The sequence below is a fragment of the Anastrepha obliqua genome, chromosome 1 (genome assembly GCF_027943255.1).
Source record: "Anastrepha obliqua isolate idAnaObli1 chromosome 1, idAnaObli1_1.0, whole genome shotgun sequence".
NCBI lineage: Eukaryota > Metazoa > Arthropoda > Insecta > Diptera > Tephritidae > Anastrepha > Anastrepha obliqua.
Window position 1 is genome coordinate 25,271,345 of NC_072892.1, and position 252,447 is coordinate 25,523,791.

Here is a 252,447-nt window from a genome sequence, read left to right on the forward strand (position 1 = left end):
AAATATTGATCAACATTTACCGTAATCACGCCCCATCAAACACAACTTGAAAAGAGTGGTTTCGACGCTTCCAAGGTGACAATTTCGACGTGAGCGATAGAAATCGCGAAGCGCCGCCGAAAAAATTCGAAGATACTCAACTACACCAATTATGTCGAACCCTTGATGGTATGTCTAAAGAGTTGATTGTTGGCAGCTCAACCAGCGGTAAACGTTTGCACGCGATGGGAATGGTCCAGAAAGTAGGTAACTGGTGGCAGGTGCCACATCAATTGAAGTTGAGGGATATCGAGAGACGCCCGGTGACGTGTAAGATGCTTCTTGAACGGCGGAAAAGATTTCCTGCATCACATCGTCACTGGGGATGAAAAATGAATTCATTATGATAACCGTAAGCGTCGAAAAAGTTAGAGTCTGCTAGGTGAACCAGGTCCATCGACAGCGAAAAAAAATATTCATACTTCAAAACCTATGTTGTGCATCTGGTGTGATGAGAAGTATGTCATCTATTATGAACTCCTTAAATCATCTGACACCATCATTGGCGATCGTTAGCGACTCCAGATAATGCGTTTGAATCGAGCTCTCAAAAGAAAAGCGTTGCTAAATCGGTCCAGAGTGTCCTTAGAGTGACCGAATTGGAAAATTTTGCCCCACACGCCGCATTCGCCAGACATTGTACCTTCGGATTACCATCTGTTCCGATCAATGCAGTCAGCCCTTATTGGAGAGCGGCTCACTTCTTACAAGAGCATCGCAAACTGACTCAATGAATAGATCAAGTCGAAAGAACTCGAATTTTGCGTCAGAGGAATCCATATGCTGCCTGAAAGATAGAGTAAAGTTGTAGCTTCCAATGGCACATACTTCATGTATTATTTAATTGTTTAAATACTTCGTAACTTGGCTAAGAAAGGACGGAAACTTATTCCCATTCCCAATATTTTATTCATAAAAAAGTTATTCAAAACGAAATTAGATGCTTTTAGTAAGTTGTCAGGGTGGAAAACTGGCCACATCTTTTCTCATACGAAATTCGGATTGGGTATAAAATTTTTATGGAACAATATTCGTTATTCAAAAATCCGCTTGATAAAATTCTTTATTACAAAATTCTCGGAATTTAGGTTATTTAGAATTTCTTTGGCATTTCCCCAGCATTTCTACCCAAAAGATTATTGTAATGCAGAATTTAAGACCGCCCGATAAAATGCCCCCGAAAATCAGGCACAGTTAAGTTAAAGGAAAGTAACAAACAGTATTTCGGTTTATGGTAGATGGTGGATGATACTCGACCGATTAGACCAAGCTCAACCCTAAGTGAAGAGAATATTGCGGCTGTAAATGAGAGTTTTGCCGAAGCCCCGAAGAATCGATTCGGTGCCGATCTCAATAACTTGGCCTATCTTATGGAACTACTTGGACGATTTGAAATCGTATAAAATACAGCTAGCCCAAGATTTCAAGCCGGCCGATTTGCCAAAACGTCATCATTTCAGTTGTTGGGCTCTTAAAAAAACTCGCCGACGATCCGCATTTTGTGACCCGAATTTTATTTAGCGAAGCAAAATCGCCATATTCGGACTGAAGAGAAACCCGAAGCCATTCGAGACCTTTAGACTTTTATTTTTGGGGTGTGTAAAGTCTAATTGATTTGCAGATAAGCCAACTTCGATTGAGGCATTAGAAGCCAGTATTACTAAAGTTATTCACGAGATACCACCGACCGAAGTCCTCCAGCGAGTGATTCAGAATTGGAGTTTACGGATGGCCAAATTACGGCGTAGTTGGGGCCAACATTTGGAAGGGATTATCTTTAAAAAATAAATGTCTTGACTGGTTCTACGCAAAAATTATAAAGATTGCAAAGCAGAGCAAAGGCCACGCAACTTAAACTGGCTGCACACTGGGGAACTTCTTCTTCTTGATTGGCGCGATAACCGCTTACGCGATTTTGGGCAAGTTTAATGAACCGCACCAGCTGTTTTTTTCTCGTACTTACCGGCGCCAGTTCGAAACACCAAATGAAGGCAAGCTCTTCCCCACCTGATCTTTCCAACGCAGAGGAGACCTTACTCATCCTCTTCTACCACCAGCTGTTACCGCATCGAATACTTTCAGAGCTGGACCGTTTGTATCCATTCAGACGACATGACCCAACCAACGGAGCCGCTGGATCTTTATTCGCTGAACTATGTTCATATCGTCGTAAAGCTCATACAGCTCATTCCATCGTCTACGATACTCGCCGTCCCCAAAGTTCAAAGGTTCAAAAATATTTTTTCTTTCAAACACTCCAAGTGGCGCCTCATCGGATATGGTCAACGTCCAAACTTCTGCGTCCATACCTTAGGAGGGGCACCGAGAAACTACGCCAATCAAATCCCTTACCTAAATTAGCTGAAATGCGTGGTGGCTCAATAGCGTCCTGGTTTGACTAGAAAGAAATGTTGTGAATTATGTTTAAGGGTGAAAAAGTTGATCCGTTAAACGGCTAAGCGGCAAAGTGAATGAAGCGTTTACTGTTCGTCAATAAAAATGGTGAACGGCCTTAACGTTTGCAGTGGCCACAAACGGTAGGCTTAGTTTATCTTAGGTAGGCCGGCTTCCGCGACTATTGGGTGTAGCCTAAAGAAAGCTTTAAGTTTTTTATAAAGAATTTTTACTATAAATTTATTTAGCATATCCGTGTAATGAAGTATTGTAAAAAAGAGTACACAGCTGCCATCCACAGCCGGCTCACAAGAAACCAACACCCTCCGGTGTGGGTTACTGCTACTAATCTTCCCTTTTCGACAACTCCTCAACCAATTTTGCACTCTGTGTCTTGATCTGTTTGCGATTTGGCACATTGCGTAAAGGTTTCGATTCCTGCAAGAGATCCTCTTCGTCATCGTCTTGCTCCGGCTCGTTGCTATCACTGGTATCTTCCATTTCCATGCTTTCGAGGAATATGTTCTGATAGTTATTGAGATATTGCTCCATTGTGGTAGGTGATACCTCTTCCTTGTAGGCGCGCATTAGCTTGTAGACCTTACGTATCACCGTATGCAAAATTACTTCGACTAAAGGGCGATCGAGAGGAAAATAAAGATCGGTTATTGATTTAGAGGTTTGTAAAATATTTCAATCGACATACTATTCTCCTCGTAACCCTCCGGCGCACATGCGCGCATTGTGAGCATGTCAAATTTCAATAATGGCAAACGTAAATACGAATTTGGATATTTCACGCGCGTCATCTTATCGGGACGGTCGACATGGCGAAGAATCTCGTTCAAGTTCCACAAGGACATGCTACAAAGTGACGGATTAGAAACAAAATTGTGTAATTTTATATAAAGTTACGATTTTCAATAGAAAATCGTTAAATTTGAAAAACATTTAAATGCTTCTTATTCTGAACACTGGGATGTATTTAGGTACGTAGGGTTCAGTGTTTGACATGTTTCTTACACTTTTTTCTTCGTCGGGACAGTCTAGCAAGTACAGCACTTAGACACAATTAAGTCCATTATACTGCACTCGGGTTCCCTTTTAATTTTCTTTAAACCTACTCGACCTCCGAAGAAATCTGAGTAGATCTTGTGGTGTCAAGGAGCCGAGGTGGTCGCTTCTTGACATATCAGTGCCAAAGACCTCAAGTCTGATTCGAGCGAAGGCTGTGCAGACGCACAGTCCGCCGTCTCATCTTCCTCTCCACATGCTGGGCAGAGTGCACTGTCTAAGATGCACATAGAACGTGACCCGTCATCAGCCCATCCAGTCGCCTGCAGTCCCGCCTGCTTAGTAACAAGAGGAACTGCGACAGTCGGTCGGACATGACAGGTAACATCAATTTTGTCCATATGCAGTCCCTCTTTACCTGCCAATCTCACTTATGGGTTGTAGTAACCCGTTTGCTAACCGTGGCTTTGATGGCTGTCAGAACGGGCTCCAGGCTAAGGAAGTTGGCCTCAGAGCCTATTCTGTCTAAAGAGTCAGAGATCTCGTTACTCACGATACCCACGTGTACCTGGACCCATGTTAGCATCAGGCTATTATGGCTACCGACATAGTTCAGCCTGGATTTACAGGACGCGACTACCCTTGAAGTGGTTGGGGGGGTTGTGTAAGGCCATAAGCGCAACTTGGCTGTCGCTGCAGACACATATAGATCTGCCTCTCCATTTGTTTTCCACAACAAAGTTCACTGCTTCTTGAACAGCATACACCTCCGCTTGAAACACAGATTTATGAGACAGCAACCTCTATTAACCCCAGATGACAACAGCAGATCTTTCTCTGGGGGCCCATTTACTTGTTGGCCTGGCCAATTTATTCGTTATTTTCCGGTGGATCCGATGGCTGAAAGAGGGAGTGCAAAAACTGTTTTTGGGCAAAGGAAAATCTAGTTAAAGCTCACTCTGACTCACTCTGCTCAAATTCTTATCTCACTCTCATCTAACAACCAGAGTTAAACAAGTCCGAGACTGCACTAATTTTGAAGTATATTATATATTATATTTAGTAAAGAAGGTTGACAAGTGGCAAATGCCTGGAGCTCCTGCTTTCAACTATTACGCAAACTAATGTAAAACTTTGCCCTACTCAATGCCTTGAATATTTTCCATGTGATATTCTCAAGAAAACTTTCTCTAAACTAAATCTTTTTTCCAAATTTTACAAAACCCTGGATATTGCCAGAGAAGATACACAGGGCCCTCATGTGCATTAAAATAATGAAATCAAATAATATTCAAAACTATCGATAGTTTATCAGTTGTGACCACTATGAATAGCTTCAGGGCTCTACATGTGCCAACATTTTTTCAGGTGTACAGGCGGTGTTTCTCTCTTTGGAGGTGATTATAACTAGTTGCATTATGTCTCTGGTTGTACAGGGTGGACCATATAGCATTTGCTTTTTGAACCACCTATTTTTTTGAGAATGGTAACACAAATGACATGTTAAAAGTGTTCATAATTTACTTAAAGGTTTGACATTTACGAAATGGGACGCTATATGGTGCAAGAACTGAAGCCTAATGACCATCCAATGCCATTTCGGTTCGCTCAATGGGCAGAAAATCGTTTGCCCGAAGATGAGCATTTTTACCGAAAAATCATCTTTTCTGATGAAGCTCATTTTCACATCGGTGGCTACGTCAATAAGCAAAATTGTCGGATTTGGGGCTCAGAAAATCCACACGTTACTGTAGAGAAGCAAATGCATCCACAACGAGTCACTGTTTGGTGCGGTTTTTGGTCTGGCGGCATCATCGGGCCATTTTTTTTCGAAAATTAGCGAAGAGCCGCGGTTATAGTAAATGGCGAGCGTTACCGTGACATGCTCAACGAGTTGTTTCCAAAAATTGAAGAGGATGACATGGAGGACATTTGGTTTCAACAGGACGGTGCAACTTGTCACACTGCCAAAGTTACACTCGAACTTTTGGCTACCGTTTTTGAAAACCGAATAATCAGCCGAAATTCCGATATCCATTGGCCGCCTCGGAGCTGTGTTTTAAGCCCGTTGGACTATTTTTTGTGGGGAGCCGTTAAGGACAAATGCTATGCGAACCATCCAGAGACGATTGATGCTTTAAAACACGAAATCGAAGTTGCCATTCATGAAATTGGAGCCCAAACAATCGAAAATGCGCTTAAAAATTGGGTGGATCGAATGGCCAGTCGTGGCAGTCATTTGAACGATGTTATTTTTCATTCACAAATGACAATGTTTAATCTTCAAAATAAAAAAAAAAGTTTGAAAAAATATTGATTAGTTTTTTTTTAAAGCCGATTCAAAAAGTAAATTTTACATGGCCTGCCCTATAGATCTAGCAGAAAAAAGCTTCTGAGAAAAAGGTGCAATTTGTGTGATGGGTCTAACACTGGTTCTTCCTATACTTCGGTATTGCTGCCTCTCTTTACCAATCAAATAGCATGCGTTGAGAAATACGTGAGCAAGGTTCCCCTTGTCCTTAGTATGTGAAATTTGAGCACCATTGTAATTCTAGTTTTACTTCGGACTTGTCGTGGGATGCCGGTTAAAAAGATTTAGTGTTCCTTTTAACGTTATTTTTATGCAAATTTCAATTAAGAGTTTATATGAGTGGAAAGAAGAGCCCAAAATTATTACTAAGCCTATACAGCAGCAGTTTTTGCAACCGGTGGATTCCCAACCGCTATATCATTTGATGGAGTCACTGAGTCTACGCCCAGCGAAAGGGACCTCTTCTCGCTATTCTAGAAGCAGGCCGTTGACAGATGAACTAATACGGATACCTGCAAAATAACTAAACATACGTGGTCCAATTTCAACAAATTTCAGAACTAGCGAGTTGTTCAGAATGACATGAGCAGGCATATTCAGCCGGCCACTGGCCTTTGGGAGAGCATGCCACGAAGATCAGGTGGTCATACAGCGATAGATGTAGAAGCTGCAATCAAGAATAATCTAAGTAAACAGTCTTTCACTATCTTTGTGAGTGCCCAAGACAGTGTGCTCTACGATATAGAATGCGGGGGGAATCCTCGATGGTGTTAACTTTAAAATTGCAGACAAGAAAATACTATAGGCGACATAGGCAGACTTATAGTCAAATCAAGATGGTTCGACTAATAAAGGCAGTGGTTCCACAAGTAGTGTATCGAAATGGCATCTTTTGTACTAATTGGGTCTGGGCTGTGTCACTCAGACAACATCTCCCCCACCACCACCAAACCCAGCGATACGCTACAATATAAATTTAAGAAAAGCATAGAAGGCAACCGTCCGAAAAACTTTCTCCACCGTCTTTCTTTCCAAGCTTTCCGTCATCCATATAAACGGTAGTTTATCTATTGCAACCTGGCAGTGCTCTTGCGAGTACTTAGTTATATTATATGAAGAAAGGTTTGTGGCATGAAGCAATGAGCAGTCTGAGCTGCTATGAACCAACATAAATCGAAACTAAAGGCGCTCGCCTCATTTGACATTGTGTTTTTTGAGTGTTTCTTTAAAAGCGTGTAAAACGAAAACGCAAAAAGATTTTGTTTTGGTTTTCGGTATTTTATTTTTTGATCTATTGTTAAAAAATAAAAATTTGTTTTTGGCCATACGAAGTTCGTTCAAGCAGTTGTCTGCCTTCAAAAAAATGGTCTTCACATGGACAATGGACACATGGAACCGGCTAAATGTTCTACTGAACCGATTTTGATGAAATAAAATTTAAATCACGTAGAATTGATGTCTTTTCATATGAACTACGTTCATTCGGAAACAAATTTTAGTATTTTTTTCGGGCCTTGAAAGTTAAAAAAGGGTAAAAAAACGGGGTTTCATCTTTGAACGTCCGCCATTTAGTCAAATTTTCTTTTTCTTTTTAAGGTCGTACTTCCGTACTTCACACGATAACGACATTTATATTGAACAGAAGCTTTTTGTCTTTTTGATTTCGGACACCAGTGAGTCCCAGAATCACCAGCGGCATAACTTTTTTTGGAAGACTTTTTTTTGAAGGCTGACAACTTTTTGAACGAACCTCGTATGGAAAAAAAATGTTTTTTCTTTGTTTTTTGACAAAGGAATAAAAAATAAAATATGTAAAACAAAAATAAAAAATCTTTTTTCGTTTCTGTTTTACACGCTTTTAAAGAAACACTTAAAAAACACCATTTCAAATGAGACGAGGACCTAAAGTGTTTATGTAGCCATGGAACTCACTTAACCGCATCACCAACGAGATCTACGTAAGGCAAGCTAACGAGGTCACTAAAACCTTTGGTCTACAATAGAAATATTTTTTCTGGTAGCACATACCGCAGCATTACGTAGGCATCAGCGCGATTCTTGAGATAGGCAATTATTTTCTCCTCCTCTTTGTCCTGTTCGTTAATGGCTTCCTTTAGTTCGGCTATACGCTCCAGGCGCCTAAATTATTTTTCATTTGTTATAGTTGTATATGTAAATTTGTATCAACAATTAGGAAGCTCACGCTATTTCCTGCTCCGACAAGTTATTCACCAATATTCCCGCCAACACGTCAGCACGCCTCATTTTTACAAACATCATGTAATGAATGTACATATTCCTCTCGATCATTTTCTTCAGCTTGAAATTGTTTTCCACTTGAGTTTTTATTCTGTTGAAGAAAACAAATTATTTTTGAAAATTGAAAAGTGATAAAAAAGTGTTGCATAGACATGGTCGTGAATGAATTTGAAAATTTGTGGGCCTTACGGACTAAAATAGGAAAATTGTTAGGAATATTCAGACCAATTGGACCAATAACTAGATTGTTTTACAATAATACGACTGTTATTTGGACCCGGACAGCTATTTCCCGATCCGCTCCGAAAACGTCTTTCTAAAGGGTGATCGGATTGGGGGACTTTTTCCAGTAGGGTTTTATTGACGATTGATCACGCGTGACTACTGTCAAACTAAATACCTAATTTTTTCAGTTTTCACTGGCATTTCATGGTGAAAAGACTTACGCCCCAACAACATTTACAAATCGTACAATTGTGTTACGAAAATCGACGCTCTGTGGGCTGAAGAGCAAACCTAAGCCATTGAAGAGCAACCATTACATCCATAGAAAACAACCGTTTGGTGCGGCCTATGGGCTAGAGAAAACATCGGCCCATATTGCTTCAAAGACGAGGCTGACGCCAATGGAACAGTGAATGGCGAACGCTATCGCGCCATGATAAATGAATTTTATTTTTGATGCCGGAAATTGAAGCCCGTGATCTCCACAGCAGGTGGTTCGCACAAGATGGCGCTACTTGCCATACAGCTCGTGAAACAATGGATTTACTGCGTCGTCGTGTCGGTGACCAATTTATCTCTCGTCTCGGACCAAGATCGCATGATCTCACACCTTGGGACTTTTATTGATGGGGGCGTGGGGGTATGCAAATTCTAAATGATTTGTGGATAAACCAGCTTCGATTGAGGCATTGAAACCCAACATTACTAAAGTTATTCACGAGATACCGGCCGAAGTCCTCCAGCGAGTCTTTAAAAATTGGTGTTTCCGGATGGTCGAAGTACGGCGCAGTTGCGGTCAATATTTTTAAGGGGTTATCTTTGAAAAGTAAATGTCATGAAAGCTTCTACACAAAAATAATAAAGATTGTAAAATCAGTTTGAATTTTCTTTGCTTTATTTCAATTTAAAATCCGATACCTCTAAATTGATCACTCTTTGTATCGACTTTGGAGCGATTGGAAAGTGACGGCTATTTTCGGCTGAGGCATGCTGTGGACTCGCCAGTTGCCTAACAAGCTAACCTGCCATACTTGGAACTCGGAAAATCAATGTGTAGCCGTGCTAAATATACGGAACAATGCGACCTCGGTAGGCCAGCGTAAGTGTACTAGCCTGCCATTCCAGAGATTGTGGGTGCGCGCCCCACGTAAAGCACGGTCCACGCACTTTTCCAAATTTTCCTACTTTTCCTTATCTCAAAAAATATTCCACCCCAGCAACATTTCCAACTCACCCCCCAGACACAAAAGGAAATAACCCAACCAATATCAATTCCGCCGGAGGTCAGCCCTTTACACTGTGGCTGCAAAAATGCATAATGCACCAGCGGCGCCAGCAACAGAAAGCGGGCAGTAGCACTAAACAATGCAGAATAACTCAACTGTAGCGAAGTCCTCAACCATCTGAGCGGTCCGTCTGACAGACATCAAACAGAGATGGCGCTGAAGTCACCGGAAGGCTCTGTTTCTAAGCAGCGACAAATGGGCAGCCCCACCAGAGAATATTAATGCTGGAAAAAATGTTATTTAACATTTGCGCCTTCCCATTTCATTAACATTCTGTGGCCCCATTAGGACTGTTAGCGGCAGGCTAACCACCTACCTTGAAAATAATATACCTGTTTAATGTAACCAACACAAGGCAAGTCTTTTCGAGGCCCCATGCTCCCGAGCAGAGTGAACAAGGATAAAAAAGGCCCGCAATCATTTTTGCTGTTATTTCTTTAGTTCCATAATTTTACTAACCTTGGATAGATCTCTTTGGCTTGCGAGCAGAGCGTTGCGAATTTCACTCGTTTTATTGCAGCCTCAATCACTTGCAACTCCTTTTTAAGAACGATCATGCTCGTCGTTTCACGCACATAACGTTTAGACTTGGATATGGGATCTGGAGGTTTTGACGAAAGTTTCGGTGCACTTACTTTCGCATCTCTCCGGTATTGAGACATCGTTTGTAATTTTGCTTGCATATTTTTGCGCGACTTATCCTCCATTTGCTAAAGTAAAACGAATCGAGTGCAAGAGATATGAAAAGGAAAAGGAAGGAATCGTTTTAGTACCGATAACGGAACCTGAATATTCAAAATAGCTTTGACCTTAATTTGCAACCCTTTACAATTTTTTTATTATTATCTGCTACACATTTGCATATTTGTTCAGGGAAGGGAAGCAGGTTTTATGCTTGAATTAATTTTAAAATAAAATCGGGATTTACAACATATTTTTTGGCTCTATAATTGGAGTCAAAAAGATGCCTCTGACAAATTGAAAAATCGACATGCATTCATACGAGTATATCGCATAGTTAATTCTTTCATATGCGCCATTAGAAACAACCAAAGTTTTGATAATCTTTCGAGAACTCTAAAAGTTGGCTTTTACCATTGACGAAGCTCATGCCTTTGCGTCACACCATAGGGCGACAACTCAAACAAATTATAGTTAGTTATTTCCTTACGTCTAGAGAATACTTTACTACTTTCTCGCTATTTGGTTGAAAATATTTACTTTGTCTTCGTGCCTAGAGAAAGATTGCCGGGGGAGTTTTCTGCAAAGAGCTCGCCATCAGACTCAAGTTCAGTTTACCGGACCACTGCAGTGTGTGCAAGTGGCGGCAATTAAAGAAGCAGCTCCTCACTTGTGTAATAACTATCACGGAGGTTAATATTTACACCGACAGCCAAGCAGCAATCAGAGTCCCGGGCTCGATCATGGTACTCTCGAAACTGGTTAGGGAATGCTTGACTTGACTTTCGATTGCATCCGAACTCTTCGACATAAGGCTCACCTGGGTACCTGGTCATCGCGACATTACAGGAAACTGCGATGCAGATGAGCTGGCTAGACAGGTGCGATGGGTGCCTTTTATATGTCGGGATTAGAGAACAAAAACAAATTTTAATCATCGAAAATCACTTTATTGTTTTTCAAAATATTCTCCATGAAGATCTATACACTTTTGCATGCGTTTGAACCAATTGTCGAAGCACTTTTGCCACTCTGAATGAGGTACCTCCAAAACATGCATTCTGAATGCCGCAACCGCTTCTTCAGGTGTCGAAAAACGTTGACCTCTCAGTTTGTTTTCTACGTACGGGAATAAAAAGAAGTCATTCGGTGCCAAGTCAGGACTATACGGCGGATGACCCATTAATTCGATGTTTTGGGTGCTCAAAGATGCAGTTGTTTGAGCCGATGTGTGAGAGCTCGCATTGTCCTGGTGAAGAGTGATCCGTCTTTGGCGATTGGTTTTCCTAATTTCTTGGAAGACAATTGGCAAACAAATGGTTGTGTACCACTCAAACTTTACTGTTCTGCGTTGTTCTAGTGGTACGGTTGCGACATGTCCAGTTTTTCCGAAAAACAGGCGACCATTTGCTTGGAAGTGCTTCGTGCGCGAACAACTTTTGTTGGATTTGGCTCATCTTGAAACACCCATGCAGTCGACTGCTGCTTCTCTTTCGGGCTCATACGCGTAAATCCATGATTCATCACCTGTCACGATGTCATAGACGTGTTTCGAAGCCCCGCGATCGTATTTTTTGAGCATTTCCTTCGACCAATCGACACGAGCCTTTTTTTGAGCGATTGACAAATTGTGTGGGATCCAACGCGAACAAATTTTTTTGACAGTCAAATGTTTATGCAATATTGAATGTATGCTGGTCCCACTAATGCCTAAGATTGTCTCAATCTCACGATAGGTCACATGACGATCTTGCAATATCAGTTCGCGCACAGCATCAACGGTTTTCGGACAACAACTGATTTTGGACGACCTTCACGAAATTCGTCTTGGAGTGAACTACGACCACGATTGAATTTAGCATACCATCGATAAACACTGGTCCTTGATGGAGCTTCATCGCCAAAAAATGATTTAAGTTCATCCATGCAATGTTGCTGAGTTAATCCACGTCGAAAGTTGTAAAAAATAAACGCACGCAAATGTTCACGATTTAATTCCATTTCTGGACCGAGATGAATCTTTTAAGTTACTGTAAACAACACAAATAGCGCTGGTATTTCAAAACGTTCTGAGTACGTAAAAGCCAAAAAATGTCAAACTTTGCGATACAGCTGTCAGTTGCCAGATTGCAACACCAGGGTTGCCAAATCCCGACACATAAAAGGCACCCCTCGTACCTGTGAGGTAGTTACCCCGCGAAACGAAAGAGTTCAGATCCCCGGTGACTACCTTGTGGTCTGCTCGTGGAGAGGTGGGCTTCGCGTCAACTCAGCGAACGCTGGACAAGTACACGAAACAAGTACACAAACTTGTTAGGTCGCGAAATCTTTCTGGCCACGAGGGATCTCCTCAAATGTCGTTGGTTTCCTTACAGGACATTGGCCTCGAGGTATGGATGCTGTGAGACTCGGAAGTACTTGATATTGTTTCACAAATGGAGCATCAACGTCCTCCTAATTTTACGTCGCCTCCAAACAGCAGATTGATTTTTATGAGGAGTTTTTAAAGGCAGAAACATAAAACAATTAGAAAAAATCTTTTCTACAATTTGGTGTTTCATGCCTACAGTGGATTTCGAGTTCAGACACACAACTCCACGCTTCTACTGACTGTTGGATGTGTTTTCACGCTATTTGAACTACCACAATACTACGCATAGATTCCTTTTAAAAATAATATCTATTTTATCCCTTCCACTCACGATATTACGCCACGAAACTTACGTTGCGCACGATCTTAATGAGCCCCATAGACAGTAGCATTTAAATATTCCTCTTGGTACGACTCTTGTTCGAGACGAGGGAACGAAGAGTGAATAAGCAGAAGAGTGCCTGCAAAAAGATGGGCTCGGATTGAAGTGAAAATTAGAGTGAGATTTACGCTGTACATTGCGGTTGCGCTCTTTAGGAAATTAACAATGAGATTTATGATATTCGTATTCTGTGCGCTAGCCCAATAATTGCACTCACCCTATACTCTTCACTGAGTTCCTTGAATTTAGAAATAGCCGGTATCCCTAAATACAGGATATGCTTAATAAAGTTCGACTGATCTTCAATGTCTTGACTCAGCGAGAGCAAGATGGGTTCATAAAATATGCCATCGTGACGCAGCACCTGAATCATTTTCCTATAGGTACCATTTATGGTTTTTATCGCCTTCAACCGTACATTGGAGTTTTCGATTTTCTTGCGAAAAACGCGTGATTTCAGCTCCTCCTCCAACACAAATTCATTCTCGTACTTGATGCGATTCTGTAAAACGGCGCGCTCAAGCTGAAAGAGAGACGGATATGAGTGATAAAGAATGTGAGGTTAAGCAAAGTACATGCGAGATAAGATATAAATAATAAAAGATAAAACAAGCCATAGGAACTAAGAGCTTAGAGATAAAAGAAAGGATATAGCGATTTGAAAGAAGAAAGGAGATATGGTATGGGGATATCAAATGCGATATATGGAACATGGGGTAAAATATGGGATTTTTGGTAATAATATAGATTACAGATGATAAATAAATAATAGATAAACGATAATAGATACTAAATAATATTGGGTTGGGAAATAAGTTCATTGCATTTTTTATTTTATTTTATTTTACAACGATTTGTTTGTTGTTTGGCAAAGAGTAAGTATTCATTCGATAGACCTCTTTCTGCTCTACAAAACTATGTTGATTGTATTTTTGAGTTATTTAATTTTTTATAAGTTCTGGGGTTCTAAACCTGGAATACCCAGTAGGCAAAAATCAACATTTTCCACACCTGCTCTTCTTTGCTTTCATCGAAGTCAAAAAGCTGCGGAAGCAGCCCAGGACATTTGGAACGTGTATGGGGAAGGTGTCACAAGCGAGTCTACAGCATGGAAATGGTTAGAAAAGTTCAAAGGAGGTGACTTTGACGTCGGTAATACGTCCCGCAGCGGAAGGCTTTCTGAATTCGATGAAGAACGTTCCAAATCACTTTTGAAAGAGAACGGTCGCCAAACCAATCGTGAATTGGCGGAAAAAATGAACTGCGATCATAAAACGATTCTCAATCACCTTCATTTAATGGGACTTACCGAAAAATTGGGAGCCTGAGTTTCTCACGAGCTCAACGACAAAAACAAAGAAAGTCGCCTTCAAATTGCTTCTCAGCATCTCGCCCGCCATCGAGCAACAGGGCTTTTTGTACCGAATCGTTACGGGAGATGAGAAATGGTGCCTATACATCAATATGAAGCACAGAAAGGAGTGAGTGGCTCCAGAAGAAACGCCAAAGCCGCGAGTCAAGCCGGCTCTTAATCCAAAGAAGATTATGATATATGTTTGGTGGGACTGGGAGGGCATGGCGCACTGGAAAATGCTCGAAGAAAATGCCACGGTCAACAAGGAGCTCTACATTGCCCAGCTACACCGCGTCAATGAGACTAATCTACTGAAATTATCTGATCGACATGGCCAAACCATACCCCTTAACGACAACGCCACGTCCCATGTTGCACAAGTCATCAAAGCCGTACTCTAAGAGCTCGAATGGAAGGTCCTTCAGCATCCGCCGTATTCTCTGGGCCTTGCACAGACCGATTACTATCTTTTCCGCTCTGTGTCAAACCATATGCAGGACGTTACATTTTATAACAAAGAGGTCCTTAAAAACTGGCTCAACAACTACTTTGACACCAGACCAGGCGATTTTTGGCGGAACGGCATCAGCAAATTGGTTTAGAGGTGGGAAGAGGTTGTATTCGTAAACAGCAACGGCGAATATATGATTGATCAACTTATTGATATAATTATATTAGGTGCGCAACTAAGTTCCCGATGTTCCCGTTGTCATAAACTAAGCTTAGACATATGGTAAACAAACTGCTTCGACACATTAGTGATTTTGTTTTGGTATCATATACTTTTGGTTTTGTGAAAATGTCTGATTTTGGGCCGAATAATCGTCATTTGCGGGAAGTGTTGATTTTCCTCTTCCATTCGAAAAAAACACCGCCTAAAACGCATCGAGAGCTACAAAAAGTTTATGGAGATGCTGCTTTAAGCGAAACAATGTGGCGAGATTGATTCGTCGCTTCAAAGACGGTGATTTTAATGTTGGCGACCATTCGCGTGAAGGAAGGCCAAAAACCTTCGAAGACGGTGAATTCGGGGCATTGCTCAATGAGGATCCGGGTCAAATGCAAGAAGAGTTTTAGGAGTTACCCGCCAATCCATTTCCAAGCGATTGCTTGCTTTGGGAATGATTTAGAAACAGGGGACTTGGGTTCCTTATGAGTTAAATGATGTTAAAAAGATCTTGAACGTCGATTTCTCGCCTGTGAACAACTGCTCCAGTGGCAAAAAAGGAAGGGTTTTCTTCATCGCATCGTGACGGGTGATGAAAAATGGATTCATTACAGCAATCCTAAGAAAATAAAGTCATGGGGACTACCGGGTCATGCTTCTACGTCGTCGCCTTGGCAAAATATTCACGCTGCGAAGGTTATGCTATGTATTTGGTGGGACCAAGTTGGTGTTATTTATTACTGTTAAAGCCAAGCGAAACCATTACTGGAGATACCGAAGGGATGTATCGACTTCAATTGATGCGATTGAGCCGAGAAGCGACGGCATGAATACCATACGCGGAGAGGCATGAAAAACTGATGACAACGCTCGGCCTTACGTTGCCAAACCCGTTAAAACCTACCTGGAAACACTGAAATGGGAAATCCTCCGCTCCCCACCCGCCATATTCTCCAGATATTGCGCCGTCCGATTACCACCTGTTTCGAACGATGGCACATGGTCTAGCTGACCAGCAGTTCCGTTCATATGAAAACATCAAAAAATGGCTTGATCAGTGGATAGCCTTAAAAGATGAACAGTTTTACCGCGGCGGTATACGAGATCTACCAGAAAGTTAGGAAAAAGTAGTAGCCATTGATGAGCAATACTTTCAATGATTCACTTGTAACCATTTTTTCAGAATAAAGTTGTATTTTCATCAAAACAACAGCGCGAACTTAGTTGCGCACCTAATAATTTTTTGTTTAAATAAAAGTCTTGGATAAAAACGCTACGAACTTATTCCCCAACCCAATAGAAAATAGGTATTTAGATTTTCGATTATTGAATGAAGGTTACAGGCATGGCGAAATCATGCATTAATCATGCATTAGAATAATCGCGAATATCTTTATTTGCTCCGTGCAACTTGTTACAATGGTCTCCCACTGCCGAACTTACCAATTTCTCCTTGTAGACATTCTTTAACTGGTCCAAGCGCGATTTCAAACGATCTCGCTCCTTGCGCATCACAAACGTACGCTGATTGATATTGTCCACGACCAACTCAACAGGCATTTTCTGATACAAACGCTGCATATCTTTGTGATTGATTAGGAAATTTCTGATTTTCTTTGTGTTATCGGCATAAAGCACATTGGAGAGTTTCGTGCGACCATCGCGGCATTGGCGTTTCAAGTTGCGATTCTCGCGTATGTAGCGCTTGTGGTTAGCAGCTGCCTCGAGTTTTTGGAAGACCAATCGTTTAGCTGCGAGCAGAAAAATAGAAATGTTAACAAAAATTTGCATACTCGTTCGCCCTTTCTCTCGAGTGGGCAGCTTACATAGTAGATCCGCCATTCCCTTGAATTGTTCTGTTAGAGACATTGGTGTCCAGTGATCATCGATGACCATGTGGTGGCGTACGAATGATACCCCAAAGAAGCCGTGTGTGCGTACAGCTCGCGGATGTACCGGTTTCGGCGCCATAATAAGGCTTGCCGGCTGACGAGTTTTCATCTTTTCTTTCGAGCCGAATTTATGTAATTTAGTCATTTTGTTTGGGAAATTTCGCTTTACTATGAAATTCTATGTATTATTCCTTCACAAATTTTTGTCCCGTTATTAATATATTTTTCGCTTAAAAATTCACGAGCTCGAAATTATGTGTATAAAAAAATTTCGTTGCTTGACAATTCGTCAAACTCTTAAGATTGTTTTGAAATTTTCATAGATTATTAAAAACAACAGAAATATTTTTAATCGAAAATTGTAGCTTGAGTAAAAAATGTCATCCGTTCGATAAGTAAAATACAAAAAATAACGTAAGAATTATTATAATTCTGAATATAAAATAGCGATTTTTTTTTATTAGGTTGAGGAATAAGTTCGTAGCGTTTTTACCGAAGATTTTTATTTCAACTAAACAATTATTATATCAATAAGTTAATCAATTATCGCCGTTGCTGTTTACAACCGCTTCCCAACTCTCGACCAATTTGTAGTTGCCGTTCTGCCAAAAATCGACTGGTCTGTTGTCAAAGAAGTTGTTCAGCCAGTTTTTTAGAACCTCTTTGTTATCGAAGGTAACGCCTTTCATATGGTTTGACAGGGAGTGGAAAAGATGAAGAATACGGAGTATACGGCGGATGCTGAAGGACCTCCATTCGAGCTCTTGGAGGGCAACATGGAGCCTGGCGTTGTCGTGAAGGAGTATAGTTTGGCCATGTCGATCAGGTCATTTCTGTCGAATAGCCTCAATAAAAAAATTTTTTTTTAATAATTATAATGTTTTATTGCTCCTACTTGACTTTAGTCTAAACAACCGAGAACTTTCCAATCGGCTATCGCAAAAGACATTATAACCAAACTAAAATTCTTCGCTTGTACAGGGTGGCTGATGAATTTTGCTACATTAAGAAACTCAAATAACTTTTTTTTTAGTGTATGGAATTCATTTATTTTTTTTTCAAGTTGAACGTCATTAAATTTTATTAAATGTAGCTTAACTAGTTTTAAAAATAATTGAATTTAAATGCCCCCCATGCTCGTTGACACAAGTGCGGCATCTTAGTAAAAAGTTGTTCATTGCTGCTTTGAGAGTTGCGACAGGAATAGCCGCAATTGTTGCCCGAATGGATTGTTTTAGTTCATCCAAATTTGTTGGCTTTGTTTTATAAACTTCTTGTTTACATAAACCCCACAAGAAAAAGTCAGGTGCAGTAAGGTCAGGCGACCTGGGGGGCCAACGAAATTCGGAGTTTCTTGAAATCAGTTTATTGGGAAATTTTCGTCGCAACTCTGCCATAACAGTCTGGGCTATGTGAGACGTTGCCCCATCTTGTTGAAACCACACAGAGTTGAAAGGAATTCTCTTTCGGCGTAGTTCTGGATAGAAAAATTCTTTCAGCATTTTCAAATAACGGTCTCCAGTAACCGTAACGGTGTGACCATTTTCTTCAAAAAAATAAGGTCCGACAATACAGCGTGAGGAAACCGCACACCACACTGTCACGCGAAGAGGATGCAATTCCGTCTCGTGGAGTATCTGTGGGTTGTGCTCAGCAAAATTATTCACCAATCTCATTATGGTCCATCTGCTCGGGGGATCGCCGCCAAACATCCGCCTGTACTCTCTCTGTACCAAAACTACGGACTCCAGTGCGTGATAGCGGCGGACTATCCCAATTCTTGTTTGCGTATCCCAGTTATCCATTTTAATAAATTTTAAAGATCAATCTGCAAACTAAAACAAAAATGGAACAGATAACTTAAAAAGAAAAAAAGTTATTCAATTTTTTTTTGGTAGCGGCTTTCATCAGCCACCCTGTACAAAACATCTTTTTCATAACAAATCAATTTGCCTGTTTGCTGGAATATGCGTCAGGGCGCACGAGGCGTTTGACGCACAGCGGTAGAACGCATTCTGGCTCAAAGCACATTCTGGTGCCGCCTGAAAAACTCTCTTAAAACCAAACAAAAAACTCTCTTTAACCATTTTAGAAAAACCCAGATTTCCACAGTACTGAGATCTTCCAATTCGTTAAAAAATTGTCCACCTAAAACGGTAAATCTACGACTGGATAAAGCAGTACAATGGCACAGAAGATACGCGATCGTCTCTTTCTCCTCCTCATCTACAGAACTTCTGCAATATTCATCCGTTTGCATGCCCATCCTCTGGGCGTGCCTGCCTATTAGACTGTGTGCCCCGTTACAACGGAAATCAGTGTGCCAAACCTTAAGAGTCGGCCACAATGGTCGGACGCTTCTGCAGATTATTTCATTACGCCATCTTTCATTTGTTACTATTACAATTTCCTCAAAGATAAGTAGCTAACATACCTGTAAGGGTATGCCCGCCACGTCATTGTCTGTGACCTCATTAGTGAGCTTGGCAACAAGTTTCGCTAGTTCATCGGCTCTGCAGTTTCTCTCAATGTCACAATAGCCAGGAAGCCAGGTTAGCTTTAGGTGAAATAACTCAGGCAACTCGTTAAGAGATATGCGTCATTTCATGGCACCCTTGGAGGTTGTCAACTGCTTTGTGAGGGATTTTATCGCCGAAATTTTTTTCAGCGAAAATGTAGATATCATCTCCAAGTATCGCATCACACTGCACCAGTGTCACGACTTTTATTATTACCATCAGTACAGCCTGAAAAACACTACAGTAATCAGGAAGCCAAAAAGTAAAGGAGATCCCAGATGTTCCAAATATACACCTTCATCCACCCTGTGCTCGAGCTTTGAGCCATCTGTGTATACTTTAACGGATTCTTCCTGTCTTACATCGTCTCGTCACAACTCTTCCCTTGAGAGTAAGAAGCTCGTGAACATTGTAATGGTTGTTGCTGTAATTGTAGGCGGCAATGCATAGTCCATCAGTATGGGAAGCTCCGAAATATCAGCTAGGAGTTCACAGTGGCGTTAGTCCGTGGGTGATCACTTTCTTAAGGTGTTGAACCATATTGCCACACTGCGAGCGATATACTCATGTGTCACCTGCAGTTCTACCGGGAGGAGGCAGTTGGTGTGGTTCACGTTGACCGATTATGAGAAAAGCTGCGAGTTTTTGAACCTCGTCAACTCTTTTAATGTTCACACCCTTTTAAAGGGCATTCCCTCATATTACAATACCATAGTAGAGAATTGGTCGAACTACTGCGGTGTAGAACCAATGTATCATTCTGGGTTTCAACCTCCATTTTCCCCCATTTAGCCTTCCGCAGAGGTACAATGCCGTCATAGCTTTGCGTACTCTATCTGCGACTGTGAGCCCCCATTTTATCTTTCTATCCAATACAAAGCCTAGATATTTAGTCATTTCTGTTACTCTAAGAGGTTTCCTCGCTAAGCATACCAGGTTAAGAGCAGGTGCTTTATGTCTCCCGCTAAACATTATCAGACCCGTTTTTTTCCGCATTTACTTCTAGCCTTCGACTTTTACATCAAAGTGGTAATCTGTTGAGAGATCTGCGTTGAAGAACACACATTGTTGGAAAATGTTTACCCGAGATTGCTACTGCAATATCAACGGCGTATACGTAAAATTATCTTACCTCTCATGTTTTCAAGTTCCCGAAGCAGATTATCGACGGTCAGGTTCCACAGAAGTGGAGGGATTACCCCGCTCTCGGGTGCACGACTGAACGGAAATTTTTTAATGGATGTTTCGCCCAAATCTGCGTTTATAGTCCGCCCGATTAGTATTCGTTCTATGAACATTACAAGCGCACCATTTCCGTTAGCGATTTAATAATTCCTTCCGAATATATGTTATTGAGGGCACACTCAATGTCTTTCTGTCACTATTTCTTATAGTGAGTTGATTTTTCAATTGCATCGAGTAGCGAGTGACAAGCAAAACAAGCATCGCTAAAATTTCTCGATATACTCAAACTCACGTTCGAAACTTTTTGTGTGATGAGCATAGAATAGGTGTGCGTATACACGTTGCTCATACGCCCCGGCTGTTCGAAAATGTGCGAACAAACTCAAGAGCCTTAATTCAAATCACAATGGAGCAAAATAAAGGCATTTAGTAGCATGTAAAGGAAAAAAAGTATAATTTAATTGTGACTCGCCGCTTGTTTTCAGCAATTTTTTCTAAAATTTTTTCTTTTCTTTCTCTTCTTTCTCTAGATATAAGGATGTTCTTATTTTTTCGATTTTCTTAATTATGGTAGTAGCCCGATGTGACGGGTTCAAAAAATCGGGAGAAAAACATCTTAAAAAGACATATACCATAAAAATTTCAGACAGAAATTTTACTTATTTTTAAAGTTATAACTAAAATGAGAGAGCGCGCCGTACTGTGTATGAAAGCGTGTGACACGCCAGCAGCAGCTGCTGTGAAACTTCAAACGCTTTTTTCTCAAAACCATGTTTTCGAAATTTCGGGGAATCACTGACTCAAAACTATTTAACCGATTTGGCTAAAAATTTAACCCGTTATTCAAGACACACATATATAGATTCCGTATCTTTGAAACATTTAATTTCTTAATAATAAACTATTTAATTTAAACAATTTATGAAGAAAAAAAATTAGATTTTGAGAACTTTTTTCACAAGCCCGCCATTTTGTTTTTTTATTTTTATAACTATTTTAGGTTCGGGACCTAAAATAAAGTCTACAGAATAAAATTCTCTTTGAATTTTTTATTTCAGATGACTTTGGAAGGCTGTGTGTTTCCCCGAACCAACTCATCGCTTTTTTAAGGACTCCACTTTGACGTCAAAAATTTTAAACAAATTAATATAAAATTAACTTTAAAAAAAATTTTTTATATACTTCAAAACAGCAATAAAAATATGTAAAAACTTTAAAACGATCGCATTTTATTTTCTTTTTAAAAAAGATTCATGAAAAAACGTCGAAATTTCGGTCGTTACACCGGACTACTACCTTATGTTTTGAGCCGACGATGTAATGAAATTTATATTTCAGGCTGATATTATCACTTGCGAAGCGAACAAATGTAGCGAAGCGACCGGTTTGGCGAACACACCTAAAATTTGCATTGCCGCCGGGCTTATGTCGTTGCTTTTTACAAAAAAAAAAAATAAATTATTGAATTTCAATTAGAACTTTGTCAACTCACAGTTTCGCTTATTTTAAAGGAGAGACTACCCATTTTGGAAAGCGAAATTTGTAGTGCTTAACAAGAGAAATGACCGAAGAAGAGAACCAGCAAGCAAAGAGCAAATATTAAGCCTCTAATATTAATCCATGATATTAATATTTTTTATATATTGGGTATGGAAATAAGTTTCCGTCCTTTCTTAGCCAAAATTACGAATTATTTAAACAATTAAATAATACCTGATATTATGTGAAGTGTGTGCCATTGGAAGCTACAACTTTACTCTATCTTTCAGACAGCATACCGATTCCTCTGACGAAAAATTCGAGTTCTTTTGACTGGATCCACTCATTGAGCCAGTTTGCGATGCTCTCGTAAGAAGTGAACCGCTCTCCAATAAGGGCTGACTGCATTGACCGGAACAGATGGTAATCCGACGGTGCAATGTCTGGGTAATACGGCGAGTGGGGCAAGATTTCCCAATTCAGTCACTCTAAATACACTCTGGACCGATTTAGCAACGTGTAGCCTGGCGTTGTCATGCAGGCAAATCAGTTTGTCACGTCTACTGACCCATTCCGGCCGCTTTTGCTTGAGAGCTCGATTCAAACGCATCAGCTGGAGTCGGCAACGATCGCCAGTGATGGTTTCAGATGGTCTAAGGAGTTCATAATAGATGACACCCTTATGATCACACCAGATGCACAACATAACCTTTGACGCATGAATATTTTTTTTCGCTGCCGATGGGCATGGTTCACCTAGCTGGCTCCAACATTTTCGACACTTAGGGTTGCCATATTAGATCCATTTCTTATCGCCAGTGACGATGTGATGCAGGAAACCTTTTCTGCCGTTCAAGAAGCATCTCACACGTCACCAGACGTCTCTCGATATCCCTCAACCTCAATTGATGTGGCACCTGTTACCAGTTACCTACTTTCTGGACCATTCCCATCGCGTGCAAACGTTCGCCGACGGTTGATCTGTCAACATCCAACTCTTTGGACATATCATCAAGGGTTCGACATGCGTCTTCATCCAAATAATAGTTGTAGTTGAGTATCTTCGAATTTCTTCGGCGCCGCTTCGCGAACTCTATCACTCACGTCGAAATTACCATCTTGGAAGCGTCGAAACCACTCTTTTCAAGTTGTATTTGATGAGGCGTGATTACGGTAAATATTGATCAATATACGACACGTTTCAGCTACACTTTTCTTTAAAAGGTAATGATGAAGTATTACTTCCCGGAAATGCTTTTTTTCAGGATGAACGTAGACATTTTTGACGTCAGATCAAAAAGGACCTTTACGCTTCAATGCTGGATCTAAGACTTCGGACTACACCTCTCTGGCCGTAATCAACCAAGATGGAGCCGCAATATCACAATGGCTTCTTTATCCAATGTATACAATATTCACTGCTGAAGCCTTGGCAATCGAACTAGCCGTTGAGTGCAAAGAAAAACAAAGGGAAATATATGATTTGTTCTGATAGCAAATCATGCATCACAGCAATCAAATCATCGTCTAATTTGAACAAAATTATTTCATCGATTAGAAATTCACTTGTTGCAACACCAAACAAAATCAAACTAATGTGGATACCCGGTCATGCTGGAATATCAGGAAATGAAGCAGCTGATACGGCTGCTAAAAATGTCAACAAATCTCCTACACTTATGCTTAAAGTTATAAGTAAAACGGACCTGTTTAACGCCATAAAAAAAGAAAGACGTAATGTCGATTTAGCAGACTGGACAACGCAAGGACATCACTATTACAGACTAAATCCAAAGAGACTAACGCCATCCTATCCGATGAGTCTGACCCCTAATTTTTTGAAGCCGTATACTCGTCTAAGACTGGGTCACACAATTTTTACCCACTCACACCTTCTAACCAGGAAAAGTCAGTCCTGCTGCCCTTTGTGCGGCGGTCCAAACACAGTGGAGCACTTGATTAACCAATGTCCAGTAACGAAGGAGTACGAAACCGCTCACAACATTAACCTAAGTAGAGCATTATCTACACCTAGCTATGACAATATCGTGACAATATACAATTTCTTAAGGAACCAGGATCTTAAATTTAATTTAGCGCAGATTAAAGTATTATTTTATTTTATTCTTCTATAACAATAACCGCTTAGTTTTAATCAGTATAATTTTTTACATTTCACTTCATCCCACTGAATTTACGGGATTTAAATAAATTAACAATTTTTCTATTAAAAAGACAACTGAAAGCCTCGTAGCTAGTGTCGCTTTTCTTAATTTATACTGTAATTTATTATTGTATAATTTGTTATAAATAAAAAAATAATGAAGCATGATTTCCCGCAAATGTTTTTTTTTTCGGGACGAACGTAGACATTTTTAACATCAGATAAAACAGGATCTTTACGCTTCAAACGAATGTCAACTACTGTGATCGAGACCTCACATAAACACCATCAAATCACCAGTATATTACTAGAGCGAACACAAAAATAGTATCAGCAGCAAAACCTCTTTTACGAGGGCGGAAACTTATTTCCAATACCCAATACATAAGATTAAAATTTACTTCCTCCTTTCCAATGTGAACAGAATAAGCGGTAGCCAAATTTTTACGGTAATGGCGAAGCGAATTTAGTTTTTTCGCCAATGGCAATACAGAAAATTCATTTCCGGCACTCGTTCGCCATTTGTGGCGAATTCGCTGGAGATTCGCATCTCACAATTCAAGACTGCTAAATTCGCCTAAATTTTCATTCACTTTGCAAGTGAGAATACCAACCTTACTCTCCCAAGTTGTTGTGAGAAGAGTTAATAAATTACATATTTATAATCGATAGTGCCCAACAGCTTCTGTTGGTTTTCATCTTACTCCATATTGCGAGTTATCTTATGTCAAAGAATTAATTCCGCCTGAACTTCCTCAAAATCCGCTTCTAAGTAATCACTATAAAAAACTTGAAAATTTTTTTTGCAATTTATTTTTTCATTATCGTCAAGACTCGACGTGTTATAGCGAAAAAGTTTTTGAAAGAACTTAATGTTTTAAGGGATCAGAGATAGTCAAAATTTTCAACAAATTGCATTTGTTTCACATTTTCTTAAAGTATAATATCTTAAAAATATTGCGTGAAAATGTGAAGTGAATCCGACAAATACTTTTTGAATTATTCAACAATTAACAAAGGGCGTTCGGCGCTCCGGAGCTCTATATCAAAATTTTAAATGCGTTTTTCTCAAAACTATGTTTTTTGTACTGGTGATCACTGTAATTTAAAAACCGCTTGGTAGACTTCAATAAAATTTACACTGCTTTTGAAAAACATAAAAATCTCGTGCCTGATCGATAGATTTTTTCTGTCAAAAATTTTGACTTTTTTTTAACAATTAATTGTCGGTTTTTTCTCGAAAATCTGAAAAATATTTCCTGAGGTCGCCATATTGTTAATTTTGAAAAAAAAAGCTTCGATCAGGCACAAGATTATCTATTAATAAAACTAATTTCTCTTGTCCGATTGGTTTTAGATGAATCTCCAAGGATTTGTGATGATCACCGCAAGGGACTACTGGAGAAACGGGTTCCACACAAACAGCGATAACTTTTACAATTATTATTATTTCTTTTTTTTTAATTTTGATAAAGTTAAGTCGAAACATGATGTTTGCTATGTTTTTATTTTTGTAAAATATAGCAATTGACTAGCAAAAGAAAAATTATTGGAAATCATCATTTTTTTGGACCTCTGACTACCCCCTAGTAAGCCTGGCTTTTTTAAATATTTTCAACTGGCTTCCTAGCCTTATTGTATAGTTTTTAAGTTCAACCTCGGCACTTCTTTGAACCGAAAGCATGACAAAGTGCTTACGCATCGTTATCGTTGATTTAAGAGCAGGTGTTTTATGTCTCTTGCTTAACAGTATCATGTCCGTTTTTTTCCGCATTTATGTACTTCTAACCCTCGACCATTACACCGAAGTGTTACGTCTTTTTTTTCGGGATGACTCTCGTGAAGAGAAAACTCTCAAGAGTACTGCTATACCGGAATAGCAGTATGCACGACTTGTAGCATCACAGCTACCCCTACATACTAAACACCTCTCCACTATCACCACTCTCCCCGCGGAACTGTCCAAAAAGGAATTAACTCACGGAACTGGTTAGCTCATAGGCTGCTAGTTATTTCGACTACGAACCTCCGCGCGTCTTAGATCGATATGGATATATCTTGCATGCGCGCAGATTCGCTTCCAGTTATCACCCGATTTTAGCATAAAATCTTTAATGTTTTCTCCATTTAATGTATCACAGATTTCGGGAGCAAAACGTGGGCATTGGAACAAGACGTGATCAGCGTCTTCTTCCCTCTCCGTGCAGGTTGGGCAGTTTGGGGAGCTGTCATGGCCGAATCTATGAAGGTATTTTCGAAAAACTCCGTGCCCTGAAAGAAATTGGGTTAGGTGGAGGTTTATTTCCCCATGGTTCCTTTCCAACCACGTCGTACGGAAGGGTGTTAGTCCATACGTCCATCTACCTTTCGGTGATCTGTTCCACCGGTCTTGCCAGTAGGCGATCGAATGACGCCTTTCTTCTTCTGGAATAGTTTTACGACTTGCGCTACCATCGTGTTCAGATAGTCTTATATACACACTCTGCATTTCTTTCGTCAATATGTCCACGGCGATTAGTCGTGCTATAACGAAGGAAGCATCGTCCGAAATTGTACGGTAGCCGCAGATAGTCCGCAAAACGCTTTGCCGATAAACGGCTGTCAGTTTTTTTTTTTTTTTTGTGAAGCTATTTAAGTTCAGTGCGTCAGCCCAGATCGATGCGGCATATAAAATAAACGAGCTGACTACCCTGTTATATAGTATTCTATTGCTGTGGTAGGGTCCGCCACTGTTTGGCGTTATTCGCGACAGACAGGACTGCATACTCGATGTCTTCTTCACGGCGTATTTCAGGTGCGTTTTGAAGTGTAAGCGACTGTCAAGCATCACTCCTAGGTATTTAGTAGCGGGTTTTGAACTAATAATTACACTCCCAACATTTACATTTATAGTTTATATTATTTTTCTGCTACTTATTAGGATTACATCGGTCTTATGCTCAGCTAATTCCAACTTCATAGACTTTGGCCAAGCCTTGATTCTGCTCACTGATTCGCTGGCGAACCTCTAAATTTCATGGATATGTTTTGCTACCATTACCACCGCCATGTCATCCGCGAATTCTATGACTTTAATCCTAGGGGGCATATCCAGTCTTAGAACCCCGTCATACATTAGGTTCCACAACAGTGGGTCGAGAACTGATCCTTGAGGACCCCTGCTGATACGATATACTCCTCAACGCCTTTGTCACTTCTAAACCTCAGTTTACGGTCCCTGAAATAGCTCTCAATTATTTTGATTATATAACAAGGCAACCCTATTTTTGCGAGGGTTTCCAGTATACGCTGCCAGCTAGCTGTCTTAAAAGCATTTCTAACGTCCAGAGTTACCACAGTGAAAGTGTTAGTCTGTTGAGAGATCTTTGTTGAAGAACACTCAATGTTGGCAGATGTTCACCCGAGATTGCTATTACAAACAGGTATTGAAAAAATCAAGTAACACAACGCATCCATTTAATAATTCTTTATTTTTATTATCATCATCGTCATCATTATAATCATAAGCTAGGTATGATTCGTTATTATTATCATTTAACTTACACAAAACAGTTCATTTTATCGGTATTGGTATTTTATAATAATATTCCTTATTCTTCTGCACACTTTCTGCCATTTTCTTCTATTTAATTTTAGCGTTTTTTTCAGCTGTATTTACAAACAAATTTTGTAGTTTTAGGCAGATAAAGACGTAAGCAGATACCTATGGGTACATAATATTTAACATAATTGTATATGTGTGTGTATATATCATCGAACATTATATGTAAACTATAAATAATAATATTTTATATGTATGGGATTATGAGTTGGGCGTTTTGTGTGGTGTAAATAGTAGAAAATAATTTAATTTAAACAGATACAAAATTATTTGATTACAAATACAAGTTTTTAAAAACGACTTTTCGAGTCAACCAAACTGAATTTTGAAAAGTTAAAAAAAAAATTAAAAAAAAAATATCTTTTTGTTGAAACTATATAAAAAGGAACACACAGAAAAGCTGGATAAAAATAAATAACAAAGATTTTATAAATAAAAAAAGGGATCGCGAAAAGCCTTAAACGCCTGTGAAAGCCAAAATTGTATGAAAAAAAATTTGGAAAACATAAATTTGAAAAATATGAAAATATAAAAATATAAAAATTGAAAAATAAAAATATAAAAATAATAATTTTATAATTCGCAAAGATGTAAATTATAGTGAAATTATACGGAAAATAAGACCAAATAAATTCGCAAAACGAGAAATTCCACATCAGTAACAAATAGCAATAAAAAATGTAGGAAAAACATACTGCCAGCGTTAAAATCAAATATAAACCAGATATTGATACGTTTTGACTATTTATTTATTTATTTTGTAATTTTATTTACTTGTAGGTAGGTAGGTAAGATGACAAGAGTAGCTCAGGTACACTTCAAGTAGCACTTACGTGCCGTTTTAATACCATAATGTGGACCACTGCCTGGGAAAAGATTTAGGGAAGAGAAAAATCCGTCTGCAGCCATCCAGTGCTGTTGATGTAGTGGAGGAGATAAAGGGGTCTAGGCTGGAGAATTGCTTCCAACCATTCCTAAAGGGCATACTAAGGAATCTCAAGCGCCTAGCCGCCAGAGCCGGACATTTGCAGAGAAAGTGCTCAACAGTCTCTTTCTCTGCAGTATCCCCACAGCTTCTGCAATAGGGGTTGTACGGAACTCCAAGCTTCTCCGCTTCAGTACCGATCACCCAGTGACCAGTGAACACCGCGATGAGTTTGGAAATTGAATGGCGGAGGATTCCCATCGCCTTAAGCGTTCTATTTCTATCGTATTGAGGCCATAGTGTTTTCGAAATAGCACACGATGAGTCAGACCTCCATCTGTTTGGCGCTTTCTTTAGAAAGAAATTGTGTAGTTTCCCTTTAACAACGGACAAAGGGACACCGATGTCCGAGACGGGGACAGCTGTAACCGGTTCTGCCGACCCCATCCTGGCAAACTCATCGGCAATTTCATTTCCCTCTATATTCCTGTGCCCAGGAACCCAGATGAGGGAAATGTTTCCTGCACGTACGAGACGTTTGAGTTCCTCCTTACCGGAGTTCACCAGAAGGGAGCTGCAATACGGCGACGACCGGGCCTTGATCGCAGCTTGACTATCGGAAAAAATATTAATGTTTTCCTCCCAACAGCGATCCCGAAGACCTCTGCTTGAAAAACACTGCTTGTTTCCGGCAGTTTAAAGGAGACCGAAATGCTGGCTGATTTAGAGTAAGCCCCCGCTCCCACTCCAGACTCCATTTTGGATCCGTCAGTGAAAACAGAGGTATCTATATCCGTACCGACTCTCCCTTCTTTCTAATCTTGCCTGCTCGCAAAGATACTTTACTTTTTTTTATAAAAATACAGTTCATACCATACACAACTACTACGATATGAAGCAAAGTTTCGGCCATTGTATAAAATTTGTAAAATTTCGTCAAGATTTCATCAAAATGTCAAACTCAGAATTTTTAGAAAAATTTCCGGTATGCAGTTTTATAGATCATTAAATTTGGGTATATTAAAGTGCAAGTCTCAAGTGGTTCAAAAATCGCGTTGATTTTTGAAATTTTTTTCTGCTGATGGTGTTGAGTGTTTGTTTCCATACAGTCACCGTAAAAAAATTCTCAAAATTAAGTGTGATTTTTAATCTACTTGGTACTTGCACTTTATGATACCAAAATTCAATGATCTACAAAACTGCATACCGGAAATTTTTCTTAAAATTCTAAGTAAAAATTTTAAAATTTTAATGAAATTTTCCCGAATTTTTACAAATTTTACACAAAGTTGGAAACTTTGCTTCATATGGTAGTTGTTGCAGTATGAACTGCATTTTTATAAAAAAATATTTGAAATTGAAAAAGAAGTATGTAAATAATCAAAACTTATCAATATGTGGTGTACACTTTATTTTGACACAGACTGCACGTTTTTTTTCAATATTTTTTATAAAAAAAAGAATTAAAAATTTCGAAAATATTTAAAACGTTATCGTTTCAGACACAATGGTGAAAAATAAATACATATTAATTTTTAAATTTGGAATGCTTAATATTATATTTTGAGAACATAAAGTAATACCTACAAATACATACACATTTATGGACTTTTGACAAAACAGCTTAAGTCAACATAGCACTTTCTACCTGTGAAGCACTACTTTTTTGAATTCTAATGCAATATTTAAATTACTATATTACTGAACATTCACGTGTGGAGAAGCTTAAAGTCCAACTCAATAAAAATGTAATAAAATCTAATTTTTTTTAACTGCTGACGCCAAATAAGTTAGTTCTCCATAATCGAGATATTTATATTATTTTACAGCGGAGAAGTCACATTTAAAAAATATAAATTTTTACTACATTAAAAAATAAAAAATTTTTTTTATAAGTAGTTTGGTTTGCCAAAGCGCGCGCAAAAAAAAAACATGTATAAAAACCATTAAAAAACAAAGCATTTTCATACTTGCGATATTGGCACAATTTTAAAAAACATTCATACGTGCAATGTCACATTAGCATCAAAAAGCGTCAAATTGTGACTGTAATAAAATTTTGTATGCGAACTTTTGTAAAACAGTGTTCGCGAAATATATTGGAAAACTGATTTGTGCAAATAACGGAACCAAAAAAAATGCAATTTAACCTTCTCTCGCACAAAACACTAAACTGCTGCGAATTAACGAGTCCAAAACTTATTTTCTGAGCCGCATTTGCGAAAATGGTTAATGCTTAGGTGCCGGATGAAATGATCTGAAAGCAGCTGAAGGTTGCTTGTGCAGCAAACTCAATTAGTTTTTTGGACTTTTTTCTCGTAAGAACTAATATTGAATTATCAAAATGTAAACTCTGAATGTCATGAAAAAGCGTCTCATAAAAAACCAAGTGGTCTTTGGAGGCGGCATAAGACTGTAGGCCCCTCCATTTCTAATACAGCTTTGGGCTACGCACCAAAAATTGGAGGAGAACTCAACCAAGCACTCATGGAGGGGTGTACTTTTTTAGCTTCAATATGTAGAAGAAAAGAGTTAAGAGAATCACTTGAAAGTCCGTGAAAAGTCAGAGAGATAGCACTACTAGCGCATATCGAGGTTATGTTTAGTTAATAGCTTCTCTTGGAAAAACACACAACAAGTTTCACACAGATCAGTATATTTCTTTGTATTTGGCATTCGTTTGTTTGAATCGAGAAAGTCGAGTGATTTTCAAAAAGGTGCTCTCCCATCACTGGGACGCACCAGCTCACGCCTCAGCAGTTGTGGTCACAAAATTGAATTAGGAAAGGGAACTAAGGTTCCAACTCACTTCACATCCCCTCCCTTTTCTCCAGACTCCCCTCCCCTTGAATCCCTCGTGCTACTATTTGTTCTCTAATTGGAAGAATTGGCTGGCTGGAAGAAGATTTTATTTCAAACGAAGAGAAATGAGTGGCTATTTTTCAGACTGGCACAAATCCTATTATTCGGAAGGGATCAACAAACTAGAACAGCGTTGAACGAAGTGTATAAGCCTAAAAGGAGACTATGTCGACAAACAAAAAAGATTTACCCAAAAAAATTTAATTTTTGGACGAACTTTTCAAACGACTCTCATGTAGGAATTAAAATTATTAAGGGGCTTTTTTTAAATCAGAAAAAATTACCGATTGCCTCGAGAACTTTTCTTGTACTTCAATGACATCTGACTCTCTTGGGTGCTACCAACGCCAAACAGGTAAAATAATTATCATTGAAAATGAATACTTTGACGCATAATCGTGCATTAGAGGGTTAAACACAATTGCAGTTTACAATATCAGACATGAACTACTGTAGATATTAATTGGCGCACATTTTATTTGTATTTCAAATGCCTTGGTGGCAGACATAGAAGGTCCGATCCGTAATGAATTGAAGTGAACATAACTTAGGATATCAACCCACTCACCTAACATCCCTCACCCTTTGGTCCCAACTTGTCGAAACAGCATATTTGCTAGGCCTACCGTGAGATGAAACAAACGATGACGATCGGTGACTACAGGGGGTTAATGAACTGCTACAACAACAACAACAAAGGTTTATTTTAAAATGCACACAACATGTAGCATTTTTTTCGATCAATACTTTAGAAATCGTTCATGAGATCAACCACCACTTTCCTCTCTCATACTTGAATTACATGCGATTTTCTAAAATTTGGGAAGAGTTACCGACAAATATTATAAATGTGATGGGTTGAAGAGGCTTGCCTGGTGCTATTAGCAGAACCCAATTTTTTTTCAACAGAGCTGGGAGTCAATATTTATATAACTTTATACAGCATTGGTCAAAAGTATTAGACCTCCCACCTAAATACAAGTAAAATACCCAAAACTTATATGCGAGTCTCTCAAAGTTCGTAAAAAACCTCTTCTGCGCTGTCGAAAAAAATTGGAAAATCCGTTAGTGCTCGAACAGCTAGAAGAAGGCTTCTGGAAGCGGGTTTAAAAGGATGCAAAAAGCCCGTAAGTAGTCATGGCTTTCAGAAAAACATCGGAAAAAGCGCTTAGAATGAGCTCTCCGATATCAACATGTTACGGAGGAAGATTAGTCGAATGTTCTATGGTCTGATGAATCGCACTTTGAGGGAGACTTAGTTTGCATCATATTAAAATATCAACAACCGGAGCTTCTTGTAGTGGTCCAATTTCGAGGTAAGAACACAAATCTTATAAAACGATTTTTTTTCCTTTCCTACAGGTATTTTTTTCATGAGACGATGGGCCGAAGAACACCATTCAGATTGCGTGGTATCCACTGTTAAGCCTGGGGAGCTAGCATTATAATCTGGTGCTGTATGGCTGCGGATGGTGTCGGTGAAATGTTCATTTGCGACGGTCGCATGAGCAGTAAAAAGTGAAATAAATGTATAAGAAACCTTCGTTAACACGTATTTTCGGCGCCACTAATTCAGATAGATTTCAATTCCCACAAGACAATGTTGCTCGCCACAAATCAGCGACTACGTTGCGTGGGTTTAAAGGCAATAACTTTATTTTATTAGATTGGCCAGCGCAGTTTTCAGATCTTAACCCCAAAGAGAACATGTGGGCTATTTTAAAATGTAAGATAAGGGAACACGGCACGACATCGTAAACAGCGCTGAAAAATGCCTTAATTCATGAGTGTAGCGCCATAAGAACAGCCGAACGTGCAAAGCTTGTCCACCGCATACCCCAGAAGATTGCTGCTGTTATAAAAGCAAAGGCTGAACCTACCAAATAATTTTTAATTATTTATTTACATTCGACAAAAATATCGGGAATTATTCATTTTTTTTGCTGGAATGTTGTTACAACAGTCCTCTACAGTGTCGCAGAGTTTGAGCGTGATCTGTCAATTAGCTTGTTTTTGGCGTCTAATTATATCAGTCAACCGCAGGTGTGCTCTGCGATTTTCACTAGGGATAAAAATATCGAACAAAGAATTTGTCTTAAATTTTTTGTTTTGAACTGGACTTCGTGTGCCGAATCATTGAAGATGTTGCAGAAAACCTATGGCGAATGTGCTTTATCGAAACCACGGGTCTACGAGTGGTATAAAGCTTTTGCAGAGGGCGGAGAAGTCGTGGAAGATTTGCCCCGATCTGGTCGCCCGTCAACGTTTTCAACGAATGAAAACGTGGACAAAGTCACGGAAATAGTGCTGGAAAATCATCATTTCAGTTTGAGGGAGGTAGCTCGTGACCTTAGCGTGTCTCACGAATCAATTCGCAACATTTTACACCATCAATTAAGCATGAGACGCCAAGACGCGTGGCTGCTCGACTTGTTCCAAGAGAGTTGAATTTCTTTCAAAAAGTTCATCGGAAGAAGGTGGCTGAAAACATGCTTGAGCAAGTGAATGCGGACCCAACGTTTATCCAGCGCATCATAACAGGTGATGAGGCGTGGGTATATGAGTTTGACATGCAAACCAGTCAGCAGGCGGCTGAATGGCGTTATCCACATGGGCCGATACACAAAACACCACATCAAAGTCAGTCAAAAGTGAAAGTCAAGCTACTCGTTTTCTTTGATTATCATGGTGTTGTACACTGGGAATTCGTTCCAAATGGTTCTACGGTAAATAAAGAATATTATTTGGAAGTTATGCGACGTTTGAGAGAGAATGTGCGTAGGAAGCAGCTCAATTTGTGGGTATAAAACTCATGGATCTTGCGCCATGATAGCGCACCGTCTCACAAGGTTCATATTGTGAACACTTTTTGACGCTATGCCACCGTATTTCCCGGATTTAGCTCCCTGTGACTTTTTCCTTTTCTCAAAACTTAAATTGCCACTTTGCGGACTCCGCTTTGAGTCGATAGAGGCCATTAAGGAGAATTCGCTAAAGGAGCTGAAGAAGATCTCTTCCAACGCGTGGAAGAAGATCTCTCCAAGGTGCTCTGATGACTGGCCTAATCGTTGGCATATGTGTATTGCTGCGAATGGAGCCTCTTTTGAAGGCGACAAAATAAATTTTGATGATTAAAGAATTATTTTGCGTTTTATTGAACAATTCTCGGTACTTTTTTGACAGAATGTATGATTTATAATTATTTTTTATCACTAATTTCTTTTACTTGTACTGATTCATTAATAAAAGTTCATTACTTCACTTTTAAACTGAAAAAAAAATCAGTAATTAATGGGCTGCCTAATACTTTTGGCCAAGACTGTGTACATAAATTGAACCAAGTAAGCACACAGAATAATTTTGATACTCTACTCCACTATCCGTATCAAATAATGTTGCCTCAATCTATCGCTGAGTAACGATTTATGCAAAGTAAGCCCAGCAAACTCACATTTACAAAAGTAGAATTGATGAATACTTCAAAAAAATTGTCAAAAGTTGTCATTTTCATAATACAAAAAAAATAAAATGTTAAAATATTAAAAAATATGTATATAAAAAAAAAATTTTTTTAAATATTAAAAAAAAAATTAAAAAACAAAAATTCAAAAAAAAAATATTAAAAAAAAAATATATACATATATATAAAAAAATAAAAGAAATCGTACCACAAATTGCAACAAAGTACGCCAGGAATTCAGTTTCAGAGCATTTACAATTATAATTGGCATTCATTTTTTTTCTTAGTATTAGAGTGCACATACAAGTATCCTTAAATGTTTACATATGTATTTACGCGTATGTGCATAAGAAAGCGATTGTATTAGCATTATTGTTTTTTCCATGATTTCGTCATTTGTGATACCACTCCTCCATCCTAAGTAAAGAAAGGAAAATGACAGCTTATTGTGGGTTTTGGATATAGGTAAGCATGCACACATACATACATACATATATTATTCACGCTGCATTTTACTAGGCATACGTCTTTGATTTATTGACATTTTTTAACGTGTACGACAATTCGAAAAACGGAGTAACAAAGTTTTTTCAACCAAATTTTTTCAACAATTTTTAAGGATGAGTAGAAAAGTATTTTACAAAAATGGTACAGATACCAAGAGAGAGAAAAAAAACGAATGTAATGAGTCTGCAGATCAGATTTTACCTATCGAGCACTGAATTTCGGAATTTTAATGCAATATTTTATTTAAAAAAATACTTCAAACTTTACTTTGTTATGCTGACCGACGTGTCGTAGTCCCTTACCGCAGCCCCTAACGAGCACAAAACTGAGCAAAAATCATCCCGTAGAGAACAACTGCGATCTTTTAGTTACATATTTACCCAATACATCGGTTTGTGTGTGTATGTGTTTGGTTGTATCTACACAATGTTGCCATTGATACTTTTGCTTACACACTTTTTCACACATCAGCGTTATCGGTTACAATTTTTCATTGTTTAATAAACCAAAGCCAAAAATCAACACATGCAAATAGTTCATTTATCTATAATTAACATTATTCAACAGTGTTTTTAAGTTATTTTAATAAAAATTATAATTTTTCTAAGTTTATTTTGTGAATGATTTCGAAATGTACTGCTTGGCAACACTGTGTGGTGAGAGAGCAATCAGCTGACAGGGTTCCACGGGAATTTTCAAAACTCCTGCAATCAAATCTACGATACTACGATACGCAAGGAAGTAATTTTTCATTTACATGGGGTTCTCATTAGTTTGATCGTAACAGCTAACAGGGGACTGCGCTTACGTCGGTGACTGTTTCCAGTATTAACTATTCTGAACTCAACTTAAGAACTGTTTATAGAATTCTTTCATTCTAGACATTGTCCGTCGCTAATTATGAGACGTCTTCTTGGCAAGAAAAAAGATTTTTTTTTGTTTTGAGGTACTTCATGAATTGAGCGAATTTTCAATTTGAATGGAAGGTTGGCCAGCCAAAGCTTTCTGGACGTGCCGAAACAACCTGTAATAAAGAAGCAGAACCTTCCATTTGCGTGCTTTCAAATATTAGTTTGGGGAAAAGAAATACATTATTTTCTCGGTGTATTTTCTAATGGACTCGCATAAATCATGGATTTCTTTTTCATATAGGTAAAGTAGAACCGATTGTCGGGGCAACGACTGTCGGGGGAAAAACTGACTGTTCACCCTGAATCACTAACTCACTGCTTTAAAGAGTGTGGCTTGCATCTCTCAATATTTTTCGCTGAATACTGAGATTCCGTTTGCTTCTCTCACTTTTCCCCTCTATTGAAATAATCGCACATATCAACGAATACATTTTAATCTGGAAATTCAACTGAATTGATAAAAAACTTAAAGGTTCTTTGCTCAATTTTCTTGTTTACATTGAACCAGCTGCTGTGGAAATATCAAAATTTTACATTTCAGTTTGGGAGCACTTTTTTCGAGTTCACATGAAACCCACGATTACAATTTTTTCATATTCGTAGTAGACATTCGTATTCCGAAGGTTTTTCTGCGAAGGATTCTATGATCGTGCTGAATATCTTACTTTATTAAGCTGTACATTTCATATGTGAAAATTCATTCCTATGTTGGAAGAGCGAAAAAAAGCCAAGTAAGGGTTTTTCAATAAGGGCGAGTAGATGTTGAAATGGAATAAAATGGCGTTTGCTGTGTGGCACGTAGCGCCGTCCTGCTGGAACCACATGTCGTCTGGGTCCATATGGTTCAATATGGGACATAAGAAATTGGAAGGGCCACCACGTCTACCGAAAAATGGGCGCAATGCGCGCAACGTTTGCGTTCATGAACACTCATTTTGATAATAAAGTGTTATCATTTGAACGTGCTGTTCAATCGTGTAACTTGCCATGGTGATTTGGCATAAACAACTGAATAATAAACAAAAGATTTGACAGATGTCACCAAAACAAAATGGCTGCCACAGGGTGGCAAAATTGACCCGCGCCAATTGAAAACCCCTTTATATATAAAAAAAATACACCACATTTTTCATATTATCCTTGCAATGGTGGAAATGATGGCAAAATACTTCACCACTGTTGATCTGCTGATGGTCTGTAGACACTTGTAAGTTTATAATGTATGTATGTATGTATGTATGTATGTATGTATCTATGCATATAAAATTATGTACTTCATTTGCTCTTACAAACGCAAACTTTTTGCTCGCTTAACCCTTTGGGTGCATTTGGACAAATTCGCACATCCAACGTTCTGATACGTCATTGAAATGGAGGCAATATTTGACTTGCTCATTCTTGTTTATTTGCGAGTAATTTGAATCAATTGCAACAAAACAAATAATTTCAGTATTGTGTTGAACCTTATTTGGAATACACAGCGCCATAATGGCAGAAATAGAGGGTACATTTTACCAAAATGATAGCGACGAAAAAAAACGCTCTATCAATCACGCATCTCCCCAGTTTTACTGTATGACGCTAAGTCCTGGACATTCACGAACAGCGATGGGAGCTTCCGCCGAAAAATTCTTCGCAAAACCTAGGGTTCAATTACCGAATAAGATGGAATCCCAAGCTGTACGAACTGTACGCGACATCGACGTAGTGAAGCGCATTAAAACTCAGCAGCTGTCACGTTGAGCGAACGAACAACCTTCTAGCAAAAGAAGTGCTCTTTTCGAAATGTTCGCAAAAAAGTTCGTCCTCTTTTACGTTGTGAAGACCAATTCGACGAGGACCTGACCGCCCTTGATTGTTGTTGATGTAGCAGTATACTTAACCCTGTCAGTGTAGTGTAAGTCACCGGTCGTCTTCTACTCGCTCATCTAACGGTAGCACCAGGAAACTGCCCTGAGTATTTCTAACTGGCGTCAAGGCACGCAATATAGAGGCAATTGACGCAACATTTTGGTAGCGACCAGAACCGACGACATCGATTGCATATAGCTGCCAGCAAAGTAAGTAAGTAAGATAGCGACAGTCTCGAAGAATGTAGTGATTTTGATCGATGTGTTGAAGAACTTTTTGGTATGTAAATGTTTAATATTTTTGAAAAATATCACACGCTACAAAATTATTAATAATTTGCCTTTTGTTATAAATTGAATTTTTTGTTTTTGTTTTGTTTTGTTTTTGGGAATATGAATTGCCTAATGTGACCTAAACATAATCTAGGAGCGCAGGGGTATCATGAATAAAAATAAATAAATTCTGGCATAAAACACCCCTCTGTTAACCCTTTTCATCATTCAACGAAATAATCCGCGCGCTACCAAAGGTCTCGCTTACCACCAGGAACGAAATAATCCGCGAGCCAAAGCTCTCTTTTATCACCAGGAACGAAATAATCCGGAATAAATAATTTTGTTTTGTTACAAGTTTGAGGTCTCTATCTGGTATCGCTAGGGACCAAAAAGTCTATGCGTGGCTTGTTGCCAACCAGGCTAACCTAACCTTGAGGAAAATAAATAATTTTGGTTGCCCTGTAACATTATTTTCTATTAGAACAAACAGTAAAAGTCTTGCCGACGCAAGGTATTTTGAGTACGTCGCGCTTTCGAGCGGTGTTGCAAAAGGGTTAATTGCCCACAAAATGAAATGCGCTCCAAAACGCAAAATTTCCTTCAAATAAATGTGTACCCAAAGGGTTAAGCATAGAAATTACTTTTGAGCGCAGTAAAAAATATCTATCGTCTCTTTCCCATAATTTGCTATTTCTCTAAATAATGCAGTGTAGCACAAATATAAAGTATGGCTGTCTGTATCTAAAATGCAGTGACAATTTTTCTTTTGCACTCAAAAGCTTGAACAAACACTTTCGTGTACGCTTGTAAGCGTATTAGCTTTCGCCTTGCAACAGTAATAAGTATTTCTATGCTCCTTAGCTTCAATTTCAACGGCAACGTCAACTTTCCCTGCCTCTTCTGCTCGCTCTTTGTCTTGCGTTTCGCTTTATAAATATATATATATGTACATACATATATATTTTCACATACATATATTTATATATTAAATATAATCTGCATATTTTCAACATTTTCATATAATTATTTGCTTTGTTTTGTGGTTTTCATCTGTTTTTTATATATTTTTTCTGCTGTTTTTTTACATAATTTTTTTGCTTTTTGCTTTTTATATAATTTTGCATATCAACTGTTTTACAAACATATATATGACGCGAACATTTGCTTACATTACACACACTACCACGAATCGGTTGTCTAGCATTTCTCAGCTTCTTTTTTAATTTTCATAATTTTTCTTTCTACATTCCATGCTATTTTTTTACTCGTATATTTTTCTGTTGGCCTTACTTTATTATTTTTCATGTTCATGCCTGTTTTGTGTACCACTTACATCACTAATATATAGAATTTTCTGCATTATTCATGTACATGCACGTGTGTGTGCATATGTGTCTGTTTTATTTATATAATATCTCTTTTATTTATAATAATAGTAAGTATGTGGCGTGTAATTTATATGTTTTTGTTTTTTTCTGTAATTCCTTCATTTTTGCTATTTTTTTATTCATTTCAAAAATCGTTTTTTGTGATCGGTAATGGTATTTGCAGTTATACAATACAATACAATAATTATAATTATAAGAAATAGTACAATACAATAATCATTTTTATATAATTTACTCTCTTGGTTTATTTTCTAACTTCAACGCGTCTTCATTGCATTTATTTTCTTTTCTTTTACTTTTGCATTTTTTCTTGATTTTTTTTATGCATATAATATATATAATGTAATATAATCATAATATTATTTTAATTGTATTTAATTAATTTATTTATAATTTGAAACTGATTTTTATAATTCTTGAATTTTTTTTAAATTCTCATTCACAACTTGCACTACACGCTTAGCGTACGCGTCCGCGCCCCCACAAAGGAAAACAGCGGCAAATCTGACACATCCACCCCCTATCAACCCCGCCCAATCAGCCAAACATTTTGCTGTTTTTTCTCCTCTTCATTTTTTTGTTTTTGTATTTCCCCCCATCGTCCAACTAGTTGATTGGTTATGCTGTTATGCTGTAGTTTGATGACGTTTTACTCCGCTACAGCAGCAGTGGCGCTTTACTGCTGCTTATTGGGTTGGGTTATTATGATAATATTGTTGTTATTGTTGTAGTTGTTGCTCATGGCTGCTAACCACGCCAGCCATCTTATAACACACCGAATGGATCGAGTGGCGCCGCCTTATTGCCACCGTTGGGCTGTTGCTGGAGTGATTGCGGTTGCATTGTTATCGCACTACTGTGAAGCGCTTGCGGCGCCGCTGCCATCATTGGCGCCATCGTCGGTTGCACGCCAGTCAAAGGGGCTTGACCCATCATAGGTTGTCCCATCACCGGCATTCCCTGCTACAAGTACAGAGTTGAAGACGTGTCATGAGTATGTCAAAATCGAAATGGTTGGTTCATCCATTCGAACAATTGCCGATTTTTGTGTAGTTGTGTGTCGTTAGCGGCCGGCAAGTTTCCACATTTCCAATGCCAACGAATAGCAGACGAGTAAATAAAGTTGATCGTTGACATAAACAATGAGGGTAGTACGACAACAACATCCATATATGTGCGGAAATATTTAAGTACCATTGAAATTCGACGAAAGCATTGCGAAGATTAAATCATATGAAAGATCAATCAGATCAACGGTAAGTATATCAAAATGAATTCGCCGATATTGACAGCAATCGTCACCAGCAATCGTCATAATTTGGTAGTTTCAAGATATCCAATTGTACCGAAATCGTGATATGAAGTGTTGAAAAACGAGTTGATTTTGGAAGTGCGCAAAAGCCGTACAGCCCACAGCAAAGCCGAGCATCAGCACAGATCATTGGAGATTTTTGTTAATCACCCAAAAATATTCAAGTTGAAACGTTGAAGCCCAGCAACGAGGTGGAGTAAATAAAAAATATAGAAAAATGATTTATTAGTAAAATTTTAAAATTTATATGTTAATCAATTATGAAACATTTTCGCTAAAAGGAAAATCGAAAGGAACACATGCATTTAAAGAAGAGAATTCCGTTTCGTTTTCGCGCACAGAAAAAGGGCAACACTGTCAGAGCTACGTTCAAGTAATTGGGCATCAAATAGAGCAAGAAAATCGAAAGAATTTAACGAAAATCGAGAATATTTAAAAGAAAGTAAAAGTGAGGTTAGGGCAACAAAAATGAAATGGTGTAAATAAGCGCGTTGAGAAGAAATGAGAGAGGACACAAAACAGAAAGAAAGAGGTGAGGGTTGTCGACTAACTAAATGAAATATCAAATTCGAGAATATTTATGTAAATGAAAAATGCTGTCGCAACTGCATCTATACTAAATAATTTAATATTTGGGTGATTACAAGGGAGTTAGTAGTAGTAGCAGTAGTAGTAGTAGTAGTATCAATAGTTTGTACGCAACTAATTTTCGCTAATCGAAATTAAATGCAATAAAAACAATGCTTAAAGAAAATTAATGAAAATAAGAAAGTAGCAAAAGAGCAAATTAAAAACAAAGGATTTTTAATTTGACTAAATGCGAGCATGAAAAAATTAACATAAATTTAAAAGTTAATTAATTTAATAATTTAAATGAAAATAGGTAAGTAAAAAAATACGGAAATAACTTTACACAAATTCCACTTTGGGAGAGTCAAAGACTTGATAGATTTATATACAAAAAAAGAAAGGGGACTAGTGGGCATAATTTTAGATACTGAAAAAAATTTAAGAACTTATTCGAAATCTCCCCACTGGGTGATCGGTACTCATGCGGAGAAGCTTGGAATTTCGTTCAAACCCTATTGCAGAAGCTGTGGGGACACTGCAGAGCAAGAGACTGTTGAGCACTTTCTCTGCAAATGTACGGCTCTGGCGACTGGGCGCTTGAGATTCCTTAACGTGCCCTTTGGGGATGATTGAAATAAATTCTCCCGCCTAGATCCCTTTTCTCTCCTCCACTACATCAACAGCACTGGCTGTAGGTGATTTCTCTTCCCTAAACTTTTTCGCAGGTAGTGGCCCACATTATGGTATCAAAACGGCACGTAACTGCTACTTGCAGTGTACCTGGGGTACTCTTGCCATCTTACCTACCCACTTACTTATTCGAAATCTCTAATAGGACTTTCCAGTACCAGCATTTAGGACCAGTTTTTACCAGTCAAACTAAGTTTAACAATCAAGATCAATATATATTTATTCTTGAACAGGTGGAAAATAGGTCTATGCACATGGATAAGGATACTAACAGGTTACCACTTGAAAGCTGGCATACCTACTGGATGCTACTGGGCACAAGATGAAAACCAGTTTCTCACCTAATGGGACTTGAAGCCCGCATTATTAAATCTAAAAGGTAGCATAAATCCCTAAGATAATATACATAAGTCGTTATGAGGGCTCTCTTACACAGTTATCTACATATAAGTTCTTTCCCTTGAGATTTAAAATAAGGCTGAGCTTTTACTTTAATATTGGCAAAACTCCTTTTATACTCAGAATAAATGCGGACCCTAAAATGTCTATGCTTCGTTATTATATTTTTAAGCCTTAAGTTGATAGCACAAATTCAGTTTTGTAGAAATGATACAGTTTGAAAAAAAAATGTTTAATTGTAGGCTAAAGGAGTGTAGTTTTTCAAAGAAGTAGTAAATTGCTACAAAAGAGTCCCTAATTGTTTCAAAAAAGTAATAACTTGTTCCTAAAAGTAGTAAATTGTCTCAAAAAATAAAAGATTTATTTCAGAAAACTAGGGATTTGTTTCAAAAAGTAGTAATTTTTTTCAAAAAAGTAGTCAGTTGTTTCAAATAAAGTAGCAATTTAAAAAAAAAGTAGTAAATTGTTTCAAAAAAGTATTAAATTTTTTCCCAAAAAATAATAAATTTCAAAAAAGCACTAAATTTTTCGAAAAAGTAATCAATTAAAAAGAAGAAGTAGTAAATTGTTTCAAAAAGTAGTAAATTGCTTCAAAAAAGTCCCAAATTGTTTAACAAAAGTAATAAGTTGTTTCTAAAAGTAGTAAATTGTTTAAAAAAATTATAATTTATTTCAAAAAAGTAGTCATTTGTTTCAAAAAGTAGTAATTTTTTTCAAAAAAAGGAGTCAGTTGTTTCAAATAAAGTAGGAAGTTTAAAAAAAGGAACTGAATTGTTTCAAAAAAGTATTAAATTTGTTCCCAAAAAATAGTACATTTAAAAAAAGCAGTACATTTTTTCCAAAAAGTAATAAATTTAAGAAAAGAAGTAGTTAATTGATTCAACAAATTTAAAAAGTAGTAAATTTAAAAATAGTAAATAAAAATAGTAGTAAATTGAAACAATAGTATATTAAAAAGTTCTAAATTAAAAAAAATAATAAATTTAAAAAACAGTAATACAGTCCAATCGTGATAGTCCGACACATACGGGACCGACTCGTTGTCGGATTATCAAATATTCCGGACTACCGAAGGTTCCATTTAATCAATGTTATATATTGTAGCTCGCCCGACTCCGTAGATCTCACTTAGGTAAAGAGGTGTTTCACCACGCTCGTATCGCTGAATTATGTCCCATTTATCATTCAGCGTAAGTGTTGTATATTTACGTTTGTTTGACGTCGATGCCATCACTAAGTAAAACCAGATCAGAAAATAACGACACGAAAAAACAGAAAAAAATCACATCAACACTGTCAGAAATCGCGAGAGAACTGGCGTCGTTCAAATTTAATGACAAATACGTTGTGACCGGGAAACAAAACACAATCCCCCTCTGATGCTCTGCTACGACTGATCAAAATAAAATAATGCCAATTGCATCCATAGATGTTATGAGGTTGTCGGATTACCGAACGTGTCGGATTAAGAAATGTCGGACTATCACGATTGTACTGTATATTAGAAAAGTAGTAAATGAAAAAAAGTTGTAAATTAACAGTTGTAACAATTCCAAATTTAAAAAAGTAGTAAATTTAAAATAAAGGAGTAAATTAGAAAAAAATAGTAAACTAAAGAAAAAGCAATAAGTTTAAAAAAAAGTAGTAAATTTACAAAAGTTATAAATTAAAAAAAATAAAAATATTAAAAAAGTATTAAATTAAAAAAAAATAGTAAATTTAAAAAAGCACTAAATTTAAAAAAATAGTAAATTTAGAAAAATAATAAATTTAAAAAAATAGTAAATTTAAAAACATACTAAATTAAAAAAATAGTAAATTTAAAAAAGTACTAATTTTAAAAAACTAGTAAATTTTAAAAACAGTAGTAAATCAAAAACAGTTTTAAATGAAAAGAAATAGTAAATTTAAGATTAAAAAAAGTAGTAAATTTAAAAACAAAATAGTAAATTTAAAACAAAAGTAGTAAATTTAAAAACCAAATAGTAAATTTAAAAAAGCACTAAATTAAAAAAAAATACAATAGTAAATTAAAAAAAAATAGTAAATTTAAAAAAATAGTAAATTTAAAAACATACTAAATTAAAAAAAATAGTAAATTTAAAAAAGTACTAATTTTAAAAAACTATTGTAGTAAATTTTAAAAACAGTAGTAAATCAAAAACAGTTTTAAATGAAAAGAAATAGTAAATTTAAGATTAAAAAAGTAGTAAATTTAAAAACAAAATAGTAAATTTAAAACAAAAGTAGTAAATTTAAAAACCAAATAGTAAATTTAAAAAACAGTAGTAAATTAGAAACAAAGTAGTAATCGAAAAAAAACGTTGTAACAGTTCCAAATTTAAAGAAATAGTAAATTTAAAATAAAGGAGTAAATTAGAAAAAATAGAAATGAAAGAAAAAGTAGTAAGTTTTAAAAAAGTAGTAAATTTGAAAAAGTATTAAATAAAAAAAAATTGTAAATTTAAAAAAGTATTAAATTAAAAGAAATAGTAAATTTAAAAAAGTACTAAATTTAAAAAACAGTAGTAAATTAAAAACAGTTTTAAATTAAAAGACATAGTAAATTTAAAGTTAGAAAATAGTAAATTTAAAAAAGTAGTAAATTTAAAATAGTAGTAAATTTAAAAAGGTAGTAAATTTAAAAACAAAATAGTAAATTTAAAACAAAAGTAGTAAATTGCTTAAAAACGTAGTAAAATGTTTCAAAAACGTTTTACGAAAACCTACGATTTATCGAAAATCCCATAATAGTAAGCGGTAACACATTCTCCTTTCATAACTGGCTTCAGAAGAGTGGAAGAGGAAGAGGCAGAAGCCTTACTCAGGTTAACAAAACTAATGGTTCAGAAATGAGGTTATAAACTATTATATATTCGATTATAAGTGTACAACAAAAGGAAAGGTTTTTTTTTTGTTTTTTGTTCAAAACTCATGAAGTTTGTTAGGGTCATGAAAATATACAGAGATGCATAGCAGCGGTTAGGGTTAGGTGGGAAAACATGCTTTCAAAATGAGTATGAGCCAACATTAGGGTCAAACAACCTGACTATCAACAAAACTATTAGTTATTTACGCATAAATAAGTAGCCAGCGCATAGGAGGTTAAATCAATCCGATATAAGGGGTAAGGTAAACTAAGCAAAATAACGCAAATGGGTAAGAAAACCAACAAAATAAACAAATAAGTTGTGAAAAATAAAAAATAAATCAAAATTAAAAATAAAAATATAAAATTAATCGAAATAATTGAAAAATAAAAAACATAAGAGACAGCTTACCTGCATATAATTTGGTATAACAGGATAACTAGCGTGTATATACGGATGGTTTTGGATTGTGATTGGCGCAGGACTTACTGTCATGCCATGTGCCTAAGATAACACAGTAGTAGTAGTAGTAGTAGTGGTGGTAGTGGTGGTGGTTGTGGTAGTAGTAGTAGTAGTAGTGGTGGTACGAATAAACAAGGCAGTACATACACACACACAGAGATTCATTCGTTTCGAGAATTCGTGAAAATCGCACGAGAATCAAAAATCGGCAATGAATGGTAAATGGAATTTGTTTGATTTTAATTTATTTATTTAATTCAGTTAATTTTCATTTATTAATTAGCAGTGAATGTAGTGAGCAGAGCAAAATTAAGGGCGTATAATAAAAGGTAATGTTCATTGTTTGTATTTGATTTTTTTTTGTTTTGTTTTTTTTGTAATTCCGAATCGGTATTTTAGAAATAACAGGGGTACATTAAATTGATTGTTGTGAATTTCGTATTATTTGTTATTGCATGTACATATGTATGTATGTATGTTTTTTGTCGTGATATAGAGTTGCACGACAACGTGAATATATTCGTGTGTATGTAGTTAAACGAATGAACGCATCGAATGAGTGAACAAATAGAATATATATGTAAAGAAAAGATAAAAAAGAGAAAAAATAATAAATTAATAATAATTAAAATTAGAAAATAGCTTAAATTAAAAACAAAAGACAATCGTAACAAAATTGTAAATCTTCAAAAGTTGTAAATAAGTAAGAGAAGAGCAGTAAGAAGCAGCGCAGAGTTTAAAAAGCAATTAGCGAAAATTTGTTCCTTCAGATAATTTGGGTTTGTGTCCTTGGTTGTGGTTTTACACTGTAAACGGATGATGGTGTATGAATTTTCGTATTTTTGTATGTATAGTTGTGAGTGACGTGGTCATGATCGCGGTGCGAGGTACGATTTGAAGTATCAGAGAAAAGTAGTGCAATTATTGTGCTTTAGCTTACTGCACTTGATTACGTGTACAAAATAAGTCCAAAACGCCTTTTCTTTCGTAAAAGAGTAGCAATGGGGAAATTACAAAAAAAAAATTTTAAAATTTTCACACAAAAACTTTAGTATGGCAGCATGTAGTGAATTACAACACAAAAAACAAAAAACATATTAATAAAAAAAATTAAATCTTAGCATCCGTTGACCGCCATAGCTGAGTACGCCTGCGCTTGGCATATTATGCAAAAAATTTTCGAATTCAACTTTTCGAGCGCATAAAACATCAAAAATAATATAAGCAATTGGCCATGCTTAACTTGCCACTACAATTACAACAATCTTTTCGAAATTTTTTTCTATCTCTTTACGAGGGTCCCTATTAAGGGGACGCGGTGGTCTAGAAATTTCAAAAAATCGATTTTTTGTTTTTTCAATATTTCGGAAGTATAGGCTTTTAAGAATATACTGCCAAATTTTCATGCGGAAATTCCCTATATTATAGTTCTACAGCCCATTAGTTAGGTAGAGAGTGGTCTGCGCGCTCCTGTATCTCAAACTTTAAAGTCATTTATCTTGAAACGACTTTTTTCGGCACGGCAGGGATGAAAACAAAAAAACTATTCAAACAAATCACTTGAAATTTGGTTGTTCACAACATGTATCGCTATCGTCGGAACTAGAATCATAATTTTATTTAAATAATTTCCCATTTTTTTAAACTAAAAAAACTACTGAAAAAACCCCGATTTTACGAACTTTTTTTTCAAAAGTGCGCCATTTTGTAAATTTTTCATTTTTTCGATTTATTCTAGTTCCGACCATAACTGCACTCTTTCTGATTAAGAATCTTCTTGAATTTTGTGTTTCAGATGAGTAGAAGTCTTGAAATCATCTACGACGTCCGGGTTCGATTTTTCGAGAGGGTCATCTTCAGCGGCATTTTTATAATAATAAATATTATTTCAAAAGTAAAAAAAAAATTTTTTGTAATTCTCAATAAACGTACTAATATGCCTGAAAAGTTGAAACATCGTTTTTTAAATTTTTAATGGGGAAAAAAAAAAAGTCGTGAAAATAGGTGAAATTTTCGTGCTCTAGACCACCGGGTACTCTTAAGTGCGCTTAATAGTGAGAAGCCTTGAAATCCAACGGGGGAATCTCTCTTGCCAACAAGTGCTACTTTGGACTAACTGGGCAATTGAAGCTCTCAATATCCGATGAGGAGTCCCCTGGAGTGTTTGGGAGAAACATTCTGCGGGAGATTTTTGGACCTTTGCACGTTGACGAGGGCGAGTATCGTAGGCGATAAAACAATGAGCAGTATGAGCTTTACGACGACATAGACATAGTGCAACGACTTCGTTAGCTGGGTCATGTCGTCCAAATGGATACAAACGCTCCTCTGCATTATGGGAAGCACATAAATTGCATTAGCATATAGTCATCAATCCTAATCTCTGATAATTTTAGAGATTTTATAGGACTTCCTTATTTAACTTCCGCTGACCTGCAAGACATGAAACGTAAAAATATGGCGATGTATGGCAAATTATGCAAACAAAAGCCTCAACGTATGCCAGTATAGCCTATCGAAAACTACTTCAACTTAAGTGCAAACTCATTGACCGCTATGACCTGGCTGACACTTATATCCCTACAACCATCAGTATCAATCAAGCACGAAGAGACAGAGTATCTAAACCTACTGGCATACCACGAGGAAAGTGACAAAGAAAATGTCTGACAGACGCGTTCTTCTCCTCATTCTTGCAGCTTCTGCAATAGTTGAAATACGGTACATTCAATCTTTCAGCATGTCGACCTAGGAGACAGTGGCCTGTGATCAAAGCAACTAACTAACATGGAGACGTTTTTCCTTGACCGATTACGTAGCGCCTTTGAGCGCCTAACGTCCCATTTTAGCTAAATCATTTTTGTAGCGACATGTAGACCCATGTAGAACCCATCTCATGTTGGCTGAAGTACAAAATGCTGCTTTTAATACGAAGTTCAGGTAGGTTGAGAGAGGTAAACCTACAATCTCCATATAAAGAGGGAGGCGAGCTAATTTATCTGCCTTACAATTCCCTTGAACCATACCAAGAGATTTAATCGCCGTTTGGCTATCAGAATAAATATAGATTTCCTAAAGTTAATCACATTTTAGCCTAACCAGGCAGCTGTCTCATGTATGGCTAGAATTTCAGCCTGAAATACGCTACACTGCTAAGGAAGACGAGCCGCTATTGTTGATGATATGCAAACACAGTTTTTTGGCTTACCAACTGATTTTGGATAACTAAGCTTTATCTTCTATATTAGCGGAACGACATGAATTTAAGGGTACTGTCTAGTTTAGCACTTTCAAAAAATCAATTTTTTTTTACATTTTTCGAAAGTATATGTATGTATATTAGAAATATTGTGTTTAAATTTCAGAGAGTTCGGAGCAGTGTAAATATATTTTGTATTTGAGTCGAGGTAAGATTTTTTTCCAATTTTATATTAAAAAAAACTTTAAACGCGTTTTTCTCAAAACAACGTTGTACCAAGGAGTTTATAAAAACCGTTAGACCGATTCTTTTGAAATTTAAACCACATAATCTACACATACTAAACGAGGTAGTCCATCTATAAAATATAAAAATTTTGCATTGTTACTAATTGTTTATTTAAAAAAACAGCGAAAAAAAGTGCATTTTTTCAATTTTTTTCCGCCATTTTGATATTTTTCGAAAAATATTGATTTTTATAGGTGGATTACCTAGTATTTGTTATACCGAATCTAACCCATTTTAATTTTTTTGTTTCAAACTAGCCGTTCCCGAGATCTGCTTGGTACCGTTTTGCACTTCGATTTTAAGGCGTTTACGCGCGGCCACCATTTTGTACATTAATACATAAAATGAATAAAAAAAATTTTTTTACACAATTTATGACTTTATTTATTATATCGAACAATATCTATATCTGTATCTTTCATTACATACTCAAAAATAATTCCCAAAAATAGCTTTTTTTTTTAGCGCATGATCTGGACGGTCCCCTTAAATCAACAGAATTTCAAAACATGTTGGAAAATGTTTTATGCTCTCACAACAAAAACAACAAAAAGTAGAACTAAGTTTATCAATGCAATGGAACCTTAACTTTATAATTCACATCGGACATAAACAAAGTCGTCGCACGAAAACACTCGAAAGTTAATTTCTTCACGCTCAAATGACAATATTTTCTGAATTAGTATCAAAAGTGACGAACTTTGCATTAGAAATGTCCGCTAGCCTCCAATAGCGCTTAGACTTGTTTGGACTTACGATGTAAATAGTCACCCTCGTACCACAATAAAATGTAGATACAGTTTAGTTGGGCTAATTGCGATTTTCTCTTTATTTAAAGGATTTTTTTCTGAAATTCAGCGATTTACGAGGGGTCCAACAAAAGTTCGGTAAGTCGATGCATTTTTTTTTCTTTGGAAAATTTTAAAATGCCTTTAGCTTTTTAGAGTCTTACGCTGTTTCATTTAAATATTTAGAAAAAAAGGGTTAAAATGGAATCGAGAAAACGTAAAATAATGGATGCAATGTCAGTGGAAATTCCGCCAGCGACGCAGCAAGAAATTCGTTACTGAATATTTTGCGGTTTCGACGTCAACTTAAGCCTTTGGAAATTTTCAATGAGTTCCAAAATGCATGTAAAAAGGGCACTCTATTCATTAAGACTATTTGTAAGATTCCAGACTGGACCTTTTTCTGTGGAGGATGAGCCTCGAGAAGAACGGCCAAAATCGTCGACCGACGAGATAAATGTGGCCCTGATCAAGTGAAAAATTGACAGAGAGCCACGCATGACATAAACACTTTCGCAGTATCACGAATACTGCATAATAATTTGCAATACACAAAGAAATCTGCTTGATGGGTTCCACGAGTGGGTTTTGAATGAGCGTCAAAAAAAAGCACGAGTAAATTTCGCGCAATATTTTTTAAGAAAAATCGAAAACGGAGAGTCTAGCAACTTTAATGTGATCGTAACAGGTAACGAAACTTGGTTTTTTTAGGTATACCCGGAAACCAAACAGCAGTCCATGATATGGAACCCGAAAGGAGCAAATCCACTTGTGAAAGTCAGGCAGCAAAAGTCAAGAACAAAAGTGATGATCTCGGCTTACTTCACCAAAGCAAAACTTGTAGTTGCTATACCTTTAGATTCTTCTCAGACAGACAGTAACTGTCAAATGGTATACTGAAAATTGCTTACCAAATGAGTTAAAAAAATTACTTGAGAATAGGAAAAACGAGGAATTGCGTCGCTACTTCTTTCCGTTAATGCGCCAGCAACCACTGCTGAAAGGACAAGTAACTTCTTTGCGCTTTCTGGCATTGAAGAAATTCGTACATCGCCATATTCTGCGGATCTTGCCAGGTGTTATTTCTGTTTATTTCCAATTTTTTTTTTTGTCATTATAAAGGAGAAATCTTAGGTAGCTATGAAGCGATAATAAATGCGGTTAATGCTGAACTTAAGTAGCTGCACAAACCCGATTTTGAGCACTGTTTTCAACAGTGGATTTACAGCTTCAAAAAATTTACTGAAATTAATGGTGGTTATGTGGAGAAGACGATGAAGATTAAACATAAAAAGTAATAAAATAAGTAAAAAACAAAAACCGTATCCTTTTTTGCCTATACAATTTAGCGAACTTTTGTTAGTCCCCTCGTATCTATCTCTACTTTAAATCTACCGAGGGATTGTAGTACTCATTAGATTAGACTATCAATAAAGGTTATGGCTACTATGAATTGCCTAATAATTAATTGCAACTCTTTTGAAACCCAAAACTATCTGTCAGCAAAAACTAATACGAAATTTAGGTTGCCTTACGAATTTCGCCTTGATTTTAAGATAAACTATTTAGTAAAGTTTTTGGCTACATGTAAGTAGTGTATTTTTGAATACAAAATAAAAAAGTATGAACTAAGAAATATTTAAATGAAAATGACTGAAAATGCACTATGCGATTTACGACATTTAAGTGAAATTATCGAAAATACTTATAAATTAATTTGAACTATTCAAAACAAATTTTCTGTAGAACAGCGAAAAAAGGAGAGAAAAAAGTATTCGAAAAATGGAAAAGTAGTCTAGTTTAGAAAAAAAAAGGTGTTGAACAATAAGTAGGAGTACTGGAAAAATATGCGAAAATATAAGCAAATAGATTGTGTGAATAAAAAGTAAATTAAAAAAAGTTTTTTTTCTTAATTTTGGTTGTTCTTATACATTTCGTATATATGTATAAGTATATATTGCTGAAGTTTATATGTTGTTTGGCATTACAACAAATATTTAGTTTGGCACAATTTTGTTCGTTTTTGAAACTTGTCGTTTTTTTGTAGTATACTTTTTGGAGTTTTTTATTGACAAATATTTGCTTTTGGATTGGTAGGTATATTTATAAGTAGTTTGGTAAATACATAATATACAAATTGGTATCGTATGTATATTTGTAGTACGAATTGTACAAATAGTAGTAGGAGTAGTAGTAGTAGTAGTAGTAGTAGTGGTTGTAGTAGTAGAGTAGTAGTAGTACTGTTTTATCTGAGCTAAACGTGAAATAAAAGATTTTTTTTTTGCTTTTTAGTACTGTAGTAGAAGCGATTGAGACTCACCATTGGACGATAGCCAGCACCAGTTGTAGCCGCCATTGGTTGAGGTGTCCAATTAGCACCGGGTTTCGCTGTATTTTTCGGCGAGTTCCATTGCACGGGTCTATACGGTAGTAAGTAAATATGGTATATGGCATTTTGATATTATGAATTAAATTGTGTTGGTCGTGTAGTGGTGTTTGTTTCAGTTGATGTGTGTGTGTGTATGAGTGTAAACTACAAATGCGCCTGTTTTTTTTTTGTTCTTTTAATTTTTATAAATTTGTTGCTGCTTCTGAAAATGCCAGAAATTCCCAAGTTTTGACATGTGCAATATCTCAAAAAAGTAGCGAGCGTTGGTTGATGAAACACCAAATATTTATTATTCAGGCAAATTTATTGCACCGCCTTCAAAGTACAGAATGCCTCATAATTCTTTTCACAATTTAATATTGTACAGTGTCATTATTTTCTTAGTGGTGTCGATAGTCCGGGAGCCAGGGGTCGATTTTGGACTACGTTTTTATACCGTTAAATTCTTGACTATACTTGTGATTTAGCTTTCATGAATAACGAAAGTGAACGTCAGCTGGCGCACCGCGGTGGGTGTGATTGTGGGAGGGTACGAAACGTGTCGAAAAAAAATTTCTACCAACTCATTTTATACCGGCTGAAATTTTGTTCATGTATTGTTGACATTTAGTAGAATAAAAAAAAAGTCAGCTGCGCCGTAGAAGGGGGAAAATACGTCAATGATACATTCTTGCTTCGGCTGAAGGTCTTCCCACCGCTATAAACGCAGCTGACCATCATTATTATATTTTCATGTGTCCAAAATTATGTAAAAAAATTTCAATCGGCATAAGTAGTTTTACTTTTTAGTTTATTTTACAAGTTCGCCTGTTCAGCTGACGTGTTTTGCCCCCTTTACCCCGCAGCTGACTATTTTTTTTTTTATTCTACTAAATGTCAACAATACAGACAAAATTTCAGCCGGTATAAAATGAGTTGTTCAAAATTTTTTTTCGACACGTTTCGCAGCATCCCACGCACGTACCCACCGCTAATGGACCAGGTGACGGTTGGTTTCGTAATCCATTGGATGGCAGACTGCCTTCAGTATTAAAATCAGTCGGCATGAAATGATGAGCTCAAAATGAACCCTGGCTCCCGGACTATAATTGAATTCCTTTTTTATAGCAAAACACTTTGCGCACGCCTCCTCCAAACATAAATAGTAGGGCGGGTCGATTTAAAAATCGCTCATTGCTCTGCGAAAATCTTATTCTAAGGATCAAAATTAGAAACTTTGCCGAAGGAACCATACCTCTAAAACGAATTCTGATGTCCCCCAATTTGAGTCGAACCAAAAATCCCACTTTGACCCATTTAGAGTGCTCCAATCGAGTCAAATGTATGACCGACCCCCACTAACTTTGGACGGCCGATCCACCCATGTCAGTGGCACACCCCCTGGAACTCCCCTGGGGGGTTCCCCATACAATCATTTCAAAATATCACCAATTTTGGCCTTTACATGAGAAAAGAAACTAAAAAGTTCGACCCAAATTGGGGGACATCAGAATTCGTTTTAGAGGTATGGTTCCTTCGGCAAAGTTTCTTATTTTGATCCCTAGAATATGATTTTCACAGAGCAATGGGCGATTTTTTTGCCTCCCCACAAATCGACCCGGCCTAATAAATAGTTATCTGAATATGCGCAATACGCAAAAACAACAACGCAAACCAAAATTCGTCATATTTTGCATTGCATCAAAATTGTTTTCACAACTCGAAGAAACGTAAACAAAGACCGGAAACTTAACGGTATACCTTTTTTTTTTCATATATATTTTTGGTGCTGCTGAACCGAACTGAGTTGATAGGCCAGGTAGTTAGAAATGATTCTACTCTTGATTACATCGCATCAATAAAAAATCCTCCTATTTGCGGTGTGCGTCTTGATGTTGTTTCACAAATGGACGGACCGACAGTTTCAAGCTGACCCCGAGCAGCAGATATTTTTATGAGGAGCTTTTCCATGGCAGAAATACACTCGGAGGTTTACCATTGACTGCCGAGGGGCGAGCGCTATTAGAAAATATTTTTTGTGTTTCATGCACGGAAATTCGAACCCACGCCCTTCCGAATGTTAGTCACGCACAAACCCATTTGGCTACGGTGGCCTTAGTCTTGCCATAAATTCTGTGACAAATTTTACAATGCATACGGCGAGAACAAATTCGCAGAAAAAAGTTCAGTTATTTATGTTTTTTTTTAGTATGCATTGCCTACTCATAAATTATACTCAGTTTCGTGGCAAATTTCGCTTGTTAACAATGGAAAATCGCATTGCAGTGATTGCATTACCTGAGTGTGGTAAAAATGCAAGTACGTTTTACGAATTGCTTTAAAAACTTAATATTTCGAGAATGTTTGTTTACCACACAATCAATCGTTTTTCCCAAGCGTCTGAAGTGACAGACAGAAAAAGAAGCGGTCGTCCTCGCGTGGTTCGAACCAGTGCAGCCATAAGAGCTGCTCGAGAAAGAATCCACAGAAATCTCCTTAGAAAGCAGAAAATCATGCCCTAGGAAATGAATGTATCGACCAGATCCATATCAAGACTAGTTAGAGATGATCTCCACATGCAAGCCTTCCGCCGCCCAACTGGTCATCTTTTGACAACGCGGTTGAAGAAAAGTTGAATCGATAGATGTAAGCAGCTTCGTCGGTGGCATGCGGTCAAAGGCCATGAAAATATTATTTTCACAGTTGAGAAAATCTCCACTGTTGAAGAAGTTTTTAATAAGCAAAACGACTAAATCTATGATAAAACATCTCAATGCGCAAAAAATGTTATCCCAAGGGTTCAGCGTGGCCAGCATTCAGCCTGCGTAATGGATTGCTGGGGAGTGTCTTGTAAAGGCGTAACATCTCTTCATTTCTGCAAAAAAGGGGTTAAGACCGAGGTAAAAGTGTACCAGGAGGATATCTTAGAAGACGTGGCGAAGCAGTTGAGCAGTCCTTTCTTCAATGGAGAGCATTGTATCTTCCAGCAAGATTCCGTTCCAGCCCATAGAGCAAAAAATACTCAGCAGTGGGTAAACAACAATATTCCTGGGTTCATAGCCGCAGAAGATTGGCTTTCTGGAAGTCCAGATCTGAATCCATTGGAGTTGGATACGGCTGTGAGGAATGCTAGATTCCTTTAATTGATATGAAAAGTAGTTCTAACAGGTATACTCGGAATCATAATCGGTCAATAGAAAGGGCTTATAATGGGAACAATCCCGGCCCGTTCCGCTACCTGGGTTATTTCACCATGCAAAAAAAGCAATGGTTCAAATAGGCAACATATCAAAACCAGTTGATTTTTGTCGGGTCTCCTAGTCTTTCTAAGCTATTTATCAGTAATTAATTCGCATAGAGCTTCTTTTTTTGATAAATGAAAGATTTAGATTATAGGTTATCTAGTATCAGTCTGCAGTTACCGCAGTCTGCGTCAGAAGAAAAGAACCGGTTTTTCGTCCTGCTTTTTGCTTCATAAAAACTCAGGTTAGTGTCGTTCCAATCTTTCCCGTAAACGCAACCAAACAAAAATCGGTGAGAAGTACGAGAGGCGTTTCAAAGCGGTATTTTATTGCACGCATTCGAAAGAGCCGAAATTATCTTACGCCGCGGCTGCAAGAGTAATTAAAAGATCAAAAAAGTTTGTTGTGATGTGGAATCATCGGTATAAGGTGTACAAAAATGTTGATGACTTTTCCGAGAGCGGCTTGAAGCGATTGATGACAAAAAAGCAGGATAAAGTGATCGTCCAACTTTCTAAACGGGACCCTTCTTTGTGACTACGCCAATCACGATCAGTTATTGCTAAAAAGGGAATAGATAGCATACCCTATCGTCCCACACCATCAAAACCACTGCTCTCAGAAAAACACATTGAGAAACAGCAAAACAAGAAAATGGTGTCACTGTATTGGACTGGCCTTCCCAGTCCCCAGACGTAGTTTTGTACATACTTTCATGTAAAAAAAAATTTCAATATATATCTTTTATACTTCATGAATAATCGCGGTTCCCTTTTTTTGACACAGACTGTAATTTGCGAGACATCATTTGCCGATTTTAACTTTGCTTAGAAAATTCAGAGCGTGCTGATCTCATCTCTTGAACTAAATCTTTATAGTTTCAGAATATCGAAAATGTGTTGCAGCAGCGAAAACTTAAAATCTAATACAGTGCCGAGAAAAATTTATAAACTGCTGCTACAAAGAAGAGAAGCAGCATAAAGTAGTTTTGATTCTAAATTCACAAGTAGCGCAGCATTTTTCCTAGGAGTAGATTACCCTACAGGCATATTAGAACTTAGCAAGCAGTATGTAAGGTAACATTTGCTGCAATGCTCCCACGTAACGGGAGACATTTAGTTTCATCACATAATGCAACGGGAATTGTCTCCCAACTGCATTCTATAAAGCACCCATGGGAAGTCAAGACCAAAGCCGATCTCAGACAACAGGTTGTAAACAGGTTATGCAGGAACTGCGCTACTGCCGGCGAACGAAGATGGCAAGCAAGCAAGTCTCGAATGTAAGAAGAAGCTTAATTCTGTCGCAAGACAAAACAGGCTTCTACTTATATGGGTTCCAGGACACTCCGGTGTTCAAGGAAACAAAATCGCCGTTGAATTGGCCAACCGTGGATCAGCGGTTCCCCCACAGGGCCAGAGCCAATAATCGGAATCAGCAAGAATCATGAATTGGATCAGCGATTATGTATGCAATCTACATAAAGAGCGATGGTCCGGTCTAGAACGCTGCAGAACTGAAAAGTGTTTTGTGACAAGTCCAAACAGAAAACTTTATCTAAAACTTGGAAGGAAAGACGTTCGTCTAATGGTCGGTATTATTACACGACACAACCCATGCGGTCAGCATATGACCATCATTGGAATCATTGAGGCCCGATGTGCCTGGCTTGCTTGGAGGAGGCGGATAGCACTGAGCACTCTGTGAGTGTGCTGCCTTTGCTAGAGCACGGCTAAGAGTTTTGGGTTCCGATGTCATGAGAATGAGTAATATTCGTTCTCTAAAACTGGAGGATATTTACAGATTTGTCAAAGAATCTGAAAAATTCGCACAGGACTAACAACCTCTGTCACTGTCATTCTTTCCTATTACTTTCTCTTTTCTCCTTCCCTCCTTGACTATCCACCCCCTTTCCAGAGTTTTAAATACAATGGGCCTTTTAGCCTGAGTGTTTTAGGAGCCACCAAATCTCTTGGTGTTCCTTGGCTCGACCTTTTCAAATTTCAATTTCAAGCAAGCAACGGTCACAGCGATAGGGACGGGTTGCTGGAAATTAGGTTTAAGACCAAAATTGGAAATAAAGCTTAAGAATGGATACTTAAAAACTTGTGTTTTCTTTTGGGCGGCTAGCCTATTTATTTATTTCTTTTAAGTGTAGAGGATCGGAAGTCCTTAACTTGCATATCATTTAAAACATTTGCAGATTAAAACACTTTGTATTTTTATATTCATACAATACAATAAGTTTAGGCAAGGCGCATTCATTAAAGGTGCTGTCACTAGACCAACAACAATGTTCTGTACGTTTGATTGTCAAAGCAAAGTATTGGGAAGCTAGAAAATAAATAATGAATTCGCCTTGTTTCATTCTGAGCTGACAGCCTCATGGGCACGGCGAAAGAAAAGAAACAAATCAGCTGATCTACCAACACCAACTTTAATAGATTCGCCTTGAGTTTTGGGCATTTCTGACATTTTCAAATTCAATAGGTTTTCGAAAATCATATAAATATATGATTTTTTTTTTTACTTTTGACTTTTGGATTTGCTTTACACTGATTTGTGCTACTACATTTTGATGTGAATCGGTTCATGTTCTGTTAAAATTTAAACGTTTTGCTGTTTATTTGTACGTCAACTTTAGGTTTTGAAAAATTTTTGTTTCAGTCTCTTAGTTACATTCACTAATTATTTGTTTATGATTTTTGTTAATTTTTTTTTTCGTTTTTTACTACTCACTTTGCACTGCTCGATTTATTTATATTCAGATTATCTACAAGTGACATAAGTGAGCTATCCAAATCGCCGGTGAGTATTTTGCCAGTACTAGCAGGTTGTGTTTGCTGTTGTTGTTGGAGTTGTTGTTGCTGCTGTTGGTTGAGTAATTGCTGTTGCTGACTGCCGGCCAGACCCAGAGCACCTGCAGTGACAATATTCGTTTGATTGGCTGCGGCTGGATGTGTGGATGTGATGCCTGGCTTGAGGACATCACCCAGAGCATCAAAGCCTTTTATTTTCAAATTTGCGATTGCGATTTGCGATTTGGTTATATTTTTTGTTAATTACAAATTTGATTTTATATAAGAAGTTGGTTGATTAGTCAGTGGTGTACGTTTTAGAGGACAAAAGTGCAAAATTCACCAGATTCCATTTGATGATTTTTTATTTGTAGTAATTTATTTATTATAATTTTTTTTTATTTTTTGTTGTTGCATGAGAACGTTTACAATGAGGGAACCCAGAATATGTGTATGTGTGTTTTTAAGAACCATAGTTTTTATATGTAATGAACCCCGAACACAGAAAATGGGTTTTTCAGATGATGTTTGTAGACATTTTTTTTTTTTTATTTTTTACATAAAAAAGCAATATTTTGTAAAGTTAGTTGGGTTTTTGTGCACCACACCACACCAAAATGTTTAATTAATTTTTATTGATTTTTTTACAATGTTTGCACGATTTTTTATTCGATATTTTGCAGCATGAAGAACACACGAGGTTGCCAGTTTTGAATGTGTTTACCAATGTTTCATTGTTGTTGTAATTAAATAATTTTTTTTTTTGGAAATATTTTAGTATGTGCCACCATTTTTCCATTTTTATTTTATATATTTTTTTTTTATTTTTATTTTTTTTGCCGTAATTATGATACAAAATATGTTTTGTGAATTTACATAAAAAAGATAAACACAAAAAAGAGAAAGAGAAAAAATACATTTACAAAATAAATAATTATGACGATTTTTGTGTTAAATATACATACTATGTATACATATATATTTTTAAAAATTTTGACTTTTTTTCATTTGGTGAGAGAGAAGTACAAGAAGACGAGGTGAGCGATAATTACAGAGAAAATAAAAAACAAAACATTTGTACAAATCAAATGAAACAAAAAATGTAAAAAAAATATGTTAAATTCATTGGATTATTTATACATGTGCATACATATGTGTGTATGTAAGTTGTTTGTGGAGCGGAGTATGGTGTGCAGGACAAAGACATACATAGCTATGTATATATAAGTAAAATATTATTGTAGCTCGCCGTGTAAACGGTATTGTGCATGTGTGTGTGTGTGTCTCGTGTATTATGAAATGATAGTTTGCGATTTTTGCTGAGAGTTGTAGTTACTGAGCGAGAGTTTTTAGTTACTAAAAATGAGACCAAACATGCAAAATTTCACACACAAGATATTGTACAAACATACATACATAAACAAAGAACTCCACAAGCAGTTAAACTTATTTTATAGATAGTATATGCACTTATATCCTTGAACCAGAAAAGCTTTGAAGCTCTTAGAATAATTTAATTTACAAAAAATTTACCAATTAATATGCGCCCGAGTTAAGTTTTAGAATAATTTTTGAAGTAATAACAAGGTGGATGTATGTGGACAAGGTGGCGCAAAATTAATCACCCTATCGGAAGATTCACAGCGTTTGCAAATGGCGTCGTGTGTCATTCATATTTGACACCTGCAAACTAGACAGCTGCCGTTACAAACTGACAATCAACGGAGTGCGTAGAGGTCAAAATAAAGATTTCCAACACTCAAACCCTAATTTTTTTTTGTAGTTAGTAAAATGGTTTATCTAAAAACAAAATTGGATGATAATTTTGCGCCACTTTGTACGAACATAACATAAAATAATACCTTTTTTTTCAATAAATATATTAAAATATATTAAATTATAATACATGTAATAATAAACAAACGTAATAATAGTATAAAAATAAATAATAATAAGATAATAATAAAAGTTATCAACTATTTTTTTAAATTAAATGGCATAAAAAACATAAGAAATATTGAACTAAAAAAGCAAGACCAAAAATAAAATGAATCTTTTCCAGGCAAACTAAGGATGTGAAATGGAAATACATATACCGAACTCATAAACTAAGAGTAAGTGAAAATCGTTCAGTCATATTTTTTAAATTTTTTTTTTTTGCATGTCCCGATTTACACATTGTGACACCTGGAAGGGACAACACTGACGATGCTTCATTCCTCGTCTTACGGGCAAAATTGGTTTATTTTCTTAATTTTTTCTTTTTTCCTTTTTTTCTTTCCTTTTCTTTTTTTCTTACTTTTCTTTTTTCCTTTTTTGTCATTTATTTTCCTTTTTTTCTTTTTATTCTTTTTTTTCTTTTTCTCCTTTTTGTCTTTTTTCCTTTTTTCCTTTTTTCCTTTTTTCCTTTTTACTTCTTTAAGCTTGACAATACACAAAGTGTGTTTCCAATACAGTAAACAAAAAGCCCTCCCTCTCCATCCGTCCTTCTCCCGCGAACAAAATGTTTCCCTTCCAAATGTTTCGCTGTGTAAGTCGGAACTATAGTGTGCATCCTAAACATCAAAGTCCAAGCTTTAAACATAGTACTAAATTCGCGTTTCACATGGCTGTCAAAATCTATACAAATTGCATTGCCGTGAAATTTTGTATGTGCTTATCTCACGATAAATTAGTTCTCAGTTCACTCCGAGAAAACACCGCGCAACGTGCTAGCAACATGATGCCAGCAACATTTTTACACACCTATTTAAAATGCACATGCCAATTGAGCGAAAACTTCCTTTGCAAGTAAAGAGCCTGAGTTCGAATACTCTAAAGATATGGCACTTTTAAGCGAAACGTACTCGCAACGAGTGCAATTAATCTTCTCTATTTTTTTTGTGTGTCAATATTAATGTGTATTAATTTCTTTAAAAACACTTTTCTTACCAAAATTTGACAATTACACGATACACTGGCGATACTCATAAATTTGACGTTTCTTCTGATTTGACAAAAATGTTGCTAGCAACATTTCACGGCAAGCCTAATGCATGTTGCTAGCGCAATTTCACGAAAAATCACTGACTGATCACATGATTGTTAAACAATAGTAACCATTGCTGATACTTTACTAATTTAAATGTAGATAAATTTTAAAATATATTATATAATATTGTATGTTTTTAGATATAAACTTAATTCAAGTAAATGCGGATTTAAATAAGCCAACGATTGTTGAATTTAACACAAAAAAGTAGTATTAAAAATAAATCTTACAACTATGACACGTTCACACTGGCACACGCCGACAAATTCAATATTTTGAAAAGTACATTTTCTAAAGCCAAATTAAACATAAAAAACTAACAAAAGTAAGAAACCAAAGCAGCTACCTCGCAATTAAATACATAAACTGAAAAAAAGGACGAAAGCAAATGTACGATACTAAACACAACAATAAGCCAATCAGTAAGAACTTTAGAAAAAACAACAAGAAGAAAAACCAATGCCTGCATCTGACCACTTCACATTGGTTTCTGATGCCGTATCAGTAGATCTGCGGCTGCAGGGCTGTGTGTCGCTGGCTTTCTGGCTTGTGTGATTTTGCATTGACATTGATTGACAAGCGAACAAACGGAAAATTGACACGCCGAGAGAGTACACAATGAAAAACACGTGTATGCGTACTCGTAAAAAGCAACAAAGCACGGCAAGGAAGCAGGTGGATTTACGAAAAGCATTGCAATGAGCTGACGTGGAGGGGAATAGTGTAGTTAAATGAAGCAGAGCGACGGCGGCGTGTTTGCGTGTATGGGTGTGCATGTATCAGACAGTGGAATATTACATACAAACAGTAAGAGGTAACATTTGCAAGAATGAGAACAACAATAACAACTAGGAGAAAAATTAACGAGTGAGTGAACGGCAGAATCTTTTCACTGCAATGCTTTGGCTTTATGGTATATTACTTCTATTGTTGTTATTGTTGTTGGTATTAAAAAGTCTTTAAGTGACAATTTGGTGTAACAATGTACTGCAATGCAAGGTAATCTCGGAAAGCGAGCACAGAAAGCGTAAACTGTATTAAAAACGACGCGCACACACACATATATGTACATACATACATACGTACAAACTATACAAATACGAATAAATATTTATGAAGAAGGTAAGCAAACAAGTGTGAACATGGAAGGAAAAGACACTGCAACGGGTCACAATTGCTCTCTTATTTAATTGAATGTTCATTTCACATGTACATATGTATGTATGTACGGGCATTAAGTATACATGTACAATAGACATTTCTCTTCACCTGGAGGGAATTGTTGTGGCGCCGGCGCCACCGCGGCTGTTGTATTCATAAAGAACTGTTGCGAGGCTGGCGCTCCCTGGGGCATATAAGCGGTATCGCCGAGAGCTGATGTGGTGGAGAATGCCGACTGTTGTTGAAGTTGCGATTGTTGGGATGCGCCAAATAACGGCGCATCCATGGTGTCGAAGAACGGATTTGGTAAGGCTGCGGCGGCGGCGGCGGATGAGGCTGCAGCAATGGATAAAGAAGGCACCAACAAGATTTCCAGCAGTTTTTTTTTGCATTTATTTTATTAATTTTTATTATTTTGATGCGAGTTGCGTGATTGGTTTTAGAAATTTTTGGGCAGTATAGGCGTTTCAACACAATTTTGTTCGCGTACATTATTTTTTTTTACATAAAAAAAAAACGTAAAATAGAATTACTGAAGTACTTAAATAAGGAAAATGTAAATAAATATTTAATGCAATGTTACTTATGTAAACTAGTATTGGATTTTGCTGACCACAAGCCACAATTTTTGGTAGTCAAATTAACGCAGCCATTATTTCGATGTATATTTTATTTCGAACTTCTACTAAAACAAATTGTTTATGACTGCCAATGTGTTTTTTTAACGCCTTTAATTGCCTAGTTTAGTGTAGCACAGACAGCGCAAATTAAACCAACCCAAACTAAGCTAACCACTCTTAACCGAACCTAAACTAAGGCAAGATAGTCGTATCAATGAGTAATAAGAGAAATTTAAAAAGAATAGAACGTGTCTCTTTCCCCGTTTCGGATCGGCCTGAGTAATATTAAGGGGAAAAGAAATACGTTATTTTATCGGAGGAGGTCAACAAAGAGAAATTCGGTAATTTTACAGTTTTTCTTTGATAAAGGCGAAAAGGCAAGCCAGTGACAGGCCGATGAAATTGTGAATGGTGTTTATGGTGCCAATACTGTGACAGCTAATTACTAATTAATTCGTCAGGCATTTTTGATGTTAAAGAAAATGTCGATAATATCAAAAACGTCGATAAAATCAGAGAAATAATCGAAGTTGGCCGAAACATCGCCCAGGCGCTAGAGATCGACCATACGAGTAAAACAGTTGTATACCATTTGCGGAAAAATTTTAAGCAGCCTGATATTTAAAGTCGTCAACTTGTCAGACAATTCCTGTAGAAAAATGCCTTTATTAAGCTTGTTAAGTGCATGAAATCGCTGATCTTTGCATATACGAGGTGTGTTCAAAAAGTATCGCGAATTTTGTGTTTTTTTTAAAAATATTTATTTATGCATTAATCTATTTTGTCCCTTTCAAAGTAGTCCCCCTGGCAGATCTGGGGAATACAGTGGCTGTGGCTGTGGCATCATTAATGTGTTGTTTTTGGCCACAAGCAACGATGTGTGAGCAGGGGCGTTATCGTGATGCAAGAGCCAATTTTTGCTCTTCCACAAATCCGAGCGTTTCTGGCGGATTGCTTCGCGCAAATTGCGCATAACTTGCAGGTAATATTTCTTATTGACCGTTTTACCCTGTGGCAAGAACTCATGATGCACAACGCCCCTGCAATCACTGTAATCGAAGAAAACGGTAAGCAAAACTTTTACATTCGGCCGAACTTGGCGCGCTTTTTTCGGTCTTGGTTCGTGCGGCAGCTTCCATTGAGATGATTGAGCTTTGGTTTCCACGTCATAACCATAAACGCACGATTCGTCACCAGTTATGACCTTCTGAAGCCAATATGGGACGTCGCAGAGTCCAACATCTTATTAGCAATGTTCATGCGATGCTGCTTTTGGTTGAAATTGAGGAGTTTTGGTACGAATTTTGCGGCGACCCGTCTCATGCCCAAATCATTGAAAAAAATCGAATGGCACGAGCCAATCGATATGTCTAAGTCCTCAGCAACTTTTCTAACAGCGATTCGACGATTGGCCAATACATTTCTTTCACTTAATCAATTTGTTCGTCTGTTGTGGAAGTGCTCGGGCGTCCGCCACGCTTTTCGTCGTTCACATCTTCTCAGCCTTCTGAGAACATTTTGTAGCACCGATAAACGTTGCTTTGGTCCAAAGTAGCTTCTCCGTATGACATAGTCAGCATTCCAACATTCGGAATGCATCCGCGCTCTTAATTTCGTTTTTCACACAAAATTTGATACAGGTTCTTTGATCCATCTTTTTGAATAGGTAAAAATCTAAGAAACACGTGCAAGCAAGGCAGCTGTCAACAATTAACTGAACCTTCAAAATGGCCGAACTGGTCGGCATGAGTGAGAGACATGAGTACCAAAATATCGCCACAAAAAAATCGAAATTCGAATATACGTAACCTGCGAAAATTCAAAATTCGCGATACTTTTTGAACACACCTCGTACATACCAACTTCGTATAACGCTTACAGGCTGTATTTCCAGTGACGTTTCATCAACACACCATACGATGGTAGGAATAAGGAGTTTTATTCATTATTTGCTATTGAAACTCAAAAATAACTAAAATTAATTAAAAAGTGTATAAAACCATAACCTGCAAATTTTGCGGATTTCGATATCCATTAGCAGTGTTTGATAGTTGAAATGGCGCTCGGAATTAGAGATTAATTAATGCAAATAATAAATATAAAACTGTGATTTTTTAGCTATTATCTTCTTAAACAGTTGGTTTAAACAGCTGACGCTCATTTCGTGTTTTTTTCACTGTCAAACATCTTCATGAATCGTCTTACAAACGAACAACGCTTGCAAATCAATGAATTTTATTATAAAAATGCGTGTTCTGTTAAGAAAGTTTAAAGTCGAAAAATTGTGTTCAGCGACGAAGCTAATTTTTGGATCAATGGGTACGTAAATAAGCAGAATTGTCGATTTTGGAGTGAAGATCAGCCAGAAGAATTGCAAGAGCTACCAATGTATCCAGAAAAGGTCATAGTTTGGTACGGTTTATGGGCTGGGGGTATCATTGGACCGTACTTCTTCAAAGATGCTGCGAATCGTAACGTAACTGTGAATGGTGAGCGCTACCGTGAAATGATATCCAACTTTTGTTTGCCCAAAATGCAAGAGCTTGACTTGCATGACATGTGGTTTCAACTAGACGGTGCCACATGCCACACAGCACGCGTAACAATGGACTTGTTGAGAGGCGAGTTCGGTGAACATTTTATTTCACGTTCGGGACCTGTCAATTGGCCACCCAGATCGTACGATCGTACATTTTTTGTGGGTCTATGTTAAAGCTCATGTCTATTCAGACAAGCCTGCTTTAATTAACGCATTGGAATACAACATTAAAGCGTTTATATGTGAGATACCGGCCGAAACATTGGAAAGAGTATGCCAAAATTGGACTAAGCGGATAGACCATTTGAAGCGCAGTCGCGGTCAACATTTGCATGAAATAATCTTCAAACATTAAATTATATAGACTGTACTATCGATTTCAATAAAAATTTCATGCATTTTTCTGAATTTTACGTGTTTTTTTGAAAAGCTTTCCTATAGCTCTTAAAAAATCACCCTTTACATACATACACAAACATTTGACTACCAATTTGTTGGATGGCTCGTAGACCTAATTTTTTTTCTTAACTTTGGCCTTTTTCCTACACAAACACGCCTCTAAAGCATACATTCCAAAAAAGTATAAAAATGCAAAAAAAAAATTACGTCAATACGGTTTTATATTAAATATACAATAGAAATATACGCCTATAAATATATGTATGTTTGTGGAACTAGACTAAGCGCAATGGAAAATCGCTAATAAAAGAATTATTGAACCTTTTTCTAAGCCACTAACCGCTGATGGGTTTAATTGTAATTAAAAAAAAAATGATTTTATGCTATAGAAATTCGAATATTCGAAATAGCTAAAATAAATTGATGAAACTTAAAAGCATGTAAATATATAAAAACAATCTTAAGCGCTGAATTCCAGTTCGCCACAGTAACTTAACACCAAAAAGTTGGCAAGTGCTAAATACTTATAAATATGTATGAGTAATTGCAGTTGTTAATAAGTAAAATACACCATCGACATTCAATAACTTCAAACATAGAAAAATTAGTTTGAAAAACACTGAAATATCTACACCAATCGTTAATAGAGATAGCCCTTTTTTCAAATATTTTGTTAAACATATAAAAAAATTAAAATTAATTACACAATTTGTATTTACAAAATTAGATTTGGGAGAACAGTTTTAACAGTAACCATTTAATTTGTTAAATAAATAATTAGTAGTTCGAAAACAATAAATAGGAGGTTTGGAGAAAGCGTTTTCGGATGGGGTAGGAGCATTTAAAATCGATCACAGGAATTTGGGGTACTAAAGGATGGGGGTTTGTTTTCGCTTAGCGCGCACAGAGTAGTCGCACACGCGCAAAATTGCATTGGCTCTTTAGAAAGTAAACAAATTTCACTTACCGGTTGGTTCAGTATTACCAAAAACGGACGAGAAATTGCTGTCCGAGACGAAAGCATTTGCAGCCGCTGAAGGCGCTGCAGCACCATTAAAACCTGGATGTGACGAGGAGATGTGCAAATTAGTATCTTACAACAATTAAAATATCCAAAGAAAAATAAACAATTCATAACTACGCAAGTGCAGCGGGTACGAGAGAGAATAATCGTCAAAATATTACATAAGACACAATACTAAGTAGGTACTAAAAATAAATACAGAAAATAAACAAAAATCAAATCAAACACATTCTACCATTATTATGCATCCAAATATTATTGGCATTTTGTGCACCACCTGTTGCCGCTGCTGCGCCGCCACCAGCGCCCACGCCGCCTACGGGCGCATCGAACATATCAGCAAATGGATTGCCCAATTGTAGTAAGTCATCGGATGCTTTGGTGGTGGTGCCGCCTGCAGCACCACCACTTGCGGTGGCAGCAGCCGTACCGGCAGCCGTTGCCGGAGCTGCACCAAACAGATCGACTATCGGTGCACCAGCGCCACTGGCTGGCGGTGACGATAAGAATGGATTTGTTAATGCAGCACCAGCACCAGCGCCACCACCGCCTGCAGTGGGTGAAGAGACCTTCGATTGCTGTAAACGTGAAGAAGTGAAGAAGAGATTACGTAGTCTTTTTTGTTGTAGTTGTTATCAATTAAATAGTCATCAGCATCAATATTAGATTACTTACTTTGTACTGATTCATAGCCGCCTCCTCTTCGGCCAATACCTGCGCCTTCAATTGCTCATCGATGCCATTGGTTGTGTCGAATTTGCTGGATGCGGCAGCTGTGCCGAATGATGAGCTGGTGGAAGATAAGGCAGTGACAGCGGATTTTACATTCTTTTGATTGCTATAAATGTGCTCAAACCAAGGTGGTGGTGTAGAATAGAATTAATTTTTTTGTTTTGTTTTTTGTTTGATTATTTGTTTGTTTTTTGATACGACGTGCCAACAAATTCGATGCACTCGTCATAGGAAGTCAATAAAATTGCATCGACCAACAACGTGTAGCCAACGAAATAAATAGATTTTTGGTTTTTATGAAACAAGCAAATAAATGGCAACCAAATTATTGTATACAACAACAGCAACGCCAATGGCAATAATGACGACAACGACGGCGATGACGACGAAGAAGCAATTAAAACATATGAAATTAAATAAGAAAGATAAACAAACACATAAAATTGCAAATAAAATACAAAAACTAAATTAACTAATAAACAATAAATAAATAAACAAATACAAAAAGTTTGTAAACTAAACTACAGTTAACTACTACAGGGCAAGTATTCATTCACGCAAATTTATACCACAAAATTACAAATAAGAGAATTTTAAAATTATCTTAAACGCTTTTAGACACAAGAAAAGCGTTCCCAAAAATACGAGGATGGGCTATTTAATAGCCTAACTGAAACCACTACATATGAAAGAAGTGCGCACGCGCCAAGCGCTAGTGCCTCGCTAAGTTATTTCTGCAAACAAATCAGTTAGCCATGGCCCTCGTTGGCATTATACAAGGTGAAGTCCAGAATAAACAAGACTGAGCTAAAATAAAGGGTGGTTAAATTTTAAGGGCCGATGTTGAATGTGAACCACACCTAAACGTCAACGACACCGTTGAACTTCTTTCTTTGGGGTTATTTGAAAGAAAAGGTGTACGTCAATAAGCCAGCAACAATTCAAGAGCTAAAGGATGAGATAATTCGGCACATTAACGGCATAGAATCTCAATTATGCCTCAGCGTCATCGAAAATTTTGACCATCGGATGGAGGTGTGCCGCCGAGGCCGCGGCGGCCATTTGGCCGATATTTTGTTCCATACGTAATTGAACCATACCAATATTATCATAATAAAGAGAAGTTACAATAATTTCCTACAAAAATTGTATTTTATTCAAAATCTACACCGGCCCTTGAAACTTAACCACCCTTTAGATAAGGAACTATTTGCATTTGGTGGTCTTTGGAGGTGTGCCGCCGAGACCGCGGCGACCATTTGGCCGATATTTTGTTCCATACGTAATTGAGCCATACCAATATTATCATAATAAAGAGAAGTTACAATAATTTCCTACAAAAATTGTATTTTATTCAAAATCTACACCGGCCCTTGAAACTTAACCACCCTTTAGATAAGGAACTATTTGCATTTGGTGGTCTTTGGAGGTGTGCCGCCGAGACCGCGGCGGCCATTTGGCCGATATTTTGTTCCATACGTAATTGAGTCATACCAATATTATCATAATAAAGAGAAGTTACAATAATTTCCTATAAAAAATGTATTTTATTCAAAATCTACACCGGCCCTTGAAACTTAACCACCCTTTAGATAAGGAACTATTTGCATTTGGTGGTCTTTGGAGGTGTGCCGATATTTTGTTCCATACGTAATTGAGCCATACCAATATTATCATAATAAAGAGAAGTTACAATAATTTCCTATAAAAATTGTATTTTATTCAAAATCAACACCGGCCCTTGAAACTTAATCACCCTTTAGAAACGACCGGAGCTTTGTTTTGATAACTTCGAGTTTATTTATTCAAAATAGTTCCCTCCGGCCTCGATACACTGTTTTGCGCGATCTAAAAGCTTTCTGAAAGAGTATTTCAGGTCATTGACCGGAATGTCCTTCAGGATGACAGTACAAGCCTTTTGGATGGCCTCTGCGGACGCAAAACGTTTTCCTTTCATGGCCAAATGCAATTTTCCGAATAGACAAAAGTCACAGGGAGCCATATCAGGCGTATACGGTGAGTGATTGATGGTTAAAATGCGATTTCTAGTAAAAAAATCAGTCATAAGAGTGGATCGATGAGATGGTGCATTATCATGCAATAAGTGCCAGCTTCCTCCCTCGCGGTATTCAGGGCGAATTCGACGAATGCGATGCAACAAACGCTTCAAAACGCCAAGATAGAAATTTGCATTGACGGTTTGACCCATTGGCACGAACTCCTTGTGGACAATTCCCTTGGAATCGTAAAAATAAATGAGCATCGACTTGATTTTTGACTTCTCCAAACTTGGTTTTTTCGGTGGTGGCTGGACTAGAGCCTACAATTCGGCACTTCGACGCTTAGTTTCAGGTTTATGTTGGAAACACTACGTTTCATCACCAGTTACAATGGTGTAAGGTGTTTGCCGTTTTTCCTCGCCTCTTTAATGAGGTCTTTCGAATATTGAATTCTGAGTAATTTTTGGTCCTCAGTTAACTTGTGTGGAATGAAACGTGCACAGACCTTTCGTAAGCCCAAATGATCAGTTAAAATGCCATAAATCGATTTTTTGCAGATATTCAACTCCGATTCCATGAATTTTAAGGATGATTTCAGTTCATTTTGGATAAATTGACGAATACTTTCGATGGAGTTTTCGGTGATTACTGATTTTGTTCATTGTCATTTATGTCCTCACAACCACCTCTGAAACGTGTAAACCACTCACGAACTCTGGCTCGAGATAGACAATCATCGCCATCAACTTTTAAACTTTTTAAAAACAAAATTTGATATTAGCTCTTTGTTCCGATGTCACAAACATACTCACACTTTATATGCAATAACTTCGCTTCCACTGAACCGATTGTCACCAAACTTTCACTGGAAGTCAGCTATGGATGTAACTTCCAACGCACTAACTCATTAAAAAGATGGCGCCATCAAAAACGTTTTTATGACGCCAGTTTTTGGACTTCACCTTGTATATAATTGTATTTTTTCCTGTTTCGCCCGAAAAAAATTTAACTGTAAAAATACGAAGATTATCTTTTATATATTGCGCCTTTGCGACACTACGTCTGATGAGCTGTAATTTTTTAGCATAAACTTACATTTTTCTGTTTGTTATTTTTTGAGTGAGTTGAAAACTTCATCTCGCCCAAAAGATGGAATTAACTCGTGAGCCTTTTCGTGCGATTTATTACGCTTTTCGACGTGAATTGTCGAGAAAAGAGTGCATTGTTCAACTTACTACGACTTTTGGCTTTGGAGCACCACACTTGGCTACTGTGAAACGTGGCCGTCGAGCCTTGCAGGATGAATTTCATGAAGGCCGTTCAAAAACGATTGTTGGGCCAGAATGGTCAATGCCCAATGTTATGCTTTACCGCCAGATCATCATGTGGCATATCGCGAGATAGCAGCATCCTTGGGCAATAGTTTGACCAGCGTACATTCAATATTGCACGAAGATTTGGTCGTCAAGAAGATTTTTGTCTCGTTGGACACTGCATAATTTAATGATAAATAAAAGAGTCGTATCGGTTGGTGTAAAGAAGTGAGACCCCAATGCACCTTCTCCTTGGATGTTGAGCTGTAGCGCAGAGAAGGTTGAGACATCTAGCCCAACTGCAACCAGAAGAAAGGCACATACGCTCAATCGAACCCAGCTCTATCATGAGTTTAATAAAGGGCCGGGTCTGGTTGAGATACTGTAATGAGTGGAGGACACAAAAGACCATGAATTCAAAGTGCAAACTTCGTAGAAAATCGAATCTAATCAAAAGAAGTATTGGGGACATCCAGTCCCGGTGATTCAAAGCCCATCTATTAAATCCCAACAGGTGACGAATCTTGGATCTAAGCAAGGGAACAATACCGCACTCGACAGTTTGGGTGTTCCAAGACGAGCTTAATCAAACAAAAGGTGTTCGCAGAAGCACTTTAAGGCAAATGGTCGTCTGTTTTGGAAGTTTTCTGTAAATCTAGTCATGCCGCAACTGTGCCATTAGAGAAGCTTAAAATAGTCCATTCTGAGTAGTATGGAACCATTTGTTTGCGGAGAATTAAGGAAAACCAATCGCCTAAGACAAATCATTCTTCACCAAAAACAATGCGAACTCTCACGTATCGGCTCACACAAGAGTTTTTGAACACTCAAAAGAGAGAAATAATATGTTGTCCACCTTAGAGCCATGATTTGGCATCTAATGAGGTCTTTTTGATCCCGAACATCAAAAATAAAATGCGAGATCAATATTTTTCAATGCCTTAAAGGCCCTTAAACAGCTCGTTTTGAAGCTATCCACTTCTGAGTGGCGAAAGTGCTTTGATAATTGGTTCAAGCGAAAGGAGAAATGCATTGACTTCCAAGGAGCATATTTTGAAAAACAATAAAATCATTTTCATTATTACTTCACAGTGTTTGCATTATTCGGCGCAAAATATAAAAGCCAACCCTCGTATAGCACACAAATTGTAGTGAAATTTTACATGAAACTTGGATAAACTGCTACTAAAATTTATAATTCATTGGAAGAAGTGTATGGCAAATGAGAAGTCGGCTCTCACAAGCGCTTGTAAGATATAAGCGGAGAGGAAGTTGAAGATGACTCGCCCTCTCACTTCAACCAGCGATGGAAATACCAAATATTTTGTTATCTGTTTTGAGCTATGCACATCTCTTAGTCAATTTTACCATCTTCACGCTCTTGTTGAACTCCGCGATGTTTGAAATGAATTTCTCGTTGATTTGATTTTAAAAACTAGGAAGCAAGAGCAAAACAAGACGGTAAGAAAACTAGTTCTACAAATTTTTTAACAACTCAAACCAACAACTGTTGCAAAAAGTGCTTACATGACACCAATTCTAGTATTACAATGTTTTTTTGAAAGCTCTAAACTCTATTATTGGATTTTTTTGGAAAACTTTTAACTGTATTACAACAATTTTTTTTTTTTTTTGTTTTTGTGAAAAACTTTTAACGGTATTATTAATTTTTTTTTTGTGTTTTTTTTTTTTAAAAAAGTTGAAAATTTATTATTAAATTTTTTTTTTTTTTGAAACCTTTAAAATTTATTTTTAGATTTTTTTTTGTTTTGAGCACTTTTAACTTTATTATAACAAATTTCCACAATAATTACACACGCCCATATACTTCAAGGCATTCCACCCAATCTATGCCCGTTTTGCAACTCCACCCTGAGTATAAATCAAATTCTGTCTTCACTACTTTCGCAACATTGACCCTCTTGAAATATTAAAATATCCAACCGAAGACAACATATCTATATTATATAACTATCTCAAAGATACTGATCTCCTTCGTCGGATTTAATCGAGCCATAATCAACCTGCCAGCCGAAAGCCTCCGATGCTAGCGCTGAACTACTTTTAGTTTGTATAATAATTTTATTGTTATGTAAACCTTTATAAAATAAAATAAAATAAAAAAAATAAATTTCATTTTTTTTTTTGTTTTTGTGAAAAACTTTTAACTGTATTATAACATTATTTTTTTGTTTTTTTTTTTTAAGTTAAAAATTTATTATTAGGTTTTTTTTTTTTTTGAAACTTTAAAAATTTATATTAGATTTTTTTTTTTAACTTTAAACTCTATACTACAACAAATTTGTTTTTTTTGTTTTGGTGAAAAACTTTAAACTGTACCTATTATTACATTTTTTTTTTTGAAAACTTTAAAATTTATTATTCGATTTTTTTTGTTTAACTTATAACTTTGTTATAACAAATTTAATTTGTTTTTTGTATTTGTGAAAAACTTTAAAATCTATTCTTAAATTTTTTTTTTTTTTATTTTTTTTTTTTTGTTTTTGAAAAGCTGAAAGTTTATTATTAGATTCTTTTTTTTTTGAAAACATTTAAATTTATTATTAGATTTTTTTTTTACACTTTTAACTTTATTATAACAAATTTCATTTTCTTTTTGTTTTTGTGAAAAACTCTATTCTTAAATTTTTTAATTTTTGAAAAGTTGAAAATTTATTATTAGATTTTTTTTTTTTTGAAAACTTTAAAATTTTTTATTAGATTTTGTTTTTTCTCTTTGAAAACTTTTAACTGTATTATAACAAAATTGATTTTTTTTGTTTTGAAAAACTTTAAACTCCATAAGTGCAATTGTTTGATTTAGAAGTCTTTAATAATAGATCACATTTATTAATTGTTTTTTTTTATTTTTGTTTTTGAAAAACTACTCCTTTGTTTTAAGTTGTTTGTGGATAAACTTTCAACCAGAACATTTATTTTTATTTCTTTTTTTTTATTTAAATTATTAAATTTTTTGTTTTGGAAAACATCTAAGAGCCGTTTTCTCGTCTTAGCAATAGAGTCACTTTCTAAGCGAGGCGATTCATTTTACTAAATTTCCCCTCAATTTTGTTTCTCAACAATTCGAAGGCAAAAATTTGTAAATTGCGAAACTACGACAGCACGCGAGTCGTTTATTTGAAAGTTCCAATTGAACTGAATCAGTTTGAACATAGCTACAAAATTTTTAAGAGAATATCATTTGAATTTTAAATATATCGGCCCGATAATTTAATATGCGCTTGAGGTAAGGGAAATGGGTTTAACGCCACCATAAAGTAGGTGGCAAAGTTGGAGGTTAGTTGAGAAAGCAGCCCGAAGAAACTGAAAATTTTATGGCAATTAAAAGTCTACTTTAAGCACAAAAATACCAAGGCAACAAACTAAAACTACACAACCAATCAGGCGTAACGTAAATTTGTGTGTGTCAAAAATTATTAAACTACGAAAAAATTAACACAAAATAATTTTCGCTGGCATGGACTTTATGGTCCTAGATTTTTAAAACTCTTTCAAATTACATACATAGATAATTGAAAAAAATTTAACAGCAAAACAAAAAAAACATTATCTCATTTAATGCGCTGTAAGAAAAATGTTGTCAAGGCATATACCGGGTGTTTTTTAGAGGTGGGGAGTATTTATTTTTTTGTAATAAAACGAAAAAAAAAAAAACAAATTGCAAATTTCAATTCGCAACTTCCTATTAAATCTGGTCTTCGACGACCTGTTTTTTACAAAATGGCGTAAAATTAATCATCCAATATTGTGTTTAAATAACATTTTTACTAAATAAAAAAAAAAAATCAAGTAATGGAAATCTTTATTTGGGCCGTTAGCGTTCTATTTCTCGTCTGTTTGTATACTTCAACTGTCTAATTCGTAAAGTCAACGCCATTTGCAAAATTATAAATCTTACGATAGGGTGATTAATTTTGCGCCACCTTATATTGTACAATTGTACATACATAACTAAGTCTCTTTATCTTTTTGCAATATTCACCATATTTTTCTTGCCAACCTCATAAATCAAAGTTCCGAACTTGTACGAAATACACAAGATTAGGTTGACCTGGTTGGCTGAAAGTCATCACATCATCCTATTGGTCCTTAGTGGTACCAGATGGAGGTTGCCCTTACGTTTCCTTACGTTTTCTGCGTGTTTTGCGAAGCGCTGAATCTTGCAAAATCTGCAGCTAGCATTGTTTGCAATTCACATCTTGCGTGTGCCGCTAACAAATTGTGGCCCTACCTACGATAGTTCATACCCACGATAAGCAAACATTTGATAAATTTCAAGAAATTGTCATCAACATTTTCCACTTTCTAATTAGAATCTTTAGAAAAATTCTGGGTATGCATTTTATAGACGATTTAATTTTATTATAAGGAAGTGTAAATTTGAATTCACTCAAAAATCGCGTAATTTTTTCTTCAATTTTTTTGTCATGCCATGTTGACCATTTTCTTAGTTTTCAATAACACAAATTCGCCCGCAATTGCAAATAAGAATAGAAAAAATTATTCCCTAACACTTTTCCAAAGCCCTTAAACTCCTATTACGAGAGTTGTATGCAGCTTCAAGTAATCAAATAATCTTGCGAAATCCAAAAAATAGTTGTTACAAATTTCAAAATGAAAAAATACCTTGCCGTTTGAGTTGGTGTATTAGCAGCAGAAACCTTTCGTCCCTCCAAAGTAGCTAAATGTTGTTCCAAGGCATCCAACAGAGAGCTCGGAGCCTTTGTCAAATCGGGAATATCACCTTTGTCAATGCCAACATTCTGTAAGAAGGTAAACCAATAAACAAGTAAGCAACATTTCATTTTTGTTTTTGGTTTGTTGTGTTTTTCATTTTCACTCACCTCAGCGACTTTCAAAAATTCACCAACGCGATCCATGCGCACCAAAAACTTTTTGTACAAATCCAAAGCATCGCGTGCGTGTTTCTTATTCATATCGAAATATTTCTCGAGCAAATTAATAATGCCATCATTATAGCACGCAAACAACCGTATCAGATCGCGGAAGAGCAGCATGAAACTCATGTTGATGACACCTGTTGTCGTCGTGTTTGTGAAAAGTGAATGATTGGAACGAATGTGAGCAGCACCATTGATGGTGGAAAAATGCGCGATTGAAAGGGAAAATAAGAAGTGGTAAATAAATTCATGGCACAAATTGGCAAAAAACAAACCATTAGATAAGTCATTGGACTGGCAATCGAATTCCAGTAGGCCATCCAACTGTCCTTGCAGTACAGGTAATGTCTTTAGCAGCTTGTCGGCATTCATGGTGCGTAGAGAGCCTTCCTCCTTGCTGTGGTATAAAAAAAAACAGAAAATATAGAAAAATGTATTAATTGAATAACGTACACATTTTTTCATTACAAAAACCCCGAAGCACAAATTTCCTTCGTGAATACCCTCACTGCTGTTTCATGTTGCATGACTAAGCAATCTGCGCAATTAAGCAAGACAGCTACAGTGGTGGAGAAAATAATGTAAACATAATAAAAAAATTAAGCAGCCATAGATAATTTTTTTTCGTAGGAAACGAAGCGCTACTCCACAAGTGTGCACAAGTAATACAAGTGTTCGGAGGTTGCCAAGTCGTTGAATAAGTCGCATGGGATAGTGCTTCCGAGTAGTGATTGCCTAGACCATTTACTTGATATGCTTTGCTCGGTGGGATGTGGGGAAAATCACTTTGTGTTGCTCCATTTGATATTCTGTGCCCTTATGGAGTAAGCGCAATAAAACATAAAAACTTAATTGTTGCCCCATTTTTACTCGAATATACTTTTAGACACCTTCCTTAATGCTGGTATGCAGCTTTCAAGAACTTCGCAGACGTTCAAAAATGGCAGAGATTTTTTTTTTTTTCTTTTTTTAATATTCTTAAAACATCGGCAGCCCCCGTCGCGATATTTGCGGCTAAACGACCAGTTGCCTGGCGGCCATGGGCTGCAAATCTTATGTGGCTCCAGTCTATTCGAGTCGAGAAGCTAAGCGCCGGAATGTTTGGCCAGTTGGCACGACACGAATCGGAAATCGATGTCGATATTCACGCTGCGCCAAGCCAACATCATGGACCGATTGTTGGTAAAAAAATCGACACAATTATCCTGAACGTTAAATTCAACCAACAACAATGTGCCGACCAACTATATATATATAATTGGCGCGTACACCCTCTTTGGGTGTTTGGCCGAGCTCCTCCTCCTATTTGTTATTTGTGGTGTGCGTCTTGATGTTGTTCCACCGATGGAGGGACCTACAGTTTTAAGCCGACTCCGAACGGGAGATATTTTTATGAGGAGCCTTTTCATGGCAGAAATACACTCGGAGGTTTGCCATTGCCTGCCGAGGGGCGACCGTTATTAGAAAAATGTTTTTCTTAATTTTGGTGTTTCACCGAGATTCGAACTGACGTTCTCTCTGTGAATTGCGAATGGTAGTCACGCACCAACCCATTCGGCTACGGCGGCTCGCCGACCAACTGGCTTCGACTATTATTGATGAACCATATCTTGAACTTCGATGTTTCAGAGAATTCGTTCCTACAATAATCGGTTCTACGTTACCGGAACGACTCGAATTTAAGTATATCCGGCCAAGGACTGTCACTCCATAGATGTGAGGGATGTACATGATGCTCAACAACAACAACCATGTTTCATCAGCTTTCCGAATTGGGCACCTTTTTTAAAACCTTCGGTTAGACACCCGGGTCTGGCCTTTTTTCGTCCTGATCGACGATCTTTTTTAAAAAGTTATATCCATAAATAAATAGAAAATTAGATTTTAGGAAGTTACCTGGAAACTCAAGACGTTAGCTATAATATAAATATATTAAATTCACGTTCAAAGTCGAAAAAGTCTGGCAAGACCCGGGCGCCTAACGGAGTGTTAATTGTGGTCGAACTTCGCTACAGGACGAATGTCGGAAAGTTGCTGCTGACAGAATATGAGCTGAAATAGTCAAGATTATGAGATTGAAGCCAGCTTAGGCATTAGTTCGCAAATGAACCCTAAACAAAATCACACAATCGCCTGTATGGATATTTCAAAATGAGCCAAATTCATCAAAAATATTTCGCGAGCGATGCACTTCGCGGCAAATGGACGCCTGTCCCTTCAGAATAATTGGACCTGTCGCCATCATGGCATTGGAGCGACGTAAAAACCACGGCAGTCGATTCTACATTACCCATATTTATATCCGATTTTATCGTCCCATATTCATATCCGACCAAGCACCGTAACTTTAGCAACACTCTACAAAACTTGATGGAAAATGGAAAATATTGTATGCTATTGTAACCACCAGCACAGTAGAACGTTCAATTATAAATAGTGCGCCAACATTTCTTCGAAAAACAAACATCGTAAAAGACCAACTCATATCCACCACGACAATGTAAGCTCTCATACATCGGCTCATGCGCCGTACAGTACTGCTATGGCAGCCAATATCTTCGTATTACCGCAGAACAAAATAAAAGTCGGGGAAGAAGAATGCTAGAATAAGAGATTTCGCCTTCCAAATGCGCTGTGACGTCCGGCTCCGAGAACATACAAACAAAAGGAAGAGGAATTACTTGTTTGTCAAGAGAAGGAGCCGGCGAAAGCAATAGAAATACAAGAAATTATACACACTTTCTTGCCACGGCATCGTCCGCATAAAAACGCAGGAAAACTGCTTTTGGATGTATTTTTGTAAGTCGTGCTCTCACAATTTAACACACGGCACTTCGTTTCCATTATTTTGTTTAGTTGAAATGTCAAAAATCGCAATATTACCAAGCCATTCACTGAATTTTCAAACACACATGTAATTTCTCCTGCTTTTGTTTGTTTGTTTTGTATTACTAAGGTGCCTGACGCCACACTTGTCAAAATCGCGCAAAATTTTTGGGAAGACGTCACCTTTTGTATTTAATTCGCCTTGGTCGAGGCCAACCTTTTAAGTGCCTGACGAAGCGTTTGATGCGTTCAAATATTTTCGAATCATGCTTCAATCGAAGTGGAAGAATGAGTACTTCAAAAAATGGCTTAAATGCATGTAAGGTGTATTGATTTTCATACCCCACATTTTGAAAAACAATAAAGCCGTTTTGAATTATGAATGGTACATGCATTTATTTTTACTTTTTAGCCCAAAACTTGAATAACCATCCTTGTTATGAATTTGAAAATGCGTTAATGAATTAAATATTTGCTACCGATTGCGGTATAAAATTTTCAAAATAAACCGTACCCGTCGCTTGTTTCTATTATTTCTGCCACCACTGTACGTATATGCATGTGTGCATGCAATACTTCATACATTCATTGATAATTCATATCGGACTTACCCGCGTTTTACTTTGCAAAAATCAAAAGCCATTGCACGATATGAGAGCGACTTTTCATTCAAGTATTTGGCGTAGCGTCGTATGAACGGCGACATATCGTAGCCTGTGGGGAGGGCGGAGCAAAGAGAATAAACACTTAATTATTAAGTGAATGTGAGATAATTACATTATTACTGAAATAATTACTGGATTAAAAACTAGCATACGGAAGTGGAAATGTCATAGAATTTCTACTTGAAAATCGATTTTCTGTGTTAAGTGAAGTTTATTATTTTATTGAAATAAATAAAAATGTACAAATATCATATAATAATAATGTATCTACTCATTTAGGTTAAATACAATATAAAATTAATAATACCATAAAATTATTAATAGCACTAATAATAATATAAAAAGGTAAAGTACTGTTAGAGCCTACGGGAGAGTTTGTTGGTATGCCTTTAAATTTCATTTACTAAACTGATTTGTAAGGGAAAATTTATGATGTTATATAAAAGTATATAGTGGAGTGCCCAGGGGTTTTGACCTCGGATCTCGTAGGGACTGAATGAATTGCCATGTAACCAACAGGATTTTCTTTTGTATGCTCTAAATTGTAACTTCTACCAATATTATATTGTGCAATTAATTTTTTCATTGTTTAAACAAAAAAATATGAAAAATTAATATATTGGAGCATAATATTGATTTGGAAAAATTTTTTTTTTAGTTTTACGTTAAATTTTACTTAAATAGATAAAGACAAACATCTTCCCAACGTTCCATTTTATTTTACGGGTCGAAGAGACCTTGAGCAGGTAGTCAAACTTGAAGAGGGGAACGGCAGCTGCGGCGTACTATGAATTTGTTCTGGCTAAATCAGTTATAAGTGACACGTGTTGAGCGAATGTTGTGAATACGTAATAGTGAAAATTTTGGGATTTTATTTAAAACAATTCCTACTTATGAAAAGAAATGTAAATCTATTGCACATGCAATAATATCAGCAGTACGACCGTGATCATTTTTATCACCTCTTCATATTACTTTGGCTGTGATGTTCCATAGAAAATTCGGCTCCAAAAAATTTAGTAACTTTTGCAAATTCACCAGTAATAAAGCCTGAAACTTTCGTCCAATTTGTACAATACATGATAATGCAGATTTCAATATTAACACTATCGACGGTAAAGGAACGTTTCATTATATGGGAAGTATTGAAATAGTAACTCCAAGTGATGGTATACAACCTCGACAACGTATCAAACGTTTAAAGACTCTCCCTCCTGAATCTGAATTTGTCAAAAAAGGTCATATACCTCTTCAAACATATCCAGCGTCTGCAGGTACAGGTTTTGAAAATATTATAATCAAATTATCAGACGTTGAACCGATCATCAAGAAATTTACTGGAAATGGGCAATTGAATAATCTTTGATGAAAATATGCCGTTAAAAATCGCTCAAGATAAATTTCTAACGAATAAAAAAAATAAATCTCGCCTAATCGAAATGTTAAGAATAAAATTAGCTGATAACAATATTTTTACATGCCAAGCGGAAAGCGATGCAGATAAATTAATTGTTGATACAGCAATTAGTTTAGAATCTCAAAATATTGTTGTAATTTCTGAAGACATTGACGTCTTGGTTGTGTTAACGGCATTGGCGCCTACTGATCGTGAAATATATTTTTTAAAACTATCCCGAGGCAAAGTTAACCAACAAATATTTTCATCGAAAAGTTTAGAAAAATCTCTACCAGCATGTAAAGAACATGTTCTATTTTTACATGCTTTCACGGGCTGTGATACTACTTCTGCCTTTTACAACAAAGGAAAAATTAAGTTTATCAAAAATTTTGAGAAGCGGAATGATCTACATGACTCAGCAGCAGTATTTAAAAATGTACATGAAGATGCAAATAATATATAATATTTCAAGCTGGTATTACATGTATTTTGGGACTGTATGGTGCTTCGGCAAAAATGACAGATTTGAATACATTTAGGTTCAATTCCTTCATCAAAGCAACTGGCAAAGACACAAGTGTTCTTTTATCTTCGTTACCTCCCACGTCTGAGCATTTGAACACTTAAAACGGGTTTACCTACAAAGCCAGATGTGGTTAGGGAATGATTTAAACATCGAAAATTGGGGATGGAACTATTCCAATAATACCTATCATCCAATATTTACGAATCAATTACCTGCTCCGGAAAATTTAATATTAAAAATGTTATTTTGCAATTGCAAAAAAGGATGTGGAGCTGCATGCGGATGCCGAAAAAGTGGATTATACTGCAGTGTAGCATGCCTACAGTGCAACGACGACAGCTGTCTAAAAGTAGCGCCTATGATTAACATCAGTGAAATTGAAGATGATATTTGAAAAAATGTAAATTTTTCAATAGACAAATTTTTTTGTTAATTCATTTTTTTCTTTTAAATAGTCATAATTTTTTTTGTTTTTAATAATTAATTCGATTTTACTTTTATGCTATAATAACAGAAAACAATTTTTTATTTTTTTTTTTTGTATGCTAATTATTTAAATAAACGAATAGTTTACATAATATTTTTTTTTAACATTTAATTATCCATAATCTATTTATTTTTTCATTTGCTTCCACTTCTGTTACAAAACAATAAATTCTACAACGTTATTTGCATTATAGCACATAAGTTATTGCAATCATAAATTTTTGCTATTTAAAAATCAAATGCACAACTTTTAAATAGGTAGAGATTATTATTTATGTTATTCACAACACATTTTCGCAAAGATAATTTAATTTCATCTAGTCCCTAAGACATCCTAGGTTTTAACGTTTTTAACGCTCCAGACACTCCACTAATATATAAAAACACAATCTGTGCAATTTGACCGACTAAAAGACTTTATTATTTTATTTTAATTGTACAGTGACAGCGGACACCTAAGGGGCTGAAAAAAGTGTCCGCTTATGAGAGGCGTACGCTTATGAGAAAAGTGTAAAAAACAGTTAATAATATGTTATTGGAGGGTTCAAGTGGTATAGCAGGGTTTTCCGCTCAAAAGAAACAAATTTAAAAAAAATTCTTAAAGATTTGTCGTATGAACTGAAAAAATTGTCCGCTTATGGAAGGCGTACGCTTAAGAGAGATGACCGTTAGGAGAGAGTACACTGTACATACTTACAAAAAGAAATAAAATGCTGAGCTATCATTTTTTTACAACTAATTGAAAAATCTCAATCGGCATAAAAAAGTCAGTAGAGAAGCCAAAAAGTGGGCGTAGTCAAAAGAAAGGTATGCGAAATTATTTATATATGAAAATGTTTTTATTTTTTGATATATTCACCTCTTATAAAGGGTGATTTTTTAGCTATTACACAGGCCGACAAAATTTAACCAACATTCAGACCCAGAAACCAGACTATATATTTCCGAAGGTTTATGATGCGCTGAATCCAAATCTGGCCCCCATGTTTGCCCATATTTGAGGTTATGTAGCCTTGCAGATGTTTTCTTGCACCAAAATTAAAGGATGGCATCTTTAAATACAATCCTTCTTTTTTCAAATGGCGTTTTGTTTGCCCAAATATCATTTTTTTTCCCAGAGATATCGCATTTTGAAATTTTCATGTTTTTTTTGTATTTTTTGCACTTTTAGGTTAGGATATCTCGAAAACCAGAGCTGATAGAGCAATTCTGAGGCCAGATTTGGATTCAGCGCATCATAAACCTTCGGAAATATATAGTCTGGTTTCTGGGTCTGAATGTTGGTTAAATTTTGTCGGCCTAGTTCCATTAAACACGAAAGATACGATTATCGTAAAAACTCAAACTAATAAATTAATTTTAGTTATCAATCCGAATTTTGCATGGACAGAGAAGCAGATATTAGTTTAAATTATTTCGGATACTTTTCCTTGTAGACTAGTGTTATCTTTTCAAACAGTTGGTTTAAACAGCAGACGCACGTTTCGTGTTTTGTTTCACTGTCACCCATCTTCAGTTTGGTCTATAATTCAACCATGAATCGTCTTATAAACGAACAACGCTTGCAAATCAATGAATTTTATTATAAAAATGCGTGTTCTGTTAAGAAAGTTTAAAGTCGAAAAATTGTGTTCAGCGACGAAGCTAATTTTTGGATCAATGGGTACGTAATAAAGTGGTGCACAAATGACTTGTTTATTACAAAGAAACAAGTCACACATTGCATGTGACACTGTTTGTGATGACAAAAAGCAATGTAGGCACACAACTTGAACAGCAACGAAGAAAAACTGTCTTCAACAAGCAATACTACTTCGGCTCTATCGACAGTGCACGAATTGCACGACGCTGCTTATATGCTTGCATGGCAATGGTAGAAAAACATTCTCATACAAGCCTTGCCGAAAGACATCAAGTACAATGTGTGAATTGGTGTCATATGTATGTATGTACGTAGTGTGTATTAGCACCCCTTCGAGATGTATGAAAATTGCAAACATACACATTTCTTCGCTCCCCGCGCACTTTTGCGTATTAAGGGGAGAATATTAATAAATAACGGTAAACTTTCGATGAATAATTTTTAAAGCTATTGAAGTTATGAAATAAGACAGCTTTTAGTAAATTTAAAAGCCAATAAAGTGCGCAGAAGAATATTTGCAGGCAAAGTGTAAGTTATATTAAAATATTAATCAGAATTTAATTTTTATTCTACAAAACCATCATACCAAACATTAACTGCCTATTTGATTTTAAAATATCAGGAATTCATGTAAGTAAATAATCCACATTTGACACAATTCACTTGTTTGAATTGAATTGTTTTTCATTGCCTTTCAGTGTCATTGCTTTTCTTGCTATCTTGCCGAATATGTGTGTTGTGACAATGCTGAGAGAGAAACAAGTCATACAAAAGCATGATTTGGTTTTCTCTCTAGCTGCTATTGCCTGTTACTGTTAGTTGAGAACAAAACACTGCATTGTTGTGTGAATTTAGCAAATGACTTGAAAGCACATATATGTCGACTTGTGCACCACTTTAGTACGTAAATAAGCAGAATTGTCGATTTTGGTGTGAAGATCACCCAGAAGAATTGCATGCATACCAATGTATCCAGAAAAGGTCACAGTTTGGTGCGGTTTATGGGCTGGGGGTATCATTGGACCGTACTTCTTCAAAGATACTGCGAATCGTAACGTAACTGTGAATGGTGAGCGCTACCGTGAAATGATATCCAACTTTTGTTTGCCCAAAATGCAATAGCTTGACTTGCATGACAAGTGGTTTCAGCAAAACGGTGCCACATGCCACACAGCACGCGTGAACATTTTATTTCACGTTCGGGAACTGTCAATTGGCCACCCAGATCGTGCGACATAACGCCTTTAAATTATTGGTTGTGGGGCTATGTTAAAGCTCACGTCTATTCAGACAAGCCTGCTTCAATTAACGCATTGGAATACAACATTAAAGCGTTTATATGTGAGATACCGGCCGAAACATTGGAAAGAGTATGCCAAAATTGGACTAAGCGGATGGACCATTTGAAGCGCAGTCGCGGTCAACATTTGCATGAAATAATCTTCAAACATTAAATTATATGGACTGTACTATCGATTTCAATAAAAATTTCATGCATTTTTCTGAATTTTACGTGTTTTTTTGAAAAACTTTCCTATAGCTCTTAAAAAATCATCCTTTATACATGTATAATTGGCGCGTACACCTTCTTTGGGTGTTTGGCCAAGCTCCTCCTCCGATTTGTGGTGTGCGTCTTAATGTTGTTCCAAGCCGACTCCGAACGGCAGATATTTTTTATGAGGAGGTTTTTCATGGCAAAAATACACTCGGAGGTTTGCCATTGCCTGCCGAGGGGGGACCGCTATTAGAAGAAACTTTTTCTTAATTTTGGTGTTTCACCGAGATTCCATCCTACATTCTCTCTCAATTCCGAATGGTACTCACGCGCCAACCCATTCGGCTACGGCGGCCTCCTTTTAGTCTAATATAATTCTCGGAGCATTCATAAAGTTTACCTATACCATAAAAAAAACACAAAAAAATGTTCTAGCTCTTCAAAATAGACGCAAATAATACACTCCACTTAATTTTTTTTCCTCGCACCTCTTTATTTAATTTTGGAAATAAATAGAAATCTGAAGGATTTGGAAATAAATAGTAATGTCGACTATAGCGAAAATGTTTAAGATTCTCCTGTAATATTGTAATAATAAAGGGTGTTTTTTTTAGAGGTTAGGTTTTCAAGTTGGCACTACTTTTTTCGTAGATGGTCTTTTTGACAGCTGTCACTTTATTTATGCTCAGTTTGGTTTGCCATTTCATAATAAATAGACTTACACCTGAACAACGTTTGCAAATGTGCAAATTTATTACGAAAATAATGGTTCGGTTCGCGCGACGCATCGCAAGAAAATTTTGTTCAGCGATGAAGCTCACTTTTGGTTGAATGGGTATGTCAATAAGCAAAATTGTCGCATTTGAAGTGAACATAATCCACAAGCCATTGCTGAGACGCCGTTACGTCCTCAAAAAGTCACTGTTTGGTGTGCTCTATGGGCAGAGGGAATCATTGGTCCATATTTCTTTAAACATGAAGCCGGCCATAATGTTACAGTCAATGGAGAGCGCTATAGAGCCATGATTAATGACTTTTTCGTGCCTGAATTGGACGATGTTGATGTGGACGACCTTTGGTTCCAACAAGACGGCGCTACATGCCATACAGCCAACGCAACAATCGATTTATTGAAGGAAACTTTTGGTGAGCGCATTATCTCGCGCCGTGGACCTGTGGCGTGGCCTCCAAGATCGTGCGATATAACACCGCTGGACTATTTCTTGTGGGGCTATGTAAAGTCGCTTGTCTACGCAGATAAGCCCGAGACGATTGACGTCTTGGAAGAGAATATTCGGCGCGTTATTGCTGACATACGGCCCCAATTGCTGCAAAAAGTGGTCGAAAATTGGGCTTCTCGGCTGGAATTTATTCGAGCCAGCCGCGGCGGCCACTTGCCCGAAATCATTTTTAAAACATAATGGCAAACCCTTATCTTTATAATAAAGCTAAATTCTTGGCCATAACATTAAAATATATACGTTTTATTTCATCTTGAAAACCTAACCTCTAAAAAAACACCCTTTATTTACACCTTCCTTCTAATCTCAGCCAATGAGATGCCTGCTTAATCCTAAAAATCCATCATCACTTCAGTTGATTGTGGCATATTACTACCTAAACCCAGGTTCGTAGTTATTAACCCGAGTCCACCTCGAGCACATTTTCCTCTTATTCTTTTCTTAACGTCATCCTTTTTTCTTTCTAAAAGTGTAGCGTGACATTCTCCCTTAATACTAGCATGTTTTCTGAATACTAGACCAATACGAATCAGAAAAAATATTAGAGTATGCCCACCCGATTATGACTCCATGAACTTTTTCACCGGTAATGCACATTTCATGTCCCACTCCATACACTCTTGTATCCATTTAAGTACACAATCATGAGCCCAAGTTTCAAAGATTCAAAAACTCACCGGCGCCCTAGATGCGCTATTGCGTCGGTAGTGGTGTGGTGGTGCGATGGTGTTTATCACCAGTCTTGCATTGTCTTAGACATACATAGATGGTCTTGGATGATGCTCCAAATGATCGTATCAAACTTAAACCATTTTTGCGGTTTATTTCCTTTTCAAACGTGCATCGTCTAGAATAAGTTTTTAGACTTTTTCAACAATGTCTGAGGACGTTACTTCAATCGATCGACGTAGGCCTAATCCTCTTCAATTCACTATCTTCGATGTTGCTTAAATAGAATAGGCTGTTTATGATCATAATTTTTCTTGATCAAGAGTCTCCGAAAACTAACAGTATCTCTCCCATAATGACCTCTGGTGCGTTTTCTTTCCTAGGACCTAAGTAAGGAACTTAATCAAGACACGAAACTCAATTTTCTACCCAATTGACTTGCTGATCCGGCAATGTCTCAATTGTTAATGAGCGGATGTGATTCTTCTTCTCCTCGATTGGCGCGATAACCGCTGAAGCGATTTTGGCCGAGTTTAACAAAGCGCCGAGTTTTCCCAATTTAGATTTCATTTTGCATAGCCACATTAGTTTTGCGGAGATACCAAATTCAAACGTCGCGGCATATAGGAAACTCCTTTTCGTGCTGTCGAATGCAGTTTTAAAATCGACCCTTCTATTTGTCGTATGTGTCGATTCTCCTTTCATGGATATTTTCTAAGACTTGAATATTGCGAATATCTATCGATGTAATTGAAACCTTGTTTATAAAATTATCCCCATTGAGACGCTAGATAGTGCTTCTGTTCCTTTTTTTGTCGGGACAACTAGCAAGTACGGCACTTAGGCACAATTAAGTCCATTGCACTGCACTCGGATTCCCTTTTAATTTTCTTTAAATCTACTCGACCTCCGAAGAAATCTGAGTAGATCTTGTGGTGCCAAGGAGCCAAGGTGGTCGCTACTTAACACATCAGTGCCAAAGAACTCAAGCCTGATTCAGGCGAAGGCGGGGAAGACGCACAGGAAATGGTCCGCCGTCTCATCCTTCTCCTCACCAGCTGGACAGAGTACACTGTCTGAGATGTCTACAGAAAGTGGCACGTCATCAGTCTAATCAGCTGTCTACAGCTGTCCCTTCTGCTATATGACAGGAGTATTTGGGACAGCCGGTCGGACATGACAGATAACATCAGTTGAGTCCATATGCAGCCTCTCTCAGCCTGCCAAGGGAGTGGCAGAACGGGCTACGAGCCAAAGAAGTTGGCCTCAGAGCCCATCTTAGCTAAGGAATCAGTGGTCTCGTTACTCACGATACCCACGTGTCGCGGGACCCATGTTAGCATCAGGCTATTATGTCTACCGATATAGTTCAGACTGGATTTACAGAACTCGACTACCCCTGATGTGGTTGGGGAGCTGTCTAAGGCCATGAGCGCAGCTTGGCAGTCGCTGCAGAACATATAGATCTGCCTCTTCATCTGTTTTCCGCATCAAAGTTCCTCACTTCTTAAAAAGCATACGAGGGGTGCCTTTTATATGTCGGGATTAGAGAACAAAAACAAATTTTAATAAACGAAAATCACATTATTGTTTTTCAAAATATTCTCCATGAAGATCGATACACTTTTGCATGCGTTTGAACCAATTGTCGAAGCACTTTTGCCACTCTGAATGAGGTACCTCCAAAACATGCATTCTGAATGCCGCAACCGCTTCTTCAGGTGTCGAAAAACGTTGACCTCTCAGTTTGTTTTTTACGTACGGGAATAAAAAGAAGTTATTCGGTGCCAAGTCAGGACTATACTGCGGATTACCCATTAATTCGATGTTTTGGGTGCTCAAAAATGCAGTTGTTTGAACCGATGTGTGAGAGCTCGCATTGTCCTGGTGAAGAGTGATCCGTCTTTGGCGATTGGTTTTCCTAATTTCTTGGAAGACAACTGGCAAACAAATGGTTGTGTACCACTCAGAATATACTGTTCTGCGTTGTTCTAGTGGTACGGTTGCGACATGTCCAGTTTTTCCGAAAAAACAGGCGACCATTTGCTTGGAAGTGCTTCATGCGTTAACACTTTTGTTGGATTTGGCTCATCTTGAAACACCCATACAGTCGACTGCTGTTTACTTTCGGGCTCATACGCGTAAATCCATGATTCATCACCTGTCACTATGTCATAGACGTGTTTCGAAGCCCCGCGATCGTATTTTTTGAGCATTTCCTTCGGCCAATCGACACGAGCCTCTTTTTGAGCGATTGACAAATTGTCTGGGATCTAACGCGAACAAATTTTTTGACAGTCAAATGTTTATGCAATATTGAATGTATGCTGGTCCCCCTAATGCCTAAGATTGTCTCAATCTCACGATAGGTCACATGACGATCTTGCAATATCAGTTCGCGCACAGCATCAATGGTTTTCGGAACAACAACTGATTTTGGACGACCTTCACGAAATTCATCTTGGAGTGAACTACGACCACGATTGAATTCACCATACCATCGATAAACACTGGTCCTTGATGGAGCTTCATCGCCAAAAAATGAATTAAGCTCATCCATGCAACGTTGCTGAGTTAATCCACGTCGAAAGTTGTAAAAATTAATCGCACGAAAATGTTCACGATTTAATTCCATTTTTGGACCGAGATGAATCTTTTAAGTTACTGAAAACAACACAAATAATGCTGGTATTTCAAAACGTTCTGAGTACGTAAAAGCCAAAAAATGTCAAACTTTGCGATACAGCTGTCAGTTGCCAAATTGCAACACCAGGGTTGCCAAATCCCGACATATACAAGGCACTCCTCGTACACCTCCGCTTGAAACACAGATGCATGCATTCCAAGAGCAAAGTACAGTTTTGTCCCGCTGGATTCTACGTAGGCCCCAGAGACGGGGCGCTGCAGAATCATATTAAGAATTTCATAATATTATTTACGAATTTAACGCGCTAATAATCTATTGTTTAATAGGCCGTGAAACAAGGAAGATCATTCTGTTGAAATCAAAGTTTTTTACGTTTTATGCCTCATAAAACTGGTATAACTCACTATTTTCTATGCTCCCAATTCTATTCTATTTTTTGATATACATATGGCAAGTTTCATTAAGCCGCGTTTATTCATCGATTTTTTCGCTTCAACTTTGCAAATTCTCTTTTGGTGTGCCCGTCGTGTTCATACACCTTGCAATTGTTAGTGTTTGGTCTACAGTCAATAACAGCACAGAGAAGAACGAGTACGCCAAGGGTGTTGACGGAGTACGAGCATCACAAGTGACGAGTTCAAACAACAAATGTTTCCCTGTATGACCGCGGATCTGCTAATACTTAATACTCTTCTCCAGTGCTGTCAGCATATGTTAAAGTACTCGTTTAGCAGTAGCTTCAACACTTCGCTACGCACTAACGCTTTGCGAATGAAGGGCGATTCGTCAATTTAGACATAAAGCGACTAGTTTTATAAAGATTTCGTTCTATATATACTCATAAAAATACCAATAGTTAGCATATAAGTAAATTCTTACTCTACAATACAATTTTTTGCAATAGGAAAACAGAAAAAATTAAATAAAAATAGAAATAAAAATAAAAATAATAGCTAAATACTTATATTTTATATTAAGAAATCAATATAATATAATATTTTAAAGCGGCACTACACTAAATTTATTAGTAGATTTCAAATGTAGAAATTTGAGGCATTTTGTGATAATTTTTAGAGAAATTTTTTTAGTAATGATGCGAAATGAAAACCGGCTTTTTTATTTACAACGCAACTAATTTTAGTTTTATTTTCAATAGAATGCGAATAATTACTCTTATCGTCTCGTGATAGTGCTCGCAATTCAGCTATCTGCATACTTTTTTTAATAATTGGCGTGTAGAGATTAAAATATTCAAAGCTCGACAGCGGCGCTTGAGGACTGCTAAATAAAAGTTCTTACATTTGATAGAAATAAAAATCTAGTTATCATTAGACCAGATGGGCGCAAAATACATTAACTCCCAGTTCTCAGGATGGGTTTTATTAAGCGGGCGAAACAATTTCTGAAACGATAAATTCGAAATCATTTTCGTTCGATATCAACACGTGGCAGCACCGCAGAGAATAATAGAGAATCTGTTTTGTCGTAAACAAACTGCTGTCACATCGCCAGCTACGTCGGCAAAACAGCTGATTCCTTCAAAATCGCTAATAGCCGGTCAACGGTCTGTTGTTGGCCATACCTTCGGAATTCTTTTCACCATGGATGTTGCAGACTTAACCCAAGCCTTAGCCCAAACATCTCAAAATAGGTCTACACAACGCGGTAAACATGCAGAGACATGCTCCAATGTTTCTTCCGCCCCAAGAGAGTTGCAATTCCGATAGATTATGTGATAAAGCCCCAGTCTGGCTGCATGGCCAGTGTCCTATGAGAAGAGCGTAATTGTAGGAATATATTATTTCTGTTCATTGTAATGCCTATCGAAGATCGGTTGGCGCAGCAGGAAGGTCGTAGCCTGCACGATTGCATATCCTTTCATCTACGATTAGCCAAGTTTAGCCAGCCTTAAATGAACCGAATTTAGTTTAGGAGCATAAAGAGGTGCCATCACAACTCGCTATATTAAAACTCTGGCAAGGAAAAAATGTGAAGCTATAAAACAACTGTTTTGTGTTGGCAAACAACACAGATGGCGTTGTCGTGGCTATTAATGGAAATCGGTGCACGAACTATATTTTTCGACGATATAAGCATAAGAGGCAGTCCTTTCTAGAATATACCCGTAGAAGGAAAATAAAGGCATCCTTTATTTCGAGCTGCCCTTTTTCTACTATATTTAAAGGGAGAGAAAGTTGGGTTAGGTTAGGTTGAAGCGGTCGTCCTGTGGGACACACTCAGGCTCATGGCCCATTGTGATGCCACGTGGGGAGCTGGTCGCTATCTCTCCTAAAATCAGTGTGTGCTTTCTAAAAATTTTAGAATATCTCTGATTACTGCAGATCTGAGATCTGCCAACTCATAAAAAAATTGTTTACCCATAATAGTAAACATGCGTCTGGATAGAGCAGGACAGTGGCACAGTAAGTGCGAGATTGTCTCTTCCTCGTCCTAATGCAGGCAACTTCTACAGAAGTCATGTGTTTGCACACCCATCCTTTGGGCGTGTCTACCTATTAGGCAGTTCCCCGTTATGACTGAGATCAGTGTGCTAAGACTGTGGTTTGGGCTTAGTAGAGATTCTGTGTGTTTATCATTTAGAGTCCACGACCCCAGTTGACGGGCGATTTTGCAGGTGGCTTCATTACGCCATCTTTGGTTTGCTTTCCTTACAATTTCTTCAAGGATGAGTAGCTGTTTTTTTTTTGTCGGGACAACTAGCAAGTGCAGCACTCAGACATTAATTGATTCCATTGTACTACACTTGGATTACCTTTTAATTTTCTTTAAATCTACCCGATCTCCGAAGAAATCTGAGTAGATCTTGTGGTGCCAAGAAGCCAAAATGGTCGCTTCTTAACACATCAGTGCCAAAGACCTCAAACCTGATTCGAGCGAAGGCGGAGCAGACACACAGGAAGTGGTTCGCCGTCTCATCCGCCTCTTCACAAGCTGGGCAGAGTACACTGTCTGAGATGCCCAACCTTTCCATGTGCTTTGCCTACAGAACGTGGCCCGTCATCAGTCCAACCAGCCGTCTGCACTCCCCTCTGCTTAATGACAGAAGGGTTTGCGACAGTCGATCGGACATGACAGGTAACATCAGTTTTGTCCATCTGCAGCCTCTCTCAGCCTGCCAAGCTCGCTTGTGGGTGGTAGTTATCCATTTGCTAACCGTGGCCGTGATGGCCGCAGAAGGGAGTGGCAAAACGGGCTCTGGGCCAAAGAAGTTGGCCTCAGAGCCCATATTAGCTAAGGAGTCAGAGGTCTCGTTACCCGCGATACCAACGTGTCGCGGGACCCATGTTAGCATCAGGCTATTATGTCTGCCGACATAGTTCAGCCTGGATTTACAGGATTCGACTACCCTTAAAGTGGTTGGGGGTTGTCTAAGGCCATAAGCGCAGCTTGGCTGTCGCTGCAGACACATATAGATCTGCCTCTCCATCGTTTTTCCACAACAAAGTTCATCGCTTCTTGAACTGCATGAGTAGCTTACATGTTTGTAAGGCTATCCCAAATGTCTATGTACTCATCGGTCAATTTGGTGCCGATTCTCGCTAGTTCATCGGTTCTACAGTTACCCTCAATGTCGCGATGGCCAGGAACCCATGTTACCTTTAGGTGAAATGACTCACTCATCTCGTTGAGAGATGTGCGGCATTTCATGGCTACCTTGGATATTATCAACTGTTTTGTAAGGGATTTTATCGCCGCTTGGCTATCAGTGAAAATGTAGATATCATTTCCGGATATCGCATCACACTGTATAAGTGTCGCGGCTTTCATTATTGCCATCAGTTCAGCCTGAAAGACACTACAGTAGTCGGGGAGCGGAAAACCGAAAGAGATCTCCAGATGTTCGAAGTATACACCTCGACCCACACTGCCCTCGAGCTTTGAGAGGGAGAGGGAGAGAAAGTTAAGTGACAGCGAATTCCATAAGAGCACTACCGAGAAGTTAAGAGAAAATGAGAGTGCGCTGGGCACTCAACTCTAAATTAAAGTAAGTTAAGGAAAATTGCTCGTATTTACAAGAAAGAACTTAGATTAGTGTAAAAATCAAGCTTCAAAATATACTACGTATCTGAAAAAATATTTACAGAGATTAAAGCGAAAAACCAAAAATTAATTTCTTTATCTACGAATATTACCAAGCAACTCTACCAATTATGAACAATTAGAGATATTAAAAGCTAATTATAAACAGCGATGTACTCACCCATTCTGCCACCCGGTGCCGATAAGCCATCTTAACAAATTAACATTAAATTATTTTTATTTATTTTACAACAACAAAGAACCAATTGTGCATGTGTGAAAAACGTTTTTTATTTGCGTTATTTGCGACATTTGCGGAATTTTGTTAATTTTTTTGTTTTTTTGATATTAAATACAATTTTTCATGAAACATAGTAGCCGGCATTTGAAAAGTTAGCATATTTTCAGTTATTCAGTATTTAGTTGTGGAAAGTACCAATTTTGTTATTAATTATGTTGGAGAAAAAGAGAGATGAAGAGAAGAGAGAAGAAAAGAGTACAGGTTACTATTTTTTTTATGCTGATTTGTGTTGATTTGTTATTAGTTTCATGTTTAGTGTTAATAAATAATTTTATTTTCAATTCAACAATGATAAGTATAAGTAATTATGAAATTAATATGCATGTGTGTGTGCGTGTGTGTATTTTTAGTTGAACATTAGCAAGTGAGCACAAACAGAAAAGTCTCGCAAACCAAATGCAGATTTTAATAAATTTTTTATTGACGTAAAATAAATTCTTGTTTTGATATTTTTATAAAAAAAAAATGTTCATATATGTACAGCTGTGAACATGGAAATTGCAGTACTCTTAAAATTATTTTTTTATTTATTTATTTAATTTTTCCCCTACAAATCATACAAATCAAAATTTCAATTCACAATATCTACGAAGGGTTAAGGGATTTCAGACGTTCAGAGTTTCTTTGAATAAATCTGGCAATTACATAAATGACGGTGATTTATTGGCGTCGTTCGTTTTAAGTGTATCATAGAAATAACGATGCCTTCAGTTTGTTGAGGTTATAAAATAAATTCTAATAAAATTTTGCACAGATTTAGACAAAAGTACGTTTTTTATTTATATACACATTAGGCCGGGTCGATTTGTGGGGAGGCAAAAAAATCGCTCATTGCTCTGTGAAAATCATATTCTACGGATCAAAATAAAAAACTTTGCCGAAGGAACCATACCTCTAAAACGAATTCTGATGTCCCCCAATTTGGGTCAAACTTTTTAGTTTCTTTTCTCATGTAAAGGCCAAAAATGGTGATATTTTGAAATGTTTGTATGGGGAACCCCCCAGGGGAGTTCCAGGGGGTGTGCCACTGACATGGGTGGATCGGCCGTCCAAAGTTAGTGGGGGTCTGTCATACATTTGGACTCGATTGGAGCACTCTAAATGGGTCAAAGTGGGATTTTTGGTTCGACCCAAATTGGGGGGCATCAGAATTCGTTGTAGAGGTATGGTTCCTTCGGCAAAGTTTCTTATTTTGATCCCTAGAATACGATTTTCACAGAGCAATGAGCGATTTTTAAATCGACCCGCCCTAATATAATATACATATATATATATATTTTTTTTTTCAATTTTGGGGAGTATCATGCATATATTTCTAATGCCTTGACTACAGTGGGAGCTGGTGTTATTTACCACAAAATATAAAACTCCACACTTTAGGCTTCCCAAATTAAACAACCAAGTTCTTCCGCTTTCATCAGAGGTTAGCTATACTTGACTCTAAACTCCATTGGAAGCCACACAGTGAAAATCGGGTAAAGGTCAGTCGAGTTTTCTACTCCTGCAAATCTATGTTTGGCAGAAAATGGGGGTTCAAGCCACAGGTCGTGCTTTGGATGTACAACGTAGTGGTTCTTTTTAACATAGGGTTGCCTGGTTTGGCGAGAAGCTCTTCAGAAGGACTATAATATCTCTAAACTGGGGAGGGTGCAAAAGGACCGCTTGTATTGGCATCAAAGTAGTAAGTAGAACTTGCCCCAATGCTAACCTGAATGTCGTTTTGCATCGTTACTTCCCATCGACTTTTAAGTTATTTCCAGCACTACTCAAAGTGCAATCAGGTTAAAGAAGGTTGGCCTCTGAAGACAATATCTTAAGGGACGTGGTAGCATTTTTGTGCAGTTAATACCGCATACCGAACTTCGGACAGATCCGCAAACTGGAGTTTGAGGCCAGGGCAATCTTTGCAAGTGGGCAGGATTGGAACGAGGGGAAAATCTGCATCGAAGCTGGCACCTCTGTCTTCACTGACTGCTTCAAGATCGAATCGAGAGTCGGGCAGGGGTTTTCTCTAAATCAACCAATTTATCTATTCCTTGAAAATTACCGAATACTGCTAGTGTTTTTCAGCGAGAAGTCTTTGCGATCCCGCAGGCGTGCAAAATGCTTAGGGAACGTGGGAGCGAGGGAGATATTAACATTTTTTCCGATAATCGAGCCGCGATCATGTCGCTATGGTGCAGATTCAAACTGGTGAACTCCTGTAAGAAAGAGACCATATCTCTTGGGTGTGCACGTAGCATTTCTCTAATCTGGGTTCCAGAACATAGCAAAATAGACCGAAATGAAATTGAAATCATGAGCTTGCCAGGAAGAAGTCTGTGTCCCTTGTCCCTTGACTGTTGTTAAAGGGCAATTGCACAATTTATTGCTCAGAAAAGTGCAGAAAAGATGAAGCTCCATTTCTTCATGTGCTATTTTGAAAACGCTGTGGCCCCAGTGCAACAGACGGAGAACTCAGAAAGTCCTGGAGACTCTACGCTATTCAATTTCCAAACTCGTAGCTGTGTTCACCAGTCAATGGACGATCGGCGGAAAAGCTAGGTTGGAGAAATTTCAGAGAAGGAGTCTGTTGAGCACTTTCTCTGTAATGGTCCGGGTTTGACAGCTAGACAATTAAGGGAGGAGCCTGGTTTATGAGGTCTAAAAATTGCATCTCTTTGCGATTTTGTTTTTTAAGGAAAAAATTAATTTAGCACTGCAAAGTTTTTTCTATCTTTTAATGAACATTTAAAAAGTATAAAAAATTTTTGTACTGGTTAAAATAAGTTGAAAAAAATGTTTAACATAGAAATTAGTAGAGGGCTGCAACGCTGGGGTTTCCAACTGGCGTACAAGATACAGATCGTAATTATAATCTAAAGCAAAAAATTGAAATGGATTTCTAATTATCATGATTTTTTATTCTAGATGAACTAAGAAAACTGAGAGAAATTCCAAAATTTCAACTTTTTGGAGGTTTTAAAGAAAAAAAATGCCTTTCTATAAAAACAAAATTCACTTCAACTTGGTATAAAAATCTTGAAAATTTTTTTTTATCTATTTTGTTAGTTCAAATATAAGAGAATTCAATACTGAAGGGAACAAGCTATGATTCATTTCAAAAGGTTCATTAGTTTTTTTTCATGTACGCCAATTCAAAGAAATCATAAAAATGAAAAGTCGAAAAAAGAAGATAAAGTTTGTACTATAGCTGTCCGGTCACAGCGTAACTACCTAACGCTCGCCTACCTTTGGCTTTGTATCTACGAAAATATTGAGGATTAGGCTCTGTAACTTTGTGCGAATATTCTGAAATATATTACATAATATTAGGAATCGCTTAAAACGAAAAAAAAAATTGATTTTTTTGACCTTATAAACCAGGCTCCCCCCTTAAGATCAAATAGTGCTCCTTTCTTACCCAGGCTGGGACAATGCGCCAACCTAAATCTTATTAATTTTTTCCATTACATCAACAGCTCTGACTGGCTGAAGATATCTATCTGTTAGTAGTCTCATATTGGTATCAAAACGGCGCTTTATTGTTACTTGGGGAGTGCCAGAATAGTGGGTCGAGCACTACAGAACAACGAAAACAGATTCTGAAAATTACAGGTGGAAGATCTTACACAGCAATACAAAATATTCTTTCAAATCAAATTTGTGGCAAGCCCGGAAAAAAGAGGAGGAAAACGGAAAACTTTCCTGCAAGATGAGCGCAGAATTGTAAGGTGCTCCAAAGAGAATCCCATGAAGTATGACAAATTAAAAAAGAGATGAACTTAAATGTTTCTGACATGACTGTACATAGAAGACTATGGAAGCTGGATTAAAGAAAAGAGCCAATCCGGACAGAGCCATGCACCCGCATATGTAGGTGTTCAACTGTCCTTCCTCTCCTACATGCTGACAGTCTCTGCAATCCCACTGGCATGCCTTCCTATAAGACAGTTTTTAAGTCTTTTCTATTAAATTTAAGTAGAATATTAGTGCGACCCATTCTGGCCATCAGGCGTGGCTTACTTATGCCATAAGGATGTAACTGGCTCCAGCGATTGTTGGCAATACTTAAAGTGTATCTATTTAATTGCAGCTTATATGGTTGTTGCCAAGGGCATAGGCATATCAACTTTGTCTTCGAGTAACAGTAGTGCCCAGTCTAACTAACTCATTCACCTTACAGCTACCCTCAATGTTACTGTGGCTCGGCACCCAGAGCTGACCCAGATCGGAATATATATAGATATTTCTGTTTGTGCTGTCTGAGTTTAGAACCGTCAGTATACTTATATATACTCTATTTTCATAAAATACTAAACCGTTTTCCCACTTCTCTCTAGACGGAAATTTGATCGTATGAGGCCTGTCAATCTTAGGGCCGCTTTAGCGGTTGATTGTTTACAAAACAAGTCAATCGGCAATAAATGCAACATTATCGCTGATGTTGGCGTTGTTCTCAGAACCCCGCTAATGCAACGACTAGCTGATTTTTGAATCCTGTCTAGCTGCTTGATCGAAGTTTTCTGCTCAAGAGTTGATCACCAGACCAGAACTCCGCAGGTCGTCATTAATCTTACAATAGCTGTCTAAAGCCAGTGCACTATCTGGGGGTATAAGCCGACCGTTCTTTTGCAGGAGTAGAGCGCTGTTGCAGCCAGGTAAAGCCCTATCCTAAACGACCAGCTTCTAAGAAAGTTTCTTATCTAGGATTAAATTGAGGTATCTAGCACTATCACCGACTGACAGAACCGTACCGTTCAATGTTGGAGGTCGGAAGGTAGGAATTTTACAGTTTCTTGCGAGCAAGAAACCACAAGACCAAGTATATAGAACTTTTAGAATACCTCGTATTAGACTTCAAAGAGTATCTGGAAACTTCCCTCTTAATAATATAGCAACATCGTGGGGCACAGCTTCAATCCTCCTCTTCTCTAGATCTAACAACAACTCGTTCATCATCATATTCCGCCATAAAGGGGAAAGCACACCACCTTGAGGAGTACCTCCAGACAGCCGGATGGTACTTAAACGATAGTAATAAGTATCGCTATGCTATGAGGAAAATGGGAACTGTTTTCCAAACAGAAGTTTTTGCCATCCTGAAAGTAGCCGAATGGATAATCGAGAGGAGATGGAGCGGGAAACAGATTGGAGTTTTCAGTGACAGTCAGGCTGCATTGAAGGCCCTGGAGAACGCGAAGCAAACCTCAAAGATTGTTCAAGAAGCTGAATTCTGTAGCAAGACAAAACAGGCTTGTACTCATATGGGTTCCAGGACACTCCGGTGTTCAAGGAAACGAAATTGCCGATGAATTGACCAACCGTGGATCAGCGATTTCCCCACAAGGGCCAGTGCCAATAATCGGAATCAGTTCCGCAGGAATCAAGAAGTGGATCACCGTATGTATGCAGTCTACATAAAGAGCGACGGTCCGGTCTAGAACGCTGCAGAACTGCAAAGTGTTTTGTGAAAAGTCCGAACAGAAAACTGTCAAACTTTTTACTAAAACTTGGAATTAAAGACGTTCGGTTGATGGTCGGTATTATTACAGGACACAACTCATACGGTCAGCATGAGACCCCATTGGAATCATTGAGGACCCGATTTGCCTGCCTTGCTTGGAGGAGGCGGATAGCACTGAGCACTTTCTCTGTGAGTGTCCTACGTTTGCTAGAGCACGGCTACGAGTTTTGGGTTCCGATGTCGTGAGAATGAGTAATATTCATCTCTAGGGAGGATATTTACAGATTTGCCAAAGAATGTGGCAAATTCTCACAGGACTAACTATCTCTATCTCTGTCTCTATTCTTTCCTATCTCTTTCTCTGATACTTTTCTCCCTCCCTCCTTTACTATCTACCCTCTTTCCAGAGTTTTAAATATAATGGGATTTTTAGCCTGAGTGTTTTAGGAGCCACCAAATCTCCTGGTGCTCCTTGGCTCGACCTTTTCAAATTTCAATTTCACCTCCAGAGACTAATCTACGCATCGTCGAGGTTCAGTTATAGATGTATTCAGTTAAAGAATAGAATAAAATTACAAAATAATAATGAAAACTAATATTCTAATATTCTAATATTTTTTGGCACTGCTATTTTCGTGTTCGCAACTGTATGCATGAAAAATGTGTTAATATTGTTGAATATTTTCCGATTACGATTATGATTTCTATTTGATATGGTAAGTGTGCACACTAATTATTTTTATGCATGTATGTGTGTATTTGTGCAATTATGAATATGAAATAATTAATTAATTCTACTTTAATGTATTTATGTGCAAGTGTGTGGGAAAATGCCAACTAAAAGTGTGAATATGAAAGGAATCGTATGAATATTTGAAACAAAGCGAATCAACGAATATAATTTGCATATATGTATGTGTGAATTTATGTATATATGTATGTATGTATGCATAGGCGATTCTTTCCTTTGCATTTACAATATTTTTTTTCGTTTTTTTTTTTAATCAATAAGGTTAGTGTAATAATTGTCTGCTCGTGTGCGTGAGCAATTGCAAAAATTGTTTATTTTTCATTCAAAATGCTTCTTTTCTTGTTTGTTTTTGTTTATAAATTTGTTTACCTTGTACGCCGCCTTTGTCCAGAAAATTGCTGAGATTAAATGTTGAATTACTGGATGCTAAATACTGCATGAATCGCTGTGGAAGAGAGGGGAGAATTTTAGAAAATTTATGAGAATTGCAAAATGTGTAACATTGAAAAATGCTTAAGGGGGTCTTCTACCGTCACGGTTTGAAAAAATCGATTTTTTTTTTTTTAGATTTTTTAAAAGCTACTAATGTTAAGAGTATGCTATAAAGAGGGTTTTATGAAAAACATATTCCTTCATGAGCATTTCGGGGAGAATACATGCATGCGCGTGGCATTTTCGAGCGTTTCTTTATCTTTAAACGCCTTTTCCCGAAAGTTGACTTTTTTCAACTTTTTGGTCACACATCTACTATAAATATTTGTCGAATTCATTCCATCTTTTTTCCAGTTATTCAGTGAACATCTCGCTATGTTTTCCCAGACCACTTTTTTCAATTTTTGATTAGTTTAATTTTGCGGGCCTCTAAAGTGTAAAAAAAAGAGGAAATTTTCAAACTTTTTTTTTAAAATCACGCATTTTTTACAAATTTCAAAATATTTAAAATCGCCACTGGGAAAACATAGCCAACGCTACACTTTATGATAAAAAAAAAATTTTTTTTGATTTCAGATAAGTAAAATGGTCGATCGCGTGCCACAAAGTCGCCTAGGACATTTTTACAAGGGCAACCTCGAGGACGGTTCAAGGACACAGGGCCAAAGAATTCGATTTGAAAAATATATTTTTAAATAGTGCAAACTTGTGCAAATTAAATAAAAAAAATCTGATTTCATTATCTCAAGTGGTTGCTTTGTAATTAATTCCCAAAAATAGGCCCGAGATTAAGGCGCGACGGTAGAAGACCTTTTAAAATATTTCAAAAATATTCTACGAAAACTCGACATGAAACAAAACATGAGACTCATATTAAGAATAACAGAGAAGTTACTTTATCCGATAATCTTTTCCCACTATTGTAGGACGAGGGACACTAAAGATCTTTTACGTCGAAGCGTAGGCCATTGGGCACACTACAGATACTAAATTATTATTATTCTAAGACGAGAACCTGTGATTTGATGGTTAAGTCAAGATCAGAGTTCTATCGAATTCAGCGATGCGCTCCGATTGCTGATCATTAAGAACGCTTGCAAGAAGTGGATTCTGTCGAAGAGCTTTGTATGAACTAATGTTCGGTTCTTTTGATATTCGTCCCTGATAGCTGATGGTCAGATAGAATCTGAAGCAGAGAGGAATTCAAACAGAATCGACAAATATCAAAAGTAGTTCGGCTATTGGCTCCATGTTGGTTGGTTGGTTGAAGTGATGATTCACTAAGAATCCATTTAGTGCTTCCGCAACATCCTCGCTAACCACGAGGACGCTACGATTATTTCTTCACGACTATATCCAGTCTGTGCGATTGAGAAATCTTATACAGTTGCTTACGTCTATGTCGGCCAACTCTTCGAGGTTTTCTAAAAGCGGTTTGCTAAGGGTTAATATCCTCGCCTTCTGTATGCCAGGGCATTCACAGAGGAGGTGGAAGATAGTTTCGTTTTTCTCCGGTTGATTACAACTATGGCAGTTCTGCGAGACGCTACGATATTTTTTAATTGCATACCTTAAAATTAACTTATTACAGGGTGACAAAAAATAACTGTATATAAACTTCTCTGTACAATTAGATGAATGTAAATTTTTTTTATCGAATACTCGTATTTTGTGATTGTTGTGTGTGTTCTGAAGTACAAACAAAAAAAAAGTATTCGTTTCTGTTCCAGCTCTTTTTAAATACTTTGTGTAACGATGTCAAGTAGTCGCTCAGCTGTTATAGCCCTGCATCAGCTAGGAGCACGCAACTGCGAGATAGCACGGAAGCTTCGAATTGCACGTTCATTGATTTCTCGTGCAATCAAACGATTTAAGGAGCTTGGTAATTAAGGTGACCGTCCTAGAAGAGGAAGACAACGAACTGTTAACACTTCCAACAACCAAAAAATCATCAAAAAAAGAGTTGAACGGAATTCTATGGTCTCGATGAGGAAAATTGCTCGTGAGACAGGCATCAATCGTGAATCAGTTCGCCTTATGGCAAAAAAGAACTTGGACTTAAGCCTTATAAACTAAAAAAATGCCAGCTGCTCACGGATGAAAAGAAGAAAGCAAGACGCGAAAGATGTCGCTCGCTCCAACGTCGGGTCGCAGGTACGAGCTGGAAAAAATCGTCTTTACGGATGAGAAGCTGCTTCTCCGTTGAACAATCTCACAATCATCAAAACGTCAGAAATTGGTCTACAGAAGCCCCTGGACCTTCGTCCATTGTTGAACATCGTCAAAATCCGCGATCTGTCATGGTATGGGGTGGAATTTGCGCTAGTGGCAAGACTCCTCTGATTTACATAGACCAAGGAGTCAAAATCAATAAAGAAGTTTACCTGGTCCCAGCAGCACTTTGGTGACGATGAGTGGACGTTTCAATAGTACTCGGCACCAGCCCACAAAGCAAAAACAACCCAAGAATGGCTTTGCCAATTTCCCCTCTTACATTACTTCCCAAGAATGGCCAAGAATGGCGCTAGATTACAGCGTATGGTCGATTTTGGTAGCAAGGGCCTGTGCAAAACGCCACAAAACTTTGGAGTCGCTGAAGCAAGCGTTGCGTCGAAAGTGGGATCGCATAACGGTAGACGAACTACGGCCCATAGCCCAACATTTTTTGAAACGTTTGAACTTGTGTATTCGTGCTAAAGGTGGCCACTTCGAAACTATCTGAATATAATGTTACTCAAACATTGTCTATTAAAATTTCGCAATTTGTTTTGAGCTACTATCAATGATAAATTTTCTTCATTAAAAAATGTTTAATACACTTATTTCTTGTCACCCTGTATTAGAAATGATTTTGCTAATGCCAAGCGGTACGCATTTACTCTTCAATTTGAGATGTCATTTAAAAAATTCTGCTGACTAGAAGATACTCGTCAAGTCCTGCATTCTACTTTTATGAACGGGCAAAACCCTTTCCAAATCCAAATCCAATGATTTTTAGCAAAAGCCCAAATCAACAGTTAAGATATGATGCGGCATAATCCACCAATTTAGATATTTGATTGTGCTCCGATTACAACGCTAATTTCCTCACATTTGTTCCCGCCCCACAGTTAAGTTTATACAATGCATCAAGTGAGGTTTCACAATGGTATTAAAATGGCGCGTGGGGAGTGCCAGAGTGGTATTTCAACCATTTCACCTACATTCCTATGCATCTAAGGATGATGAGCAACAAAAGGAAAGTCACACTATACGACGTCCCACAATAAAGAGACTGACGTTGCTGTAGAAAAAGTAAACATACGACAAACGACAGCGAGATCCAGCTGTTTAGTGTGAAGCAGTATCTTTCGAATGCAGTACCTCTCGCTTTTGTAAACAAGTCGGTACTGCCACAGTCTTAGTTCGCATACGAGTTATTTTTTTTTTTCACCAAAAACGCCTAAGTACCGCAATACAGCAGGATCAATCGCTCGCCGAATCAATCCGCATTATCTGTCAAGAGATTTATGGCCGAAGAAAACATCACAGGGTTACATCATCTGTCCTGAGTATTGCGGAGCCTTGCGTATTGCGCCTTCTATCTGCCTTCTAGGGTAAAATCCGCATTAAAAATATGAAGATTTGACCCCGTTGAAGCTGTGGAAGAGAAAGCAGCAAACGACATGAAGAAGCTGACAGAAGAAGACTTGCTGCACTCTTTCGAACAAAAGAAATATTCGCATAGAATATTGCAGGGATAAAGGAAGGTTCCATACTACAGGTGATAAGAAGGAAATATGTCTGAAATCTAAATTGATTGACGACGAATTGCAGAAACACGCGATCACTTTGGCTTCTTTGATTAAGCTCAACTTAATTTTATACCTTCATTTTCCCACTTAATCGCTAATCTGCAGAAGTGGTAGCTAAATAAGCTTGCAAAGGAATAAAATCAACAGGGTGACAACTCTTTATCCAACAGACCGGCAAATGTTCTTCATAACAGTCCTTTAGGCTGCCAAAGAAATCTCATTTTACAATAAGTTCGGGAGAGATTTCGCGCATACATCCTTTGTTAAATGTTTAGCCCAGTTTCTTCTTCAATTTATGTTGGTCTTCTTAAGTATAGCATTCAAGGTGACGGATGTACCCTTTTTGCTGCCTCCAAACAGCTAATTGTTTTTATAAGAAGCCCTTTTCATGGGAGCCATGCACCTGTGGCTTACCACTCCATTCACTGCCGAGAAGTGGCTGCTATTTGAAAGAAAAATACTCCTAATACTCATGCTCAGCGGCCTCGGTGGTCTAGCGTAAGTGCACTAGCCTGCCATCTAAGAGGTTGCGGGTTCGAATCACACGTAAAGCACGGTCCTAGCACTTTTCCAAATTTACCTACTTTCCCTGTTTCTAAAAAAATCTCACTCCTCTACCTCAAAAACGTATCCATTCCATCCTTACTCCCGGACAATAGTCAGCGCATTATTTGCATTGTGGCTGCTAAAACAAGCAAAAACAAAGAAAAACACTCAGTTACACATTGCATCAGTGGCGCCAGCAAAAGGAAGCGGGCAATTGCGGTAATAGCGCAGGCACACCAAATTTAGCGATGTCCTCAATTATCTGCGCGATCCTTCTGGCAGAAAAATGTGAAACACAGATGGCGCTTTAAGCAGCAATAAAGCGTTGTATCAAATTAATGGTAATATAGCACAAATTTGCTCAGTTGTCACTACAGAAATCCCTTCCCTTATCCCTTCCGTTATACACGCAATAATCCTAGAATTAGAAAAAGGTATGGCTAACTCCTACCTCTAATTTTAATAATCACTACCTGCCAAAATTTCATCAATCCCAAAACCACTCAGCTAAACACCAAAAAATTCTTAATTGAAAAACCGCAAAAGTAGAGATATTTTCCCCCAAACAATTCTAAGTGCCAGATTAGATTGTGTTTACTCCCAGCGCTTGTGTGATTATTCAAAACCGCAAAGTATTCACACGCAGAATGAAAACAAAGAGCAGCAAGCCAGAAGTATGAACACAACCGTTAAAAGATGTGACAACAATGACGGATGAGTAAGCACTTTCGTTCGCTTATTTATTGCATTTCAAGGCAAAGCGAAAGTGCTCTGATAGATGTAACGGTGAAATATGCAGAGCAGCTGAAAATTTCCCCACCGCCCAATGCGAGGGAGTATACTTCTCTCAATAAAAAAACAACTCACAAAAGAGGACCAAACAAGTCTCTCAATCTTAGGAGCTTAATGCTTAATTAATTGCGGTACTTGAAACCGAAAAACAGTCACACAAACATTCAGAAACAAGCTACATACATATGTACTTATGTAGCATATGCCTCAAAGAACGGAAAGACGAAAATTGCGTACGCATGTGGCTGAAACAGAATGCCATTTTCACTGCGTATCCTTGATTGGAGAGCGAAGGGCAACAGAGCTGCAAACAAATGGCCTTGCGGCTTTTTATTAGGTTGTGCTGGCACGCTCCTCCATAGGGAAAAACAGGGCGAACGATGCGATCGGGTTGACTAAAGCAATTTGACGCGAGCAAATGTCAGGCAACTGAGGCAATAAGGAATGTAAAAAACAAAATACTTTCAGGGAATAAGTAATAAAGGGTTTTTCAATAAGGGCGGGTAGATGTTGAAATGGAATAAAATGGCGTTTGCTTTGTGGCACGTAGCGCTGTCCTGCTGAAACCACATGTCGTCTAGGTCCATATGGTTCAATATGGGCCATAAGAAATTGGAAGGGCAACCACGTCTACCGAAAAATGGGCACAATGCGCGCAACGTTTGCGTTAATGAACGCTTATTTTGATAATACAGTTTTATCATTTGAACGTGCTCTTCAATCGTGTAACTTGCCATGATGATTTGGCATAAACAACTAAATAATAAACAAAAGATTTGACAGATGTCACCAAAACAAAATGGCTGCCACAGGGCGCCAAAATCGACCCGCGCCAATTAAAAAACCCTTTAGTAAGTGAGCACGAAACTGAGTTGATGACTATAACATAAGAATATATTGAACCTTAGTGCGCACTCTGTACCAATTTGTGATGTGCATCCGGATTTGTTCAAAGTTGCATACCGACATTGAGAGAAGCTATTTCATGGTAAAAGTGCTCTCAAAGGCAAACGCTACCATTGTTTTTTTGTATTTCTTTCCTGGCTAGGTGGAACCGAGTCTAAGGCCTTTTAGCCAACAAGCAATATGCCACGCGCAACGAAAGCTGAGCCACGGCAACCGCCATATGTAACATAAATATGTATGTAGTTATGCATTGTTAAGTACATACATATGTGTGTGCATATGTGCATGTGAATAGGCAAATAAATTGCTAGGCAACAGCCAGTGAACCAGAAGAGAGTCATCAATCTTCTGCTGTTAACAAAACGCGTATGAAACGTGAACGACTATTCGTGAGAGAACTGCCAGTGACAAACTCATATACGAAGACGAAAGACCAAACACCAAAGAGAGGAGAGACCAAAGTAACCTTGCCTTGCAAGGCAATATTCTAATTTAAATTCCATTTAAATGTAAGCACGAAGAAAATATGGGACCTAAATATATTATTAAATAAATAAAAATAAAGAGGCTGAGAAACTTTTGAGCAAAGCATTTAAGAGCTTTATGGACAAAATTTCGAGAGAATTTTCCTTGTGGAGAGTTGGGTGTAGATTGTGGAGTAAAGTGGTTAGTTATTATGAGGTGGGTGGTAGCTTTTTGCTTTTTAGTGCTAGACTGAAGCTCCAATTGGGCTGCTGAAAGCAGTTAATGTGCCGTTAAAACTAGTTGTGATAAACCAGATTACCATTGCCATATGGCGGTCCGTAATGTGAAGTACAAGGCGGAGCTCAGAGATTGGTGCACATGATCTAATTAGAAGTTACATCATATTATTAGTAAGGCATATCTCACAATGTATAATCAGTTATCGGGTGTTTTTTATCTGCATGTCAATAACTATGGTTTGACAGCTAAGAACGGCAAACTGTGTTGACATTTTTGTTCAGTAAGGTTTGGCAGAACATTATAATCCTTTAACGCAAAACGACGCTGTCAAATTGTGAAACGCTTTCAATTGAAATAATAAAAATATGTCCCCGAAGCATTGAAGAAGATGCCGAAATGTTGATTCGTCGTCATTTTCAATTTGTTGGCCTTTGTTCTTTGACTACGTGAAAAATTTTACGTGAGGATCTTGTCTTACTGCCTATAAAATACAGCTCGTGCAAGAATTGAAGCCAAATGACCTTCTTTTGCGTCGCATTTTTCCTTATTGGGCTCATTCAGATTTATTGGAAAAAGTAGTCAAAAATTGGACTGATCGAATGGCGCGGCGGTATTGATATTGTCGGCTTGAACAGGATAATCCAGTTTGGAGAAGGAAGCAGAAAAAGTGGGTAAAACAAAGACTCCTCGCGTCTTTGATGTGGTGAACCGCGAATTTGATGTGGTGAAAGACTTAGTTTATCGAGGTACCAGTGTTAACAGCCAAACGATGTCAGCCCAGAGATTAAACGAAGTATAACTCCTGCCAACAGGCGTTACTTTGGGCTCAGTAGGCAATTGAAAAGTAGAGCTCTCTCAGAAAAAACGAAAATATCATTGTACTAAAAAAGCCTAATTATCCCCGTCTTTGTATATGGCTGAGAAGCTTGAACGACAACTGATAAGAAAGAGCACTGGCAGCGTTTCGCCCAAAAATCTTTGGTCCTCTTCGCGTAGGCGAGAATGAGTTCCGTATCCGATGGAACAGAGAGCTGTACAAGCTGTACAGAGATGTGGACATAGTTAAGCGTATTAAAATACAGCGACTGCGCTGTCCTGGCCATGTTTCGAGGATGAACAAAGGTGCTCCAGCACTGTTGTCCTTCGAGAGGGAACGAAGAAAAAGAGGAAGACCAATCTGCGTTTGGGAGATCAAGTGAGGCATAACCTGGCAGCTCCAACTGGCGCCAGCAAGCAGCGAACCGATGTTTTAGATTGGGCCAAAACCGACATACGGTTGTAGTGCCATCTAAGTAAGTAAGTAAGTATTGATTGCCATCTGTTCTCCTGGGAAAAGAATGAGCCCATCTTAAAGAACGACTTGTGAAACTGGATCAATTCAAATCCATTGTTAGTCAAATACTTTCTGAGGAGCAAATTAAAAAAAAAATATGTCTTGACATAGATCTGTTTTGTGGGAAACTTCTAATTTTCAGTTATAGGTTGTCAAAGCCTTGGTGAGACGTACCGAAAGTTGCAGAAGCGGTTAAAATACAACAATTAAGTTGGAAGTACGTTGTATTTTATTTCTCTATGGTTTTGTTATCTCAATTCCCTGTCAAACTACGGGCTTTTGGATTTAGGATATTCATCTTTCTAAAACCTGAAAACAATCATAGCAAATTTGGGAAACATTACTACATTGAGTCCAATTCGAGAATGATATTTAAGTTCGCGTTGAGAACTAACTTTTTTTCACTGGATAAACGTAATTATTGTCAGCCAAACAATTGTCCTTTATATTGAGGATTTGTTGAGTTGGAACCCTAGGAATTGATGTTGTTGGTACAGATTGAATGTTGGTGATCTGATAAGTTGGTACTCTCGTCAGCTAGTTGTCAACTTAACCTTTAATTGTACTCAAACATACTCGTAAATGTTTATTGGAATGTAATAAAATATAGCAAATAACCTAAAATGAAACCACAAAAATAGAATAATACAGACGTCAATAGAAACGCCCAGTATTTTCACATATGAAGCGCCTGTTTCTATACCAATTCCATGCCATCAATAATATACAATTACGCGCACAATGCCATGAGCTATGAGCACAAATAAAACAATCAAGCGGCGAAATGACAGCGATTGTCGATTGAGGGTTGTAAGCAATAAATAAAATAAATAAGTTTTTGATATACATAAATATATTTGCATACGTACATATGTAGATATATTTACTTATATGTACAGTTACGGGCATAGAAATTAAAAAGGGGTGGTGAGTTTGCATGGTGAAAAAAATTCAGAGGTGTGCACAACATCAGGCCGTTAACCGGCTCTCAGAGATTTTGAAGGAAGGAGTTGATTGGTCGACTTAACACGACAGCGGTTCGTTTACGAAAAAACTAAGATTGTGTTGGTGATATACGAAAAAATCAAGACAGTCTCCGCTCATGTTACCGCGTCGTCTATTATCCTGGTATCCAGGTATAAAAGTTAGAATCAGTCAACAATATTGGTATAAAAGCATGCATTATTCGTATAATTATGAAAGGACAAGGTGTGCGGAGTTTAGTTCGACAGAGAATCGCTGTTTGGAACAAATGACTTCAAAAATAGTTTCAAAACCGCCAAAGGCATTAGGAGAGAGTTCATAAAAACGGCAATACCGACATTTTTCATGCAAAAAGTTTTTCGACGTCTTCAAGATATTTTTTAACCACTCAGCATCTTATCATATCTCCACCGCTGGCAACGAAAATGTACCAAAATAGCCACCATACAGAGAAATTTAATTTAATTGAATTTGTTTTTGCTTCCGAGATTTTGTTGTATATAACCGGGGAACGTCATAGCGACGAATGTGGGCTGTGGTAGAGTCTGAATGATCGAATTGTTAGAAAGCAGATCCTAATAGATCGAACACTGAACGCCATGAAGTATCGACGGGTGCTTGAGGAAAGTTTTACCCCATGGCTAGAAGAGTACTATAAATAGCCGACTGACCTTATCTTTCTAAACAATTCTTCACCCTATTATCTTGCCAAAATGGTATGTAGCAGTGAATATACTGAATATCTTGATCAAAAAGTTCCCGGAATGTATTCAAAAAATTCAAAAAACAAGAAGTACTCCCCAGCCGGGGCAATTCACCAGCCAGCGTTTTATCCAGCCCGCGAAACATTCCTTGAACTCTGTTTTTGAAATAGCCATCAGAGCCGCCTTGGATTTTTCCAGTACTTGCTTTCGGCTGTTAAAACGCGGCGCGTTTCCCGTAATGGTTTTTTGACTCGATCAAAGAGAAAAAGCCGCAGGGAGCCCTATCAGCTGAATTAGATGGCTGTCGGATGGTATTCGTATCGTTCTTGGTCAAAAATTCACGAATAATGTGCTATAGGCACTGTGCGACGGTGCGTTATCCACGAGTTGTTTTCCGACAAATTCTTTCCTTTTTTGACGAATTGTTTCACGTAAACGACGCATAACGTCCAAATAATAAATAGGCCTTATTAACTGTCTAACATTCTGACAAAAAATCGTGGTGTACAATACCGTTGTAGTCCATAGAAACCATGAGCATCGCTTTCTTTTTTGACTGAAAACATGTTGTTTTTTGTACTTGGCTCATTCGGAGCTCTTCACTCACTCGCCTGATGTCTGGATTGCATGTCGTACACATAAATCCACGTCGCATGTCCAGGAATAACGCTTTTGATAAATGTTGGGTTGGAATCAGCCTTTGGAATCATGGCGATATCAGCGCGGTCCCTTTTTTGTATGTAATTCAGTTGCTTTGGGATCAACTTTGCAGCAACACGGGGCAAGCCCGAATCATTAACTACGATGTCCTGAATGGATCCATAAGCTATGTTCAAGTCCTCTGCCAATTCTCTGATGGTTAATTTGCGGTTTTTGAGCAACTTTCTTTCATTTTATTGCTGATTTTAACAGTTTTCTTCATTCTGGATGGACTCACGATCTCTTCTGGAGCGTCCATGCCACTCGTGAACGTCCGCTTTGTTTAAAGTATCATTACCGAAACAGTTTCCCAATATTTCTAAGGTTTTCGCATCATTGAATCCATTTTTAAGGCAACATTTAATATGAAGGCACCAAAAAAAAAACGCCAAAAAAATTGGGACAAAAAAACGCCCCAAACAGTAGGCACCAAGAAAATATAACGCCAAAAAATAGGCACCAAAAATATATTTCCTACAAGTTTGCACCAACAAACAAGCGCCAAATAGTAGGCAGTGTTATTTCTCACTAGAAATTAGCAACCACAAGGAAAAACTCAGGAAAAATAGCCTAAAGTGTATCTAAGATATATATAAGGTATAGGCTCTCTCTCTCCTTTTCCTCTACGTTATATCTTTTTTCTCTCTCTCGGAACGAAAATGCCCAAAACGTTGTATGGCCTTGAAATTTTACTCTCCATTCTCGCTCGTCCATCGACGCCTAAGAAGTTTCACTTCAAAAACAGAACTCAAATTAGTTGAATTAGAGTATCACCTGAGAGTTGTTCCTGGACCTTTTTCATCGAGATGATATTTCTTTTTCTATTAAAAAATTATTTCTCTGAAATATTTTTCTCCACAGTCAACTCTGTGGTAACAGCACCCACCCTAACCACATAAAGAACGACCAGCGTAAAAATGAAGATAACAACGAGGAGGCCGAAGACTTTTTAATATTTCAATAACTCGTTCGAAAAGACTTCAAAATATTTAACTATATATACATAAATATTTATTACACAATATCTCTTCCAAGAAGCTATTCAGCGATAAAAGGATACAAAATTACGCAGATTGAATTGGAAAAATGAGCGTAACTTTGCTTTGACGTAAATGCAGACGAGATGCGTGATTAAGAAAAGAGTGTCAAAATGGCCGGGTAAGTTAATCTAACCGAGGAAGATAAAAAAAAATTAAAAGGAGAAAAAGTTATTTGCAAAAAAAAAACTCTAGAATATCTTCAACTTAACAGCTCATTCTGTCAATTTCTGTATAAACATAAAAGTAAAAAAGATTTTTGGTGTCCGGATTTTTATTTACGCAACTGTGGAAATAATTGAAAATTTTAGCAAAACACGGTATATGCTATTTCGATACTCACCTCATTGCCATATGCCATCAAGTGATGAGTGGTTATCAGCGCTTTATAGACCACCACCCAATTGGTATTCTGTGAGCGTTCGATAAGTAAATTGGCCAAATGTGGTATGGAGACATTCGGTTCGTTTGTGCAGTGTACTAAATCTGCAAGGCAATAAAGAATAAAATGGAAGCAAAAAATTAATAAATATTTTTAAATGTCATGAGCTAAAAGTTGTGTACTAGAAATAATTTTATAGCAATTCGACAAAGAATTTATAACAGAATGGCTAATGATACCCAGCGAGCGTTTTGGCGCTTATCCCTTAAGTAAATCATTTAAAGTATATTATTAAAAATTATTTTTTTTTCTTGGTTTGCGGATAAAAACACATTTTGAGTAAATATATAGAATTGTACGTAGGTACATTTAAAACATAAGAATTTTATTTCTTAAAATTGAAATCATAAAGCGGCCACTGTGTAATGCTTTACTGCCAGTTTATCAACACGAATTTGATAAAAGTGCAAAAGTGTTTTTCAACAGCTTCCTTTCACTCAATTCATTTATTATTATTTTTTAACCATTTTGTGTTTGTTTTATTTTAAATGCTTATCAATTTCTTTGTGCTTGCGGGCGCTTATGTGAATATGCATTTAATTTATTTGTAGTTCCCAGCTTAATATGGCAAGTCAGTAAACCTTAAATAAATATCAAAAAGTTAAATTTCTTGTACTTGAGCAGAATATTTAAGTGCAACTAATAAAAACGTCCTAAGGCGCTAAGGAAGCACAACAGCTTTGACTTACGCTCTGAAAATGCATATTCAAAACGTATATAAAACGTGTCCACTAGAATACGCCTCCCAGTGTTTCGTTAGTAAAAAAAATATTTTCAAAATAATAATTAAAAGAAAAAACAAGCAACCAAAAAGAAAACAAGCAGCTACATATTATACAAATTGATAATACTCGCCTACATTTGTATGCTTAAGCAGCGTACACATTTGCTGCATATGCACATATATTTTTATGTACATATTAATATGGATATGTATTTACATATATGCATTCCTATCCAGTAGGAAACTAAGTAGCTTAAACTAGCTTGTTCAAACAGGAGTATAAATCTTTTGGTTGCGTCTGTCTAAGATTTTACAGTGTCGCCTTCGCATATTTTTTTTAATTTTTTGAAGTTTTTTAAATAACTCGTTTCCACTAGTTACTTGTGAACCTTTTCGCAACTAGTTATAACTGAATCAGTTCGCAACTAGTTAATTTTACCCTAGTGTATAACTAGTTACTTTGAGACTAGTTGTTACTCTGGCTGACTCCCTAGGTTGATAAATCGTGCCTCACTATTTTCACTCTCACGATTTGTTTCATATTTTATAATAGTTAGATATACGGTTCATATCAACTAAATACTTATACATACATGAGCACGTATTCACGTAGCGAGAGTGAGGTATTCAAAGATAATGTGTTCCAGCAATTCATTTCCCATCTCACAAAATGGCAGAAACTTATTTCTTATATTATTTATGAAAGACCCAGTTTACTGCGGCGGAAGCAGAGTCAACAGTGTCTAACGGATAGAATAATAAATTTTTTCGTCTGTTTATATTCTATAAATTCTATATAGTACACTTAAACGTTTTTTTTACATATCTCGTTGTTCTTGTAATAGCAGTTCATCAAACCCTGTCAGTACGATGTAGTCACAATCGTCTTCGTCTATCTCAGCTAACAGTAGGCCCAGGAAACATGCTGTTTCAACGGGCTAGGCCCACAATGTACAGAATGCAGAGGTGTATGTTAGCCGACTCTCAGCGACTTTGCAGCAGTCAACTGATTGACTGACGTCACCTGGGTCATAGCAGCGGCTTGTTTACGAAACAACTAAGATTGTGCTGGTGATATACAAAAAAAAAATAAATGCAGCCACTGCTTATGTTATTCACTTCGTTGCCGACTGAGTAGGCGAGTGTGTGAATGAGTGTGAAATAAGCGGGCAGAAATCTGCTGCCGAGTTCGCGGTGACGTGGCAGCCGAAGTTTCTTTCACAATTTTGCTTCGGATGCTCAAGCTTGATAATCTATCATCTTCCGGTTGGGTCCAAAGGGAGAGAAATGTTAGGTGCGTGAGTTTAAGGTGGCATATGAATAGGTGGTTAGTATCGTGTGGGGCGCCTTTAGATGCGGGACATATATTGATGAGTGTGTCAGGGTCGATTATGGATAGGTAGGAATTCAACCTGCTACAATATCCAGAAAGTAATTGTGTCAAAGGAGCGATGACGGCATTCAAATGCCGGGAGTTTACGAAGATGGTAAGAGACTTCCGATGAATGTCGTTAAGTGTTTGTCAGTGAACTGTCTGATCCAGTAGCTGTAACTGTATTCAATCCTAGATCTCGTCAGTATAGTCGAAGAGATGTATCCTAGCTCGACTGGTAGGTGGCTCGTCGGGAGATGCCTTGCTGTCCGGCATTATGTAAGATTAGCATCGCAAAAACAAATTTCTATACATAAGTATTTTCTCGAAAAACTGTGGAAAAGCCCCAATACACCAACACCAATTTGATTCATTCCTCTAACAGATCTCACATATGAATGTTTTATACATAAAGAGTTTTGCCTCTACGTTCAATTAGTTAGAAAAAATATCTAACAGAAAATCGCTTCCTAAATTTGTTTCGTTCCTGTACTATTTCTGTTCCTACAGGGTATGTGCCTGTGATATAAATAAATGCATTAATATTGAAACTCCCTGCTCCGTTGCCAACATGAAATCTACGCTGCGCTGATTCCTCTTTTAAGGGGCGTTGCTCATTAGCATAATGACGCCAATGTTTGCAGATGTTTTATTTTTAAGTCAACCGACTGTCACAAATCGATTTAAGTAGCTGCACATATTTTAATTAATTAAAATACATGTATGTATGTATATATCACTGTTATCATACCCTTGGACAATCAGTGCATTCGGGGCTGGGATGACGAGTGAGCAAATGCAGTTTCAATATATAAACCTTACAGGATTTATTCAAGGAATAAAGAAAATTATGTATGCATCGATTGGAAGTCACAAAAACAGTCGCATTATAACTGCAGAGGACAAAGTGAGCACTACAGTTGCCTTTTTAGCTTGTGAATTGCTAATTAATGAAAACTTTCCAGAATAAAAAGCTACTAGCGGCTTGCCTGAGTTCTTCTTATATCGTTATTGTTTTACTTGTTTTCCACGAGAAAAACAATTAATGCACAACTTATCATTGAACGAATTCTCCATTACGAGCTCCTATCTGGCCATCGCCATCTTTCTGGCAGCATTTGAAGACAGAGACATCTTCAAAAGGATGTAAGTGCTGCATTTCCGCAGAAGCGGTATTTAAAATAGGAAATTTCGAAGAAATATAGAGCATTCCTCTAAACGAACTGTACACGGCGATTGACTCGAGCATGATCGCAGAAACCAATAAAAATGTTCCTGACTACTAACTGCAGGGTCTCCAAAGCACCCTGGCCAAAACTGAATCTTAAAGGGACAAAATGTCTGTCTGGATTCAAAAGATCAACCACCAGCGTGCTCACAGGTGTTGTAACGGGCCAATGCACTATTGGCACCGTAGAATGGGTGTACCTCACAGAGCCTTCGACAGGAGTTGTAGAGATGAAGAAGAAATTGAGTCGGTAAAACAACTCTTCTGTGAATGCCCTGCGCTTCAAGGAAGCCATGCCAAATATCTTGGCGATTATTTCTTTGAAGACCTGGGAAAGGTGCAAAATGTCTCACTGGAGGGACTAATTAGCGTCTTAAAAAAACCTAAGTGCCGCAAGCAACTTAGTCAGGGGATGGAAATAAAATGCAGGTATCGCAAGCTTGGCCACAAACCTTGTTGATGTTGTTATAGCAGTAACTGTGCTTTATCAGTGTAGTGTGCTCATCTAACTGTAGGCCTAGGAAACTTACTGTTTCGACAGGTTGGGTCCAGAGGGAGAGGGGTGTTAGATGAGTGGGTTTGATGGGGCATGTGAAAAGGTGGTTAGTGTCGTGCGGGGTGACTTCACATGTCGGACATATGTTTGGTATGTCGGGGTCAATTCTCGATAAGTAGGAGTTCAACCTGCTACACTATCCAGAACGTAATTAAGCCAAGGTTATGCGGGACTCTCGGGGAAGTTGGAGCTCTTCGTCTAAACTAGCCCTGTCTAGTGTACCGTACCCCAAAACTTGTTGATCACTCCCTGCGGGTGTGAAGGTCTAAGCATGTCTTAAGATGAAGACACCTGTTGCACTGATCACATGCACCGTGGCGCCGTTTTTGACAAGCGCTGCTCCAGTGACGATAGACAAGGGGTGAGGCTCATCGCACTAAACAGGACTGAGACGGCAGCCTTTGGTTGCATTCTCGTTCCCCATTGCGTGGTAACCTTCTTCAAACTCAAATTTTTGGTTAGGCTACTTAATAGACTGCTTCTATGAATACGCTTTGCTACTTAGCCCGCCGTTGAGCAGCCGGGTCTGGCCAGACTTTTTCGACTTTGGACGTGAATTTAACACATTTCTATTATAGCTAACGACTTGAGCTTCTAAGTAGCTTCCTAAAATTTAATTTTCTAACGATTTGTGGATAAAATCTTTGAAACAGGATTCTCGAACAGGACGAAAAATGGCCAGACCCGAGTGTCCAACCGAAGGTTTTAAAAAAGGTGTCCAACGAAAGGTTAAATTGTTTTTATTTTAATTTTGATACACACTGCAAGAGCTGAGGAAAGATTTATTATAAAGCATATGCGCCTAAAACTTCTTTAGAATAATATGGCGCTTACGACCGCTAGAGATTTACATGTGTATGTATTGGGTTGGCAACTAAGTAATTGCGGATTTTAGAAAATCAAAGATAATTTTTTCATGGAACTTAATAACTTTATTCTGTAATGTATTGCCCATTTAGATCAATGACCTTTTGCCATCTTTCAGGCAGCATCATAAACCCACGTTCATAAAACTTTTGGATTTTATTAGCAAAAAACTGAATCAGGTACAATTTGACATCATCATCATTATTGAAATTTTTACCATTCAAGGCGTTTTGTAAAGATCGAAACAAAAAGTAATCAGATGGTGCAAGGTCAGGACTATATGGTGGATGTGGCAAAACATCCCAACCAAGCTCCAATAATTTTTGCCGCGTGGCCAAAGATGTGTGTGGCCAATACTTTTTCGATTTGTCAGTTCGGGCCGCTTTTCTTAAACTGCATTGTTTAATTTCGTTAGTTGTTCAATGTAGACATCAGAATTGATCGTTCGGCTGGGTGGTAAGAGTTCAAACTAGACAATTCCTTTGTAATCTCACCAAACTAATTACAAAACCTTCTTTTGATGAATATTGGCTTTTGATGTTGTTTGAGTGGTTCACCTGGCCTGCTTCATGATCTTTTCCGCTTGATATTGTTCTAAACAGCCCATTTTTCATCGCCAGTTATCAGTCGTTTTAAAAATGTATCATTTTCGTTATGTTTCTTTAGCAAACCGCAGCTGTTAATGCGTTTCGTTAAATGCGTTTCTTTCAGTTCGTGAGGAACCCATGTATCGAGTTTTTGAACATAGCCAAGTTGTGTTAAGTGATTTTCAATGCATGAAACTACTCTGCAATCTCACGTGTTGTACTGTGACGATCCGAATCGATTATTGCTTTGATTAGGGCGTCATCAACTTCAACTGAACGACCAGAGCGTTTTTTCATCTTTGAGTGAAAAATCACCAGAACGAATTTTGGCAAACCAATTTTGACGCTGCCGTTCCTTTAAGGCTTCGTCAACATAAACAGCACTTAACTTTTTATGAGCTTGCGATGCTGTTTTCCCTTTGCGGAAATAAAAAAACCAATATGACGAAAATGTTCCTTTTGATTTTTCATTTTTTAACGAACGCCAAACGAAAACTACGCAACCGATCAAAAAACTTTTTTTTACTGATTGACAGCTGAATGGCCAACTATTAAATAACAAAATGTGTTTTGGATTTGTACTACGTCTGCAAACCTACAAACTCAACTTAAGCCATCTATGAGTGAAATCCGCAATTACTTAGCTGCCAACCCAATATATTCTTATAATTTTATTAAGAACGTGCAATGCCATTCGAAAAATTGGGTTTCTGTAAGTTTTGATGCAATATTTCAGTTGAGACCGAAACCAGAACTTTCAGACCAACCGCCGTTGCTCGACGTACAAATGACGTCTGCGACTATGGGGTTCAAGAATTTCATTGGTTCAAAATTGCATAGCTATAACACAAGTCTTACAAACGTATAGATACCCTACAAGACAGCTGACTATCATATAACCGCTCATATTATCATCATCACTATTCTCATCCAACTACACATTTTTGTTCTAGCCATGGGAAAGTTCTGATAGTTTCCCCTTGTCGGTGTGATATTCTGTCTCTCTTTTATCAATAGCAATTTCTTATAACTGAAAAATATATCTACTATGCTCCAAACTACTCATTTTCGTCATCAAAAAGTAATCAGCACAAACTCCTCAATAACTCCTCAATAAAAAGTAATCAAGCTGAGGAGTTTCGTTAAATTGTTTTATTTAGAAATTATAAAATTTATATTTTTCATTGAGATTCGAACTCACGTACTTTCAATATTTTTTTGTTCACATTAAAAAACTTGTACACACCAATTCGGTGTTTCATCCACTGAGATTCGAACTCTCAAATTTTCAAGTCTTAGCCAAGCATCTACTCGTTCGGCTATAACAACTATACAACAAACGCAGCTAAATTTCACACTAGAACTTTTTTCAGAGCACTACATTATTTCGTTAAAATTAATCAACACTGATGACAAAAGCTCCTAATTTTCGTCAAAAAGTAATCAGACTGAGGAGTTTAGTTAAAATGTTTTATTTAGAAATTATAAAGTTTATATTTTTGTGTTTTCATTGAGATTCGAACTCACGAATTTTCAATATTTTTTTGTTTTCATAAAAAAAAAATTTTCACACCTTGTAAATGTGTTGGAATTTTTGTCAAAAGTGCTCAGCACTGTCTTGTAGGGTAAGTATATATGTATATATGTATGTATGTATGTATGTATGTATGTATGTATGTATGTATGTATGAATGGATACTAAAAAATCAACATTCAGCACGAACAGGTGGCAGTAAAACATCCAATTAAATATTAATGAAGTTGAGAAACCATACTTTGGGGTTATAAACAGTTGTGTAGTCGTCCGAACTACATGCAGAGAATCATATATACATACGTGTGTATATATGCGCGAATATATGAATGTATGGATGCTCGAAACCACTACAAACGGAGGTGGCAAAGAACCAAAAAAAGACAACTACAGCCAGTGGCAAGTAGCAACAGAAGCATACATATGAAGGTATTTTTGCTTAGAAATATACGGAAATCATAGAAATCGACAAAAATCGCAACGTTTGTAAAATCAATATGAGCAAAACAACAGCAACAACAAGCATGGAGTAGTGCAAACAGCAACGTACCTAAAGCGGAAAAAATCAATGATAAGAAAAATCGCACATAATATATTTTGTGCCAAACGACGCCAGAGCGACTAAGCCACCATACTTTACACCCGCGCCACCACCCCAATACCATTCCAACATTCCACCGAGCTACAAACTATTGACAATCTCTGCTGGGCGACAGCAAACGTGCAAACAATAGAATACAGCATTGTAATGCTTGCAAGTCTAAATGTCACAAAAAAGGACTCCACCCCTTACTCACAAAGCTGCACACTCGTACACGCATATGTATTTTGCGTGTGGAAGGTGGAAATGGGAATCAAATTTTTTGTTTGAGCGTGCACGACAACTGGCGCTCGAAATGTAAAAATGCGAGTGATGACTGTCATAAAGCATTTCACGTTCGATCGTGAATAGTAAAGTGAAGTGAAATGCAAATTTCAGCAAACATGAAAACCATTGATAAATACAACGGCCAAGCAAAACTCGATGTAAAAGGAAATTGGAAAAAGTTGAGTGAAAAATAAATACGTATGCAGCAAACCGTTTTTATGGTAATAGCTTGAATTGGCGAAAAAGAAGAAGAAGCAGAGGGGCAGGAGAGTAAAGCAGAGGGCAGGTTGAGGCATTGACGAAGCAAATCAAATATTATTAAGAGAATCTGCATAAATTTAGCAGGCAGTGACACCAACCACAAACAACTATACACAAAACGTGCGCTAACCTCTAAGGTGTCACGACACAAAAATTTTCAAATCTGAGGAGAAGCAGAAGTAGACAACTGTTTACGCAAATACAGATACGATGCAATATTTCTATGAGAGCTTCATTCATTCTAGTTTTGGGTCTTAGCTAATATCGTAGATTTCTTTGTCATGAACATGCGATCGCCAGTGTGTAAAGTTCAGATATGTGGACTGGTGCGGCAGTTTTCTATTATTTTCATAAGCAAAATGATTCAGATCAATGATTCCTCAAGCAAAGCCAAGCTTTTTCTCACTTGAACTTCTTTAAGCAGAAAATGCGGTTACCACCTGCCAAGAAAGCGCCAGGAATTAGGCGATAAAATCCAAGATATTTACTTTACACCCGTTGTTGTTATTGTAGCCACACGAACATTCCCCATGAATGTATGAGAAATGCTGCTGGAGGGGCAGTCCTTAGCCGGAAATAAATCCCAGTCGCAGCGCAGAACCGACTGTTTTGGGAATAGTTGTTGCTGTTGTAGCAGCATAAACATTGCCCATGCATGTACGGGGAAAGCTGCTAGACTGACAGTCCTTGACCGGATATAACGTAGGACCTACTGTCGTGGGAACGGAGCAATTTGGTATATACGTATGTATGTATGTGGCTATATCTATCACGATTCCCTTATGCTGTTACGTACAATATTTATGCGAACAAAAGTACAACACCCTTGGCCGCAAGTCCGCGTGTATACAAATTTTGAGTTGTGTCACTTAAAAACATAATAATAACTTCAACGAATATAAGCGTCATATGCCGATTGCTTCACGATATGGACAACATTTTTGTACAAAACATACATCAGCAACAACAACAAACAATAATAATAACTACCACACAAAACAATCAAAAGTTCAATGGCAGTCAATGCCACAAAGCCAAGCAAAGTGTTGAGTGCCGAGAATAGCTTCAATTATGCGCATAGTTCCTAGAAAGTTTTACTGCCTTATGAAAAGAAGAAAATGTGGAAAAATTGTTTTTATGCAGATAATGCAAATAGCGAATTGATGTCATAAAAATGTAATGCATTTGTAGAAATGAAGTAATACGAATATGCAAATATAAATTTATTGCTTATGCACAGAGGAATTCTATGATGGGCAAAGAGAACAGGATGATTACACTCTAGGAAAAAGGCTTGCAAATCAAGAGTTGGAGTTATTTTGTTTTTTAATTTCTTTTTTTTTTAGTATAGTGAAGTAATCTAGTAAGACTCGCCACGTTTTCCCATTCACAGGAATACCAAAAGTCTATAGAATATTTGGTTACTTGACTGTCGTCAGATTGAAAGTTTCGCAAAATCATTCAAATTTTTAGGAAATCACTTTTTCGCGTACCTGAGACCTTAGGTATAATATCATTCTAATGGTTTTGGAAAAGTGTTTTTCAAGACACTTCAATAGGCTTTGTAGCATTCTACAGGGTGGGCCATATAGCGTTTGCTTTTTGAACCACCTATTTTTTTGAGATTGGTAACACAAATGACATGTCAAATGTGTTCATAATTTACTTAAAGGTTTGACATTTACGAAATGGGACGCTATACGCTTGAACAAAATTGGGAAATATTGAAAACCTATTTCCAAAGTGGTGAGTCTTCTTCTTCTTTTCTGATTTTCACATCGGTGGCTACGTCAATAAGCAAAATTGTCAGATTTGGGGCTCAGAAAATCCACACGTTACTGTAGAGAAGCAAATGCATCCACAACAAGTCACTGTTTGGTGCGGTTTTTGGTCTGGCGGCATCATCGGAAATGAGCGAGGAGCGGTTACAGTAAATGGCGAGCGTTACCGTGACATGCTCAACGAGTTGTTTTCGAAAATTGAGGAGGATGACATGGACGACATTTGGTTTCAACAGGACGGTGCATCTTGTCACACTGCCACAGTCGAACTTTTGGCTACCGTTTTTGAAAACCGAATAATCAGCCGAAATTCCGATATCAATTGGCCGCCTCGGAGCCGTGATTTAAGCTCGTTGGACTATTTTTTGTGGGGAGCCGTTAAGGACAAATGCTATGCGAACCATCCAGAGACGATTGATGCTTTAAAACACGAAATCGAAGTTGCCATTCATGAAATTGGAGCCCAAACAATCGAAAATGTGCTTAAAAATTGGGTTGATCGAATGGCCTACTGTAAAGCCAGTCGTGGCAGTCATTTGAACGATATTATTTTTCATTCATAAATGACAATTTTCAATCTTCAAAATAAAAAAAAAAGTTTGAAAAAATATTGATTAGTTTTTTTTGTAGCCGATTCAAAAAGCAAATTTTACATGGTCTACCCTGTAATAGTTTTTAGTTTGGGCAAAATTAAATCCATTATTTTTGCATAGACATTTTGCGCAAATGGTTTAAAACTGATTTATTGATCTTTAGCTCCTTGGTGATGCTTCGACTACTAAGATGCCAGTTAACTTCGATTATTTCTTTGATTTTATCTACATTATCGACATTTTCTGCAGCATCAAAAACGCCTGAACAGAATCAGTGAAATTAAAATTACTGTTTTTGTTGTTGTTGTAGCAGCATAAACATTCCCCAGACATTGACGAGGAATGCTGCTGGAGCGACAGTCCTTCGCCGGATATAAATCCGGGTCGTTGCGGTAACGTAGAACCGATTTTCATGGGAACGAAAAATTTCTCTTAATGAGCTGTTACAGTATCGGCACCATAAATATCATAAACACCACTCACCAATTCAGCGGCCTTGCACTGGCTTGCATTTTCGCCCTTATCAAAGAAAAACTGTAAAATTTACCGAGTTGTTTCTTTGTTGGCTTCCATTTTTAACATCCTGTAACTCACAATTGAATGGAACCAACAAAAAACAGCAAATAAATTTTTTTAGTGTGAAATGTCACCCTGACAACGAGCGTAAGCTTTAAATCGTTCGATCGACACTTTACGAGATATCGATCACTACAGTCATCTACCGAGAAAATAATGGATTTCTTTTTCCCGAAACTAATATTTATTAAATTTAAGAATCAATACATTGTTATATAGGGTTTTCCAATAACAAGTGATCTGGACAACGTTTATTTTGAACAAGACGGCGCTACGTGCCACACAAGCAACGAAACCATTGATCTTTTACGGGAAAAGTTTCCGGACCGCCTTATCTCTCGAAGAGGTGATCACAATTTGCCACCGAGATCTTGTGATTTAACACCTTGGTACTTTTTTCTTTGGGGCCACGTAAAAGAGAATGTCTACGCCAACAGCCCAGGGTCGATTCAAGACCTCAAAGATGGAATTCGTGAGGCTATCGAGGCCACACCGCAGCTACTTCGTAATTCGGTTATGGAAAATTTCATGAAAAGGATAATTGTCCTGTAAGCGTGGTCGTGGTGGTTAATTGCCTGATGTTATTTGCCACGGCATACCTTCCTCTTTATAATGAAATCAACATCCGATCATTTATATTAAAAAATAGCATTTTCCTTTAAATATCAAAATAACACCTCTTTTTGGAAAACCCTTTACGAGTAGTGGCCACAAAAAAAGATATGTTCCAATTGAATAATCCTTAAGCTGTAAGACAAGTAGTCAATTAAACCGTCAGAAAACATAAAAATACTCGTAAAAGTTACAACCCAGCACACAAATTAAATTTACAAGCGATGTCCCTGCAACCCCAAATAACACCCAGCCAAGGAAAAGACAAAAAAGTAAAACCAAAAGCAACAGCGGCGCCAAACAATAAAATAAATAAAATCTGCATCCCCAGGGAGAAAGATCAACTGGTGTGAATGAAAGTAAGTTCAACACGGAAATACATACATACGTACATAAATTTTTGGAATATTGTAATGGAGTGCACTCTCGGTATGAATGAAAACAAGTTAGTGTGAACATATTGCGACCGTTTGGGGAATTTAGGGAGCCGGTATAGAGAACGGATTGAATACTGATGGCGCTTGTAATGCACTAAAAGTGACAGCCTCACTAAAGACTTAAAGAAGTAAGAAATGAATGAATGATACAGTTGAATTGCACCAGGGCAACAAGAGGAGGACGATTAATAAAGTAAAGTTATGCGTGAAACTTTTGAAATAAGGAGCACTCTAGTGAGTATCTGTATTAAGCGAACGAACCCTCTTATTGCCAAGATTGTAACCAGTTTCAAAGGGAAAGTTTCACTAAATAAAATTGGCTACGCGTTCCCACGACGATCGGTTTTACGTTACCGGAACGACCCAGATTTACATACATATATCCGCCAAGGACTGTCACTCCAGCAGTATTTCTCGTACATGTATGAGGAATGTTTATGCTGCTACAACAACAACAGCTACGCATCTCTCTGGTCCCAAATAATAACCATCTAAGTTGACTTATCAAATACAGGGGTGGGGTTCAGCGCACTAGACATGACTAGATTACTGGGGCGGCAACCCTTGATCGAGAAAAATCCGAGTCATTACGGTACGTAGAACCAGCTGCAGTGAGAATGAGTCATTTCGCTACGTACAACCGGCAAAAGTTTACACACAGCCATTAACAACATTCACCGGGAGTCTCTTATCATCTGCCGAAACCACCACCCATCGCAGATGAAGATCTTCAGCCGCCTTGTGAGACCCGCGTAACTTTGGCTCAATTTCGTTCTGGACATTATAGCAGGTTAAACTTTGACCTATTCAGAATCGACCTCGACATACTCATCAATATATGTCCGGCATCCGAAGATGCCCCACACGATGCTAACCACCTATTCACATGCCCTCTTAAACCAACTCACCTCACATTTATTAGAGGTTCGCAAGTGCGCGTTAAAAATGTTTTCTTTAAAATTATAGAAACTACTTTTAAGCAGTTCTACACAGAGAGTCAACTTGTAGAGTACCAATTTTCAGAAAACATCTCCAAGCTAAATTTTAATTTGTTTATAATACCGTTAAGTCATTTTTGCAAAATTTCTTTGCCATTCTGATGTGGTAACACTTAACGGTTTTTACGCGTAGTGAGTGAGTCTGTAAGTGCTGCTACTGATAAGAAGCACCTGGGCACGTGCGTCACGTTTTCGGCAAAGTTAGTAAACCTGGAGCACTAAAATTTGCATAAATGGCGGCAAGATCTAAATTAGCAATTTCGCAATAGGCAACAAACTCAAAACTCGCTTGACATCCACTTAATTTCGTTTCCTTCTGTTTAGACTAAACATAGTTTAAGTTTGAAACATTAGGATTGACAACTCCTATTCTTTCTTCCGTTGTTGTTTTCGCAAAATCAAATGGTATCATCAATAAAAAGTTAACCTCAAATTTTGCAAGTGCTGATAAAACTATATTTTTGCCGGTAAGTTCGTGAAAAAATGTGTACTTTATTGCACACTTCAAACCACTAATTTCATACCACACTGATTACTTCAAAGATAAATTAATTTTTCAGGGTATTTTTCACAAAAATATTTGAATTTCTGGACTTGAGGCTGTAAAAACAGTAATAAAAACACAGTAACAGGGATGAGACATTCGAGAGGATTTTGTTAGGTACTTATGAGTTTATGTCCATATACATATGTATATCTTTGAAGGAAAGGGAGCACGTGGCGCGATATTTCTCTATGACCCCAGCATGTAAGTAAGCCTCAGAATCGAGACCAAACTCAAAAACCGAGAAAAAAAAATTCACAATTCGAAGAAGATCATAGCTCTGTTCGATTACTGTGGTGGTACGACGAATTCGTAGAGGCAAATCGTACTAATATAGCTTCGACTAACTTTTTCCCCTTGCCGAAGCTACAATTACCATACCAAGAAAGGTGATTTGATACGTTCGAGTACATAAAAAATATTTTGCTGAAGGAGCCGATAGCGAGAACTCAATCAGCCTACAACAAAAGCTATGAAGGATGTGCATCCCTTTGGAAGTAGTGAGGTCAGTTTAAAATAATTTAATATAAATGAAAACAAAATCAAATCCCTCCTCCACAAAGGGGGTTTCTGGATATGCCACTGGATGTTCTTACATGTACGTATAAGTATGTATATATATACGCATATTCGAGGTTAGCCGACACTCTTCTTCGTAAATAATGAGCAACGAACAATGAAAAGCGAGCTTGCGCACTTGTGCTTTTTGTTTATATGAATGTATGTATGTGTGTATGTGAGTAAGTATTATGAGTAAACTATTGTACACCCCCAAGCGCCAACCGTCGCCAACGACAACAACGAAAACCGCAATAAAAGCACCACTAACAACACCTAATTCAATCTCTAATGCAATCGCTTATTGTGACGTAATGCCTAACTGGAACAGCAACAACAAGTGCATTAAGTTATAAGTGTGCGAAATTTCAGCTCTAATTCCAGTACATAACAACAAACATATGTACAAAGTCCATTGCGAAGAAATGTTGGAGCGCTCACAAAAATATACAGAGGAATTGAAAACATAGTTATTGAGGTGATGGTGAGAAATAGAGAGCATGAGAGTGTAAGTTTTATACCTGAGAAAAAAACAGAAAAGAACAGCGAAAGGTTACGAAATTTTTTTGCTATTGGTGTTGTTGTGTAAAGGCACGATTTTTCCATGCTTATTTACCTTACTTTATTTCTTATTTAATTTCACTTAATTTTGTTTTATTATACTTTTTTATTATCCTATTCTTTATTATACTAGTTTTTTATTATATTATTTTTTTTTATTATACTATTTTTTTATTATATTATTTTTTTATTATACTATTTTTTTATTACATTAATAGGTGCGCAACTAAGTTCCCGCTGTTTGTCAATAGATGCAGCCAGCAGTGTGTGCTAGTCGATTCTAACATAACCTAAACGACAAAAACCAAGCTTAAACATATAGTAAACAAACTGCTCGACACATTAGTGATTTTGTTTTGGTATCATATACTTTTGGTTTTGTGAAAATGTCTCATTTTGTGCCGACTAATCGTCATTTGCGGGAAGTGTTGATTTTGCTCTTTCATTTGAAAAAAACGCCGGCTAAAGCTCATCGAGAGCTACAAAAAGTGGAGATGCTGCTTTAAGTGAAACAACGTGCCGAGATTGGTTCCGTCGCATCAAAGACGGTGATTTTAATGTTGACGGCTGTGCGCGTGAAGGAAGGCCAAAAACCTTCGAAGACGCTAAATTGTAGGCATTGGCCAATGAGAATCCGTGTCAAACGCAAGAAGAGCTTGCTTCAGTATTAGGAGTTACCCGCCAATCCATTTCCAAGTCATTGCATGCTTTGGGAAAGATTCAGAAACAGGGGACTTGGGTTCCTTATGAGTTTAAACCAAGGGATGTTGAACCTCGTTTTCTCGCCTGTGAACAACTGCTCCAGCGGCAAAAAAGGAAGGGTTTTCTTCATCGCATCGTGACGGGTGATGAAAAATGGATTCATTACCACAATCCAAAGAAAAGAAAGTCATCGGGACTGCCCGGTCATGCTTCTACGTCGTCGCTTCGGCCGAATATTCACGCTGCGAAGGTTATGCTATGTACTTGGCGAGGCCAAGTTGGTGTTATTTATTATGAACTGTTAAAACCAAGCGAAACCATGACTGAGGATCGGTATCGACTTCAGTTGATGCGATTGAGCCGAGAAGCGGCCGCAATACGCGGAGAGGCATGAAAAAGTGATTTCACAGCATGACAACGCTCGGCCTCACGTTGGCAAACCCGTTCTAACCTACCTGAAAACACTGAAATGGAAAATCCTCCGCTCCCCACCCGCCATATTCTCCAGATATTGCGCCGTCTGTTTATCACCTGTTCCGATCGATGTCACATGGTCTAGCAGACCAGCAGTTCCATTCATATGAAAACATCAAAAAATGGCTTGATCAGTGGATAGCCTTAAAAGATGAACAGTTTTACCACGGCGGTATACGAGATCTACCAGAAAGTTAGGAAAATGTAGTAGCCATTGATGGGCAATACTTTCAATGATTCACTTGTAACCATTTTTTCAGAATAAAGTTGTATTTATAAGTAAACTATGTATAAAAACTTGTATAAAAAACGAGAACTTAGTTGCGCACCTAATCATCATCTTTTGGCTCTACAGCTCTTTGTGAGCTTTGGCCTGCTGCACGTTGGACCTGCATACGTCTCGAACGCTTGCGACTTTTTTCCAATGCGTTATCCTAAGTTTCTTGATGTCGTCCTCTAGCTCGTCGTTCCATCTTATCCGCCACTCGCCGTGCGGAGCTAATATTTTTTTATTTTCCTATTTTTTTATTGTAGTCAGGTTCAAATTAGAGTGAACACCGCATATTGATAAAGTTTGACTATTTATTTATTTATTTTGTAATTTCAATTATTTTCTGGTTCATATACAAAAAAGCTCATACTACAACAACAATCATATAAAGTAAAGTTTCGAAATTTGTATAAAATTTGTAAAAATTCACCAAATGTTCATCAAAATTGCAAACTTTATTAACTCATCTTTTAAAAAAAATTTCGGGTATGCAGTTTTATAGACCTTTATAGAATTCTTGTATAATAAAGTGCAAGTTTCAAGTAGATCAAAAATCACACTGAAAACACCCATACACTTAAAAAAAACAAAACATAAAAAATCGCACACTTAAACATTTAAAAAAAGTGGGCGTACGCAAAGAAACATTTTTTTAATAATCTTTAAAATCAAACATATCTAAAACGGTTAAATTTTGAAATCATTAAATTGACCTGAAATTACCTAAATAATAATAGCCTTAAGTATCTGGAACGTCTTTCCCGGTAATCCTGTAGGACATACGACATATTTATGGGTATCAATTGAAAGCAGAATGTTAAGAGATTTCAAGAGAATTCAAACAACGATTGTTAAGAAAAACTAAAACTTTGAGATCCTTTAATAAGATCCTGGCGTGATGGCGAAAAACTAAAAACACAGGGTTATGTGTGTGAAAGTTAAAATTTATCGCACTGTTATAATTTTTTTCTGTTTTAATTTCATTTTACTATATATTAAGGTGAAGCCTCATGTAGAAGGTTGGTTGGTTGTCGAAGATCGAAAATCGAATGTCAATTTGGTATTATGAGCGGTGCAACGCTGTCGAAATTTTCGTTGTATACCGAATTTAGAGTCGAATGCAATTTTGCTTTCGATTGTGTAGCGTATTGTGGGAAAACTTGTTAAAATGTAAGTTGATTGCGATTATTTATTGTTTTATAGTAACCAAATAATAAATATATACTAATTTTTATAATTTTATGCAGGTCGAAAGTCGTGAGTACCAAACAGCAATTAGAAAGGCTAGTTGCATTAATGGAAGAGAATCCACAATTCGCAAAAGGAACTTGCACTAAAGTTCAAGCAGCAAAAAAATGGAAGGAATTTACAACGGAGCTGAATTGCTTGAGACCACCAGTTAGAACGGCAGCAAAATGGATTAAGGTTAATAATGGTTATTTTTTTTGTGATGTTTATAGAAATACATTTTTATTTTCCCTCGGCAGGTATGGGCTGAAATACGTAGAGGAACTGAAATACATATTTTTTTCGAATGACGAATAATTGAATAAAGAAAATTTAAAACAAAAACAAAACAGAAACAGTGGCGTAAAGGTCTCTATTTAATACTTTTTAGATTTTTCTATAATATTCTAAGAATTTCATTTCTTATGTTTTCTGCTTCTCCGTTATTTGACTCCACTTAAATATCTTCAGCATCATCGTTGGGGGTCTCTTTAAAATATTTGGAATGGATTTGGCTCGGGTGCACTGCTGCAACTGGTTTTCTGTACTGGACAGTAAACGCCTCTTTAGATAATCTAAAGTTCTTTAAAAATCTGTAAGGAAATTCTGTAATATTAAGTACGCCAACACATTTTGAAAATTCTAAACTTACTCAGTGGAAGCCATTTCTAGGGGGTTGGATGCGCCCCTAACTGTTAAACTTTAAACTCAATTATTTCGAAACGACTTTTTTAAAAACTGCTCGTGTTGTAACTCAAAAAGTTATCGACCGATTAGTTTGAAGTTTGGTGAGACCTTTCTGTACATTACTATCGAAAGGATAAATCTAAAATTTCAGATATTTCGCGTTGATAAATTTCTTTTTGGGGGTTAAAAATGTCAATAAAATAGCCCTAAGTTCTGATTTTTTTTCTAAGGCTTATTTTATAATTAATTTTATACTTGTTTTTTAATTTTATAGGTTCATCCTTTCCGTTAATATGTTATCAGAAAAAAACCAATTTCATTTTTTGTTTCAGATCGATAGATAAAGAGTAATAAATAGAGCAGTTTGGGAGCTCGCGCCGTAGGCAGCCGACAAGAAAATATCCTGAGCCGCCATTTTGGAAAAAAAAATTAAAAAAAAATTTTTTTTGTTCTCCCGAAAGGTCAAATAAAGTTGTGTTAAAGCTTCAAAATAATATAATTATTTTATCACCTTTAAAAATATGTTTAAAAAATGACCGATTTTGAGGCTTCTACATGAGGCTCCCCCCTTAATTTACTGAGCATCAAAGTGAAGAAAATTTACATTAAATTACATAACATTGCAATATATTTTAGTGCATTATAAATTACGAGATTGCATTAAATTAGTTCATACTTCATTTAATTAAATTTTTTGTTTTATATTATCATATTTTAATTCATTATTTTTTATTTATTATTTTAATTTATTTTATTTTATTTAGTTTGATTTAATTTCATCTGATTTCATTTCATTTCATTTTCTTTATTTTATTTATTCTTTTAATTACAGTAGAAGCCCGATAAGTGCAATACCGATAACTGCAATTTCGCGGAAAGTACAATTCGATTTTGAGTCCATAGAAAACTCGAAAAGAGCAATAAAAAATTGCAATTTTCGGGCGCAAAAGAATTATTGTTCGAAGAAATTTTTTACTTAATACGGCAATGTATTTGCGTTCATCACGCGCGAAGACACAGCTTTATAGCTATGCACAGTTATGGTTCTCGGAATTATTGCGACCAAAAACACTGTTCTCACGCTTTGTGATTTTTGATTTTTACAAATAACTGTAAAATTGTAGCGCTGATATCATAAATTATGGCATCGAATCGTTTGTGACATTCAACACACGTTAGTTTCAAGCTGGTTCTTGAGAGTAAAACAATCGTTCGGAGTTTGAATCATTTTTTTTTTGCTTTCATCAAATAAAATCATGGGAAAAGTGAAAAAGAATCTACATTTTCTTACATTGAAAGAAAGAGATGAGATTCTCCAAAAAATTGAAAAAGGCGTTAAACAACGAGATCTTGCATTCGAATACAAAGTTGATTGCGCAACGATTTGCCGAATAAAAAAACAATCCCGTTCATTAAAAGAAAATGCATACAATTCATTTTCACTTGGAAATAAACGGAAAACTTTGCGGTTTGGCAATCATCCAGAGCTCGAGAAGCGTTTGCACCAGTTTTTCATGAATCAGCGGCGACGAAATGCTCCTGTTTCTAGCTTGATATTGAAAAGCAAAGCATTAAAAATATTTGATGAAATAAAAAAGGATGGAGAACAATTCAATGCAAGTGATGGATGGTTTTCGCGATTCAAGAAACGCTTCGGACTTCGCTATTTGACTGTGACTGGTGAATCATTATCTTGGGATCCAGAAGCCATTGAGCCATTTAAGGAAAAATTGACGGCGAAAATCGCTGAAAAAGGATATGTAACATCACAAATATATAATGCTGATGAAACGGGGCTCTTTTGGAAACTTTTGCCAAATAAAACCTACGTTTCGAAAAATGAAAAGAGTGCTCAGGCAACAAAGTTTCAAAAGATCGAATCAGTGTTCTTTTGTGTGCAAATGGTGATGGCAGCCACAAAATAAAACCATTAACGATCGGCAAATCTATGAATCCGCGTTGTTTTAAAAATTTTCGTCTACCGGTGAATTATGCTAGCAATAACACTGCTTGGATGATGCGGGATATTTTCAAAAAGTGGTTCTTTGATAATTTTGTCGAAGAAGTGAAAAAATTCGCCAAAGAAAATGATGTTCCACCCAAAGCATTACTCTTGCTGGATCAAGCCCCATCTCATCCGCCCGAAGAAGAATTAGTTTGTGGTGAGATCGAAGTGATGTATTTTCCGGCCAATTGCAATTGCGATTTTACAGCCAATGGATCAAGGTGTTATTAACTTGACAAAAATTCAATACAAAACATTGCTAATGGAAACCATAATTAGTGAAAAAGATTCTTTATTACATGAACTATTGAAGAAAATTGATTTGAAAACCGCTGTGATCATGTTGAGCCAAGCATGGGGGAAATCGCTCCCTGAAACGATCGCTAAATGCTAGAAAAGCGTATTGGGTACAAGCCCAACAGTTGACGCGATTCATATGTCCTTCCGCATTGATCTCTTTGTATTAATTTCAATAAATATGTGTTCATTTTTCCTGAATATCGACCTTTTGAGCTCATTAATTGCATTGAATAGAGTTCAAATATTTTTCCCTAGGTATTCCTCGATCCACAGGAGAAATTCGCAAAAGTGCAATTTTTCGCTAAGTGCAATCATTGCTGAAATTTCCCAATTGTACTTATCGGGCTTCTACTGTATTTTAATTTAATTTTATTATACTATATTTTATTCTTATTATTTTATTTTACTTTCCTCTTTTACTTTTTTACATCTCTCGTGTTTCGGTTCAATGCATTTCTTATTTTTTGTTTCTATTTTGTAGTCCGTTATCAATTCCACTTCGTTTAATCTTTTAAATGTTGTTTTCGTACGTAATAATTCTCTCCTCTTATTACATAGTAAAAGTAGTAAAAGCGCAACATGCACTAGCAAAAATAGTCATAACAATCACAGCAACTGTCACATTTGCAGCAGCAAAGGCAAAACCAGAAAAAAAAAATTAAATAAAAGCACAATTGACAAAGTGTATCGCAGGCAACTGTAATTTCTAACTTGTGCAGTTGCAATGTAAAGGAACAACAAAACCATCCACATTAACAACAACAGCAACAGTAGCAATACATACATAAAGTGATTTGAAAAGTGAAAATTTGTACATACGTACATATGTACGTAAGACAACAACACAATGCACCCAAGTGGCCTTTTTACACTATTTCTCCTCCATTATTTCTTGTTTTACGAGTTCACTGTTATTGTTTTTTATTAGGCACGACTACGCATACGCTTGAAAGTGCGACAAATAACTGTAAACACCCATTAGGAAATTAAATTGAAATGGCTTTATTCCAATTTAAAGCGGAAAAGTAATTTTGTATGCTTAGTTATTGTTAAAAATAAAGCAAGTCCCTGACATTGAACTATAAACATTAACTTGAGCTTAATGAAGTACGGCATTATTTTCAATTTTAGTACAAAACTCGTTGACATAACTGTGACTTTTTTGAGGGCTTTTATACATTTATACATACATATGTTTGAATATACATACATATGTATGGAGTTACCGAGATTAGTATATGTATGTATGTATGTACATCCCTTGGGATTTTAATAAATTCAATTGAAAGCCACCTTCTTTGTACGTGATATTTTCGATATTTATGTATATACTGTTACAACAACTCCTAGTGGATATTCGGGACAATACATTAAGGGGAAATGGACCATACGAATTTAGTGAATGTTTGACGTATTGTTTATGTGAGTTAAATGTGATCGTGCAGAAATAAGTGCACGTACTTTTTCCAAGCCAACTTCTGCCTATCCGTTTCAAAAAATCACTCAGAGCAGCAAATTCAATTATAGGCACTCAATAAATAAATAAATAGAACGCACTCGTGCATGCAACCGTAACCAGTTTTTGGTTGACAAAATGTAATAAAAAGAGAACGCGGCTCATCCGCGACATCACAGCAACACTGCTGTAGCAGCATTCATGTTGCTTGCTGACAGCTGGCAACAACACTTGTGCATACAAACACAAGAAAATACAAAGTAAAACAGCCGTAGCAACAGCAAAAAAAAAAACACTGTTAAATGTGAATGAATCATGCTGACAAAAATTCCGAGGCGTATTATCAGACCTAAAACAAAATAGAAAATATGCATACAAAGCGAGTAGGTAAGAGCATAAAAAGTCAAGAAACACTCATTACATACATACATACATACAGTTAACGAGTTGAGCAACAGCAGCATGTGACTGTGTTTGCGTAGCCAGCATTTACATGTGGATATGAATTTTTATTCAGCTTTGTATGTTGATATATAACTACGTACACACATACATATAAACGTTTAGTATGTATATACATACAAGTGGGTATCCAATGCATATAAAGTAGTAAATTTTTAAGCATGTACTTACAATCCAAATGTTTCTTCTTGGGCCCGATGCACTCCTCTGTGGTGGCCTTGCACACCGACTTAGCCAGGCCTTGACCGGCCAAGCTATGCCGCGCCGCCAATAGCCGATCGTTGATGGTCTGCCCAGCCATAGTCATGATGCTGCCGGTTTTTAATTTGCTGTGCGCTTTGGTGGTGCTGTCTTAGCCGAAGTTGGGGAACTGAAATTGGAGTTTGCGTCTTTGAGGTTGGAGCTGTAAAACGTTCTCGTATTGGTGCTCACTGATCGATAGCTATTATTACAGTATGTCTAAAATTCCGTTTTCTCAATAGCAGTTCTCTCCCTTTTCTTCAATTTGCCTTTTGGTTTACTTTTATGCTATTCTGGTGAAGATGGGAAGTGAATTTAATTAAATGTGGTTTGATTTATTTTGCGATTGACTTGATTGACTGATTGAGTAAATGTTTGTTGGCAATTATTGTTGTTATTCGTGGGGTTATTTCGTATTGAGATCACACAACCCGTATTTTGATTTAAATTTTTTAGTTAAATAACTATACTGAGCAGAGTGAAAAGTGATATTCTTAGCGAAATTTTGTGGTTTTTATGTTGCTTATTTTTAGCTTATTCATAAATTTATAATTTTTTTTAATGTTGAAGGCTTTTCAGATTTAGAAATTTATAACGAGACAAAAAAACATGCACCCACTGTAATAGAGCAGATTAACTTTTCCTTAACCTCTTTTCCTTTTTCCAACTGCCTGAGAAAATATATGTAAATGTGTCAGTATCAAAACTACGGCAAGGTCAGAGCAAAATTCCGTTATTTTATTGTACTATTTTTTACGGTGGTAAACAAAGCCAGGTGATCTTAATTTGCATGACCTTAATTAATTTCGTGTCACTTCTCTCCAATTTAACCTTAAATACAAATTTCAAAGGGCACTTCAACTAAACATTACATAGATGCACCTTTGTACACTTGTGTTCATAATGATAGCACTGCCAGCTGCGGAACGCGCTAACGTAATACTCTGCTCAAACCTTAAAAGAAATTTCCTTTCAAATTTTGTTTTTGGCTTAAGGTAACGATATAGTAAATGAGTGCGAATTTGAATTCGGTTTTGACTTATTCATATTAAAGCAGTGCTGCCATTGATTAACCAGCGAGCGGAAATATTTGTGCACAAAAACTATTTATATCTTAAAGCATATGGTTTTTGGTAAATTAACGGTTCTCGAGTGATTGAAATGAGCCTTGATCGAAAAATTGCGGAAGGAAAACAAAACCTGCTATGAAACACAAAAAATAATTGGCTGTTCAGCGAAAATGTTGTCTAAGACTTTAAAATGCAAGAATCGCTCTGAAACTCGGCGTCCAAAAGGATTTTCAAAATAGTTCATTTAGTGATACGACAGCCGATATTAGTGCTCAGTAGATTTCGGAAAATATAAAACTTAACGTGAGCGTAGTAACAGTGCGCGTAAATCTGAAAGCCCACAATACATGAAAGGAACCACAAGAATAGGCTATCGAAATGGTAAAATATTTTATGGATGGTCGACAGTAAAGGAGTCTTTTTGAGCTCGAAAATTCAGCGTCAGAAGAAAATGCCGCAAAATGCTTGTAATCTACTAAATACAACATCAAGACCGTTAAGCATGGAAGGCCTAAAATAATGATACAGGGCCAATATATGAAAGGTAATCAAATTAAAGGTACTTTTTCCAATAGTGTTGTTTTGACAGCTCACGCGTTACTACTGTCAAACTAAAAACACAACTTTTTGCAGTATTCATTGACAAAGCCTTACGCCTCAAAAACGTTTGCATATCGTACAACTGTATTACGAATATCGACGATCTGTCAAAAGCGTTCATCGCGCGCTCAGGCCAACTTATGGTGTTCAGTGATGAGGCCCATTTTTGGCTTAATGGCTACGTTAATAAGCAAATTTGCCGTATTTGTGCTGAAGAGCAGCCCGAAGCCATTCGAGAACAGGCATTACATCCATTGAAAATAACAAAGAACCGTTGGGTGCGGGCTATGGGCTGGAGGAAACATTGGCCCATATTTTTTCAAAGATGAGGCTCCAATGTAACAGTGAATTGGCGCGAATGTAACAGTGAATTGCGAACACTATTGCGCCATGATAAACGACTTATTAATGCCGGAAATTGAGTCCGTGATCTCCACAACATTTGGTGCCAACAAGACGGCGCTACTTGCCATATAGCCCGTGTAACAATGGACTTACTGCGTCGGTGTTTCGGTGAGCAATTTATCTCTCGTGGGGGGCAAGTGGATTGGCCACCAAAATGGTGTTGGACTTTTATTTGTGGAGACATGTAAAGTCTAAATGCTTTGCGGATAAGCCAGCTTCGATTAAGGTATTGAAAGCCAATATTACTAAAAGGATTCAAAATTGGTGTTAACGGATGGCCTAATTACGGCGCAGGTATTATTTTTAAAAATAAATGTCATGAATGGTTCTACACAAAAATAATAATATTGCCCAATCAATTTGAATTTTCGTTGTTTTATTTCAATTTAAAATCCAATACCTCTAAATTGATCAGCCTTCAGAAATTATCAGTAAAAGTCGTTTGAAATCATAGAAGACGTTATCCTGCCATATGCAGAAGGGGAAATGTTGCTGAAATGGGTCTTCCAACAGTATAACGACGCAAAACATACGAAAGATGCAAGTATTTTAGTGAACTCGATGCAGTGTGTATGTGCCACAGCCATTCGGAATAAGCTCTATATGACCAAAATGCTTTACCTTTGTTTTTTGAGTTCATGTTGAATTTCACATCATTTTCGGTTTGACTATTAGTTTTGTGAACCTGAATTTTCTTCGTTTTATTGGAAGAAGTTGCAAAGAAAAATAAAACTGCATTCATCAAGCAATTAAAAAGTGATGACCTTTTCAAATGTAATTCGTGTCTCCTACTTTAGCTGTCGCTTACTATTAATATGAACACAACTGTATATCGGCCCGAGCATTTAAACAAGCAGCATGAAAAGGCGGCGTCTACTGTAGCCGAATGCGTTGGTGCGTGACTACCATTCGAGAGCACGTAGGTGCGAATCTCCGTGCATGAAACAGCTCCTCTTAAAAAACAATTTGCTGTTCGGAGTGGGCTTAAAACAGTAGGCGCCTGCATTTGTGGGAAAACATCAAGACACGCGCCACAAATGGGAGGAGGAGCTCGGCCAAACACCCACCAGCAGTGGTGTACCCGCCAATTATTTATTTTATTTTAATGTGTTGAGAAAACTACGCTAGATCTGAATTTAGCAAGAATAGTTTTACAAATTAAATAACATTAACAACGTTCTACTTTTTTTTGTAATATAGGACTTTATAGAAAAAACTAATATTCGAATTAATTATGGTATACAAATTCATTAAAAAAAGGAGACCTTAGGGGAGTATACCGAAACGAATGATGTAGATTGAATGGTACATATGCGCAAACATATATACATACATACATACATATATACATGAGTATAAATACACAGTGTCGGTCAACCTAAAAGCACGTAATCCACTTTATATGAATTTAGTTGGATAAAAGTTGCAAAGATTTTCTAAATAATTTTTCAGCTACTCTTAGTGTGAAAAATATCCAATTCACTTAATCGTACTAAATGTCTATGTATTCCATGGAGCTCATACTTTAATTGTGTCCTACACTGTACGTATACATAAGCACACATACATGTAGGCACATATTTTATTATTTAGAGTTCATGCATACATACATACATATGATATGTACACAAGTGTGTATTTTATTATTTACAGTAATTTCAAAGTCAAAGGTATACATTTTTGCCAGAAAGCACAGTTATGTGTAAAAGTTATCTTTAAACTCATTGAGTTGATTTTTTGGTATCAAAAATTCTAACTAACCACCCTAGAAAGTAGAATGTAACCCGATTCAGGCTACTATTTCTGCCTTAAAGCAATCAGGCTATTCAGAATAACTTTTTTATTTTTTTAGGCGGTATTTATATTAATATTATTGTTTATTTGTTTTATGTTAGTTTCATAATTTTTTAATTTTTAAATATTTTATAAAACACTCTTTTATAATTTCCTTTTGTGCGCCGTTTTTTTATACATTTTTATACAATTTATAATTATTGCGAAAGGTAGTTGAGAGAAGTTATCACTTATTGCACACCTTTTTTCATTCTACCATCTCTACACTTTTTTATTTTTGCCGTTTTTTTTTCTTTCTTCGTGTTTTATTTTTTATGTAGGTAGTATTTTTCAATGCACTGTGAGTTTTAGAATTTATCACATCACTCATAAATTTTAATTTTTAATCTTTTTAGCTTTTTTTTTAATTCGATAATAAGCAATAGTTAATTTTCGCGCATTTCGGTTCTGGTGCATAATATTTTGAAGGCAGCGAGTGACGTATGAGAGGGGCGTTTGTACTTGTGCATGAAGAGCTGTTGGTGTTTTGTTTTCATTGTTTTTGTGTTTGGTGGAAAATGTGTCAATAAAAAGGGGCGTTTGTGAGCCGGTTCTGGCACACATCACATTTCCACACACACGTATGCATATAATTGCTTCTATTTTGAAGCTAATGAAACAGATCTTCTTCGAGAAACAAAGTCTACCACAGCTCAAGTTCTATCCGTATGCAGCAGTAAGTTCAACTCCTATGAAGCTCAGTCTCTCTCCAGCAAGCGGAAACTCTACCACACAACACCTCAAATCTCTTCACAGACCCTTGACAAAAGTTTAAGGCAATTCTTGGACTTGGCATTAGAATAAACGATTAGCCTGGGCGATCGGTCCTACACCGCTCAGTGTATAACAACAACACTTGGTCAGTGCTGGAGAATATTCAACCAGCTTCACTAAATATTCTTTGTTAGTTGATATTCAAGTTTATCATACTTTTGGGCGCTACTTTTTTTTTAATAAACTTAATGTCTTAGTTGAATTCTTATATTCCCCAAGGCCAATTGCTTTGCGTTAATTTTTTGTAGCATTCGCAGATTAACCACGTTCAGGCAAGTATTCTGAAGTATAAAAATGGAATGGAAAAGTCTAAAAATTTAAACAGACGTGCACTAAAACCAAACTGAAAAGGTAAAAATATTGAAAACGACGACCACATTGTACTATTTACCACGTATTTGCTTAGCTGACTTCTTCTTTGAAGAGTAAGAGAAAATAGAAGATATTATATTCTTTGCTATTGTAGATAAAAAAGGTTTGTACATTCATGTATATGATACATACATATGGTACACACACATACCAACATATGAATGTTGTATACAATTTGTAAAATGCTATCGAACGGAACGCTCATACCGATAATTAAATAAAATACAGATTTCGAAAAAGTTTTCCTATGATTTGAGAAAATACCTTATATGCTTAAATCTTTCGACAAACGTATAACAATTAAGCTTTATGAGAAGATGCGAAAAATCAGCTACAAGTTCCAAGCCCAATAAGTTGCTATTTTTTCTAACACGTTAATAAATGTACATACATATATGGCTCAAAACATCAAAGTATTTTTAAACTGAAGAATTAAATACAGAAAATTTAGGTGACTAGTATGGAGTTAATTTTTACATTAATTAAAGAATTTCATTTTTTTTTTCTATTTTTAATTAAAGCATATTAAATTATTCAGTTCCAAATTTACAGCTGTAATAAGAACGCGGCACATTTACGTGACCTCTTTAAATGTTCAACTATGCAGAACGGCCAAAATTGAAATTAAAAAGCATTTAAAATTACCAGGAAATTAACTCGTAATCTTTACTAACAACATTTGAAATCTATGCCAACCCACTATGAAATCGATTTATGTTAACAGCTACTCGACGCCTGCCTGACTGACGCCCGAACCAAAGGCGGCCAACACCACCACTACTTGGTCTAAGCGGCAGTCAACGAGCATAAGGATAGTATGAATTGTATATTATCCTTGAAAAGAACGAAAACGGCAAAATGTTGCTTTTGCTCGAAATTCGCATAACCAAACCACATATTTAGCAGCAGATGCGTAGCTACGATATTACAACCGCCCCAAAAGCTACAAGCGTTCGAGTAGGTTCTTCCCTCTAGCAATTGTTCAAGTAAACTCCCCCACAACACCCCCTTTTTGTTGGAAAACACTTTCACAGTGACAATACTACACGGCGCGTGAGTAACTGGCGCAGTTCAAAGCGCTGCGTTGACGTTGCTGAAAGCGTCGATGCTGACGTTGATAGTGGCAGTGGCGCCACAAAAATCAATGCCTGCCAGCTGCACCTGTGCTGAGTTCACAAGAGCCAAGAGATGGCATGGAATACAGTATATTTGGAGTGTATTTTTTTTTTTTTTTTTTTTTTTTTTGCTTAAGCTCCAAGTCCAGCCAAATGTCCACTACAATCGAATTTGCCAACGAGACAAAATACCAATTATCGAGTTCAATGTGGTTGAGCATAATAACCGACATAGTTGTTGAAGTATTTCCAGTCTCTATTTGACTACAATGTTTGAATAGTTACAGCCACGTACTAAACGCACTTGCCTCATCGTCCATCTTCATACGACACCAGCTAGCTTCGGACAGACAAAAACTTTAGTGCCACCAAAGCAAACCGAAATTAATCTTATTCTTAAATTTGTATTTGCACATAAATTTTCTTGTCACAAAATTCTTTTTAATGCTTTTTTTCAAAGACGTTTCTACATTCTTTCTTTACTGCTTGTTAATCCACTTTTGCACTCACTTTTTATCTTTACCAACCAACTGGTTTCGGCTTTTGCACAGCGGCACAATTGGTTTTTTCTTTTCGCCAAAAAGCTCTTCACACAAAATTCACGTAATTTTTTCGTTTAGAATTACTTGTTTGCCTGCAAAAGCAATTGCAATCAAAATTTATTCTTCAGAATTCTTCTGCATGCGATACAATTTTCCTCTTTCGATTTTCCCAATTTGTGTTTCGCCTTCTCTCCGCACTTTTCTTTTGGCGTGTATGCTGTGTATGTGTGATTCGTGTCAATCGTTTGGGAGAAAAAAACTTTCTGGCCGTCGATTTTGGTGCCTCTGCTTTGGCCGCTGCTGCCACTTCTAATTGGATTTCTGTTTTGCACGACATTTGCGCTAGACGGTACTGCCACATGATATTTCTGGCTTTTTAGAGGTGCCGGATCAGTGCGTTTTACTAAAAGAGCAATTGTGTTCATAAGCAACAAACATTCCATTTCTTTACTTCATTTAAGTAACTACACCGCAACTTCAAATTTTAAGTTATACAAATAATACAATCAAGGAGTTGGCCACATAAATAAGAATGTTTGATTATTCCTTTTATATTTTTTGTCACATTTGTAAGCATTTTTTAAAATAAAGTTATGTTAAATTAATTTTCTAACCGTTGAAGTAAAAACTACCCAGTATAGAATTTATAAAAACCACAGATGAAATTTGAAAGTTCCCTCTATGCTTATTAGAAGCATGCTTACATTGAGAAACTGAATTGAAGTTAAAGAATTATCAAAAGCAAAACACAATTTTCGAATTTTAAACTTCAATAATCCCCAAAAACATGTCAACATCAAATCATGACGCTGTTGTTGTTGTAGCAGTTTTTACTAAGGTATTGAAAATTATTTACTTTTATTAACAATGATACATATATTTTTTTTACTTGACATCTTTGTTTTATTTCGCCGAAGAAATTGGAAATATTTCAAGCCACGGAAAAGTGTTTCTATGCCGGCGCGACCGAACCGACCATGATCAACATTTTCGACTATTGGCCTATTTATTTAATAGTTTTGTTTTATGCACTACGTGAAATAAATCTAACTGCACCTGTTCCGTCGAGAATAGTTTTGCACCCTATTATTTCCGACTAGGTAGCCTTAGGTCACATTAAGAAATATTGCAGGGTATATCTTCCATAAGCTACACTTTCAGACTTCCCACATAAAGAAGAAAGATATATGTGAGGACGAGGAATTTTGATAAGTAAATCGCCCCACCTAAGGTAGTTTATCAAAACTCACTACAGCAATGAAGAGGGTATTCCACAAATAACAACTACAAACAATAAATAACTAGTTTTAATTGATTTGAAGAACACTGAAATACAAGTTTTATTAGTTCAATCATACAAAATATTTTAAATGATTTGTTAATTAGAACTGAATAAATGCCTTGTATGCATGACACTTTTCACAGGGACTGCACTCACTTGCTTTTTAAACGTTAGGAGATATTACACTGTTTGAATAAATTATAGATCGCTAAATTTCATACACCGAACAGGTTCTATTAATTTCAATTTAATTGTTAAATTTTCCTTCGCTTTGTTGAGTTATAAGTTGAAGATCCGCTAGCAGAGAATTGTAATGTCTTGCATGTCATCAAGGGGTACAGAATACAGAAATTGGCACCTTCCGAAAACCGCTACTTCATTATTGATGTTCTGGAAAATTTGTAATTTAAAAATTTTAAATCTTAAAAGCACAAGTAATTTCTCTTACTGTTTTTGCATATTGACGACACGACGAGTTAGAAAGGCACATCCTGTATTATATCATTCTTCATGCTAGCTCTGTAAATAGCTCTTAACATAGCTATAACAAAACTTTACAAATATATATACCTTTTGTTAATGCCTGCCACTAAAATTTCAATCAAAATTCGGCACCGTAGTAACCCTGTCAAGCAGCTGTTTACCTGTTCGAAACGATAAGAATTACTCCGAAGATGATCTGTCAAAATGAGTGCACGAATTCGTCGGGCGATTTGTGAAAAAGTAAGTAAATTAAACTTAAATTATTTTGTTTTACTGAAAGTGACATCACAATTTAATGCATACAATTTCTTAATAATTACTCTGCCTTGCAGATTTCACAGGCGACACAATTGAGTCACAATTTCTACCATGAGTTGGAGGTGCCTATAAAACGGCAAACAAACTCAGCACTTCCGATACTACACTGGACACCCTTCCCAGACAATGTCGCCAAAGAGCTGCTTCAACTAATACCACGCCTAGAATTCGATAAATCTATTATCGAAAAAGTGAAACTGCTGCCAGCCACTGGTAGAATTCCCGCACGTCTAGAATTTCAATTGCAAACACAATCGTTTGCAGAGTCACTGTTACAGCAGAATGCCGACCTGGCGCCACAACTGGATGCGCATATGGTATTCGATTTTAGTTCACCCAACATCGCCAAGCCGTTTCATGTCGGCCATCTGCGTTCCACTATCATTGGCAATACACTTGCTAATTTGCACCAGCATTTAGGTTATCGTGTAACCCGTATAAACTATCTTGGTGATTGGGGTACGCAATTTGGCATGTTGCATGTGGGTGTTCAAATGCTTGGCATCACCGATGAACAGATGCGTGCCAAGCCCATTGAAACTCTCTACAGAGCTTATGTCGCTGCCAACACAGCTGCGAAAACGGATGCCAGTGTTGTTGAAAAGGCGCGGGAGTGCTTTACACAGCTCGAGGCAGGCACTGATGCCGAGATGGCGCGACAATGGCAACATTATCGTAATTACACCGTGGCCGAGTTGGAGCAGGTATATGCGCGATTAGGGGTGTGCTACGACCAATACGATTGGGAATCCCAGTACTCACAACGGCAAATCGGCGATGTGCTGGATAATTTGCAGCAACGTGGGCTTTTACTAGACGAAAGTGATGGACGCAAGGTGGTAAATGTGGACGGGAGACGTGTGCCGGTTGTGAAAAGTGATGGCTCAAGTTTGTATTTGACGCGTGATATTGCAGCTGTGTTGGATCGCTTTAGGCGGTATAACTTCGAGCGCATGTACTATGTAGTGGAAAATGGTCAGGCAGATCATTTTAATGCGCTCTTTAAGACGACAGCAGCGCTGACAGCGGATATACCATTGGAGCGGATGGTACATGTTAAATTCGGGCGCATACATGGCATGAGTACGCGTAGCGGTAAAGTAGTTTTCTTGCGCGATGTACTCGACGAGGCGCGGAATGTAATGCTGGAAAAGCAGCTGAGCACTACAAGTAAGTTGGTAAAATATTCAATTCATGATGTAAGTCAGTTGTTTTTACCATTAACTAAAATCCACTTTACTTGCGTCTATTGGCAGCCACTAAAGTCGAACTATCAAGCACATCCAATGATTACAAAACCGTTGCCGATGTCTTGGGTGTATCAGCGGTTATTATAAATGATCTGAAGCAACGTCGCCAACGTGACTATGACTTCGATTGGCAGAAGGCGCTGCAAGTGAATGGTGACACAGGTATCAAACTGCAGTACACACACTGCCGCCTGCACAGTTTGCTAACAAATATGGTGCACATTGATGTTAGTAACAGTAAAGTGGACGTAGCGCAGTTGGCAGAATCGGAAGCGCAAGATTTACTTCATGAAATAGCACGCTTCGAGCAGATGGTGTGGCTATCCAAGCAGCAACTAGAGGCGTGTGTCTTGGTGAATCACCTATTCGCATTATGGTAAGAAATTTAGGCTAAGTTTGAAGAAAATATGGATTTTACAACCATTAATTCATTTCAGCAACTCTACCAGTCGCGCTCTGAAATGTTTGAATGTTAAGAATGAAGCGTGCCTCGCCAGACAACAAAATCGCTTGCTCCTTTTCACTGCCGCCAAGAGAAATTTAAACACAGGCATGCGTATACTCGGCCTACGACCGCTGGACCAAATGTAGTCGATTACTACTAAGTTGTAAAACTATAATTTATTTTTTGCTCGTATCTATGTAAATATATATTTCCGTGTTTGCGCTACAAAATTTGTACAACAAAAGTGACTGGCAAATACAAACTCGATTTAGAATAACAATACGAATAACATTAGATTTTATGCTTATAAAGTTGTTGTTTTTTTTAATACAGAAAATTGAAAAACTTTAACGCTTCTTCCATGTGTACTTGCGACGTGCACCTTCTTGTCCAAACTTCTTGCGTTCGCGACGACGATAGTCACGTTGCAGCAGACCGGCTGTACGTTTTAATGCAAGAAAAAAAAAAAGAAAATGTAAATTAGTATAAGTCTAGAAAATACTGGAATAAATTATTTGTATATACCTAAGCGCATCGATTCGATCATTTCCTGATCAACGAAACTACGCAAACTCATCGCTATACCCCAGCGAATGGCGCCTGCTTGTCCAGATGAACCACCGCCCTCCACGTTAGCCTCGATATCGACTTTGCCCAGCATTTCGGTGAAAATGAGGGGGAATAACACCTAAAAAAAGAGATAAATGGACTCAGTTGAATGCGTAGTTGATATTAAAACGAAAGCAAATTAAAAAAAATAAGTAATAAGTTTAAATCCAAAAAGAAAATCGAAATAATTAAAAAAAAAAATTTAATATTTTTAAGTCTATTTTTATTTTTATGTCCAAAAAAAATTTATATTTTTAAGTTTTTTTTATTTTTATGCCCGGGTTCGAAATCCGCTACGGACATGAAAACACCAAATGATGGAGAATGTTTTTTTCTAATGGCGGTCGCCCCGCGGCAGACAATGGTAAACTACCGGGTAAATTTCGGCCATAAAAAAGTTTCTCATAAAAAACCATCTTTACTTTTTAAACAAAGTGTGACTCAGTCGATGCTAAGAAGCAGGTCACTGCCTTTTTGTTGTTGTAGTAACATAAACAAAATTCAATCTATTTTTAGGGACTGCAGCTGAAGTGACATTCCCTGGTCGGAAAGCCGAATACAAACAAAATAGTAATGAACTTTCTCTTCCCTCTCAATAATCTTATAGTATTAGCAGTAGGCATCTGCTAAGAACTGACGATGGCCTAAATGGCACTCACCGAGGGTCCCTCAACACCATCCTGGTGTCTGGCCTCCGATAAGGACATTCATGGGGCGAAAGTCTGTGAAAGTATAGAAAATCGACGAATTTTGTTGGTTGCTGAACATCGCAAGAGCCCCATAGGCGACCTCTCGCAGTAACCCAGCGTCAGCTGGCAGAGGGTTATATAATATTATGATAGTAGTGAGAGAGTATAAGCGCATTTCTATTGGTTTAGTGTTCAGACGATATCAGAAGACACCCCATGTGTGTCCTGAGCACGTTGCTGTATGGCCTTCATATACTGCACTCTAATAGTACCCAGCAACCCGATTTGTGTCGTAAAGTTTAAAACAGGTCGGCCAATTTTATTTTTTTTATATATTTTTTTCCAAGTTTCAGTGTCTTCGACTCTGAATGTTCACGGCCAGCAATTTTAGAACTTTGTTGAGTTTGTATAAGTATATTTTAATTACGACAGCTGTTATATGCGATGAGAGGAAGAGAAAATTAACGGGAATAACCATAAAACGTTCATGTTATTTACAGTCAATATTGGTGTGGCATTGTCTTTCTGCTTAGCTGCCGGGCTTTTTTGTAACTCACATGTAAACATCTTTGCTCTCACTTCAGCAACACTCTTATTAATGCAACAACAGTGGATATCAGGCGGCTACGCAATTAGCATTTCCCCAGTTAGCGTTAGCATTTTCCCCAATTAGCCTTAAATCGTTACTGTTTGCAACCTCTTTTTCTCGCGTTATTATCTTTCTCTTTTCTACAACTTATCTCAACGGTCTTTTACAACATTAGTGTGTTCTCCATATCCTTAGCCTAACTTAATTAAAAATCAAAGAAAGTAGTGGAACTTGTGCTTGTTTAGGTTTTCAATCAAATAATTTCTCCAGCGCTCATCTGTAGGCTGAACTTTACGAAGTTATCGGCATAGCTCGATTAGATACGAAGTGGCCTCCTTTGCGTTGGGGGAGCATATGGGGTGAAAGTAAGCTTTCTAGGTATTAGGAATGGCTTGTGTTAGCACGAGAAAAAAAAAGCAATGACAAGGTTATGGTGCCTATTGAGAAGCAGGAGAAATTAATGCATATGTTGGATATTGAAAGCAACCAGACATAATCTGAATAAAAAAGTAAAAAAAAAATCAATTTACTGAAACGCAATTTTAAGATGCATAAAATGCATTCATTCATTAACTCACTTCTCTATTTTTACATAATCAAATAGCAAAGGAAATTTTTTTATGAATATAAAGTAGATTTAATTTTTCGCACAATTCAAAACCACAATAAATTGCAAACCTAAGTAAAGTGTTTGTAACAACAATTAAACAACAATAGAAATTGAAAAAATTTACCTGTACAACTGCTTCAATTGTTATTGCAAATTAAATGTGGGAGAGTAATGAAAAAAGTGAATTGATGCAATCAAAAAAAAAAAAAACAAAAAAAAAAACAGAAAAGTAAACACAAAAGTAAAAAAGGTAAAATCAAAACAAAAAACAAAAAATCACGAGAACTACTGAGCATTTGTAAAATTCGTCTAGTCTAGTATATTTTGGAACAAAAGAAGCCAGCCACATAATTACAACGGCAGTACTAAAAATTCCAAAGCGCCACAAATAGCAACACTAGATTACATATGTACGTATAAACATGCACATATACATATATACACTTGTACAGATATGTATTTATAGCAAATATAGACAGCCAGTCAAGTGTTGCAAATAACCTACAAATCATCCACACGTTGACGCTCCACACCAACAACAACAATGCTTCGCTGTATATTTTTGGTTGACATTGAACAATAGCTTAGTCGAAATTCGAGAGAGCATTTCGACTTGAACAGCATTAATAGTAGTTGAATCCCGAAAACAATCGAAATTTCAATTTCATGGCAATGTGAAAATTGGAAGAAGCTGCACTTCAATGCGATTTCCTGTGTAAATATTTACATGAGGACATACATAAAAGTATGCACTGGCTGGATTTAGAAACTCAATGAGGGGAGGGGGCCTGGACTAAGAAAAATATTACTAATATAATTATTAAATATCCTCAAAACCAATTGAAGGTTTTGTGTCATGTTCGAAAAAAAAAATGTCTGCGATTATAAAAACCAGAAACAAAAAATATAAAGGGTACGCCCAGATGGCAGTAGTGAATAATTCCTAGATAAAAATAAAAAATATAATAATTGGCACGGAGGGACCAATTTGTGATTTTTTGGTGGAAATAATCGTCCGAATGAGTGGAGAGTTGGTGAAAGAATTCCAAGATCAAAAATTGGACATTCAGTTGAGAATATTGCTGCTTTAGCGCAAAGTGTTGCTGAACAACGTTCAACATCGACCGCTTGACGTTCTTAACAATTAGGCATTCATGAATCGACTATTTGGCGCATTTTACCTGTAGACGCGTTCTGGGTGGACATTTAAATGATGTAATTTTCACATATATAGGGTTTTCCAATAACAGGTAACATTTGTTATCTATCGCTATCGAGAGATGATTAACGATTTTTTATGGCCGGACTTGGATGGCATTGATCTGGACAACGTTTATTTTCAACAACACGGCGCTACGTGCCACACAAGCAACGAAACCATTGATCTTTTAGGAGAAACGTTTCCGGACCGTGTAATCTCTCAAAGAGGTGATCACAATTGGCCACCAAGATCTTTTGATTTAACACCTTGTGACTTTTTTCTTTGGGGCCACGTGACAGAGAAGGTCTACGCGAACAGCCCAGGGTCGATTCAAGATCTCAAAGATGGAATTCGTGAGGCTATCGAGGACACGGCAGCCACTTTGCAATTCGGTTATGGAAAATTTCATGAAAAAAATATTGTTCTGTAAGCGTGGTCGTGGTGGTCATTTGCCTGATGTTATTTTCCACTATTAACGGCATACCTTCTTCTTTATAAAGAAATAAACATCATTTATATTAAAAAATAGCATTTTTCTTTGAATATCAAAATAACAACTCTTATAAGATAACCCTATAGTTGTATTTTGAACAAAAAATGAAAAAATCTAAATTTTTACATTTTTTATTTTAAAACAACAGGCGCGTCTTTTGAAAGACCCTTTACATGTGTATATAGTAGTCTTGTATCATATCCATGAACTTTATATCTTGAGAACTCCCTTTTCAACCAACTTCTAAGTTTACAGCTCCCTCATTTGCACATTCGGTTCTACGCTAACGGAATGACCCGGATGTATGTCCGGCCAAGGGCTGTCACTCCAGCAGTATTCCCCGTATATGTATGGGAAATTTTTATGATGCTAAAACAACAACAACAACACAGCTGCCTGTATCATGCCTGTCAACATACTTTTGTTCTCTCAAAAACTTGGTAAACTGTCCGGCCGACATATTTAACGGTTAGTTTATGGACCTTTTGAAATTTGTAGCCGGTTTCCAAGAGAGAGTTAAATTACACTAGTTTACACCAAAAATGGTCCTCGACCAAAAGGCGTTTGGTTTCAGCGACCTCAAATTAGTTTAAAAAACGCCTTTTGGTCGAGGACCATTTTTGAAAGTGAAAAATTGTAAACTAGTGTTATTTAACTCGTTGCAAAAGAAGGGCTAGTGTTGTTTACCAAAATTATCAGCTCTGAAAGCAGTCAAACAAAAAAAATGAACTTTTACGCCCTTGCCATTGCTTCCGGAACTAGCAAATCTATGTCGATTCGGCAGTTGCGGAAACGAAAAAAGTTAAAGTGCACTTTAAAGTAAGGTATAGTTTATCGGCTAGTAAAGCTTACTCTATTGGACGAAAAAACTGTATTATTAGGTTATAATAGCGACGAGCGACTCAATACTCAAGTAGCAGGGAAGTACTTCGAAAGAGTGTATTAAAACCAACCGTCACAGGTGATAAAAGATGAGTTGACTGCAGAGGATATGGTCGGGAAGATTGTGTAGAGATTCGTATTCAAATGCTACCAGTATTCGCATTCTCATTAAAGCATTAAAGTTTAGCTGCCAATTGAAATGCTTAAAATTTCCTTAATTTTTTACTTATTCCATAGGCTTTGCGGTGCTTTGGCCGCAAAGTCTCCCCAAAAGGTCCGTCAGTGCATGTGAGAAAGTATACATATATATGTATGTATGTACATATTTGTACTTTAATGCCTTTAGATGAGAATTTGAATAAACAGTTAAAAAAAGATATATACAATTTAGAGGAAATAAATGTACTCCCATTCTATGTTTACATGTACAAGCCTGTAGTACATTGTTAAATGCCAGTGTTTGTCAGCAATTATCTTCGTATTTAATGGAAAGTGTTTGCATTGAATTGACAGCCGACAATTAAATGTTGCTCATACGTACCGTGGAGCTGATGCACACGAAGTAATGAAGCGGTTATTTAGTAATGCACTCACCGTGAAATGAATGTACAAATAAAATGTAAAAAATCTGCTAGTCTTATGTAAACTAGCATCGGCGTGCACATTTCCACTTTTTTATTCCCCTTGATGCGAACAGCCAAGCTGGACTTAGTTTATAATTATTGGTAAGTTTATTCTTGGAATTTACCAGAATGATACCAGAGCATAACATACAATGTCGTGCACACATACACATATATGTAGTGAGTGCTTGCTCAGCCAGCAGAGCACAAGCAGCTCAGCAGTTGTCAGACAACATTCTTAACATTCTCTTAACAGCGCACTGAAGACTTACTTAATCAATTGTCAATTTTAGCTTTCAGCATCGTAATAAAATATTAGATAACTGCTTGCATAGCAGGGGGCGGGACGCAGGTATTCAGTTAGTTAGAGTTTCTTATGTTGCGTTCATGTGCGGAATATGCAAATGAGCAAACTGGTAATTCTGACTTACTGAGAAACAGCACAGCTTTTGTCGTTATTCTTGATCGCTTCACACACTAAAGGAAGAGAAGTTTCAAGGAAATATTCTTACGCATTATTATTAGCTGCATTCGTTAGGTACTGAGTGATAAAACAAATTACATGTAGATGTAAAGCAATAACATAAGCAGGTATACGGGGAATGTTGCTGAAGTGACAGTCCTTGGCCGAATATAAATGCGGGTCGATTCTGTAACATAGACCCGACTGTCGTGGAAACCAGGTAATATACTCCAGTTGAGTGAAGTATAGTAAAGTAAAATTGTATTTTTATCAAAATTCCATACGAAACTCCGATTTTGTGGCAAGAAATGGTAGGAACTTTCGTTCTTTCTACTCATCACAATAATTCATCCAAACTCAGTTCCTTCAGTAAACCTAGAATGGAGCTGGGTTGGACTGAACCTTTTCTTCAGGTCGAGATCTCTACTCCTTCTTATCGTTATGACATCGCATTCGAGAAGCATCCTGGAATAGTACCCGGCTATAGCTCGCAGAAGCGGCAGGAGTGGTTAGACCATATGCCGACCTGCGCAGAAGGCCTCGCAATTAGCATTCACCAGTAAGAATGCTTGTAAGCAATATGAGTTTATATTCAGGAAGGTTTACGCGTTTTTAAAACATCGTAAGATTATCTGTTTAATATTATACTAATAAGCACTTTGCTCGGCATAGCCCCACAATTACGTCTCAGCTCACGCCTTGCAGACTTAGCCCTTCGCTCCAAGCTCCTCCTCCCATGGCAAGAAAGGGCTTGAATTCTATAAATTTCGAAGCGATAGCCTCTCTGGCTCGTTTCCAGGTATGTTTCTATGCCCCGGCAGCCATATGAGTCGAATGTGATTGCCAATCTTGTAGATGGTAGGTTAGTCTCTCTACGCATTCAAGCCCTTGAGTGCAGCCTGTTTGTGACTCGGGATAGCAATTCGCTTATTGCGAATATCTCTGTCTAACTTGATTTCTAAACATAGACACATGGCATACACTTCTACTCGTTCCATATATTTTTCACAAAAGCGGAGAGTTTTAAATACCTGGTACACCCAGCAGCGCTGCATACCCCCTAATCGATGTGAATGATAGACTACAAAGTGCTAATAGAAGTTATTTTGCTCACCTGAAACTTCTCAAAAATAAATTACTATCGAGGTCGTGTAAACTACAAATCTACAAGACGAGGCGAAACATGGGTACTGACTTCTAACATAAAGGACTACCTTTTCCCCTCTGAGCATAAATCCTAAGAAAGATGTTTGGACCAGTAAGGAAAGCTGATGGATTTTACAGCATCAGATACAATAATGAGATCGCACAGCTGATATCAAGTCAAAACATTCTGCGTGTCGCTAAAGCTCAGCGACTGATGACACCTACTCAGGATGGATGACAACAGAATTATGAAAAACACCTTCAACATGGAAAGCCGACAAGAAGATGGGCAGACGATGTTGATGCAGATGTATGCCTTATAAATGCTAGGAGAAACCACGCAATGAACTGAGCCGTATGAAGCGCGATTGTGAAGGAAGCACTGGCTCACCCCGAGCTTTATTTGCTATGATGTTGATGATGATGATCTCATGCCTTCGAGTGTTTTAGAGCCATCTGTGTACCACTACAGAGTACACTCTTGGATGTCAGCTCGACCCCCATCTTTATCGTAACTGCCGGACAGGTGCGCATCGCTCGCGCATGCTAAGCGCTTAAAAACTTGGTCAGGGATGCAGCTTAGCTATTTAGTGCTTAATAAAAGAAAACAACTATTGAAACGTTTTGTCAAAATTCCTTGGATTACAATACGCATGTATAGATAACCCTAGAAAAATGGACCTCAGATAAACGAAATGCAATGCAAATAGTTGGGAAGTGTGGATATACGAGGCGGAGCTTTAACAGGGCATTGGAAGAAGTAGAAAGTAACAGAACCGACTACCCATATGCTCCATAAATATTCTGCGCTATGCAGAAGCAGGTATGTGTGGTCGCCCTTTATAAGTAAGTACCTGACCTACGGGCATCGATTTAAAATGTATAATGCAATTCTTAAAGGACACTTATGACTTATACTTTGGCATCATAATGAACCTTTATTTTTGGCCTAAGAGTGCGGTGCAGCAACAGCCAAACCAAGGTACACATCTACCCGTAAGGTTGGGAGGGGCGGACTGGCCCAACTGGAGTGGTTTCTGAAAATAAACAAAAAAGTGGGAAGATGATGTCATTTGAACAGTAGCTAACGTAGAGCCTATTGGTCAAACCGCCTCCCGACGATTCACTTAACGGTAGAACCGAGAGGGGATCTGTACTTAAGGCAGTAGGAGGTGTAGTTCGGGTTAAAGTCCCACACTGACGGAGTAAGGCTTTCGATGCTTTCTGTTAAAAAAACAACAACAAAAATGTACCTGTGAGGTGCAACACGATTTAATTAACTACTAATCAATAGATTTTTTTTTGGCTTAATTATCTTAATCAACAAGCGTGAAAATACTCCATACCTGCGAACGTGCTAAGCAGTCATTGATCTATAGATTGCATTACGAATATGTACCAGTAATAAAAAAATAAATAAATAAAAAACAAAAAAATAAATAAAAAACAAAAAAATATATAAAACAAAAATAAAGAAATAAAAAAAATAAATTCAAAAACACAAATTACAAAAAAGTTAATTAAAAAAACACAAAATACAAAAAACACTGAAATACAGCGCATATTTGGCTGTAAAATTTTTGTCAAAGTGGCTGACCACTCAAATTTGGTTAAAAACGCATAAGTGACAAAAAGCAGTCAACAAACTACATATACAAACTCCTATATACATACATATGTATAATAGCCAAACCTTATAAAGATAATTAATCAATGACAAGAAGCTAGAAAAAGAAAAAAGTAAAGAGTTTGCAAAAAAATTCGAGAGGAATAGCAAAAATCTGTATAGTAACTGAAACATAAATTTCGCCTGCCTGGGTCATAAATTGAATAAATTGTAGCTGGTTGAATGTTGGACTTTGGACTTCCAGATGCTGCCAATACTGTTGAGAAACTCAATGATTATGTTGTGCAGCCGCAAAGTGTTTGGTAGCTAATCAGAGAGCTATAAAAGTGAATACTCCCCTGCTGTAAAGCTGTAACTCCTACATTCACACATACAAATTGTATGGAGATAAAGAAATATGTAAATACGTATAAACATTAAAAAGAGATGAGCAAGGTAAAAATTTCAGAGCTCCATGGCTTATCGCTTTCTACAAGTAATGTTGTTGTATGTTACAAACGTCATAGGTAACCAACCAAGTCGTATGCAGAAACTGGATTTATAAATTCATGCGCTTCAATAGTCAATAAATAAAGTCATAAAAATGTTTGTGGCCACCGTAAGACATAAACAAAAACTATAGCTATTTTTGCGGAAATACGAGGGAGGCAATTTATATTTTGCGATCGAACCATCTATGACAGTTTTGTGTCCAAAAGAGGTTAGAAAATTTTTACAAACAAAGTTTATGTTGGAGCAAATGCTTAAAAGGTGAACTTAGATGAGTTCATGTGAACAGAGTTTATTCATGTAGCGCTTTTTGAACTCAATTTAAGTTATGCCCAAGAAAACAAACTATGTGACATATCACGCTGAAATTTGCCACGTAAGCTTATAACAGTCCTACCAAAAAACAAAAAAATTATTTTTGCCATATGTCATCCGCGGACCGTTTTATTGATACCGTCTCGTTCATATTTGAGCAGAAGATATATAATTGGCGCATACACCCTTTTTGGGTATTTGGCCGAGCTCCTCCTCCTATTTGTGGTGTGCGTCTTGATGTTTCAAGCCGACTCCGAACGGCAAATATTTTTTATGAGGAGCTTTTCCATGGCAGAAATACACTCGGAGGTTAGTCATTACCTGCCGAGGGGCGACCGCTATTAGAAAAAACTTTTTTTCATTTTGGTGTTTCACCGAGATTCCTACCTACATTCTCTCTGAATTCCGAACGATAGTCACGCACCAACCCATTCGGCTAGGGCGCCCCCTACAATTTATTCATTGTGATGCTCTCTATTGTTGGAGGACAATGGGGTAAGAGCCTGTTTTGAGTCACAAACTATCGATATCGATAACTATGGTTTGAGAATGGCAAACTGTAATGCCATTTTTGTTCAGTAAAGTTTAGCAAGTCATCATAAACCGTTTAACACCAGAAAAACGCTTCCAAATTGTGGAAATTTACTTAAAAATAAACAAATAAATTTGTTCGCGATTTTCTCTCGAGGAAATGAAATAAGGACCTTTCGAAACGAAGAAGGAGCTGCTGTTATGGTGAATGGCGAACGCTATCAAGCCATGCTGATTGAATTTTTTGTTTCTAAAAAATAATCAGCATCAGCTAAACATCGATGACATCGATGGTCCCAAAAAGACGGCGCAACATGCCAAATAGCGCGCTTAACAACCGATTAATTGCAATATTTAAGCCCTCAGTGACGCCATACGGCCAGATTTATTGGAAAAAGTAGTCAAAAATTATACTAATAGAATGGACCATATAACTCGTAGGTGCAGGGGACATGTGCCGCATATCACATCCAAAAAATAAATGAACCGAAATTATCTATCAACAATATTCCTGTTTTGTATTATCATTTCAAGTTCTCAAGCTCTTAAAAAACTACTCAATACTACAGGGTGAACGATGTGAAGTGTTACCAACTTCACACTGCTTGTATCTGTGAAACAGCCTATGACATCAACGTCAAAATTGTTGTAATGACAGTTCAATATATTGCTTATAAGTCATCAAAAGCATTTGCGTCTCAGTTTTGTTTAATTTTTTTTTTCTGTGACGGAATTCAAACGTAATAGTGTGATTGCGTTATATTTGGCTGGAAAACCACAACCAGCCATTATTCGTGAGCTCAGTCACCTCAAAGTGAATAAAATGTTTGTGTATCCTACTATAAAACGCTACAATGATACTGGTAGCATTGAAAAACGCTATGGAGGTGGACCCAAAAAAAAACCGCAACAACGCCAGAAATGGTTCGGAAAGTGAAGGCTCGACTTGAATGAAATCCACGTCGAAGTGGAAGAAAAATGGCCAACGAACTGAAAATATCGCAAGACAGCATTCGACGCATATTGAAAAATGAGCTCAAGGTTAAGGCTTACAAGTTCCAAAAAGCACACGATCTTTTACCCCAGCCAAAAAAAAGTTCGGTGCGAAAGAGCAAAGGAGTTGTTGCGCTTGCAAGAACGTGGTGAATTTCTCAACATTGTGGTTTCTGATGAAAAAAATTTTCCAATTGAGTAGTTCATAAACACTCAAAACGATCGTGTTTACTTGACCGAACGCTCATACGAGAATTTGAGCCTACGTATGGCCACGCGTAGCAATTTCCCATCGTAAGTAATAGTTTGGGCCGCAGTGACCGCTGATGGATGCTCTCCAATCGTTTTTATCGAGCCTGGTGTCGAAGTGAATGCGACTTATTATCGGGAAAATGTTTTAGAAGCTGCTTTAGAGCCGTGGACACGCAAACATTTTGGTCGTAGACCATGGAGGTCCGAACAGGACTCGGCACCGTCTCATAAAGCTCGTGTGAACCAAGAATGGTTAAAAAATCATGTTCCACACTTCATTTCGTCCACACAGTGGCTTTCGAATTCGTCAGACGCAAATCCGATGGACTATTCCATCTGGTCCATTTTGGAGAGCAAGGTGAGGACTAAAAAATGTGCTAGTATGGATGCGCTGAAAAAAACGATTACTCGTATACGAGAATGGGCCAAAATACCTCAAGATCACATTCGAGCAGCATACAAGTCATTTTTTGAGCGTTTGAAGGCTATAGTCAAGGCAAAAGGTGGTCATCATCATTTTTGAACAATTTTGTCTTTGAAATCTATAAAAACTAATTTCTCACAAAAAAGTTATGGTGTTTTGAATAGGTAACACTTCATATCGTTCACCCTGTATGAAAATGAAGTATGTATTTCATAATCCGGTCGAAAATTGTAGACGTGTGTACTAGGTTCAGGAATAAGTAACAATCTCGCATCACTTTAACAAGTCGGAACAATTACTTAGTTTGTAAAATTAAATTTTTGGTAAATTAAATACTCGGGCTGGCTCTGTAATTCACTTCCTAATGCATTTCAAAGCAGTTGCCAGAAAATGTCAATGAAATTCACTCGGAAGTGAATTCATAACCTACCCAACAGTTTAAACAGGGGTAAACGATTGATTCTCCCCATTTTCCGTAACTGTCGTGCGCGTTGTAAAAGTAAATTTTTTTGTTTTATCAGGGGTAAGCGTAAAGATTTGCCGAAGCTCCGAATAATACATGGTATAGTTTAGTAAAAGATCGGCTGCGAGTAAATGAATGTTTTTAAGTGCTACCACCAACTGCACGACATCGCATGAGTATTGGTTTCTAAAGAATAAAGCGCACACATTTGAGATGGTACTAGAGATAAAAACGATAGCGATGGCGGCGGCGTTGCCCGTTATAAGTCAACGCTGACACATTCAACAAGATAAAGAATAAATGCTTTATATTATATTATACATACTTAAGTACATATGTATGTATATATGTGTGTGCGAATGAGTACACACATCTACTACTAGTAAATGGCAACTAGTGTGGCGTTGAGTGGGTGGCTGTACGCGCTGGTGTTTGTAGTTAGTTAGTTAGCTAAGAAAGATACACGAGCTGATCGACGACGAGGATCATCACCTTTTTGATTGTAGACTTGCGGATAAACGCCTCAAAACGTTAGGTCACTATCTGAAGTGACAAGTCGTGGCGTGTACAACAAACGAGAACGATTACCAGAAATTAAAGGGAGCGAAATCCTTTGAATGTCAGCAAAGGAAAGGATAATGGTGCGCGTGCGAATTGTTCGCTTAATGTCCTGATCAGTGATCGTATGGACAATAAAGTGCATACTACCATCGAGTAAAAAAAAACTTTACGATTGTAAAAAAAAATGCTTGATAATTCGTCGCAAATGAACGCAGTCGCTTCACAACAATGCGTAATTTTGTATTACAACGTCAAAGTGATTTATAAATTATCTGTAATCTGTAAACGTCAGCAAATTACATGCAACACAACTGTGAAAATTGTTTACAAATTATGTGAGCGATTACGTGCTGAGACGAACAAATATTTGTAAATTATCTTTTTCTTGTTTTGTTTAGAATAAATATGCTCGTATGTTATAATTAAAAAAAACTTGTTTAAGTTGGAAACTTAATTAAGTTAAAAAAAAAACTAAATAAAATAAAATAAAATAAAACAAAATAAATTACAATAACATGAACAGATATTAAATAAAATAAAACGAAAAAAGGTTAAAAAATGAAGGAAAAATCTTAACATGAAAAAATAAAATAAAATAATATTAAAAAAAAATTTAAATAAAATAAAACGAAATATGGTTAAAAAATAAAGAAAAAATATTAATATGAAAAAATTAAATAAAATAATATTAAAAATAAAATAAAATACAACAAAAAACATATGAAAAGAAATTAAATAAAAAAAAATGGAATAAGGTTAAAAAAAAAAGAAAAAATATTACATAATATGAAAACAATAAAATAAATTAATTAATTAACATATGGACAGATTAAATAAAATGAAATGAAATAATAAAAATTAAAAAAAAAAAAAACAAAAAAAATTAATATAAAAAAAATAAAACAAAAAAATATTTAAAAAAATTTAAATTTTTTTAATATTAAGAAAGAATAAAATAAAATCAAATAAATAAATATTAAAAAAGCAATAAGATAGAACAAACTAAATTAAAAGAAAAAATAAAATACAATAATTTAAAAATTGTTCTAGAAAAAAATATGAACAGAAATTAAACAAAATAAAATGAAATAAGGTTAAAAAATAAAGAAAAAAATATTAAAATGAAAAAATAAAAATTTAATAAAATTAAATAAGCGTGCAATTATAAATTATAAGCTAAGTTCAAAAGCTCATTAGTTTCTGATAAAAAAACTTATTGTACGAGGGCTGCTTTTTATATTTCTGGCCCAACAGTGGAAAAATGAATATTGATGGTTAAAAAAGGCTTTACGGGTTTGTCCAGTCACGTTTCCAGGACATTTTTTAAATTGTGTGCGATACAACACGCACACACCTTTTTCCCACAAGGTGATCGTGCAAAATCTCATTAATGCTTGTCATACTAATGCCCAAGGATACCTCGACCTTACAGTAGGTGACATGACGATCTTGATCAATCATTTCGTGCACAACATCGATAGTTTCTGGCACACCAACTGATTTCGGACGATTTTCACGGAGTTTGTTGGTCAGCGAACAGAAACCACGGGCAAATTCATTGTACCAGTTTTTTATGGTGGTAAGGGATGATGCTTGCTTACCACATAATAAGTTTAGTTCATCGATGAATTTTTGTCGTATTAATCCAAAATTATGAAAAATAATTGCGCGAAAATATTCACAATTTCATGGAGTTAACCATTTTTTCATTTTTTGCTTTTCTTTTTGTGCCGAGATTAATTTTTCAAGTCACTGTAAGCCACACTAATAAAGCTCACACATCAAAGCGTCGTCCAGAAAATACTAGAAGTACCCAAAGCCAAAAATATAAATAGCAACCCTTGTAAAGGAAATAAAATAATATAAAATAGGAATAAATAAAATAATAAACTGAAAGAAAAATTAAATTAAATAATAAAATAAAATAAAACTCAAATAACTTAAATTAAATAAAGTAAAAAAAATTAAAAAACAAACAAATAAAAATACATCAAAATAAAATAAAACAATTCATTTAATTTGAAAGCTCTGGCTGCTACGGCTTTCAGTTTCCGATAATAAAATCAAATTTATTAAATTCTGATAATAAAATAAATCAGAAAATATAGATAGAAATAAATTGAAATAAATAAAATAAAATGAAGTAAAATAAACTAAACAAAACTTAAAAAAACCAATAAAATAAAAAAAAATTAAATAAAGTATATTAGAAGTCTATGAAATGTAATATTTATTATTTATGAAATTATAAAAGCTCCTCATAAAAACCATTTGCCGTTTGGAGTCGGCTTAAAACTGTAAAAACATCAAGACGCGCGCCACAAAAACGAGGAGGAGCTCAGCCAAACACCTAACAGAAGTGTACGCGCCAATTTTTTTTTTTTTAGAAAGCGAAATACTTACTCGAAAGGTGAAGGGCAATAAAAGTTAAAAAATAAAATCGTACGATCCTCAAAACGAAAGAGCGCGACATCCAAAACTCGTATCATGTCTGTGAAAATAGTAAATACACAATAACTCAAACATAAAAAAAATACCACCACAAATTCCACAACAACTTAACGAATAAAAAAATGCTCACAGCTAAGAATGAGGAAAAAAATGTATTTCGATAAAATTCCCCTTCAGTAAATTTGACTTTTTGTGTATCTATTAGCTGTGGTAGTAAGCAAAAAATTAGGAAAAAAGTAGAAAGCTGAAATCATTAATAATATTTTTAATGAGAACACAAAAAAATGTTAATGGCTCTTCTAGTTTATTTTTTTTAGAAGTTCCATACATTTTAAAGGAGTTCTTTAGAATTATAGAACTATTTTAATAAAACACAAAAAATTGGGGAAATATTTTGACTTCACTATCTTGCAGTTTTTTGTTATGTGGTTTTTACTGAATACCAATAAATATTCCACTACTTTGTTCAGCATAACCAAGACTGGTAGTCGCTTAAAAATCATCAATCGTAGCTGGGTTATTGGCATAGACTAGTAAATTGGCATACATATAGCGGATAATGGAAATTTCTTCAGGTGATTCACCACAAAAAGTTGGTCTCGAGTTAAATTAGCCAGTAAAAATGATATGCAATGATTACTCGCCCAAACTATCAATTATGCATCGTATACGATTTCATCTTCCTCAGCACATAGTCACCTTAGATATGTCGAGGCAGAAGACTGAAACAGGATGATGGATAAGAGGAAACGCAAGTTCTAAGTATTCGGAAAGCCACTTAGAAACTTGTATTTTCTTAATGATCCATAAAAATACGCCAATATAAAATATCACAGATTTGAGTTACCTAACAATATGTTGGAGATCTCATAAGACCTTGTTGTGACGACGATTAAACTGGCTCTATGTCAGGATCCGTAGTCAAAGTGAAAGGTAGTGGGGCAAGGATTCACCATTCTATTGAAGTTTATGCCGTGATTAGTTGTAGCTAGGTTGAGCTTAATTCCACAGGTAGTAGGTATCTATCATCATTGAAGAGGTAGGGTCACAGACAAATAATGGGATTATGGACAGACTTGTTTCATAGTACAAATAACTGAAACTCCATTTGTCCTATCAGCTTTCAGAATCAAGAGACGTCGAAATACTTTTCGTGCGTCATCTGCTCTGCCTTTGCTAGAATACCTAAAGTATAGAGCTTTTGAAAAAATCTTGCTGAGATACCCGATAAGCTGTGCATACATCTTTAACAGAACGACGACTGAATATAAAAACTGATCCTATCACAGAGATCGAGACTGTGGTACACTTTGCCGATAGAATTGGCACACAGAATGGCTGGCGTCGTCTCCAAGCACTGATAGAAATTGAAATACATCTCGATCATAGTCACGTTTTTCAAGCCGAGATCTATGCAGCTGATATGGAACCAAGGCTAGTGAGTATGACGTGATAGATTTCTCTTCTTCGTTATAGGAATTTAGATTGCGATAAAGGTCCTTTGGTTCAAAGAATTAGCCGAAAGTGCTTTCAAATGTACCAAAGAGCTACACCTAAAGATTGCCGTAGAAGCAGTTGAGTTGAGGAAAATGCAGAATTCATTCAGCAATTCCTGTGCCAAGATTGTCTTTTAGATCTTTGTGAAAAAATTTCTTTGAAGACTTTCGGAAAGAGAATCTATATTTTCTATTCATCACAATGGATATCCGTGGTTGTCGAGTAAATTCTTAGACAACAGTTCGTCTAGCCTATTTAAAAAGAGGCATATAAAGGGTGATCCATTTAGAGGTATCGAATTTTAAATTGAAATACGAAAAAACAAAAAATCAAACTGATTGGGCAATGACATTTATTTTTTAAAGATAATCCCTTTCAAATGTTGAGTAAATTACTGCGCCGTAATTCGGCCATCCGTTAGCAGCAATTTTGAATGACTCGCTGGAGGACTTCAATCGGTACCTCGTGAATAACTTTAGTAGTGTTGGCTTGCAATGCCTCAACCGAAGCTGGTATGTCCACAAAGAATTTGTGGAGATAACGGGCTTTAACTTACAGCATTTAAAAGTCATTTACCATGGCGCGATAGCGTTCGCCATTCACTGTTACATTGGCGCCAGCCTCGTCTTTGAAGAAATATGGGCCGATGATTCCTCCAGCCCATAGGCCGCACCAAACGGTAGTTTTCAAACGATGTAATGGTTGTTCTTTCAGGGTGCTTTTTAGCCCAAATACGGCAATTTTGCTTATTGAAGCCAAAAATGGGCCTCATTACTGAACACCATTAGTTGGCCTGAGCGCGCGATGAACACTTTTCACAGAACGTCGATTTTCGTAATAAAATTGTACAATTTGTAGGCGTAAGTCGTTTCACGATGAAAAGTCAATGAATGCTGAAGAAATTATGTATTTGGTTTGATAAAAGTCATTCGTGATCTGTCAGAAAAGTCCTCTTGGAAGAAGTACCTCCAATCTGATCACCCTTTATTAGAAGACAGGAAAATGAGAACCATAAAATACAACGCACAGTATCTATTCCGAGTGTTGTTTCCTGTCGAGTGATTCCGATTAAAAATATATTTTTGTTGCTTTACAGTAGTAGGGGGAAATGCGTGAAAGATGAGAAATGTCACTCACTATTAAATCTGTTGTTGTTGTTGTAGCAGCATAAACATTCCCCATACATGCACGGGGAATGTTGCTGGGGTGACAGTCCTTGGCAGGATATAAGTCCGGGTCGTCCCCGTAACGTAGAACCGACTGTCTGGGAACGCTATTCAATCTGTTCAATCCGTTTGCCTAAATTCTGCTCATTGAAGGTCTAAATAGTTCAGACTTAAATCAACCAGAAAAAATGCATACATTTTTGGCACTGCAATTGCATTTTAGTCCCAGTCGCATGCTCTATTAATCGACATTATTCGATTGTTGCCATCTAACGGCAAATAGGTTTGTCATTGAATTGGTTCATAGACCACAAGTTGCACCGCCAGCAAAACAAATAACAATACACGAATGAATGCATGCAGTTTAAATAAATGCAACATTTTGACCCATTTGAAAAGAGCTACGCGAAGGCAAATAAATATACAATTGGGTGAGATTTTAACCTAATAAACCTATTCTAGAATCACAATACAATACAAAGATAGTTCTCGACAACTACAATCAAGTCGGCAGAAGAGCAATGAGTTGGAATTACATGCAATTGCATTATCCTTTAATTTGGCGCGAGTGGTTGATGTGTGTTGAAGTGTGAAAAATTTTAGTTACGAGGCTATGGAAGTATAATAGGGTGCAATTGAGTCCGATTGAGGTGCGTTGCGGGCCATGGAGGATTGAAGGAAAAGCAGACAGTCGTAAAAAAAAACAAATCTTATGGATAAAACTAGCTGAGGGTACATACATACACACATATATAAATAAGTATGATTATTCACAATAGACCCGATGATATGTTTATAGTTGGCTCTACTCTTCCAAACCCATGCGCCTAATGACTCAGGTTCAAGGGCGGCGGCATCAGCAGCAAATTGCGGAAGTAAGAAAGAAAGGCTGGGGAGCACAAATTGATAAAATAAGTCAATGGATAAACGCATATTAAAGAAGTTGCCAGAACAGCACGGAGCGATCATAGTTTCCGATGTATGTAGAGCTTAAACTAACTAAACTTGGCGGCAAATAACAAATGCGACTATAAAAATATCAACGTATTTAAGTAGAGACGCGCCGAAAGGCAAGAAGCCACACATTGTGTATGTAGATGTATGTGCATATGTGTGCGTGCGTGTATCAAAAAGGCTACAATTGATTTAAATTATAATTGAATAGGAGCAATAAGTGGCCGTAACAACAACTACAAAAGAAAATAACAATAGCTAAGGTGCATACAACAACAAAATGGCAAACTGACGCAAATGGATAAACAAGCAGGAAAGAGCAAAATAAAAACGTAAACGCTTTGTCGGCGCAAAGTAGCTGCATAAAATGTATTTGAAGATATTCAGATGGGTAGCCACATTCTTCCGAAGCAATGAAGGGTGTAAAGTTCAAAAATGGGCTGAATGTCAAAGTCAGGGCAACTACGAGTAGTGTGCAATAAATTCTCGTTATAGGGAGGTGGGTAATTTAATAAATGCAATAAATTTACTTGAAATACAAAATTTCATATAATTACGGTCATTCTTTTTCTGCTTCTTGAATGGCTTATGCGATTTTGGCGGAGTATAACAAAGCGCGCCAGCCGTTTCTTTCTCTTCCAGCTGGTACCGCAACGAATGCTTTCGGAGCCCGAGATTTGCATCCATTCGGACGACATAACCTAAGCTAACAAAGTTGCTGGATCTTTATTCGCTGCACAATGTCTATGTCGCCGTAAAGCTCATAAAGCGAATTGACTCAACGCCTACTTCACTCGCCTCAACGGAATTAGGGTCACCAGTTATGTAGTGATTCTCGGTGAAGAAAGATTGTAATGACTGATGCGAAAATTTGTGGCTTTGAAGCCCAAATTTAATTCTCTGGTGATTACATTTTGCTGCCAAATTTGAAAAAAAAAACTTCCTGGAAAAATTCTTCTAACAATGAAGAACTCAAGGTTGCAATAAATGCACACATTTCGTACGAGGATACATATTTTTTAGAGAGCATTCAAAACCTAATTTTCAGATCTAACAAATATATTGAGGTTATGGAGGATTATATTGGAAAACAAAAATATTGTAAAAGGTTTTCAAATAACAGGTGATATTTAAAAATATAAAAGGCTATCGAGAGATGATTAACGATTTTTTATGGCCGGAATTGGATGGTATTGATCTGGACAATGTTTATTTTCAACAAGACGGCGCTACGAGTCACACAAGCAATGAAATCATTGATCTTTTACGAGAAAAGTTTCCGGACCGTGTTATCTCTCGAAGAGGTGATCACAATTGGCCACTGAGATCTTGTGATTTAACACTTGCGACTTTTTTCTTTCGAGCCACGTGATGGAGAAGGTCTACGCCAACAGCCCAGGGTCGATTCGAGACCTCAAAGATGGAATTCGTGAGGCTATCGAGGACATAGGGCAACCAATTGGCAGTTCGGTTATGGAAAATCTCATGAAAATGATATCGTCCTGCAAGCGTGGTCGTCGTGGTCATTTGCCAGATGTTATTTGCCACGGCATACCTTCCTCTTTATAATGATCATTTATATTAGAAAATAGCATTTTTCTTTGAATATCAAAATAACACTTCTTATTGGAAAACCCTTTATATGCAATTTAATACGAATTGTTTCTCATACTGATGCCGAGAATACATTGAACGCCCCTCGTATGTATACCTAAAAGTCAAACAGCGATTTCAGAGAAGCAACAAATTATGTGTCATGCCTCTTATACTGTTAGTTTGTGCATAAGTGGAAAATGCCGACACTTCCGGCGCCAACGAAATTCTAAGATCAACAACTGCAAAAGCGTCGAGGAGGAGTGAGAGACAGAGAGAGAGAGAGAGAAAGCGAGCGATATATATAATTAGTTCACACGCTTCGTTAAACCAAGCCTTGCGTACTTAAATGTCGATCACTAGAAATAATTAATAGTTAAAAGCATTTGCTGAAAAAAGCCGCCATATACGCGTACCGATCGCTACAAATACTTTGCCACTGGCTGCCGCCATTCATGCGTTCGAGGAGTGATCATGCTGCAGAAACGGATACTAAAGGCAATATTTTTCGGGCTATATATTTAGTTTTTTTCTTTGTTTTAATGTTTTATTTATTTTTTTTAGTTGATGAAAAGAGTTGAATAAAACCCAGCTACTGCTAATAAATGAAAATGCATTCAGAAATGGTGATGTCTGCTAATATTTCTGAGGAAGAGCAGATAAAAATAACGGTGACTTAAGTAGCTAGGCACTGTTCTGCTACACGCGGCGATACTCACACCATTTCGCATACGGTCAGCAGAGTTGCATTTGCAGCTGCGCTTACTTACAGTTTGCATTTAAGCGCCTGCTATAATTTGCAGAATTTACATTGCTGTTGGAAGGAAAAAATAACAAAAAACAAATACTCAGTTTAAATGAAATGTAAGACGAAAAACTGATTTAGATGAAGATTGATGTGACAATTGTGTTTGTGCGCGAACTGACACGAGAAAGATCACGACCATTGATGAAGTGGCATGGTTGACGACGCTTTCGTGCACTTTTAACAAATTTATTTATTACGAGTATGAACTCGGATCTGCCAGAAGTTTGCCGTGATTTAATTTAGTTAAAATATACAGAAGATTTTGCGCCAAATAAAAACATTTCACTCGAGCTTCGGTTGTTCGCTGAGCTCCACACACACACATACTTATATCGTATGCTTATATGTGTATGCACACACTCTCACGGCTTTTGTTGCCGAAAGGCATAGACACATACGTACGTCTACTGTAAATAAATAAATAATGAAGCATCTAGTATATAAAATAATAACGGTTCTGACTACTATTTGATCATAAAGCCACTCATTTGTTGCCGAACTACGCTTTTGCTGACACTGAAGTGATCGTTTTACTGAATTTAGAGAGGAATTGTTATTTGGGAAATTGTGATACATTTTGAAACAATGAATGAAAATTGTGGGGAAAAGTTTTGTATTACACATAGTATATTAATATAATGCGAATTGATCATGTTTGAAGCCGGTGATTGTTGGTGTACAGGCGTGTCCATGTACGGATGTACACATGGTAGAAAAAGTCTGCGTTCACCCACTGTTATAAAGTATTAAAATAATTTAACGTGTTTATCTTAAAACTCTCAGTTATTTCTTTTCACTTAGAAAATTATTCGTAGAAGGTATGAACAAAATTTTTTGGAGTTTAAGCTGCGTCGTGTTCAGATAACGGGACTGTAGTACAGTTTCTTAAATAGGCTGAGCAGAAAAAGTGTGCGTTCATTTCGAATAGTGACGATTATTTGCATGGCAATTACGTTAAATTTAATTTTAAATCATTCATGTAGTTGACGCGGTTAAGAACAAATCTAAAGAGGGAAAAATTGATATTAGAAATACATTTTTTGTTACTATGGACCAAAGGCGAAAAGAAATAGATACTGGTGAAAGGAAAATCATTGTAAGTTTGTGGCAAAATAGTAAGAGCTATCGGGAAATCGCGAAAATTTTTGGGAGACAATACTTCTCGGTCCAAAGAGTAATAAACAACTTCAAGCAAACGAATTGTTTGGAGTCTAAGCCTCGTTCTGGGTGTCCAAAAAAACTGACGGAAAGAGAAGAACGCAACATAACTATTCTTGTGAAGTCTAATCCACGACTAACAGCAAGCCAAATTTCAAAAGACATAGAAGTAAAATACCAAAAGAAAGTACATCCAGATACAGTAAGAAAAATTCTAAAAAGAATCGGATTTCACGACAGAGTGGCCCGAAAAAAACCCTTCATATCGCGAGTAAATCGACTTAAGCAGATGGCTTTCGCCAAGGAATACGTAAACAAGCCACCTGAGTTTTGGAATAGTGTGATTTTTTCAGATGAGAGCAAGTTTTGCATTTTCGGGATAAAAGGTCGTAAAATTATTTGGAGGAAAAACGGAATGGCACTTGGAAAGCAAAATCTGGTACCTACGGTAAAGCATGGGGGAGGAAGTGCCATGATATGGGGGTGTATGGCTAGTTCGGGCGTTGGAAATATACAGTTTATTGAGTCGATAATAAACAGACATGATTATCTCGATATTTTAAAAACGAATTTGAGAGAAAGTGCAATCAAACTGGGACTCGGTGAAAGATTTGTTTTCCAACAGGACAACGACCCGAAACACAAGATTGTTAGGTTGTGGTTGTTGTATAATGTTCCAAAACAACTTCGCACACCCCCACAATCACCTGACCTTAACCCCATTGAGCACTTATGGGACGTTCTAGAAAAAAAAATACGAGAGCGTACAATAACTAGCAAGAAAATGCTTTAGAACGCGCTTAAAGAGGAATGGGAAGTCATAAGTCCAGAAATAACAGCCAAACTAGTTGGATCAATGAAAAGACGCCTTCTAGAAGTCATAAAAAGGCGTGGATATCCAACTAGCTATTAATTTTAAAACATTTCTATGATCTTAAGCCTTTTATTTTATTATTATTGAAGTGAACGCAAACTTTTTCCGTTTAGTTTGAATGGCCGTTTTAATTTTATGTGATCTCATTTTAAATTTGATTTTGTTATTGGTAGCGAAATATGTGTGATAGTTACGTTTAAGTGAGCTAAATAAAACTCATTAAAAAAAATTTCTGAAATATTTATTGTTTTGAACTTTTTCTAATGCAAAGAATATTTGCATAGGTGAACGCAGACTTTTTCTACTATGTGTATGTATGTAGCAGCAGATAAGTTTCAAACAATTTACCTATACACATTTTACTATGCAACAGTTTTAATGCATTAAAAGTAAAGCAATTTTTTTTAATATGAGTCAAGTTTTCCCAGGTGGGCCACCAAAAGTTTACTTTTAGATTTTTTTGCTGATTTTAATGGCTAACCAGGGCGTGCAATATTGACACGAAAGCATTTGCGCTAATTTAAATTTTTCGCCGAGTTATTTGTAAACCAAGTGTTATGCAGACTTTTATACTTTTTGCAATATTTCATGCGAACCTTACGATTCTTTCATATTAATTCGAAAACATAGTAAGCAATAAAATGAAGTAATTAGTTTTTAAAAAGTGGCGAGACATTTTTATAAAAAAACTAGCTGTACCCGGCGCGCATTGCTACGCCAACAACTAAAATAAATTTAAGAAAAATAACTTTAAAGAAAAATCAGTACACAAATATTCAATTCATTCTAAACAATTTTATTGATTTGGTTTATCTCGAAAAAATTGTGACATTACAAAGTTCAGTAATTAGCATATTCTACAAACCTTCTCCGTGGAAAAATACATATATATACCAACTTTTATAATAATCGGTCCAGTAGTTTTTGAGTTCATCGATGAAATACAGACAAACATTCATTTTTATATATAAGAAGAAGATTGTTTAAAAAAAATTGAATTCTTTGCTAACTTTTCATGTACTATACTTAAAAAAAAAAACTTAAAAATTGTATTTTCACAGAAATAAATTACTGTACGTTTGAACGACAAAAAAGTTCACACATGGGCTGAAAAGTCTCGGGCCCAACAAAGAAAACACGGTTTTTTGTTCAAAATTAGTTGTTTTCTATCAAGAACAACGCAATCACTTCAGCGCCGCTCTAACATTTCAACACCACTTTTGTAGAGCGATTTATCTTTTGCCCAAAATAGGCCTCAGTTTCAGCGATAACCTCTTCATTCGAGCGAAATCTCTTACCGGCGAGCATTTTTTAGGTCTGCCACAACAGCCAGTAGTCGTTGGGAGCCAAATCTGGCAAATACGGTCGATGTGGGAGCAATTTGAAGTTCAATTCATGTGGTTTTGCCATTGTTTTAAATGACTGGTGACACGGTGCGTTGCCTTGATGAAACAAAATTTTTTTCTTTGAGACATGCGGACGTTACACTTTGCAATTTCGACCCTTAAACGCTCCAATAACACTATATAATATTCACTGTTAATGGTATATCCCTCCTCAAGATAATCATTACACTACGCACATTCCAAAATACTGAAGGCGTAACCTTTCCAGCCGATGGTTGTGCTTTCGGGTGCTTTGGACGAAGTTCACCAGTTGCTGTCCACTCAGATGACGATCGTTTTGATTACGGAGTTAAGTGATGGATCCATATTTCATCCATTGTCACAGATCGATGCAAAAATTCCGGTTTATTACGTTTAAACATGGCCAAACGCTGTTCAGAATCATCAACGCGTTCTTATTTTTGGTCAACAGTGAGCAAACGCGGCACCCCCTTTGAACAGAACATTCGCGTAGCCAAATGCTCATGCAATATAAAGCTAAGATGTTCTTTTAATATCCTTACGATGACAGCTAACTCACACAATCTCACTTTTCGATCATTCAAAACACTTTTGTGGATTTTTGAAGTGAAACTTTTTAGGCGTCGATGGACGAGCGAGAATGGAGAGTAAAATTTCAAGGCCATGCAACGTTTTGGGCATTTTCGTTCCGCGAGAGAGAAAAAAGATATAACGTAGAAGAAAAGGGAAGAGAGAGCTATACCTTATATATATCTTAGATACACTTTGGGCTATTTTTCTAGTGAGAAATAACACTGGCTTTTTTTTGGCGCTTGTTTGTTGGGGCAAACTTGTAGAAAATATATTTTTAGTACCTACTTTTTGGCGTTATATTTCCTTGGTGCCTAAAGTTTGGTTTGGTCCTAATTTTTTTGGCGTTTTTTTTTGGTGCCCACTTTTTAGCGCTTTTTTCCCGTTTCTTGGCTAGTGCTTGTGCATACTATAAAGTGCTATCCATTCCGGCGTCGGATTTATTGGTATTGCCTCGCGGTAATTTGTGCCGTTGCTGCGGTCCTGGAATCGCTGCGTTTGTGCGGGTGATAAACGCTCGGAGTAGTGCGCGTTGTTGCCACGGTTTGTGTCCGGCGTTTACATACACGGGTCGACCCTTCTCCGTTTTTTTTTAATTTTGCCTATTTGTATTCTCTGTAAATGTTGTGAATCTATTTAGATATATATTCTTTCTCTCTCTCTCTCTCATTCTCTCTCGGGTATCTCTCTCTCTCATTCTCTCTCGGGTCTCTCCCTCTTTCTTTCTGCCTAGAAAGTTTTACTTCTGTTATGTGCGCTACGCTACAGGCACTTTTTTTATGTTTTCTGGCGTTACAGCCTCATTTCGACGTCGACTGTGTGGTGCATCATCGGTGTCTCTACGACCACAACCTCTCTCTTTGTTGTTTCTGATGGGGTGGAGTCCCCATAACACTTTTCAAGCCATTGCTTCACTTGAACGGTTTTTTTTTTCACTAAGAAGCAATGTAAAATTAAAGCACGAAATTTGTTTTTGATCCATTGTTTCGAAAATAACAAAAGTAGCGTCACTCTTAACACAATGCCTCACGAACTAATGAATAGAATATCATGAAATTTTGACAGCTGTTTTCTTAAGGTTATGACAAATTAAAATGCAATAAAACTGGTGCCATCTATGTGCTAGGCCCGGGACTTTTCAGCCCGTGTATCAAATAAGTAAATAATATAATAAGTAACCTATAAACTTGTGTTACATAGTCGCCTAATGCCACAGGCAGTGACTTCATTGAATAGACCTCATTTAGCTTAGAGTAAAAATTCGGTGTGTGAAATTTTGTTAAAGATGAAAACATAAACATATCAAAAATTTACGTAAACGCAGAAGAAAAGAGATTGAAGAAAATTGCATGGCATATGGTAGGTGTGCATCTTAAGTAGAAGTGAAGATCTTTATGATCAAACAACACGCGTTATGGCTGGTTCCACCAACTTATCAACTTAAAATATAACTAATTTTATATATTTTAACAACTTAAGAGCGTGGCAAGCGTTGAATATAAGGCCGTTCTTAGGGCAGCTGTATTTAAAGGAAAGGGAACTGGGCTAAATGTGTGGCATTTCTCTCTGCCGCTTATTTCAGTTAAAATAGCCGCATTTTAAATTTATTTGTGAAATTATGGTCAAATTTGCTGTTTTATTTTTATGATTTAAAAATAATTGCATTAAACCAAAAACAGCGAATCCAAACAAAGCACTTGCCAAACAGATAATTTTAATAATTTGATTGATTAGCATGTCGTGATGGATGCTTTTGAAAAAGAAATAAAAAATCAATAAATAAATAACAATGACGACAGCTCAAATGTGCGCAATGTGTCAATATATTTGTATTTGCAAATTACGCTCCGTTGCACAGCATTGTTCAATATAACCTCAATAAAGGTAAACACGAATTCTCACTCATTTTACTGGCGTGTAGTAGAATACCATGGAAATTGGCTATGAATGACATGAGAATGGAATAATTCAATGGCTATTTTCTGAGAATATTTATAATAAACCAACCATCAACCAACTGATTGGACCTATATGCCACGATGCCTGAAAACTAATACGGCTATGCAAAATGACGCTGCTCCATACCAGCAGCGCCGTCAGAATCGGGAAGATCCTCTCCCTGCCGTTTGATGCCAAACAAGGTTTCAGACAGGGTGACTCTCTGTCGTGTGACTTCTTTAACCAGATGCAGGAATAGACCGCGCGAGCCGCAGAATTTAATCGCTCAAGCACAATTTTTTATAAGAGCGTACAATTGTTGTCTTAACAACCGCGCTGTTAGTTCTACCTTTTTCAAACTGAATAAAAAGGCAAAGCGAATGAGTCTGGTGGTGAACGAGGGCAAAACGAGGTACCTCTTGTCATCAAACAAACCCTCGCGGCACCCACGTCACTGTTGACAGTTATGATTTCGAGGTTGTAAAAAACTTCGTTGATTTAGGGACCAACATTAACACCGATAACAATGTTAGCTTTAAAATCCAAGAGAGATTCTCCCTCTTGCCAACAAGTGCTACTTTGGACTAAATAAGCAATTGAGTAGTAAAGTCCTCTCTCGACGAACAAAACAAACACTCTACAAGACTCTCATCATGCCCGTTCTAACGTATGGCGCAGAAGCGTGCACGCTGACAATATCCGATGAGGTGTCCCTTAAAGTACTTAAGAGAGAGATTCTGCGAAAGATTTTTGGACCTTTGCACGTTGGTTACGGCGAGTATCGTAGGCAATAGAACATTGAGCTGTTTGAGCTGTTTGAGCTGTACGGCGACATAGACATTGTGCAGCGAATAAAGATCCAGCAACTTCGTTGGCTGGGTCATGTCGTCCGAATGGATACAAACGGCTCTGAAAGTATTCGATGCGGTACCAACTTGTAGTAGCAGAGGAAGTAGAAGACCTCCTCTGCGTTGGAAATATGAGGTGGAGAAGGACCTGGTTTCAACTGGCGCCTGTTAGTACGAGAAAGAAACGGCTGGTGCGCTTTGCTAAACGCGGCCAGAATCGCGTAAGCGGTTATCGCGCCAGTCAAGAAGAGAAGAAGATAGTGTACTCGTATTGCATAATGTTGAAAATACGTACATGTCACGAGCATGTCTTCTGTCACAGAAAAATGAAATATAGGAACAGCTCAGGCATGCGACATTTTTCAAGAGTGTTTGAAGTGAATGATACTTTCTTGCAACCAAATATTTTTTTTATATAATATGTATTTTCGTGCCTCGATGTACTTCACACATTTACAAACCATAGTAGTTACTTTATTAGATAAATCCGACAGGCTTAATGAAGCAGCTCGGTATAAGTAAATATCTATGTGTATAAAGGGTGCCCCAATAAGTATGCGCTATTCGAGTGATAAAACGTTGTCAAGGAAAAGGACTGCGTGACAGCTAACCGTTCAGAGTTCTTATGAATGGAAGTAAATTTGAAAATGCGGCTGGTCAGAAGTAGCGATTAAGGTGCATTAGAATTGCATTTACAATAATAAGATATTTGACAAGATGATAAACTACAAAAGCTAAGCTTTTCTACGCAAATGAGACCTTCCTCTTCAAAAGCCATCACCAGCAAGTACCGTATTGAATATTTTCTAGATTGATTTAAATTGCTTTAATGACCTCCTAATATTTACCACTTTTGGTAGTCTCAAAGCCAGTTTGTCAATCAAAAAATTAATTAAATTATTGGTATATTTATTTGTTGTTGTATTATTGACCACAATTAGTGTTTATTTTCAGAAGTTAATTGCTGTGTCTGACCGATTGAGTTGATAGTTTGCATCAATTCGTACGATAAGACCTAGCCAGTGGAACCCCTGGATCTTCATTTCAATTTCTGACTAAGTCGTTTCTAGGCGGAATAAATTTCCATTCTAGTAATCAGAAATGTCCGACTAGCTCATATGATTAGCGACATTGAAGATTTCTTTCAAAGCATTTTGAGATCTAAGCTGTATGCCAATAAGCTCGAAACTACTCACGACTTCAATGAGAAAACTAAGTACTCCAGAAAGTGCTAATTGCCAGCAAAGCACTGGAGGTATTTTATTTATTTATTAAGCCAATGAATAAAAATTCATTTTGATAGGCTAAGTAGAGATATTTTAAGTGTAATATGCAAATAAACTATTTATAATAAATACTCAAAGAAACAAAAACAAAGAATTTAGTAGGCGATGGAACATGAAAAATCTATCTCAATAAATTTAGAGATTTTATTAAACTTAATTAGGGCTCTAGTAACAGTAGCATTTCGAGCATAAAGAGATTTTGAGAGACCAGCATAGAAAAACTCTGAACTATGAAGAGTTCTGGCCGGAATATTAAAAAAAAATTCTCTCATCAAGAAGCACGGGACAGTCAACAGCAAATCGAAATGACAGACAAAGATAAGATTATTATCCTCTTCTGCAATGATTTTAAGCTGATCACTAAGAACCGCGTTTCATAAGTAGAGATAAAATACGACAAGCGTAAATTACACAACGCGAAATGTTAGAATATTTCCCGGATTTCGTTCAATTCTATTATAGCAGCATTGATATTCTATTCCACGCATAATCCTACATATACAGTAAACTTGTATTTCAATATAAAAGTTATAAATTTTTAATGCAAGTCTCTACATACTTTCTACCGAAACTACTTCTTAAATGAATTTTGTGACATCCTTTACCAAGTATTTATTGTAGATTGGCTCATAATTTTTACTAAACTTACAAACACATTTGTGAGCCCACACCACCAGCCACCACAACACTGATTTAAGTTGGTTGACGGATGCGCAAATATGCTGAGCAAATATGCGATGCCAATGCGGTTGAGATAAATTAAAGACGCATTAATGCTACGCCACAGTTGGCCAAAACACATGCACGCTTACGTATGAACTTAACGACATATCTACTCGTATGTACATATGTACATACAAACAACAACTATAGAAACATACGAATATGTAGATATGTACGCAGATATGAATAATGAAGATTACGAGCACATCAATTGAGACACCAGACAGGTAATAAAACGGGAGGCATATCGTTGATTTTTGCTAAAATAACACAGGTACTCAAGTACAGTAGAGTATGGATAAAGGCAACAGCAGTCTGATGTTTTAATGACGTAGAGATACGGCAATTGAGGTGTAACGCGATTTTCTGCGAATTCGAAAGAAGTTTACATTTCGTCTATTTTCCACATATGCAACCATTACTTGCTAGTTCGGAAAAGGTTCTAAATTCGAAGAGCGATATCTAGTACGCGAAAAGACGGACATAGCGTAAGGAATTTTATTACAAGGAAAAATTGACTATATTTTGCGCAAGCATTTTCCAAGTAACTGGTCCTTTAGCTACTGCAAAGCAAAACCGTGGTATTTTACATTTATGCATAAATGTTTAATCCATAGACGTGAGCGAAAAAATACGCAAAATATATGTATTACCATACGAGGGACCGACCTTCGGTACTTCTAGTTTTGTCAGGCGCTATCTGACATTTCCATTGGAAAGTTTGACAAATTTCACCATAAACGCACTCTAACGTTTTAATGTTTGAACCATATTAATGTTTTTTACAGTGGCTTTAAAAATGCAATTCAGAAACAAAATAGATTTAAGCCGTGAATATTTCGTGCGATTATTTTTCACAATTTTCGATGTGAGTTACCAAGTCAAGAATGCATCGATGAACTAAAATCATTATAAGACGAGGAAGCACTAATCTTTAGCACCATAAGAAACTGGTACAAAGAATTTTCTCGTGTTCGCTGTTTGCTCACCGACGCATTCCGTGAAGGTCGTTGAAAATCAGTTGTCCCAGAAAATGTCGATAAATTGTCGATAAACGAAATAATTGAGGAAGATTGTCATGTCACATAGCGTCAGATCGAGAGATCGAGGCAACCTTGGGTATTAGTATGACGAGCATCAATAAGTTTTTCCATGATCATAAAAAAGGTGTGCTCGCATTGGATACCACACAATTTAAATAACGAACTGCAAACGCAACTGTGCGAAGTTCTTCAAATTGGTTCAAACAAATGCAAAAGTGTATTGATCAACATGGAATGAATATTTTGAAAAAGAATTAATTTCAAAATTTCGAACTTTTTACTCAAAATTTGTAATTTTTTTTTTTGCTGGTGTAATTTTTTTAACTCCAGTGTAACAAAGGGCAAGTTTTATATATATATTTCATATTTTTCTATGGTTCCTAGGTGGAGCATTCAAGTTTTAAGAATTGAATTCTCGTGGATTTTTAATATTTGTTTTTTTTCTGATGCTTTTGGGCATATTCCTTCATATAACGCTTGAGCTCTTGAAGGGAAAAAAATGCAAAGAGCGTAGAGAGTAAAAACATTATTAAACACCAACAGAAATTTCCAGCAATTTAAGACTTGTACTTTGTTTACAAAAAAAAAAAATAATAATTGAAGCGTACACTGCTGTTGTGTTTGGCCGAGCTCCTCCTCCTACTTGTTCCACAAATGGAGGGATTTACAGTTTTAAGCCGACTCCGAACGACAAATGGTTTTTATGAGAAGCTTTTCTTGACAGAAATACACTCGGATGTTTGCCACTGCCTGAGGAGTGGCGACCGCTATTAGCAAAAGCCTTTTCTGCTATTCGATCTGCATGCACGGATATTCGAACTTACGCACTCCCGAATCGTAATCACACACCAACTCATTCAGCTGAGGACTTCGCCGAATTTGTTGTACTCAAAATGAAGTAGCTATAAAATTACATGAGACATTCTTTTTAGTAAAAATTAAAAATTCTGATGACAATTTTATGAATTTTTTTGAAATTTAAACACGATTTGAAACTTCAGTGCAATTTAATATACTAAAAACGACATTTTCATACAAAATTAATGAAAAAAATTTAGCTTGAAAAACATTGTGAATATGTAAAAAAATCACTTTTTTAACTGACTGTATTAAATTGGCATCTGTGGCGGCGGTTCAAATGGAGCTGCTTAAGTTTTGCGCAATACTTTATATTAGTTTGGGGAAAAATAAATCCATTAATTTTGTGGAAAATTTTTGTGCAAATGGTTGAAAACTATTTTATGGTCTATTTTTAGCTTCTGGACGAAGCTACGACTACTAACATACCGGTCAACTTTGATTATTACTGTGACTTTATCGACATGATTGACATTTTCTTTAACATCAAAAATTTCAATTTAACATTTATTAAAAGAGACAATATCACAACACTGACAACTGTCAAAACAAAGGAAACTCAAGCTGGAACGACCCTGTATAAACGCCGCTCCTCACATTTGTTATTGGTTTGTTGATCAACACAAAAATGTTTAGATGTGGGATGAGCAAGAGTTGGAATTTCAGCGATGCTGTCGCTAATGTTGTTTTTGCATCCGACTTCTGATAAAAAGTGACGTAACTTTTTTTATAACTCCAGCTACTGTTAACTGATAAGCAAAATAGGTTTTAATATATATTTTTAATGAGTATAAATTCAACACACAATGCTGGCTTATTCAGTTTATAGCTGAAGGTTCTTACTTATACAAGTTTGCAGTACTTTCGTAGTTAGCCAGACGAATTTCTAGTAAGAATAGAGCAGTGCTCTAGAAGTGCACTCAACTTAATCGAATTTAGTAGGAAATGAATAACCAAACAACGCGACGCCATATAAATTACAAGAAATAATAAACTGATTATTACGTGGCGGAAAAAATATACAAAAGGGTTACCACTCCCAAGCTATTGCTGCAATTTCATTTTGTAGACGCATTTGAAGTATGTGAAACAAATACACATACAGGAAATTGATTCGCTGATCGGTGCAAACATCTGTTTTCAAGTCATCGTAAGCATACGAGTACATCTGTATATATGTAACGTGAGCACAGCTGATGTTTGTTTATAGGCTTACTTGTTTGGCTTATGTGAAGACGTCAACAAATCGCAGTCCAGCTCAGTGCAATAAAAACATTCGAAATTCTTAGAAATATGAGTTAGTGAATATGAGTGAAAATGCAAAACGATTGCTCGCCGCATATCGAACCAAATGCGTTAGCGCTCCATTCTACGATTAAAGTCGTTCACAAAGGTTTTGATCTATATAAATATCAGAAATGAATTTGATTTTTGTAAGATGAAAGTTATATTTATTTATGCTTGAGCGCAAATGCAAAAGTATGGACCAGTGCCCTCGCGTTGCACTCCACTGGGCGTATGAGCAACTTTTTGTTAGCGTAAGGCGTTTTCACAGCAAATTTGAAAATAAACATGAGTTAGGTAAACAAATTAGTTTGAATTCGTTGCGAGTGTGTTTTTGGATGGCTGAAACAAAAAAAATTAGAAAACGTTTTCTTTAAATAGTAGTTGCTGAGTGCATTGCTGCCACAGCCGGCATACATTTTTAAGGCCCTACATTTGTAGTGCAATATCAAATTAATTTGAGCGAAAGTAGTTATTTACATAATGTTTTACACTCTGCGACAACCTCCAAAAACGTCGGGTAAGCGCCGATCACTAACAAAAAAATATTAAGGGGGGACCCTCATTTAGACGGTCGAAAAATGCATCATTTTTGGGAATTTTTTTCTCAGGTAAAATAACTTCAAACGTTTTGTAATTCATAAAGTACTTTAATAAATGTCTTGACTGTCTACAAAAATTTTCGGAGAAGAAAAAAACATTTTAAGTATGGAAATATACACCTCGTCCATTGCACCTCATTCTATCTGTGTACATTCTAGCGCTCTGAATTTTTTTCTGAAATAAAAAAACCAAATTTTTTTTAAAACTTTAGGATAATACCTTCGATGTGACATTTTGATTTAAAAAAAAAATGTCGAAATTGATATTTTTTACCCAGTTTTATGTTAAAAGTGATTTTTCATGCATAAAAATTGACTTTAAAATTACAAAAAAATATGAAAATCTTTTTTTTTAAAAAAACACTTAATGTCACATTGAAAACAATTTAATTATCTTTAAAATGAGCTATTGTAAAGCCTGATTGGTTCAATACAGCGTTCTCAATTGTGTACACAAAATCGAAAAATGATGTTTCGAGAAAAACGCGTTTAAAGTTTTGGATACAGGCGATCAGGCCACCCGTCGCGTCCTGTTAAAAATTTTGTCACTCCTTCAAAAATACAGATATCGACTTGAAATTTTGAAAGTATATTCTTAAATAGTTGTAGAATAGATTAAAATTATTTCCAAAAAATCGATTTTTTTGACCCGATAAATGAGGGTCCCCCCTTAATATACGAGGCGTGTTTTTAAAGTAAGTACCGCTTTATTCACTTGAAAGGTCATACTTTACTCTACTTTTCTACATAATTCCCCTTACTATTGAGGCTTTTATCGTATCTTGGGACCAGCTTTTGTATGCCATCGTCAAAGAAGATTGCCGCCTGATTAGACAACCACTGCTTCACAGTCATTTTCACTTTGTCTTCATAGGAATGATTTCCATTGATTGCTGCTTCGATTTCGGTGTAACGTAGGCTACACATGTTTTATCGCCTGTGACAATATGGCTTAAAAAATCATCCCCCTACTTACTGTATCATTTGAGTAAACTAAATGCACTTCCCAATAATTTGGTTTTGGGCTTATCAGTCAACATTTTTGGCACCCAGCGTGAACACAATTTCGAATAATTTAAACGTTCGAACACAATTTCGTAAAGAACACTTCTTCAGACAGCAGGAAACTTTTCAGCTAAGGACGAAATCGTGAATCGTCTGTTCTCTTTCACTTTACAGCCCACTTTTTGAATCAGTTCATCGGTAATGACTGAAGGTCTTCAGAAGTCAAATTTTATTATCGGTCAGTCCGTAAGTTCGGGCGTTTTTTAAAGGTGGTTTTAAAATCAATAAAAAAGATGTTTAAAGTATTTATTATTCAATAATATACTTTCCTTCATTATTTACAATGTCTTACCAACATTTAGGCAAATTTTTAATTCCCTGCTCAAAAAATTGTTTGTCCTTGGAGCCAAAATACGTTTCGATATCCCTTTTTATAGCTTCTTTTGAGGAGCAGTTCTTGTTACTCATATGGGATTGAAGTCCACGGAAAAGGTGATAATCACAAGGTGCAATATCCGGAGAGTATGGTGGATGCGGCATTAGCTCGCATCCGAGCTCGTTCAACTTGCCTAATGTTTGCCTTGCGGTATGAGGTCTTGCATTGTCGTGTGTTTATGTGTGTGTCGTGTTTGTTATGTGCTTTATTCAGGTTTCTATAGCTGATGGGAATAATACTCAGCAGTTATCGTCTGGTTTGGTTCCAGAAGTTCATAATAAACAATACCGGTCATATCCCACCAAATAGACAGGGGAAGGCCATCTCTAGGGGTCGGTTCTGGTGTTTCATCTTTATCTAACCATTGGCGTTTGCGAACAGGATTATTGTAAAGGACCCATTTTCATCACCAGTAACGATACGGTTCAAAAAACTTTCATTTTCAAGCCGTTGCAGCAGCTGAGAACACACATTCACTCTCTGCTGAAGGTTGGCGACGGAAAGTCTATGCGGAACCCATTTTCCCAGCTGTGAAACCTTTCCCCAACTGAACCAGGTGCCTGTGAACTGTTCCATGCGATGAATTTAACCTCTGAGCTATCATATCGACTGTCAAATTTGGCTCAGCTTCCACAAGTTCGAGCAAGGCGTCGGAGTTAAAGACTTGAGAACGACCAGCGCGAGGGGCATCCTCCACGTCTCAGTTACCATTTCGAAATTTTGAAAACCACTTTTGCGCAGTTCTTACACTCACGGTATCTCTCTCTCCGTGAACAGTGTTTATTTCTGCAGCAACAGTTGTTGCATTTTTACCACTTTTATAAAAAAAATACAAAATATGCCTCTTATACGCGTTCGAAGATTCCATTTTATTTTTTAACAACACGTGCTTCTATCCGCGATTAAAATCACTTGTTGAATGCACAATATATCAAAGAAAATATAAATAGTGAATAGTAAAAGTGAAATTACGGGTAAAATACGCATGAACTTATGGACTGAGCTGATAGTTTGGGGAAAAAGAAAACCATACTTTTTGCGTAATATTTGCGCAAATGGTTTAAAACTATTTTATGGTCGATCTTTAGCTCCTGTGCGATGCTACGACTAGTAACTGAAATTCGATTATTTCTGTGATTTTATCTACATTTCCTTTAACATCAAAAATGCCCGAACGGAATCGAGGAAACCAAAATTGTACGTAATTAGCTGTTGCAGTATCGGCACCATAAACACCACTCACAATTTCAGCGGCCTTGCGTTTTCTCCTTGATCAAAGAAAAAATGTAAAATTTACCGAATTTTCTCTTTTTTGACTTCTATTGTTAACACCCTGTCACTCAAAACTGAATGGGACAAACCAAAAACAGCAAAATAATTGTTTTTTAGTGCGAAATGTCACCTTGACAACGAGAAAAAACTTTCAGCTGTTTGATCGATACTTCACGAGACATCGATCACTACAGCCATCTTCTATCGAGAAAATAATGGATTTCTTTTTCCCCAAACTACATATATGTACTTGTATAAGGCAGGCCTGATCGATCTTGAAATATAAAAAGCACCCCTAATATTGATATTGACTCAAAAGTAAAATGGAAAATTTGCCACACGTTAATCGGCAAACTTAATAAGCAGTAATTGCCAAAAGCCAGTGCATATTCCAAACACTGAGCTGTTATAAAAAAATATAATAATAATAATTGTGCAAAAAATAGTATAAAAATCGCTAACCAATATATCTCAATTTATATGGCGTCAAGAACAAAACAATACCATTAATAAAACATTTGTTGAACAAACAAGTGAAATAAACACACAAAAAAAAACAGAACTGAATGAGTTTCCGAGAAACAGAAACGAAACAGGGCAAAAAGCATAAAGAAGATTTACAAAATTAACAGCTTTTCGTGAATTATTAAACAACAAATAGCCATTGAAAAAAGCAAAAAGCAAAAACAAAACAAAGATGGAGAATCTCGGTTACAAGGAAGGCACTGCAAAGCCGCGACGCATGGCACGCTCCATTAGCGTGGTGACAAAGAGTGAGCTGGAACAACCATTGACGGGTAACAATGCGAGGTAAGTGTGTATAGAGAACGGAAGAGAAGACATAAATAATGTGTATTTTGAGTTTATGGAAACTTATTAAACTATTTTATATGCATGTATGTGTGTATGTATATATGTGTAAGCACAAACACCTGTAGACTTTTTTACCGTTTTTACACCAACATTTTAGCATTAAATTACGCGTTAAAGAACATTTTCATAGTTTTTGACTGCAGAATCGAGCATACAGTATGCAGCCAACATATTGGGATAACTTAAAAATTCGTTCAGTAAACATTTTTTTGTTAAATGCTTACATTTATAGGTAATGAATAATTTAATCACCCTGCAATAAATAGGTGACCCTAAACTTTGTACTGCTGGCTGCTCTGTATATTGACAAATAAATTTCATAAGGGCATTGAAAGTACCAGCAAAATAATATTTTTTTTGTTTTGTTTTACTTGTTAATTTAGCCAACTCATGCAATAAATAAAAAAATGTGATAAAAAATATTTATTAGGAAAAGTTAATTGTGCGTTTGCTTACACAAAAATTCACGCTAATGCTTTCAGCCAGAAACAAAACAAAACAAAAACACTCTACGTCGCTAAAAAGCCCGCCGGCGAAATTACAAATCAGCGTCAAACAACAGCTCTTCGCTCACCCACCACTCCGCCAAGCCGGTAGTTGCGGTGGTTGGCAGTCGCTGTGATAAAGCCAGCGTTTTAAATTAAACGTCATCATCACCTGTAGCCAGCGTCAAGTGCCAAGCCATTCTTCCGCAGACTCCGCACTACACGAAACAAGCCCAACTAGTAGACATGCCGATCAACCACTCGACAACCGGCCCTCTTGGCCGCTTGCTCACCTGCGCCAACTAGTCAACCATACAATCGCACCGTGGACAGGTCCAATACTCGTGCCCGCTACGTACATATAATAACATCGATGTGGCGCCGCTCGTTTTCAGTTTATTTCCACAATCTGGACTTAGTAGCAGCAGCAGCAACAGTCAGTTAGTCGGTGAGCGAGTGGCGTTGGAGCCGGTAGCGCGCATTACTTCAATACAGTAAAATGCAAAAATAAATCTATTAACAGCAACCACAGAAGAAATTAATAGAAAACACAAGCACACGAAATATTTGCATGCGTATAATCACGGAAAAGCGTTTAGTTCGAACTATTTTCGTCGTCAAAATTGTTCTATCCGTAGCGAAACGAAACAAAGCGAGTTGTGCAGCTTCGCGTAAATTCCACGCTTTAACACAAACGTTCGGCAAGTCGCGTTCGCCGGTTTGCGAGCACGCGCCTGGAAGGAAGTGTGCGCGTTACAGCGACCCACACTCATACACCCTTACAGGACCCAGGCTTACTAATACTCGTACATTATATGCTATTCGTGTATTTTCATCGATGTAAAGTCTTTGGCGTGGAAAAATTTATGTTGAGTTGAAATGCGATTTGAAAATTTACACACAAGCTGGCGGCATGCGTGGATCTGGCTACGTAAAGTGTAGAGTTTTCTTCAAAATCTTATTTTTCTTTTTATTTGCTCATTCCATGCCAATTCTTTTGTAGTTGCTACTAAACTCAGATTAAGCAAAAGCTTCAATTCAATTAGTGTTTAGTTGATGGGCTAATAAAAAAAGTACTTCTCGCTATTTCGCCGCTAATAAATCAAAATTGTGCAAATTTCAAGGCTTTGAATTTACTTGGCTTTGCTTTAAGCAGAAAGCAGCAGTGACAAAGTGGCATAGAAATATCAAAGTAGAAAACGAGAAATGGACAAAAAAAGTGATTAATCAACATGAACGCTTTGGAAATTTGTCTGCTTTATGTTTTTTCAGCTTTAGTGTTGTGGTGTTGGAGGTTGAGTTTATACTAAATATCTATATGTGTGTGTGTAAAATTAATAGAATCTACTTTTAGAGCAAATTAATTAAATGATAACAGAAATATAACAAAAAATAAAGTTTAGTTGAAACAAAATTCAGAAAAAACAATTATTGAAAATAAATTATGTAGCGCAAAATTCTGTTTATGAGCAAAAATATTTGTTTATGACTTGCGCTCTTCAATTAACAGAAACAAAAGAAAGTGTGGGCAAAAAAGAACACTTGGAATGTGTCGCAACTAATTGAATTAGTCTGGATCTGTCATGTATACAAATGTATTCTTAAAAATATTAAAAATAACTCATTAATAAACGTTACAAAAAATTACGCGTTTGAGTGCGCTGCTCAAGTTTTTTACTGACGGAAATTCCTATTAAAATAATTTATGAAGCGGCAAAATTATTTAGTATAGCATTTTACTGGCAAAACACACGCATTAGTGGAGCAATAAGCGCATTTTTGAGATGACAAGAAGGAAAAAACAAACAGCTGCTAACTAGGCAGACATTTTGTTCCGTTTGTTTTTCCCCCTTTTTTTTGTGTGAATATGAGTGTTTTAAAGCGCTGAACATCGTTTAACCAAAGAAATAATAAAAATGGAAGCATGAAAAACGATCCTGATATTCCATCTTGTCATACCCACTTAAAAAAAAATCTCGAAAGGCGCATTCATTAACCCTTTTGCATCATTCGACGGCATAATCCGCGAACAAAAGCTCTTTCTTATCACCAGGAACGGAACAATCCGCAATGAATTATATTTTTTGTTTAAGTTTGAGGAAAATAAATAATTTTGGTATTCCTGTAACATTCTTTTTCATTACAACTAACAGTAAAATACTTGCCGACGCAAGCTATTATGGACGCAAAGGATTTTGAGTACATCGCGCATTTCGAACGGTGATGCAAAAAGGTTGAATGTGGTGGCGGTACTAGACCAACAACAACGTTTTGTACATTACAAATTGCACGAGAAGAAAGAAGAAGAAAAGGACGAACTATGTTGCACAGCCGACATGAAGTTGAGGTTAGAAGCATACGACGATGGTGCAAATGGAATGGCTTTTGGTCATTTCATTTTATGCTGACATCGGGATGTAACCGGCGAAAGAAAAAAAATCAGCAGATAATAAAATCGCCTTCGTTGGCCAACATCAGTTTTTCAATTGAAAAGAAAAAATCAAGAGCTGATTCTTTTCTCAACAACGATTTTTGTAACCAAACGAAATCAGTTTATAAAAGCAATTTATTTTGCATGGATTCTTTTCAAATCAGTAGTTTTGCTTGTTCTTCCTACAAGTAAACTTTTACGGGCAATATTTTGTAATTGTTTAATTGAGTAATGTTTCCCAAATTTTCTTTGAGCTTTTTCAGGTTTTAGAAAGCTGAATAAATCAAATCCAAAAGCTCGTAGTTTGGCAAACAATTATGAAAACCAAAACCATATAGAAATGGAATACAACTTAACTTAGTGATTTCAACTTAATTGGTGGATTTTAAAAATTTCTGCAACTTTCGGTACGTTTCACAAATGTTTTAATTTAGGCATAGGTAGGTAGTGATGGTTGCCCAGAGAGTGGGCCCACTTGGACGAAGAAGTTTGGTTCATCTTTTGTGATACCATTGCAAGAGGGGAAAAAGAGGTGAAGGAAACAAGAGGACGAAAGGGAAAGGGATGGGGAACGTTGAGTGTTTGTGGACTACGAACGGTGACTAGTCTGCGGTTGTCTTAACCTCTCTATGATGCTGATGAAGTTCATCAGATTTTTGTTTGCAATACCTGTTATATCAGCAGGCGCAGAAAAGAAGCAAGAACCAATATGCTTGAATGTTAGTCCCGAGAGAGCTGAGCAGCTGAGGAGCAGGTGCTGAGATGATTCCACCTTATCCTCCATACAGCTGATGCAAAAAGGACTCGAAGTAATTCCGAGTCTCACGGCATGTATACCCCGCGGACAGTGCCCCATGAAGATGCCCACGAAATTTGAGAGATGAGATTTTGTCATCCTCAATTTAGGCATATTCCGTTGAAAAAATATTAAGGCATGACGTTAAAAATCTTGTTTCTATACCGTTTTGTACTTCTTTGTTTATAAAAAAATAAAAATAAAATAATCATTTGACCATATTTCTTTAATGACCTCATGGATTCGTCCTAATGGGCAGACTCGTATATGAAATTAATCAGTGAACAAGGCGTAGGATTTACTATTTGTGAAACTAAAAATACATTTTGTCAAAAAAGTGCTGGAAACTTTGAAAAGTACCGTTTAAAAGCATTTGGTAGAGTAAATTCGTTGAAAGAGACCAGATTTGTGGGCTCATGGACTCCCTCAAGGCTATCATTGTGAACAAATCCAGGTCAGAAAAATTCAAAAAAATTATCGAAACAACCACAGCTAATCACCTGGTATAGATTCACCCGACTTTTTTCACTTTATAAAACTCAAATCGTCACTACGAAGCATCTGCTTCCAGTCGATAGAAAAAATAAAAAAGAATTCGCGGCAAGAATTGAAGTCGATTCCGGAAAATGTGGAATGAATAATAAATATTTTGTGTTTTATTCACCAATTCCCAATACTTCGTTGACAAAGTGTAAATTAATGCAACAACACATTTAATAAGATTTTAAAAAGTTATTTGAAACATCAAGTGAAAAGTGAAAGTTTAAAAAGTTTTAACACTTCTCTCCTAAGAAAATAGTGAAAATAGAGATATTTAAATTGATGTCAAATATTTTGTTATCAAAAAAAGTTTCTTGTAGTACGTATATTTCGAAAATATTATCTGCAAATTTCAAGTCAATCGAATGAATGGTTCTTGAGATATCCGACAATTAATGGGAAGCTCGTCCGAGAGTCTAAAATAAAAACTTTATATGCGTTTTTCTTAAACCTCTGTTCTCGAAATTCAAGGATCAGTCGATGAATTTGAATAAAATTTATAAAAATTGAAAGCATAAAAAACTTGTAATTTGTTTTTGTTGCAAACTTAGATTTTTTTCAAACTGTAAAATATGAATGTTTCCTGCAAAATTCGAGTGTAAGCATTTAGAAATCGCTACCTTTTCCCTTTGCAAACAAACTTCAAAAATAAAGGGTTTTCCAATAAGAGGTGTTATTTTGATAAAAAATCAATGGTTTCGTTGCGTGTGTGGCACGTAGCGCCGTCTTGTTGAAAATAAATGTTGTCCAGATCAATACCATCCAATTCCGGCCATTGCTATCATCGTTAATCATCTCTCGATAGCGCACTCCATTCACCGTAACTGTTGCTCCCGCTTCATTTTCGAAAAAGTAAGGTCCAATGTCTCCGCCGGACTATAAACCGCACCAAACAGTCACACGTTGAGGATAGAGAGGCTTTTCAACAATAACTGTTGGATTTTCTGAGCCCCATATCCGACAATTTTGCTTGTTGACGAAGCCACCGAGGTGGAAATAGGCCTCATCACTCAAGATGATTTTTCGATGGAATTCCGGATCATTTTCATGCATTTCAACGACCCAATCAGCAAAGACACGACGTTGTTGATGATTAGCCGGCTTCAGTTATTGTGTTAACTGGACTTTATAAGCCTTAAGACCCAAATCTTTATGCAAAATACAGTGTAATGACGTTTATGGAATGCCTAATTCCAGAGAACGACGAGGAATGGACAAACCTGGGTGTTCTGCAACACTTTCAGCTACAACAGCAATATTTTCGGCTGTTCTTGAGCGACGTGCACGGGTTTTATTCTTCCCATCACTAACTTCTCCCAACAGCTCGAATTTTTCACCAATTTCTGTATTGCGGTCCGACAAGGTGCTTCACGATGACCCAAAAATGTTCGAGTTTTACGAACCGTCTCTGCCAAATTTTCACCATTTTTATAGTGAATTTTAATAATTTCAATGTGTTGTTTAAGCGTGTATCGTTCCATTTTTATTAATGGCGTAGTTTCTACTTGTCAAATATCAAAAAATGACAGCTATTCAAAATAGCACCTGTTATTGGAAAACCCTTTATTTATTTATTTTTTTTTGTTTTTTGAAAATCCGAGACTTGATTTTAATAGCTTTATAAAATAAATGAAACTATTATGGCAAAGAAATAATCAAAAATACTAAATAAAAACAATTTTTTTTTTTTCATAACCTGGTCACTGAAGGTCTGCTGCAAGATTCGCAATGTTTCTGCAGCAGAAATTAAATATAAAAAAAAAACATTAAAGCGTATTTATAATAGATGTGTACTATTTTATAAAATATTTGCACAGCTCACATTTTTATGTAGACACAAAGATCACTAAAATTTTTTAATCCTTTGAATACTGAAAATCTCTCTACAATATCTAAAAAATCCCGAAAAAGCATAAAGCATTAACCGAAGCGTACAAGTGCCAAGTGGTACTTTTGAAAGTTTGAGTAGCAATAAACAATCAGCTGTTATAAAATGCCACTTGTCAGGCTAAAGCAGGCGGCATGAAAAAAGGCATTCATAATTAAAAGTTTTTGCCAAACAAACCAACCAGTTCACTGTGAATACAGCCAATCATTTAGTTTTCGCGGCAATGGAAATGGAACTTGAAACAATTAATTTTTGTTTTTTTGCAAATTTAGTACAAGGTTACTACCACCATATTTATTGCTTTATTCAATGTTGCCTCATCTGCCACATTTTTGTTTTAGAGCATAAAATATCTTTTAGGCCGAAGTGTCGGCCATTTGGCACACTACTGTTACAAAATTATCATTATCTGCCACATTTGCAACCATTTGAATATTTTCATGTATTTGTTTCATAACACTTTTGCACTCTTTTTATGTTTTTACTTTTCAAATGCTTAACCATATGCCTGTTTTACCTCCCCATAATTTTCTTATATTTTTCAATTATTATGTTTTTTTGCTACCCCCACAGATTCAAATCGATACCACCAAATTTAATGGTACGATGGCGCAACAATAATGCGGACGCCATGATTGAGGCACAATATCCGACACCCGGTGAATTCGAGTACATGGAATGTGGACCCTCGCCGCCCGCTGAAAGTGCACCCAGCATGTATGATAGCTTCGAGGAGCCCACAAGCGAGCTGAGTGTACAAATATGCAACGACACCTTACGCATCAGTCTGATCGATCAAATGAAGAGCGCCGCCGGACGTGTGCGTTTTCTAGAGGATATCGAACAAGGCAATGTGATTGCGGATAATATGAAAACACATTTCGAATCAGCATCGAAAATCGAAAAGAATCTCAGTTACTTGTGGGCGGCATTCTTAAAACGTTGGGACTTATTACAAAGTTTTCTAGATATTGGCGCCGAATTGAATTTCTGTGATCAGAATGGCATTTCAGCGTTACATTTGGGCGCCTTTAGCGGTTGCCTATCGACGTTGAGCTTTCTAGTCGGTAAGTGTATGAATGTGAACTTGCAACCGAAATGCTATACGCCATTGCACTGTGCGGCATTTGGCAATTCGGCCGAAGCGGCCAAATTTCTAATCAACAATAACGCACTCATTACAATCGACACCACCAAACCCAACTGCGAGGAGAGTCTACTGCACTGTGCAGTGCGTGCAAATGCGCTCGAGTGCGTGCAGCTATTCATAGTTGAAGGTGCAGATGTGAATTCGCTAAAACCAAATGGCACCAATGCAATACACCTTGCCGCAGATCTGGGTAATGCGCAGTGCTTGGAAGCACTGCTGAACGCGCCTGGCGCCGATCCGAATGTGCGCATTTGCATACGGGAGAAGGAATCGACAGCGTTGCATTTGGCCGCGGATGAAGGCAATGTGGAGTGCGTCGATTTGCTGCTGGCAAAGGGTGCCGACGCGAAACTGAAGAATCATCGTGGCTTTACAGCTTTGCATTTGGCGGCGCGCACCTCCAGTTTAGAATGTGTGGAGTCGCTGCTGCGCAACGGCAATGCTGATCCGAATGCCGAAGACTTTGATCATCGCACGCCATTGCATGCGGCGATCGGCAAGTCAGAAAATGCTTTTGACATACTCGAGACGCTGATACAGTGGGGCGCCAATGTCAATCATAAGGACATTTACGGCTTCACAGCACTGCATTTGGCCGCGCTTGACGGTTTGGCGCAATGCGTCGAAATGCTGATCTTTCACGGCGCAGATGTGACTACGAAATCGAAAAAGGGCACTTCAGCATTGAATGTGATCACGCGTAAGACACCCGCTTCAGTAGCGATGATTAGGCAAAAACTGGATGCCGCCATCACATTACATCACTCACAGGACGCGGTCAATCGTGAGGTGGAATTGGAATTGGACTTTCGTCAACTGCTGCAACACTGTCATCCACGTGAGATTAGCTATCTGAATACATTCGTGGACGAAGGACAAAAAGAAATACTCGAGCATCCATTGTGCTCTTCCTTTCTCTACATCAAGTGGGGCAAGATACGCAAATACTATATAGGACGCCTTATTTTCTGTTTCACCTTCGTGCTCTTTCTCACACTCTACGTACTGACGGCACTCGCGCACAACTGCTACAACGGCAGCAAGGACGACAATACGACCATACAGGCGCAGGAGCTGTGCCAAAAGCAATCCATACTCGGCGACATGCTACGCAATAATCCATTCGTAATGGAGATGCAGTGGTGGGTGTTGGTCGCCATTACAATCGTCGAGATATTTCGCAAGCTCTATGGCATTACCGGCTATTCAACATTCAAGCATTATGTGACGCAGGTGGAAAACATTATGGAGTGGTTCGTGATCACGAGTGTCTTTATAATCTCCTACATATACACGAAACAGACATACACTTTTCAAAATCACATAGGCGCATTTGCGGTGCTGCTGGGTTGGACAAATTTGATGTTGATGATCGGCCAGTTGCCAGTCTTCGATGTCTATGTGGCAATGTATACACGTGTGCAAGGTGAATTCGCGAAACTTTTCATGGCCTACTCGTGCATGTTGATCGGTTTCACCATCAGCTTTTGTGTGATCTTTCCCTCATCTTCGTCTTTCGCAAATCCCTTCATGGGTTTCATCACTGTGCTGGTAATGATGATCGGCGAGCAAGATCTTTCGCTACTAATCAACGATCCAGACGGCAAAGATCCACCCTTCTTGTTGGAGGTGAGCGCGCAAATCACTTTTGTGCTTTTTCTGCTCTTCGTCACCATCATACTGATGAACCTGCTAGTCGGTATTGCCGTACACGACATACAGGGCTTGAAGAAGACTGCAGGGCTATCGAAATTGGTGCGTCAAACCAAACTCATATCTTATATAGAGTCGGCGCTCTTTAACGGTTATCTACCACCTTGGCTACGTAATCTCTTACACTACACGGCACTAGTCTCGCCACAAGCCTATCGAGTTGTATTGTGTGTAAAACCACTAAATCCCAGCGAGAAACGTTTACCACGCGAGATACTCATGAAGGCCTACGAAGTTGGAAAAATGCGTAAACATTTTGGTCATACCATATCGGCAAAGGGCACTGCAGCTACCTATTTGCAATACAAAAACAAATACAATGACAATCAGACGCAAAGCTATGCGACAGACGATTTGGAAACAGCACATTTTAATACGCTAACGTCAAAGATCGACGACAATGCGGAGCGCATTGAGTTCCTCACGCAGGAAATTCAAGAGCTGAAGCAGGTGTTGATTACACAACAGCAGCAGGCGAGCAAAGTGATCGATAAGCTATTGATAGTGATTTCAAATCAACAAAAGAATAATTTAAGAAAATGAGTAACGATGGAAAAACTGTCATAACACAAACAAAAATAAAACAAAATATGGAGTATTATTTAGATGAATATTGTATATGTATGTAAAAGTATGCTAGTGTTAGGTGAGATGTTGTGGGCTTTAAAAAAGGATCAGTATACTATAAATAGCAAATAATCGCCTTATTTTAAGCAAAAATTCGAAAATTTTAAAAAGGAAGGTTTGGGGAGAAACTCGTATTGAATTTATTTCGCTTTTAAAGTTAAGTTAGTTCACTGTTGCATACAAAGTGAGCCGCAAAATTGGTAGTACATATAGTAAATATTATTTATATATAAAATTTATGAGACAAATATATTTTATTTTGATTTATTTATTTTCTTACAAAATTTTTGTACAGCTTCAATACAACAATGCCTCTTAAGAAATTTACCTTCTATTACTGATGAAATTGTATTCTCACTAAAAACATATACCAATTCAGTATTTAATGAAAAGTGGTAAAAAAAATTCTAAACTACGATCTAAACGGCAAAGTTCTCTAGTGGATTCAAAGCTTGAATTATTTGATGTCAAGTGAAAATTGTCTTTAGCTTAACTATTTTCCTTATATATATATAAATTTAAAAATAAATTAAAATCTTATTAAAAATACATTAAAAGCTGATTATCCCTTTTATAAGCTCGCAATTTTCTTTTTTCTTTTCCAAGTCCATTTTTAATATTAAATATAAGGTTGTCAAAAAAGTCTTGCGGTATATTTATTGAATTTTCAATTGTTCATAAAATTGGTTATAATAATGCGATTTAAGTCAAATATGCGCCGTTTTGTTCGATGACGAGTTCCCAACGAGATGCCAACTTCATAATGCCCCTCTTATAGAAGCTCGCTTCCCTATTGTCAAAATACTCGGAGAGCCAATTTTCACAGGACTCTCTTGTGGACAACGTCCGACTACCAAGCTCGTTCGCCATGAACAGAAATAGGTGGTAATCACTTGGTGCGAGATCCGGACTATACGGTGGATGCAAAAGAACCTCCCATCCGAGCTCCCGGAGCTTCTGGCGCGTCACCAAAGATGTGTGTGGCCTGGCGTTGTCCTGATGGAAGACAATTCGGCCTCTGTTGATCAAAGATGGCCTCTTCTGCATGAGTGCTGCATTCAAGCGGTCCAGTTGTTGGCAGTACAGGTCCGAATTGAGCGTTTGGCCATAGGGGAGCAGCTCATAGTGGATGATTCCCTGCCAATCCCACCAAACACACAGAAGAACCTTCCTGGCCGTCAATCCAGGTTTGGCCACCGTCTGGGCAGCTTCACCGCTTTTCGACCACGACCGTCTGCGCTTCACGTTGTCGTAAGTGACCCACTTTCCATCGCCAGTCGCCATCCGCTTCAAAAACGGGTCGATTTTGTTGCGATTCAGAAGCGATTCGCATGCATCCATACGGGCAAAAATGTTTTTTTGCGTCAAGTCGTGTGGTACCCATACATCGAGCTTCTTTTTGAATCCAAGCTTTTTCAAATGGTTTATAACGGTTTGATGACTCATGCCCAGCTCTTGGCCGATCCTACGGCTGCTACTATGCCGGTCTCTTTCGATCAATTCAGCGATTTTATCGCAATTTTCGACGACAGGCCTTCCGGACCGTGGCGCATCTTCGATCACCTCTGCACCAGAACGAAAACGTTGAAACCATCGTTGTGCGGTGGAAATGGAAACTGTATCGAGTCCATAAACTGCACAAATTTTATTGGCAGCATGAGATGCATTTTTGCCTTTATCGTAGTAGTACTGTAAAATATGCCGTATTTTCTCTTTATTTTGCTCCATGTTTGCGACGCTATAACTCACGAACGACTAAAAGCAAACAACAATTAATCAAACACGTGTTAGCACGTGAAAAGAGCTTTCCAAAAAGCTCTAGCGTGAACCGATGCGACGAATACAACTAGAACTACGCGCTTGCAAAGACAAGCTTGCGGAAATGCCGCAAGACTTTTTTGACAACCTTATATGTGATGGCGACATGAAGTCTATGACAAAGTTTAAAATTCGAAATAAACTAAGAGTTAGAGGTCAATTTTGTATTATAATTTGGTAATTTAAATCATTTTTTTTTATTGAAAAAAATATTCTAAAATTGCCAAACTGAAAAATCTCGAAAAACTAATAAATAAAAATCATGTTTTGGTTTTGAGCGTGTTTTACTAAACTTCATAAAATTCACTGTTGCAGGATTTTCGTTGAACAATTTTTTGAATTTCCTTTTATTTTTTTTTTTAATTTCGATTTTAATTTTTTAGCTTTGATTTAAATTTAATTTAATTTTTATTTAATAGTTTTTATTACTAAAATTAAAATTAATCGCTGGGATGCACCCAAAAGTCAAATATGAGTTAAAAAATGATAAGAAATGAAATAAAATAATGAGTTAAAAATGAAAGAAAGAAAGCAAAAGAAATAGTAGGTCAAACTACAACTATTTTCTGGCAAGCTTAAAAACAAAAAGTTAACCAAAAAATTTTTTTAACCGAAATTTTCTGGATTTGTATTTGAATAAAAGGCTGATACATCAAACGGGGTTTCCAAAAGTTTTTAGGGAGTATTTTAAGCTAAAACAACAACAACAGTTGAAATTCAGAATTTTCAGGAGGCAGATTTCACATTCTCATTTCACATTACATAATTCTAATACCTTGAAAAAAATTTAGCTTAATTTCAGTTTAAGTGTAATTTGAAATCACCTGGCTATATGAAATACTGTTGAAAATATGCAAACTTTAATGTTAGTAGTTTTTAGTTAAACAAAAATACGTATTAAAATTAGTTAAAAATTTTATTGTGATTTTAAAATAATATTGAAAAACTATATTTATGCCAAAAACCTACGAAATTATTATTAAAAAAACTCGTTTCTAAAAGTCTTTTCTACTTTGCAAATTGCAACACCTTGTTTTTTGTTTTTTTAATTTTTTGTTATGAAATGCAGTTAACTAAGGGGAAGGAGCGCAACAAAGTTCACTGTAAGAAACTTACACAAGGAATCTTCTTTACATAGCAATACAGCCAACAGCTCTGGTAGTCATGACAAAAATCAGTTGCCTATGTTAACTCTTTTGCGATCTATGTTATATACCTCTGCAACTTAACAGAGCTCACAACTTTAGTTAAGCTCTCGGTGGAAGTAGTAGCAGTTAAGTTTTTGCAAAATTTTATTTTGAAGCTGATTTTAAGAGAGAACTTTACCTAACTTTTTATTTTATAACATTAAAATTTTAGATGCATTTAGCTAACAAAAAACACTCAACCATTTCAGTTTCAAATAATGAGTACGACACGAATTTTAAACTGCATAATATGTATTAAAACCAGACAGTAGGTATGAATAATTCGGTTTAAAAACATACGACTATTAATAAAATATATAATAATTTAATATAAAAGTATATACATTTAAACATATAGAATATTTTATACAAAAGTGAAATCAAGACAGATAAGACAAAGTAGTACGAAGTCCCAACAAAACTATTGAAACCAATTAAGTGGTGATATATCATATTTGTATTAAATATTTTGCCTTTAGCATTTTTTTCTATATTTTAATTTTTAATTTCAATATTTAAATTTAGTAGAATACCTAAACGTATTAAGAGTCCAGTAGTATTTAGATTAATTTAAAGAACCGCAACTCCCATCACATCAAAGAAAATGGAATTATGTACATATATGCAAATCTGTTTAGCCGAACAACCAACACCACGAAGCGGAATGCGAAAAACAACAAAGCTGAGCGCAGATGCTGCTGATATGGTGAATGAACGAGACGAGTATATTTTAATTTAGGCAAATTAGATTGAGTAAACCCGTAAAATCACTTTTATTTAGTTGGTAAGGACTGTAGCGATTTTCGTTACGCATTTCCGCAAAATAATTAACATGCGCAAAAATTTTGCTTTATTCATATCTAAGTGATTTGATCTAATAAAATTGTATCAACTCGCAGATAATTATATGTTAATTAGTTGTTTAAAAAAATCAAACAAAAAGCTGACAGCGACCCATAAATAGTAATTAATTTAAATATTTGAATTGCTAGCTCTGAAAAACAATAAATATTTTTATTTTTTCACTAGTTTCTCTCTTTAACCAAATATTGAATTACTATGGCGGTCGGCAAGGAAGGATAGGCAACAGAAGAAGAATAAAACGTGTATTAGCCAAAATCGAACATATCAGAACTGTGTACGTGCATATTTTCACAAAATGTGTTTGCAATATGGATTGCTATATTATTCGTATAAGTATATTTGTCAATAAAAATGAAATAGTTAACTAGTAGAATTGCAATTGCCAATAATAAACTGAAAATTTTAATATAGACGCATGCATACATAATTATATTATTTGTATATTTAGGTATTCTTAATAAAGTTTATATACAAATTTTATTGGTTGCAAAATTTGTTTACTTTAACAACGCAGGTAAGTGATAAAATTTTTAAAAGGGCAACTAACAAAGAGCAGTAGCAGTACCATAAAAAAGTAAAACTAATAAATATAATATACCGATTTTTTCGGTTGATGTCTAAAGGCAACTTCCAATAGCGGTTTCCACGGAAGTTACCGAAAAGACCCGAATTTATAATCGGCCACATACCGTCACTCCAAAAGCATTGCCTGCCCGTAATTGCATGTTGTTGTAACAGTTAACTAAGCCCTGCCAGTGCGGTGCAGTTACTGTTCGTCATAGTCTAACTCATCTAACGATAAGCTCAGAAAATGTGCTGTTTCGACAGGTTGGGTCCAGAGGGAGAGGGGTGTTAGGAGAGTGGGTTTAAGAGGGCATGTGAATAGGCGGTCAGTATGTCGGGGTCGATTCAGGATAAGTGCCCATTTAACTTTCCATAATATCCATACCGTAATTGTGCCATAGTTACGCGGGTCTCAAAAGGCAGCTGAAGCTTTTCGTCTGCAATGGATGGTGGTTGGACTCCGATAACGCCATTCGGGGGACGGGAGTTTAGGAAGGTGGTAAGAGTCTCCCGATGAATATTACTTAATTTCTATCTATATACTGTCCGGTTCAGTAGTTACAGTTGTGTTTCGTTCTGGGACTCGTCGGTTTAGTCGAAGACTCCTGACTCTCCTAGGAGATGGCTCAGACTTTAGCAAATGTCTGCAGGGTTTATTCCTACGGTAGCGGAAATTGTTTGCATTTTACGATGCTCCTTGACTGGAAGCATGAAAGCCTAGTTGTGAAGCTGTTGTTCCGCGTAATTGCATGGGGATGCAACAACAACAACAACTTCAAAAATGGTACGAAATAGTGTTTCAGTCAATGAAAAACTCTATGCTACAAAGCAAATTTGTTTGGGATTTTTGCAAAATTCTAAAACAACTTCTAAATCTGATCTTCCAAATCAAATTTCATCTATAATATCATACCCCGGAATCAGTACTGCGTATCTTTACGAAAATAAATGTATTAGCGTGAATTGTGACAATAAAAACAACATTTGCCAAACAACTTGCGGGAAATTCTGTTGAAATAAGAGTATTTTGGTCGGTTAAAAATTCTTACATTCCAGTAGTACAGATGAAGAGAGTATGTCACACAGTATTCATCAAGACACAAGTCAAAGTTTGAGGCAAAAATGTTGAATAGTAAAATTCTTGTTTTTCTTTCTCCAGAAACAGAATTACGCAGACCATTTTGGGGTTCCTTTTACGTTGAGATCTAATCGGAACAGGGATTTGGGCATGTCTGTCTAGAACTACGATATATTTACTAATACGACCAAATGATGGATCGAATGCTTAGAGTTAGCATTTTCTCTTACTGCCTCCAAAAAAAATGTCCCTTTTTTCTGCCTGATTTTCCGAGTGTTTTCCTGGCAGAAGGGTTTACTATCGCCAAAGGCGAACTCCTCGCCATTTTACCAGAAAAACTCGTGTTGCCATTTTGGCACTGATGTTCTTCATAACCAAATCCAGGATCAGATCCCAGTCCCATTGAGATTAATAAACATGAGAATTTATCTCTGTGATCTTCAAAAACTGGGTCAAAGATAGAATATAAGCTTAAGAAGTCAACCTGCTATTTGTGGCGTGCGTCTGGATGTTTATCCACAAATGGAGGGACCTACAGTTTTAAGCCGACTCCGAACGGCAGATATTTTTTTAAGAGGAGCCTTCCATGGCAGAAATGGCAGAACTATCGGAATCGGAGATTTGTCATTGCCTGCCGAGAAAATATCAAAATATGGAGAATCTTCGTGAAGAAATTCGTAAATGGGTCCAGTGATAAAATTCAATCATCAGTACCGGTCATGTTCGTTTTCTGGGGAACCATTATAACCTAACCTGTTAGAATTAGTTAATTTTAAAAATCCAAAACTTTTAGTATCACAACTTAGATATTTCCACATATCCGGACAGCATCGTTTTCATTTCAAAAAATTCTCTGGCATTGAGGCACTGTTTTAAGCTTTTCAAGAAAATTAAAAAAAAAAAGTTTTTGCTTGAAAACTCACCTGCTCTCGACTCTGTAATTCTTCGAAATATGTTATATCTTGGCCATTAATTGTAATTTTTCCTGAACCAGGCAGGCGTACAGTGACATCGCCACGAGCAGTCTTACGTAAACACTCTATGTGAAAAGAAGAAGTAAAAATAATTAGCTATTCAAATCCAGAGGTCAGCTCAACTACATAAAAAACACATACCATATGTGGTAACAAATTGACGACCATCTGTATCGAATTTTGGTTTAGGTATTTCTAATTGATTTGTTTGATCCATCAGTGGCTTAGCGAATTTGTTTATAAAATCACGGCTTTTATATGAAAACGGCAGCGATACTAAGCGATCCATGGCATTTGTGAAATTTATATACTCTAAGTCATTAATCTGTTCGACTAATATTTTTTCAAGTTGATCCTTGGGCAACCACTCGAAGCCGGTGAAGTCACTTAATGGAAACAGATTTTAATTTTCTTTAATAAATTATACAAAATATTATATTAGCGAAATTTAAAACTTACACTTTCTGATTTGGATCAGCGCGTGTGCCGCGACGCAACATGCGCTCTTCGAGGTCATTTAATTTGTTCACCTCTTCGACAATTTCCTAAATAAAAATAACAATTCATAATAACTAGTAATTAAGCACAATTGGTACTTACGTATAATAACTTAAAGAAATTTGGTCGTCCTGTATAGAACATACTGTGGAATGGCCGACCAGTCTCATCAAATTCCGCAGCTTTACGCATTGGAAACACCTCTTCGGGACTTTTCATTAGCGGGCGCGCGCGTTTGTCAAACAAACCCGAGGGAAATAAGTATTCGATGGCATTCTGAAATGAAGATAATTTAAATTTTTTATGACTAGGCAAAGAAAATATTTTTAGTTACATCGATATCCTCTTGCGTAAACGTTTCTGGATCTTCTCCCATCATATTCGCTAAATGCCGTTTCCCAATTTGGTACTCTAGTTTTTGGGTTTTCATAAATTCATCGTGCTCCCGCGCCCGTTCCAAATAGGCCTTCATAGCTTTACTTACTTTTTGTTTTTTTACAGCCAATGGTGCGGCTTTAATTGTCACCTGGGTGCAATAGCCACTACTTGGCTGCTACAAATCAGATGGAGGTTAGGTTACAACTAGCGCACAATGCACAAAAAGATGTGTTATCCACTTTTTGCGGTATTTACCATTTGAGTTCCATAGCTGTCGGCAATTCGACAAACACTTTGCAGAGAATTTCTGTTAATTTTTAATAAATTAACACCAAAACGTAAGCTCGCAGCCATATCGAACTTATTGCAATATGAATAATAAATTGACAGGCTAGTTTGTAAACAGCTGATTCCAAATAGAGAAAAACATGCGAAGAAAACCAGAGCTGTTATTTACATTAGGAGGATTCTCTATGTCTTACAAACTTTCGCAAGATGCAAGAATTATATATTTTTGTGTGGTAATGAATAAGGCAATAGGTTTATTGAAAATTTATTACTTCTCTAGATAACAACTGTTACATATGGGGTAGTTTAAGCTTAGTTTAATTGGACTTTTACGCTTAGTGTAACTGGAAAGCGCAGTTAAACTGGTATTGAAGAACTGGCAATAAACATATCGCATAATTGTACGAAGAGTACTTTAAATTAAAACAAGAAACAAAGTCATGAAAGAAACTCGTTCACTACGTAATTGGTTACGGAGAGAAAAATATTATTTTATTGTGAAAACTTCAATGGTTTAGGTATAAACGCAATTCATATAGACGATTGTTATATTGCTCTAAAACATAAAACTCTTTAAAACTAAAAGTGAAAAGGAATTATCGTAGCCTAGGGTTCGTTTTGTGATTTTACAACACATCAATGCCGTAATAATCAATAACCGTAACAGTTACGGGCATGAGCACGACCTCTAGAAGCTGTAGAAAGTACTTCAACGCCTGTACCATTTTTTCAATGTGAATTAAATGATATGGAAAGAGATCTCAATCTTCTTAAAGATTAAAGGAAAATAACTGTTTAGGTAAAAATTTAGTTTTAAATTAATTAATTTGGTTTTTGTTAGAAATTCTAAAATATGCATGTCATCAATAAAAATAATTAAATCTCGAAGTACTTGCGAAAAATCTGTATTTGAATTAAACATTCCCAGGAATAACAAAAAATTGCAAATATTGAAAAGGGAAAAATGCTAAACTTTGTAGGATTGAGTAATGTTTTGACCAATTTAGACAAACACATCAGTGGTCAATAACATAACAGAGACTTCAAGAATACAAAATTCACTAAAAAAAGAGGTTGTCTGTAAAGTCGGTTTACTGACGATAGTTTAACGTGATAACGTCATAAGAAAATACTGATTGAATGGTTGCATTTTTCAAAAGAAAATTTTAATTTTATTTGTTTGATACATATTTTGTATGGATATAGAGAATGAGGTAACATTAACATAACATAATATACTTTAACATAACATAACATTACATAACATAACATAACATAACATAACATGCTGTTCAAGCAAGGTAACGATGCATGAGCAGGATAACGACGCATTTTTTGATGCGTACAGCCGGCTACATAGAATTATTAGACGTTATCACGTCAAAAAATAATAATAACATTAAAACAACAGGTATTATTAACAAACTTGGTTTTATTTTAAATTCTTCAAGTAAATCAAATTAATAATAATCAATTAGAAGGCATATGCAAATACAAATACGTGAATTTATATATGTACATATGCGCATATACATACATATATACGCTCACTTAAGTAGGAGAGAGCAAGATGTCGAACGTTGCCTTTCGTTTGCTTTGTCGTTCGTGCCGCGCTTTCGCTTGCAGTTCATTCAAGGTAACGGCAATGAGCAAGGTAACGACAAATGAGCAAGGTAACACTAATGAGCAAGGTAACGACACATTTTTTCGTGCGTGCAGCCGGCTAAATCGAATTATAAGACGTTATCACGTCAATAAATATTTCCCAAAGATTTACTACGCCCGCTCCTAAAGAAATAAAAACCTTTGATTTGTTAAACATGTATATGCACATATACATATGTACATATTTTCAATCAAATCAAATAAGCCTACATATTCTTCTAAAATTAATTTCATATTTTAAATAATCATCATTGCTTCTTTTTACTCTCCCCTACAACATGCTTTCATAGTCCTTAATTTCCGCGTCCTTTTCGTCCATTTGATTTTGCAAATTGTCCAAGGTCTCTTGCAGGCGTTGTTTCAATGTAGGATTTTGTATGGATGAAATTTCTTGAGCTTTCTGTGTGTGTTGAGTTTTTAAATCTTCGTATTGCCTACGCAATTCCGATATTCTACTCTGAATTTGTTCCGCGCTCATCTGTGGTGTTGTTGTATTAGTTTCACTTGAGTAGTCGTCATCGTAGTCGTTACGCTTTTGTTCTTCATAATAACCGCTTGTTGTTGCTAAATTCGAATTGGAACCACTGAATTTCGATACTATGTCCTCTGCATCGGCCGTTGGACTACCAAACATGGACTTGTCGAATACATTTGCGTTTTCTTTCAAGTTATTCATACTGTTCGCATTATCGGCACTAGCTCCACCAATTATACTGGTTGAGGTGCCAGCAACATCGCCACCTCCATTGCCTCCAATCGAAAAGTCAGACATACGCGAGTCATCCGCCGATAGTCTTGATATTTCCTCGAGCTCTCGCATACGAGATGTGTCGCGTCGCATATCTTCGTCATCATCGGATGAAGATACCTCTTCACCAAAGATATCATGTTCACCTACACCACCAATAGGTGCTGAACCAGAAGGTCCATCTTCATAATCACCATCCGATTCCACGTTTATGTCTTTTTGTGAAGAAGAGTCGTTGTTCTTATCACCTTCAATCATAGTTTCGTCGTTGTATTCTTCCTCGCCTTCGTTATATTCCTTGGATTGTTGCTCTAAAGATCGTTTGTCTAAATCTTCATTAATAATTTCGAACTCCACTTTTACGGCATCATTATCTATGCGTAAAAGTCGTTTTACTTCCTTCTCAATTTCAGGTGCCTCAACATTCTTCTTTTTTAACGTTTTACGGAAACGACGTTTTCTTACATTTTTGCATGGTGGCGTAATACCATGAGGCCACAAATATTTCTTGTCCACCTTATTGGGATCCTTCTTTTTGCCCTTGTTGGGCGATTCTTTTTCTGTATCTAAAGCATCAGGCTCTTCTTTACATATCACCTGTGTGAAATGGGGAGAACATAAAATCTTAATAAAAAAGAAAAGTTATAATTGTACTTTAGTACCAGTTGACAAATATCAGCAGATTTGTAGAAGTTCTTGTTATCTATGGTCTTGAGGCATTCAATGATTGTTGGCAAATCCACCACTTTCGCATGTAATAGCCAATGATCAAAACGTAACTCGCCATAGCGAAGCTCATTGTCCAATTTAATTGTCATCCGATCCTTAAGATTACCCGTTTGCAGTGCTTCGTGTAATGCTTTTGCGGGCTCCTGTAATGTACAACAAGAAGACAACTTTTTAGAATAAACACATTCTACGGAATGCCTTAAATAAGTCTCACCTCTGGTAATCGAAGTATAAATTGATTTTCCAAATCGACGCCATCATCGCGAGGTTTTGTTTCATGTTTTACCTTCTCCGCTTTTTTTTCAATCATACTTTCCTCTTAATTTTTATTGTAAAAAATTAAAATGTACATAAATAATGTATTTTATTTTATTTACGCTTCTTCTTGTCACCACACAGTCACACTAGTAGTAGCCAACAGGGCTGCTGCTGTCGTGAAATATAACAATGCAGAGAACACAGGAGGCAGTGCCTTCCGAAAACCGCTTTTACTTTTGACGAATTTCACAATTGGTCACGTCAGTATCGAAAATACACAAAGCTTCGTGTGCGAATGTATGTAGATGCAGTTGTATATTTGCGCGATGCTTTCTATATTTCTTGGGTTTCTACACATTTTTGCTCAATATTCCTCTCTTTTTTATTGTTTATTTTCTGTAGTGACGTCATGACATTTCGGTAGGCGCAATCTTGTATTTTATTATTTTACTTTTTGCAATAAGTGGGTTTTAATATAAAAACTTCAGCGAAAATGTACACAAACCAACAAGGCAACAACAAAGTAATTTTTGCTGTCATGTTCCAAACAGCACAATTTTATATCACTGCTGGTACTTAACTGGATAGCACAAGAAACACGCTTTAGTTGCTAATATTAAAATAGAAATGTCATTGTTAAAACATAGCAAACTGGGGATTTGCCTTCTGTACATAGTAGAAGTGGCAACACAGTTGAGCTCTGTTATACCTGACTATTTTGTCAAAAAAGTATTGTATAAATAAGCAGATTAATCCTTTGAGCAGATTAACCCATTCTTGCTAAAGCTCAATATCATTTAAATTAAAATCATCTGTAGATATAAATATATTTGAAGTTATGTTAAAATTCGTTTCAATTTAGTCGTTTTTGCATACTGTATATTTACTGTATACGTGCAGAAATTACGCTCATGATTTTACTTTCACAGGGAGTTTTGGTTTGTATTATAACATAAAGGGTTTTTCAATAAGGGCGAGTAGATGTTGAAATGGAATAAAATGACGTTTGCTGTGTGGCACGTAGCGCCATCCTGCTGGAACCACATGTCGTCTGGGTCCATATGGTTCAATATGGGCCATAAGAAATTGGAAGGGCCACCACGTCTATCGAAAAATGGGCGCAATGCGCGCAACGTTTGCGTTAATGAACACTCATTTTGATAATAAAGTTTTATCATTTGAACGTGCTGTTCAATCGTGTAACTTGCCATGATGATTTGGCATAAACAACTGAATAATAAACAAAAGATTTGACAGATGTCACCAAAACAAAATGGCTGCCACAGGACGCCAAAATCGACCCGCGCCAATTGAAAAACCCTTTACCACTATTTGAATTCATCCACCCTGGTTGAAGAGGAGATATTCAGTAACAGATAATTTTCACGGATGGTACGGATGACCTCACATGAATCACCTATTCCTTCGTTTCTTTTTTCACGTATAAAATTTATCGTAACCTTATCTCTTCACCATGTCTATTTACAATGTGATGACGAAGAAGAAGAAGTCTAGAAAATCTGTCTGTCACTTGATTTTTCTTATTTAGTCAATTATACCTTTTTCTTTTTTCGCCCAGCTTTGGCCGGTAATGAGTGCGAATTTGTTACATATTGGCAATTAAACATCTCTATCAACTTAGCTTCAATTAGGCATTAATAAAAGACAAAGTTATTGATCAAAGTGCACACGATACTCGGTACACAATGCGTTCGCGAAGCGCTATCTGCTCTGTAGCCTTAATTGTGGTTTTGTTGTTCCTGTCAAATTGTGTCAATGCCCTATATGAGGATCAAATAAAGAAATTTGATTGGTAAGTGTGTGAAACACGTAAGATTTATTCAGTTATCGTAATTAATGTTTAATAAATACTTTCTTTAGGAGAGTTCAACATATTGGAGCTCTTCGACAGGCCCAATTGGAATTGAATTCGCTTAGCCCGCGTTTGTTGGTTAGTACGCATGAAAATGTTGTGGCTGTATTGGAGCCAAAAACAGGAAAAATATTGTGGCGGCAAGTGCTCGAGAACTCCCCGCGCGGTGAGTTGAAATTAATGCAAGTGGGAACTGCCTCAGTGAATATAAATGAACCAGAGAGCACAGCTGCAGCGCCCACCAATTCAAAGCATGGCTTCGATGCACTCACCGTGCAAGGTCATGCGCCTGCTTTGGTGCGTGGCTGGAATGTAGCCAACGGAAACTTAGAGTGGGAGTGGTCCTTGATGCCCTTACAGTCAGATCGTGCAGAGTCGGCATTTTGGTTTTATAAGAACGGTTTACTGTATCATGTTATCCCCACATGGCGCAGTCACATTGAAGTGACTCCTTATTTTGCAACTACTGGCCATGCCACAGAGACAACCGGTAGAATATCCGCTGCATGGATTAATGCCGACAAATGTGTACTAAGTGGTGTTTATTACACCTGTTTGGATGGCAACCAGTTAATTGGGCTTGATTTGACAGCAAGCCAACCACAGGTACTGCGAAAAACTCTAGCGGAAATTCCGAAAGACAAACTACGCGCTGTCGAGGTGGGAAATACATGCTTTCTTTTGTTTTTGTAAATGCATTGAATTTTTTTTTTATTATTATTGTTTAGGCTATAAGCGGCGCATATGTGATTGATAACACACTAGTCAGCATACATGAAGCCACTGCTGTTTGTAATAATTACAGAAGCAATAGCTTCTTATTAGGAAAATTCCAACAGCGACGCGTTTTAGCACAAGCTGATGTCGTTAACGGTGTATGTGACAAATATAAGCAAACATTAAAGTAAAAATGATTAAACATTTTTTGAAGGTTTTACAAATTCGGGGACACTATGTGGATAGCTGTGAGCCAGTGCCAAAGATGACAATCAATATGGACTATCCAGATTACTATGGCACTCCAACGCTGAAAACTTTCGCCTGTACATCGAAAGATGAAGGTTGCTTGTATGTGCTGGCCACAGAAGATGAAGCTATTTTGGCTGTGCAACAGGGGAAACTACGCTGGGTGCGTCAGGAGTCCTTGGCGAACATAGTGGCAAGCGAATTCATTGATTTACCGCTGGCTGATGCGGAAGGCACCTTGGAGAATGAAATGAAAGGCAATACTGGTGAGTTAAATAATATAATTAAAACAATTATACAAAAAGAAAAACGGGTTTTAAGGCGTTTAAGTATAGAGATTCAGAGTTGTAAGTGTGGGTATTTAATAGTCATTTTAAAGTTTTAATTAAATTTTTGATTAATTATCAAACATTTTTCTGCTGTCATTTGGGATTATAAGAGGATGCAAGGGGATTTGAAAGTGAGTAAGCATAACTATTAAAAAAATTTAAATATTCGCAATTTAATGATTTTCGTGCTTTTCATTTGGCTGTAATCTTATTATTTCTTCTTTTTTTTAATTCTGAAGCAGTTTGTTTTTAACGTTTGCTTGCTTATTTGTTAGTCTTTATTTTTTATCCAATTTTAATCTACATGCTCAAATACCATTTGAACTGGTTTGTGTGCCGTTAAGCGTTTCATTGGATTTTGTTTCTTTACGCAATATTATTGGTGTGCATTTGTTAATAAGTATCTATTACAAAATAATTTGAATTTTATTCATAAGGTGATATTACCGGTGCCCTTTTGCGCCGCATCGCTACACAAGCAATGCAGATGAAAAGCATTTTCCTGCATGTCATCGGTTTGGGTCAACCACCTAGTGACTCGCAAAAAGCCGGTCTAGTGCGAGACTCCTTTGGATTGCACAAAATGATGGTTGTGTTGACACGTAGTGGCAAAATCTTTGGCATAGATAACATAAATGGTAAACATCATTGGCAGCAATATTTGCGAGATGTGGAAAATTTTGTAAATCAGGAGCCAATGCGTTTGCTAGTACAGCGCACATCCAAACACTTCCCACTGCAGCCACTCTGCACTGTTGTAGCTAAGGATAAGGTAAGTGAAACTGTCATATATATTTTTTAGTTTTTGATTTAGTTGAAGTGTTTTTTTTTCTCTCCCTGATTCAGTCAACGGGCAATGGCATGCTCTTTCGCTTCAATCCTATTAATGGTAAACATTCCGAAGGTGGCCTACTGAAGCTAAATTACAAAATTAAGCAATTAACGTTGCTCGCCGAATCGGAAAAGGACTCTATAAAAGGATTATTGCTACTCGATTCTCAAAACAATGTCGCCGTGTATCCGCAATACGTGCAAGAAATGGTAAAATATTACATCATTTTAGATTAACATGAAAATGCCATCTAAAGTACTTGGTAAATTTAACTTTCTAGGCACATGGAATGTACTTGTTCACAGCGGACAAAGCGACTGCAACACTTGATGGTTTCTATGTACAATTTATTGATGGCGTAAGCTCCAAACCTTGTACTGCTTTGGTTACCATTGTAGTTTTTAACTGGTTTCTTTTATAGGCTTTGAGTTGTCTACCGATTTGGAATGTACGCCTTGATGGCCATAACGAAGACCACCAGCTAATTGCTGTAGCTGCCAAAAACCCCTTAGAGCATGTGCACTCACAAGGACGTGTGCTGGGTGATCGTTCGGTGCTTTACAAGTATATCAATCCAAATTTGGTTGCTGTAGTAACACAAGCCACCGATCCTGTGCACAAATGTAAGTGTTGATGCTATATACATATAATTTAGCCGAGTTCCTCCTCGTATTTGTGGTGTGAGTGTTGTTGTTGTTCCACAAATTGAGGCATTTACAGTACTATGCTTGCCGATGGGGGATCGCTAGTAGAAAATTCTTCGCTTTCATTTGGTGTTGCGTTATTTGGGTTTAGAACCCGTGGCCTACCGAATGGTTGTCATGCACAACCTCATTCAGCTACGCTGGGTGAATTGATGGAATAATATACATACACTAATTAAATTATTTGTCTCCGTGTTCCGCTTTCACAGACCTGCTGAACATCTACCTTATCGATGCTGTTTCTGGCTTGATTGTTTTCTCCATGACACATCGCCGGGCGCGCGTGCCGCTGCACATTGTCCATTCGGAAAATTGGCTCGTATATTCGTACTATAACGACAAAGTGCGACGCACTGAAATAAGTAAATATTTGTGTTTATGTGTATATGCACTGTGAGGCTAATGTTTTTCAATCATTTTTTTTTTTTGTATAGCAACAATTGAATTATATGAAGGTAAAACGCAGGCCAACAGCACTGTCTGGAGCTCACTGAATGCACCACCAATGCCTATGGTTGAACGTCAATCCTACATTGTGCCCACTATTGTGGAGTCGATGCGTGAAACTATTACCGAACGTGGCATTACAAATAAGCATGTGTTGAGTATGTACATAGTTCGCTATCAGCTGACATTCAACTAATTATTGAACACTAAAAAAAATTGCTTTTGTCTTCTATAGTCGGTACGGCGAGTGGTGCCATTGTTGAAATGCCTTGGATTCTACTCGATCCACGTCGCCCGATCACATCGAACACACAGGGCCGTGAAGAGGGTGCAATACCTTACATACCGGAATTGCCATTGCCAACAGAAAATATTATCAACTACAATCAGACAATTGCACGCTTAAGTAATATCTTCACTGCACCTAGCGGATTGGAAAGCACATGCTTGGTTTTGGCCACTGGTTTAGGTGAGTGCACGAACATAATTTCGTTAAATTTGAATAGACTTAAGAGGTAGCAATTTGGTCTGTTCATGAACAATTGTTACAAATTATCAAGTTTTGGTGTGCATGTATGCACAAAAATTGCAATGTAGGGGAAAGTGAGAGAGAAAAATGACATTTTGTTTTGAGGGGAAGTTGCAAGTTTTTACTGGATACATGTTTACTTGTAAGAATTTGCAAGTGAGAAAAACAGTTGAGTGCAATGTAAAAATAAACACGAATTAAAATTTGCGAATTGAGTCAAAGTTGTATGTTTAAATAAAAATGGTGATTAAAATGAAGAATGCAAGTAAATACATTTTAGGTAAAACTTATAAAGTTTATTTGAAGTCAAATATGTTATTAAATAGGAATATAGGTTGGAGGGGAAGTTCTGTCGAATTTTAAATAGGCAGGTAATTTTTCTTGTAAATAAAAGCAAACATCTGGCTAGTAAGTCATTTTATTTGTATTTTTTTTTTTTAATTTAATACGAGGAGCAAACTCCACCCAACAATTTAATCAGGTGTTCGTAAAACTTGCAAATTATTACTTGTTTTACGTTCAGTACTTATTTTGAAATTTTTTCTTAAAAAGTGAATTCTCGAAAATTAAATTACTGACAAGTTACTGGATAATTTTTACATGAACAGACCTATTATTAAATTAAATAATTACAATATCGATCATTTAGTTCAACAGTGTCATAATCAGAAAAATAGATCACAAGCACTTCATTTATGCTGTGTAAAAAAATAATTTATTAATAGTATGAGATGAAAATATGTGCTTACTTTTACTTTAGGAGGCATAGCAAATTGGACACCTGCAAGCCGTTTTCTTCGCAATTTTTTTTTCTATTGCTATGATACTATTGAAGTAAATGAGGAATATATTTAGAAGTATCTAAAAATGTCAACATTCATTTCCTTTTCAGATATGTTCGTTACCCGCGTTGCTCCATCGAAAACATTTGATTTGCTTAAAGAAGATTTTGACTATATTTTAATTACTGTTGTGTTATTGGCCCTAACAAGCGGTTCATTAGTGGTGAAACATTTGGCTTCACGCAAACTCTTGAAGCAGGCCTGGAAATAAATTAAGTTGTTTAGCGTGCAGGGATCTAAATGCAACAATGCTGCATCGTAATAAGTTAGCGACTTTAATCAATCAAATTTAATATCTATAGACAATTGAAGGTATAGCATTAATGATATACCAAAAACAAATTTAGTGAAATAATATAAAATCTAAAAATGAAGTGATGACTACTATTATATTCTTGTTTCTTGCTTAGTATGTTTATTTCATTGACTTTAGTTATATTTATTCTGTTTTTATACTCTAAAGCGAAAAATTTAATATGTATAAAGCGGGTGAATAGTACACAAATAAATAAAGTATTTAATTGTATTTCCTATAATAGAAAAAGCGGAACAATTATGATTTTGAATGTGCTTCTTTACTTTTGGGAGCTCAATTTTTTTCTTAAAATACTACCAGAGTTTGTGTATCAGAGCTAGACATACAAACGGTTAAGAATACCTATGCAGCTACGTATTCATATACACCTGTAACTTGCGCTGATTATATAGACCCAGTGACCCGTCTGACCAGTTCTCACAACAGTCGATTCTACGTAACCGGAACGACCCGGAGTTATATCCGGTCAAGGACTGTCACTTCAGCAGCATTCCTCGTATATGCATGGGGAATGCAACAACAACAACAACCTGTCTGGGTTCGCCGTCTGCAGAGATTGCTACATTAGAAGGCATGGTTGACGCTGGGATCATTTGGACCACCGATATCCTTGCCATCCTTACTAAACATGGCCTCCGGCTGTATTACATTGTTCCGGCAGTCTTTTGTCTCCATGTTCTCATAGTGAAGGGTGGTGAGGCTACCGTTACGCCTCAAGTTGGCCCGGTGTTGAGGAAGCGCCGTTCTAATGCAGCCGAATTAGTCTCCTGGCTAAAAATCGTGCAATGGGATGAACGTATAAACTGGTTAAAGTTTATATGAAACTCCTACTTATCCAGAATCGATCCCGACATACCCAATATATATCCAGTATGTGAAGGCACACCCCACGACACTCGCCACCTATTCACATGCCCTAACAAACCTACTCACCTAACACCCCTCTCCCTCTGGACCCAACCTGTTGAAAGAGCACATTTTCTGGGCCTACCGTTAGGTGAGTTAGACGAAGATGACCGATGACTACACTGCACTCACAGGGTTTAGTAAGTTGCTACAACAACAATATAGTGAGGCATCACCCAACAAAACGCCGGTTCCTCCCGGTGCCTGGATCCGGTTTGAGATTCTATTAAGGCTCTGCACCGCGTCAAGGTACATGCCGCAGCAGAAGCCAAAAAAAGGTAAGTAACTACTGCGAATAACAAAATGACTTCAAACTAATTATGTATTGTATCTACATGCAAGAATTTCAAAAACTAAATAGCAGAATTCGAAAGATTCAAAAAACTGGTCTAGAAACAGAAAAATCGAGAGAGGCTGTGTAACTAATTGCATTGAACTCATGAACAGATCGAGCCATAGAAATATGATTTAAGAATTATGAGCAAAAGACAAGAATGGTATGAGGTTACGGATTAATCCGAACTAAAAAGGCGAAAGGCGAACTTAAGAAATATTATATGAAGGATAATAATATTTAAAGGGCCTTTAATACTGAAAAGTCTTTTAAATTATTCACGTGGAATAAGAATTTAGCGAAAGAAAACCAGCGACTTCCACTGCACAGTCGCTATGTGCAATCAACGCTTACCAGAAGTAAACTAAAGATTTGTGTTTGAAGGAGTCCAGCTTTTGTCGTGTACGAGGAAATAAAGAAAGGTTTGAAATTGATTTTTTAAGGCGCTTATGTAGTATATTTCGCGCTTAATAAAGATTGAGTTTGAGTAGGGCATTTCGCGCTTAACTTTTTTGTTTTATTTTTGGGAGAGAATATTCGCTTAGGCTTCTAATTTGGATTAATGGTTGATGATGGCTGACTTTGTTAATGAACACAGCTGTTATTCCACCATGGGTTCTGACCAAGAATGACAGATTACAAGATTACGACAACCGTGAGAGTATTTCGCGAACAATTTGAGGTTATGTCAGAGGCGATGCGACAGAGCAATTTGATCCCGCAACACTTTTTCTTCAGTGGTTTTTTGAACTCGAAGGTCTATAAGTCAATAAGCGACAATCGACCGAAACTTTTAAAGTCAAAACAACCGAGTCATTGTTTAACCCTTTCCTACACCTTTTTATTGCGCCATCCAAAAAATCCAAATTTTTGTCTGAGTATTTATTTTAGGACCAATAACAATACAAATAAAATTTTTTTTTGTTAAGTGTTTTTTTTTTAATGTTGCCATATGGCAACAAATGTTTTGTATTGGTTTCAATCTCAAATAAACTCCTTCTGCAATCTAATGCAAGTTAACACCTTACGAGAAATTTGTTGCCATATGGCAACAAGCTTAGTTTTAAAAATTAGCACAGCTTTTAAAGCTGCGAGCGAAAAAATATTTATATGCCAAAGGACAGATTGAACATTTTTCTATATACCTTATTCAAAAATTGTTGAAAACATTTGCCCAAAATGCCTCAAAAATCGAAAAATGCAAAATACAAATTTCAGAGTGAAGTGCTATATGCCAGAAGGCTTTCTTTAAAAATGTTGTATTACCGATATATAATGGGCGGTTATTATTTATTTTATTTCTGTTTAACCATTAAACTTCAATTTTTGAAAATATGTAACATAAAAGTTGATATTTTTTACAAGAGAGTGTTGACGGCCTTTTAAAGTTTACTGTTGTCATATGGCAACAATATCGCGAAAGGGTTAAATTCTGTCGTATCTATGTATGCAGCAGAGTAACGGAAAATTGGACCTTTCATACCCATTACCACCGTGCTGGTGGTGGTGAAAAATTAATTAATAATAATTCAAGTGCAACTCTCTACGAAGGTGATGTAAAAAATTCGTCACGGAAATTAAGAAAATCGTTAGTTTTCCTTTCCCTTGACTTTTTATTGACATCCAAACGCGCCTTCACAGCTTACGGTATGTGCAGGGCGATTCTCCATAGCACATCCAGTTGTCGCGATGCCCTCTTCTGTCACCTAGGTAGTCGTCTTGCACACTATTTCCAAAGGGATTGGCGGAAGTAGTTACCGGCAAAGAACATTCGAAACTAAAGGGGTTTTCAATAAGGGCGGGTAGATGTTGAAATGGAATAAAATGGCGTTTGTTGTGTTGCACGTAGCGCCATCCTGCTGGAACCACATGTCGTCTAGGTCCATATGGTTCAACATGGGCCATAAGAAATTGGAAGGGCCACCACGTCTATCGAAAAATGGGCGCAATGCGCGCAACGGTTGCGCTAATGAACACTCATTTTGATAATAAAGTTTTATCATTTGATGATGCCATGAGGATTTGGCATAAATAACTGAATAATAAACAAAAGATTTGACAGATGTCACCAAAACAAAATGGCTGCCACAGGGCGCCAAAATCGACCCGCGCCAATTGAAAAACCCTTTATTTCAAGAATGATACAATAAAAGATTATCCAGTGTGAAGTGGCAAAATGAGTCCAACTTTGCCGTTACGTAATTCTAGATGAGGTTGGTGATAAGCCTAAAAAGAAAGTATCAAAATCACGGGGATTTGTAAACAAAAACTTAAGAGTTAAATTAGATTAATGTAAACAACCAAAAACAAATAAAAAATCATTATTCCGTCAGTTGTATAGCTTGAAATACACAAATGTACATACATATGTACGTACATATATAAATGCATTTTTCAAGAAGCTTGATTCCTGTTGTGTGTATTTTACGGTTTCTGAAAAAAAGTCAATTTACACTCTATTTGTATTAAATAGATATGAAAAATGTTTGTTATTATTATTATTATTTTTTTTTTTTGCCTCTATTCGGGGAAATTTTTGACCATTTGCAGTCTCAAGCTCAGCACTTGTCTTTCGCTAACTGGTTTGTTTTGGTTTCTACAAAGATACAAAAGATATGCAAAATACCAAAAAAAAACCAAATACATGCAGAAATTGTAAGTAGTTCTTCGAATGATAAATAATGTTTACACAGAAGTCCAATCAAGTGTATTTCCTTTTACACTACAGCTTCTCTTTAGTTTCTTATTATTCAGTAAACAATTTCGCATCGCGTTAATTAAATCCAGTTTCAAGTTCGATGAATGCGAAGTCGTAAATCATACCATTGTGTGCATACACACATACACACACACTCATGGGAAAAATGTGCCACATTCAAATAAAGCACAGTACTACTTCGCTAATCTGGGCGGATCTATAATTCAAAGAAGCAAATCAAAAGAAAAAAAATCGTATGCTACAGTTGATATGCAAGCTTTATTAAGTAAACATAAAGGAATATACTTTCTGCTTAAAACGGATTCCCGGTCATTTTCCCGAATCGAATTTCCCGAATGCCGCTGGCCCGAATGTCTAAAATTCCGAATAACCAAAATCCCGAATGCCAGTTTCACGAATGGCTATGTCCCCGAAAAATAAATTTTTTTTTTATTAGTAACTAGCATTTCCCAGTGGGCTTCGCACCACCATACATAAAATGTTTTTTTTATATCGCAAGAAATTTTTCATATTAAGTTTTCTTTATAAAACTCGTAAAATGTTTAAACAGTTGAATTAGTTGATTTTTTTCATTCAACATACTTTCTAAAGATGTCACAATAGCCTTTTCTGTACTTTTTTAAAATTTGATTGTGGTGGTCACCTATATACAGGTAAGGTGAAAGAGCCGATAAAAACTTGTAATTAAACTTTGATTCTTTAATTTCCATTTCAATTTTTTACGCTAAATAAATTATGCTAAAATAAATAGTTAGAAATGTGTTTTCAGTTCCTTGAATGCTCCTTGAATGTAACAGTACAACAGAAACGCTCATAAGCGGCTGTGTATTTGTTGTTGTTTTTCCCATACAGGCATTTCGTATGAGAGGAAACCATTACTCACATAAAATGTCATAACTCAGGAACGGCTGCACCGATTTCAATAAAACTTCACACAAACCACCTCCTTAAAGATAGAAAAGAGCTCTAAAATTTTTGTGCCAATCGGTTCGGCGGTTCTTGAGTTATAAGATTACCAAGGAAATGTAACTTCTTTTTATATATATAGATAAAGGATTTACTGCAATAAATTTTTGTAAAAAAAATTTTTGGATGATCTGCTATGTTTTTGAATATGACAACTGGTTCCCCTGGCATTGTATCCGCGGTAATTGTACGAACTGTACATTCTCCATTCCGAAGTTTCACGCAATCCCAATAAGCTTTTCCTTTACTTCTTTTTGATCGCTGATATAAATGACCGTCCAATATTAATTTCGTCCCTAATATTTCTCGTGCTGGTTCCATTGTGATACGAATATATGTAGAATTAAAATATAAAAATGTTCAAACACTAAAAATTTTATACAAAAATGTCGAGAACAAACAGAAGTTAAAAAGTAGAATGACAGTTGCATTCGTTTCTATGGTAACATTATTCTTCTGTTGGAACCATTTATGCGTCAATTATTTAAAAATATTCGGTAAATTAGTTATTCGGGAAATTGGTTTTCGGGAAAATGGATTCGGGAAACTGGCATTCGGGAAAATGACATTCGGGATTTTGGTTATTCGGAATTTTAGACATTCGGGCCAGCGGCATTCGGGAAATTCGATTCGGGAAAATGACCGGATACCCTTAAAACGTACTCGGGTTAAGGCAAACTTTCAGCTACGGCAAACCAAATCAAAAAGTATGGGACAAATTTTGAGAAAACACACGTTGTTGTTGTTGTAGCAATTTACATACTATTTTGTCGCTTAAAACGAGACTTATAATAGGTTCACATATAACTAGATTATCTGCTTTTTCGAGCTTAACTTCCAATCCGAAATTAAAAAGCGAGATTACCCATACAAAATTTCCCTCCCGAAATCCGAGATTATAAAATAATCTTAGATTATAAATATATATTTTCCGTATAATGCTGTGTTTCTGTGTTATCAATAATTATTTTTACGAATATAAGGTGTTTCACCTGTAATTCAATGTAAAATCTAAATAAAATGGACGGCGGCACAGACAAGAGCTTTTCAGACATAATTCTTATAACATTTTTTGCTAGATATTATTAATTATGCTTTCACATTACAGAAAAAAACGTGTGTCTATAAACGCGTGTCTTCTTATTACTTATTATAAAATGTAATATAGAATTTCCCATGCGTATTGCTGTCATAATTTTTTGCAACCTCAGTAGACGTCGTTTACGGATTTCCTCCAACTGTTTATTACTAGCAGCAAATTACGCATTTAAATTAACTATTGCTTCTCTTTGCCATTTCTTTATATCATTAATAATAATTAAACAAACCAAAAACAATAAAACAATACACATGAAAACATACATGAAGAAAAATCTTTTAAAACAGTCTTGACAGCTGATTGTCAATTTCGCAGCTTATCTACCTTATGGGGTTAGGGGTAGTCAGAGGCCCGAAAAAGTGATGATTTTCAAGAATTTTTTTTGCTAGTCAGTTGCTTTATTTTACAAAAATAAAAACATAGCATTAATACATCATGTTTCGAATTGACTTTAGCTAAATTTCAAAAAAAAAAAAAAAAAAAGTTAATAATTGTTGTTGTAACATCATAAACATTCCACATATACGTACGAAGTGACAGTTCTTGGCAGAATATAAATCCGGGTCCTTCCGGTAACGTAGAACCGACGTCGTGGGAACGACATTGAACATTAATAATTGTAAAAGTTGTCGCTGTTTGTGTGGAGCCCGTTTCTCCAGAAGTCCTTTACGGTGATCATCACAAGTCCTTGGAGATTTATCTGAAATCAATCGGACAAGAGAAATTAGTTTTATTAATAGATAATCTTGTGCCTGATCCAAGCTTTTTTTCAAAATTAACAATATGGCGGCCTCAGAAAATATTTTTCAGATTTTCGAGAAAACACCGAAAATTAATTGTAAAAAAAATTCGAAATTCGAATTCCCGTGTACGATTTTTGAAATTTTTTTTCATTCCATTTTTATAACCTTTTAAAGTTCAAAAAATGAGCAAAAAAAAATTTTTTTTGCAAATTGTTGCATAACTTTTGAAAAAAATTTAAAAAAAAAAATCTGTCACGGGAAAACTTAACCAGGGCAACTCTGAAGAACGCATATCTAATTTTTGCTTTCTGATTACCCAGGTGGAAAAACCGTGACCAAAATGGAGACCTGTTTCGTTTGGAGGTGGACGTCTTCAGCGCCATTTCAAGGTCGCGGGTGTTAATTTTTTTCAAAGTCAAAACCATTTTTTAAAAGCCAAGACATGTACCTTTAAAATAAAAAAAATTTTTTTTTTAAATATTCACAGGATTTGTCACAATCAATCCCCAAAAAACCCTTCATTTCAGGGCCTCGAGACCAGAAGACCCCCTTAAGTTACAGTGATCACCAGTTCGAAAAAACATAGTTTCGAGAAAAACGCTATTAAAGTTTTTATTTGTTTTTGCCCGGGCGTCCTTTGTTAATTGTTGAATAATTCGGATTCACTTCAAATTTTCGTACAATATTTTTAAGATATTATACTTTAAGAAAACGCAAAAAAAATTATTTTTTTTTTTAATTCTAACTACGCCAGGACGGGATGGAATCTTCCCAGCCATGCTCCAAAAGGTAAGCCATCTTGTAGTACCATGGTTAAGAACGATATTCAGGGGATGCCTGAGGTTCAGCTACGTTCCTGTACTGTAGAGAGAAGCGAGAGTTGTGTTTATTCCAAAAGCAGGAAAAAGAAACCCTCTATACTCAAAGGAATACAGACCCATTATCTGACCTCATTTCTCCTGAAAACGTTAGGGAAGATTCTAGACACATACATTAGAGACACAATTGCGCCGGACGAATTATCCGAGGGGCAGCATGCTTACACTAAAGGCAGATCTACTGAAACTGCACTTCACTCACTTGTACTAAACATAGAAAAGGCGTTAGAATATAAGGAGTATGCTCTAGGAGTATTTCTAGATATATCAGGGGCCTTTAAGAACGTGACAAAAGATGCTATTTTAAATAACATAGAGTCACTTAATATGCAACCCGCGGTTTATCTATGGATAAGGCAGCTATTAGCTAGCAGAAAGATAAGAGCGGAGTGGAACGATGCGAGCGTCACCAAATACGTATGCAGAGGTACTCCGCTATCGCCTCTATTATGGTTACTTGTAGCAAATGAAATGCTTAAGAAACTTGACGAAGGGGCACCAAAACTAGTGGCATATGCCGATGACATAGCTATAGTAGTTGCGGGAAAGTACCTGGACACCATCAGTAATGTGATGAACAACACTCTCAAAACGATACACCAATGGGCATTTCGCGCAGAGCTAGGAATAAACGCGGGAAAAACGGACATGGTACTTTTTACCAGGAAGTACAAAGTTCCGGCGTAGAACCTCCCGAAGCTAGGCAACAACGAACTACTTCTCAAAGCTCATGCGAGGTACCTCAGAGTAATACTGGACAGCAAATTGCTGTGGAAGCACAACGTTGAGGAGAGGGTGAAAAAGGCCAGTAATGCGTTGTACGCATGTAAAAGAATGCTGGGCGTTACTTGGGGTCTATCACCCTGTCTGATGCATTGGTGCTACACAGCAGTAGTTAGACCGATATTGCTGTATGGAGCCTTAGTATGGTGGACTGCGACAAGAAAACAGACATATAATACTTAATGCACTGGAAAGGATTCAATGACTCGCTGCTCTGTGCATAACAGGAGCGATGAAAACCACTCCAACGGCGGCGCTGGAAATGATACTCAGCATGCCACCTATTGACCTCATGGCGGAAAACCTGGCAGCGAAATCCGCGAGGAGGCTAATGGCTGCGGGGGTATTCACCTGCAGAACCTTTGGTCACAGCTCAATAGGAAAGTGGAGCTCAGGCTGCACAGACTACATGACTTTAATTGGGAGAGAAGATTTTGCACTATAATTGCAGAGGAGGGATGGCACAAAGCCATGAAGCCTGGCCATAGGACTTTTCACATCTATACAGACGGCTCTAAAACTTTAGACGGAGTGGGAGCGGGTATTTACTGCTCAAAACTAGGGATAAGGCAGCCTATCAAGCTGCCAGACCACAGCAGTATTTTCCAAGCGGAAGTTTTTGCTGTGGGGAAAGCCGCGGAGCTAGCCGACACTAGAACAAGAAAGAACTCAACAATTAGTATATACGTGGATAGTCAAGCAGCAATAAGAGCAATAAGCTCATATTGTATTAAGTCCAAAAATGTTCGACGTAGCAGGGAGGCCATTGAAAGGCTGGCCGTAAGCAGTAGGCTGCATATCTACTGGGTACCTGATCACAAAGGCATTATGGGGAACGAAATAGTAGATGAGATAGTAAAAAGTGCTGTAGTCTAACAAGAGCATGATGAATGACATACCAAAACCGCTAAACACAATATACAACGAAATGGACGACCACATGAAAAGGCAAGTGGAAGCTAGGTGGACTCCTGACCACATGCAAAAAAGCGAAAGTCATGTGTAGAACTAACGACAAAAAACGAACTCAATTCGTACTTACACTCTCGCGAAAGGAATGCAGAACTATCATAGGTATGCTAACAGGTTATAATCTATTGGCTGCACATGCGTACAAGATAGGGATTGCTAACACGGACAAATGCAGGAAATGCAGAGAGGATGTTGAGGAAACTTTAGAACACCTTCTGTGCGTTTTGTCCGGCATTATCAAAAACACGACTAAGATGCCTGGGAGCCCCACTGTTTCAGGGTCTGGAAGACGTCTCAAAAGCGGAGCTCCCAGCCCTACTTAGATTCGCCAAAAGCGCTGACATCCTACATGATGTCTACTTTAGGTATTCATAGAGGTCGGTCTCCATCTGGTATCGCTAGGGACCAAAAGGTCTATGCGTAGCTTCTTGCCAACCAGGCTAACCTAACCTAACCTAACTACCCCTAACCCCTTATGTGACCGGGACCATTAATTTTTCTGGATTTATTGCTAATCACAGCATATGTGAACGTACTTTTCCGGTTAATACGAACAACGTTTCTATGCAAAATCGATATTTTATTTACTTAAAGCGAACCGAATATTGATTTCATTCACAAAAGATGTGCCAACATTTTACGAGTATTCGACTATTCAAGCATTTCTTTATCTTTTTAATTGTGATCAGCTTTTTTTCAAAGTACTTTCAATAGTTGCGTTTGTGTTTAAAAATTTACACTTATAAACTCGAAATAATTAACCAAACCTTAAGAAAAACGTCCTTTTCGTTAAAAGCAAAGTACGACATTCTTAAACAACCAAAAGAAGGTGTGAAATAAAACGAAACAGAGAAATGAATATCAGTAAGTCAATTGTCCTACGTCTGTCTTTGGAAGAATAGAAATGTAGAATTTTTTTTCCAAAATGTAAAATCAACATAAATACTAAGCAAAGTAAATTGAAATATTTTGACGTGATAACGTCTTATAATTCGATTTAAGGGGGGAAGCTGGTCTAGAGCGCAAAAAATGGGCATATTTTATGAATTTATTTTGACTCAACAAAGGAATCAATCGAAAATCTGTGAAATAGGTTTAATAATATAGCTTTCATGGTACAAATACAAAATTTTTCGTCTGAATTAATTTCAAAATGGCCGCTGTCCAGCAGTTCTCCTAAGGCGCCTTTTTTTCTAGTGGGTCCATTGCCGAAGACGTAAACTCCTTAATTTTTGTCCTGGATCAAAAAATAAATTTTTTTTAGTTTCTATATAACAACAGAAAGAGACGTACGTAGGATTTTTTCGATATTTTGTTTTTTCGCGAAATGGTGCACGTTTGAACAAAAAGTTACAATTTTCACTATAAAGAACGACATAAAATTGTGGATTAAAAAAAAAACTATGTAATATAAATAAAAAATCCTACGTACGTCTCCGGAGAAAGGTATTTCGAATGTATTGTCAAAATTTCGTAAGAATCGGTAAAGATTTGTTCGAGTTATGTCTTCGGCCAGTTTAAAAAAAGTGATTTCGAGAAAAACGCGTTTAAAGTTGTAAATAGCGTTCGGGGCATACCTGCGAGGCACTGCCGTCGAATGAAAAATTTGGGCATTTAGACATTTTTGCTGGCATCCCTCATTTGGTATATTATTTCTAAGACCCTAAAGCACCTTTTAAGACAAAAAAAAATTTTTCGATTTTTTCAAAATTCTAGACCAGCTTCCCCCCTTAACAGGCTGCACTCACGAAAAAATGTGTCGTTACCTTGCTCATTAGTGTTACCTTGCTCATTTGTCGTTACCTTGAATGAACTGCAAGCGAAAGCGCGGAACGAACGACAAAGCAAACGAAAGGCAACGTTCGACATCTTGCTCTCTCCTACTTAAGTGAGCATATATATGTATGTACATATATGCGCATATGTACATATATAAATTCACGTATTTGTATTTGCATATCCCTTCTTATTGATTATTATTAATTTGATTTACTTGAAGAATTTAAAATACAACCAAGTGTATCATCATCATCCTTACCGAATTTATAATTAGTGACGACTAGTTGTTAATAATACGTGTTGTTTTGATGTCATTAGGTATTATTAATTTTTTTATTATATATGAAGGAAAAAATGTATGGTAATATTTACCACATACCTTATAAGATATGTTTTATACTAATATATGTATGTATATAAACATGCCTATACATATACAATTTCGCGCAATTTTCAAAAAGAACAAATCTATATGTAAAGATGCATACAAATCATATGGACATATCAAATATACGAATCTATTCCGTACGCAAGCAAATGTAAGCTAATGTGCTTGAACTGCAAGCGAGAGCGCGGAACGAACGACAAAGAGCACAATCGGCCCCCACGTTCGGCAACGTTCGACATCTGGCTCTGTCCTACTTGAGTGAGCATATATATGTATGTAATTATGTGTATGTATATGCGCATTTGTATATAAATTCACATATTTGTATTTGCATATACCTTCTTCCTGTGTGCATGGTAATGAACCATTTTTCTGTTGAGAATAGGATGATGATAGAAAAAGTAGGAAATGAAAGGGAGTGTTTCGAGTGTAAAGTGTCTTGAAAAAGGCAAATCGATGATGGTGCCTCTTAGTGTTGTTGACTTATTAACGTCTGATGCACAATCGAAATTGAAGATATCTTTCATGAATTTGATAAATGTTTCGTCATTTTTCACGTTTGTGTAAATGTAACTTGACCTATCCCATTGCAATTACATTTACCTCCTCCTCTATATCCATACAAAATATCTATCAAACAAATAAAATTAAAATTTTGTTTTGAAAATTGCAACCATTCCATCAATATTTTCTTATGACGTTGTCACGTTAAACTATCGTCAGTAAACCGACTTTACAGACAACCTCTTTTTTTAATAGTGAATAAACATAACAAATTCATCTTCTGGCGTAAATACGGCGCCAACCCTTTGTTGGGAATTTGACCGAGCTTCTTCTCCAATTTGTTAATGCGTCTTGATGTTTTTCCATAAATAGATGGGAGTACGGTTTTATTCTGTCTCCGAACGGTAGATGGTTTTTTATGATGAGTCTTTTCATAGCAGAAACGCAGTCAGAGAATCGCCATTTCCGAGTTGTGTTTATTTAAGTGTGCCGTACAGCTAACTATTCAAGAATCATATTGCTGAATTTCAAGGCAAATGCAATATTCTCGTGAAATAAAATGCCGTATCTTTTAAAAGCTTTTTGATCAAAAGTTTTACTAATCTTTGTACAATAATATTTATGTCCAATCGAAATGATGTGGAGGCAAAATGTGTACCAAGTTGGAACGAGTTATCAATTACCATTTACACGAAAGCCCTACCATGCCCTATCGCCCATTTACCAAAATTTTACTTGCGTCATATTTTTTTCGGGTCCACCATTTATCGTTTTACTTTATAAGGGATATCACATTTTTTTCTTTCTTTACCATTATCGTTATATGAGAGGTGAGCGTGATTATTGAATCGATTTCTGTACCAACTTACCTTGAACAGGATATATTCCCCTTCCTTTGATGTTTATAATAATATGGACAAGAATAAAATAAGTTACCACGAAAGTCAGTTAGTTCTACGTTACTGGAACGTCTCGAATTTATGTCCGACCAACGATTGGCACTCCGACAGTATTCCCCATACATACCTACATATATGGGGAATGTTAATGCTATTACAAAAACGACCTAATAAACTGGTAAGAATAAAAAAAGGCCTACGATATTCTTTTCAAAAACAGTTGATGAAAACTTTTGTGAGTCAGTATATGTTTATATTTTTATTTATTATTGTAGGCAGATTTTTAAGTGCTTAAAGTATACAAAATATGATAGTGCCAAACTTGTAAGTGGCGAAACTTACAATTAATTACACCAATTACAAATATTAATTACATGTTTAAAATGGGAATGCTGCGTTAGGCTATTAATGCTTATAGAGCTAAATGCAATAGTTTTTCTTACTATGTACAGGCAAATATTTATTATACAATGAAATATTAATAAATGATAGAAATGTCGCTTTTAGCTGCTAAATATAGAATTAAACAACAGTGAAAGTTGTGACACACAATTTAGCAAAAAAACAAAATCAAATTCAAAAAAAGGGAAAGGAAAACCATTTATATGCACGTAAACATTTATCGCTGTCTTACAGCACTTCATAAACTAAAAGTGTAACTATATGTGACGATATGTAATATAATATAATAATGTAGTTTTAAAATTATTTAGCCACTTTCGCTCAATCTCTACACACCCCCCATTCACCAGCTTAACTCTTCCGGAAGCCCGCCGGGGTATTCGCCGGTCAAACAGGCCGTACAATGAGCGCCTTTACGCGGACTCGAAGATTTCTTATTCATTTCCACAGCCTTCACTAGCCCTTCTACGCTCAAATATTCTAAACTGTCAGCGCCTACGTGTCGTGCCAATTGCTCCGCATTCAAATTGTTAGCAATGAGCTCCTCTCGCGTTGGAATGTTAATGCCCATATAGCAGGGATACTGCAGAGGTGGACTGGCTATTCGGATGTGCACCTCTGCTGCGCCAGCATCGCGTAGAAGCTTGATAATGGGTCCGATGGTGTTGCCACGCACAATTGAATCGTCGATTAACACTAGCCTCTTGCCGGCCACATTCTCGGAGAGGGCACCAAACTTCTTGGCAACACCAAGTTTGCGTAGGCGCGTCGATGGTTGAATGAAAGTGCGACCCACATAACGATTCTTGCAGAGTACCTCAGCGAATGGCAAACCAGACTGGTTGGAAGAAGAGAAAAATATGAAATATAGTTAGTTATGAGATAGAGTCTAATTCGAATCATATAGTAAGTTGATTTTTTATTTATTGGATTTGCACGTGAACGATTAGTCTCAGAAATTTCATATCTAGCGTGGATATGAAGCCAAAAAATTTTAATAATTAAAAAGGCCTTGTCTATTCAAAAGTCGTTATTCTAAGCATGTACGCCCATCTTTTTGGAGGGCTCGGACGAACACCTAACAAAGGATGCAGCAAAATGTGAAAATACACCCGCCAGTTTCATTCAATAATTAGAGAGGAGGGTCGATTAAAAATTTCTCAAAACTATCAAAATATCTCAATTAAGTTGCGTGGAGTTACGGCGACCGCCGTAGCCGAATGGGTTGGTGAGGGACTAGCATTAGATAGTGCATTGTTTCGAATCCCCGTGCATGAAGCAGCAAAATGATAGAAAACGTTTTTTCTAATAGCGGTCGCCCCTTGGCAGGCAATGGCAAACATTATAAAAAAAAACCATCCGGAGTTTGCTTAAAACTGTAGGTCTCTCCATTTGTGGAACAAAACCAAGACGCACGCCACAAATAGGCGAAGGTGTTCGGCCAAACATCTAACAGAAGTGTACGCGCCAATTATTTATTTTTAGTTACGTTAAATTTAAATTAAAATAGGTGATAGCATTTAACTGTGTAACAGAATGATTCGGTTTTCCCCTGACCATGGGCAGCCGCCCTATTTAGCACAGCTTAACCCTGGAGGTACATATATTTCTGCTGTGTTTGCCATAGAAGGCCATACCCGAATTTAACTCTGGTTGGATGCAATCAATGCAGCAGTAGGAGCCACCTTAATCCCTAGGGAACGGATTTATGTGAGAAAATGTTTGCATGTGGAACGGATTTAATTTTTGGTTACTTGGAGTAGTTTGTAACATATAATATATGGAATTAAGATGACTTCAGATAATTAGAATTGTAAAACAAAAACACGTCATCCGCATTGTACGCTTTTATCAGCAGAAGAAATATAAAAAATGTTCATACCCATTGTAGCGCGATGGACGTGGCAAAAAAAAAAAAAAACAAAAACGATTTAATTTATTATATTTTCAGTATTTCACAAATAAAAAGGTATGCGGGCTCTTATAACTAAAAATTAAATTTTTACTCGTCAAATATTGTAAATACAAATTAATTTACTAAATTAACATTGTTCTTAATATTTCTTTAAAGCTGAGGGATGAATAAATATATTTTGATGTATATTCGCCCTTTACAGGGGCGTTAGAGAGTTAGAAAGGTTGAATTTGCATATCTAAAAGTCTCCAATTCAAAATAGTATAACTTTTTTTATATTAGCCGCAAAAATATTTTTAAAAAAGCATTTTAAAGCTGAAGAGTAGTAGTTTGCGATGCCGTTGTGGAAAATTAAAAAAAGACTTTACCTTGCTCAAAAAAAATTTTTTAAAATGACCAAAATCTGCATTTTTTGATTATTTAACCTCAAATTGCCAAAAATCCTGACGTGCTGGAGCATTTTCAAGGTCATATTCGTTTTCAGCATAAAAAAACCTTTAAGAAACACCCATAGCCGTTTTAGAAACTGTACCTCGCAGGACTGTGAAATATATCCGATACATTTTGGTACATAAACTTTATTTTTACTTAATTGTAAAATGTGAAAAATTGATGGGTGATATAACTTTTTAATAATTTTTTTCGTAATCAGGACACCAAATTAAAAAGTAATTAGTTAAAATTATCGAAAAAGTTTTTTGGTTTTTGGCCTGTGTAATAGTAATATAATGATATAATAATATCAATTTAAAACAAAATTTATAACCGTTGTTTTTGCACAAAAAAAACATTAAAAAATTAAAAAAAATTATATTAAAAACTATATTATTAAAATTTATTAAAATTCTATTTTTAAATATTTAATTTGAATTGTTCACTGGACATTTTAATGAATAATTTTTTGAACTTATTAAAGAAATAGACATCGTTGTACGAAAAAAAAAGAAATTGGTAAATTGTAAGAAAGCCTAGTAGTCCGAGAGCCAGGGGTCATTTTGACCTCATCATTTCATGTCGACTGATTTTAATACTAAGGGCAGACGCCATCCATTGGATGACGAAACCAACCGTCAACTGGTCCAGTAGCGGTGGGTATGTGCGTAGGATGCTGCGAAACGTGTCGAAAAAAATTTTAACAACTCATTTAATACCGGCTGACATTTAGTAGAATAAAAAAAATAATCAGCTGCGCGGTAGAGGGGGGAAAATACGTCAGCTGAACAGGCAAACGTGTAAAATACATTAAAAAGTAAAGCTACTTTATGCCGATTGAAATTTTTTTACATAATTTTGGACACATATGAAAATATAATAATGACGATCAGCTGCGTTTATAGCGGTGGGAAGACCTTCAGCCGAAGCAAGAATGTATCATTGCGGTCATACATCTCGGCGGCGCGCGGAATTTTCAATGCTTCGGCTGACGGTCTTCCCACCGCTATAAACGCAGCTGATCGTCATTATTATATTTTCATATGTGTCCAAAATTATGTAAAAAAATTTCAATCGGCATAAAGTAGTTTTACTTTTTTATTTATTTTACAACTTCAGCTGATGTGTTTTCCCCCCTCTACCGCGCAGCTGACTTTTTTTTATTCTACTAAATGTCAACAATACATGAAAAAAATTTTAGCCGGTATAAGGGGGTACTATGGTTAATTCGGTGTAAAACAAGCATATTTTTCGAAATTTTTTTTGTCGACACAGTTGATTTATTCAAATTTTGAAAATTACTTCATTATAAAGTCATATTTAAAGAATATTGTGTGAAATTTTCATTGATTTTTATGAAGAAATGAGTTGGTGGCAGCGAATCTTCGCGGACGTCTCATAAAAAAGTTTTATTGCGGTGTCCCTCAGAACTCATTACTGGATCAACTAAAATCAAAAAACCAAATTGATTTCATCAGCTAATAAAGTTTCGTAGGTAACAAAGTCGAATTTTTTTTTTTTTTTTTTTTTAATTTTTTAAAGCGCTTTGAAGTCAAAACACCGATTTTTCATAAAAAAAACTTGAAAACTTTGTTGTTTTAAAATATGACAAAATTTAAAAAAAGAAAACTCGACGTCATTACCTCGTGAATAAAGTAAAGAAACAAAAAAACCAAATTTGAAAAGAATCGGTGCAGTAGATATGAATCTACAGTGGACACCGACCGTAAAAAAGGCAAGTGTGAGAAAAACGCGTTTAAAGATTTTCGGCAGCGTGAAATCCGGTTGGAGAGGTAGATACTTAATCCTTTGTGTCTTTGTCAATTTTACTCTAATGCACTTCAAACTTTCACACAATAATCTTAAGATGTTATAGAATAATTTAAAAAAAAAAAAAAAAAAAATTAAAAAAAAAAAAAATACCATACTACCCCCCTAAAATGAGTTGGTAGAAATTTTTTTCGACACGTTTCGTACCCTCCCACAATCACACCCACCACGGGTGCGCCAGCTGACGTTCACTTTCGTTATTCATGAAAGCTAAATCACAAGCATAGTCAAAAATTACAAGGCACTGTGGGCCAGAAGACCAAAAAATTTGGCCAAAAGTCATTGAAAAATTTTTCAAAATGCAATATAGTATCATCATATAGATAAGTGAAAGTAGTTATTTTGTAAATGTTATAAGTTTTAATGAAATATTTAAGCTTTTATAATAAGTTAATATAAGTGTAAGGCTTAAATGATCACCATATAGCTATTGTTCTAAACTGTCACTGTTTTACTGAAATGTAGTATTTGTCATTAATTATATTGCATTTTCTCATTAGTTGCAATCATGTAGTATGTGAAAATAGTCAATAGCTGAAAAAATAAATCTGATGTTAGAAATATTGAGAATAATTGTGAAAAATTTTGTTTTTTTTACTACTTGTTAATACGCCGATTGAGCCTTGCGCAAAACTCCAGAAGCTATTAACAATTTCTTTACATTAACGTCTTCAGTAGTTCATGTGTAACAAGCTGAAGGTGCGGTTTGCTGCGGTTTTTCATTTTCTGTTTAAAAAAAATGAAGTTTTACTGATCTATGCGCGTGTTGACTGTATATCAATCATTTGCCAATAGGGTGTAAAAAGTTAACCAAGTATTAAGAGTCACACAATTTTAACTTATTTAATTCATAATGACTTCATTGAAGAAAAAAGAGGTTCTTCAAATTATGTTAGGTAATAATGACATGAATATAACCGCTGATTCAATTTTAACTAAAATTGGTATCAATAAATCAGATGTAGGTTGTAAAGGATTGGAACGCTTGAAAAATGCTTTAAATAGTTTAAAGTCAAAAATAAATGCAAAATATCAGCATTGCAGTAGGAAAATAGCTGTCTTTGAGTCACAAAATTCAGAGTGGTTAGATTCTGAATTTACTATTCCTGACTTAGACCTCACAGCTAAAATAAGTAAGACTGAAATACTTAAAAGAGGTCGTCCATCGCTCGATTTTGCAGAAAAATCTACTAGATCGAAAAGACGAGAAGTGTCTAAAATCAGTGAAGAACATGATAATGATCGTCAGAAACTATTAATGGCTACTAGTCATGCGGCACGAGTTTCAGGGGAAGCAGATTTGCGATCGGTACTTAACGAACTTTCAAAAAACGAGGAACAGGCTAAGAAAATTAGAAAAATAATGACAACACCTTTTCCTACAATAGAAAAGAAAAGCCCAGAAGTGGCTTTAGCATTTCTTTTCGATAATTCTATGTCTAAACAAGTCTATCAGAATATGCGATTAGCGACCAAATCTAGTGGAGCAGACATTTGGCCTGCGTATAATGCGATTAGAGAAGCCAAAGGAAAGTTAAGACCGTCGAAAGAGTCAATTAAAATTTCTGAAACGTTAGCTGAAGTATCACTTCAAGAACTTTTAAACCACACGGTGAATAGAATAATAGAACTAAAAAGAGAAGTTTCTGTCTTATTCAAAAAAATAAAATTACTGAGCTCAAAACTGTTCTGATGTGTTCTTGGGGATTTGATGGGAGTAGTGGGCATTCGCCTTACAAACAAGGTTATGATAGTGTCAATGAGAAACAGACTCCTACAGATGAAAATCCTCCTCCACTGTAACCTCCACGTGGTAGATTCCGGAAACTACAACTTATTATGTAGGCTAACTGCAGGCGTGTCTCTTTATCTGACATATTGGATCCACCATTTTCAATTGTTTAAATCTAATTGCAGATTTGTCAACAGCGATACAAAAAAGCCCGAGTAACAAGTTTCAAATTAATCAGATAAAATTAAAAAAAAAGGTCCGCATAAGGGATTCGACATTTTTAATTTCTAAAATCTGGCAGCAGATTCGTAATCAGCGCCCCCAAAAACCCCTAAATACTAAGTTTGGTAAAAAATAATTAATTTTAAAAAAGTTATGTCCGCCATATTGGATCCGCCATTTTGAATTGTTGAAATCTGACTTCATATTCGTAATCAGAGATCATCAAAACCCCTAAATACCAAATTTGGTGAAAAAAATCCAATTTTTTAAATTTCATGTCCGCCATATTGGATCCGCCATTTTGAATTGTTGAAATCTGACTTCATATTCGTAATCAGAGACCATCAAAACCCCTAAATACCAAATTTGGTGAAAAAAATCCAATTTTTTAAATTTCATGTCCGCCATATTGGATCCGCCATTTTGAATTGTTGAAATCTGACTTCATATTCGTAATCAGAGACCCCAAAACCTGTACATAGCGGTATTAAAAGTTATAAATTGTTGGTGTTTTGGGAATTATGAATTTTGGCCACTTATAAGGGTCTCCTGGCCCATAGTGCAAGGGTATAAAAACGCAGTCCAAAATCGACCTCTGGCTCCCGGACTATAGGGCCTAGGTAAATTGTAAGAAAGCCTCTGTTTTTCCTAATTATTATTTAATTGCCAAATCGGATTATATCTGATTATTGTCACCTTTCTGTAAATTTAAAACACTAATTTAAAAACACATATTTTTTTTTTTTTTGATTTTATGACAACTAAAATGGCAATAAATAAATTAAAAATGATACATAAAACGTGTTATTTTTGGTTAAAACTTATTTTTTGCTTTCAATTTGATTGAGTTTCCAATTTAATGTAATTTTAACTTTTGTAAAATTATTATAATTTAAATTTGTTTTTTCACTCATACGTTTGCTTACCAACTTTTAATGCAAGAATATCTAAATTACTAAAATAAACATAAAACAACGTTGGGGAACAACTTTTTCAGTTAACTCAAAGTATTTTTTTTAATATTTATAAACAAACGCGTAAAATGTAACACTCACCTCCCTGGCATAGCCGTGCGCCGCCGCTGTACCCGACTCCGGCACTGAACTCACTATATCAGCATTGATAAGCGCCTCGCGTGCCAACTGCCTACCGCACTGCATGCGTACCGAATACACCATCTGCCCCTCAAAGATTGAGTCGCCGCGCGCAAAATAAACATATTCGAAAATGCAGAACGCTATACGCTTGTAGTCTGGCAATTTTACAATATCAATGGTGCGAAAACCGTTACGCGTCAATTCTACTATTTCACCCGGTTCCACTTCGCGCACATATCGCGCTCCAATCGACAAGAAACCGCAACTCTCACTGGATACCACCCAACCATCGGCGGAGACCTCGTCGACCTTGGCATTTGAATCGATATTTATAGGCATTATTTTGCCAAGGCAGAGCGGCCGATTACCGTATGGATCGCGCGCCGCATAAATCTTATCTTTAAACATCATCACAAGTGAGTACGAGAGTGGCGCCAATTGCATAAAGTGACGTATACGTGCCGGCCAGTCTGGCCCCTCCAGCTCGGAGACACCTTCAGGACATAAGCATAGCGATTGCCCAATTAATTCGCTATCACTGTGGGTTGACAGACCAACGCCGCGGCTGAGCAAGTCTCGCCTAAGCGACTCAGAGTTTACCAGTTCGCCGTTATGCGCTACAGCAATGGCTCCATGTAGTGTGTGCACAACAAAGGGCTGACAATTAACCACCTCCGAGGCGGCAGAGGTAGAGTAACGTGTGTGTCCAATACCAAGGTTGCCTTTGAGTTTCTTGATGGACTCGTCATTGAACAGCGTACTGATCATACCCATACCCTTGTGTGTATTAAAATTTTTCGAGCATTTGCCTCCACTTGTCACAATGCCAGCCGATTCTTGGCCGCGATGTTGTAACGCCACCAATCCTAAACAAATCACGTGCGCCACATCAATCTGTGTTGGCCAATCGCCACAAGCGATGGCGCCAAAAACACCACATTCGTGTGTTAAACCGGTTGCTGGCTCTGAGGTATCCAATGCATTCGCCCCCATATTCTCCTGCTCCAATGCCAAGCCCACTGACAATCTATTCTCCGCCTCTGTTGGTTGCATTTCTGCGGTGCTAGCACCAGCCCTATACCCATCGATCTCAGCTGTTGCCATGTTCAATACTCACTTGTTCAACGTTTGTTGATAGATAGCTGATTGTAAATTTATTGTATATACGCGCTTGTTAGCCTTGACGCACTGCCTACGGTTTCCGGTTTGTAACCTCTTGTCTGGTTAGGTCAACCATGCGTTACGCGATCGATTTGCGAATTTGCTATTGGGCTTTCATCCAGCGTAGCCAGCATATAAGAATTACCATGTGCGTCTTGTTCAGGCAACGAAATTCGCGCTTCACACAAATAAACACTTCTTCTCACCGTAACAAATTTTGTTGGACTGATTGATTGTAGAGATTGTAGACGAGTCGAATTGGAAACACGCGAAAAGTTGAGATCAAGGCGAATTCATACAAGGTGCCATCCACCTTGTAGCGAATACCAAGGTGGCGCCATCCCAAGAATGATAGTGTTCAAGATTGCAGCTTCCCTAATGCAGTGACGCCAGTACAGAAAATATACAATGAAAAAGGAGAGGAAGTAAAATCGAAAGAGAGTGGAAAGCCAAGAATATAGAATAAATCGTGCACACATCAGCCTGCACGCACATACATTTGCAAGCAAATGTTTATTTCGTTTCTGTACGGGCGTCACTCAATTTTAAAATTCGCCAAACAAAGTTGAGGTTTTCAGAAAGCGTTATCTTCGCCATTTTCTACATCTACCACTACCTTGTTCTTGGCGAATTTGACAATTTAGTAATGTCAGTCCAGAAACTAAATAAACTTTTGCTTGCAAATATATGCGCTTGCGGGCTGATGTGAGCACTATTTATTCTATGTGCGCATTCTATCCTTCTTGGCTGAATGTCGAAATTCAATCAGAATGTAAACAAACTAAGCAATAGCAAAAAAGCAGGTCACTTTGGTAGTCAAAATACCAAATCGCAAGAAAAATAACATATCAGTTGCTCTACCGACATCACCATGTATAGATTCGCCGCGGTGTGGTGAGATCAAGGGGCATTCATGAATTCGCCTTAATAGAGATCAAATTCAAACGAGAACTCCAAGACGAATTCAAAGGAAGGTGGCTTCGCTAGAGCCACAACACATTTACATGCACTTTGCTTTTGTAATTTATTTGCTCTATTGTTAAAATTTCAATAATAATATAAAGAAACAAATAAGGCAACAACAAAGAAGCAGAGCGCTTCGAAATTCATACCAGCAAATTGCAAAAAAAAAACCCTTCAGGTACTATAGCGAACTGACTTTATGTGGTGAGAATGTATGAACGAATTATTAAAGATCACAACCACCAAAAACTACCTGACTGATGTGACAGCATCCGTTACCTTACAATTTTACTTTTGTTTTTGTTCTGATTTATAGCCCATTGAATTTTGATAAATTGCAAGTTTGAGGTGACTGAAAAATCCTGTTGATTTTTCAAATTTTATTGATTGTCGGTTTCTTTTTTGCTTTTGAGCAGTCAAATAATTAAATACTCTTTTAATCAATCATTTAAATGGCAAACAGTGAAACCTTGCATGATCTGCGCAGTTATACCCATAGTCTGGAAAACCAGTGGTCGGTACTAAGCTAAGTAAAATGAACACTATCCGATTTTTGATTTTCCATGCATGATAAAAATAAATTAATGTCCCGACTTTTTATGAATGGGCTTGTGCTTATTTATGATCATTGGGAAACTGTAAACAGTTGAATTCAAATGGCATGTTGGTGCGGATCGTAGGAATTCTTAGAATTGAAACTTTTGTTTGTTGCTTTATCGCACAAGCTTAAATATACATACATGCATATGCAGATATTATATAGATGTACATAAATATACATACATATCTAATTGTCACTTACACCCTTTTTGGGTGTTTGGCCGAGCTCCTCCTCCTATTTGTGGCATGCGTATCAATGTTGCTTCACAAAATGGAGGAACATACAGTTTTAAGTCGACTCCGAACGGTAGATGATTTTTTATGAGGAGAAATACACTCGGTGGTTGGCCATTGCTTGTCGAGGGGCGATTGCTGTTAGAAAAAACTCTTTATAATATATTATTTGATGTCTCATTCACGGAGATTCGAACCTACGCACTTCCGCATGGTAGTCAAGCACCAAACATTCGACTACGGCTGCTGCAGCGTTTATTTTTATAACAAGTCTTACCATATTTCATTACGTGAACCAGGTGAATTTATATTTCAACCGCATTCATGCCGCTATGTATCGATTTGTACCCCGTATACCTGCCGTCGACTTGTACATGAATTAAATTATTGACTGGATTGGATTTATTTTGCTCCGAAACTGTTATATGTAAGCTTTTGAAAGACAATCTTCTGCCTAAAACCTCAATCTACTTTACGCGACGTTATGTCTTTTAGTATTGCTTAGGTAAATTATAGCTGATCCTCTCTTAGTTAAGAATGCAGCAATCAATCATCTTTTAACCTTCATTATTTGCTATTGAATTTGCCTTAGAGATTTCGTACGAGCATGCCAGAAGTGTGCTTCTACTGTGTAGTGATGTTAAATTCAAAAGCTGACTTCGAGAATCGTTTGAAGGGAATGACTGTGAAACGTTCAGCGGCCGTAACGCACATTTTTTAAAAACTCCTTTTATACGCTCAATTATTTTTATGTGAGTGGCTTGCCAGCGAAAAGTGTATTTCTTTAAATATTTACCTTAATCGCGGTTCTATTTACCGAACTCATTTTTAACAAAAATATTTTGATCACGCAAATAATATGTAGGGTAAATATGAATCAAATGGAACCTTCAATACGACTTTTATGAAATATCTCGACTCCGGAACTACCTTCCATTCCATTTTCTTTTTTTGAAAAATGTCTAATTTAATGGAGTAAGTATGCATAGGTTCTTAATATAATCCAACTCGAATCATAAATACAGTGACTCACAGCTTATTTGATGCAGCAAAAAAATAAAAAACTGTTAAAATATCAAATATATTTTATGGTATTTCCATTACAGAAAAAAAAACGTATATTTTTTATTGTTAAATAACATGTTTTATTTGACAAAAAAATGTGTTTCTTCATAAGAAAGATATGGCAAATTAAAATAATTAAGTTACAGTTTTGAGGCCACAGCTTAAATGATGCACTAAATTAAAAGTATTCAAAAAACATAAACACATTAATATTTCGATTTCATGATTACGGCTAATACTTTGTGGGGTATCCCTTTTGATTCAGAACAGCTTTTAATCGGGAATTCAAAGATTCTACAAGTTTTGCTGTATAATCGGAACTAATTTTATCCCATTCTTCCTGTAGTGTCCGTTTCAGATCAGAAGCATTAGAAGTATTTGGGGTTTCCTATTTTATTTTCCAGCACTGATCACAAATTCTCAATAACGTTGAGATCTGGCTCTGTGCAGGTGTCTGTGCTACAAGTAGGCAGTTCCAGATAAGCCAAGTTTTTACAATACCAGCCGTATACTTGGGATCGTTGTCTTGGTAGAACCTAATCGAATCCTTGTTGCCCATTTTACCCGCACTTTGTACTAAATTATCTTTTAGCAGATCCAGATACATCTCTTTATTCATATTTCATTCGATAAATGTTAAATTTCTGACGATTGAATTGGACATGCAATCGCATACTATCACGCTGCCTCCGCCGTGTTTAAATGGAGAGCGCCAATTACATGGTTGAAACGCGGTGCTTGGTTTTCTTCAAACGCAGGACTTCCCATGAGACCTGAAAAGGTTAAATTTGCTTTCATCCGCAAAAACAACGGACTTCCAGAACGAAATGTCTTTGTTCAAATGCTATCTGCAAAACTGTATTCTTTGTTTTCTATTACGAGCATTAATCAACGGTTTATTGAAAATTTTCTTCGCGTAGAACTCTACGAACAGTTTCAGGGTTAAAGATCTTGCCTAAGTAAAGCGTTTTTCAATAGGTGCGCTTCAACTTTTTTCCGATAGGGAAGGCGAACGACGCAATATTTTTTATTTTTCGCTTGTCATTTGTAAACTTCATTAGTATACATTTCATCATGGAACGCTACACACTTGAGCAACGATTGCAAATCGTGCAAATTTTTCATGAAAATAATCGTGCAAATTTTTTATGAAAATTTATAAATTTTCCAAAAAATCATCTTCAATGATGAAGCTCACTTTTGGCTCAATGGCTTTGTCAACAAGCAAAATATGCGTTACTGGGCAGAAAGCAATCCACACGTGATCCATGAGGCACCGTTGCATCCCGAAAAAATCACTGTTTGGTGCGGTTTACATGCCGGCGGCGTAATTGGCGCATATTTTTTCGTTGACGAGAACGATCGCCACGTTACTGTGAATGGAAATCGATACCGCGACATGATAAACGATTATTTTTGGCCGCAATTAAATGGTATGGACTTAGACGACATGTGGTTTCAACAGGACGGAGCCACAAGCGACACAGCACACGCTACAATTGATTTGTTGAAGAGTAAGTTCGATGAGCGCATTATTTCCAGAAATGGGCCGGTCGAATGGCCGCCGCGCTCGTGTGATTTGACGCCTCTAGACTATTTTCCTTGGGGTTATGTGAAGTCATTGGTCTACAGTAACAAGCCGGCGACGATTTGTGAGCTCAGAGCCAATATCGAACGCGAAATTGCTGGAATTTCGGCCGATTTATGCAAAAGAGTGGTCGAAAATTGGGTTCAACGATTGGACTTCGTAAAACGTGCACGCGGTGGTCATGCAAAAGTAATCGAATTTCATACTTAAATGTATAGGGTGATCAATCATGAGGTGCTTTTTTCAATAGTTAAAAAAAAAACAAAAATGTAAATTATGTTCAAAACCTTTATTTATCATTTGAAAGGACATTCTTTGACATTTACTTTTTGAATATGACTTCATTCAAATGTTGGCCGCAACTACGCTTAAGGTGGTCCATTCTGAAGGTCCAATTTTCAATCATTCGACTGGTATGTCGTGAATAACACGCGTAATGTTGGCTTCCAGAGCTTCAATCGTAGCTGGTTTATCAGCATAGACCTTGGACTTCACGAATCCCCAAAGAAAAAAGTCCAAAGGTGTGATATCACGAGATCTTGGTGGCCAACTCACAGGTCCTAAACGTGAAATCAGCTGCTCTCCGAAATGACTTCTCAATAAAGCCATTGTTTCACGAGCTGTATGGCACAGAACGCTGATTTTCATAATACAGTTGAACAATTTGTAGACGTTGTTGCGGTGTGAGTCTTTCCATGATGAAATGCCAAACGCTGTTCAACAAATCCACGATGACAGTTTGCCACAACTCGCGCGCGATCTGTAAAAAAAACGTAAATGAAAAAAACTCCTCTTAATTGATCACCCTATATATGTTCAAACTCGATAATAAAAAAAAAAAAATTAGTTAAAAAAGTCAAGCCGTTTGTGTTTTATTCAAAAAAAAAGTTGAAGCGCTCTTACTGAAAAACGCTTTATTTTTCGACTTCGTTCGTTAATTTTGGAGCGCTTAAATCGGGTTTTTCCAACAATCCACCTCTTACCTACATCATTAAATATTTTATTTGGCGCAGATCTGTCCTTATCTTCTAACTTGTTTTCGTGGCGAAACCTTTCGTTGGACAGTGCGATGGACAGTTGAGTAACTAATAGCAACAATTACTGCAATTTTTCATTGGCATTTACCCTCTTTATAATGACGTCTTCCTTTTTTTCAAGTGAGGTCCGTTTTCCCATTTTAAAAAATTTAAATTTTTTCAACTTTTCTTTACAAAAATTCTTTGTGAATTACTTAAGACGCTAAGCTAAATCGAAAAAAATACATTTCACCGTTATTGCATGCTCAGAAAAATGTAAAATACACTGCATAATTTAAGCTGTGAGCATATTTTGATGAGAAAACTATTTGTTTCTATATTTTTTTAGCAAGCTTTGTTTTTGTTATTGCTCTTTCTGCAGTGGTAAACAGTACATATCAATTTCATAAGCATCGAGTCATTTTCTTTTTTCTAAAAAACTATTATCTGCATCAAATAAGTTGTGAGTCTAATGTACCTATAAATATATCTACAATCTACCAGGTTACACCTGTGGATCTGCAGGTTAAATCCATTGCTGCTCAGAGTGCTATTAGACTGAAGGAGTTTGGCCTTTGGAGACAACTCCCTGTAGGGCATAGCAGCATCTTGAAGCAGATCTCCCCTTCCTTCTGTGATATTCGCACCGACCTCTCCATCCGCAAACTGTGCTTTGAGGGTTGTGCTAGGGCTATCTTTCCGAGCAGGCAAGATTGGAAAGAGGGGAGAGTTGTTGCGGATATAGATGCCTCTGTTTTCACTGACGGATCCAAAATGGAGTCTGGAGTGGGAGCGGGGGTCTACTCCAAATCAGCCAACACTTCGGTCTCCTATAAACTGTCGGAGACTAGCAGCGTCTTTCAAGCAGAGGTCTTCGCGATCCTGCAGGCATGCAAAATGCTCCGGGATCGCTGTTGGGAGGGAGACATTAATATTTTTTTCCGATAGCCAAGCTGCAATCAAGGCACTGTCGTCGCCGTATTGCAGCTCTCTTCTCGTGAACTCCTGTAAGGAGGAACTTAAACGCCTCGAACGTGCAGGAAACATTTCCCTCATCTGGGTTCCTGGGCACAGGAATATAGAGGGAAATGAAATTGCCGATGAGCCGCAGGGGGCGGCAGAACCGAATCCAGCTGCCCTCTTCTCAGACATCGGTATCCCCTTGGCCGTCGTTAAATTAAAACTACACAACTTCTTTCTAAGAAAAGCGCGAGACAGATGGAGGTCTGTCTCATCGTGTGCCATTTCAAAAGCACTATGGCCTCAATACGATATAAACAGAACGCTTAAGGTGATGGGAACCCCCCGCCATTCAATTTCCAAACTCATTGCGGTGATCACTGGCCACTGGGTGATCGGCACTCACGCGGAGAAGCTTGGAATTCCGTACAACCCCCATTGCAGAAGCTGTGGGGATCCTACAGAGAAAGAGACTGTGGAACACTTTCTCTGTAGATGTCCGGCTTTGGCGGCTAGGCGCTTGAGATTCCTCAACGTCCCCTTTGGGGATGACTTGATGAAATTCTCCAGCCTAGATCCCTTTTCTCTCCTCCGCTACATCAACAGCACTGGATGGCTGTAGACGGTCTTATCTCCTCCCTTAATCCTTTCACAGGTAGTGGTCCACTTTATGGTATCAAAACGGCACGTAAGTGCTACTTGTAGCGTACCTGGGATACTCTTGCCATTTTACCTACCTACCAGGTTACATTTACGGAATTAAAGAACGCATCTTACCTGTATATGCCAGTGAAAGTACCGCCAAAATCTGTTCAGCTGTTTCGGAGGTCACCCCGCGCAGACTGGCAAAAACAAGAATAAATAAAGAAACACGATTTATTTAACTACATGCAAATAAGCCTATGAACTTAAATTGCCTTTATTTCAAAATCACAGACAGACACTTCAATTTTATTTATGTGTAGGTATAGATAAACAGTTTACTTCGAATATTCACTGCATTTGTAGAGCACTTAATCACACTTACACACATTCGTACATATTGTTCTACCCTGTTAATTTTTATTAAGAATTGTAATTCAAATTATGTTTAATATACCTATTTAAAAATTTATTTACAGCACAATTTTCTTATATGGGTCTTTTCATGATTAACTGCATTTTTAAATTTACAATTTATACATTCGTACAAAAATACACAATATCATATTCTACATACATATATAAATATATTCAACAATATATTTTAAGTAACCATTATTTTTCGCATTATGTAGCATTGCCATTTTATCAAGTATCTTATGGTTTAGAGGAATAGCGGATTGTTTCTGTTAAGCAAAACAAAAAATTTTACATAATAGAATTGCACTCCAATTTAAATTACACATTGTACACATACATAGGTATACTGAGGTGAACATAAAAATTTAAATACCACACAAATATACAATAATTTAAGTAATTGTGATGGCCAAATTTTATGCGGAACCATTTTTCATATTGTCAATATTTAAATGCGTCGTCGTGGGTTTTGTACTTTCATTGCATTCATTCGCTTGGAAAAATTTTGAACATTGCAATTGACGACTTTCCTCATCGTTGTCCAGCAAGTTTATGGCTTCTGCGATGTCTGCTTGTATAGCGCTAATTAGGTCTTCAAGTGAGTCGAAATTACGTTCCGGACGCAGATAGCCGACGATGCAAACCTTAAGTAAGTGGCCATACAGATCGCCATCGAATTTATGCAGAATATGAGTTTCCTGCAAGATAAAGCGCCTAAGTTGAGTAGACATTTTATGAAATTTATAAATAGTATGTAAAATGTTTTAGATAATTAGTCTACAAAGCACTCGAGTGCTACTTAAATACGTGCAAATATACTTATTTTGAAATCTTGATCAACGTATTGCCGAAAGGTATCTTTGTATACTGGTCACTTGTCTGTATTACGTGCGTTGATCGCTTGGGGGCGATAATTTATGGTGGTTCGTCAAGATACTTATGTTTACATATATACAGTCGAGACCACGCAAACCTTATCACCTCATTTTTTACACTTTTCCCCCAATTACTGCGGTTTAACTTACCAAATCTTTCTTAAAATTAAGACATCTACAAAATACAAAATAATGCTTCGTAAACGAGTATTTTTTGAGCAAAAAATGATTAATTTTTAACTATGAAGGTAATTTTTCTGTTATATGCACTTGCGAATTTTTACTATAGGTTAGGTTAGGTTAGGTTAGTATGGTTGCCCAGGGAGTGGGCACACTTGGACGAAGAGAGATTCGTCCTTTGTGAGGAGAGGGGAAGGACCGATGAGGTGCAGGGAGAGGGCGGGGAGAGGTGGTGATGGGAAGCTTAGGAGCGTGCGGATTATGAACGATGACTATGTTTGCGTCAACCGCTTAATGCTGCTGATGAAACTCATCAGATTTTTAATGTCAGCGCCAGCTATCTCAGCACGCGTGGCAAAGAAGTAAGACCCAACATGCCTGAATCTTAGCCCCGCCAGGGCAGGGCAGCTAAGGAGAAGGTGCTGAGATGATTCCACCTCATCCTCCATACATCCAGCACAGAAAGGACTCGAGGTGATTCCAAGTCTCACAGCATGCATTCCTCGCGCATTGTGTCCTGTGAGAGAACCCACTAGATTGGAGAGCTGATATTTTGTCAGCCTCAGAAGCTCACCCGAGCGCCTTCGGTCCACACGTGACCAGAAGGATTTCGCGACTTTGCACGTTTGTGCATTTTCCCAGCGCTCGCTGAGTTTGCGCGATGCCCATCTTTCCAGGAGCAGACCGCAGGTAGTCAGGGGGATTCCAATTTTCTCCCTCCGCGGGGAAATCACCTCACATGTCCCTTGTCTAGCCAGCTCATCCGCCTCACAGTTTCCCGCAATGTCGCTGTGACCGGGAACCCAGATGAGGCTGATGTCAAAGAATTCGGACGCAGTCGAAAGTGAGGTCAAGCATTCCTTGACCAATTCCGAATGCACCGTCATAGACCCGAGGGCCCTTATTGCCGCTTGGCTATGGGAGTAAATATTTACCTTCTTGACTGTTAGTACACATTTGAGCAGCCAATCAGCTGCCTCCTTGATTGCGGCTACCTCTGCCTGGAACACACTGCAGTGGTCCGGTAACCTGAATTTTAGTCTGATGGGGAGCCCTTCGCAAAAGACTCCTCCGCCAACCTTTCCTTCCAACTTCGATCCATCCGTGAACAGGTTCACCAGGCCCTGCCCCCAAGTGTAGCCCCCCGTCCACTCTTCCCTTGACGGGATGTGAGTGGAGAATGTTCCGGTTGGACTAAATGAGGGTATACACTGGTCTGTTGACAAAGGGATGAACTCAAAGTTTCTGAGGATGCTTGAGTGCCCATAAGGGAGATTGAGCTTATAGCTCCAGCCCCTCAGTCCGATTGCGGTGCGTGTAGCGGCAGTTCTGCCTGCGATATCTACGGGTACCACATTTAACATTGCGTTGAGCGCCAGAGTAGGAGTCGTTCGAAGCGCCCCACTGATTCCAATGAGTGCCGACTTCTGAACTCTTTCCAGCTTCTTCACCAATGTCGTCTTCTCTAGTGAGTTCCACCAGACTATGACTCCATATAACAAGATAGGCTTTACAATAGTATTATGGTATACAGCCAGAAAACAACTCGAGGCGAGAGGCCCCATCTTTTGCCAATTGCGCCCTTGCACCCATACAAGGCGATTGTTGCCTTCCTCACCCTTTCCTAAATATTGGGCTTCCATGTAAGCTTGCTGTCAAGAATAATTCCAAGGTACTTCACCTTGTCAGAAAGCATCAGAGGAGTGCCCCCTAGTGAGGGAAGTTGAGCTCTGGGTATCTTATACTTCCTCGTAAATAGGACGAGCTCCGTCTTAAGAGGATTCACCGACAGGCCACAATCCGTTGTCCATCTAACAACTGCATTCAGATATCCCTGCATCAAGTTGTAGAGTATCCAAAAATTTTCCTCTAACAATTAGTGCCACGTCATCCGCGTAGGCAATTACCCTGCAGCCTCCCTTCACCAGCTTTTTACTATACATTCAAATGTTTTAAATGTTTAAATGCTTTAATATGCAGTTGAACCGCCTTTGGCAGCAATAACTGCTTGAATCCGGGCAGGCATTGAAGCAACGAGGTTTTCAAGAATTTCGTTTGGAATTTCCTGTTCCCATATCTTTTTAATCACATTTTCAAGTTCTGCTTTAGAGTTTGGTCTAAGTTAAGTCACTTTTTTCCATCGCGTGCCATACAAACTCAATCGGGTGCATGTCGAGATAATTTCCTGGCCACGCCGTATGCGAAATTCTGAAATCTGCCAACATTTTCTGCAGCTGCACGGAACAAAATGGTGACAGATGGCATTTTTCTTAACCATGAACATGGGAATGTGTCGATGACTAAATATCATATAAAAGCTTACCGATTTAGCTCGAGCGACATGGAGCAGAGTTGTCCCGAAAGATAGCCTCAGAAGAATACCCATATTGTACTTCTACGACGGGCACGATACAATTGGATACAACTTCTCCATACTTTTGGGCGTTCATCATTTCATCAAGAAAGAGTAAAGAACCCCGTATATAGAAGGAAAAGCATACCCAGACCATTTGGTTTTCAGAATCCTTAACCGTTCTCATCACACAAAACGTTCTTTAAAGCGTTCCCTTGGAAATCGACGGACGTACCGTAAATGGTTGTTGTAGTGCAAATTAAATCTGATTTCATCCGATCACATTACTATTTCCCATTGCTCCACGGACCAGTTACGTTACGTTTTTGCCTATTCCCACAGGGTAAGTCTCATTTTTTAGACAATAGTGGGTTTTACGCGGATTTCCTTGTAAAGGGTGTTTTTTTTAGAGGTTAGGGTTTCAAGTTGGCACTACTTTTTTCGTAGATGGTCTTTTTGACAGCTGTAACTTGATTTATGCTCAGTTTAGTTTGCCATTTCGTAATGAATAGACTTACACCTGAACAACGTTTGCAAATCGTGCAAATTTATTACGAAAATAATGGTTCGGTTCGCGCGGTTCGAAAATAATGGTTTTTGTTCAGCGATGAAGCTCACTTTTGGTTGAATGGGTACGTCAATAAGCAAAATTGTCGCATTTGGAGTGAACATAATCCACAAGCCATTGCTGAGACGCCGTTACATCCTCAAAAAGTCACTGTTTGGTGTGCTCTATGGGCAGAGGGAATTATTGGTCCATATTTCTTTAAAAATGAAGCCGGCCATAATGTTAGAGTCAATGGAGAGCGCTATAGAGCCATGATTAATGACTTTTCGTTCCAGTCAATGGAGAGCGCTATAGAGCCATGATTAATGACTTTTTCGTGCCTGAATTGGACGATGTTGATGTGGACGACCTTTGGTTCCAACAAGACGGCGCTACATGCCATACAGTCAACGCAACAATCGATTTATTGAAGGAAACTTTTGGTGAGCGCATTATCTCGCGCCGTGGACCTGTGGCGTGGCCTCCAAGATCGTGCGATATAACACCGCTGGACTATTTCTTGTGGGGCTATGTGAAGTCGCTTGTCTACGCAGATAAGTCCGAGACGATTGACGTCTTGGAAGAGAATATTCGGCGCGTTATTGCTGACATACGGCCCCAATTGCTGCAAAAAGTGGTCCTAATTCCTAATTCCAATTCTACTCTGACATTCCAAATGATCATTGTGGCTCTTTTGTTTTTTTTTTCGGGTAAATTAATTATTGTTGGATGACTACATCCAACTTTTCTCGCTTTCTCGCGAATAGGCACTCGCTATTTTTCTAAAGTAAAAATAATCAATTTTTAGTCACGAGCTGCTTATATCTACGCACATTTTTTAAGTCGTTATGTTTAACGCACGATTTCCCACAAACTCCTAAAATACATTTGACAATATTTTGCATTTCAATTTCAAATAAAAGCAAAAGAATAAAAATTTGCATCATTTCAACTAGAACCGCTCTAACTACAGTTGAAATGCATATTTACACGAACAAATTTACTGCTAAGCTTTGCGTGGCCACGAGAGTACATATCTGAAAATTAACTTTTAATGATAAGGATAAGGAATGGAAGTGCGCGCACAGCGCACGTGGTGAATGACTTCAAAATACAGTAAGTAGCACATGTGTGAACGTATGCATGTACATATATTTGAATGTACACGTATATTTACATCTCTGTTATACAAATATTTTTACGTAGTTAATAATAACATAATTCATGTTTAGTCCAAGATTAGCTCGAAACTTTTCACTTTATACTAGAAAATTTGTACAAATACGGAAATTAAGAATACAATGATTTTATTCTATTCAAAGTATGTATATCAAGATGTCTGTGCACTGCAATTTTGGTCAAGAAATTCTATATACTTAACTGTATTATGTACATATATACGAGTACATATGTATATCCTTTGTTCTCAATAATTTCCACTTATACAAGTTTTTAACTGAAATGAATTATGAATGCAATGAATGTTAATAAAAGAGCGCATTATTTTAATTAAAAAATTTTGTTCAGAAATTATCGAGGTAATTTACAGCGCGCATTCCATAGAAAAATGTATACTTCCCTACTTGCATCGGGACACAGGAATCTTCTTTGATATATGGCCAAAATTAAATGGCATTCGAATGAGAGAAACAGCGTTCAAAGTGGCTCACCATTGACAAAAATTAATGTCTATATTTCTTTACGCAATTACGTAATGATCCGGATGTATCCGTACATGTATGCGGAAAGGTTATGTTGCTACAACAACAACTTCATCTATATTTAAGTAAGTAATTGCATAGTCTTATTTTAAAATAGTATTTGGACACGGCGCTCAATAACCCTCGATTCGCGGAGCCACAGCAAGCCTCATGCAACAAATTGGACGTTACGTGGATATATGCGCCAGCCAGTATTTTCAATCAAATTTATTCGCCTTAGCTTAAGAAGAAGGTACGTACATTAAACGGCCACAGAAATAGGTAAACTTTTACTTCAGCGTTACAATTAACTTTTAATTGGTTTTAAAATTATACAGAGCTTAATATTTTTTTTAGTACTTTACAAAACACTTGTGCAATGTTACCGTTAATAAATTTTGCTTATAAAAAATTATATTCTCAACGAGCTATTTTGTTTATTTTGTATGTTTTGTGACAAAAACAAAAATTATTAATTATTAATATTTACTTGTTGAACTGCATATAAATATATATCCACGTGAAATAAAAAAAAAAAAACTTGTATATCAAAGGCTCAAAGGGAATGGGCTCTTTGAAAGTTGGCCGAAGATCCACTTTTTTATCGAAAAATCGTGTTCAGCGACGAAGCTAATTTTTGGATCAATGGGTACGTATGTAAATAAGCAGAATTTTCGATTTTGGTGTGAAGATCAGCCAGAAGAATTGCATGCATACCAATGTATCCAGAAAAGGTCACAGTTTGGTGCGGTTTATGGACTGGAGGTATAATTGGATCGTACTTCTTCAAAGATGCTGCGAATCGTAACGTAACTGTGAATGATGAGCGCTACCGTGAAATGATATCCAACTTTTGTTTGCCCAAAATGCAAGAGCTTGACTTGCAGGACATGTGGTTTCAACTAGACGGTGCCACATGCCACACAGCACGCGTAGCAATGGACTTGTTGAGAGGCGAGTTCGGTGAATATTTTATTTCACGTTCGGGACCTGTCGATTGGCCACCCAGATCGTGCGATATAACGCCTTTAGATTATTTTTTGTGGGGCTATGTTAAAGCTCATCTCTATTCAGACAAGCCAGCTTCAATTAACGCATTGGAAGACAACATTAAAGCGTTCCGAAACATTGGAAAGAGTATGCCAAAATTGGACTAAGCGGATGGACCACTTGAAGCGCAGTCGCGGTCAACATTTGCATGAAATAATCTTCAAACATTAAATTATATGGACTGTACTATAGATTTAAATAAAAATTTCATGCATTTTTCTGAATTTTACGTGTTTTTTTTTTTTTAAACTTTCCTATAGCTCTTAAAAAATCACCCTTTATATACACTAGGATCGCCCGTACGTCGAAATTTCGACGTTATATAAATACGGAGAGCAAAATTTAGTCATACCTTTTTTAGTATTTATAGTCATAGAAAAAAGTTGAAACATAATATATATTATATAAATGGATGGCTTGTGTTGAAACTTTTTACATGATATATGTGAATAGATGTAGTAAAATTAAATGTGAAAAATATCCCATTTGACCTGTATTAAGCGATCCTATATTTGTGTATTTCAAATATCATAATTTTTTTTTATTCATGAATTGGAAACATTTAATTTCATGTAATAGGACTATGAATAAGTTCGTGCGGTTTTACAACAGATGGCGTAACTTGATTATTATTCCATCGATCCACATTTCCAAACATTCATTGGTGAGCTACTGTCGTAAGGCACAAACGTCAGTATAAGTTTTTTATTTGAAGCGTAAACAACAATATTTTTACCACACTTGAAAATGTCGAATTTCGTGCCAAATAATGTGTTTTTGCGGGGAATTCTTCTTCATTATTTTAATATGAAGAAAAAAGCAGCCGAAAGTCATCGTATCTTGGTGGAAGTTTATGGTGAGCATGCTCTAGCTGAGCGAACGTGCCAGAAGTGGTTTGCACGCTTTAAAAGTGGTGATTTTGGCTTGGAAGACGAAGAACGCGAGGGTGCGCCGCCAAAGTTCATGGATACCGCATTGGAGGAATTGCTCGATCAAGATCCGGCTCAAACGCAAGAAGAGATTGCAAAAACTTTGGGAGTTGATCAATCAACCATTTCCAAACGTTTAAAAGCCATGGGAGTGATCCGAAAGGTAGGCCATTGGGTGCCGTATGAATTGAAGCCAAGAGACGTTGAACGCCGTTTTATGGCATGCGAACAACTGCTTCAACGGCACAAAAGAAAGGGTTTTTTTCATCGAATTGTGACTGGCGATGAAAAGTGGGTCCATTACGACAATCCAAAACGTCGGGCAACGTATGGATACCCTGGCCATGCTTCAACATCGACGTCGGCGCAGAATATTCATGGCCTGAAGGTTATGCTGTGTATCTGGTGGGACCAGCTGGATGTTGTGTATTATGAGCTACTGAAACCGAATGAAACGATTACGGGGGATGTCTACCGACGACAATTGATGCGTTTGAGCCGAGCACTGCGAGAAAAACGGCCGCAATACGCCGATAGACACGACAAAGTTATTTTGCAACATGACAATGCTCGGCCACAAGTTGCACAAGTGGTCAAAACATACTTAGAAACGCTCAAATGGGATGTCCTACCCCACCCGCCGTATAGTCCAGACCTTGCGCCATCCGATTACTATCTCTTCCGATCGATGCAACATGGCCTGGCTGACCAGCACTTCCGTAATTACGATGAAGTCAAAAAATGGATCGATTCGTGGATTGCGGCAAAACCGACCGAATTTTTCACAAAGGGAATCCGTGAATTGCCAGAAAAATGGGAAAAAGTAGTAGTAAGCGATGGACAATACTTTGAATATTAAATTTGTAACCATTTTACGTCAATAAAGTTTCAAATTTCGAAAAAAAAACCGCACGAACTTATTCATATTCCTATTATTACGGAAAAAAAATTTTTTTTTTTTGAAAAACCATAATAAAAAACAATCATTAATTAATCCATGACCATTATAATTTCTGAATCAAATTTATACCTAATAGTATTGATTCACAATATATAAGTTTCCAGTTGTTTCATCAACTTTTATAGGTATCATGATACATATTATAACATGATTTATCATAATACAGGTAAAATAGTGTGATTCATTTTACCTGCACCTATTCACTTACACTGTGCGACAATTTTGGGGTCATCAAAATCAAACCGCACCGGACCTTTTTTTCTGAAAATATACCTATTCAATAGCAAAACCCTAGCTGTGTTTTTAAAAGTTAGCTCGATTTTTTTTTTATTGCGTTTTGAAGTTTTCTATTTTCATGAGATTTTGGAGTTTTACCTGTACGCTAAATTTGACTTATAAATCGACCTTTGTTTGATTTAATCGATTTATTTTGTCATAGCTTGATGCAGAAATTTCGTACATGTACAAATAAACTTATTTTGAGAAGAACCTATATCTCAATACGCAATTTTGAATACCAAAATTTCGAAAAATTGTATGTTTTTACTGTAATTATGAAAATAATTTTACCCGTTATACACATTTTCAGATTTTTCTATTTTTGCTAGTATTTTTTCCAGATACGGTTTTCCAATGAATATTGGATGTAACAAAATGTGATCGTGAGTAGTGAAAAGAAAGATTGGTCTCACAAGACTTTTAGCCTGTTAAGTACATAGAAAAGTGGCTAGCACACATTCCAAAATAAAAAGTATAAAGAAGGTTCTGTCTTATCAGGAAATGTTTGTTTTAGAAATTCGAAAATTTGTTCCCAACGATTTTACCTGTTCTAAGATCGCAGCAGTCTTGCGAGATCAGGTTCGTGCATAACAACTCCTAAAACATACAATTATCAAAATCACAATTGGCGTGTATGTTGTGACTTGAAGGTGATTGCTATGCTTACCGGTCTTCAAGTTGGCTACATTAAACACATGTGTTTTTTGTGTGATTGGGATAGTCGTTACAAAGGGGATCAATACCAAAAAAACGATTGGAAAATGAGAGATGAAAGTGAAAAGAAAGACGCCAATAGAATTCAAAAGGAACTTGTATCATCCAAAAAAATAATTTTGCAACCACTTCACATCAAGCTAGGAATTGTGAAAAATTTCCTGATGGTTGTTGCTAAAAGGGATGAGGGGTTTTCCTGCCTACGTGACATTTTTCCGAAGATCAGTGATGCAAAATTGAAAAATGGTGAGATTCTGAGATACATTTATTTCCAGATGCACACATATATATCATTTATTTGTATATATATTTTTTCATATTTTTTTAAATTTCTTTCAGGCGTTTTAAATGGTCCTGACATTCGCAAATTGGTAAAGTCTGAAGACTTTAACAGGGTCCAAATAAACAATGAAATCGTTGCGTGGGAATCGTTAAAAGAAATAATAGTTGGACTTTTAGGCAAACATCGTTCTCCAAATTACAAAGAATCTGTGCGACGAATGCTAGATGCTTTTTCCAAAATTGGGGTCCATATGTCGCTAAAAATTCACTTTCTTCACCAACATTTGGACTATTTTAGTCAACAATTGTCGACAGAATCAGATGAGCAAGGAGAGCGCTACCATCAAACTGCGATGCCATTTGAGTCAAGATACCGAGGAAAACGAGCTCCAGGTGCCATACTAGCCGAAATATGTTGGTGGAGTAAACATATTTTTCAATACGACCAGGAAGAAAATGAAGGAAAATGGAGTAACCAGGAGGAAAAAGAATATGAGGTAGAAGAAGAAGAGACAGGCATGGAATTCTTTACGATGAATCTGATTACTCTGATAATGATGATGTTGAAATTCAATCATTGTCGAAAAGAGCTCGTCTCTAAGGTTTTAGTACGTAAAAATTCTTTATTTTAATAAAAAAAAAAATTATAAGAATTCAAGTCTATATTCTTTTTACTTAATCTATTTAATATTTTTACCTACAGAGTTTTTAGATATTTAAAAAAAATTTAAAGCAGAGTATAAAAAAATTATTTTTATGAAGAAAAATCTTGTTAAAAATTTATTTTTTTAGAAAATAACAAACTTAAAGTTCAGTTTTATGTTTTTATCTTATAAATGACTTTTTTAGTACATTTTACAACATTTTTGCTAGGAGAAATAGTGAGAAATTTTAATTATTTTCATAATTACAGTAAAAAATGGTAAAAACATACAATTTTTCGAAATTTTGGTATTCAAAATTGCGTATTGAGATATAGGTTCTTCTCAAAATAAGTTTATTTGTACATGTACGAAATTTCTGCATCAAGCTATGACAAAATAAATCGATTAAATCAAACAAAGGTCGATTTATAAGTCAAATTTAGCGTACAGGTAAAACTCCAAAATCTCATGAAAATAGAAAACTTCAAAACGCAATAAAAAAAAATCGAGCTAACTTTTAAAAACCCAGCGAGGGTTTTGCTATTGAATAGGTATATTTTCAGAAAAAAGGTCCGGTGCGGTTTGATTTTTGATGTCGCACTGTGTTATGTATCTATTTTAACACATTGTTCAAACCGTCTCCACATATGCTATCCATTGGTATATGTTTCAACTTTTTTCCTGACTATAAATACTAAAAAAAGGGACGACAAAATTTTGCTCTCCGTATTAATATATACATAGATATAGTAGGGTATTGATCCAATGTATGTATGTATATATAATATATATAGTAGGTAGTAGTATATATATATAATTCGAAAATACCAAAAAAACTTGTGTTAAATGGTTTCATATCAAAAACGAAACTCTTTGCTGTACAATTTTTTTGTTGATTTACAAGCCAACTCAAAAAAAAAAAAACTGTTAACTAATAACTGAAAATAAGGTGACTGTTGGTGCCATTGTCATATAAAAGTTTTCAGGCTAAAGCAATTAAGGTAGTCGAAGCATCAGTGACAAGTAGTGAGAAATAGTGTTATTAAGGGGTAACACCACTGTAGAAATTTCAAAAAATTGATTTTTTTTTATAAGCTTAAAAAATTCTTTGAACCTTTTAAAATACAGAACAAAAAGTTTTATACGTTACCGAAGTCTATTTCATAAATATTTTAAGCTTTTAACCAAGCGTTAGTGACTGCTACCTAACGACTTCTCCAAATTTCCAAACTTTAAACGCGTTTTTCTCAAAACACGTTTTCTGAAACTGGCACGCAACATAACTCAAACAATTTTAAATATTTTTAATCAGGTTTTTCACTACGTCTGTATAATAACCTTCTTAAGAGAAGAGCGTAGGGGATTTTCGATAGATTAATTTAAACGATTGTTA

General features: G+C 36.9%; 9 protein-coding genes across 30 annotated transcripts in view; 3 read left to right on the forward strand and 6 right to left on the reverse strand.

The window, feature by feature from the left end:
* Window positions 1–2,645: 2,645 nt before the first annotated feature.
* Window positions 2,646–17,186, reverse strand: LOC129236032 (uncharacterized). Its single transcript, XM_054870205.1, has 8 exons — window positions 16,810–17,186; window positions 16,427–16,734; window positions 13,180–13,485; window positions 9,988–10,238; window positions 7,962–8,108; window positions 7,787–7,897; window positions 3,140–3,297; window positions 2,646–3,065 (listed from the first exon to the last, which is right to left on the reverse strand). The coding sequence occupies exons 1-8, from the start codon at window positions 17,018–17,020 to the stop codon at window positions 2,779–2,781; spliced, it is 1,779 nt and encodes a 592-aa protein (XP_054726180.1). The 5' UTR covers window positions 17,021–17,186; the 3' UTR covers window positions 2,646–2,778.
* Window positions 17,187–40,099: 22,913 nt separating this feature from the next.
* LOC129235951 (phosphatidylinositol-binding clathrin assembly protein LAP) lies at window positions 40,100–142,735 on the reverse strand. Of its 16 annotated transcripts, XM_054870317.1 has the most exons (18): window positions 142,579–142,733; window positions 142,399–142,522; window positions 135,651–136,012; window positions 113,140–113,282; window positions 101,234–101,309; window positions 94,548–94,577; window positions 80,167–80,269; window positions 77,005–77,126; window positions 76,673–76,866; window positions 76,455–76,591; window positions 68,438–68,600; window positions 67,998–68,340; window positions 67,706–67,798; window positions 63,289–63,516; window positions 58,930–59,197; window positions 52,901–53,000; window positions 46,255–46,347; window positions 40,100–40,965 (listed from the first exon to the last, which is right to left on the reverse strand). In XM_054870317.1, exons 3-18 carry the CDS (start codon window positions 135,784–135,786, stop codon window positions 40,768–40,770), a joined length of 2,427 nt encoding a protein of 808 aa, XP_054726292.1. In that variant the 5' UTR covers window positions 135,787–136,012; window positions 142,399–142,522; window positions 142,579–142,733; the 3' UTR covers window positions 40,100–40,767. The 16 variants fall into 16 exon arrangements, with proteins under 16 accessions (XP_054726292.1, XP_054726437.1, XP_054726368.1 ...); XM_054870462.1 differs by having other exon boundaries at window positions 135,651–136,007; window positions 142,515–142,733; XM_054870393.1 differs by having other exon boundaries at window positions 142,515–142,733.
* Window positions 142,736–144,349: 1,614 nt separating this feature from the next.
* On the forward strand, window positions 144,350–146,488 carry LOC129244355 (probable arginine--tRNA ligase, mitochondrial). The gene is made up of 4 exons (XM_054881978.1): window positions 144,350–144,435; window positions 144,528–145,683; window positions 145,770–146,139; window positions 146,201–146,488. The coding sequence occupies exons 1-4, from the start codon at window positions 144,400–144,402 to the stop codon at window positions 146,352–146,354; spliced, it is 1,716 nt and encodes a 571-aa protein (XP_054737953.1). The 5' UTR covers window positions 144,350–144,399; the 3' UTR covers window positions 146,355–146,488.
* On the reverse strand, window positions 146,384–201,139 carry LOC129244341 (28S ribosomal protein S9, mitochondrial). 2 transcript variants are annotated; one of them, XM_054881969.1, is made up of 8 exons: window positions 201,021–201,139; window positions 200,722–200,937; window positions 200,490–200,663; window positions 200,349–200,434; window positions 200,031–200,275; window positions 199,839–199,954; window positions 146,734–146,896; window positions 146,384–146,647 (listed from the first exon to the last, which is right to left on the reverse strand). In XM_054881969.1, exons 1-8 carry the CDS (start codon window positions 201,117–201,119, stop codon window positions 146,556–146,558), a joined length of 1,191 nt encoding a protein of 396 aa, XP_054737944.1. In that variant the 5' UTR covers window positions 201,120–201,139; the 3' UTR covers window positions 146,384–146,555. The 2 variants fall into 2 exon arrangements, with proteins under 2 accessions (XP_054737944.1, XP_054737938.1); XM_054881963.1 differs by having other exon boundaries at window positions 200,722–200,940.
* Window positions 159,096–194,017, forward strand: LOC129244313 (transient receptor potential channel pyrexia). 5 transcript variants are annotated; one of them, XM_054881934.1, is made up of 3 exons: window positions 159,096–159,537; window positions 183,393–183,711; window positions 190,488–194,017. In XM_054881934.1, exons 2-3 carry the CDS (start codon window positions 183,599–183,601, stop codon window positions 193,318–193,320), a joined length of 2,946 nt encoding a protein of 981 aa, XP_054737909.1. In that variant the 5' UTR covers window positions 159,096–159,537; window positions 183,393–183,598; the 3' UTR covers window positions 193,321–194,017. The 5 variants fall into 5 exon arrangements, with proteins under 5 accessions (XP_054737909.1, XP_054737914.1, XP_054737921.1 ...); XM_054881939.1 differs by having other exon boundaries at window positions 159,096–159,503; window positions 183,462–183,711; XM_054881946.1 differs by lacking the exons at window positions 159,096–159,537; window positions 183,393–183,711 and adding an exon at window positions 184,686–185,197.
* A 1,699-nt stretch (window positions 201,140–202,838) lies between the features above and the next one.
* LOC129235640 (transcription initiation factor TFIID subunit 7) lies at window positions 202,839–204,584 on the reverse strand. Its single transcript, XM_054869584.1, has 3 exons — window positions 204,410–204,584; window positions 204,129–204,338; window positions 202,839–204,063 (listed from the first exon to the last, which is right to left on the reverse strand). Exons 1-3 carry the CDS (start codon window positions 204,503–204,505, stop codon window positions 202,990–202,992), a joined length of 1,380 nt encoding a protein of 459 aa, XP_054725559.1. The 5' UTR covers window positions 204,506–204,584; the 3' UTR covers window positions 202,839–202,989.
* A 1,373-nt stretch (window positions 204,585–205,957) lies between these two features.
* LOC129250367 (ER membrane protein complex subunit 1) lies at window positions 205,958–211,541 on the forward strand. 2 transcript variants are annotated; one of them, XM_054889997.1, is made up of 13 exons: window positions 205,958–206,266; window positions 206,335–206,986; window positions 207,055–207,201; window positions 207,258–207,558; window positions 207,732–207,752; window positions 208,059–208,393; window positions 208,468–208,662; window positions 208,734–208,811; window positions 208,875–209,076; window positions 209,367–209,519; window positions 209,592–209,762; window positions 209,840–210,073; window positions 211,026–211,541. In XM_054889997.1, the coding sequence occupies exons 1-13, from the start codon at window positions 206,160–206,162 to the stop codon at window positions 211,184–211,186; spliced, it is 2,757 nt and encodes a 918-aa protein (XP_054745972.1). In that variant the 5' UTR covers window positions 205,958–206,159; the 3' UTR covers window positions 211,187–211,541. The 2 variants fall into 2 exon arrangements, with proteins under 2 accessions (XP_054745972.1, XP_054745976.1); XM_054890001.1 differs by lacking the exon at window positions 207,732–207,752.
* A 12,944-nt stretch (window positions 211,542–224,485) lies between these two features.
* Window positions 224,486–233,265, reverse strand: LOC129253261 (amidophosphoribosyltransferase). The gene is made up of 2 exons (XM_054891560.1): window positions 231,850–233,265; window positions 224,486–225,501 (listed from the first exon to the last, which is right to left on the reverse strand). Exons 1-2 carry the CDS (start codon window positions 232,993–232,995, stop codon window positions 225,007–225,009), a joined length of 1,641 nt encoding a protein of 546 aa, XP_054747535.1. The 5' UTR covers window positions 232,996–233,265; the 3' UTR covers window positions 224,486–225,006.
* A 7,088-nt stretch (window positions 233,266–240,353) lies between these two features.
* The window catches only part of LOC129246589 (putative riboflavin kinase), a 14,098-nt gene continuing 2,004 nt past the window's right edge, over window positions 240,354–252,447 (reverse strand). Inside the window, exon 4 of the mRNA XM_054885389.1 lies at window positions 240,354–241,238. Coding sequence (XP_054741364.1) covers window positions 240,957–241,238 — 282 coding nt within the window. The 3' untranslated portion in view covers window positions 240,354–240,956. The remainder of the gene's footprint in view (window positions 241,239–252,447) is intronic.

What these genes read in the sequence shown, in the direction of transcription:
- LOC129236032 (XM_054870205.1), bottom strand. Translation starts at nt 17,020, where the DNA reads ATGACTAAATTACATAAATTCGGCTCGAAAGAAAAGATGAAAACTCGT. An exon ending in GGGAATGGCGGATCTACTAT is followed by an intron (nt 16,735 to 16,809) that starts GTAAGCTGCCCA and finishes TTCTGCTCGCAG; the next exon opens with CTAAACGATTGGTCTTCCAA. An exon ending in ATGTCTACAAGGAGAAATTG is followed by an intron (nt 13,486 to 16,426) that starts GTAAGTTCGGCA and finishes TCTCTCTTTCAG; the next exon opens with CTTGAGCGCGCCGTTTTACA.
- LOC129235640 (XM_054869584.1), bottom strand. Translation starts at nt 204,505, where the DNA reads ATGATTGAAAAAAAAGCGGAGAAGGTAAAACATGAAACAAAACCTCGC. An exon ending in TTATACTTCGATTACCAGAG is followed by an intron (nt 204,339 to 204,409) that starts GTGAGACTTATT and finishes TGTACATTACAG; the next exon opens with GAGCCCGCAAAAGCATTACA. An exon ending in CTGCTGATATTTGTCAACTG is followed by an intron (nt 204,064 to 204,128) that starts GTACTAAAGTAC and finishes CATTTCACACAG; the next exon opens with GTGATATGTAAAGAAGAGCC.
- LOC129250367 (XM_054889997.1), top strand. Translation starts at nt 206,160, where the DNA reads ATGCGTTCGCGAAGCGCTATCTGCTCTGTAGCCTTAATTGTGGTTTTG. An exon ending in CAAATAAAGAAATTTGATTG is followed by an intron (nt 206,267 to 206,334) that starts GTAAGTGTGTGA and finishes TACTTTCTTTAG; the next exon opens with GAGAGTTCAACATATTGGAG. An exon ending in CTGTTGTAGCTAAGGATAAG is followed by an intron (nt 208,394 to 208,467) that starts GTAAGTGAAACT and finishes TCCCTGATTCAG; the next exon opens with TCAACGGGCAATGGCATGCT.
- LOC129244355 (XM_054881978.1), top strand. Translation starts at nt 144,400, where the DNA reads ATGAGTGCACGAATTCGTCGGGCGATTTGTGAAAAA. An exon ending in AAAGCAGCTGAGCACTACAA is followed by an intron (nt 145,684 to 145,769) that starts GTAAGTTGGTAA and finishes GTCTATTGGCAG; the next exon opens with CCACTAAAGTCGAACTATCA. An exon ending in AATCACCTATTCGCATTATG is followed by an intron (nt 146,140 to 146,200) that starts GTAAGAAATTTA and finishes AATTCATTTCAG; the next exon opens with CAACTCTACCAGTCGCGCTC.
- LOC129253261 (XM_054891560.1), bottom strand. Translation starts at nt 232,995, where the DNA reads ATGGCAACAGCTGAGATCGATGGGTATAGGGCTGGTGCTAGCACCGCA. An exon ending in CGCACGGCTATGCCAGGGAG is followed by an intron (nt 225,502 to 231,849) that starts GTGAGTGTTACA and finishes TCTTCCAACCAG; the next exon opens with TCTGGTTTGCCATTCGCTGA.
- LOC129244341 (XM_054881963.1), bottom strand. Translation starts at nt 201,119, where the DNA reads ATGGCTGCGAGCTTACGTTTTGGTGTTAATTTATTAAAAATTAACAGA. An exon ending in TTACGCAAGAGGATATCGAT is followed by an intron (nt 200,664 to 200,721) that starts GTAACTAAAAAT and finishes TCTTCATTTCAG; the next exon opens with AATGCCATCGAATACTTATT. An exon ending in ATTTCTTTAAGTTATTATAC is followed by an intron (nt 200,435 to 200,489) that starts GTAAGTACCAAT and finishes ATTTTTATTTAG; the next exon opens with GAAATTGTCGAAGAGGTGAA.
- LOC129235951 (XM_054870317.1), bottom strand. Translation starts at nt 135,786, where the DNA reads ATGACTATGGCTGGGCAGACCATCAACGATCGGCTATTGGCGGCGCGG. An exon ending in TGATGGCATATGGCAATGAG is followed by an intron (nt 101,310 to 113,139) that starts GTGAGTATCGAA and finishes TCTCTTCCACAG; the next exon opens with CGATTCATGCAGTATTTAGC. An exon ending in TTATACCAAATTATATGCAG is followed by an intron (nt 40,966 to 46,254) that starts GTAAGCTGTCTC and finishes CTGTACTTGTAG; the next exon opens with CAGGGAATGCCGGTGATGGG.
- LOC129244313 (XM_054881934.1), top strand. Translation starts at nt 183,599, where the DNA reads ATGGAGAATCTCGGTTACAAGGAAGGCACTGCAAAGCCGCGACGCATG. An exon ending in TTGACGGGTAACAATGCGAG is followed by an intron (nt 183,712 to 190,487) that starts GTAAGTGTGTAT and finishes CTACCCCCACAG; the next exon opens with ATTCAAATCGATACCACCAA.